Below are 288,358 nucleotides of genomic sequence, written 5' to 3' on the forward strand. Positions count from 1 at the left end.
AATCGTTAAAAATCGAAAAATCGAAAAATCGAAAAACCGGCACATTAAAACCCCCTAAAACCCACCCCCGACCCTTTAAATTAAATCCCCCACCAAATAACTTAAATAACCTGTGGGTCCAGCGGCAGTCCGGAACGGCAGCGGTCCGGAACGGGCTCCTGCTCTGAATCTTGTCGTCTTCAGCCGGCGCCATTTTCCAAAATGGCGCCGAAAATGGCGGCGGCCATAGACGAAAAAGATTGGACGGCAGGAGGTCCTTCCGGACCCCCGCTGGACTTTTGGCAAGTCTCATGGGGGTCAGGAGGCCCCCCACAAGCTGGCCAAAAGTTCCTGGAGGTCCAGCGGGGGTCAGGGAGCGATTTCCCGCCGCGAATCGTTTTCGTACGGAAAATGGCGCCGGCAGGAGATCGACTGCAGGAGGTCGTTCAGCGAGGCGCCGGAACCCTCGCTGAACGACCTCCTGCAGTCGATCTCCTGCCGGCGCCATTTTCCGTACGAAAACGATTTGCGGCGGGAAATCGCTCCCTGACCCCCGCTGGACCTCCAGGAACTTTTGGCCAGCTTGTGGGGGGCCTCCTGACCCCCACGAGACTTGCCAAAAGTCCAGCGGGGGTCCGGAAGGACCTCCTGCCGTCCAATCTTTTTCGTCTATGGCCGCCGCCATTTTCGGCGCCATTTTGGAAAATGGCGCCGGCTGAAGACGACAAGATTCAGAGCAGGAGCCCGTTCCGGACCGCTGCCGTTCTGGACCGCCGCTGGACCCGCAGGTTATTTAAGTTATTTGGGGGGGGGTTCGGGAGGGTGGGGGATTTAATTTAAAGGGTCGGGGGTGGGTTTTAGGGGGTTTTAGTGTGCCGGCTCACGATTCTAACGATTTATAATGATAAATCGTTAGAATCTGTATTGTATTGTGTTCCATAACGGTTTAAGACGATATTAAAATTATCGGACGATAATTTTAATCGTCCTAAAACGATTCACATCCCTAATCCCTAGCATAGATTTCTAGAGAAACTTTTCCCACTATGTAGTACAACAATTTTGTACAGCAAGATATTGATATTTCCTGAGATAAGCTATGTATCTTTTGTACAAAATGCCAAAAAACATTGATTAGCATATATTTTCACCTTTTCACATGCCCATATGGCTTCATAGTTTTAAAGAGTCATCAATTTTGTAAGCCATAGTGAAGTATATTTTTACCTACTAATACTGATACAACTACTTATCATTTTAAATCACTACTAGACATATGCAGTGCTTATTAGGGATGTGCAGAAGGACCGCATACATTACATTCAGTATTCGTATTCGTGGGGGGGAGATACGTTGCATTCGGCAGTGGGGGGCCCCGATCCGTTTATGCGTTCCATTCTTATTCGTTTCCCGGCTAAAATGTAATTAACTACAACCCCCCACCCTCCTCACCCCCCCCCCCCCCCCAAGACATGCCAAAACTCCCTGGTAGTCCAGCGGGGGTCCGGGAGCCATCTCCTGCACTCAAGCCATCGGCTGCCAGTATTCAAAATGGTGCCGATAGCCTTTGACCTTACTATGTCACAGGGGCTACCGGTGCCATTGGTCGGCCCCTGTCACATGGTAGGAACAATGGATGGCTGGTGCCATCTTGTGCTCCTACCATGTGACATGGGCCGACCAATGGCACCAGTAGTCCCTGTGACATAGTAAAAGCAAAGGCTATCAGCGCCATTTTGAATACCGGCAGCCGATGGCCCGAGTGCAGGAGATGGCTCCAGGGCCTCCGCTGCACCACCAGGGACTTTTGGCAAGTCTTGGGGGGACTCTCCTGACCCCCCACAAGACTTGCCATAAGTCCCTAGTGGTCCAGTGGGGGTCTGGGACGGATCTCCTGCACTCGGGCCGTTGGCTGCCAGGATTCAAAATAGAGCTGATAGCCTTTGCCCTTACTATGTCACAGGGGCTGACCAATGGCTCCAGGACCCCCCGCTGCACCACCAGAGACTTTTGGCAAGTCTTGGGGGACTCTCCTGACCCCCCACAAGACTTGCTAAAAGTCCCTGGTAGTCCAGCAGGGGTCCGGAAGCGATCTCCTGCACGTGGGCCATGAGCTGCCAGTAATCAAAATGGTGCCAATAGCCTTTGCGCTTACTATGTCACAGGGGCTATCAGCGCAATTTTGAATACCGGCAGCCAACGGCGTGAGTGCAATAGATGTCTCCCGGACCCCCGCTGGACCACCAGGGAGTTTTGGTAAGTCTTGGGGGGGATCAGGAGGGTGGGGGTTTTGCTTAAATTCGCTCCTTTAGAAGGCCAAATAATTCAGTGAAGATTTCTTGTATTCGTAGGAATCGCGATACATTTTGCTTCCCCACGAATACAACGAATATGGCCCTATATGTTGCGCATTGCCAATACATTGCAAACGAATGCATACCCCTAATATATTGTAGAGAAGTATTAGTATTTAAAGCAACCACAAAAACGTGACTTTTTGACTAGACAAATATAGCCAGAGAGAGGGTATGACACACCAAATCAGGAAGTCTGTTCCAGTCATTACCTCTTTTATTTCTGTGAGAGAGAGACACCAGTCCCATCACCAGTAACAGCTGGGTGAACCAAGTTAATCTGTAGAGAGAAGGTTCGTGCAGTGGTAGGTAACCTTCAAATGCTGCTCCTCCCTTTAAGGAGTCTGGTATGGCCATCCCCCTGAGAGTCTATTTAGGAGCTCTCCATCGTGAGCTTGGGAGGCAGCTTCCTTAAGGTTTTCAAAGAGTGCAGAGGTGTAGAGCAGTTCATTTTTTGTTGTTTTTCCAGGCCAAGTCAGTAAAAGCAGGCTAGTCCAGCCTGTGGGTCGTAACCAGGGTCAGGAGCGGTTTCTTTTCCCAGTCTACAACTTAGCTGGTTAAGATTCTGCCTCAGCGTCTATTTTCAGGGATTTTTTTTAGATTTTTATTGAAGGAGCCTCACTGGACACATGGGCCTGTCTTGCACACAGGGATTAGGGAACACTGTGGGGTACATTTTAAAAAACAGTGCGTGCTCGTACTTTTGTTCGCGCACCAGGCACGAACAAAAATACGCTGGATTTTATAAGATACGCGCATAGCCGCGCATATCTTATAAAACCCGGGGTCGGCGCGCACAAGGGGGTGCACATTTGTGCAACATGCGTGCGCCGAGCCCTGCGCGCGCTGCCCGTTCACTCTGAGGCCGCTCCGAAATCAGAGCGGCCTCGGAGGGAATTTTCCTTCTGCCTCCCCCCACCTTCCCCTCCCTTCCCCTATCTAACCCACGCCCCAGCCTTACCTAAATCCCCCTACTAACCTTTATCCGTGAAGTTATGCCTGACTCCGGGCAGTCGTAACTTACGCGCGCCGGCTGTCTGCCACTGTGTCGGGGCACTCGGACACGCCCCAGGACCACCCCCATGCCCCCGAACACGCCCCCAAGCCGACACCACGCCCCCCTGGCCACGCCCCTGACCACGCCTTTTTGCAAGCCCCGGGACTTACGCATGTCCCGGGGCTTGCGTGCACCGCAGAGCCTATGCAAAATAGGCTCGGCACGCGCAGGGGAGTTTTTTAAGGGTTGCGCACATAACTTATGCGTGTAACCCTTTTAAAATCCGGCCCAGTATTTGGGCCACCCAGGGATGGGGAAGATACACCCCTGAAGTGGTGGTGACCTGCTGTGAGGAGGGGACTCCGCTGTTTAGATTCTGTTCCTTTTGGGGGAAAGAACATTTTGTGTTAGAAGATCCAGGAGGAAGTTTAGCCACCCCTTTCTTGCTGTTTGAAGCAAGAGAACTGCTTGTTTCCAAAAGGATCCTTACCACCAAGGATCCTGTGAGAGAGTAGAGTACTAAAGAGACTGTGAAAAATTTAAGAAGATCCAGAAGATATTCTAAGCAAGAGTAAAGGACACTACAGCACTTGGGAACACCTATCAGGTGCTTTACCATCCTGGGGAGAGAAAGGGAGAATTAACTCTCTGTGCCCTAAACTGTTTTTGCAAGTTATGGATTTTGGAATGGTGTTTGACCTGCTAAAAGACCCTGCCCATCAGGGAGCTCCATTTAATTTAATCCAAGAGAATGGAAGCTTCTCTGCGCCCGACACAAGTGAATCCTGCACAGATAGAGAAAAAAGACTGTAAAGGAATTGAGAAGAGAATTCTGTGGTGTTGCAGTTTGAGTTTTATGACATTTGTCACCAGTTTAATAATAAAGACTTTTTTTTTTTTTTGGACAGGAGCAAAGTGACTCCAGAGTATTTATTTTTGCATTCACTGCACTCATATAAAGGGACAACCATTCTCCGCCTACATCAGGGAATGTGTAAAGAAACCACTTCTGTCACATTGGGACCTGAAAGGACTCCTTTCTTCCCCCAGTCCAATGTGGGAGACAAAAGAGCTAGCCAGGGAAAGATTCCAGGCCCCACCCATGCAGGAGAGGCACACCAGGGTGGGACTACATTTCATTTTGATGAACAAAGAAATATCAGAAAAATGAATAAGGTCCATATTCAGCACATTTGTCTGCAAAGTTTGGCACTTAGTTGGACAAATGCCGGGATTTAAAAACCCTCACAATTTTAGCTAGTTAAAACCTTATCTGGTTATGACAGTGGCAGTGAGGGGCATTGTGTGGGCTAGTTGTGTTATCTGGCAAAGTTAGCCAGATAACAGCAATTTTCAGTTTTATTCAGCTAATGTAGCTGGATAATTTTAGGACGGCCAAAGGGCAGTCCCAGATTTAGGTAAGAAATGCATCCAGCTGACTATCCCACTGAATATCCCAGGTAAGTTTTTCTGGCTAACTTTGCCAGCCAGCCACTTGCTGAATATGGACCTCTATATATTTTAACTCCAGACAGTACAGCTTAGTTAGAGCAAGTAAAAAGGGCAAATCATATAGAAGAGACAGATATAAATCAAAATTTAGTACAAAATTTAGTACAAAGGCAGCCAGCTCCAGAAGTTAATACATCCAGAAGCTACTGAATGTGAATTCTTCCAGCTGACTACTGATTTCATACTGCATAGCCGACACAGGGCTTACTTTTGACAGTAGGCTTAAGAAAAAAAAAGAATCAGAGCTACTTTATCTAAACTAAAGCTATTTACTAAATCTATAATGCTGTATATTCTAAGAGAGCGAATATTAACACTGCATGCTGCAGAACGAATATACTGATAGAAAGGTTTTTCCAAATTTTGTGCTAACGTGCTATTTTACTGGTTAGCATATCAATTTTCATAGCATTTACAATTTTTGACAGCATACCTTCTCAAGAAAACATCTTATGAAGCTCGTCAAATTGAGAAGGTTAATGAACCGAAGAAAGAACAAAGGTTTGGAACTATACTCCAGGCCAGAGCTACCCAAACTTTTCTAAGGGACCCCACAGCCATTGGGGTTTTCAGGATGACCTTCACTAATGTAACGGTTGTGGACCCTTAGTCCGGAGCGAAGGATGATAACCCACCGAGGAGCTGCCCCGATGAACTCGTCTCCGGAAGGTGGTATGGGCAACAGTCCCCCAAGAGCTAACGTCCTGCAGAACAGCCAGGTGGCCCTCCGAGGAGTGAATAGCCTATGAGCGTCAGGAAGCCCCCGAGGAGCGGGTACTACCGACGATCCTACAAGAGACGGGTATCATGAAGGAACAGGCCGATCCGAGGATCTGCGACAGGCAGTGGAAAGCAGAGATGGAACCCAGCCGGAACTCCGATTCTGGCTGCAAGGTATGGAGTCGAGGTTCAGGCAGAAGATCCGGGACCATCAGCAAGGTGCGGAGTTGGAGTCCAGGCAGAAGATCCGGGGCCGGCAGCAAGGTACGGCGTCGGAGTCCAGGCAGAAGATCCGGGGCCGGCAGCAAGGTGCGGAGTCGGAGGCCAGGCAGAAGATCCGGGGCCGGCAGCAAGGTGTGGAGTCAAAGTCCAAGCCAAGGTCAGGGCTGGCAGCAAACAGATGAGAACTGATAGGGGTGTGCATTCGTTTTGAACTTATATGTAAAACGCTACTTATTTTTTTTTTTTAACTTAAAAAAGTGATGAGGCGAAAATGATCGGATTTCCACCCGGTTGGAAATCCGGGTGGATCACGTGACGGCTGCGTCATCGACGTGACGGGCGTCACGACGATGACGCGGCCGTCACGTGGTCCACCCGGTTCCGCTCCCGGACCCCTCGTTGGACACAAACATAACTTTTGGCCAGCTTGGGGAGGTCAGGAGGCCCCCCCAAGCTGGCCAAAAGTTCCGTTTGTGTCCAATGAGGGGTCCGGGAGCGGAACCGCGGTGGACCACGTGACGGCCGTGTCACTCCGATGTGACGCGGACGTCACGTGCTCCTCGCAAAGGAATAGAGGAATGGCTTCCTGACTCCCGCTGGACCACCAGGGAATTTTGGTAAGTCTTGGGGGGGATTAAGGAGGGTGAGGGGTTTAAATTTTTATTTAGGGAACCGGTGCACGTATGGACATAGACTCAACTTATGGAATTCTCCATATGTCCATATTGACCGAAATTGACCCCCCTTTTCGACTTATGGACTTATGAACATAAACTTTTTGTCTGCACATCCCTAAGAACTGATAATCAATCCGAAGTCAAGCCAGGAGAAGAGAACAGTGCAAAGGGACCAAGGCAGGCAAACACCACAGGAACCTGTTGCAAGGCATCTTCCAGGTCCCAGGGAGAGGCTTAAATCTCCCTGGCTGATGACGTCATCTTCCGGGGCTGGCCTGGTTTTCACGCCGCGGCCCCTTTAAGGGGCGGAGTCTGCCGCGCTCTCCCCGATGCAGCCTGCAGGAATGCTGGGGAAGTCGCGCCGCGGAACGTGCGTCATCTGCTGCGTCGAGAGGGGCCCTGTGCTGGCGAATCAACGCAGGTAGGGGGATCTGGCCGGGGGCTGCCGCGGCCAGGTACCACAACAACTAATATGCATGAAACACATTTGCATACATTTATCACCTGTCTGATACAAATTTGTCTCATACATATTCATTGTGGATATCTTAAAAAGCAAACCAGCTGTTTGAGGCCCCTAGGATAAGTTTGGGAAACTCTGTTCCAAGGAGTTCTAAAAACAAAATTAAGAAATTAAAAGTGCTATATTTGTTATTCATTTTTTAAAAAACATAATTCACTTTATAACTCTATAGTAGTTTCTTGTTTCAAAATTCTAGCTTTAAAGCTCTGTAATATGACATAGAGATGAATTTTTTAAACATTGAGTGTACAAATTAGCATATACACATATAACTGGCCACTACTCACATATTCAATATTTTTATAAATATCCAAAATATGAGTATATTTTTTTGTGTGCGCATATACATGAGTAAAAAAAAGGGTGGCCCAGTTACACATGAAAGTTGCTATTTTGAAAGACAATTTGCACATACATTATCCAACTTATTTGGGTATTTTTATACCTGTTAATTATCTGGTGTGATATTAAACATGTACATTGCATAGTACTGACCGGGTGGGAGGTCTGTGTGAATTGGGGGGAGGTGAGGCTGAAGTAGGAGGGTCTTCATGACCTGGGGAAAGAATGGGCAAACTGGTAATTTTACTTATGTGTTAAACACACTGATTAATGCCTGCTCAATGCATTGAAATATGGGGTTTCAATGCATTGTTTATAATCACACATTGGCCTACATACACTCATATGTTATGGGGTAAACATATGCATATTTTATAATATGCATCTATGTGATACACACATGTTCTAAAATATTATGGCAAAGCTAAACATGGTCACATTCATGTATTTCTGCCACCGCACATAATTATTTTATCCTCCCTATTAGGTACTGTGAGACCGATTTTCAAAGGGTTTAGGCTACAGTCTTTGGGAATTAGCCCACTAAATTGACCATTTTTAAAAAGTACTAGGGCTGAATGTCTAAATTTTCACTAAGAAACCTAACTTTAGTGACCTAAAAAGTGGGTGGCTATGGGTGTAGAGTTAATGTGGAGACATTAAATTAGGAACTTAGCACTGATTTTCACCAATAGACATCTAACTGAAAAGCCTAAATCTAGGCAAATGAATAGCAGACCTACTTAGAGGACACTAAGTTTTAGAATCTTAAATTAATGTGACTTTTTTGTTGGGAAACCCGGCCGCAGGCAGCCGCAGCCGGGTCCCCCCTCACCTTCTAGCAATCGCCGATGCTCCCCGCTGGCTTCCCCGCTCTGGCTAGGGATGCATTGGGGCCTTCCCGCGGCATCCTCCCCATGAGGGAGATGCTGCCAACTTCCTCGGGCAGCTCCGCCCCTTAGTGCGGATCAGGTTGAGTGATGAATGGAAAACCGCATTCAACACTCGTGATGGTCGTTACGAGTATCTAGTCATGCCCTTCAGATTGTGTAATGCCCCAGCGGTTTTTCAAAACTTCATGAATGAGGTCCTCCGAGACATGCTCCACTCATCTGTGATCATGTACCTAGATGATGTGCTCATGTATTCGAAGGATCTCGCCACCCATCGACAGGAGGTATGCCAAGTACTACAATGACTTTGAGAAAACCGCCTCTTTACCAAATTGGAGAAGTGTCTATTTGAACAGAAGTCCTTGCCATTCCTAGGATACATAGTGTCCACCTCCGGATTCCACATGGACCCCGAGAAAGTCTCTGCCATTAGACACTGGCCATATCTGGTAGAAATTAAAGCCCTCCAGCGCTTTCTCGGATTCACAAACTTCTACCGGTACTTCATCCCCCACTACTCGCAGAAGGTAGCTCCACTTACTGCCCTAACCAGGAAGGGGGCCAATGCCAGGGATTGGCCACCAGGGGCACTCCAGGCCTTTGAGGAGTTAAAACAAGCCTTCCTCCTTGACTCTTGCTTATGCCACCCTGATCCTATGTGACCTTTCATTGTGGAGGTAGATCCTTTTGACCTGGCCGTGGGAGCAGTCCTTAGCCAATTCTCCAGCAAGGGCATGTTACTCCCTTCTTCCTACTTTTCTTGGAAGTTCTCCCCCGCTGAAAGAAATTATGGCATAGGTGACAAGGAGCTCCTAGCCATAAAGATGGCTTTTGAGGAATGGCGGCAATGGCTGGAGGAGGCCCAGCATCCAATTGTGGTATACACTGACTACAAAAACCTAGAATACCTGTGTCGGGCTCAGCGGCTGAACCCTCGGCAAGCTCGCTGGTCCTTGTTTTTCAGCTGGTTCAATTTCTCTTTACGCTACCAACCAGCATCAAAGAACATCAGAGCTGATGCCCTCTCTCATACCTCAGCAATTGAGGATTTGCCAACAGCGCCTCAATACATCCTAGACCCAGCTAAGGTCCTTCTGGCTGCCACTGTTGTGGTTCCTGCAGGCAAGACAGTTGTGTCCATCTGCTTGCAGAATAAAGACCTCTTCTGGGCACATGACTCTCTGATGGCCAGGCATCTTTGGAACTCCTAACTCGCTACTATTGGTGGCCACACATCAGTCAAGATGTCCGGGCACATGTTAGCTCCTGCCCAACCTGTGCAAAACAGAAGCCATTACTGTGTTACCCATGGGGACTGTTGCAGCCACTGCCCATACCAGCAGAGCCCTGGACCCATATCTCTATGGACTTTGTAGTTGATCTACCATTGTCTGAGGGGACACAAGTCATCTAGATCACTGTAGAGAGATTCTCAAAGAAAGCTCACTTCGTGGCCCACCCAAAGCTCCCTACCGCGCCTGAACTCGCTCAACTCTTCACACAGCATATTTTTGCCTACATGGATTACCACAGCACATCGCCTCTGATCGTGGATCACAGTTCACCGCTAAATTCTGGAGAGCACTTTGCAAGACGTTTGGGATCAAGTTAGATTTTACATCAGCTTTCCATCCACAAGGTAACCGACAAGCAGAATGGACCAACCATTCCTTGAAACATTTCTCCGCTCCTTAGTGGGAGACAAACAGGATGATTGGGTAACTTTGTTACCTTGGGCAGAGTTCTCCTACAATCATCATATCCACTCAGCAACAGGAGCCTCTCCTTTCCAAGTTGTCTTTGGAAAACAGCCTAAACCACCTTTACCACTTCCACTAACAGTGCCCTTGCCTTCAGCCCAGCTCACGGCCCAGCAGCTCCATTCACTCTGGGACTCTACTCAAGCCAATTTACGGCATGCTGCTGACTCCACTAAGAGGGACATGGAAAGACACCATCACAAAGCTCCAATATTCAACCCTGGAGATCGGGTCTGGGTAAGCACCCACCACATTCACCTACGGATTCCCTCCATGTGGCTGGCTCCCAAATACAAAGGGCCCTTTGTGGTCATGGAACGCTTGGGCCCCGTCTCCTACCACTTACGTTTGCCATCTAGCTTACGGATACACAACATATTCTATGTTTCACTGCTGAAACCACTAGTACTCTCTACGTTTCACCACAAACCACCAGAACCTTTGAACGCAGATGTGGGCAAAGATCTCATCTACCAAGTGCAGGATATTTTAGATGTTCAGTTTCATCACCAACGATGGGATACCTGATCTCGTGGGAGGACTTCGGCAAGGAGGAGAACACTTGGGAGCCTGCCTCCAATATCTTAGACAAATCTCTCCTCCACCAATTCCACCAAGATCATCCCAACAAGCCAAGACCCCCATGGAGGGGGCAACGAGGGGGGAGGTACTATTGGAAGTCCCGGCCCAGGTCCCCCCTCACCTTCTAGCACTCGCCAACGCTTCCCACTGGCTTCCCCGCTCCGGCTTGGGCTGCATCGAGGCCTTCCCGTGGCATCCTCCTCATGAGGGAGACGCCGCCGACTTCCTCAGGCAGCTCCGCCCCTTAGGTGTGCGTGCACCAACCCGGGATTTAAAGGAGCCGTGGCAGGAAACCTCGGCCCGGCCACAAATCCCACGTCATCATCATGGGTCTATATAAGGCTTCTACAGACCTCCATGCTTTACCTTGGCAACAGGTCAACTCTCTCGAGTGCTAGTTGCTGTTCCTGCTTGTTCCTGATTCCATTCCAGTGTTCCTGCTTGTTCCTGCCTCCATCCTTGTGTTCCTGCCTGTTCCAGCTCTGCTCCTGTTCCTGTGGTTCCACTCCTGCTTCCACTACTGCCTCTACTTGCTCCTTTGGTTTTGACTTTGGCCTGGTTCCTGGATTCTTCTGTCTGCTGCCCGTCCTGACCCTTGGCATGTTCTCCAGCTTCGCTAGTCTTCTGCCTGCCCTGACCTCTGGCTTGATTCCTCGTCTTGCACCTCTGCTGCCCGCCACGACCTCTGGACCATCTCCGTTTTCTCAAGTCTTCTGCCTGCCTCGACTCTCCAGGAAAACTTTGTGTAAGTCCTGCCGGCCATGGCACCCAAGGACTCAACCTGCGGGGAACGAGGGCTGGTATAGGTGAAGGTCCTGTCAGGTCTCCTGGTCATGTTCCACCTCCTGGCTACGAGTGCCACTGTAAGCCTCCCTTCAGTGGATCCTCCAACTCATGAGCCGGCTCAAGGGTCCACGTTCTCAATATTTTTAGCTGAAAATTTGGGGGATAATATTCAGTAAGCTGGTGAGTGGACAAGTTATCTGACTACATTTAACCAGATAACTTGTCCCAGATATTCAGTGGGATAGATATCTGAATGACTATCTCTGATTAAAGTTACCCGTCTACTTGTAGCCAGATAACTTTAAACCTAACTGGATATCTTTTTAATATCATCAATTAGGTTTAAAGTTATCTGGCTCCATGTGGCCGGATATCTTTAGACTTAACTAGCTATATTCAAAAGAATATAGCCAGTTAACTAGAGCTACTGTTAAAAAAAATAAAATGATTGGGAGCCTGGTGGCCCTACCACTGCCTTCGGCTCCACATAAGCATTAAATCCAGGGCACTGCTGGGCTGAGTCTACACTTCACACCTTACCCCACCACCACCATCACCATCACCATCACCATCATCAACAACAACAGCACACACATACAAACCCCTCAGACATCTAAGAAGTTAATTTTAAAGGAGTGGTGCTGGCCTGTCCCCTCCCCTGTCTCCTCCCTGATTCAGTCAAAATGTGCCTTCTCAGAACCCCCCTCCCTCCTCCCCCCTTGCTTTCCTCTGCCTCTCCATCACAACCCTAACCCTTACAACTTCCCATTACCTTAAATTTGAAAATCTTCAGCCCGGATCACTGTAGTGTCCTACCACAACCTGGGCACAGCAATTTTAGTGTTGCTAAGGTATCTGTGTTTCCAGAAAATTTCTCTAGCTACACTATGTTCTTTTCAATACTGCCAGTTAAGTAGCACTTTATCCAGCCACACAAGGACAGATAACTTTATACCTGCTCTGAGACAGGTCTAAATCACTTAATAAACTAAAATATTATGCTAATCAACTCATTATTGATTATGCTTAAGATTTTTTTAAGTTGAAAAATGTCCACAATTTCATGTAAATCTTTTCAGAAAATTTTGAGCTGAAAAATAATATAAATAAAATCAGCAAAACCAATCAACGCTCAAATATTTTTACACATTACCAGCGTATTTTTGTAAAGCCATGGATGGCTTCGTATATCAATGTCCTGGATTCTAATTGCAAAATAGCTGACTGTTTTACTAGTCTAGTAAATTCCTATCTCTGTGCCGAGTTCAGCTAGCCTGATTTCCTAGGGAGAGACATTTCTGAGCAAATCAACTTTCCTCTTAGGCACTGAAATTAACAAAAGTTTCTCTGAAACTCCTGCTTGCACGTTTCTCCAGTGTATTATTTCTTCTTTCTACCTCAGGAGACCTGTCATCTCTAGTATAGTCTAATGTAACACTTTTCCAGAATAACACAAATAGTAAAGATGCAGCTTACTGTATGTACAATCAAGTACCATTTTTCCTGTCTTTTTCTCCCATGGGCACTTGTCTCTCGAGTTCTTCTCTCCTATGAGGATTTCTGATGCATTTCTCCAAAATCCCTTGACTCCTGTTCTCCCACTCTGCTTCTGGCACAGGTGTTTAACACTGTTGGCCCCAGCCAACAGGCAATCAATTAGGATGCAGCTGTAACACAACAGTCTCGCTTAATCTGATTCCATTGCATGCCTGAGTAACTGATGCAATATACTAAAACAGAATCACAGGTTAACCTCTATATACGCAAATACGCGCATAAGTGCACATACTCAGGAATTTTAAATTGTGCACACAATTGCGAGTGTACAATTTAAAATACATCAAGTGAATGTGTGTTATCCAAATGTTAAGTGGTTAAACAAGTAAATGTAGTTCGCATATCTTCCTTAGGACTTTGTCAGCTTTAATGAGTGCACGTAAGCCGATTTTAAAACATGTGAGTGTGAAGGACAATTCCAGTTTTACCAATTAGTCCACCAGTTTGCCCAATCTATCTCGATGTCGCCCAGACCCCTCTGGTTGTTCAGCTGGTACTCTGTCCACTTTACCCAGACCTCTCACCCAGTCATTTTAAGGCTAAAAAGCGATTTCTGCAGAATTACACCTCATCAAGAGCAGAAGAAAATTTATGCAGGTAACAGCCCACCACTTGCTGCAGCCGCCAGATTTAAAATACGCATTTATGCATATAAATGTTGACCCCCACCCTGGAAGACCCAACATGACCTGAGTCTGCTTCTTTTCCCATATATTTGGTTGCTAATGCTTGCGCATAATCACACATAATTGAGCCTTTTTAAATTACGAGTCGCTCAAGATCGGCCCAGATACTCGTGTATATGGGCTTTTTAATGTGATGAACTCTTTTAAAATCCACCCCTAAATAAATGAAAAAATGATCACAATGGGGCGGATTTTAAAAGGGTTACGCGCGTAAGTTATGCGTGTAACCCTTAAAACTCCCCCCTGCGCGCGTCGAGCCTATTTTCCATAGGCTCAGGGGCACGTGCAAGCCCCAGGATGCGCGTATGTCCCGGGCCTCGCAAAAATGGGCGGGGTGTGGGCATGGCGGAAGTCTAGAGGCGTGTCCGGGAACGTGGCGGCAGTCCGGGGGCGGTCCGGGGGCGTAGCCAAGTGCCCCAACACAGCGGCCTGTGTCGGGGCCTGCCGCACCGGCAGATAGCCTGCACGCGCAAGTTACGCCTGCCAGAGGCAGGCGTAGCAACAAAATAAGATGGGGGAATTTAGGTAGGGCTGGGGGGTGGGTTAGATAGGGGAAGGGAGGGAAAGGTGGGGGGAACAAAAAAAAAGTTCCCTCCAAGGCCGCTCCAATTTTGGAGCTGCCTAGGAGGGAACGGGGAAAGCCATCGGGCCTCCCCTAGGGCTCGGCGTGCACAAGGGGGTGCACTTCTGGAAATAAACATTAATTTATTCATAGAATAAACAGTTCTTCATTTCTTTTTATTGTTAATCACCGAAGCTCACAGTGCTAAAATCACCCTCATAGGGGCTGATGCAATAAATTTGCATAGAAAGGGGGGTGCTATGCAATATTTAAATTAGAGGGTTGCATTAGCAAGGAGGTCTTAGGGTTGCTTGCACGATCCTAGTGCATCCTTGCTAATGAGAACCCAATCGTTTTTTGTGATTCGGCCGTCCGCTGGCCGTCCACAGGCAAGGAAACTGACGCCGAGTTTTCCTTACCGGCGGATGGCCGAGTTACGAAAACTTATGCCAAGTTTATCGGCGTTGTTTTTCCTGACCGGCAGATGACCGTCACGAAAACCGACGCCGATAGACCCGGTGTCAGTTTTCCTTACCGGCGGACGGCAGTCATGAAAATTGATGCCGGGTTTATCGGCATCAGTTTTAGTGACTCGGCTGTCCATCGGTAAGGAAAATCGCTGCCAATAAACTCAGCATTGGTTTTCTTGATGGCTGTCTGCGGTAAGGAAAACCGATGCCATTAACTCGGCTTTGCTTTTCGTGATGGCTGTCCGCCAGTAAGGAAAACTGATGCTGAGGGTTCAGGAAGTGAATGCTTATCAATTGAACATCCATTTCCTGAACCCGACTATTTTTTTTTTTTTTTACTTTTTTTGTTTCTTTTATTTTTCATCCTACAATATCACAATGATATTAAGTAGGAGGCAGAAGAGAAAAGGAGTTTTTTCTGCTTTTCTGTACTTGTTTTTGATGCACACAGCTATTAACGCCTGCTCCAGGCAGGCATTAATAGATGACAATTAAATGTGCATCCAAAATGCACATTTTTTTTTTGCATCAGGAGTGATGAGCATTATTAGATTCACTCCGCGTTGAATGCATTGAATATGCGCTAATCCCCTTACTACATTAGGGGATTAATTAGCGCCTATTCTACCTGCGTCCGACTACAGGTAAACCACCAGGGACTTTTGGCAGGAGTCCCCCCCAAGACTTGCCAAAAGTCCCTGGTGGTCCAGCGGGGGTCCTAGAGCAATCTCCTGCACTCGGGCCGTCGGCTGCCAGTATTCAAAATGGCACCAATAGCCTTTGCCCTTACTATGTCACAGGGGCTACCGGTGCCATTGGTCGGCCCCCTGTCACATGGCAGGAGCAATGGACAGATGGTGCCATTTTGTGCTCCTACCTTGTGACAGGGGCCGACCAATGGCACCGGTAGCCCCTGTGGCATAGTAAGGGCAAAGGCTATCGGTGCCATTTTGAATACCAGCAACCGACAGCCCGCGTGCAGGAGATCGCTCCAGAACCCCCGCTGGACCACCAGGGACTTTTGGCAAGTCTTGGGGAGGGTCAGGAGGGTGGGGTTTATTCGTTAATGTTATGTTGTATTTGTGGGGGTTCGCCATACATTTCGTGACCCCCACGAATACAACGAATATGGCATATATACATTGTGGATTGCCAATACGTTGCAAATGAATGCACACCCCTATAAACCACAGCAGCTAATCTAAGGCTCTTGTGTTAAGATAAAATTATATATTCAAGCAGCAAGAGGCAAACCGTTTGAGCCGTTCTCAGAAGCAGCAACGGTCCTTTCCATCATACAGGAGGATTAACTCTGCAGTACAGTAGGACATTGAGCTATCCTGTTATTGATTAAACTTTCAGGTAACTGTGCATCTTAGTCTGGCTTGCTAATTACCAATTAAACCATGCATCTGCAAATTAAAAAAATGCTTGCTCACTGGTGAACCCAAAAAATGAAGAATTGTCTGCTCCAGTAGTACTTTATGTTTTTTTTTTTTATCAGAGAGCTGAGCTTCTCATTATTGCTGCTGGGTTAGTTATTGAATTGCAGGTCTTTACAATTCACATGCAGTTTCTAATATTGCCACTTTGCCATTTGGATGGATAACTTTTCAGTTTTCCATCTAAATGGCTTCTGAATCAGCCTCATTAAGTTCAGGCTGTGCAAGGGTAGAATTGTTATAATAAGTTATGCGACTAGAATTTAGCCACATAAATTGGGGGCAGTTCTGGGGCAGGTGAGAAGCATTTTGAGGCAGGCTGGAGTTAGCCACTTTACTTATACAGCTAACTCTGGTCACACCATAGGGCTGTCCTAAAGTAAGCTGGCTATACTTATCTGGCAAACTTTAAGATAGCTGGGTATATTCATTATTCAGTGGCACAGCTGCACTGTTGAATATCCCCATTAAGCTAGCCAGATGTAGGCCCTGATAAATTTTGTAATGATATTGTATTATCGGGAATTTACATGTGCATGTCTGAAATGTCCCTGAAACAACCAGAAAAATAGCCTCTCCATGGGGAGTTAAGCTTCCCCTCCCATTCAGTTACTGCTCTTCCACAGCACATCCAAATGCTAGATACAAGGCAGTACTGACTTTGACATTTCCTCTCCCATCAAATATCATAGCACATCTGCTAACTTATCACCTCCAGAGAGCCACTGCCTGTTGCTAAGCAAACCCAGATTCCACTTACTTCCACTCACCTTCCAGGGTGAGGGACAGAAGAAGGGAGGGAGAGGATCAGAGGCAGAAGAGAGTGCAATCTTGCAATCTTTCTTTTAATGGGCTGCCATGTTTCTGAAGATCCAGAAACTACTCTCTGGAGGCTCCACAGACCCCTAAGGATACTGGGATTGCAAGGGTACTGAAATAACCATCATTTTCTGGATGCTCCACACAGTCCTGTAAGATTACTGGGATCTATCCAGGGCTTGATCATTGCAGGGCCTGGGAAAATGCTTCCACTGGGAAATATCATCTGCTAGTAGTTGTTGATCCAGGAACAACAAGGACTCAACCAGAACGGGGCCACATTCTGGCTCTGGGAGCTACTAGTAGTGTACAGGATCACACGCCCTTTATACCCCAGTGAGGTCATTAAAGGGTTGTATTCTCTGTCTTCCTCAGCTGTGAAGGAGGGGAATCCCATACATAATGGCTAGTCTTGGAGAAGGATAAGGGAAAACAATTACAAAGTCCATATTGTCTGCCCATTTTTTTCATTCTTACAGTAATACTGAATACTCTAATTGATTTCTAGCTTTGCCCTTCAAATTTATGAGAACAACATCATGAAGGGAAAAAAATCACTAATAAACTGTGGTAATTTTCTAAATAAATAAATAAAAATACCAGGTCAGGGTCAGCAGCAGACTCTACCATCCACTTTTTCCCAGTGAGGAAAAGAGTATAAGTTCAAAAAGGTTTCAGGTCAATGACTTGCAGAAAGTTACCATTGCTGAAATGTATAGAATACTTTTTGTCAAATTCTTAAAAGATAAACTATCTACCAAGTGCATGTTTCTTAAGCACTACTGTCTAATGCTACCCCATTTTTCGTCAATATTTATGTATTGCTTGGAAATGTGACTTTTCAGTTAAAATGCCATTCTATACATTGTTTAACTTCAAATCTCCTAATTCCAAGCAATCATGTTTATAGCAGTCTCAAATCACCTGATTGCTTCATGCTGTATATATTTTGTCATATCAAAAATATGGACTCCTTTGTGAGACTGTTTTGAAACTTGTTGTGTCCAGGGTTACAGAGATATTGCAGGGAAGTAGTTTAGTTTTCAGTGGAGCAGGGGTCAGCAACAGCCAGGGCTGGTTGTATAGCAAATTATGCCCTGTGCAAAAAAAATCATTGATTGTATCCCCCCCTCCCCCCAACATACACACACACAAACATACTGATCCATGGTCCTCAGGGGCAAAGGGTAAGGAAGTAAGAATGGAAGGAGGGGAGAGAGGGGCTAAACCTCCACCACCACCTCCCCTACTGACATGAAATAGCAGCAGTGGGCAATCTGTATCTTTCCCCCTGACCTCAGCATTCTCCTCATTCTCCAGCACCATTCCACTGAAGGCCTTAGAAATATAGAAATGCACATTCTTTTTATAGAAATGCTGCATCTTCAGAACAAAAAGACATGCTTTTTTTTTCTTTTAATTTTCTATCAATCATGTATTTCTGGATCACCAAGACCTAACGCCGCAGACTGCAGTTACCAACTGAACTCAAATTGAGACGGACTGATAGCGCTTCAACTCCACCTCCAGCTGAATCTTAACTAACTAACCAGAAGTGCAGATGGCCCATGAGGTCGGAGGAGTTGCCGGGTGAGGTAATTTAAATTTTCACTCATCCCAGGTACCCCCCTCTGATTACAGGAAGCTTTTAAAACTTCAGAAGTACCTGCTCTGTTTATCTTGGGAAGTGAAGCCGCATTCCTGCGCACCAGAGGACTGTTGCCTAGCGACTGGATCGTTCTGGACGCCGAGACCTAACGCCGCAGATTGCAATTACCAACTGAACTCAAATTGAGACGGACTGATAGCGCTTCAACTCCACCTCCAGCTGAATCTTAACTAACTAACCGGAAGTGCAGACGGCCCCTGAGATCGGAGGAGGAGCCGGGTGAGGTAATTTAAATTTTCACTCACCCCAGGCACCACGCGCCAAAGGAGCACGTCCAAAGGAGCTAGCCCCTTTGCCCACCCCTTCCCGCTGCCCTTTCAGCACTCCCTGGTACAACCTCGATTTGTCTCAATTCATCTAAGACTAATTCATACTGGAATTCCTCAAAAATGGATGCAACTAATAAACTCCGAAATCAAAATACAATAACTACTCTCCCAATAAAAAAAAACAATGCAAAAGAAGCACACACTTCATATTCCTCGTTATTGTAAAAAACCACAACTTTCAAACATCTCAAACAACACTTACATCCAATTCTCAAATTATATTATACTCTCATTTATACTAGTCAACACACACTCTATAGTTAAAAAAATACCTTTATTCAATGACTTGATTAATGATTATAAACCAGATTTAATTGCAATAACATAAACCTGGCTAAAAAACACTGACATAGTACTCATCAACCAATTAAACAACCAAGATTACAACAGACTTTTAAAGAACTGAGTGTTTGTATTTAATACAAATTGAGTGTTTGTATTGAAAAAAAACAAAACACAAAAAAAACGAAACCCAGAAAGAAGCCAGAAGCTAGAAATAAGCTAGGAGCAGTGTATACCTATGTAAAAAAGTTGAATAATTCAGCTCAGTTACTCACCTTCGAAAGTTGTTGAGGTAGTGTGATTGGGTTTGAATAGGGACCAACATTTGTTAATCAAGAGAGCAGTGAGTCACTCTGGCTGACTAACTGAAGTTAGACTGTTTGTATTTCCCAACCCTAGCTCATCCCTTAATTTATAGGCAGGTTCCACTTTCACAAAAAAAAAAAAACAAAACAACCCATCAACAAAAACTTTATTGAGAATTCGATCAGATCCCGGTAGGCCACTACCAGAAACATAGTAAATTCACTAATACATTTAAAGGACATTAGACACATTCCTATTCCCATAGCAACCTAAAACTTAATTAGGAACTGATCAAAATTGAGATGAAGGCAGCAGTCCAGCAGCAAGAGGGGGGCTTCCCAGTCTTTTGCATAGAGTGTCACATGTATGATTTTTTACCCACCGGTGAGAAGTTGTACATGTGCATGTGATGCAAAGAGCTCCTGGCTCTCAGAGAATGGTTCCGATCTCTGGAGGCTAGAGTGGCAGACCTGGAGAAGCTGAGGCAGACAGAGAGGTACATAGATGAGACCTTCAGGGACATAGTAGTCAAGTTCCAACTGCAGACTGGCAGCCCTGGTGCTGCCTTGGAGGAAGAAGGTCTCATGATGGGAGAGCACCAACCAGGTGTAGCAGGAAAGGATCATGTAGCAAGGACCTGCTCTCCAGGTGATGCATTGTCCTTTCGCACTGAGGATATCTCCCCTAGGCCTACTGACCAGGAGGGAAGAGTTAGGTCGGCCGTCATAGTTGGTGATTCGATTATTAGGAATGTAGATAGCTGGATGGCTGGTGGGCGTGAGGATCGCCTGGTAACATGCCTACCAGGTGCGAAGGTGGCGGACCTCACGCGTCACCTAGATAGGATTTTAGACAGTGCTGGGGAGAATCCAGCTGTCGTGGTACATGTGGGCACCAACGACATAGGAAAATGTGGGAGTGAGGTTCTGGAAGCCAAATTTAGGCTCTTAGGTAGAAAGCTTAAATCAAGAACCATTCTCAGACATGCTCCCTGTTCCACGTGCAGGTCACCAGAGGCAGGCAGAACTCCGGAGTCTCAATGCGTGGATGAGACGATGGTGCAAGGAAGAGGGATTCAGTTTTGTTAGGAACTGGGGAACCTTTTGGGGAAGGGGGAGTCTCTTCCGAAGAGATGGGCTCCACCTTAACCAGGGTGGAACCAGACTGCTGGTGCTAACCTTTAAAAAGGAGATAGAGCAGCTATTAAACTAGAAGAAAGCCGACAGTCACTCAGTAGCGCATGGTTCGGAGAGAGATATCTTCAAAGGATACTAATGATGCATTAGAATTAGGGCATCCCTACAGTGAGGTTCCAATAATTAGAAAAATAGTCCAAGTGCCTGTAACTAAAAACTCACCTGAGCTAAAAAAAAACAGTCTAACTTATCCCTATCAATTAAAAAGCAGAATGAAAATACAAACAAAAAACAAACTTTGAAATGTTTGTATGCTAATGCCAGAAGTCTAAGAAGTAAGATGAGAGAATTAGAATGTACAGCAGTGAATGATGACATAGACTTAATTGGCATCTCAGAGGCATGGTGGAAAGAGGATAACCAATGGGACAATGCTATACCAGGGTACAAATTATATCGCAATGACAGAGAGGAGCACCCGGGAGGAGGTGTGGCACTTTATGTCCGGGATGGCATAGAGTCCAACAGGATACACATCCTGCATGAGACTAAATACAAAATTGAATCTTTATGGGTAGAAATCCCTTGTGTGTCGGGGAAGACTATAGTGATAGGGGTATACTACCATCCACCTGGTCAAGATGGTGAGACGGACAGTGAAATGCTAAGAGAAATTAGGGAAGCTAACCAAATTGGTAATGCAGTAATAATGGGAGACTTCAATTACCCCAATATTGACTGGGTAAATGTATCATCGGGACACGCTAGAGAGATAACGTTCCTGGATGGAATAAATGATAGCTTTATGGAGCCATTGGTTCAGGAACAGATTAGAGAGGGAGCAATTTTAGATCTAATTCTCAGTGGAGCACAGGACTTGGTGAGAGAGGTAATGGTGGTGGGGACGCTTGGCAATAGTGATCATAATATTATCAAATTTGATTTAATGACTGGAAGAGGAACAGTGTGCAAATCCAAGGCTCTCGTGCTAAACTTTCAAAAGGGAAACTTTGATAAAATGAGAACAATTGTTAGAAAAAAACTGAAAGGAGCAGCTACAAAAGTAAAAAATGTCCAAGAGGCGTGGTCATTGTTAAAAAATACCATTCTAGAAGCACAGTCTAGATGTATTCCACACATTAAGAAAGGTGGAAAGAAGGCAAAACGACTACCAGCAATGGTTAAAAGGGGAGGTGAAAGAAGCTATTTTAGCCAAAAGATCTTCATTCAAAAATTGGAAGAAGGAACCAACAGAAGAAAATAGGATAAAGCATAAATGTTGGCAAGTTAAATGTAAGACATTGATAAGACAGGCTAAGAGAGAATTTGAAAAGAAGTTGGCTATAGAGGCAAAAACTCACAGTAAAAACTTTTTTAAATATATCCGAAGTAGAAAGCCTGTGAGGGAGTCAGTTGGACCGTTAGATGATCGAGGGGTTAAAGGGGCACTTAGAGAAGATAAGGCCATCGCAGAAAGATTAAATGATTTCTTTGCTTTGGTGTTTACTGAAGAGGATGTTGGGGAGGTACCCGTAATTGAGAAGGTTTTCATGGGTAATGATTCAGATGGACTGAATCAAATCACGGTGAACCTAGAAGATGTGGTAGGCCTGATTGACAAACTGAAGAGTAGTAAATCACCTGGACCGGATGGTATACACCCAGAGTTCTGAAGGAACTAAAAAATGAAATTTCAGACCTATTAGTAAAAATTTGTAACCTATCATTAAAATCATCCATTGTACCTGAAGACTGGAGGATAGCAAATGTAACCCCAATATTTAAAAAGGGCTCCAGGGGAGATCCGGGAAACGACAGACTGGTTAGCCTGACTTCAGTGCCAGGAAAAATAGTGGAAAGTGTTCTAAACATCAAAATCACAGAACATATAGAAAGACATGGTTTAATGGAACAAAGTCAGCATGGCTTTACCCAGGGCAAGTCTTGCCTCACTTTTTTGAAGGGGTTAATAAACATGTGGATAAAGGTGAACCTGTAGATGTAGTATACTTGGATTTTCAGAAGGTGTTTGACAAAGTTCCTCATGAGAGGCTTCTAGGAAAAGTAAATAGTCATGGGATAGGTGGCAATGTCCTTTCGTGGACTGCAAACTGGCTAAAAGACAGGAGAGAGTAGGATTAAATGGACAATTTTCTCAGTGGAAGGGAGTGGACAGTGGAGTGCCTCAGGGATCTGTATTGGGACCCTTACTTTTCAATATATTTATAAATGATCTGGAAAGAAATACGACAAGTGAAATAATCCCATTTGCAGATGACACAAAATTGTTCAGAGTAGTTAAATCACAAGCAGATTGTGATAAATTGCAGGACGACCTTGTGAGACTGGAAAATTGGGCATCCAAATGGCAGATGAAATTTAATGTGGATAAGTGCAAGGTGATGCATATAGGGAAAATAACCCATGCTATAATTACACAATGTTGGGTTCCATATTAGGTGCTACAACCCAAGAAAGAGATCTAGGCGTCGTAGTGGATAACACACTGAAATTGTCGGTTCAGTGTGCTGCGGCAGTCAAAAAAGCAAACAGAATGTTGGAATAATTAGAAAAGGAATGGTGAATAAAACAGAAAATGTCATAATGCCTCTGTATCGCTCCATGGTGAGACCGCACCTTGAATACTGTGTATAATTCTGATCAGTGAATCTCAAAAAAGATATAATTATGATGGAGAAGGTACAGAGAAGGGCTACCAAAATGTTAAGGGGAATGGAACAGCTCCCCTATAAGGAAAGACTAAAGAGCTTAGGACTTTTCAGCTTGGAGAAGAGACGACTAAGGGGGGATATGATAGAGATGTTTAAAATTATGAGAGGTCTAGAACGGGTAGATGTGAATCAGTTATTTACTCTTTCAGATAGTAGAAAGACTAGGAGGCACTCCATGAAGTTAGCATGGGGCACATTTAAAACTAACTGGAGAAAGTTCTTTTTTACTCAACGCACAATTAAACTCTGGAATTTGTTGCCAGAGGATGTGGTTAGTGCAGGAAGTCGTTCAGCGGGGGTTCCAGACCGCCGCTGAACGACCTCCTGCACTCGATCTCCTGCCGGCGCCATTTTCTGTACGAAAACGATTCGCGGCAAGAAATCGCTCCCGGAACCCCGCTGGACTCCCAGGAAACTTTTGGCCAGCTTGGGGGGGCCTCCTGACCCCCACAAGACTTGCCAAAAGTCCAGCGGGGGTACGGAACGACCTCCTCCGTCGAATTGTTTTTGTCTATGGCCGCCGCCATTTTGCGGCGGCCATTTTGAAAAATGGCGCCGGCTGAAGACAACACGATTCTATTGAGGGGGCCGTTCCGGACCGCCGCCGTTCTGGACCACCGCCGGATCCCCAGGTAATTTAAAGCATTGGGGGGGGGGGGTTCGGGAGGGTGGGGGATTTAATTTAAAGGGTCGGGGGTGGGTTTTAGGGGGTTTTAGTGTGCCAGCTCACGATTTTAATGATTTTTCACGATAGTTTACACACCCAAACGGCAACAATACGATTCCCTCCCCCTCCCAGCCGAAATCGATCGTTAAGACGATCGAGGACACGATTCACATCTCTATTGCCCACCAGGATCTCTAGACAAAAATTGTTCACCACTAATTGAATATATTATGAATAATATTTTGCTTAACAAACCCATCATCATCTTAGGAGATTTCAACATACACTTTTTTTTTTAATTTACAAGTAAATCAAAACATCTGTAAAATATTCAATCTACATTGAAAATTATTTTAAGGGAACACCCAGGTTATTATTCATGCACTTTAACCTTAAAAATCTAACCCATAATTTCATTCCGAGGTTCCCAGTTACTAAACTATGTTGAAGAGCCTTATATAAGCAAGAATTTAAACAATAAAGAAAAGAGTACTTCCCTTATCTATAGTACATAATACAGAAGAAATACAGAGATATTAATAACTGCCAAGATTATTCCTGGTTGGGCTTCCTTCTTCCCCTCTTTGGGCTCTACACTTTTCCAAGAATTTCTCTAAATGTTCGGGATCATAATATATATACTTTACTCCCTCCACTCACATAATACATTTGCATGGAAACCTTATCATAACTTGTATTCTAAAAGTACTAGCTAGGTTTGCTAATGTTATAAACTTCTTCCTTCTTAGTTGAGTTTCTTTGGCTACATCAGGGTAAATCCATATCCTCTGACCCAGATATAGAGAGGTTCTATGTAACATAAAAAGTTTTATTCAACGTACACTTTGATTTAAGCAACCATTCAAAAACTTGCCTAACCATCATTGATGTACTTGCTTCACTACAACTAAAACAAATCATTGATGCTCCAACCCACAAAGCAGGTCATACCATTGACCTCATATTCATCAATACTAATGACTGGTATACTATCCCAACTATCATTACTGAAATACCATGGTCAGATCATCACCTAATTCAAACATCCCTGACTTCTAACTCCATCCTTAATCCTCCTCAAATCCAACAAAATAAAATTACCTTTTGTCCCCAATTCAACACTGAACTCCTACAAGAAACACTTCAAATGGAATTGACTAATATTAATTTATCAAATTCTGATGAAGCCATAAAATCATGGTTAATGATCACTAAAAAAGTAGCTGATAACATCAATCCAATCAAAACCAAATCAAAAAAGCCATCAAAGCACAACAATCCATGGTATAATGTTAGCATCAGAGCATCTAAACGATTACTCAGGAAAAAAGAGAGAGGATGGAGACGAAACAAAACCTCAGTCACTCTAAACAGATACGGGCGGATTTTAAAAGACCTGCTCGCGTAAATCCGCCCGGATTTACGCGAGCAGGGCTTTGCGTGCCGGCGCGCCTATTTTCCATAGGCCGCCTGGTGCGCGCAGAACCCCGGGACGCACGTAGGTCCCGGGGTTTTCGGAAGGGGGCGTGTCGGGGGCAGGAACTGATGATGCGACTGGACTGGAGGAGGGACCAGGGGCGTGGTGCTGGCCTGGGTGCATGGTCCAGGCCTTCGGACCAGCCCCCGGGTCGGAGCACGGCGTGCCAGCACTCCGCTGGCGCGCGTAGATTTACGTCTGCTTCTCGCAGGCGTAAATCTATGTACAAAGGTAAGGGGGGGGGGGGTTTAGATAGGGCCGGGGGGGTGGGTTAGGTAGAGGAAGGGAGGGGAAGGTGAGGGGAGGGCGAAAGAGAGTTCCCTCCGAGGCCGCTCCAATTTCGGAGCGGCCTCGGAGGGAACGGAGACAGGTTGCGCGGCTCGGCGCGCGCCGGCTGCCCAAAATCGGCAGCCTTGCACGCACTGATCCAGTATTTTAGAAGCTACGCGCGTATCTTATAAAATCCAGCATACTTTTTTTAAAAATCTACCCCATACCGAACACATCTAGCACAATATAAATATTCCATCAACAACGCAAAAAAAGAATAATTCTAAAAAAAAATCAACAAATTCCATCATAACCCAAGAATGCTCTTCTCAATTGTACTACCTCACAAAAACTACCCATAAACCTACCTGCACATCATTCAAAAGTGATGATTTTGCTGAATTCTTTAGTAATAAAATATTAAACCTAATTCAATCCAACTTCATCAATAACACCCAATCCATATGTCTGAACACAAAAATAAAATCAAAATGGACCAGCTTTGACACCTCCTCCATTATCCAGATACAATCAATTATCAAGAAAATGAATTCTGCCAACCACCCCCTGGATAGCATCCACATTACAAGCCTCAAGACAATTGAACCTATTATAACAAAATTAATCACCAAGATCGTCAATTTATCACTTTCTGAAGGAAACTATCCCAATTGTCTCAAATCAGCAATAATCAAACCCATACTAAAAAAGAATAACCTTGACCCAAATAACCTATCAAATTACCACCCTATTCCTAATCTACCCTTTATTGCCAAAATCATAGAAAAAGTAGTTAATTCACAACTTGATGAATACCTGGAAACAAACAACATCCTATCCCCAAACCAATATGGTTTCAGAAAAAATCTCAATACTGAGACTCTCCTTCTCTCTTTAAATGACACCATTCTAAGAGGATCTGATAACGGAAAGCAATTTCTTCTAGTACTCCTTGATCTCTCTGCAGCATTTGATACAGTAAATCATCAAATTATTCTAGAACAACTATCTGAAATTGGTTTAGCTGAGACTACACTTCAATGGTTTTCATTTTATCTCTCCAACAGAAGCTACCAAGTTTCATTCAATAATAACATCTCTAAAAAAATTAACCTCAATACTGGAGTTCTACAAGGTTCAGCGTTATCTGCCACCCTATTCAATATATCCCTTTTACCAATGTGCCAGCTACTAAATAATCTTCAAATCACTCACTACCTCTACGCAGATGACATACAGCTTTTAATTACAATAAAAATCTCCATTGATGAAACATATAAAGACACTTCTATACTACTTGAATCAATAAAACAACTCCTTACAAAATTAAAACTCATAATCAACATTGATAAAACAGAAATACTTATCATGAACAAAAAACCCAATATAATACCACCACCTCTATTTACAACAAACAATCAAATTAACCCAATATCCCCTGTCACTCACACCAGAAACCTTGGAGTCATAATTGATAACCTATCTTACAATGACCACATAAATACCAAAATCAAAGAAGGATATCATAAACTCCTAATCCTAAGGCAGATAAAACCCTTTCTAAATTCAGTAGATTTCAGAACAGTTTTACAATTAATAATTTTCTCAACCATTGACTACTGTAATTCCCTCATGATTGGTCTTCTGTATATTTACATCAAGCCTTTACAGATTCTTCAGAATTCAGCAGCCAGAATTTTAACTGGAAAAAAAAAGAATGAACACATCACCCCAATATTAACTTCACTACATTGGCTTCCTATTAAATCACAAATTGAATATAAGATTTTGACCATTATACATAAATTAATACATTCCGATCACCATAAACTGACAAACTTGAAAATCACTCCACAGAATAACAAAAGGAATCTTCGATCAAATAACACTTCTCGTCTAATAATTCCTCCGATCAGAGATGCTCATCTATCAACAACAAGAAATATAACTTTCTCCATTGCCTATCCTAAAAAATGGAACTCCCTACCACCTTATTTGAGAACTCAAACTAATATCAAAACATTCAAGAAGGATCTTAAGACTTTCCTTTTTCACAAAGTCTACATTAATGATTTAATTCAACAATCTAACTTCAATCAACACTACCAACCAGACCCATGCAAGAGAGATACTGAAATAACATCTGGCATCAACCATTGTAACAGCAATATGAACTTATAATTAACAACGCTAAAAGTCCATCCCAAAGATGAATAAATACCAAGACTATTACCTTCCTCCTTTTCCCTTTATTTCCTTGTCCTCCCTTTTTCACCACCAACCTCACCCCCTTCCCTTCATCTCTCCCAGTGTTAATTTATGCAAATATGTTTTAATTGTACATTCTCTGTTTGATTTTTGTAAACCGTTATGATGGCTGCACTGAATGATGGTATATAAAACTGAACAAATAAATAAATAAAATGAATACATCACACATCACCAGCAGAACTGAGCTAAAATATCTCCAACACTAATTTCAAATTGTATCTAAATAACCAAGAAGCCCTGCTTATTCCATACATTCTCAAGTGGTAAAACCAAAGTAGAGCACACCACTAGATTATTCATACCTTGGTCTGCCATTAATTGTATCTAGAAACTTGGCTGTAAGACATTACAAGAAAAGCTCCTAAGGGCTCTATCTGCAGTAAAGACATTTTTGGCCAGTTCTAGCCATCCAGCAAAATTTTCTAAAATCATTTCATAGTATTGCATCAACATTTTTCGAAAATGGATACAAGATCTTATTCAGATGAAATTTCATACTTCATAGATATCATAAAATATACTCACAGGTGCCAGTTAATTATTGGAGACAACTACAGACCATAAAGCATAGACAGAAATATGCAGATAAAAACATGATCTGGAAATCACAAGGCAGACGCTGTGTGAAATGCAAAATTACCATTCCTCTCAGAACATCAAACAATAAAATCAAGAAACATAAATCATGAATCATAATGTTTATGCCTTACTACTAATAATAAATATTTCAAAACATCTGATGAATTAAACATTTGATAATTAAAAAATGTTATACATTTCCCAAAATGCCAATAAAATATTTCAAAACAGCAGAAACATCAAATAACACTCAATAATTAAAACTAAGAAGGATTTAAAAATCTCCTGCTCTCCATATCTGAGATCTTTTGATTTCTAGTCACCCTAAGATAGAGATGAGTAGAACAAAAACATTTCTTTCAGCCTGGTTGGCCCAAGATGGCAGCATGAGTAGCTGCAAGGAGAGAAGCTGTTACTCTGCCATTGAAGTTTCTTAAAAATGCTGCCGAAAAGAAAGGGTAGGGTACAAAACTTTCCCCCAGAATTGTCCCTACCTGTTGGTCAGATAACTATGCCGTCCTTTGTGGCTCCACTGGTGGAAAAAGGAGGAGAAATCCCCACTGTAGGCTTGAGAGAGGGAGCTCTCGAGATACCTGGGGAAACGACTCTGAGTCCTCCTGATTGTTGGCCCCCACAGTTACCAGAAAGACGCACAGGATGATGATATCATCGGTACAGCGAAGGCAGGGGGAAGCTGAACTGCTGAGCAAATCCTGTGACCTCAGTTCTCGTCCAGCCTGCTGGAAACTGCAACACTGAGAGAATTTGAGGGAACCAAGTGACTCCTATCTACAGAGGCTTCTCTGGGGGAAGAACAAAAGATTATGGAGGTGGTGGCGGTGGAGAACCCAAGATTGGCCATGGTAGGAAATGGGGTGGATATTTTTCAACCACCCCCTAAACCAGCAGTGGTCACTTTGGAGGCAATGTGGGACCTTGTCGTAAGCCTGGGTGATTGGGTTAAGGATTCCCAGAATAAATACGAACATTTAACTTTAAAGGTAAAAACATTGGATCAAAAATAGGGTGGCCACATCCAGGAAGTAAAAAAATGCCTTGAAAAAGTGGAACAAAAATCTGGTCAAGCATCAGCTTGCAACTTAAAATTAATAAAGGATTTTGGATATCTCTCCAGGAGAGTGGAGTATTTGGAGAATCAAGCAAGACACTTGAACCTCCAATTATTGAACTTTCCAAGAATACTGGGAAAAGAAATCTATGGAACTTTGAAAATATTCTTTGTTGAAGTTTTGAAGTATGATAATGAAAAAATTCCTATGATAAACAAATTCTTCTTTATTCCTAAAACTAGTAAAAGTGGTAAATCTGACCAAAATGAAGCTATGGTTAATCTAACACAATTTCTTGAAAATTCCCAGGCAGAAATTTTAAAAAGATCTACCCTTCTAGTATCTTTTGTAATTGAAAGTGATGTAAATGATATCATGAAAAAGAAACTTTAAAAATATCAATTTACAGTTTCATGATCAAATTGTAAGGATATCCCGGATTTATCTAGGGAGACCCAATTAAGGAGAAGGGATTTTTTAACGATGAGACCTCAAGTGGTATCCTTAGGATACACATTTGTGTTGAAATATCCCTGCAGATGCTTTATTAGAGGTAGCGAGGAGATTTTTATTTTCATTTATCCGGAACAGCTGAAATCCTTCCTGAATGCCAGGTCAGTAAGGGCTATCCCTGGAGAATGACAATCATTGAGTTATTAACTCACCAATGTCACGTTAAGCCAGTTTCTCTTATGGTTTTTCTTTTCCTCTAGACTCCCATGAATGCTGGGCCCCTTTTTAATTTTGCTTGATTTGAAAAATGATGAAATTTATGGGATTTCTTGTATTATTCATTTAGGGGCAGATTTGCAAATGTGTACACGTGTAAGATATGTGCATACCCCCTGAAAACCTGCCCCAAGCTCCCCCTGTGTGCGCCAAGCCTATGTTGAATAGACTCGGCGTTGCGCGCAAGCCCAGGGACATGCATAAGTCCCGGGGCTTTGCTAGGGGGTTCTGTTGGGGGCGGCGCGACGTTCAAGGGTGTTCCAGGGGCATGTCGGGGGCATGGTGCCAGCCTGGGGGCATCCCGGGAGTGTGGCCGAGGCCTCCAGACCAGCCCCCGGGTCGGGTGATGGTGCATATAGGTAGGGGAACGGAGGGTAAGGTGCGGGGGTGGGGGGGGGGTGGAGGGAACGGAGGCAGGCTGCATGGCTCGGCGCGTGCAGGCTGCCGATTTTGCACAGTCTTGCACGTGCCAACCCCGGATTTTAAAAGAAATGTGCAGCAACGCGCGTATCTATTAAAATCCTGTGTACTCTTGTTTGCGCCAGTCACGCAAACAAAAGTACGCACGGGCGTACTTTTTTAAAATCTGCCCCTTATTGTTTATTTCTGAAATTCACCAATTTTCGTTTTCTGTATGAAGTAAGTTTGTGCTTGTTTCAATTGAAAAATTAATAAAGTGTAAATTATATTAAAAAAAACCGCACATTTGTTTCAGTTCATTTGGGACCCATTTTCGTTTCATTAGTTTCAATACAAAAAAATGTTTTTTTTTCTTTATTCATGTCATTAGTTTCATTTTCTATCAAAACTTACAGGAGAAGTATTACAGTCTATTATGGGCTCCAGAATAGTGATTTTTCTTATCAATTCTAATGAACCTTGTGAGAAGAAATCATCAGAATGGAAAAAGAACTGCAAGATATTTAGAGTGTGGCAAAGTGGCATCAAAGGTAGCATAAATAGAATAAGGCTCCATAAATCGGTACCAGAATTACAGGATTGGCAGGCATTCTCTAATGCAATGTGAGTGAAGCAAAGAAGCAGCAAGAGGAGGAAGAGGAGGTAGAATATTCCAAGGTTTAAAAAGAGGATGCCAGCCTAGAAATAAGGACATGAACAATTGATGACATCATGAGAGGCAAAGTAGCATCAAAAATGTCATCAGCATCCTAAGGCACCATGAAGGGGTTAACAAAGCAGAAAACATAGCAGCAAAAATCCTAAGGTACAGATAAAGGGACCAAGAATCTGAATGTGGTATCAAGATTTCAAAAGCGTAGGAGAGAATGCCAGGAAGGTACAGTGAAAGAAAGAAGTGAAGAATATCAAGGTGGAAAATCTATACATGGCAGCAAGGCCAAATGGAACAAGGATCTGGAGGTATAGGATGAGGGACATAGCATTAAGGCAGAGTGGCGTGGGAGATTCCAGATATTCCATTGGATCATACAAAGAGGGATTGCCTCTTCCTGTTAAAGTATGGCTGTATCTGGCTGATCCACCAGTCCAGTAGGATATGTTTGTATTGTGGAGTAAGCCATGCACATCATAGGTAGATAGCAGGTAGTTACCCAAGATCGCTACACTTATTCTTCACCGCTTACACATACCACTTACACTCTGGTCTCCCCAACACGGGACCATGTTTCAGATGTTCTTGTCCTTTCTCAAGGGTATTATTCTCAGGTTACTCGAGTGAGTGTTACTGACAACACGAGTGTGTAACCTGAGAATAATACCCTTGAGAAAGGACAAGAACGTCCAAAACACGGTCCCATGTCGGGGAGACCAGAGTGTTAGCAGTGTGTGTAAGCGGTGAATCAACACATGAACAACTAGTAAAGAATGGATACAGAAGAATAATTGTAGCGGTAATCGACCATCGACAAACTGTTCAATGGAAGAATTGGTGGTTTTCCAGCAAGTTAAGTAGTTCATGAACGAACATTTTAATTGCAGTAATTTAAAAAAAAAGCTTAAACTTTTTTTTTCTATTTTACTTCAAAGATTCTGATATATGATTAAATATAAGGCAGAGTTCTAAAGCAACAGCCTCCACAATGAAGCCTATTATGATGGTCATGAGCTTCAAATTAAGTAAGAATTGATATCAGTATATGAGCGTCACTGAATGTTTTTGATATGGATGTATGCTGATGTATTTCATTGTGAGCTGTAAGTGACAGGCTACCACAGTGGTAATGGTTGCAACATGGCATGCCATAGCTGTGACAGGCCTCATTTTTAATGGGTGGAATATGGCATGCTGCAGCTGTGTCAGACCACAGTGATTAGGGTTTAAAAATGACATGCCACAGTTGTAGGTGTCAGCCACAGTGGGTGTGGTTTGAAAATGACATGCCGTAGCTGTAAGTGACAGGCCTCAATGGTAATGGTTAGAACATGGCATACTGCAGCTACAAGTGTCAGACCACCATGGTTAGGGTTGGAAAATGGCATGCCATAGCTTTAAGTGTCAGGCCATAGTGTTTATGGTTTGAAAACGGCATGACACAGATGTAGCAGGCCTCAGTGGTAATGGTTAGAAAATGGCATGCTGCAGATGTGTCAGGCCACAGAGATTAAGGTATGAAAATGGCATGCCATAGCTGTAAGTGACAGGCCTCAATGGTAATGTTTGGAACATGGCATGCCACAGCTTTAAGTGTTAGACCACTGTCCTTATGGTTTGAAAATTGCATGCTGCACCTGTAAGTGTCAGGCCTAGGTGATAATGGTTGCAGACGTGTCAGGCAATAGTGTTTATGGTTTGAAAATGGTATGCCATAGCTGTAAGTGACAGACCACACTGATTATGGTTTGAAACTGATATGCCACAGCTGTAAGTGACAGGCCTCAGTGGTAATGGTTGGAGCATTGCATGCCATAGTTGTGTCAGGCCACGGTGCTTATGGCTTTAAAATGGCATGTCATAGCTGTAAGTGAAAGGCATCAGTGAAAATGGTTGAAATATGGCACATAGCTGTAAATGTTGGGCCCCAGTGGTTAGTGTTGGAATATGGCATGCCGTAGCTCTGTCAGTTCATAGTATTTATGGTTTGAAAATGGCATGCTGCAGCTGTAATTGTCAGGCCACGATGGTTAGAGTTGGAGTAAGATAGGCTGATAAAGGATGTGTTTTCTTTAGTGGTGGTTTTTTGAGAAGAGGCAGAGGACCTCATTGGCATGCACCACTCCTGAGGCAAGACTCCACTGTCTTTCCCCATTGGCTTCTCCTCAACAACTGCAATGTAGTTGAAGTGTACCCAATTGGTGCTGTGGGGTCAGAACAGGACTTAACATTGGTATGTGGCTCTCAGATTGGCTTTTCAGGCTGGGGAAGCAGCAAAAGAGTAGTAAATCACCTGGACCGGATGGTATACACCCCAGAGTTCTGAAGGAACTAAAAAATGAAATTTCAGACCTATTAGTAAAAATTTGTAACATCATTAAAATCATCCATTGTACCTGAAGACTGCTATCAAATGTAACCCCAATATTTAAAAAGGGCTCCAGGGGTGATCCGGGAAACTACAGACCGGTTAGCCTGACTTCAGTGCCAGGAAAAATAGTGGAAAGTGTTCTAAACATCAAAATCACAGAACATATAGAAAGACATGGTTTAATGGAACAAAGTCAGCATGGCTTTACCCAGGGCAAGTCTTGCCTCATAAATCTGCTTCACTTTTTTGAAGGAGTTAATAAACATGTGGATAAAGGTGAACCGGTAGATATAGTATACTTGGATTTTCAGAAGGCGTTTGACAAAGTTCTAGGAAAAGTAAAAAGTCATGGGATAGGTGGCAATGTCCTTTCGTGGATTGCAAACTGGCTAAAAGACAGGAAACAGAGAGTAGGATTAAATGGGCAATTTTCTCAGTGGAAGGGAGTGGACAGTGGAGTACCTCAGGGATCTGTATTGGGACCCTTACTGTTCAATATATTTATAAATGATCTGGAAAGAAATACGACGAGTGAGATAATCAAATTTGCAGATGACACAAAATTGTTCAGAGTAGTTAAATCACAAGCAGATTGTGATAAATTGCAGGAAGACCTTGTGAGACTGGAAAATTGGGCATCCAAATGGCAGATGAAATTTAAAATGGATAAGTGCAAGGTGATGCATATAGGGAAAATAACCCATGCTATAATTACACAATGTTGGGTTCCATATTAGGTGCTACAACCCAAGAAAGAGATCTAGGTGTCATAGTGGATAACACATTGAAATCGTCGGTACAGTGTGCTGCGGCAATCAAAAAAGCAAACAGAATGTTGGGAATTATTAGAAAAGGAATGGTGAATAAAACGGAAAATATCATAATGCCTCTGTATTGCTCCATGGTGAGACCGCACCTTGAATACTGTGTACAATTCTGGTCGCCGCATCTCAAAAAAGATATAATTGCGATGGAGAAGGTACAGAGAAGGGCTACTAAAATGATAAGGGGAATGGAACAACTCCCCTATGAGGAAAGACTAAAGAGGTTAGGACTTTTCAGCTTGGAGAAGAGATGACTAAGGGGGATATGATAGAGGTGTTTAAAATCATGAGAGGTCTAGAACGGGTAGATGTAAATCGGTTATTTACTCTTTCGGATAGTAGAAAGACTAGGGGGCACTCCATGAAGTTAGCATTGGGCACATTTAAAACTAATCGGAGAAAGTTCTTTTTTACTCAACGCACAATTAAACTCTGGAATTTGTTGCCAGAGAATGTGGTTCGTGCAGTTAGTACAGCTGTGTTTAAAAAAGGATTGGATAAGTTCTTGGAGGAGAAGTCCATTACCTGCTATTAAGTTCACTTCGAGAATAGCCTCTGCCATTAGCAATGGTTACATGGAATAGACTTCGTTTTTGGGTACTTGCCAGGTTCTTATGGCCTGGATTGGCCACTGTTGGAAACAGGATGCTGGGCTTGATGGACCCTTGGTCTGACCCAGTATGGCATTTTCTTATGTTCTTATGTTGAAGTGTGGCCCAGCTGGAGGTGTTGGAAACACAGCAGGACTCAGTATAGGTGTGAGTGGCCCTCGGACTGGCTTTTTGGGCCAAGGAGGCAGCAGCATCCAGACATCCCCACTGAGGCATGATTCCAATGACTTCCCCTGCCTGCCTAACTCCGCCACTGAATCATGACTTCCGTGTCTTCACTTGCCTGCTTCTCCTCAACAACTGATTGGTGTGAAGCAGGCAGGGGAGGTCAGTGGAATCATGCTGCTGTGGTAGTGTTTGGTAAACACCCCCACAGAGTCATGATTCCACTGAACTCCCCTGCCTACTTCATCTCAACAACTGTTTGGAGCAAAGCAGGCACAGGAAGTCAGTGTGATCATACCTCAGTGGAGGTATTTGGTAAATACCACCACTGTCACTGTTTTTCCTAGCCAGTTTCTCCTCAACAACAGTTTGGGATGAAGCAGGCAGGGGAGGTCAGTGGAATCATGCCTCTGTGGGTGTTTTCCAAACACTACCACAGCAGCATGATTCCACTCACCTCTGCTGCCTGTGTTATTGTTTGAGGAAACACCCCCACTGAGGCATGGCTCCACTGACCTACACCGCTGCTTCACCTCAACAACTGTATGGAGAGAAGCAGGCAGGGGAGGTCAGTGGAATCAGGCCTTGGTGCTCACATTTGTAGAAAAGGAGGCAGAGAGTGGATTCATGCTTTGCAGATTGCATTTGCGGAAAAGGAGTCAGAAGAACTGACTGGAGTCATGCCTCGCAGGTTGCATTTGGAAAAAAGAAGGCAGACAAAGTCAGCGGAGTTATGCCTCAGAGTTGTCACTGGGGGAAAAGTAGGCAGAGGAACTGAGTGCAGTCATGCCTAGGAGGTTGCATTTGTGGAAAATGATACAGAGAATCTGACTGGAGTCATGCCTTGCAGATTGCATTTTTAGGAAAGGAGGCAGGGGAACTCAGTATAGTCATGACTTGCTGGTGGCAGCAAAGCAAGCACAGGAACTCTGTGGAGTCATGACCCTCCAGTGGTGCTTGGAACATGGCAGGCAGACAAAGGATGTTTCAAAGCCTTGAACATGTGTGATGTTTATGGCAGTGTAAGGCTGTTGCTGGATGTGCTGCCACACCCCTGTGCTGTTGGTGTTGGAGTACAGTTGTATAACGCTACTAAAGGATGTACTGCCAGACCCTATGCTTTTGATATTGAAGTATGGTAGCAAAACGCTGTTAGACCCCTATAGTGTCAGGACCCATTGATGTAGTTAGGGGACATGTCAGGAGGAAGCAAGCTCAGTTAGACCCCATTGTTGTTGTAGGGCACTTATCAGGAGGAAGCAGGAGGATTGATGTCTAAGAGTTGTTTTTGGGGACATGTCAGGAGGAAGTAAGTTGAGCCAGACCCCATTGTTTTTGAAGGGGTCATGACAGGAGGAAGCAGGAGGATTGAAGCACCAGTATTGTTATTTGGGACCTGTAAGGTGGAAGTAAGATGAGTCAGACCTCACTGTTGCTGAAAGGGATTTATCAAGACAAAGCAGGAGGACTGAAGCCCTACTGTTGATGTTGGGGGAAATGGCATGAGGAAATAAGCTGAGTCAAACACCAGTTTTCATCACGAGGTTAAGTCAGAAGGCAGCAGGGTATGGCAGGTCCCAGATTTCTGGATGGCAACAAGTCTGAAAGAAGTAAGCCGAGTCAGATCCTTTTTCATAATGAGGTCGTCAGGAGACAGCAAGGTATGATAGGCCCCAGTTTTTTTGAAAAGGGACAAGTCAGGAAGAAGTAGCTAAGTTTTCATCATGAGGTCAAGCCAGGAGACAGCATATTGTGATAGGCCCCAGTTTTTTGGATGGAAACAAGTCAGGAGATTAGGGATGTGAATCGTTTTCCATATCGTCTTAACGATAGAAATCGTGTGGCAGGGCAAGAAAATCGTCTTAGGCACGATTTTTTAGTTGAAAAATCGTTAAAAATCGTTTTTTCCGATTAGTGCGCACTAACTCGAGTTAGTGCGCACTAACGGGAGTTAGTGCGCACTAACTGGGAGTTAGTGCGCACTAACTGAAAATGATACAATTTGACACTTTTCAGGTCAGTTAAGGTCAGTTTAGGAATGAATATGTATTCCTATTGGCTGCCCTCTTATTTATTCATGTAACCAAGTTTCCTACTGACAGTATATGGGGGATGGGAAATGGAAACAGTTGGTAGCTTGACAAAACAAGTAATGTGATCAGTCAATGTGACTAGAACTTGTGCCCTAACCCTGATACCAGGGGTATTGTGATCTTCCTGCACACAGTGCCCTATCCCTATTAATACCAGGAGTGTTGTGATCTTCCTGCACACAGTGCCCTATCCCTAATACCAGGGGTGTTGTGATCTTCCTGCACACAGTGCCCTATTCCTGATACTGGGGGTGTTGTGATCTTCCTGCACACAGTGCCCTATTCCTGATACCGGGGGTGTTGTGATCTTCTTGCACACATCCCGGTATCAGGGATAGGGCACTGCGTGCAGGAAGATCACAACACTCCTGGTATTAATAGGGATAGGGCACTGCATGCAGGAAGATCACAACACTCCTGGTATTAATAGGGATAGGGCACTGCATGCAGGAAGATCACAACACCCCTGGTATCAGGGATAGGGCACTGTGTGCAGGAAGATCACAATACCCCGGAGGAGTGAGGGTCAGGCAGCTCCCCCCTGTCTGTGAAGCCAGCCTCTCACTAGTAATGCAGGGAGGGAGCTGTCTCAGACTTCACCATCCTCCCCCCCCCCCTTACCCACACACCATTCACTAGCTGGGACATGGGGGAAGTCAGGAGTGAGGGTCAGGCAGCTCCCCCCTGTCTGTGAAGCCAGCCTCTCACTAGTAATGCAGGGAGGGAGCTGTCTTAGACTTCACCATCCTCCCCCCCCCCCTCACCCACACACCATTCACTAGCTGGGACATGGGGGAAGTCAGGAGTGAGGGACAGGCAGCTCCCCCCTGTCTGTGAAGCCAGCCTCTCACTAGTAATGCAGGGAGGGAGCTGTCTCAGACTTCACCATCCTCCCCCCCCCCCCTCACCCACACACCATTCACTAGCTGGGACATGGGGGAAGTCAGGAGTGAGGGTCAGGCAGCTCCCCCCTGTCTGTGAAGCCAGCCTCTCACTAGTAATGCAGGGAGGGAGCTGTCTCAGACTTCACCATCCTCCCCCCCCCCTCACCCACACACCATTCACTAGCTGGGACATGGGGGAAGTCAGGAGTGAGGGTCAGGCAGCTCCCCCCTGTCTGTGAAGCCAGCCTCTCACTAGTAATGCAGGGAGGGAGCTGTCTCAGACTTCACCATCCTCCCCCCCCCCCCCCTTACCCACACACCATTCACTAGCTGGGACATGGGGGAAGTCAGGAGTGAGGGTCAGGCAGCTCCCCCCTGTCTGTGAAGCCAGCCTCTCACTAGTAATGCAGGGAGGGAGCTGTCTCAGACTTCACCATCCTCCCCCCCCCCCTCACCCACACACCATTCACTAGCTGGGACATGGGGGAAGTCAGGAGTGAGGGTCAGGCAGCTCCCCCATGTCTGTGAAGCCAGCCTCTTACTAGTAATGCAGGGAGGGAGCTGTCTCAGACTTCACCATCCTCCCCCCCCCCCTCACCCACACACCATTCACTAGCTGGGACATGGGGGAAGTCAGGAGTGAGGGTCAGGCAGCTCCCCCCTGTCTGCGAAGCCAGCCTCTCACTAGTAATGCAGGGAGGGAGCTGTCTCAGACTTCAACATCCTCCCCCCCCCCCCTCACCCACACACCATTCACTAGCTGGGACATGGGGGAAGTCAGGAGTGAGGGTCAGGCAGCTCCCCCCTGTCTGTGAAGCCAGCCTCTCACTAGTAATGCAGGGAGGGAGCTGTCTCAGACTTCACCATCCTCCCCCCCCCCCCTCACCCACACACCATTCACTAGCTGGGACATGGGGGAAGTCAGGAGTGAGGGTCAGGCAGCTCCCCCCTGTCTGTGAAGCCAGCCTCTCACTAGTAATGCAGGGAGGGAGCTGTCTCAGACTTCACCATCCTCCCCCCCCCCCCTCACCCACACACCATTCACTAGCTGGGACATGGGGGAAGTCAGGAGTGAGGGTCAGGCAGCTCCCCCCTGTCTGTGAAGCCAGCCTCTCACTAGTAATGCAGGGAGGGAGCTGTCTCAGACTTCACCATCCTCCCCCCCCCCTCACCCACACACCATTCACTAGCTGGGACATGGGGGAAGTCAGGAGTGAGGGTCAGGCAGCTCCCCCCTGTCTGTGAAGCCAGCCTCTCACTAGTAATGCAGGGAGGGAGCTGTCTCAGACTTCACCATCCTCCCCCCCCCCCCCTCACCCACACACCATTCACTAGCTGGGACATGGGGGAAGTCAGGAGTGAGGGTCAGGCAGCTCCCCCCCTGTCTGTGAAGCCAGCCTCTCACTAGTAATGCAGGGAGGGAGCTGTCTCAGACTTCACCAGCCCCCCCCCCCCCCCCCTCACCCACACACCATTCACTAGCTGGGACATGGGGGAAGTCAGGAGTGAGGGTCAGGCAGCTCCCCCCTGTCTGTGAAGCCAGCCTCTCACTAGTAATGCAGGGAGGGAGCTGTCTCAGACTTCACCATCCTCCCCCCCCCCTCACCCACACACCATTCACTAGCTGGGACATGGGGGAAGTCAGGAGTGAGGGTCAGGCAGCTCCCCCCTGTCTGTGAAGCCAGCCTCTCACTAGTAATGCAGGGAGGGAGCTGTCTCAGACTTCACCATCCTCCCCCCCCCCTCACCCACACACCATTCACTAGCTGGGACATGGGGGAAGTCAGGAGTGAGGGTCAGGCAGCTCCCCCCTGTCTGTGAAGCCAGCCTCTCACTAGTAATGCAGGGAGGGAGCTGTCTCAGACTGGTATCAGGGTTAGGGCACTGTGTGCAGGAAGATCACAACACTCCTGGTATTAATAGGGATAGGGCACTGTAAGAGATGACTGTAGTAGATTGAATAAAGATCTGATGTTTCTGCTCTCCTCACACCAAACAAAAACAACACACAAGCAGAGAAGCCCTTCTTACAAAGCTGAGCTAGTGAGTTAAGTAGGAGGAAAAGTAAACATACTGGTGCCAGTGTGGCTACTTAAAAAATACCCTTACCAACAATCAATTACATATATTTGAACTGTGTACAGTTCCAGCCAGGACCACCTTTCTAAAATGCACAGTGATTGGCAAATTCAACATGCACTAGCATTTCAGGTGCCTGCTAACAAAAATAATAAACAAACAAGTTCTAGTCACGTGAGTGCTGATCATTACATTACTTTTTTTGTCAAGCTTCCAACTGTTTCCATTTCACATCCCCCCAACCATATTGGTAACATCAATAGATAAGAGCACAGCCAGCCAATAGGAATACATACATACATATTCATTCCTAAGTGACCTTTACTGACCTGGGAAGTGTGAACACTTTGTTTCATTTTCTGTTGGTGTTCGTTAGTTTCCAGTTCCATTTCCCATCCCCCCAACCATCACCTCAGTGGTAACATCAATAGATAAGAGGGCAGCCAGCCAATAGGAACACATATTCATTCCTAACTGACCTTCAGTGACCTGGAAAGTGTTTATTTGTATCATTTTCAGTTAGTGCGCACTAAATCGAGTTAGTGCGCACTAACGGGGAGTTAGTGCGCACTAACTCGAGTTAGTGCGCACTAACACGATTTAACGATTTTTAACGATAAATCGTTAGAATTTCTACTGTATCGTGTTCTATAACGATTTAAGACGATATAAACATTATCGGACGATAATTTTAATCGTTGAAAAACGATTCACATCCCTACAGGAGATAGCATGTTTTGACAGGGCTAAGTTTTCTGGATGGGGACCCCAGTGATGGTAGGTATTAATAGGGCATGGCAGGTGGATTGTGTCAGTGCAAGTTGGCCCTTGTGATGTTCTTAAGTGCAAGGCATTCAGATTGCATAAATGCATGTTGGCCCTTTTCATTTTTGTAGGAGAAAGGCAGGCGGATTGTGTCAGTGCATATTGGCCCCAGTGATGTTGGGAAGGGCAAAGCAGGTGGATTGGTCCCTCTGATGTTTTTGGAGATATCGCAGCAGGAAGCAGGAGGTGTGTGGCCAAACTGGCAGTGTTGGGGATACAGCAGGACTCAGCAATAGTGTGTTGTGGCTGTCAGATTGACTTTTCATGTTGGGGAGATACCAGCAATGTAGTTGTTGAAGTGTGGAAAAACTGGTTCTGTGGGAACACAGCAGAACTCTACATTGGTATGGTGTGGCTCTCAGAATGGCTTTTCTGGCTGGGGAGGCATCAAAAGTGTGTTTTTTGAAGTGTGGCTCAGCTGGCGGTATTGGAGACACTCAGCATTAGTATGAGTGGCCCTTGGACAGGCTTTTCAGACCAGGGAGGTAGCAGCAGAAGCAGCATGGTGTTGAAGTGTTGCCCAACTGGCAGTGTTTGGGACACACCAGGACTCAGCATTTGTGTGTTGTGGCCTTGGACTGGCTTTTCAGGCTGGGGAGGCAGTAGCACTGTGCTTTTTGAATTATGGCCCAACTGGTGTATTGCGGACACAGCAGGACTTAGTATGGGTGTGTTCTGGCCCTTGGATTGGCTTTTTGGGTCAAGGAAGCAGCTGCAGGCTGGTTGTTGAAGTGTGACTCAACTAGTAGAGTTGAAGACACAGCAGGACTCAGCATTGGTGTTTTGTGGCCTTCATATTAGCTTTTTGAGCTTGGGAGGCAGCAGAAGTATAGTTGTTGAAGTGTGGCAAAAATGGCAGCATTGGGAACACAGTAGGACTCAGCATTGACGTGTTGTGGACCTTGGATTGGCTTTTCAGACCAGGGAGACAGCAGCAGTATGGTTGCTGAAGTGTGGCCCAAAAGGTGATGTTGGGGACACAGCAGGAATCGGCATTGGTATGTTAAGGCTCTCGGATTCGCTTTTCAGGTCAGGGAGGAAGCAGAAGTGTGGTTTTTGAAGTGTTTCCCAACTGGCGGTGTTAGGGACACAGCAGGACTAAGCATTAGTGTTCTGGCCCTTGAGTTGACTTTTTAGGTCGGGGAGGCAGCAGCAGCAGTGTGGTTGTTGGTCCAAGTGGCAGTCTTCGGGGACACAGCAAGTCTCTGCATTGGTATATTGTGGCTCTCGGATTGGCTTTTTGTCCTGAGGAGGCAGCAGCAGTGTTATTGTTGATATATTGTAATCGAACCTTTGATGGCACCTGTTAGAATGTACTATAAGTACCCTTTTACCTACATTAAATATGTGCCTACATGTAAACTGTTGCGATGGTATATAACTTAGCGACGGTATAGAAAAGATTTTAAATAAATAAATAAATAAATAAACAAACAAATAAATAAAGAGTGGCCCAATTGGCAGTATTGGGAACAGCGCAAGACTCAGCATCGGCACATTGTAGCCTTTGGATTGACTTTTTGGGCAGGGGAAGCAGCAGCAGTGTGGTTGTTTAAGTGTGGTCTAACTGGCAGTGTTTAGGACACAGCAAGGCTCAGCCCTTGGTTAGCTTTTTGAGCTGGGGAGACAGCAGCAGTGTTCGTTGAAATGTAGCCCAACTGGCAGGGTATCTCCATGGATGGATGATATAATTAATGGCTTTGGACACAAACAAGTAGGAATGTGCAGTTTTTCTACCATATCATGCAAGATGAAGTTTACTCTGGCTCCAGAATCTACTAAAGCTAGAGTTGAGAATTGATGATCTCCGAGACACAGAGTGACTTCCAGAGTTAGTGGGGGAGCCGGAGAGGTAATGCCTAGGGTTTCTCCCCCGATGGATCCTAGGCTTGGGAGTTTTCCAGAAGAGTTGGGCAACGAGCAATGAGATGTCCTGATCCTCCGCAATATAGACAGAGGCCTGCCTTTTGGCATATTTGCCGTTCCTCAGGGGAGAGAGGACCACGACCCAATTGCATCGGTTCTTCGATATTCCCCTCTGTTGTAGATGTAGTTCGAGAGACGGCAGAAATGGAACGAGAAAGATTAGTACCCATCATGAATCTTCTTCTGCTCCACCCTTCATGAGCTCTTTCTTGGAGACGGCGGTCAATCCTGGTTACAAAGTCAATAATAGAGTCCAAAGATTGAGGTAACTCCCGGGCTGCCATCTCATCCTTAATTCTGGATGAAAAACCCTCCAAAAATATAGACCGGAGACAACTCTCCTCCCAATGGAGCTCAGATGCAAGTGTTCGAAATTCAATGGTGTAATCAGCCAGGGGCTGACCTCCTTGTCGAAGTTGTAGAAGCCTGCAACCAGCGACAACTTGTTTCCCAGGATCATTGAATACAGTTTGAAATAGTTCCAAAAATTTAGGAAGGTCTTGCAGAACTGGGTCTGTCGCCAGAAGGGAGAAGCCCAGGCAAGAGCCTTACCGTCCAAGAGAGACAGGATATATGTAATTTTTGTAAGATCATCCGGAAATAGAGAAGCTTGAAGATGAAAGTGCATGCTGCATTGGTCGAGGAACCATTGTCATAAGCAAGGTTCACCAGAGTAATGTGGAGGAATAGGTAATGGAATTGAAGGACGGATGCTTCCCTGTATCCCGGGTGGTGGTGGTAATGGTGGCGGAACTGTCTGAGCCGCAACTAAAGAATCCAGACGAGCGTTGAGTCGCTCCAGGGAAGATGCCATGGATTCTAGTATCTGTTGCTGCTCCATGATTTTCTGAGCCAGTCCAGGAATGGCCTGTCGAGCTGAGGCCTCTGCTGGGTCCGTGGCTTTGGTATTCTGTTACTAACCAGGAGGTGGACCCTTAGTCTGAGGTAGGTTTAGCACTACCTATGAGAGAGAACCCACTTAGGTTCCTACCATTGGAAGGCGAGGCTTCACAGACTGGCAGTTGCTCCAGTACTTCGCCACTGGAAGCCTGCGGTTCCCCCAGGAGAAGCCTGTAGGAACCTGGTCGCTTGGAATTAGGTGATTCGGAGAAAACACAGGGTAGTCTGGATGCAAGCGCCTCCTGCAGGTCAAAGAATACAGACAGCTGGCGCCTCCAGCAGGTCGGTAGTCCAATCCAGTAGTCCAAGCTTGAAGAATGGTCGTTAGCCAGTCCAACAGTAAATCCAGGAGAATGGTCGGAAGCCAGTCCAGAGATGAATCCATGAGAATGGCCGGAAGCCAATCAAGAGATGAATCCAGGAGAATGGTCAGAAGCCAGTCCAACAGTAAATCCAGGAGAATGGTCGGAAGCCAGTCCAGAGATGAATCCATGAGAATGGTCGGAAGCCAGTCCAGAGATGAATCCAGGAGAATGGTCAGAAGCCGGTCCAGAGATGAATCCAGGAGAATGGTCAGAAGCCAGTCCAATGTCAAGCCAGGGAAATGTCGGAAGCCAATCCAAGAATCAGTTCCAGAGAATCCGTCCAACGAGAGAGGGAGAGAAGAACACAGAAGAACCGGAACAGGAACCAGAAGTTCACAGTGAGGATCAGGAACACCGGAGCCAAGCAGGCCTGAAGGTAAGATACCAAGACAAGGTCTGAGGAGCAGACCTTGCCTTAAATACTAAAGCTAGGGGAGGAGTCCTCAGGAGGAGCCACAACAACTTCCTGTCATGGCCCCTTTAAATCATAGCTTCAGCCGCGCGCGTGGCTCTAAGCAGAGCCAGAGTGGGAGGAGTCATCCTGGCCGAGAAGGAAGTCATGCGGCCGGGCCCAGGAGCGACAGCAGTCATGAAGCCGGTGCTAAAGAGGCCTGCCTGCCTCTGTGGACTCCTTAGAGACGGCTCGCTGCCTCGGGTGAGTTTTCGGCCCAGGTCATGGACCCCCGCGGCCGGTGGCCATGATACTTGGTCCCAGTCATGGCCTGCCGCGGCCGGTGGCCATAACATATTTATTAACCCCTTCAAAAAAGTGAAGCAGATATGTGAGGCAAGACTTACCTTGGGTAAACCCATGCTGGCTTTGTTCCATTAAACCATGTCTTTCTATATGTTCTGTGATTTTGATCTTTAGAACACTTTCCACTATTTTTCCTGGCACTGAAGTCAGGCTAACCGGTCTGTATTTTCCCAGATTGACCCAGCTATTTGTTGTGAATGTCCTGAAAACCAGACCAAGACTGCTGTTGCCAACTCCTACAATATAATAATTTATGGAAAATATTTAATGTGGCATGGATTAAAATTGTACTTTCCTTATACACTTCTGCAGTAGTGCATCGCCTAGTCCATATGACATTTACTGTACCAGTCTCTCTGTAATCGTTTTCATTCTAGAGAACATTAGAAGAGTTTTCTAACAAATTTCTTTTTCTCTTTTTTTCTTTTCTTCTTCCTTGTCCAGGCTTTCAAGAGCATTAAGGCAGATCTATATAACATTAATAAATTTGCATTGTGAAGATTGACAGTCAAATAGTGGGTCAGGAAACAAGGGGACAAAATCTGTTAAGTGGCAAGAACATCAAGATTGAATAAGAATTCAGCTTTGCACAGAATAATCTAAAAATAGAGTGTTTTGCAAGATCCCACTGGCACCCTTTATGTGTCAGCACTCAACTGTATGACTGCTTTTTAAAAACATTAGAGAACTCCCATTAAAGTCAGTCTCAGTGCCTTGATTTTCAGAATAAATTGAGATTTTCCAATGAGAATAATAATCCATCCAGTCTTTCAACACTCATGGCAGCATTCAAGGTACATGCTTGAAAATGCCACATAGATCAGAAGAATGTAAAACAAATCTGCTGATGTTGCAGCTTTCAATACTAGGCAATATTTTAATTTGAACATCTGCAAACTGAAGCAAACTTTAAACCTGAACTTTTAGCAGAGACTCTGAATGGAAATAAATAAAGAAGAAAACCAAAAAAATGAAGAGTTTTAAGGAGCTGGCAATTCCTCCATAGTTGAATCTCCGCTACTGACTACTAGAGATGTGAATCGTGTCCTCAATCGTCTTAACGATCAATTTCGGCTGGGAGGGGGAGGGAATCGTATCGTCGCCGTTTGGGTATTTAGAGTATCGTTAAAATCGTTAAAATCGTGAACCGGCACACTAAAACCCCCTAAAACCCACCCCCGACCCTTTAAATTAAATCCCCTACCCTCCCCAAATGCCTTAAATGACCTGGGGGTCCAGCGGCACACTAAAACCCCCTAAAACCCACCCCGACCCTTTAAATTAAATCCCCCACCCCAAATGCCTTAAATTACCTGGGGGTCCGTAGCGGCGGTCCGTAGCTTAAATTACCCCCGGGTCCGTAGCTAAATCGAGGGAAGGGCGAGCGCAGGAAATCCGGCACACTGAATCGTGGTGTCTTCAGCCGGCACCATTTTGCAAAATGGCCGCCGCAAAATGGCGGCGGCCATAGACCAATACGATTCGGCGCAGGAGGTCATTCCGGACCCCCACTGGACTTTTGGCAAGTCTTGTGGGGGTCAGGAGGCCCCCCCCAAGCTGGCCAAAAGTTCCTGGGGGTCCAGCGGGGGCCCTGGAACGATCTCCTGCCGTGAATCGTTTCCGTATGGAAAATGGCGCCGGCAGGAGATCGACTGCAGGAGGTCGTTCAGACCCCCGCTGAACGACCTCCTGCAGTCGATCTCCTGCCGGCGCCATTTTCCGTACGGAAACGATTCGCGGCAGGAGATCACTCCAGGGCCCCCGCTGGACCCCCAGGAACTTTTGGCCAGCTTGGGGGGGGGCCTCCTGACCCCCACAAGACTTGCCAAAAGTCCAGCAGGGGTCCGGAATGACCTCCTGCGCCAAATCGTATTGGTCTATGGCCGCCGCCATTTTGCGGCGGCCATTTTGCAAAATGGCGCCGGCTGAAGACACCACGATTCAGTGTGCCGGATTTCCTGCGCTCGCCCTTCCCTCGATTTAGCTACGGACCCGGGGGTAATTTAAGCTACGGACCGCCGCTACGGACCCCCAGGTAATTTAAGGCATTTGGGGTGGGGGATTTAATTTAAAGGGTCGGGGTGGGTTTTAGGGGGTTTTAGTGTGCCACTGGACCCCCAGGTCATTTAAGGCATTTGGGGAGGGTGGGGGATTTAATTTAAAGGGTCGGGGGTGGGTTTTAGGGGGTTTTAGTGTGCCGGTTTTCCTGCCCTCCCCCTTCCCCCGATTTACGATTTTTTGACGATAAATCGGGGGAATTGGTATTGTATCGTGGCCCTAACGATTTTTGACGATTTAAAATATATCGGACGATATTTTAAATCGTCAAAAAACGATTCATATCCCTACTGACTACTGAGACTTCTATGGCTGTTTAAATGAATTTAGGTAAAGATGTTTTGAATATGATGTAGTAAGAATTTTCTCCATAATAATAAAACAGAAAATATTCTTTAGTACATTTGTGCAATTATTTTCCGCATCAAGCAATCATAAGAGTGAGAACACTGTCAAATTTAATCAGTGTTGTGGAGTCAGCAGGAAGATAACAGGCACTTTTTTCTGCTGGAGGGGTTGAGGTGAGGATTTGAGGGACTTGGAAGAATGGAGGAGATTTCTGGCATACCCACAAAGGATAAGTAGGTCACTTGGAAGAGGATTAAAGTGGGAGAGGGAAGAAACTTTTGGATAGGCATCCAGGTAGTAGGGGACTATTGGAAATGGAGGAAAAAGCTAGCAGAGGGGTTTTGAAGGGGATCAGGCATCAGGGTTGAGATCATGGTATAGGGGATTTTTTTTTTTTTTAAATGTTGGGAGGTTGAGGTTGTTAAGGATTGCCTTGCAGATACAGCCCCACTTGCACATAAATCCTGCTTTGGAGGAAGAATTTAAATCTCCATTAATTGTCCTTCAATAAATGTAAGAAATTCCTGTGCGGGATGGATCTCTTACTGGGCACTCAGGGGCACATTGAAAGAAAAGTAGAGTTAGACCCTTTCTGCACAACTCCTCTCAGTCTCTATACAACTCCTTCTCCCTACCAGATAGCTTTCATCTGAGTCCAAGATTTTCAGTATGTGGGGATGAACAATAGCTCTTATACCCTGCTTCTTTGCAACGTAGCATGGGTTCCATCCTTAGGGCCGGATTTTAAAACATACGCGCACGGCCTACACACGTGCGCCCGATTTTATAACATGCCTGCGCAAGGGGGTGCACAATTGTAAACCTTGCACGCGCCGAGCCCCGCTGCCTTCCCCTGTTCCCTCCCAGGCCGCTCTGAAATTGGAGCGGCCTCGGAGGGAACTTCCTTACCCCCTACCCCACCTTCCCTTCCCTTCCCCTACCTCCCCCACCCTTTCTCCCCTACCTTTGTTGCTTTCTTTTTCTTGTTTTAAAACTTACTTCAGCCCTAGGGCTGAAGTAAGTGCACAATTGTAAACCTTGCACGCGCCGAGCCCCGCTGCGTTCCCCTGTTCCCTCCCAGGCCGCTCTGAAATTGGAGCGGCCTCGGAGGGAACTTCCTTACCCCCTACCCCACCTTCCCTTCCCTTCCCCTACCTCCCCCACCCTTTCTCCCCTACCTTTGTTGCTTTCTTTTTCTTGTTTTAAAACTTACTTCAGCCCTAGGGCTGAAGTAAGTTGCATGCGTCAGCCAACTGCCGGCGAGCGATCCCTGGCCCAGCTGCCATGCAGAGACCTCTGGCCATGCCCTCTCCCCGTCCCTGGACTGCCCCTTTTGTAAAGCCCTGGGACTTACACACGTCCCGGGGCTTTACGTGCGTCGCCGGGCCTTTTGAAAATAGGCCCGGTGCGTGTAAGGCTGGTTACGCGCGTAAATCCAGAGCCTTTTGAAAATCCAGCCCTTAGTGTACAGCAGAAATATTTATAGTCTCAGCATCCAATAAACACACATCAGATTAATTGTGGTTTTCAACTTCTTTACTGATAGTTTGGTTAGATGATTGAATAATATTTACACTTCTCTCATTTCTTGATTAGTAGCAATAAATAATAAGAGAGCTGATAGAGTACGTTGATAACTCCACTTCTTCGAGTAAACTCTCTTCTTCTACCGGAAGCTTTATATTTATACAGAATTCCTCTTTGTATCCTGATAAGATTCATGGCCTTCGGGTAGGCCCCATGTGCCGTGGTACTCACCCCGATGTTGACAGAAGAGGCCCAGGACAGGCCTATGGCAGGGACGCCGCTATCTCCTATCCCTGCTGTGCATGGGCCCACACGCTGCCATGCTGTCACTCCTCCAGGACTGCCTAAGGCATGCATGTGCACACAACTCCTTCTCTTAAAGGAGCTGTCATGGGAAAATCCCAGTGTTTCACTCTGAAGAGGTCATCCAGCCTTATCATTTAAGAACCCTTCAGATGCTTCTCCAGCACCTCAGCAACTGGTCTCTTTACACAGCAGTGTGTGTTGCTAGCATTCCTGGGTCATATATTCCTGATTACTGCATTCCTGATTCTTGCTTCTTCCAGTCTTGTCTTTCAGCCGTGCCTTTCTGCCTTACTCAATCCTGAGTTCCTTGTTTTTCTGGATTCCTTCCTCCTCTCTGCCTTGTTCTGCTTTGTCTTGTTCATTTCATCCATTGTCTTCTGTGTGTCTTATAGGGGTGTGCATTCGTCTAGGATGAATTAGGCAATTTCAACACGCTCCCAGGCCTGCTTTAACCACGTCATAGTGGGAACCTCGGGGACGTCCACCTCAGATGACATCATTCATATTGGATACTTAAGCTCGCTGGCACAGACAGCCGACGGCTTGGCAACAAGTTCATCTTGCTGAATCCACCTACTCTTGCTTCAGTACTTGTTCTGGTTCCTGCATCCATGGTGTGAGACTACCGGGTACCCGCTCCTTGGGGGCCCTTCCTCGACTCTCGGCTATCCGCTCTTTGGAGGGCCTTTCACCCGGACTCCTGCCTGCCTCGCTTCCCAAGGCTTTCTACGGAACTACTTCTTTGTCTTCAGTCACTGTGAGTAATGACGCTGTGGACCACTGCTGCAATATCTATGTTGGAATCCTCTCCGGTGTGCCCCGCTCTGTGGACAATTGCCGTGATATTACTAGAGGAGCCCTCTCCGGGTCTACCCTGCTCTGTGGACCATTGCTGTGATATCGCTAGAGGAACCCTCGTCGGTGCACCCCACTCTGCGGTCCACTACCATGACCTCCCACCGAGGAACTCTCTTGTGTACCATCTCTATGGACGCCGTGTAACTTCAGTGACTGTACTTTCGCACCCCCACTCCACATGTAGTGCCGCACCTATTGCCTGTCTCCAGTTATCCGAGCTAAGTCTGATGGTGACCCCACTTCCTGGGGTCACCCTCTCCTTCTCCTTCTCTTTTTCTGCTGTATACCATCCCGCAGCCGAGACCTTGCCTCACGACTGTGAGGCTCAGTGGGGTTCCTCCCCTGGATGGTACCATCTCTAACCTCAGCCAAAGGGCCCACATACCCACAAATCCTAACACTCATGATCCATAGTTATTTGCAATAAAATTTTCAGTCTCTAAAAATACTACTTTTTCTTCCTGTAAAGGTATTTCTCAAAGGCTACATGGACCTAACTGACAAGAACACAATTTTAAGGGTGTTACCGCTACTCTCCTCACTGCGTTGCTCTGTTCCTACTATTCAAAATTTTTAAAATTATTAATTTGCACCAATTCTGTAGCTGCTGCTTCAAGCCATTTTTACCACATTACTGTGCTCACTTGCTCCGCTGCTCTGTGCATGTACAAGAACTGTCAAAAACCCTTCTCACTATGTTGCTCTGCTCTTACCATTCAAGTTCTTAAGATACACCAGCACCACCACTGCTGCTGCTGACATTCCAAGCCAGTCTTGATACCTGAGGCTGCTTCCTTCCTACTATTCAGCTGTGTTCAAGTTTCTTTTCAAATACTCTTCCCCTAAATTACCTGCTTACTTTTCATCATGCCCTAGCCATACATTGAAACGGATTTTCCGGAAATTTCGGGAAAATTTGTTTTTTGGGGTTAGTGTGTGCTAATTCCTGCTAGCGCTCGGTAACCCCGAAATTCAGGGTGGCCGAAAAAATCGGCCCAAACCAAGGGAAAATAAAATTTCTCTATTTAGTACCTTTCTTCAGCTATGGTAGTTTTCCTTCTTGCTGTATCTTTGCTTTTGCCAAGACCATCCATTCTTTTGCACATTTGTAGCACCATTGCATAAACTGTAACTGATTTCATGGTCCACTCACAGTTTTATTGTGGTGCACACTTGGGTACCTATCTATTACCTACCTATGATGTGCATGGATTACTCCATGACACAAACATATTATACTAGAATGCCATCAATCAGTCAGGTGCAGCCATACGGGTAGATTTAAAAAATGCTACATGCGTAAAAAACAGGGGTTATGCGCATGGCCGGGCCTTGCGTGCATTGGGCGCATTTTCAAAGGGGCCCAGCCATGCGCATAACCCCTGTTTTTTACGCACATAACATTTTAAAAATCTACCCGTATGGCTGCACCTGACTGATTGATGGCACTCTAATATAATATGTTTGTGTCATGGAGTAATCCATGCACAACATATGTAGGTAATAGATGGGTACCCGAGTGTGCACCACAGTGAAACTGTGCTGGGCCCATAGAAAGGGGCGGGGAGGAGCGGGGAGGGGGCGAGGAGGGGCAGAGCTGGCGGCGGCCAGTACAGCAGCCATATGCCACTGTGCCGGAGAAGCGCTCGGCGGCAGTCAACCGGCACGTGCAAGTTGTTTCTGCTCCAATGGAGAATGGGTTTAGGGGATGGGGAAGAGAGGGGAAGAGGGAGAGAGTATGGGTAGGGGGTTAGGAACGTGTGTGTGCTTCTTTTAAAATCTACCCCATACTTTGGAAGGAATAGGTAACCCCCCTCTTCGGTTGTCTTTATAATCCAATGGAATGACTGGCATCTCCCATGCCACTCTGCCTTAATGCTATGCCCCTCATCCTACACCTTTGGATCCTTGTGTACTTGGCCTTGCTGCCATGCACAGATTTTCTACCTTGAGGTTCTTCACTTCTTTCTGCCACTGTACCTTCCTGGCACACTCCAGCTCTTACACTTTTTCTTCTTGCCAATCTGGGGTGCTGCTTTGCACCTCTCCTATGTTTTTGAAATCTTGATACCATACTCCTTCATGATCTGTCTCTGGAAAAACATATAGGTGTGCCTAGTCCTGCAGGACAATAAGACTAGGTAGGGATGAGGCAGCTGATAGAAATCATAAAGCCATTCAAGGATGCCACAGAGGATCTAAATTCAAGAAGTACAGCCATGGATGGGATCAACCCTATAGTAAATATTCTGGAGAAAAAAGGTGCAGGGTTTGTGTGAGCAAAAGAGAGTGGAAACAGAAGTTTTGCATTTTGTGGACTTCTTGCAGCAGCAGATATAAGAGAGAATGAAACCTCTGACACAAAAGAATAAATCCATGCTCGCCTCCTTTGTGGTCTATGGCTGAAAGAGAACCTTACCCTCCAGTCCCAGTATCTCACACACATGAAAGAGATACTGTTAGGTAGGGGTGTGCATTCGTTTTGAACTTAAATGTAAAACACAACTTTTTTTTTTTTTTAACTTAAAAAAGTGATGAGGCGAAAACGATCGGATTTCCAACTTATTCAACATAGCTATGTTGAATAAGTTGGAAATCGCGATTGTTGATCCTAAATAAAAATTTAAACCCCTCACCCTCCTTAATCCCCCCCCAAGACTTACCAAAACTCCCTGGTCGTACAGCAGGGAGTCAGGACGCCATTTCTGAACTCCTTTGCGAGGAGCACGTGACGTCGGCGTCACGTCGGAGTGACACGGCGTCACGTGATTCCCCGCGCGATCGCTCCGGGACCCTCGTTGCACCCAAAAGGAACTTTTGGCCAGCTTGGGGGGGTCAGGAGGCCAGCTCCCTGCTGTACCACTCCCTGCTGTACCACCAGGGAGTTTTGGTAAGTCTTGGGGGGGGGATTAAGGAGGGTGAGGGGTTTAAATTTTTATTTGCACGTATGGACATAGACTCAACTTATGGAATTCTCCATATGTCCATATTGACCGCAAATGGGACCCCCTTTCGACTTATGGACTTATGAACATAAACTTTTGCTCTGCACATCCCTACTGTTAGGTAGGCTGTACATAGACAGAGGAATAGTAGGGATATAGCAAAGGAAAATTGGCCACTCCAAAAAGAAATGTAGGAGAAACAGAAACTTGTTAGCTAGCACTTCATTCCCTGACACAATCCATATCTAAAGCAGCTGGCAAGAGAAACCCCTTTCCAGAAATGGAGACCCCCTTCAGTAGATTTGAAATACTATCTCACAACGTCCATCGAGGACATGGGCACAGATGTGCTAGTATATTGGGCACAGAATTTGGCAGTATGGCCAAACTTAGCCAAGGAGGTTCAGCACTATCTTTTGTACCCACCAACCAGCATGCCCTGTGAACATCTTCTGAATGACAGGGGATATTGTTAGCCTTCATAGTTCCATGTTTCTGCCAGGCTTGATGGAAACATGTGTGTTTTATAAAATCAATCTGCCTTTGATTGGCTTTCCAGAATTTCCATGCTAGTAGGAAGATGACTAAAGCACATTGGATGTTTTGCTGCTGCTCTGCTTAGCTACACTGCCCCAGATGTACCACTTTGGGATTTTTCCTGCCACTATGCCTCCTAGCCATGCCCCAGATATACCATCTTAGGTGTATTGTTGCTACTAGGCTGAATCCTAGCTTAGTTCTCCCACTCTACTTCTTTCTTCATTATACTGGGATGTTTTGTCTCCAAAATAAAATGTGAAAATAAAAACAACAACAGTTTCTCCTCCCATCCCACCTCTTTTCTGTTTCTCCATTTTACTGTTTTGTTCTATCCCTCTATAATACCAGACTCACTGGTCTATAGTTTCCAGGATCACCTCTGGAGGCCTTTATAAATATTGGGGTTACATTGACCACCCTCCAGTCACAAAGCTAACTCCATCCCACCCCAACCTTTAGTAATGGGTATAAAGCAGAACTAGAACATTCCCATACAACTCACCATACAAAAAAGATATTCTGGTGTTATCTCAATAGTAGCAACACAAACTCCTACTACCAGGCGCAATAGCCCTACTTATAAAAAGACAGCAGTTTACCACCAATGCATGTCCAATTGAGAAAACACAACAAATATGGTGAGGTATTTTATGTACCTACATGCAGGTTAAATATCTCACCTCGGTCATACACACAAGATTGACCTTCACCAAGTACAGAAAGACCACAAATTACAAATGTGGAGACAAACTGGAATGAAAATCCCAAAAAAGCCACTCTGCATGCAGAGCAAACCTGGAGAAATGGAAACAGAAATATAGCACCTAACAAAGTTCCAGGATCTGCAATAATGCACACAAACTAATCCGTACAAAGTTACACTTGCATTATGGCATGCACTGAAATGGAACAACCCTACCTATAAAAAGACAACACTACAAATATTAAACCTGGCACTAAACATCAATACACCTCCCATTAGTAAAACAGAAAAGCCAAGATGTTATAGATTCCCACACAGAAATAATTGTAAAACTAAATGAAAAAATGTTTCAAAACAGCTGATGAACAGAACATCATCTAACAATTAAAAACTCTTAAAAATTATTTAAAATTCTTCAAACATCAATAAAATATTTCAAAACAGCAGACACATCACATAATACCCAATAATTAAAATGGCAGTCAATCAAGAAAAATGAACTTAAAAAGCCACCTTTACTTATCCTCTCTAGCAGTTCTCCTACTCCATTCCATTGCAGGCCACACCAGAAGCAGCAGTAACTGCTGAAGCTGTTGTCACAGTCTTCTTCCTTATGGACCACAACCAGTCTCTTCTCTCTCTCATACATACACACACACCAGTCACACCCTCAGGACCAGTTTCTGTCTCTCACACACCAATCATCTCCCCAACCAGTCTCTTTCTCTCTCTCTCTCACACACACACACATACACACACACAAGCACACAAACACCAGTCATCTCCCGGATCAGTCTTTCTCACAAATATACATGTCACCTCTCTGACCAGTCTCTCTCAATCACACAATGTTCTCTCTATCTCACTTACAAACAGGCTCAATCACACACATGCTCCCCTTCTCTCTCGCACACACACATTGACACACACAAGCATCCTCCCTGTCTCACATATATGCCACACACATATAGAAGCACCCTCCCTGTCTCACATACACGAAGCATCCTCCCTGCCTCACAATCACATCACATACACACACACAGAAGCACCATTCCTTTCTCACATACTCACCACACCATACACAGAAGCACCCTCCCTCCCTCACATGCACACCACACACACACAGAAGCACCCTCCCTGCCTCACATACACATCACACACACACAGAAGCACCCTCCCTGCCTTACATACTCACCACACACAAACACAGAAGCATCCCCTGCCTCACATACACATCACACACACACACACAGAAGCACCCTTCCGATCTCAAATACACATCACACACACACACACAGAGAAGTACCCTTCCGATCTCAAATACACACACACACACACACACACACACAAAGGCCCCCAGCTGAACAGCTCATCTTCAGCCCCACCGGCTTGGCCTCCGATGGCAGCAGCCAGCGGCTCTGATCTTCGGCCCCACCGGCCTGGTCTACGGTGGCAGCAGCCAGCAGATCCGATGTTCAGTCCTGCCGGCCTGGTCTCCGGGGATCTACTAAAATGATCAGTGATCTTCACTTTAAAGCATATAGGGAGAGACTTGAGGTTGTAAACATGTATACCCTGGAGAAAAGGAGGGAGATGGGGGATATGACAGAACATTTCAAATACCCCCACTGAATAAATATATAGGATTCACATCTTTTCAAAGGAAAGAGCTAAAGAACAAGAGTCACAGAATGAGGGTGCAAGGAGGAAGACTCAGGAGCAATCTGAGGATATGTTCTTCATGGAAAGAGTAATGGATCTGTGTAACAGTCACCCAACGGAGGTGATGGGAGACAGATTCAGATCTGAAGAAAGCTCGGTGCAGACACAGGGGATTTCTGTGTGAGAGAAAAAGGATGAAAATGTCAAAGACCTGCAGTAAGTAATATGGTAACAGGGTAAATATGGCAGAAAGAGACCAAATGGTTGATCCAGTCTGACAGCAAGTTTCTCATTGACAGTAACTTCCACTCTGTGCAGGTTACGTCCTTGCATTTTGTTAAGGGTAGCAATATTTACAATCAAAACCAGACAATTGATAAACTTATAACAAAATTACTGCTAGCATCACTTTTATGGGGTGAGCAGCAATTTTTTCATAATTCACACAATACTGCTTGAATGTGCTTTGCTTTTGGCCTTGGCCATAAAAGCAGTCCTGTGCTTTATCCGTAATGTCCATGTATCAGTACCCCAGATTATAAAAGATGGGGCCCAGCACTGGCTGTCATCTAAAACCAAATCCCCTCCACACACACCCCCCCCCCCCCCCCCCACTGTCAAAGCAGAGAGCAATGTTGCAGTTGCTTGAAAAGCATCAAGGCTAACTGGTTAAGGTAGAAATCTCCATGCCTTCTAATAAGGGTAGTAACTGCCTCCGTGCACCCTTTCTTTCAGTTCCAACCTCTAGTCTTTAGGAATCCACAATGTTTATCCCATGCCCTTTTGAAATCATTTACAGTTTTCGTCCTCACCACCTCTTCTGGAAGGGCATTCCAGGCATCTTCCAATCTCTCTGGGAAGAAATATTTCCTGATGTTTGTTCTGAGTCGTGGGACAGGAGATGAAGATGGGAAGATTGGATAGGCCTTATGGTCTTTAATCTGTTGACATTTTTATTTCCTTGACCTGCCCCTTTTTCCACAGGATTGTCTTCACATCTTTTTCCCCTCCCTGATGATGCTCCTCACCTCTCTCCCTTCTCTTGGTGACCTTCCATCCCCATCCACCTTTCCTAGTGCTTATGCTCCTATCACATTCTCTTCCTCCTTCCTGATGCCTACATTCTTCCTTATTATGGGTGTGATACATCTTAGGATCCTGAAGGTGGAAGTGTAGGAAAGAACTACAAGTCATGGGTAAGGACAGATATCATCAAGGAAAAGATGATTATATGAAAGCATCACAATGAAGGGTATTTGGAAAAGACGAGGAGAGTCACAGATATTTATAAGGACTAAAACAGTGTACTGTAGGATATGTTTTTGTTTTTTTTTAAATTTTCCTATCATGGATCAGGCTTCACAAACTTGTTCTGGGGACCCCGCAGCCAGTTGGCTTTTCAGGATATCCATAATGAATATGCATGAGGTAAATTTGCATACCATGGAGACTTTTTGTGACAGTTTTGAAAAAAATCCAATCATCTTTAGATTTGCTCTCCTATTTATGTGCCTCATGCATATTCATTATGGATATCCTGAAAACCCAATTGGCTGTGGGATCCCCAGGACAGGTTTAGGAAGCCGTGTTATGTATTGTAAAATAGAGAACACAAGGGATATTTTATAAGTGATGTTGTGCTGCTAACACAACATTTTTTCACAAATTTCTGCAGTGTACTTCAGCAAAAAGTCACAGAAGAACAATATTTTAATTTATAGATGAATCAGGTTACAGAGCAGCATATTATATAAAGCACAAGCTATCTTTGTTTGAGATAAATAATATAGCATTACACAGAAAATGTTCCAGAATTCCCTTGTTTTGTTGTTGTTATTGATGGAAGCATTCTTAATTTGCTTGCTCCAATCTGATCTCTGAAGCTTAGTTTCAGTATACATGCAATCCCACCCCCACCCTCACCCCAGTGGATTTCCTGATTTTCCATGTTCATTTTGCAAGTTCTGAATAATCTGATGAATTTAAAGGCTTGTCAAGAGCATGCGAGAATGTGCATTAACTTGGTTAATTAGTTCAACCTTGCAGAATATTTTGCTTTACAATAACAGAATGGTATGCAAATCAATCATGTCTTAATTTGATGAGGCAGGCAAAAGGGTCTTCTCATGCTGTTTATCATTCTGTAGCTTCTAAGCTGCTGAAGCCTGGAACATTTCAAATAGCCACATTATCTGTAAATGTTTCTAATTTTAAAGTGCATAATTTGCATAGAAATACATTACAATGGATAAAATCAATTAAAAAGAAGATTATACAGGTAAGGCAAAATAAAGCCTTTTAGATTTTAGGTGAATTCTACCTAATTAAATGCAATGTTTTAGAGCAAGTCTCCTCCTTTTGTTTAGATAGATACAAAGGTCTGTACGGGTCAGGGACACTACAAAAGTCTATTTGTGATTGGGACTTTAAAACAATAGGATACGATTCAGCTCCTGTTTTTTGGGATACAGGAGAGCAAATCTAAAGATGATTGGATTTTTTTCAAAATTGTAACAAAAAGGAACATTTAAGAGATTTTTAGAATAGTCAAAAATGCATCCATCACAAATCAGAAAAGTATATCTCTGCAAGAGAAGAAGCCAAAACGATGTTCCATTAACACCCCATATTATCCACGGATCTGATCACAAAGGCTTATTCACCTTTGGAAGAAGGAAAAGCATAAGCAGAACTTTAAGCTGTTGCTCAATAGTGTTGTTTATCCTAATAACATGTAAGAGGATTATTGAGAATTATTATGCATAGAAGAGTATTATTGCTACAATATGATGTGGGGGTGCTGATTTTTTAAGTGGGATGCAGTATGATTGGTATGACTGAAGTATGAATGGTTTTTAATAGGGGTGATGGTCTAACAGCATGTACAATATATTTATAAGGAATTTAATAAAAGCATTTTCATTTGAAAAATGTGTTTGAAAGTAGTAAAACAATGTATTGGGGTTGTGCAATATGGGATAGATTTCTAAAAAATATGCGCGCATCCATGTGCGATTTTATAACATGTGTGAGTGTGTGTGTATAAATATATATATACAAACATACACACCCACACACAAACCTAAAAAAGGAGAACAAAGAGATACAGGATTTAACTTTCTCTCTTTTCAGCTATGGGGTAAATTTTTTAAAACTTAATCATGATTTAGGAGATTAAATAGGGCTGAATTATGCATGTAAATCCTTATGTACTCCAGGTGGATTTTCAAAATCCTAAAAATATGTATGGACTTTTGTTGTACACTAATACTGTATATTTACCTGCATAATAAAGGGAAGATTCAATGGGATGTTTTAAGAACTTGGGCCTCATTTTCCACGCCGCTCGCACACGATAAGGGACCTTTCGCACGCGAAATGTCCCTTATCGCGTGCGATACCAGGATGGGGGTGGAGTCGGCCCCAGAAGAGGAGGAGTCAGGGCGTCACCGGGGCCGACTCTGCGCCGACGCCACGGACAGCGAAAAGGTAGGTGCCTTTTTGTGGCAGCTTTCGCTCCCAATAGCTACACCTCCTATGGTGGCACTATTGGGTGCGAAACCGGCAGCGCAGGCCCTCCCCCCGTTACGGCCCCCCGCCCCTCATCTTCTAAAGTATCGCAGGCCTGCGATACTTTAGAAAATGAGGCCCTTGTTGAAAACATGTGCAAATAATCTGATTTTTATGCTCATTACTTAGATTGTAAACCTGCTGGGGATAGGGAAATACCTACAGTACCTGAATGTAAACCTGATGTGATATCTCAGATCGAATGTCGGTATATAAAAAAAAAAAAAAAATATTCTTGTATACCATTTTGTGATGGATAAAATTACATGCATGTTTATGTAAGACTTACATTTATAAAACTGCCTATATAATTACAGGCTCCAGACAAGAAAAATACATGCAAAAACATATACAAGCAGCAAACTAATCTAAGCATTAAAGGACCAGTTTTGGGGGTACAATTTTTCAACTTATATAAGAGTATATGATAATAATAAAACATTTAAAATAAACTTGCCATAAAACAATCAAAATAAAGTTGGTGAAAAAGACATCTGAAAGACTCTAAAGCATTTATAGGTCATACTATATTTAGTAGGAATGTGCATTCATTTGCGACAAAATAGGAAATAGGATATTTCCTATTTTGTCATGTTTTGGGGGTGATAAAACGATAAGGAAACCCATGAAATTTCATGTGGTTTTCTTATCGGTTTTTTTTTTTGGGGGGGGGGGAGAAAGGGCACATTAAAAAAAAATCCCAAACCCACCCAATCCTTCAAAATTAATTGCAACCCCCAAACCCACCCCAACCCCAAAATTAATTGCAACCCCCCCAAGACTTGCCTGACCCCCCCCCCCCCCCACAAGACTTACCAAAAGTCCCGGGGTCCCGGGAGCTATCTCCCCCTCTTGGGCCGTCGGCTGCCACTAATCAAAATGGTGCCAATAGCCCTTTGCCCTTACCATGTGACAGGGGCTATCGGTGCCATTGGTCAGCCCCTGTCACATGGTAGGAGCAATGGATGGTCCGTGCCATTTTTTAAGATGGCACCAGCCGTTAGGGGTGTGCATTCGTTTTGAACTTAAATGTAAAACGCAACTTTTTTTTTTTTTTTTAACTTAAAAAAGTGATGAGACATAAACGATCGGATTTCCAACTTATTCAACATAGCTATGTTGAATACGTTGGAAATCGCGATTGTTGATCCAAAATAAAAATTTAAACCCCCTCACCCTCCTTAATCCCCCCCCAAGACTTACCAAAACTCCCCAAGCTGGCCAAAAGTTCCGTGAGGGTCCGGGAGCGGACCCGTGGGGAATCACGTGACGCCGCGTCACTCCGACGTGGCGCCGACGTCACGTGATTCCCTCGGGTCCGCTCCCGGACCCTCGTTGGGCCCAAAAGGCACTTTTGGCCAGCTTGGGGGGGTCAGGAGGCCCCCCCAAGCTGGCCAAAAGTTCCTTTTGGGCCCAACGAGGGTCCGGGAGCGAACCCGAGGGGAATCACGTGACGCCACATCACTCCGACGTGATGCCGACCTCACGTGCTCCTTGCCAAGGAGTTCAGAAATGGCGTGCTGACCCCGCTGGACCACCAGGGAGTTTTGGTAAGTCTTGGGGGGGGGGATTAAGGCGGGTGAGGGGTTTAAATTTTTATTTCCACATATGGACATAGACTCAACTTATGGAATTCTCCATATGTCCATATTGACCGCAAATGACCCCCCCTTTCGACTTATGAACTTAAACTTTTGGTCTGCACATCCCTACCAGCCGTCCATTGCTCCTACCATGTGACAGAGGCTGGCCAATGGCACCGATAGCCTGTCACATGGTAAGGGCAAAGGGCCATCAGCACCATTTTGATTACTGGCAGCCGATGGTCCGAGAGTGGGAAATTGCTCCTGAGACTCCCGCTGGACCACCAGCAAATTTTGGCAAGGTTTTGGGGGCTCGGGAGGGTGGGGGATTCCAATTAATTAAATTTGAAGGGTTGGGGTGGGTTGGGGGGGGGGGGGGTTTGTTTTGTTTTTTTTACAACCCCTTTCTAATTAATTAAATTGGAAAAGTTGGGGCAGGTTTCGGATATCATTTCAGGGGGCAGCCGAATTAAAATTTCCCACGGTGGGCTGATAACGAAGGCCAAACCAAAAGGTTCAGCCGAATCACATCTCTAGTGTAAAATGCAAAGAATGGTGCATTTTTATTTCATTCATGTTCACTAGAAATGAATGGAGGGAATCCATGAAAATTATGAAAATAGTAGTTTCTATTTGTTTATGTTTCCCATTGAAGTCTATGGCACAAGTAGAACAGTTCTAAATACAAAGAACCTTAAGAGTGAAAAGGTAACAATACATATAATATAAAATTCCACTAGTTAGAATTGTAAACACGCTACTATTAGTTAATACACAGAAAAAATGATGATATGTGACCCTCATAAACTGGCACAAGATTGCATAAAACTAATCTCATGAATCTTGTCCTTAGCTGTGCCCAAAGGTTTATTCTAATCATTGGTGTCAGTGTTCACTTCAGTTATTCTTTTTTTTTTTCTTTGCATTTTAAACTGTACTCAAATGTCCCAGGGGTCACAAGTCTCTTTCTTGCATAATCCTCCTTTACAATAGATGGATACTTCACAAGTACTTATCTCATAAGTCAAAGATTCTCAATGCCAGGGGTTCCACAGACAAAAGGCAGAGTAGAATACATTCAAGCTCATGTGTTGTTCTTCAATGATACATCAGCTCCTCGCTTTCTTATATTTAGGAACAGGGGCAAAAGGCAGCAGAGCCATCAGAGGATGGCGTGGGCATGATTAGGTCAGAGCTGGAGCAGGGATAACAGGAGTCCAGTACTCAAAATGACTAACATGTTCCTCCGTGATTACTGCTTCTCAGTTAATGGAGGTGGTATTTTCAAAAACTGATTCAGAGATTGATCCATGTCTTGGGTTCCCTGAATCATAGAATATTGAAGAGCTATTAGCCAAAGATAAATTGGGGTCTCCATCAAAGAGGTGGAGGAGGGAGATGACAGCACTGAGTACACCCTCCAGGAAAAGTCGGTAGTGCCTCTGGACTCTGGCCTATTCTCTCATGGTCCACCCTCAACCTCAATGCCAGTAGGCAAAGGTTCCAGAGAGGAAGAGGATATCCCATAAGACATCGGATGTGTGGAGGCATTTTAAAATGGAGGAACCACAATTAGCTGAGTGCATTCACTGCAGAAAGGACATCAGGCAAAGGAAGGAATTGAGGCATCTTACAAACTTTGTCCTACATTCATCAAATTGGTATAAATAAAGCAGAAAATGGTGCATTAGCATCTGTGATTTAAAAAAAAAAAGCAGGCATGGCAAGGAAAATTTTTGATCTGTCATACTGTGTAGCTAATTTCACAGTTCGCGATAATTTAACATGCCATACAATGTTTTAGCATGGCATACCCTATTTAATGCATCGCACATCATTTTACTCACGGCATGTTATTTTCTTGGTTTATATATACCGGCTTCCTGAAGCTACCTCTTTGAGGGTGAGATAGGCATGGCAGAGAGAGGAAAGGAGAGGAGGTTACTTTTTGGTAGGAGGTTATAGGAGGTTCATAGCAATTCCTTAGTGTGTTGTCCTATTATTTGTTATCTTTGTCTCTTCTCATTATGTGTGTGTGGAAGTTTTTGTAAGTTTCTCCAGTTTGACTGTTTGTCTTTGGTGGTATGGAGGAGTGGTGGTAGTGAGGAGAAGGAGGGGTGGTGTTGGCGTGGTAGAGTGGTGGTGTGTGAGGAGGAAGAGTGGTGTGGTGGTGAAGAGTGATGATATGGAGAGGATGGAGCACGAGAGGCAAGGGGAGAGAGGAGAGGAGGGGTGAGGGTAGGAGTGGAGGAGAAAGGAGGAGGGCAGGAGTGGTAGGAGGAGGAGTAGGGACAGGGACAGGAATAGAGTTAGGGAGAAGGGAAGAGATAAGTAGAGCCAAAAGAGGAAAGGTGATAAGCAGGAGAATGTGGTGGAAAGAGGATGGCAGTGTAAGGATAGACAGAGAGGGAGGGGAGGAGGGAATTGGCAGGGCAGGCTCAGGGGTGGATGGAAAAGGGAGGGGAGTGAGGGCTGGAAGTGAGAGTAAGGAAAGTGACACCTCTCCAGAAGCGGAAGTGGCACCCCATTCATCTGGCAGCCAGGCAGCAGAGCGGACTCATCTTCGTGCTTTAAATTTTAACATCAAGGACAACAAAATGATCATTGCCGGGGTCCTCAAGAACTACAGCAGGCTATTCAGGAACCATGCAGCCAAGACAACCAGGGCAGCTAAGGGCCAGATCTGGCACACTATCACCCAGGCCATATTCCACCACAGTGGAGTAAAAAGGACTGGAGAGCAGGTGGACCGCCATTACTCCGACATAAAGGTCCATCTTAAGAACAAGATGTAGAGCCAGATTAAATATCTGGACCAGACCAGAGGAGGAGCCTCTTGCCCCATTGTGATGACACCCATGAAGGATCACCTGATCCAATGACTGGGACCGGATGTATTTGAGGGGATGGACGACAGATTGGACACCATGTGAGCCAGAGCCGGTAAATTCACCTCACCTGTAAATGTCAAGGCTGCTATAGATGTCCACTTATTTTGGCACAAGATGTACATATTTGGGCACAAGATGCAGATATTTTGCAACGTGCACATCTTATGCCAAACAGTACATGTGTACTTCTTAGCATTCAAACTTATATCTTCTGCTTTGTTTCCACAGCTCTCACCCAGGAAATTGCCGTTCCCAGTCATGAAGCCCGAGGAACCAGCAGCGCAGCCCCAGGGAGCATAATGAAGCCCACCTTTCTCTGCAACCTTCCAAATGGATGCCAAAACCAAGGGGAAATGATGAAAAGGAGGAGAGCAGCAGCAGCCACCACCACAAGTACACCTCCAGATACTGGCACCCCTAGCATCACTGCTACCACCAAATGTGAGCATTAACCTGACCAGCTTCATAAAGGGCTCAGCCCTGCCATAGAAGGAACCTTACCCATACTCATTTGCTTCCAGCTTGCCATGACACAGCAGGAGCAGGGGTGGTTCCATTACAAGATAGGGTGAGGTGGCCGCTTCAGGCGGCAAGATTTTGAAGCAGCAAAATTGCCCCCTGAAACCTTCCTGCCACAGCTGCCTCATCGTTCATTCAGGCAAACAACTATGTTGGCGGAGGTTAGAGGAGCAGCAGTCGCAGACAGTCCTTCATGACCTAACTCTGGAAATGAAGGTATGGATCACCCCTTATGGCATTGTGATTGGGTAGTAATGAAGCAGGTGAAAGAAGTCCTGAAATCTTTTTGAAGAAAGGGAGGATCTCAGTTTCAGAAGTGCCATCCTGGGGTGGGGCCATGCCCATAGTGAATAATCTGGAGATAAAGTTAGAGGGTTTCCATAAACAAGTGAAAACTAAGGAGTTGCAGTTTGTGGACTTCTTGCAACAGCAGATGCAAGAGAGACAGAAACTTCTGTCACAAAATAAATGTACATGCTTGCTATGGCTTGTGACCAACAGGTGAAAGGGAATCTCATCCTCTAGTCCTAGAATCTCACTTACATAAAGGAGATACTGATGGCTAGGGTGTGAACAGAAGCAACAGATTCAGAGGCACAGTGGGGTTACACAGCAAGAATATGTGGCCACCCCAGAGAGTAGCATCCTGTCAGCTATCATTTTCTTCCGCAGTTTAATAATTTACAGCCATGTGGCCTTTAGAGAACCATCTTTCCTAACACAAGCCATAGCTACAGCAGCTGGCAGAAGGTACCCTTGCCCCACCCCAAAAAAGGATACCCCCAACAGAAGTTTCCACGTCATGCTATCTGACAGAGTGCATTGAGGACATGACTATAGATCCATTGACATATTGGACCCACAAGTCCACAGTCTGATCTGACCTGGCCAAGGAGGCTCAGCAATATTTTTCTATCAACCAACCAGCCTGCCAAATGAACATGTATTCCCCATCAGCAGGCTGGCACCAGAATTATTGGAAAAGTTGGTTTCTTAAAATTAATCTGCCCATTGTTGGGTTTCCCAGAATTTCTATGTAAGTCTCATGATGACTGAAAGCACCCTTAGATTCTTACTGCTTGCCTGAATGACTGTTATATTCCTTATGCTACAACTTGGGAGTCTTGCTGACACTCTTTTTTGCTGTTGACACTTTGCCTTCTTGTTCTACCTCAGACACTATACCTTAGGGGTCTTGCTGCCTCTCTGTCTCATGCTCTGCACTGCAGAGACAAATTGTAGCAAACACCTGTCTGAGTCTTTTCTGTTTCTTCTCTGTCTCTGAGATTTTGCTTGTGGAAAAGGAGTTAGCACACATAACATATACATAGCATATATGAGAATTTTGTCCCATAGTGACACTGGGGCGGATTTTCAGAGCCCTGCTCGCCTAAATCCGCCCAAAACCGGGCGGATTTACGCGAGCAGGACCCTGCGCGCCGGTAAGCCTATTTTACATAGGCCTACCGGCCGGGACTCGCATAAGTCCCGGGGTTTTCGGAGGGGGCGTGTCGGGGGGCATGTCGGGGGGCGGGCCCGAACCGCGCGGCGTTTTCGGGGCGTGTCGGGAGCGTTCCGGGGGCAGGCCCGGGGGCGTGGCTACAGCCCGGGGCGGCCCGGGGGCGTGGCCACGCCCTCCGGACCCGCCCCCAGGTCGCGTCCCGGCGCGCAGGAGGCCCGCTGACACGCGGGGATTTACGCCTCCCTCCGGGAGGCGTAAATCCCCCGACAAAGGTAAGGGGGGGGTTTAGACAGGGCCGGGCGGGTGGGTTAGGTAGGGGAAGGGAGGGGAAGGTGAGGGGAGGGCAAAGGAAAGTTCCCTCCGAGGCCGCTCCGATTTCGGAGCGGCCTTGGAGGGAATGGGGTAGGCTGCGCGGCTTGGCGCGCGCCGGCTATACAAAATCCATAGCCTTGCACGCGCCGATCCAGGTTTTTAGCAGATACGCGCGGCTCCGCGCGTATCTACTAAAATCCAGCGTACTTTTGTTTGCGCCTGGAGCGCAAACAAAAGTAGGCTATTCGCGCTCCTTTTAAAATCCGCCCCACTGATTATAGTATTGTACTGAACAAATGTAGTACACCACATAAGTGTACCTCGCCAACATGCATTCTAACTCTGCTTGCTAACTAGTGCTATTCTTTTTGCAACATGGTCTGCACCTACCATTTGTATTTACTTATTTATTTAAAATGTGTGTTACCCGCATCCTTGAAAGTTGGAGGTGGGGATATGAATTCAGATCCATAAAATAAATACATTTAAACAACAAGAAACATGTAAAATGTAAAAAAATACAAGTAAACAGCCAATGGATTATCTGAATTGTCAGAGATTTTTTTAAACAACTCTGGTACTTATGTACAAAATATTTTTAGTCAGCTGAAACAAATGCTTCCTTTAATTTAAAAAAAAAGGTCTTTATAGATTTTTTTATGCCTTATGCTCTTTTATTTTGTACAGGCATGCAAGAATAGTATTCTATAAGATGGGGCCAGCCAGTTATTTCAGCTAGGTACATGACCCTTAGGGCTGGGATATCGAAAAGTCCCCAGTTGGAGGAGTGAAGGGTATTTGTGACAATATAGATTTTTAAGATTGAGTTTACCCAGCGTGAAGTGACATTATTTAACAATTATGAATGATAGCTGCCATTTTTTATTCAAAATGCCAGTGTATTGGAAGCCAATGGAGTGATTGCAGCACTGAAGAGATGTGACCTCATATACTGACACATGTGAGCACACAGGCATTTGTATTCCAAATAATTTGGAGGAACCTTAAGGTATTAGATGGAAGGCCAGCATAGAATTGCAACAATCTAGCTCATGATTATTAATGATTAAATGATGGTACGAAAGTCATTGGGCTCAAGTAGCAATTTTAAATGTCATACCAGTTGTAACAAGGCAAAAGATGTCTGTAATACAGATTTTATACAGAGTTGCATGGTTGATGTGGGATCTAAAATTACCCCATGTTTCAAACATTATTTATATATTTGTTTATTTATTTATTTATATATTTATTTGTTTGCGTATTTATTTATTTATTTATTTACTTATTTATATGGTTTGTTTGTTATTCGCCTGACAGATAAAAATCTTTCTAGGCGATATATAGCATATTTTAAAATAGTATCTCAATATTTTCCAAAATACATAATTGCTCTATTGCATAATAAAATTCCAACTGAAACACACGTTTCCCATTAATCAAGGGGCAGATTTTCAAAGGGTTACGCGCATAACCCCGAAAACCTGCTCCTGCGCGTGCCGAGCCTATTTTGCATAGGCTCGGCAGCGCGTGCAAGCCCCGGGACGCGTGAATGTCCCGGGACTTTGAAAAAGGGGCGGGAAGGGGGCAGGGTCGTGGGCATGGCGTCGGTCCGGGGGAGGTCCGGGGGTGGGACCAAGGCGTCCAGCACAGCGGCTGTGCCGGGGGATGGCGCACCAGCATCTTGCTGGCACGCACAAGATACGCCTGCCAGAGGCAGGCTTAAATAATTGAAACAACGTAGGGGGGGATTTAGGTAGGGCTGGGGGGTGGGTTAGATAGGGGAAAGGAGGGGAAGATGGGGGGAGCAGAAGAAAAGTTCCCTCCGAGGCCGCTCCGATTTCGGCCTTGGAGGGAACGGTTAAGCCATCGGGGCTTCCCTAGGGCTTGGCACACATAAGGTGCACAAGTGTGCACCCATTTCCATGCGCCGACCCAGATTTTATAATCTGCCCCCATGTGTTTAGCATTTTTTTGAAATTTCAATAGCTCTCTTTCTTTCCTTAAATTGAATGGGAGATCATTCCACAATTTGGGACAGATAAAGAAAAAGATCTATTCCATATGTGTGCACATGTCATAAGGTCTTCACTTCCGGAATTTATAGAGAGATGTTTATTTGTAGAACGGAGATTTCTACCTGATTTGTGCCACTGCAAATGGTTTTCCAACTGTTTTGCCCCAATGCCTCATAAATTCTTAAAGCCCATTGTTAAGATTTTAAATTTATACCTCTCAGTGACTGGAAGCCAATAGAGTTCTAGCAGCAATGGACCTGCTGGGGTCTTGCTCGGGCTTCCAGTCATTAACTTGACCGCCATAATTTAAATTACCTGCAATTTCTTCATAGATTTTAAAGGAAGTCCCCAAAATAATGCATGACAGTAATCAATATGCAAGAGAACCAGTGAGTATGTTACACATTTTAATGCCCCAAGATCTAATAACAGTCTAATAAATATCAACCTCTTGACTCTGCAATAAGCATTTCTCATTACCTGTGTAAGATGTTTTTCCATACTAACTGTTGAATCAAGTGTTACTCCCAATTACCTTAATTCTTTTTTAGGAGTTACCTCTACATCTTTTAATATGAATGGTTTATCTAATTCAGACTGTCCCAAATATAGTTCCTCAGTTTTAGCAGCATTTAGTAGGGATGTGAATCGTTTTAGGACGATTAAAATTATCGTCCGATAATTTTAATATCGTCTTAAACCGTTATGGAACACAATACAATAGAGATTCTAACGATTTATCGTTATAAATCGTTAGAATCGTGAGCCGGCACACTAAAACCCCCTAAAACCCACCCCCGACCCTTTAAATTAAATCCCCCACCCTCCCGAACCTCTCCCCAAATGAGTTAAATAACCTGCGGGTCCAGCGGCGGTCCGGAACGGGCTCCTGCTCCTGAATCTTGTTGTCTTCAGCCGGCGCCATTTTCCAAAATGGCGCCGAAAAATGGCGGCGGCCATAGACGAACATGATTGGACGGCAGGAGGTCCTTCCGGACCCCCGCTGGACTTTTGGCAAGTCTCGTGGGGGTCAGGAGGCCCCCCATAAGCTGGCCAAAAGTTCCTGGAGGTCCAGCGGGGGTCAGGGAGCGATTTCCCGCCGCGAATCGTTTTCGTACGGAAAATGGCGCCGGCAGGAGATCGACTGCAGGAGGTCGTTCAGCGAGGCGCCGGAACCCTCGCTGAACGACCTCCTGCAGTCGATCTCCTGCCGGCGCCATTTTCCGTACGAAAACGATTCGCGGCGGGAAATCGCTCCCTGACCCCCGCTGGACCTCCAGGAACTTTTGGCCAGCTTGTGGGGGGCCTCCTGACCCCCACGAGACTTGCCAAAAGTCCAGCGGGGGTCCGGAAGGACCTCCTGCCGTCCAATCGTGTTCGTCTATGGCCGCCGCCATTTTTCGGCGCCATTTTGGAAAATGGCGCCGGCTGAAGACAACAAGATTCAGGAGCAGGAGCCCGTTCCGGACCGCTGCCGTTCCGGACCGCCGCTGGACCCGCAGGTTATTTAACTCATTTGGGGGGGGGGTTCGGGAGGGTGGGGGATTTAATTTAAAGGGTCGGGGGTGGGTTTTAGGGGGTTTTAATGTGCCGGTTTTGCGATTTTTAGATTTTTAGATTTTTCACGATTTTTCACGATTTTTCACGATATTTTACCCCCCCAAACGGCAACAATACGATTCCCTCCCCCTCCCAGCCGAAATCGATCGTTAAGACGATCGAGGACACGATTCACATCCCTAGCATTTAGTACTAGGCCATTAGATCTCAAACAAGTTTCAACAATAGTAATACATTGTACTAATTTCTTATAACCTAATTCTTGGTCTTGACCCAAAGGAGCAAATATTTGCAAATCATCTGCATAAATGCGTGGTTTGAAGCCAAAGTTTCTAATAATCCTACCCACTGCACTCAAAAAGATATAAAAAGAATGGGTAAGAATGATGAGCCCTGGGATACACCCTATTTAATGTCACATGGTTCTGATACATTTCCTTGAAAAGAAACCAATTGTTTCCTTCCACAAAAAAACAACTCTCTAACCACTTTAAGACACAGCCCTTCAATCCAATTTGAAATCTGGATATTATGTCTATCGAACATTAATGCATATGGAATGTTATGGGGCAGAAAATGAGTCAATACAATTATTTCAGATCTGTCAATGCTGAAGGGAAATTTGTTATGGTGCAACCAATTCCTAATCGCAGCTGGACAAATCAAGGCAAATTAAGGGCCCAAGTCAATCTTAAGGTAAAAAATGAATGAATGTTATCTGCATAAAGTCCATAGCAGACGCTTAGTCCAGCCTGTACAAGGGTGTTAAATATATGTTAAACAAGGCTGATGATAGGGTTGAGCACTGTGGTACCCGTGTTAGAATGGAATGCCAGAAAGAGGTTGAAAAATCAACTCTAACATGTTGAGTGTGAGCGCAGAGATGAGAACTGAACCAGGAAAATACTAAGGCAGCTATTCCTAAAGCACTAAGGCAGGAGCAGAAGATGTAATGATTTATGGTGTCAAATGTGGTGGAAATATCTAACATAAGCATTTAATCTGTTTCTGAGTCAAAACCTTGTCACACAGTGTTAAAGCTGTGATACCTTCGAAAACCAAACTGATATTGATCTAATACAGAAAACTCATCAAGAAACTCTGAAAGTTATCTTAATATAGCTTTCTCAATTACGTTTGACAGGGCAGGGATAAAAGGGTAGTTTGCAAGAACTGTTGAATCAGCAGAAAATATTATTACTATGGGATGTATAGGTGCTCTTTTCAAGGAGTTTGGTAACTCTCCAGTGACAAAAGATAAGTTGACTACTTTAGTAACAAACTCCACAAAATCTGACCAAACAAACTTGAGCAAAGCAGTGGGGACAGGGATTGAGAAGACAATATTATGAGTTTATGTTAATTATCTGTACAATTTCAGACTGGGACAAATGTAAATTGGTCCCATTTTGTTCCACCTGATATGACATTATTAACGGGCAGAATCTTATCATTAGAGAAGATAGAACATAAGTTGACTTTAGGGGCAAAAAAGGTTGCAAATGCCTCACACAGAGTGGTGTCTGGCACAACAGTCATTAAAACATGAGCGTGCAACAGGGGGCTGATGAACTGTTTCACAGTGTGAAATAATTATCAAGCATTATTCCCAGTGGCAAAAATACAACTAAGAACATAAGAAAATGCCATACTGGGTCAGACCAAGGGTCCATCAAGCCCAGCATCCTGTTTCCAACAGTGGCCAATCCAGGCCATAAGAACCTGGCAAGTACCCAAAAACTAAGTCTATTCCATGTAACCATTGCTAATGGCAGTGGCTATTCTCTAAGGGGCGGATTTTCAGAGCCTTGCTCGTGTAAATCCGCCCAAAACCGGGCGGATTTACGCGAGCAGGGCCCTGCGCGCTGGTAAGCCTATTTTACATAGGCCTACCGGCGCGCGCAGAGCCCCGGGACTCGCGTAAGTCCCGGGGTTTTCGGAGGGGGCGTGTCGGGGGGGGGCCCGAACCGCGTGGCGTTTTCGGGGCGTGTCGGGAGCGTTCCGGGGGCGTGGCTACGGCCCGGGGCGGCCCTGGGGCGTGGCCGCGCCCTCCGGACCCGCCCCCAGGTCGCGTCCCGGCACGCAGGAGGCCCGCTGACGCGCGGGGATTTACGCCTCCCTCCGGGAGGCGTAAATCCCCCGACAAAGGTAAGGGGGGGGTTTAGACAGGGCCGGGCGGGTGGGTTAGGTAGGGGAAGGGAGGGGAAGGTGAGGGGAGGGCAAAGGAAAGTTCCCTCCGAGGCCGATCCAATTTCGGAGCGGCCTTGGAGGGAACGGGGGTAGGCTGCGCGGCTCGGCGCGCGCCGGCTATACAAAATCCATAGCCTTGCGCGCGCCGATCCAGGTTTTTAGCAGATACGCGCGGCTCCGCGCGTATCTACTAAAATCCAGCGTACTTTTGTTTGCGCCTGGAGCGCAAACAAAAGTAGGCTATTTGCGCTCCTTTTAAAATCCGCCCCTAAGTGAACTTAATAGCAGGTAATGGACTTCTCCTCCAAGAACTTATCCAATCCTTTTTTAAACACAGCTATACTAACTGCACTAACCACATTCTCTGGCAACAAATTCCAGAGTTTAATTGTGCGTTGAGTAAAGAAGAACTTTCTCCGATTAGTTTTAAATGTGCCCCATGCTGACTTCATGGAGTGCCCCCTAGTCTTTCTACTATCCGAAAGAATAAATAACCGATTCACATCTACCCGTTCTAGACCTCTCATGATTTTAAACACCTCTATCATATCCCCCCTCAGTCGTCTCTTCTCCAAGCTGAAAAGTCCTAACCTCTTTAGTCTTTCCTCATATGGGAGTTGTTCCATTCCCCTTATCATTTTGGTAGCCCTTCTCTGTACCTTCTCCATTGCAATTATATCTTTTTTGAGATGCGGCGACCAGAATTGTACACAGTATTCAAGGTGCAGTCTCACCATGGAGCGATACAGAGGCATTATGACATTTTCCATTTTATTCACCATTCCTTTTCTAATAATTCCCAACATTCTGTTTGCTTTTTTGACTGCCGCAGCACACTGTACCGACGGTTTCAATGTGTTATCCACTATGACACCTAGATCTCTTTCTTGGGTTGTAGCACCTAATATGGAACCCAACATTGTGTAATTATAGCATGGGTTATTTTTCCCTATATGCATCACCTTGCACTTATCCATATTAAATTTCATCTGCCATTTGGATGCCCAATTTTCCAGTCTCACAAGGTCTTCCTGCAATTTATTACAATCTGCTTATGATTTAACTACTCTGAACAATTGAAAATATGATTATTTTGCAGTATTAATAGCTGATCTGTAATGATTTAAGTTGTAACTTATAAGCTTCCAGATTCTTTGAAGTGAAGTACATATGTCACCACTTATGAAGAGATCACTTCAGAGCCTGCAAAGTTTGTGTATATCAAGATGAGTTCAATTTATATTGTGTGCATTTAGATTTCAGGGGAGCCAGCTCATCATCTATCCCCTGAAGTGACTTGTTTAATGTATTAACTAAGGTGGATACAAAGTGAGTTTATGCTCCAGCTTTGTTGCTGCTCCAACAATTCTTTGGGATTGTTTTGCCTTTACTATGGCTGACTTTGAGGTTCTTTCCAAATTCTTCTCATGGCATTTGCTGACTCTTGATTTTGTCATGGCAATCCAATGCTTGATACACTTGCTATGCCACACATGGAACCTAGGACTCTTCATGCCACTCCTGGTGCCATTTTGCCCCTCTTTTAGTATGTTGAACCCTGAATACCATTCTTCATCTTGCATCTATCCTCACTGTATATCTTGGGGTTATGATGCTTCTCTTCCTGCTAAATTGCTCTGCACTATGATTTATAATTTTAAACCCCAGCACTGCTGCTACAGATTCTCTAAGCACCTCTTCTTTTAGCTGTTTCTGCCTCTACTCATGTTTCCTTTGTGGTTCTTTTCAAATTACCTTGGTTTTTTTTTGGGGGGGGGTTTTTACAGTATTGTAAACCATTGGTCTTGTCATGAAAATTCAGTATTTTATACATAACTTACCCAATTTCCTTTAACAGTTTCATGCCCACTTTTACTTTTCTTTTAAACTATCATCCCGTATGGTTATTACTGATTATAGGACTTGTCTGGATTTAGCATTTGATGGATTTTATCCCTACAAAGGTGGATGCAAGAGCAAGGAAAGCAGAAGTTCATATCGAAATTCAGAACTGTGCTCCTCCATGATTACTGCTTCTCAGGTAATGGAAGCAGTATTTTCAAAAACTGATTCAGAGGAAGAATCATGTCATGGATTTCCTGATTTGCAGAATATTGTTGAAGAGGCTTCTTAGCTTCTTAGCAGTGCTGGCATTTAAAATCATAAACAGCAGATGGAGAGCAACACAGGAAGGAGATTGACATCAAGGCTCCATGATATATACTGTAAGGGCAGAGGTAGAAAAGATAAAGCCCTTTTGCTGTGGTATAATCTCAGTCCTATTAGTATCATCTGCTTCCTGCAACTTCTCACTGGAGGCCAAGACAAATGCTTGTCTACTGACAAATATTAATAGAATTGATGGAGAATCCAATTTTAGGAGCCCCAAATAGGCTGCATTGTTTCTCCTTTTGACTTTAATGAAAAACAAATGAACAAATAGAACGAATAAGCAAATATACTGTATATATTTTTCAGCTGAAATGAGCCAAATCAGTGTTTGTGACTAATAAAATAAATACATTAAAACAAACTTTTTGTCTATGTTCATCCCTTAAATTTAGAAAGGATGTGCATTCTATTGAAAAAAAAAGTATAAAACATGACAAATGAGCCCATTTTTCTTTCATTTCAAATAAATTGAAAAAATAAAATAACATATCTCATCAGTTGTTTGTTTTTGGGACATAGTGTGCACTATTAGCAAATAGTATACCCAGTTTGCAAATATGATGCACTATTAGCAAAATAGTGTGTACTATTTATGAATAGTCAATAAACAGAAGCAATCACTCAAAACAAAGTGGTAACTTTAGAGAGGGAAATAGTATTTTTAACTATTTACCATAAACACATAAACTCAGACTAGAGACAATATCATCAACATGTGCTCAAAATAGGATTTAATCCGCTGTCTCTCACCCTCAATGGGCCGCAGGCAGTAGTCAGCCTATGAGCAAAAAACTTTTAATCATTTATTGTCTCCCGTCTAATATAACATAATTTTACCTTTATTATCTTTTTTAAATTTTTTTATCCACTATTCAAGTTTAATTAAATTAGATATAAAGCATCTATCAGAAAAATCTCAACCGGCTTGTTACCCAAAAGATTATTTGAAAAAATACTTAGCCAATAAAAAGGTCAGTCAAATATTCAACCCAACATGGGCCATGTTTCGACTCAAAAAGAGTCTTTTTCAAGGGGAACGGTTACATCGGCTTTCTTTGTAGCCGGTCAAAAAGTTGTTGGAGTATCTAAAAGACATTAAAAAACACACATACTCTCAAAAGCCATATCCTACACAAAAAGTATCAACAAATCACTCAGATTTAAAGTTTCACACGGCTTGCTCCACTATATTAAAAGGATTTTTTAGAAGAAGCTTTTAGAAGAAAAATATACACCTACAATAGAATAGAGGTATTGTAATTTAATACTCACCAAAACGCCAAAGTCATATTTCTCCAAGTCTCAACATGGCGCTAAATGCCTTTGTCATTTAGCCACAGGTTCCTTGTCAGATTTAAATGATCTAAGGGGAACGACGTCACCGGAAGTTGAGTAGTTCAACTCGATCAAACAAGGGCTAAAGACTACCAATCCCAACATGCGCTGAAAAAAACTGATTTACATCTATTCACGCTCAAACTCCACAAGGTACTTAAGGAATTAAATACAGTTATTAAAGATCACCAAAACAGGTTTTTTTTTTGGGTAACAAGCCGGTTGAGATTTTTCTGATAGATGCTAAGGGGCGGATTTTCAGAGCCCTGCTCGCGTAAATCCGCCCAAAACCGGGCGGATTTACGCGAGCAGGGCCCTGCGCGCCGGGAAGCCTATTTTACATAGGCCTCCCGGCGCGCGCAGAGCCCCGGGACTCGCGTACGTCCCGGGGTTCTCGGAGGGGGGCGTGTCGGGGGCGGGGCCGGAGCGCGCGGCGTTGCGGGGGCGTGTCGGCAGCGTTTTGGGGGCGGGTACGGGGCATGGCTACGGCCCGGGGGCGTGGCCGCGCCCTCCGTACCCGCCCCCAGGTCGCGGCCCGGCGCGCAGCAGGCCCGCTGGCGCGCGGGGATTTACGTCTCCCTCCGGGAGGCGTAAATCCCCCGACAAAGGTAAGGGGGGGGTGTAGACAGGGCCGGGTGGGTGGGTTAGGTAGGGGAAGGGAGGGTAAGGTGAGGGGAGGGCAAAGGAAAGTTCCCTCCGAGGCCGCTCCGATTTCGGAGCGGCCTTGGAGGGAACGGGGGGAGGCAGCGCGGCTCGGCGCGCGCAGGCTATACAAAATCGATAGCCTTGCGCGCGCTGATCCAGGATTTTAGTGGATACGCGCGGCTCCGCGCGTATCTACTAAAATCCAGCGTACTTTTGCTTGAGTCTGATGCGCAAGCAAAAGTAGGCTGATCGCGCTTCTTTTAAAATCTACCCCTTTATATCTAATTTAATTAAACTTGAATAGTGGATAAAAAAATTTAAAAAAGATAATAAAGGTAAAATTATGTTATATTAGACGGGAGACAATAAATGATTAAAAGTTTTTTGCTCATAGGCTGACTACTGCCTGCGGCCCATTGAGGGCGAGAGACAGCGGATTAAATCCTATTTTGAGCACATGTTGATGATATTGTCTCTAGTCTGAGTTAATGTGTTTATGGTAAATAGTTAAAAATACTATTTCCCTCTCTAGTTACCACTTTGTTGTGAGTGACTATTTATGAATAGGGCATATAGTTTTTGCAAAAAGGACTCATTATTAGCAATTAATGTGCAATATTTGCTAATATTATGCATCATTTACAAAATATAACAAAAAATGACAAAAATAAAACCACAAATATGAAAAACGAACAAAAAAATCTGCAAAAAAAATCAAAATAAAACAAAAATTATTTCTTTATTTATTAGTGTATTTAGCTCAAGCCTTTTCATTATAGCTCAGGGCGGATTACATTCAGGTTATGTAGGTGTTAGTGTTCACATACCTAATATTTAGCCACATAGCAATCCAATCTTTAAAGTCATTTTCGTTTTATCTACTGTTTAAGTTTCAGGTTGAATTTGTGTGCTATAATTTACTTGAGAAACTTTGCACTTGGACACATGGTTGAAAATTAAAACTCATGGGACTGAATTGTCAGATTAATTTATGCTCCTAAATCCTAGATTTATGTTTGAGAATGACTGTTATAAAATTGCGTGGGACTCAGTGAACACAAAATATATGTGTATGTGTAAGTTTGTACATACCTTTGCATGAACTAGGCATACGCATTCTGGGGTATAGAGTTGAGGCTGAATTAGAACTTATACACATTCTTTTTTAACTGGGGTTTACATGTGTAAGTGCAATTTACATGAATAAATGGCTTTTGAAAATTGCTATAATAGTATGTTACATTTGCATGCATAATGTCTTTTAAAATTCACTTGTAAGCATATAAGTTAACCCACACAAGTTATGCCCTCTGAAGAGTAGGAATACATTTGTGCATGTTACTCTAAGTGCATAGCAGGCCAACTAACCACAAATTTTCAAAGCAAACCTATGAAAGTTTGCTTTGAAAATTTAAAGTAAATGAGAATAAAAGTACCCACAGACTTTACCTGAAGGCACACAGTTACAAAATTACTCTCCCTGTTTGGATGGCATACATTCGTTTCTGAAAGAGGAGAATGTATTGTGGATGTTCAAAGCAATTTATAATCTCTCCTCCTTTATTATGGGTGTTACTTTATTTACTAGAGTCTACAAGTAAATTTTTGATACTCTTTAAAGGATAATAAAAAAAAAATAAATCCCCTATGGTACATATGCTTTTGAGGCTCTTTCTTCCAATGTAACTATAATCATGGTCTCCTATGATTTTATTTATTTATTTACATTCCCCTGTCTATGACACATCAAAATGGATTACATTCAAGAATTGTTGATATTTTCCTATTCCCAGAGTACTTGTAATGTAAGGGCCCTATCTACTAACGGGTAAATTTTAAAAGGAATGTAGGCACCCATGAAATATGCCTCATTTTATAAAATATACGCATAGCATTAAAAACACTGTTTCTGTGTATATTTCAACTAGACAAAATAATCACAAATAAACCTATTTTTGAAAATATCAAGCCAAAGCAAATGAGACAGGTATAACAATAATGTGCAACACAGGCGCACCAATGTTGAACTATTGAAAATTTTTAGTAATGCAAATAAGGGTATCAGCAAGCCAGGAAACAAGAGTAAGACCACCTCAAAGATGGTAGTCCTGACCTCTCAATCATCCACCCAAAAGGGACCTAAAGATAAACAACTAAAATTGTTGTTATATTTTTTGTATGCATGTAAAAATAGACATAGGGTACATTTTCAAAACAGCACGTGCGCGTACTTTTGTTCGCGCACAATGCGCGAACAAAAGTACCCTGAATTTTCTAAGATATGCGAGTAGCTGCGCGTATCTTATAAAATCCGGGGTCGATGTGCGCAAGGGGGTGCACACTGCACATTTGTGCAACCTGTGCGAGCCGAGCCCGGCGCGCGCTGCCTGTTCCCTCTGAGGCCGCTCTGAAATCGGAGCAGCCTCGGAGGGAACTTTCCTTCCGCCTCCCCTCACCTTCCCCTCCCTTCTCCTACCTAACCCACCCCCCCCCCCGGCCCTATCTAAACCCCCCCTACCTTTGTCGGCAGATTTACGCTTACCAGAGGCAGGTGTAAATCTGCGCACGCCAGCGGGCTGCTGGTGCACCATCAACCAACCCGGGGGCTGGTCTGGAGGCTTTGGCCACGCCCCCGGGCTGGCGCCATGCCCCCAGACCCACCCCGAACCGTCCCCTGACCTCAGACACGCTCCCAGACACGCCCCCTCCCACCCCTTTTACGAAGCCCCGGGACTTACGTGTGTCATGGGGCTATGCGCACGCCGGCGGCCTATGCAAAATAGGCACGCCAGCGTGCGAGTGCCCTGCGTGCGTAAATCCGGCCAGATTTATGCTTGCAGGGCTTTTAAAATCCAGTCCATAGTGATCAGAGAAAACCAACTAGACTGCAGAAAAAAAACAAAACAATATTAGCTGATGTTTTGGATTCCCTGCATCAGGGAGACTTATCTGACAGCATAGAGGTCTTCTATAAAAGTCAAGTGCTCCAAACGAGTATAAGCAGCAGCCAGGAACTGACCAGATCTGCTTAATAGGTGGAGAGCGTCAAACATCTGACATCACAACCCTCAAGAAACCAAGCTTTATTGGCCTGAACAACAAAATAAGATAACAGTTTTTGTAAACTACTTTTATAATGAGAATTCAATGTATCAAAGAAATAGTCAAATCTAACTTAGCTCAAACCCTTAGGTGCTAGTGTTCTCAAACGATAGATCTATTTTTGTTCTAACTGTAATAAGTGGTGGGAAAAGTCCCCACTTCACCAATATGGAGTTGATTGAGCCAAAACACAAAACTGTAGTTCTTCAAAGCAATATCCTACCTCTGAACAATGTTTAACCAAGGGTGCAGATAATAGGTAATCTTTTAGGCAAGTTCAATATTCTATCATACGAGAGCTGATTGTGTGAGTAGTCTTTCCCACATAAAACTTGTAACAGGGGCATTTTATGACATAAATAACCCCCTTAGATTGGCAATTAGTCATATGATGTAAATGTATGACCTGACGAAAATGCTCAACCTCAAGATTGGATGTATTCATCGATATTGTGTTTAAAGAAGAGTGGTCACAGGGGATATGTCCAGGTAGGAATCAAAGGTCTCAAAGATTCTTGTTGAAAATCGGAATGAACAAGGTGATCATGTACATTTTTGCCTTGTGTGAAGGCAAAACGTGGAGGATCTTGAAACACCAGATCAAACTGTAATAAATGCCAATATTTCTGAATGACTTGAAGAATTAAAACCCCAAGCTGCTATCCTCACCATAAGCTTTATAGCCCCAGGTTATCCACATTCTTGTATAAGGAAAGCTTATCTGCTTGTATGTTTACTCACAAAATGATCCTTCAGATTCTTTCACATGTGTTCTTCTTTTTTTCTGGGGATTGGCATTGCTTGCATAGCCAATGGTAAATGTAGCAAGAATAGTACCTGCAATAAAAAAGGGCATGGTTAGAGTAATTTTCCTGCTACTGCTTCACATAGCTATTTTACCGCAATGTGCATTAAATGTATTGGACATAGCAAACTGAGGCCTAGATTTATCAAAATATTGCATGTGATAGGAAGAGGGATGTGTTATAAGGTAATAGCCTATTTATTGCAATGTGTGTTATCTTAGCACTTCACATAAGTATTAACTTTTCTAGCAATACCTACATTTTTTGAGAGACAGAGAGAGAGAGAGAGACAGACAGACAGACAGACAGACACTATCTACAAGGCCCTTGTAGTAGTTAGCTATTTATGCTACTCTAGGAGGCCCACCTAGTAACTCAAGGAGAGGTTTAGGTAGTAGTGTTGGGGTTAGAAGCCACTTTTACATGCAGAGTGAGACATACGAACAGAACAGTGCACTCTTGTGAATATTTCATGTCCTTCAGAGTGAGAAAACTCACACAATGATGAGATTTGTACAATGTTTTCTCAACCTAGCTCGATGGACTCTTATCTGGGTAACATCAAGCTAGGTTGAGAGAACATTGTGCAAATCTCATCATTGTGTGAGTTTCCTCACTCTGGAGAACTTCAAATCTTCACAAGAGTGCACTGTTCTGTTCATATTTCTCACTCTGCATTAGTGTGTGCTAACTCTCATTAGTGCGCGCTAACACAAATAACAAAAAATAAAAAGTAACAGAAAATAATGGTTTTTGTTAGTGCGCGCTAACCCCCGTTAGCATACACTAAGCCGAAATACAATTTTTAACGAAAAAAAAATGCAGATCCACGGGAAAATGAGATTTTCCTGCGGCCACATGAACCCAAAAGTGAAAACGATCAGGCACCTGATGTACATGTCTAATAATCTCTATGTAGTATACATGGAATTAACAATTTAGACAGGTAAATTAGTAAACCTGTATCTGTTGCGCTCGGGGGCGGACCCTTGTCCTGAGGCAGTGGAGAACTGCCTCCTGTTGGGCGGAGCACATGAGGAGACAGAGGCTAGGTAGAGCTTCACCACTGGAAGCCCGAGGTCACCCTGGGAGGAACCCGTAGGGACCCTGGCCTCTTGGACTTAGGTGGGCCTCGCAGGGTATCCTAGGAAGGTGAAAGTCCGGCATGACCATGAGCAGAAGGGGAGCACGTTCAGGTTCGAAGCAGGAGGTCTGATATAACAAGGAGGACCAGGAAAGCGTGAGTGAGACAAGGTGAGGAACAGAGCCAGAATCTAGGGACATAGTCAGGCAGGCAGAGGTCAGGTACCAGAGGTCAGATGAGGTCACAGGCAGGCCGAGGTCAGAAGGCAGGCAGCAGACAGGCAGGTTGATGAACAGACTAGAGTCAGAGGCAGCAGCAGGCAGATGAGTCGAAGAATGGACTGGAGTAAGGGGCAGGCAGCAGACAGGCAGGCAGGTTGAGGAACAGACTGGAGTCAGAAGGCAGGCAGCAGGCAAGCAGGCAGGTAAAGGAACAAGCCGAGGTCAGTTTCAGTAAGGCAGTCTGAGGTACTAACTGGGTAGATGAACAGATGAACAAGAACAGGAGGACGCTGGAGTACTAGGAAACAGGAACAAGGCAAGAACAGATCTGGAACAGAAGGATCCTGGAATGAGACTTGGAACAAGACAGGAGCAAGCAACAGCAATGTATGGTTTGGAGAAATGTATCCCTGAAGGATACTAATGAAACAGGAGAGTTAGGGCATCCCAACAGAGAGGTTCAATTAAAAGCAAACATAGTCCATATGCCTACATGTAAAAAATCACCGAAGCTAATGATTTCCGAATTATCCCAAACAACTGAAAAGCAGGTTGTTAATACAAACAAAAAGCACACTTTGAAATGTCTGCATGCCAATACCAGAAGTCTAAGAAGTAAGATGGGAGAGTTAGAGTGTATAATAGCAAATGATGAGATTGACATAATTGGCATCACAGAGACTTGGTGGAAGGAGGATAACCAATGGGACAGTGCTATATCAGGGTACAAATTATATCACAATGATAGGGAGGATCAACTTGGTGGCGGGGTGGCACTTTATGTCCGGGAGGGTATAGAGTCCAACAGGATAAAGATCATACAAGAGAATAAATGCTCAGTGGAATCTATATGGGTAGAAATCCCATGTGTGTTGGGTAAGAGTATAGTGATAGGAGTATACTACCGTCCACCTGGACAAAATGGTCAGACAGATGATGAAATGCTAAGAGAAATCAGGGAAGCAAACCAATTTGGCAGTACAATAATAATGGGAGATTTCAATTACCCCAATATTGACTGGGTAAATGTAACATCAGGACTTGCTGGAGACAAAGTTCCTGGATGTAATAAATGACTGCTTCATGGAGCAATTGGTTCAGGAACCATCAAGAGAGGAGCTATTTTAGATTTAATTCTTAGTGGAACACAGGATTTGATGAGAGAGGTAATGGTGGTGGGGCCACTTGGCAACAGTGATCATAACATGATCAAATTTAAACTAATAACTGGAAGAGGGACAATAAATAAACCTGCAGCTCTAACACTAAACTTTCAAAAGGAAACTTTGATAAAATGAGGAAAATAAAAAAAACCTGAAAGGTGCAGCTGCAAAGGTTAAAAGTGTTCAACAGGTTTGGGCATTGTTTAAAAATACAATCCTAGAGGATCAGTCCATATGTATTCCACACATTAAGAAAGGTGGAAAGAAGGCAAAATGATTACCATCATGGTTAAAAGGTGAGGTGAAAGAGGCTATTTAAGCCAAAAAAAAAAGTCCTTCAAAAATTGAAAGAAGTATCTATCTGAAGAAAATAGGATAAAACATAAGCATTGTCAAGATAAGTGTAAAACATTGATAAGACAGGCAAAGAGAGAATTTGAAATGAAGTTGGCCATAGAGGCAAAAACTCATAATAAAAACTTTTTAAAATATATCTGAAGCAAGAAACCTGCGAGGGAGTCGGTTAAACCATTAGATGACCGAGGGGTTAAAGGAGCTCTTAGGTAAGATAAGGCCATTGCAGAAAGACTAAATGAATTCTTTGCTTCCATGTTTACTAATGAGGATGTTGGGGAGATACCAGTTCTGGAGATGGTTTTCATTGGTGATGAGTCAGACGAACTGAACAAAATCACTGTGAACCTGGAAGATGTAGTAGGCCAGATTGACAAACTAAAGAGTAGCAAATCACCTGGACTGGATGGTATGCATCCTAGGGTACTGAAGGAACTAAAAAATGAAATTTCTGATCTATTAGTTAAAATTTGTAACCTATCATTAAAATCATTCATTGTATCTGAAGACTGGAGGGTGGCCAATGTAACCTCAATATTTAAAAAAGGCTCCAGGGGTGATCCGGGTAATTATAGACCAGTGAGCCTGACTTCAGTGCCGGGAAAAATAGTGGAAACTATTCTCAAGATCAAAATCGTAGAGCATATAGAAAGACATGGTTTAATGGATCACAGTCAACATGGATTTACCCAAGGGAAGTCTTGTCTAACAAATCTGCTTCATTTTTTTGAAGGGGTTAATAAACTTGTGGATAAAGGTGAACCGGTAGATGTAGTATTTATGGATTTTCAGAAAGTGTTTGACAAAGTCCCTCATGAGAGGCTTCTATGAAAACTAAAAAGTCTGGGATAGGAGGCGATGTCCTTTCATGGATTATAAACTGGTTAAAAGACAGGAAAGAGAGTAGGATTAAATGGTCAATTTTTTCAATGGAAAAGGGTAAACAGTGGAGTGCCTCAAGGATCTATACTTGGACCAGTGCTTTTTAATATATATATAAATGATCTGGAAAGGAATACAATGAGTGAGGTTATCAAATTTGCAGATGATACAAAATTATTCAAAGTAGTTAAATCACAAGCGGACTGTGATACTTTACAGGAGACCTTGCAAGACTGGAAGATTGGGCATCCAAACGGCAGATTAAATTTAATGTGGACAAGTGCAAGGTGTTGCATATAGGGAAAAATAACCCTTGCTGTAGTTACATGATATTAGGTTCCATATTAGGAGCTACCAAAATGGCATAATGCCTCTATATCGCTCCATGGTGAGACCGCACTTTGAATACTGTGCACAATTCTGGTCGCCGCATCTAAAAAAAGATATAGTTGCAATGGAGAAGGTACAGAGAAGGGCGACCAAAATGATAAAGGGGATTGAACAGCTCCCCTATGAGGAAACGCTGAAGAAGTTGGGGCTGTTCAGCTTGGAGAAGAGATGGCTGAGGGGGGATATGATAGAGGTCTTTAAGGTCATGAGAGGTCTTGAACGAGTAGATGTGACTCAGTTATTTACACTTTAGAATAATAAAAGGACAAGGGGGTGTTTGTAAGCGGGACTCAGGAAAGCAATCTCAGGCAGCTATGTGATCTAAAAAGCAAGTTTATTTAAGAGAAAGACAGAGACAAAGAAATGCGGAACAAGAAATTGAGGAAGTTGTTGTTCCACAGAGAAGCAAAGAAGTTACAACGGTGTTTTCAGGGCTGCTTCTCAGAGAGGAGCTGTGTGTCCATGACTTTTAAACTTTTTACAATGTCCAATAGGAATGTTCTGACACACATCCTGGGTGTGTTTTCTACTTCCGGTGACCAATGGGGATCGTTGCTTTTAGTCCAATCAGGTACTGTCTCTGGGGAGTCGGCTTCTTCCTGGTGCTGGACTTGCCAAAGCACATGGTAGACGAATAGCTTGCCAAAGCACATGGTAGCGGAATAGGTTGCCAATAAGTTCAGGAAATACAATACACTGTCCATCCATATACAGGGGCATTCCTTGAAGTTAGCGAGTAGCACATTTAAGACTAATTGGAGAAAATTATTTTTCACTCAACGCACAATAAAGCTCTGGAATTTGTTGCCAGAGGATGTGGTTAGTGCAGTTAGTGTAGCTGGGTTCAAAAAAGGTTTGGATAAGTTCTTGGAGGAGAAGTCCATTAATGGATATTAATCAAGTTTACTTAGGGGTATATTTTCTAAATCTACGCACACGTGTACTTTTGTTCGTGTACCATGCGTGAACAAATGTACACTGGATTTTATAAGATACGCGCGTAGCCGCACGTATCTTATAAATCTGGGGTTGGCGCTTAAGGGGGGTGCACATTTGTACAACTTGCACGCGCCGAGCCCTGTGCGCGCTGCCCGTTCTATCCCCCCGTTCTATCCCCCCCTGCACCTTCCCCTCCCTTCCCCTACCTAACCCACCCTCCTGGCCCTATCTAACCCTTCCCCCTACCTTTGTTGCAAAGTTACACCGGCCAGAGGCGGGCGTAACTCTGCGTGCGCCAGCGGGCTGCTGGCGTGCCATCACCTGACCTGGGGGCTGGTCCGGAGGCCTCGACCATGCCCCCGGGCTGGCGCCATGCCCTGCCACGCCCCCCAGAATGCCCAAAAACCATGCCGCCGCCCCCCCCCCCCGGCATGCCCCCGACACGCCCCCCTTGCGAAGCCCCGGGACTTACGCGCATCCTGGGGCTTGCGCTCACCACCGAGCCTATGCAAAATAGGCTTGGCGCGTGCAGGGGGGTTTTAATAGGGTTACGCGCATAAGTTATGCGCGTAACCCTTTTAAAATCCGGCCGTTAGGGAATAGCCACTGCTATTAATTGCATCAGTAGCATGGGATCTTCTTGGTGTTTGGGTAATTGCCAGGTTCTTGTTGCCTGATTTGGCCTCTGTTATAAACAGGATGCTGGGCTTGATGGACCCTTGGTCTGACCCATCATGGCAATTTCTTAGGTTCTTAACAAATGCAGTGTCAATCTAGCACAAACGCCGACCCAATTGCCAAGGCAAGGAAGTTCAAGCAATGTCTTCCTATAACGGGGAATCAATCAGAATGCACTGCGGAGCTAGGACCCGCCTTTGGCCCTACAAGAGGCCGGGCGGTTCGCCCGTGTGTGTGCGTAGGGGTGTGGCCAACACAGCCAAGGATGCCGAGTTACAGTGTGAGGTCTGGTGCGCAGTGGAAGGCCTGACCACCGTCACCGCGGGACGCCGGGGCTTGGAAGCGCTAGCAGCAGCCGCTAGGGAGGCCGACCCAGGGCCTGCCGTGGAACCATGAAGGTGAGCAGGCCCATGCGCGGGCCGGGCGCGGACGAGATGCGTAACAGTATCAAAAGCCTTGAACAGTGAACATAAAATCTTAAATCTCAATGTTTGTTCTAATTGTTGTTCTAGCCATTTGTAGGGCTCATTTTCTGATAATGTTCTTTCTGCTAATCCACATAGCTTCAGACTTTGATGGATTGACTGTTAAACTATGATTATGGATCAATAGTGCAATATCATCCAAATTGTTATTAAATTAGGAAACATTCTTCTGGGACTTTGTCATCAATAAATGCTACCACCTGTGTGTCATCAGCATACATATAGCAATTGTAACCTCTTTCTTATATCATGGCTGCCAGTTGTGCAATATAAGTTAAAAAGAATGGAGTTAAGATAGATCCCACAGTAATGGTGTTTTAATTGAATATTTTCTTTTCTATTTAACTTGAAATAATTGCTCATTAAGACAGATTTAACTTTGTCAAGGGAGTGTCAATTATCCCTAAATCATACCGAGGTCAATATTCAAAACCAATTTAGATGGATATCTCATAAGTGTTAGCATTTTGCCGGCTATACAGCCTCATCCTACCCTGCTGCCTCCTGTAATGATGGCTTCCTACCAGCAGGCTCCTCTAATGAGCCCTGCTCAGAACTATCCAAGTCATCTCCTCACTGGCCTCCTGACTCAGCCCACGATGCAGCTTCCTCTCCACCAGGGGACTCAGCAAGCTTAGCCTCCAGCCTTGCCAGGTTCCTCCTCACTGCTTGCAGCACACTAAACCTCCAGACCTCTGTAACCCAGCCTTGCCACTTCTCACTTGCCTTCTTATTGTAAATGAGGTACCCATAGGTAAAGAGAATTAAAAAAGATACCTGTTCCTAGGTCCCAGTGTCTGTGAGCAGGTGAGAGACCTGATATGAGAAAAGTGGCTGAGAGAGTTCCCTTGCAGTGAAATAACTGATGAGGCAGGTCCATGAATGCGGCAGTAACAGTCATTGATCTGTGGGTCATCACTGATTTTAGGCGAGAAGTCCCAAGGCAGCCAGCACCCCTCAGGAACTGGAGAAAAGCTTCCTGTGACTGAAGGCCACTATTGTGCCAGATTCTGGGGGGTCGGGAGGGTGGGGGTTGCAATTAATTAAATTTGAAGGGCTGGGATGGGTTGGGGGGGGGGGGGTTTGTTTTTTTAAATTTTATAAACCCATTCTAATTAATTAAATTGGAAGGGTTGGGGCGGGTTTTGGATATCATTTCAGGGGGCAGCCGAATTAAAATTGACCCGAACAGCGGGAAAATGAAATTTCCCGCGTTGGGCTGATAATAAAGGCCGAACCAAAAGGTTCGGCCGAATCACATCTCTAGTGTAAAATGCAAAGAATGGTGCATTTTTATTTCATTCATGTTCACTAGAAATGAATGGAGGGAATCCATGAAAATAATGAAAATAGTAGTTTCTATTTGTTTATGTTTCCCATTGACGTTTATGGCACAAGTAGAACAGTTCTAAATACAAAGAACGTTAAGAGTGAAAAGGGAACAATACATATAATATAAAATTCCACTAGTTAGAATGGTAAATGCGCTACTATTAGTACACAGAAAAAATGATGATATGTGACCCTCATAAACTGACTCAGCATTGCTGTGTTTTCTGTAAAAAAAAAAAAGCTGTAATTTATGTCGGGGTCTTGGGGAAGCCCCGAAGTGATGAAGCCAGCTAGGTTTCAGTCCCACTGACGTCACTGATGATGACAATGGGAACCTGTGACTCTGAAGAGGGAGGGTCATGAGTTTTATTAAAAAGAAAAGGAATTGGAGTACATTTCAACAAAATGAAGGTAGTGGCCAGATAAGGCTGATTTATACTGACTCTCAGTCTCTTCTCTCTAAGATGTATTCACAATTGGGATGCCCATGCTATAGGGATACCTTATAGGGATGTGAATCGTTTTCCATATCGTCTTAACGATAGAAATCGTGTGGCAGGGCAAGAAAATCGTCTTAGGCACGATTTTTTAGTTAAAAAATCGTTAAAAATCGTTTTTTCCGATTAGTGCGCACTAACGGGAGTTAGTGCGCACTAACTGGGAGTTAGTGTGCACTAACTGAAAATGATACAATTTGACACTTTTCAGGTCAGTTAAGGTCAGTTTAGGAATGAATATGTATTCCTATTGGCTGCCCTCTTATTTATTCATGTTACCAAGTTTCCTACTGACAGTATATGGGGGATGGGAAATGGAAACAGTTGGTAGCTTGACAAAACAAGTAATGTGATCAGTCAATGTGACTAGAACTTGTGCCGTAACCCTGATACCAGGGGTATTGTGATCTTCCTGCACACAGTGCCCTATCCCTATTAATACCAGGAGTGTTGTGATCTTCCTGCACACAGTGCCCTATCCCTAATACCAGGGGTGTTGTGATCTTCCTGCACACAGTGCCCTATTCCTGATACTGGGGGTGTTGTGATCTTCCTGCACACAGTGCCCTATTCCTGATACCGGGGGTGTTGTGATCTTCTTGCACACATCCCGATATCAGGGATAGGGCACTGCATGCAGGAAGATCACAACACTCCTGGTATTAATAGGGATAGGGCACTGCATGCAGGAAGATCACAACACTCCTGGTATTAATAGGGATAGGGCACTGCATGCAGGAAGATCACAATACCCCGGAGGAGTGAGGGTCAGGCAGCTCCCCCCTGTCTGTGAAGCCAGCCTCTCACTAGTAATGCAGGGAGGGAGCTGTCTCAGACTTCACCATCCTCCCCCCCCCTCACCCACACACCATTCACTAGCTGGGACATGGGGGAAGTCAGGAGTGAGGGACAGGCAGCTCCCCCCTGTCTGTGAAGCCAGCCTCTCACTAGTAATGCAGGGAGGGAGCTGTCTCAGACTTCACCATCCTCCCCCCCCCCTCACCCACACACCATTCACTAGCTGGGACATGGGGGAAGTCAGGAGTGAGGGTCAGGCAGCTCCCCCCTGTCTGTGAAGCCAGCCTCTCACTAGTAATGCAGGGAGGGAGCTGTCTCAGACTTCACCATCCACCCCCCCCCCTCACCCACACACCATTCACTAGCTGGGACATGGGGGAAGTCAGGAGTGAGGGACAGGCAGCTCCCCCCTGTCTGTGAAGCCAGCCTCTCACTAGTAATGCAGGGAGGGAGCTGTCTCAGACTTCACCATACACCCCCCCCCCCCCTCACCCACACACCATTCACTAGCTGGGACATGGGGGAAGTCAGGAGTGAGGGACAGGCAGCTCCCCCCTGTCTGTGAAGCCAGCCTCTCACTAGTAATGCAGGGAGGGAGCTGTCTCAGACTTCACCATCCTCCCCCCCCCCCCTCACCCACACACCATTCACTAGCTGGGACATGGGGGAAGTCAGGAGTGAGGGTCAGGCAGCTCCCCCCTGTCTGTGAAGCCAGCCTCTCACTAGTAATGCAGGGAGGGAGCTGTCTCAGACTGGTATCAGGGTTAGGGCACTGTGTGCAGGAAGATCACAACACTCCTGGTATTAATAGGGATAGGGCACTGTAAGAGATGACTGTAGTAGATTGAATAAAGATCTGATGTTTCTGCTCTCCTCACACCAAACAAAAACAACACACAAGCAGAGAAGCCCTTCTTACAAAGCTGAGCTAGTGAGTTAAGTAGGAGGAAAAGTAAACATACTGGTGCCAGTGTGGCTACTTAAAAAATACAATTACCAACAATCAATTACATATATTTGAACTGTGTACAGTTCCAGCCAGGACCACCTTTCTAAAATGCACAGTGATTGGCAAATTCAACATGCACTAGCATTTCAGGTGCCTGCTAACAAAAATAATAAACAAACAAGTTCTAGTCACGTGAGTGCTGATCATTACATTACTTTTTTTGTCAAGCTTCCAACTGTTTCCATTTCACATCCCCCCAACCATATTGGTAACATCAATAGATAAGAGCACAGCCAGCCAATAGGAATACATACATACATATTCATTCCTAAGTGACCTTTACTGACCTGGGAAGTGTGAACACTTTGTTTCATTTTCTGTTGGTGTTCGTTAGTTTCCAGTTCCATTTCCCATCCCCCCAACCATCACCTCAGTGGTAACCTTGGTAACATCAATAGATAAGAGGGCAGCCAGCCAATAGGAACACATATTCATTCCTAACTGACCTTCAGTGACCTGGAAAGTGTTTATTTGTATCATTTTCAGTTAGTGCGCACTAAATCGAGTTAGTGCGCACTAACACGATTTAACGATTTTTAACGATAAATCGTTAGAATTTCTATTGTATCGTGTTCTATAACGATTTAAGACGATATAAACATTATCGGACGATAATTTTAATCGTTGAAAAACGATTCACATCCCTAATACCTTATATCCTCACAAAAGACACTGGACTCTCTGGTTAGGTGTTTCAACAAAAATATACTGTAACCAAAATTTTCTTCCATCCAATTAGCAATTAAATTTTCCAACTCAACTTCTCAAACAAAATTCCAAAAGTACTGCTTGTCGCAGATCTGCATAGCTGAGTTAATGTCCTTTAGGATGGCCGGCACAAGGAAACAGAAACTCCAAGTGGAGTTTGGGCTCTCCAAGCCTTTCCTCTGGTTTTTCTCATGGATGTCTGGGTTAGACAATCTCCTTTTCATGGGAAGAAGTGGTGGCAAAAATCCCTTCTGACTAAACAGGAACAAAACTCTTCTAAAAAACTGCAACTCACTTCTCTGCTGGCAAGAGACCGCTGCCCCTCCTCTCTGTGGCAGACAAGGAATTACAGTGCTTTATCCTGATCTCCTGCAGCAGGACCAGGTGAGGGGAGCCTAGGCACCTGACTGACCATACCTCCTGGCCTCTGAAGACACTGTTAAAAATGAAATTTGCCCTGTTAAATACCTGTTGATATTTGAGGGTTAAAAACCCTTAAAAATCCTTGAAACATGGGAAATATGAATGGTGAACACCAAAGAAGACCCAGAGAGCCCCTGTTCAGATGTTAATTAAGCTGAGAAAGTGAGACATTTAAAGAAATAAATGTTAGAGTGAATAGAAAGAAAGAAGAGGACATTTAAGGATAAGAGATGACAGCGACAAACTTGAATAAGTCGGACTAAAGTTGCTGATGCCTAGGAAAATATTTCAAGGGCGAGCTTAAAGCAAACCATTTAAAGAATTAGCTGAATGGCAGTGTCCAAACATTCCTAAACATAATAGCTGGCCCTGAAGCTATAAGGTAAAATTAGTAGGGACGTGAATCATTTTTCTAACGAATTGAAATATCGTACAATATTTCTAAATTTGTTAAATATCGGATAAGAAAAGAAACAATCACTTTCCCCCACAAAGTTTCATAAAATCGTTTTTCGGGTTAGTGTGCGCTAAGGGCGCGCACTAACAAAAAACATTTATTTTTGTTATTTTTTGTTACATTTTGCTATTTTTTGTTAGTGAGCGCTAAGATGAGTTAGCGCACACTAACCCGAAAACCGATTTTTCACAAAAAAAAAGGGGATCCGCGGGAAAACAAGATTTTCCCACTGCCAGACGAACCCGAAAGTGGGAACGATTGGGTACTCAATTCACATCCCTAAAAATTAGTACCACCTTGGCAACCAGCTCTGCGACCAAAGCCATAAACCGGGATTCTTAGTAACAGCTTCCTTAACAACAAGTCAAGAGGCAGGCGCAGTGTCACAAAGTCAAGTCAAAGCACAGGAAAATATGTGAAAATTGAAAAAGAGCCAACAAAAAGTAAGATTAGGAAAAATCAATTAACTTTAATTATGTGACAGTTTAGAACTGCTAGTAGTAGCCTGGTGAGATTTGATATGAGCAGAAGGATGTTGCTGAGCTCATTACTAAGGACTATAAAGTGTTTAGAAAAAAAAAAAGAAAAGAATACTGTAAATGAGGCAAGGAGAGTGGGAAAATAGAGTGTGAACGAAATATTGTAATTAAATATACATACTAGTCAAGGTAAGAGAGAAACAACAGCTAAAATATATCTGACTCATCAATATTATTGTCAGCTTAGGCTGTTGACTAAAAAGTATCAATGACCCTTCAAGAGTTGTAATAAATTGTAAATTGTCTACATGTGTGCATTAAAAAAAAAAAATCAAAGAAGATGCAGAGTATCCTTTTAATGTAGTATAGCTAAGGGCGACCGCTACATAAATTGTTTTTTGGAAACAATTCTAAGAGACAAGTGTCAAGTTGCTTCTGGCTAGTTCTAACCTTAGACTACAAGGGAAGGCTCATCAGCATAATGTCATGAGTAGCCCCATAGGTGCAATGAAAAGAGACTCACAGCTTGAAACTATTTATTGAATGCAGCAATTGAAAGGGGCCTGCCCTTGAACTTAGATAGGGGAAATTATAATTATTCTTTGATTTCTTATTTAGTTAGTTTCATTTTCCAATAAGGTGTCGTGGACATACCACCTTAGGGAACACACAGACTTTAGTTTGCAGAAGACAAATTGGTATTAGAGAGGTAGCCTCTCTTTTTCTGTTTGTTTTAGCATAGCGTAGTAGTAAATGAAGAAGGCAATGGATCAACAATAATACAAGAAGGAAAGGAGAAAAGGAAAGAAGTGATGGACAGATAACTGTGTGCACACCCTACTGCACCAGCATTTCACAAAATAGGATAAAGCACAGTAAGATAAAAAAGAAAAGAGAGAAAAACACAGACACACAAACAGCGAGAAAAGATAAGAATCCTATAAAAAGGAAGGAAAAAGAGATAAAGATAGGGAAAAAAATCATATTTACCTGAGGATTCATTCAGTTGAGTGAAAGAAACTCTTGATTACCTGAAAAACATAAAGGGAACACAAAGATTACATTTCTTAAATGAAAAATAGAAATAGTAATACAAATGAAGACATTTAATTGTTAAAGAAAAGAAACAAATTAATGCTTATCTGATAGCGTTTCAGTTATAATTACTCCAGAACTGGTTCTGTAAGTGAAAGAAAAAATTAACGGCCCAATTTTAAATACCCCTGTGCACAAAAAACGGGCATTACGGCATGTAGCCGGGCCTTGTGCGACATTCAAAGGGAACCGGCCATACGCGTAACCCCTGTTACACACCAAAGTGATGGGCTCAGTTAAAGGAGCGGTCCAGAGGATGGGAAGGCGCAGGAAGGGGGGTGGGGAGGGGCAGGGTTGAAGGCAGCTGGTACAGCGGCCATTTGCCACTGTACTGGGAAAGGGACGGAAGGCGCGCACAAGTTGCTATTGCTCAATGAAGCAGTAAGCAACAAAATAAAAAATTCTACAGGTAGGAAAAAGGGTTTAGAGGGTGGGGAGGAGAGGGGAAGGGGAAGGGATGTTAGGGTAGGTGGTTGGGAAGTTCCCTCCCAGTCCTCTCCTTAATTGGAGCGGACTGGGTGGGAACGGGAAGGCCGCGATGCGTCGCCGCACGAAATGTGCAGAAATCTACCCCCCCTTGCACCCGTGCAGATTACAAAATCCAGCGCGCATGTACACAAGATCCAACAATTTTATAACTTGCGCGTGCATATTATAAAATTGGCACATCCATGTGTGCGTGCCAGGAAGTGTGCGCACATGGACGAGCAAACACAGCTTTCAAAATCTGCCCCTAAGTGTTTAAAATTGTTTTAAAAAATTGATTACAGAATTGTTCAGTGTGTTTGGTGTTAGAAATAAAATTGATTTTCGTCATTGACACCCATAGTTATCCTTTCCCTTTATTATCCCTGCTCTCCCTCAATACCACCTGGTCTTTATCAGGTGGAGTTTGGACCCCATTTGATGCAAACATTTACATTTACTATGTTTATGGACCGCTTATCACAGAATGGTTTGGCTGCTAACAGTGAAATACACATAAAATAATTGACATTCTCTACTAAGGACATTATAGCGAGTCCCATCCCAGCAGGGTGGTTTAAATCATGGAGTCACTCTTGGCTCTCTGATCTGATTACTGTTTCCCTGTCTTATGCCTTCATGCTCCTTCCCTTCCCTTGTGGTCTATGATTCTTCTTGCTCCTAGTGTCTTTCCTTGAGGCCTTCAGGCCTACTCTGTCTTATATCCTGCCTTTTGGCCTCCAGGACTCTGTTTCTCCCTAGGTCCCTTCAGGCCTATAGCCTAGTGGCCTGCAGGACTTTAGTCTTGTTGCCTTTGGGCTTTTTTTGTTCTCTGTCCTGCTTGTACCAGTGTCATGTCTTTATCTAGTTCCATATCCTGCCCAGTACCCTGCCTTGTCTGCACTCCATGTCCCAAGCCTTGCCTGCACTGAGTGCTCTCTAACAAATTTTTCAATAATTTTGTCATGTTTTTTCATTTCGTGGTGCTTACGAAAGAAGAAGAAATAGACATCGTGTGCCATTGTCTATTTCATTGAAAAGAAATGCACATCCCTACTGATAATAAGGTTTGGTCAACTTTGATTGTAAAAGCGGTATATAACAGTTTCAAATAAATAAATGTTTTGCTATATACATCCACTTATCTGGCTAAAATCTAGCCAAATAAAATAGAAGTGCTCTGAGGGCTAACTTAGTCAAATTTCAATTATATTTTAGACCTGCTTTAGAGGTGGCTGGATAACTTGTGTAACTAGATAGCATAAGAACATAAGAACATAAGAAATTGTCATGCTGGATCAGACCAAGGGTCCATTAAGCACAGCATCCTGTTCCAATAGAAGCCAAACCAGGCTACAAGAACCTGACAATTACCCAAACACTAAAAAGATCCCAAGCTACTGATGCAATTAATAGCAGTGGCTATTTCCTAACTAAACTTGATTAAAGCCATTAATGGACTTCTCCTCCAAGAACTCCAAGCCTTTTCTGAACCCAGCTACCCTAACTGCACTAACCACATCCTCTGGCAACAAATTCCAGAGCTTTATTTTATACTGAGTGAAAAAGAATTTTCTCCAATTAGTCTTAAATGTGCTAATTGTTAACTTCATGGAATGCCCCCAAGTCCTTCTATTATTCGAAAGTGTAAATAGCCGATTCACATCCACTCGTTCAAGACCTCTCATGATCTTAAAGACTTCTATCATATCCCCCCTCAGCCTTCTCTTCTCCAAGCTGAACAGCCCTAACCTCTTCAGCCTTTCCTCATAGGGGAGCTGTTCCATCCCCTTTATCATTTTGGTTGTCCTTCTCTGTACCTTCTCCAGTGTAACTATATCTTTTTTGAGATGTGGTGACCAGAATTGTACACAGTATTCAAGGTGCGGTCTCACCATGGAGCGATACAGAGGCATTATGACATTTTCCGTTCTATTAACCATTCCCTTCCTAATAATTCCTAACATTCTGTTTGCTTTTTTGACTGCTGTAGCACACTGAGCTATTTTAAAGTATTATCCACTATGATGCCTAGATCTTTTTCCTGGGTGGTAGCTCCTAATATGGAACCTAACATCGTGTAACTACAGCAAGGGTTATTTTTTTCTATATGCAACACCTTGCACTTGTCCACATTAAATTTCATCTGCCATTTGGATGCCAATCTTCCAGTCTTTCTACTTAATCAGACATCTTCCGAATATATCTGGTTAAGTAACTAGTGCCATCTAGACCACCACCAGCAACAAAAAATGTCAATGGGCATGCATCCCAATCTACTCCATTCCTTTTAAAATTTCCTATAAAACCCTGTTGGGCTGTGCATCCTCCATCCCCCAAAGTCCTCCAGTTGGAAATTGTGTCCCATTTACAGATTGCTCCTCCCATCCCTCTGACCCATTCTCTCAATATATTTAAAGTAAGGTTTTATCCCCGCTAGTTTCCCCGAACCCTCAGTGCCAGTATCTGAAAGACCCCCACCCCTTCCAAGACATCTCCCGATCGCTCTGATAATAATGTTTAGCCTCTACTGAGACTTAGCACTCCCTGTGCTCCTGAGCTGCTACTGTCAGAAGTAGCACTGGAAGCATACACTACACACAGATCAGAGCTAGTGATATGCTGAAGCCCCAAAATAATAATATTCTCCTCTATTGTTTATATTACTAGATATTTATATTATGTTTAAACCATTAGCTTGGATTTTGATTGCTGTATACATTAGGGATGTATATTCATTTAAAATAAATTTGTAAAACGGGACAAATTAGACCATTTTCAGTTTGTTCTGAATTGAATTAACTAAAATGGACTTTCACAAAAAATTCTAAAATATGCTTTCATATTTTCTTTTCATATAAATTAAAAAGGGCCACCCCAAATCCCTCCAAGCCCCTCTTGCCACATAAAATCAAGATTAGGGCCCAGTCCCAGTGAGACCTCCCTGGATCCCTCTGACCCACCTTCCGCCTTTTAAAAATCAAGTCTGTGGCCCATGTCAACCAGTCTGGACCTCTCCAGAGCCAGCAGAGACCTCTCTGGAGCCTTTCAACTCCCATTACTGCCCTGTAAATCATATCTGGGGCTTCCAGTTCAGGGACAACGCTTCCATTAGGCAAACTAGGCTGTCACCTAGAACACCCAAGATTTTGGGGTGGCAAATTCCTGCCAGTGTGAGGTACAGCGGGGTGCTGTACCAGAGCATGTACTATGAAAGAAGGGAGTGCTGTGCTGGAGCCATTGCTGCTAGTAGGTTTAATTGGGGGAGGGCGATGAATGACCAAAGGTTGGCCTAGGGCTCTAAATGTACTTGCACCAACCCTCCCCCAATTATCCTGTCCAAAAGGCCACAAATTCAAAACGGCTAAAGCAATGCTCATTCGCTCCTGCCCTGTCTTTTGTAGATTTAAAAATGACATCAGCAGCTTGGGCCTCATGAATATCTTGAGGCCGGCTGAGGGGTTGGAGAGGCTTTTTTGGGGGAAGGGAATTGTTTTTTTTAAAGGTATTGTTCAATTTGAGAAATGAATCGACCCCCTCCAAAAAAAAAAAAATTAACAAACTAAAAAAAAAAAAGAAACTGAACCAGAAAATTTGAGGCTGCTTCTCCCTATTATACATTCCCTATTATACATAAATTACGTATGTTTCAACAACAATAATAAAGAATTAAAGACATACTCTCCCTAAATATGAGGTTTATTCCTATTTTCCCTTGGTTATATTGCTGTTGGATCCCCAATGAAGTCAGGTGGCAAAGCGCTAGGACCCCTGTACGTTCTCAGTCTCCATTAAAAGACCAAGAAGCTCTCATGGCTCAGACCCTGCACTTGATCTTAGCAGAAAGTTCGGTACTTTAGAATACTACCAGAAGAAAATGAAAATAGATGACAAAACAGGACATAGAATTTGCATTCAATATGCCTCTTCCCAGAATCATTACCTATAAGGAGGGACAGTTTATGTTCTCCTTATGGCTGTTATTATTTTTTTTTTAATGAGTCTGGGTCAGATAATATTTGCTGAGCAAGACATTTCATTTACAATGAAAACTTTTAAATAGATTAGGAGAGAAAATCAATGCATGGCAATTAATCATAATCTAATGAGTTTAGGCTAATTTATAGGTTGCTTAAATAACTAGTTTACTAGTATCTAGCGAAAACAAAACAGAAGGAATCCTCAAGACTTGCAGCGAGAGAGTATATTCCAGTGGGAAATTATTATTAAAACTGTGTCCTTGGGTAGATTATTTGATATTTTAAACACAATTAATACTTATTTTTAATCCAGGGAATAAGAAACTACATCTATCCAGTGAATACAATTCCATAATCTTTAATAATATAGTTTATAGATAATTAAGAGGACAATTTTCAAAGCCATTATGCATATAAATAGTGTTACGTTTCATGGCTCGTGGGGTTTACCCGCGAGCTGAGGCACTCACCTAACACCACGGACCAGCCTTGTTGAGGAACACCACCATCTGAATACTTCGAGGCAGGACGCTGCCAGTCCTGCCTCCTTTCAATGCACCCCTAGGTGCAATCATAGTTAATGGGCCTTTGGTGAGAAAATGTCCTTGGCGCTCATTGATGACATCAGCCTCACAGCCCTATAAATGGCCTTCCAGGATACTCACTCTCTGCCTCAGCAACGGGTTGCCTGCATCCTGTGTAGAGTGAGTTGTTGCTTGTCCTGTATTCCTGATCCTGATCCTGATCCTGATCCTGAGTCTGTGTCTGTCCTTCTGATCTCCAAGTCCAGCCTGCCTTGTGTCTCCAAGCCCAGCCTACTTCGTCTCTCCTGCCCTACCAGCCTCCTCCTTCCAGCCCTGCTGCCTCAGTCTCTTACTCACCTGCCCTCAGAATGACTACCACATTTAACCCTAGCTTGAACTCCAACCATTTTTCCTGCTGCCCACCTCTGATCTTCACCTGGACCTTGACCATTCTCGACTGCTGCCTGCCTCTTATCCTAGCCTTGCACTGTAGAGATGCAAGCCTTTTCTCTTTTGGTTGGCAAGCCATGAAGGAGCTGAAGGGCCTGCATCAGCACTTCTCACTGAAAGGCCTACATTAGAACTTCTCGCTGAATCTGTTTATATAAACATTCTCAGTATTTTGTTTATCTCTCTCTGAACAGACACAGAGCCTGCTTGTGTCTGCATTTCTTAAGCTCTTGTTTTTACAGACAGACTTTACTCTTAGTACAAATAACCCTTGCTCTAGATACAGTATACCTGCCTGTTTTTCCCTGAAACCGGCACAGCATGAGAGATTGTGGCTACAGCAATGTAGGCATGCACGCAGACAACATGTACCAGCACATAGGACGTATTAACCAATCATATACTGTATAGTAGATGCTGTGGAATTCTGTAACTCGATATAATAAAAATAACATCCTGAGACGGGGATCAGAGGATGATGGCTCACTAAGAATCCTGTCTGACGTGTCTCCTTTCAATGCGTCTCTTGCATCGCAACATTGCACCCTTACAAACTCTTGAGAGACTCACGCCTAAGACCAGCTGGTCCCCAGAATCCAAGGGTCCAACACAAGAGAAAAGGGGGCTGGTATATTTGATGCTCCTGACCTGCTTAGTCCTGCCAGCTGTCTGTGAGAACCTACAGGGCCTTCCCTTTAGGTTGAGCCAACCTCACCACAGCAACATGGGTCCACAAACCTTACAAATAGTGATTTACTCAAGAAATTGGCTGACTGAAAACTGCCCTTCTTTGATGCAGCTAAAAGGAAGTGCTTTGTTTCATAACATGTGTACTTTTCACCAAATTTAGAAGAGGCGTTGCCTGCATCATATTTAGGTTGGAGGAGGAAAAGGACATGGTAGCTTGAATTTTCGTATCTTTGAATGTTTTATCTGTGTCAATGTACCAGCAAAAAGAGCAAGTGCAAATGTCCATAGGTGTGGTTTGTACCTGCAGCATGTTGCAAAGTCAGAATTTCAAGAATGGGTACAAAGCCCGCTTATGAAAACTCCTCACATACTTTATCCCAGTGAGGACAGCTTGAAAACTGCCTTATAACACCCGGCTTACTCTTTAACCTATTTCATCCATTCTGTGCACTCTCATTTTCATATCCCTTCATCTGCTCCTTTCTTATCTCCTTCTGCATGCAACCTACCTTAATCTTCTTTCTTTCACTATATGATCTATGCACTTTCACTCAACTCATCCTCTATATCTGAATTCTGCCTCAATTTTCATTTCATTCTATTTTTTACCTTGCTCAGATCTACTTTCTGCCTTTTTATCAAAAGCAGCTGCATTAGTCCTTTAACGCATGGTAAACAGCATTCCCTACACGGCTAAAGCCATACGGCCAAATTTTAAATCCCCCACACGCGTTAAAAATGGGGGTTATGGGCATGGCCAGGCCTTATGTGCACTGCACGCATCTTCAAAGAGGACCGGCCACGTACATAATCCCTGTTATGTGCCGAAGTGCTGGGTCCAGATAAAGGGGCGATCCAGGGGGCAGGGAGGGGCGGGGCTGGAGCGACCAGTACAGCGGCCATTTGCCGCTGTGCCAGGGAAGTACATGCCGGCAGCCTGCCAGCACGCTCAAGTTACTACTGCTCTGGAAGAGGAGCAACGGGTAGGATAAGTCTTTGGGGGTTAGATAGGATAGGGATAGGGGGTGGGGAGGAGAGGCGAAGAGGGAGGAAGGTTAGTTAGGTTATTTGAAAATTCCCTCCCAATTTAATTGGAGCAGACTGGGAGGGAACTGGGAAAAGGGACCATTGCCTCCCATGGGTTGAAATTGCCTAATTTGTGATAAATGAACCACATCTCTAAACACTTTACAAATCTCATCTTTGGGTGAGTTTCCTCACTCCGAAGGTCATCAAATCTTCACATGAGAGCACTGTTCTGTTTGTACGTCTCACTTTGAATGTCAAAGTGGCCCCTAACCCCTACACTAATACCTAAACCTCACCTTGAGTTACTAGGTGGGCCTCCTATAGAGATATAAATACCGATCTAGTACAAGGGCATTATGGTTAGTCTCTCTCTCTCTCTCTCTCTCTCTCTCTCTCTCTCTCTCTCTCTCTCTCTCTCTCTCTCTCTCTCTCTCTCTCTCTCTCTCTCTCTCTTATGTAGGAAATACTACAATTCTGGCACTTATTGCAAAAACGTTATCACAATTAGCACTTCACATAGGTATTAGCGCAAATTGCAATATACTGCCTATTAACATGCCACTTTTCTTATCACATGTGATATTTAGTGCATTTTGATAAATCTAGGCCTAACTTAGCAGGATGTTCAGCTGCTGAATATCCCCAACTATCTTAAAGTTAGACAAATAAGTAAATCTGGCCAACTTTAGGAAAGAGCTAAGGTGCAATTAGATGTAGCCACATAACTTATGCGGCTAACTCTTTTCCACCTGGAAATACCTCCAGCCCACCCCTGGAATGCCCTCAACTTATGTGACTAAATTCTAGCCACATAAGTCATTATGTGGCTAGAATTTAGCTGCATACAGCTTTGAATATAGCTAGCTAGCCATTTAGATGGACAACATTTCAGTTATCCATATAAATGGCTTTTGAATACCAACTTCTCTGTTTTTGAGGGATGAAAAACCCGTTTTTAAGTTAAGATGAAGAAAAACATCATTGATGCTTATACAAAATGGCAAAAAACCCAGAAGTGTAAGAATACTATAAGAAATCACATTCAAGATCTCACTTCATAGCAAATATAGATGTGCACGCCGACCCCTGATTTTATAACTTGCGCGCGCCTGTGTACATGTGCGCGCACTCCTTTTAAAATCTACCCCTTAGTCTTTATTTTACAGCTAATTAGGGGTTCTTTGGATGTACTAAAAGTCCATGTTTATCTGTGTTTTTGTGGTACAGGTACTGTTGGAGACCTTTTCCAATTGAATCAAATACATACATTTATGCAGCTGAGGAGTCAGTGTAGAAAAGGCAGAAAACAAAGTAAAGAAAGCAAGACAAGCAAAGGAGGGATGAGAGAATACTTGGGGAAGTAGTGTTTTTCCAGTGTTTATCTAATAAAGACTGAAATTATTTTATCTGTTACATTAGGGGTGCTTTTTCGTAGTTTATAGGTTAAAAACAAAAATCAGAAGCCTTGAGGTAAGTATTCAAAAGCCATTTAGACTGATAACTCATCAGTTATTCATCTGGCAAATGTGGCATATTCAGTCATTTATCCAGCTAAATTAAAGCCGGATAACTACTTATCCGACTTTAATTTACCCATATAAAAAAGAGGTGATTCATGGAAGCTGAGGTATCTGGATAACTTAGCCGAATATCGGGTATATCCAGCTAGGTTGGCCGGACAACCTAGACATGCTTCGGAGAAGGTCTAAAGTTATGTGGCCTTGTGTGGCCGGAGAGCATGCTACTTAACCAGGTATCTTGAAAAATAGCAATGTTATCACCAACTGATCTAAAGAGAAAGACATGCTGCTCAATCCCTTCCATCCCCCCTCCCAAAGCATAATAGAAGTCAGGTGGTGTTTTCAACCCTACCCCTACCAGCACCCCCCCCCCCCCCACCATCACCTAAACCTTTTTAAAGAGTAGCAAATTGCCCTGTATTGTAGGCCAGTCCCCACCCCGATTTTACATTAAAAATAAGATCAGTCTGCCTCTTCCCCTTCAAGAGGAGTTGATTTGTACACTGTAGTGCTAGCTGCACTGTACACATCTGCTCCTTTTCATCGCTTTAAGGGCTATAATTCTTGACTGATGTCAATATAGAAGGTGCAATACCACTGAATGTGTCTATAACAACACTCCCTCAAACCCCAATCCACCTCCAAGAAAATCCGTGCCGATTCAAAGTGCCCCTCTACAGTGGTATCTATATAGAGAGAATCAGACTGGCCCTATACAGAGGATCTCGCTCTCTCTCTCTATCTCAATCCGTCCCCCCATCCCCCCAGAATTTTGCGCCTCATGAGGAGCAGTAGCAAAATTACGCAGGCAACATGCATGTGATACCTTTGCAAAATTTGTGGTTAAGAGCATCAGTCTTGGCCCCGCCCCAGATTGCCCATGACCTGCCCCTTTTCTGCCTCCTTATTATGAATATGCGTACATGCACGTTCGCATGTCTTTCCTAGCTTCATAAAATTTGTGTCCGTTTTTACTCGAGCAACCCTTTTAAAATCTACCTCTATATTTCTATGTTTTTTCTAATGGGGAAGCATAGCAATAAAAGTCACATCTGTGTAAACCCCATTAGCGAAGATATAAAACAGTGTTTGGAAATTTGATGGTTGAAAGTTGGCAATCTATTGGAAAAATAAAAAGGTGAATTTTAAAAGCCCAATTCGTCCAGATACAAGCGTAAATGCTACCGCGAACCCAAACGTAACGTTTTCAAATGGGGCAGGCTTGGTCTGAGTGGTGCATGGGCGTTCTGGGATTTTAACCTAAAATTTATATGTAAATTGTTGTGCCGGGAGGTGGACGCTTGGCCTGGTGCTAGATTGGTAGGCTCCCTGGTCGAACCCAGAGAGCGCCTGCCACCAGGAGGCGGAGCACAGGAGGAGACAGAGGCTAGCTGGAGCTTCACCAATAGCAACCCGGGGTTCCCGCAGGTTGAGCCCTTGGTTACCCGGGCCGCCTGGTTTTAGGTGGGCCTCGCAGGATCTCCGAGAGATGAAGTTCAGGGGTGTGCCCACCACGAATAAGGGTGCGCAGTCGATGTTCAGGCTATGAAGTCCAGGAGCCAGAGAAGGCCAGAACAGAGTCTCTAAATGTAGAGCAAGGATCAAGGCCAGAGTCAAGGATAGCGTAGTCAGCCAAAGCAGGGGTCAATACCAGTGGTCAGTCCGTGGATGGTCAGTCAGGCAAAGGTCAAGTTCCAGGCTGAGGTCAGACGTGGACAGTGGTCAGGCAGAGGTCAGTTCCAGGTAGCATGCAGACATGGTCAGTGGACAGGTAGAGGTCAGTTCCAAGCAGCATACAGATGTGGTCATTGGATAGGCAGTGGTCAGTTCCAGGCAGCATACAGACGTGATCAAAGAAACAGGCAAAAGTCAAATCCAGGCGGTGGTCAAACATGGTCAAGTAACAGACAGAGGTCAGTACTGGGAAGACAGTCCAAATGGTACTACCTGGGGAGATGAAGGAACAGGAGGATGCTGGAACAGGAGGATGCTGGAACAGAAGACTGGAACAAGACACTGGAACGCAGGAAGGCAAACTTGCTATCACAACATGATCGACCCGATTGCCAAGGCAAGGTCCTGGGGACAGGGCCTCGTTATTTATGCTAGGGTTAGGTGATGTCATCACTGAATGACCCAGCCGAGTTTCCCGCGCTTGGCCCTTTAAAATGAAGGAGGTCGGCTGCACGCACACCTAGGGGCGGGGCCGAAGAGACGCTGGATGCGGAGCCCCATCGGGAGTTCCGCTGTGAGGCCTGCGATGTCGCCGGAGTCGGAGCGGGCTGAGGGGAGCAATGGGGACGGCCAGGACCGGCAGAGGAGGGGAGACCTGAGCTCGTGGACAGTCGGGAGAGGTGAGCAGGCCCGGCCGCGGAGCGTACGCAGCCGGGAAGCGCAACATAAATACTTACGCGCACTGGCATATCCTGGTGTCTCCCCCTATGTAACTTTAATTCTGCTATGACTGACATATAAGTGATAAAATAAAAAAATCTAGGCAGACCAGCAAGGTTTTAAAGGTCAGGGCTAACAGGGGAGAAGGGAAGCTATTAAATTAGGGAGGTTTGGACGTCCTATCCCTCAAGTGGGTGAACTAGGAATTATCTGGGAAAACTGGCCATGGCGTCGGCACACGTGCCTTTTAAAATCCCCCCACTTACACAGTAGAATTGGCTTTTGCATGCACAGGTGCACCCAGTTAAAACTGAGCACACGTGCATAAGGTCAGGCTATAACATGCATGCACATATGCGTGTATGTTATAAAATAGCCACGTCTCTGGGTGCTTGCTGATGAGCACGCGCACATGTTCGCCTGTGTGCTGCTTTGAAAGTTACCATCAAAGTTATTTTTAACCCATTATTTTAGTATTTCAATCCAGTTATATGTTTTTTTTAGATTTCACATACTACTTTTCTATTAAGCACCCTATTCAAAAAGGATAACTCACCATGCTCTACAAAGAAGGTCATCAATCAGTATTGTTTTTGAACACTGAACTTGATTGAGAACAAGATGCTGAGAGCTAAAATAACGTGTTCAGTCTGTGTTATACTCAGATTCAGCCCATAAAATGTATCCCAGTGTTCTCAGGGTTTTATAACTCACTAGGATTTCTCCATAAACATCGATCTTGGTATTGGCCTCTATGCACAAGATTAAAATCTTTCTAACAGAGACAAAATAGTCCATGAAAGGACCTAAATATCTCCTTTGCAGAATGGATTCAAATAGTTGCATGCTGAATGTTTCCTGGTTTGTGTGCTTTACATGACATGGCTCTTCAAAATGGACCCTAAAGTTGTCATCGTCATTACATTTTATTTCTTTTGCACCTTCTCATACAAAATGCCCATGGTGAGTTACCCAATATACAGGTGAATTTTCAAAGGATTTATGCATGTAAATGTAACATGCAATTATAGCAATTTTCAAAAGCCATTTTAAGGAGTAAAGTGCACTTGCACATGAATATCCTATGGACAATTCAATGGCATATACTGTAGCAATTTTCAATAGTCCACTTACACAGGTAGAACCCAGTTTTAATTGTGTAAATGTTTTTGAAAATTAGGCCCAAGGAGTCTAGATCATCAATGTTTTGTTGGTGAAAAACCAACTGCTACTTCTTTGGATACAAAAAGCAAAAATAAATATGCCAATAATCTCTAACTGAAAATATGCAACAGTTGGCCAAGATTGTAAAGGATTTACTTTGATCATAACCTGCTGAATTTTTTAGACCAAATTTGAAAGTATTTTAAATGTTCGTGTTCAGAAATTACTTAAGTAGGATTAGCTATGAAGGCCTGGGTTCAAAGAAAGAAAGGGAATGGCAGATTCAATATTAGCCTACAACCATTGTAAAAATCTAAAATAAAACATGTTTTAGTTTGGATTTATTTGCTTGTGTAAGTACACTCATTATAGTATTACTGCTAGCAGGGAATTTATAGATCACAGCTGTGTGCTGCATTGACTGTTGCGGATTCTAGTTAGCCTCCTTGAGAAAAAGAACATTTTTAAATGGCTAATTAAATCAAGCATAGATCCTGACAAGAAAGAATCCATCAAGGTTTAGTTATCCAGAAAAGTGCACTTGCTAGCTATGATATTAAAAAATGCTCTATTCATACTTGCCATATAATTAACTGGCTGGTAAATGGAAGTGCAAAATCTCAAATAGTCAGTCTAACAGGTATCGCTCATAAATCTGCATTACATAAGGCTGGTAAATTCATAGATTTCCGATGGATGCTGGATTAATGGTAGTTTGCTAATATTTTATTTTATGATCTGTCTTAAATAAAGTGGACACTTAAAAGAACAAAACAGATTGGTTACAGAATGTGATATGATCTTCAATCCTGATTATAAAAAAGTAAATACATTTGAATGAAGCAATTTGTTCCAAAGGGAGATTCAAGGGAGAGGTTTTGTGATCAGTTTTATTCATTAATCTTAAATAGAGGAGCATAATCAACCATTTTAATGCAAACTTCTAAGGTCCTGGAGATTTTTCCAATCCTTTCAGGTTCTTAGGTTTAAGCTACATGCCCTCCAGGTATCATCCACATTATGTGTGCTAGACCTAGGGCTCACACTGTGACTTTACTCATAGACACTGTATATAAATATATTTAAACGTAAATAGCTAAGTAATAGGGAGATGCATCAAGCTGTGGCATGAATTTGCATTGCCCATGCATGCGATTTGCATGCATGGACAATGCAAATTCATGCAAAAAAGGTCATTACAAGTCAATTTTATGTAAATATTTTATTGGGGCCAAAAAGAAGGTAGTCAGCCAAGATAAATTAACAACACCTATTTGAAATGCATTAGATGAGCGGTGGAAGGCCTGGGACCCTACCGTGGATTCCGAAGCTCCCGCTGCATACTTAAAGCGGCAGGAAAAAAAAATAACGGCAAATCGGGAGACAGAGTGAGGGTCAGTGATGCCCCCTTCTCTACCCGGGGCTGCCTCAACTGCTAGCTCTGACTTCCCCAAAATGTAAATTAAAAAAAAAAAAAAAAGAAACGCATGGCGACAGCCCCAGCACCCTTTCCCTCTCCCCAAAGCTAAAATATAAAATGTGGCCCTGACCCCCTACTGCCATACCCCCCACCTCCAAGTGACAGAGATCCCCCCTGAAGGTAAAACAAAAAAACAGAAAAATGGTCCTGGGCCCTCCTTACAAGCCTCCCCCCCCCCCCCCCCCGGCATCCTCCTGACCCTGTCAGAGCAGCACTGGAAGTGACGGGAGCGGGGCGGATGGTCACTTGCTCCAGGCACAGATAAATACGGTATTGGGGAGAGGTGGGGGGGACCGTGGGTCAGACACCATGGATCTTTATTGTGGGTGGGTGGGGGAGAAGGCCAGGAGGCAGCTGAATGGGTATTTAACGATTGGGGCCAGGAACCAGGACTGGGAGCACAGCATACAATGCTAGGCACTTTCTCAAGATTTAAAAAGGGTTGGAGAGAGGGGGGATTGGAGAGGGGGGTAGGATACTGCAGCAGCTTTGAGGGGAGGGAATTTGCCACCCTCTAGTCTTAGCCTTTGTTTTATAGGGTAATGACAGCGCTACTTTGCCCGATATCTTTTAAAGATATCCTATTAAGTAGCATGTTATCCGGCCACACAAGGGCAGTTAACGTTAGACCTGCTCAGAAGTAGGTCTAACGTTATCCAGTTAACCTAGCTGGATATATCCAATATTTGGTTAGGTTGTTGGATTTCGTGAACCCTAGGGCCGGCTAGGACTGGTGATGACACACCATGGGTAGGCCTACCATGGAGGTCAAAGCCGGGAGGTGGCACAGAGCAGGAGACCAGTAGAATCTTCACCACTGGAAGCCTGAGGTCCCCCCAGGAGGAGCCCATGAGGACCCGGGCTGCTTGGACTTACGTGCGGTCTTCTGTGGGTGAGTCTTTGAAGAGGAATCCCAGAATCCTGATGAGTACCGAAGCTGGATCCAGGAGACCAACTGGAATTTCACCACTGGAAGCCCAAGGTCCCCCCAGGAGGAGCCCATGAGGACCCGAGCCACTTGGACTTAGGCGGGGTCTCCTGGACAGAGGAGAATGGAACACCGAGAGCAAGTAGAAGTCACGGACCAGGAACAGAAGTCGAAGTCAGAAGCCAGGGACGAAGCTGAAGTCAGAAGCCGAGGATGAAGCTGAAGTCAGAAGCCAGGGATGAAGCTGAAGTCAGAAGCCAGGGACGAAGCCGAACCACAACTTGTAACTCTGAAGCAGAGAGAACCTCGTTGCAAGGCAAGGAATAGGGCAGGCTGCAGGGTTTAAATCCCTGCCGGCATCTGATGTCCTTTGGGGGCGGAGCTGCCGGTTCCCGCACTGGTCCCTTTAAGTTTAGAGCTCCAGCATGCACTCACGCGCCTAAAGGGGCAGGGACACCTGGAGGACTTCGGCGGCGTCTCGCTTGCTGAGGGAGCACCATGCGGAGGGCCAAGAAGGCCAGAGCAGGCCTTCTCGAGGCCACTGCTGCAGCGAGCCGCCCAGAGGTAGGCGTAGGACCGGCCCACGGACCTCCGTGGATCGGGACCACAACAGCCCCCCCCCCCCTTCTATGCCCCCTTCCCGGGGGCTTTGGCTTAGCAGGATGGTGTAAATGAAACTGGTGAAGGGATTTATCCAAAATGTTGGAGGCAGGCTCCCAAGTATTCTCTTCAGGGCCATAGCCCTCCCAGGAGAGAAGGTACTCCCATCATCTATGATGAAATCGTACTTCTAACATCTCTTTCACCTGATAGATGGCGTCTTCTTGAGCCAAGGGGCTGGCGGGTTCAGGGGACTTGTTGTGGGAAACTGATAAGACCAAGGGCTTGAGCAGGGATACATGGAAGACATTATGAATCCTTAGTGTGAACGGAAGGCAGAGACAGTAGGAGACGGCGCTCACCCATACCGTCACCGCAAACGGGCCAATGTATCTCAGAGTTAGGTACATAGAAGGAATTTGCAGATGAAGATGCTTGGTACTCAGCCATACCTTGTCCCCCAGAAAAAACGTGGGAGCTGGGCATCGCCGATGGTCGGTGTACTTCTTTGCAGTACCTGCAGCTCGTTGCAGTCTTTCAAGGCAATAAGGCTACCCAGTCATCTTGTTAGTCTCCCACAAAGGTTCAGAGAAAGGCTTTTAAGGTCCGGTTTGTGCACTCTGCTTGGCCATTGCCTTGGGGGTGAAAAGCCATCGTAAAGTCCAGCTGAAACCCGAATTTCTTGCAGAGTGCTCACCAGTACTTAGCCGTGAACTGTGGGCCATGGTCTGAAGCAATATGCAGGGGATGTCGATGTAAGCAAAAGATGTGCTGAGTAAAAAGACTTGCGAGTTCGGGCGCTGTTGGCAACTAGTGAGCGGTAGGAAGTGGGCCATCTTCGAAAACCTATCGACCGTGACCCATATTGCCATCTTCTCCTCAGAGGGTGGTAAATCCACTATGAAATCGGTAGACAAATGGGTCCAGGGCTCAGTGGGAATGGGCAATGGTTGGAGAAGCCCTCAGGGATGACCAGGCAGAGGTCGAGCACAGGTAGGACAGGACCCGACGTAAAGACGGACATCATTTTTGACCTGAGGCCACCGGTAGTATTCGGTCAACAGGTCCAAGATCTGAGCAACTCCTGAATGACCTGCGGTCAAAGAGTCGAGAGCCCATGACAAGACTTTCTTCCACAGATGAGCAGGTACCACTGTCTTGCCTGTAGGAACCACCTCTGAAGCTGCAAGAAGGACCTTGGCCGGCTCGAGGTCAATTTTAAAAGTGTTACACAAAAACGGCCACATATGCATCTAGGCATGCATATTTTTAAAAGAGCAAAATGTATGTGTATATATACGTGCTCACATAATATAATGTGTGTACAAAAGGGGCATAAAAGGGGTAGGGAAGAGGCATGGTCTGGGCATGACTGAACATTTCATACCTGACTTACATACTGATATGCGTGCAATTACGCACGCAAGCTTTCTTTGGGGGTTTACACTCATGGCACCCGAGAGACTTTTGATTAACCTCTTGTCATTTGTCAGTCTACCTTCTGTCACCAAGTGGAAGTAGGAACTACCAGTGGGGAGAGGGTGATGGACTTCTAGTGCCGACTGTGATCCATTGGGGGCGGTTTAGAGGGGGAGCAGCAGTGACATCTTTAGAGGGGTTAGAGACAGGAAGACACACTTTCCTAGCCAAATGACTCAAAATACTAGAGATGTGAATCAGAACCGGAATCGGTTCGGATTCCGGTTCCGATTCACATGTGGGTTTTTCTCCATCGGGCCCAATCGTGGTTTTGTTTATCGGCTGCACCCCAGCCGATAAACAAAAAACCCATCCGACCCTTTAAAACTAACCCCTTAGCTTCCCCCACCCTCCCGACCCCCCAAAAAACTTTTTACAAGTACCTGGTGGTCCAGTGGGGGTCCCGGGAGCGATCTCCCACTCCGGGCCGTCCTCCCATTCCCGGGCCGTCAGCTGCCACTAATCAAAATGGCGCCGATGGCCCTTTGCCCTTACCATGTGACAGGGTATCGTGCCATTGGCTGGCACCATCTTGTGCTCCTATCATGTGACAGGTTTACCAAGTGAAGCAGAGGCCCTGAAAAACATCCTTCAGCTGGTGAGAGTTCCTGAGTCGCCCGTGTTGATGTCAGAGGGGGCATGGCCACGGAATTTAAAATTGGCTGTGGCGTGGCCTAGACTCTTTTTCAGGATCAAGAATGTATCTTTTTGTGGACACAAAATACAAGTTTTCCCAGATGGCACCCGAGCCACCCAGACAAGGAAGAAAAGCTTCTCGTTATTAAAAAACAGAGTAGTGGCTCTAGGGGCAACTTTCTTTCTTAAATTTCCTTGTGTTTGCCATATAAATTAGGGATGTGAATCGTGCTTCTGACGATTGAAAATATTGTACGATATTTTCAAAATCATCAGAAATCGGGGGCTCCCTGAAACCGATAGGAAAACCCCACAAAATTGTTTGTGGGGTTCTCTTATCGTTTTGGGGGAGGGCGGGGAAAAATGGCACACCAAAACAATCCCTAAACCCACCCCAACCCTTTAAAACTGATCACTTAGCTTTGCCCACCCTCCCAAACCCCCCCAAAACTTTTTACAAGTACCTGGTGGTCCAGTGGGAGTCCCGGGAGCGATCTCCCACTCTCGGGCCGTCGGCTGCCACTAATCAAAATGGCACCAATGGACCTTTGCCCTTACCATGTGACAGGGTATCCATGCCATTGGCCGGCCCCTGTCACATGGTAGGAACACTGGATGGCCCGCGCCATTTTTAAAGATGGCACCAGCCATCCATTACTCCTACCATGTGACAGGGGCCGGCCAATGGCACGGATACCTTGTCACATGGTAAGGGCAAAGGGCCATCGGCACCATTTTTATTAGTGGCAGCCGACGGCCCGAGAGCGGGAGATCGCTCCCGGGACTCCCACTGGACCACCAGGTACTTGTAAAAGGTTTTGGGGGGGTTTGGGATGGTGGGCGAAGCTAAGGGATCAGTTTTAAAGGGTCGGGTGGGTTTTTTTGTTTATCGGCTCGGGCGCAGCCGATAAACAAAACCGCGCTCAGGCCGCACAAAAAAAAATTAACGATGTGAATCGGAACCGGAATCGGAATCTATCCCGGTTCCGATTCACATCTCTAATATAAATTATCAAGGGAAAAATTTGGTTTTGTGGATCCAGTTCATCTAGAAACATTCTTGTTGAATAAGTCTCAAGCTGAGAATTTAGAGATAAAAAGTCATTAAAATGAAATGCTCCTTCCTCTTATTACTTCTATCGAATTATAACCCAAGATGTTTGATTGGGTTTATATGAAATAGTATATTTTGGTATCATATAGTTTTTCTTTGGGTTCTCCCCCAGTTATGTTATGTTTAGAACAATAATAATTATATTGGAGTAAATTGTGAAGATTAGGTTGCTTTAATATTGTGATACATATTTCTCAAAAATTTTCATGATGTAATCATTGTAGAAATGAATAAAGTATAAATTTAAAAAAAAATGTGAGTTTTAGATGCACTTTTTTTTTTTTTTTTGCATTTCGGGTGATTACCTAATAAACTCATCAACATGCATTTGCCTGTGATTAGTGCTATTAGCTTTGCCGTGCGTTGGACACGCGTTGTGGAGGCTCTAATTCACTTATTGCAGAAGGGGATTAGGTAGTGCCTATACAACCCACATCCAACTGCGGGTTAAACAGTGTGCTTGGCTGAGTGCACTGTATTGCATTGGCCCCAATGAGAGGGGGTGTGTGTGTCAAAGCATGAATGCAATTGTGAGCATATGTGTGTGCCAGTGAAAGCATATGTGAGAGCATATGCGTCAATGACAGCAAGTGTGTTTACGTGTGTGTGCTTGTGTCAGTGAGTGCATAAGTGAGTGAAAGTGTGTGTGTACATGTGTCAGTGAGAATGTATGTGAGAGGGAGTGTGTGTGTGAATGAGAGAGCACGTGACAGCATGTGTGAGAGATGGAGCATGTGAGTGTGTCCATTAGTGTGAGAGAGAATGAACCTGTGTGTATAACAGAGGAGAAAGTTTATGCGGTCCCTTCACCTTCCCTACCTCCTGTCCCATAATAATCCACAACAGTTTCAAGTTGACTAGAAATTAAAAATTCTCAGGTATAGGAAAAGAGAGGTTTTTTAATTTTTAATTCTAATTATTGAGTATTATTTGATGACTCTGCTTTTTTAAAATATGTTATTGGTGTTTGTGAAATGAATAAACAGATTTTATATGAATTGTTAATGTTCTATTCATCAGCTGTTTTGAAATGTATTCTTTTTACTATTATGATTGATGTTTTATACTTAATTATTGTATTTGTTTTATGAGGCATTGTGATGTTTTGTTTTTCCATTGTTATACTATCAATAGAGTGAGGCTTGTTGCAGTTTCCAGTTCAATTTTTGTCTGCATGCATCTGTTTATACTTTATGATTTCTTTATTTGGTGTGGGTCTGTCTGCATTTTGCATGTGTGGCCGAAGTGAGATATTCTGCCAGTGTGCAGTTTCTGTGGAGGATTCAAAAGCAGCCTAGCTTGTTCTATTTTCCTAATAAGAGGTGTATTTGTGTTTTAGGGCCTGGTGTGATATTTGCAGTGTTGCCCTTTTTTGATAGGTAGGGTTTTAGTGTTTGAGTGCTAGGTATTAGTGCTGTTTTGATATGAGAGCTTTACTACACTGTAATTATAATTCAGTACACTCATTGCTTTCTGAGGTCCAAGTCCACACCCCACATGAGTTATAGTGTAGGCCTAACAACCAAATGGGTTCCAAGTGGCAGGATCTGAAACATATGCAAATAGATGCAAATGTGGTGGGAATCCCCCCACCCCTGGTCCTCAAGTGTCCAATCCTGGTCTGTGGAAAATTTGGCAACCTTAGGCCGGAGAGCCCAACAATCGAGGCATTTTGTTTGTCGCAAGGTTTGAACTCTGAATTTTTTTCTGTACACAACCCATGGGATGTGGACTGTATGGTTTGAGGTGTTTTTTCTTGAACAGAGCAGAGTGCCTTACGATAAACTAGACCCCTAGGCCAGAGAGACATCTTTTCTTTGGGGCCATAGCTGGTTAGACATACAAAAGCATAGGACCCTGTTGGGGGGGTGGCGGGAGCGGTGAAACAGAAAAAAAAGCTCTCTGGAGATAATGACTTTCTATCCCAGAGATGTTGGGAGGGGGGAAGAAAAAGGGGGTAAGGTAACTAAAGCCCAAAAAAGGGGGAGAAAAAATAAAAGCCTTGAGGAAACACCCCACCCAGGAAGCAGAACCCTTCTGCCCTTTCAAGGGGATGGGGAGGTCACCAGTACTTTAAACCGGCTGTGCTCTGTTTTAGGGAATTAAAAAAAAAAAAAAAACTTTAACTGAAACTGTAAGTAAAAAAGGAAGCCTACAACTAATGCAGGGGGAAGAGCTGCAGGCAGCTGTGGCTCAACCAATTAATTAAATGAGGATACCTGCCTGCAGCAACCAGAAGGGGGAAAAAAAAAAAAAAAGGCAACTGAAGCGTGACAACGAGACGAAATCCTAGAGGAAGGAGAGGAAAAGGGAGCAAAGACAGTCAAAACAAATTTTAAAGGGGGAAAGAAAACATCAGAGAAACAAACTCAATCCACAGCAATAGGTATGTAACAAAAAGCTTTTATATAATTTGAAAGTAAATTAAAGGGGAAAGGGAGGAACTGCCCTAGAGCAACCTTCCCTCTTCTCCCCTTTACCTCTAGTCCTGGCTCTGCTCAGGAGCCCCCCCCCTCCCCGGGCTTTGCAGACTCTGCCTCGAGGGGAGTGGGCAGGTTTCTTAGAGCCAGCACCGGGGGGGGGGGGGTAGAAAGTGAATAAAAAAAAGATAAAGAAATGGAATTAAATGTAAATTAGAGAGACAAGAAGGAAGGGGGTGCTGCCGCACAGTGTGTGCTCTCCCAGGCTGGAGAGGCTCCAGGTGATGGGCCCTGCAGGGCTGGAGGTGCTGGCAGGCAGTTAGAAGAAGCAGAGGTGCAGAAGGCCCAGGCAGGGAGCCCTGGGGAGTGGCCCTCAGATTGCCTCAGCCTAGACTCCTGGACTGGAGCTACCCTTGCCAGGTACTCCCACCTAGCTTTGGCAGGCAGCAGGAAGGGGCATGATTCAGCATTAGGTGGAGTCAACAGCATGTCCATGTGCATAAGAGAGGTTTCTGCAGACGTGTCGAGATAGGCAGAGAGTCTGGGAATCAGCTGGGAAACTCCAGAGAGACACCCAGGGAGAGCCATGGAGTCAGGCATTGAGGAGGAAGACCCTGAAGCAGCCTTTACCAGCCTCCACCATTAAGGTAAGTGAAACCTTCAATGCTTGCTGAAAGAGGGAAATCTGAACTGTTCCTTTTGAGAAAAGGAAAAGTTTTGCCAATGTGTGTGTTTTTTTTTTTTTCTTTTTAAACAAAAAGCAAAAACAAATGAGGAAGATAAGGGCACTAGGAAGGCTAGTGCATGATATTTTTGTACTGCTGAGGACAGAGGTAGTACTGCTGCATCAATGGACTCTAAAGTATTAACCTGAAGGAAACATCTAACTGCAGCCTTGGGAAATTGTTTGTAGTTAGCCAGCTACATCTCTGAACTGAGAGGTCGGGTAGGCTTCATGCCTGCCCGGCCATATGGCGCCAGGCTCACTGAGGCAAGCCTGGCTGGCATTGTGCAGGGGGGGGGGGGGAGGGGAGCCTCGAGGTGGCCAGCGGTCTCCTGGGCTCCTCGTGCTTCCTCCTGCAATAGGATTGGCAATTCTTTTGAACCACTTTGGGGTGGGAGCCGATTAGTTGGGAGGAGCTGTAAGAGAGACTACCTGATCCCTCGAGGTCCATCTCCCTTCCCAGCCACCCGCCCTTGTTGCTATTGTTGTTGTTTGGGGCTTTATCGTTGTTGCAGCTTCAATTTGGGGGGGTTGGCGGGTAGCCCGAGCTGATTGGTGGGGGGTTGTGCTGTGGTAACTGGTGGCTGACCTGGCAGGGGGCAGGTCAGTGGTCCCTAGCCAAACAACTGGGTGCAGTTGTGGCTGGTACGGCTCCTTGCTGGACGGTGGCGGGGTCAATTTATTTGGCTCCTTGCTTGATGGCGGCAGGAGTCATGGGGGACATGAGAGAGGTCTGCGCTTCATACAGGCTGGGATAGCCTGGGTTGCCCATCTTGCTAGCGTGTGGTGGATGGGTGCAAATGGGGGAATTCAAGATTATATATGTATGGCTTGGGCTCCGGGTGTTTAATAAAACTGCGGCCTGTTTTCTCCCAAATCTGTGTTGTGTATTATGTGGTTGTAAAGGGGTGGGCTTGGCTGCCCATATTCACAGAAGGAACATTTCTCTTTAACTGGTTAAGCTATATCTGGGAGCTATGCGGAAGGAAAAACTTCTTCTTTTAATCAGTGAGGAAGAAAGTTTAAGGTTTATAGAGTCAAGAAAGTTTTGAGCAGGTGTCTAGTCTGGTTGTGGACCTGCCTAAGAAAAGGCTGCCTTTGATTTGTAAATCCCTATCGGGTCTATCCTGTACCGAGCGGTAGGAAGAGCTGCGTTAGTGCCTGCGGCACCCGCGGTTGCCGCACACACAGTGCAGCACACCTACCGCTCGATCCTGAACATTAATTTTATGTAAATGTAAACCGCGTCCGTGAAGCCTTAGGCCCGCGCAACCCATTTTACTGGATAGAGCGCCTATACAGTATCCTGGGTGTGCGGGCATAACGCTTCACGCCACACTGGTATCTGTCATTTCAAATGTCATTTGAAATGACAGATACCAGGAAGTCGGGACTGCCAGTCCCCCCTCCCCTCCTCCCGAAGCAGGGCGCGAAAAGCAGCCTTGCTCCGGGAGGAACAAAGAATAGACACTGACAGCGGCGAAGCGAAAAAAAACCAAAAGCAATTTTGGTTTTATTCCAAAAGCGACTTACTTTTGGGATCTGTCAAGATCCCAAAAGTAAGTCGCTTTTGGACGCCTGCACAACTTACTTTTTTTTGCAGCCATCAGCAGGAACACATGGCGATCGTGGCTCCCGTAGCTCCTCCCGACGAAGATGGCCGCCTGCACGGGGGAAAGCGTGCAATTGGCCGCTCAAGACGTGGCGTCACATCCCGTGACGCCAAATGTCGTGACGTCACGTCTTCAGCGGCCAATTGCACGCTTTCCCCCGCGCAGGCGGCCATCTTCGTCGGGAGGAGCTACGGGAGCCACGATCGCCATGTGTTCCTGCTGATGGCTGCAAAAAAAAGTAAGTTGTGCAGGCGTCCAAAAGCGACTTACTTTTGGGATCTTGACAGATCCCAAAAGTAAGTCGCTTTTGGAAAAAAACCAAAATTGTCGCTTTTGGAAAAAAAACAAAATTTCGGGAGGAGGGGAGAGGACTGGGGCTGCCACTGAGACCGGCACCCACGATCGCGGCTGGGGCAGGTGAGCGGGGGCTGGGGGCTGGGGGAAAGCTTGCCACCTACCCTTACCCCTGCCTCTACCGCAGGGTCAGGGTAGGCGGTAAGTTTGCAGGTTAAACGCGCGACAAAACGGCAGGGAAAGATAGCGATAGTCGGGGCGCGGGTTACGGGATGCTAGGGAATAGCTAATTCGCTCGTTTGCATGCAATATACATGCCGCGTGCAGAAGGGGTTGGCCGGGGATTTTAGGACGCGGTAGGAGTAGGTTATAGTGGATTTGGGATCGCAGGAAGGGATAATGCGGCCGGAAAGTGAGTAAAACGCGGCTTAGGAGCGGGGTAAACGCGGCCGCACTTTACAGGATAGACCTGTATGTAAGATGTTTAGTGGGGAAGACCTTTATCTATTAGCAACATGCTTGAAACTACAGGTCCAGTGTAAACTTAGCAGAAGAGGAGCCTGTGAAGTAAATGCTGTTTAAACAGAGGGACGTTATCTAGGAGCACTGCTAAGAAAATCAGTGTTACTGTCTGGCTGTAAGCTAGTTAACCTGAGAAGATGAAATGGAAATTTTCCTTTTGTGTGTTTTGAATTTTGATTGGGCATTATAATTACTGAAGAATGATTATATTCCCTCAGCTTAAAATTGCTATATACACTCAATGGGAAAAATACACATAAAGCTTGAAAATAAAAGCAGCTAAAGGAATATCTGGGGTGTCTGGACTTTTTCCTAGATTCAAGGATGGCAAATTGGTCAGCCAGTTAAATGGCAATAATTTGGGCTTGGAGTAAAAAAGCAGCCAACCCTGGCCACTGAAGCTAGCTAGCACACAGAGCAAGGATTAAGGCACTGTTATCCTGACTAATACCTAGGATGTTGGTGCCATAGGAGCAGATTCATTTAAAGCACTGTTTTAAGAATATTGGAAGTTTTTGTTATTGGATGGATACTCCTGAGGGTGGAAATCTCCTGGTAGAAGAGTGTGAAGGATCAAGTCCCAGACCAAAGGGGGCACAACAGACGTTGACCAAAGCCACAACCGGACATGCCTTATATTTTGAAGAAAGGAGAGATGGCCTAGTAATGTTGAACTGAAGCTCTGAGGCATAGTTAAGGCAAGGTCTATGCCACGCTGATCCTATAATCCATGTGTTTTTGTGTTTGTTTACCTAGTTGCAGGTTAGCCTGTGCCCAAGCCCAGGACAGTCACAAGCCTCATCCACCTCATCACACTTCCTCTTTCTGTGATCTCTTGTAATTCATAAATGCTAACCATTTCTCCCTTACTCTTTAGCTGCTACTTTAGAAAATCAGTGACCTCTTTTTCCTCTTTCTTTTATTTTCTTTCTAAGAAAACAAAAGAACCTGCAACATTTCCTTTGGTGGGACCTTCAGAGAACTCGGCCTGGCCTGGCTTGTCTTGTCTCCTGACTCTCTGTGCAAGCAGGATAGTGTCCACTCACTCTGCTGATTGTTCAGTTGTGTTCTGTTTTTCCCTGGACATACTTTGCTTATTGAACTCTGTCATAAGAAACATAAGAACATAAGAAAATGCCATACTGGGTCAGACCAAGGGTCCATCAAGCCCAGCATCCTGTTTCCAACAGTGGCCAATCCAGGCCATAAGAACCTGGCAAGTACCCAAAAACTAAGTCTATTCCATGCTACTGTTGCTAGTAATAGCAGTGGCTATTTTCTAAGTCAACTCAATTAAAAGCAGGTAATGGACTTCTCCAAGAACGTATCCAATCCTTTTTTAACACAGCTATACTAACTGTGCTAACCACATCTTCTGGCAACAAATTCCAGAGTTTAATTGAGCGTTGAGTGAAAAAGAACATTCTCTGATTAGTTTTAAATGTGCCCCATGCTAACTTCATGGAGTGCCCCCTAGTCTTTCTACTATCCGAAAGAGTAAATAACCGATTCACATCTACCCGTAAACACCTCTATCATATCCCCCCTTAGCCGTCTCTTCTCCAAGCTGAAAAGTCCTAACCTCTTTAGTCTTTCCTCGTAAGGGAGTTGTTCCATTCCCCTTATCATGTTGGTTGCTCTTCTCTGTACCTTCTCCATAGCAATTATATCTTTTTTGAGATGTGGCGACCAGAATTGTACACAGTATTCAAGGTGCGGTCTCACCATGGAGCGATACAGAGGCATTATGACATTATGTCCATTAATAAATGTATTTAATAATCTCTCTCACTTTCACTCACACTTTCTCTCTCTCTATATATGTATCATTGTCTATCATGGAGTCAGGAGTGTCTATTTTTCGTTTTTTCTCTGCAGATCTCTTTTCATGAAGTGCCTATCACTCTGAGATGCTGGTATAGCATTAGCTGAGTCCTATCTTGTTGGTGTGCATTCATTGTACAAGTCTAACAGTGACAGCTCCCTGCTTCAGTCTTTCTGTTGTGCCTATGTGTATGCTGTAACATAATTTCCTTTCTGTGCCTTGGCAGGATTTTCTATTGCTCGCAATGTCAAGGCATGTGATAGTATGGTGTTCTCTGAGTAGCATGTGTCATATTGCTTGCCTTTTTGTTTTTCTCAGTTATATTTTCCTTATCTATTCTATACATCCTGTGTTTACTTTTTTTTTTTTTTTTTTTCCCTGGTGCAACTGTAAAGCCCCTTTGCATCTGAGCTTCTTCCTAGTCTTTTTTTTTTTTTTTTAATTTTTTTCCCATTTCTATCCAAAGACAAACTTTCCAAAGGGTCAATATCCTGCAGATGACACATGCCACCAGTGGATGCACGCATGCAAGTCTGCATGATTTGTGGCTTGCTCTAAACGGATAAAGATGTTCCATATTGGAAATACAGTTGCTGCTGCATTTGCTTCTGATGTTTTATGATTTATTTTGCCAGGAATCCTGAATAACTGTCCAGTTATTTCTCCTTCTGCATTGCCTAAACATGCTTATGTTCCTCTAGTGCATTATGGGGAAAGACTGAGGTCCTTTTGAAGGGAGAGAGAGGCCTTTCAAGCCTGCCTAATCTTCTGAAATCTCATCTCTTGAAATAGCAAAAAAGTATAATAAATTTTTGTTTTTCTAAATATTTGTAAATTGTTGCGGTCCCAGTCGCGGCAGCCGTGACTAGGCCCTTACCTCCTTGGTCCCGGCCCGTCTCCAAAGGTCTGCAGCCTGTTTCGCGGCATCCCCGCGGGGGCGGGGGGACGCCGCCGAGAAGCTCTGCCTGGATGCCTTCTCCCTAGGCGCGCGCACAATCCGTGCTTATGAAGGTCGTTTCCCGCCACTGGAAGCTCCGCCCTATCCACTACGTCAGACGCCGCGGCCTATATAAGGCCGCCACGGAGCCCAGGACTTTGCCTTGCAACAGGGTTCCTTGCGGTTCTCAGTTGCTCCATGCCCCGGAGTGTGCTATTGCGTTAGAAGCTCCGTTCCTGCCTGAGACTTGTTTCACTCCATGCCCAAGCCTTGCTTCTGTCTGGCTTGCTTGCAGTAACCTGTTCTGCTTCAGCTCCTGTCTGGCTCCAGTAGTCAGCCCTGCTTCAGCTCCTGTCTGGCTCCAGTAGTCAGCCCTGCTTCAGCTCCTGTCTGGCTCCAGTAGTCAGCCCTGCTTCAGCTCCTGTCTGGCTCCAGTAGTCAGCCCTGCTTCAGCTCCTGTCTGGCTCCAGTAGTCAGCCCTGCTTCAGCTCCTGTCTGGTTCCAGTAGCCAGTCCTGCTTCAGTTCCTGTCTGGCTCCAGTAGCCAGTCCTGGTTCAGTTCCTGCCTGACTCCTGATCCCGGCCTGCCTGCTCCAGCTCCAGTGTGATCTCTTAAGTCCCAGCGGCCGGGCTCCTACGGGCTCCTCCCAGGGGAGTTCCAGCTTCCAGGGTGAAGCTCACATCCAGCTCCTGCCTGGTATCCGCCTCCTGACCTGTCAATCATCAGAGACTATAGTACACCTCTCCCCAGTCTCTCACAGGTTGGCCAGAGGGTCCACTAAACAGTACACTCACAACAAATATTGACTCTTGTTGTCCTTTGTAAGATTACCAAACTATGGTGTATGACAAAAAGATGATTACAGCACAGAAGTGTGAGTGCAAAAGCTAGGTCCACATAGTTTATACTTGTGAGACTATTATGAGAGAGAAGCTTTTAAATTAGAACTTGTGGGAATGCTGAAATTCACTCAGTAGCAGATAGTTTAGACTGAGGTATCTTCAAAGGATACTGGCAAAAAGTAAGTTAGTGTCCCAAAATAAAGGTGTCTGTAAAAGCTGAAAAAACCCCAGATGTCTTTAAATACAAAGCAAACAGATAAAATTGACTCCATACAGTCATTATCAGCCTGATAAGAAGCAGGATGTTGGTAAATAAAATAGAAATTCTAATAAAACTTTTTATCACAGTGTATCCAAATACCAGAAGCTTGAAAAATATGACTGAAGAGTTATGTCTATATCTACCTTTAGCACCCTAGATTCTAATAGGCATCTCGGAGACGTGGTGGAAGGATAACAAATGGGATAATGTGATACAAGGATACAAATTTATATAGACATGAGATAAAATTGGAGGAGCTGTGGCCCTGTGTGTCAAGGGTGGGATAGCATCAAACATCATGAAAGTTTGGCAGCAAAGAAATTGCACTTTTTAAATCCTTATGGATAAAAATCCCAAGGTTAAAAGGAAAGAGTATAGTAGTAGGGAGATGTTACTGGCCCAGATGAGGAAATAAGACTGCAAAATGCTGACAAGAGAGTAGACTGTCTAGTACAATGAGCAACACAATAATGAGAATCTTCAATTTCCAGAGTATTGATTAGATAAATGTTATATCAGGACATGCAAGGGAGATGACATTCTACATGCCATCAGTTGACTGCAGCAGTTTTTTGTGGAACCGATGAGAGGGGGAACCATTTTAATTCTAGTTCTCAGTGGAACCCAGGATGTGGATCCTAGGCAACGGTGACCATAATTTAATACAATTTGACAAGAGTCCCTGCAGGGCAAATATTATGGAGAATGACTGCAGTAGCATTTAACTATAAAAAGGGATACTATGATAAAATGAGGAAATTTGATAGAAAGAAAGTGAAAAGAACAATCCAGAAGGCTAAAAACATACAGCGGGCATAGAGACTGTTTATTTTGGGAGCCTGAAGGATGATAATTTTAATGTATTCTGTGCATTAACAAAGGTTCAAGGAAAGCCAAAATATTGCCAGCATGGTTTACTAGTGAGGTGAAAGAGAAAATTAAAGCCAAAAGCGCATTACTCAAAAAAAAAAAAAAAAAGGAAAGCAGACCCAAATGAGGAAAGAAAGGAAGAGCAAAAACATTGGCAAGTTAGATGTAAGAAAAAAAAGTAATCAGGCTCCGATATAATTTGAAAAGAAGCATGACATAGTGGTAAAAACAAGTAGTAAAAAAACGTATTCAAGTAAAAAGCAGGTATGGGAGTCAATTGTGTCACTAAAGGGGTAAAAGGAATGGTCAGGGAGGTCAAGGAAATAGTAGAAAAAAGGAAATATAACTTAAAAGCACATGCACCCATATATGCATGTATAGGGACATGAGTGCCCATGTACATATTTTATATCTTGTTGTGAAAATGTATGTGCATGATGTAAGGTAGATTTGCAAATAGGTTTTACAACATTTGTGCATGTGTAAAAGATGTGGGAAAGTATTTTCAGTATAGCTGGATAAGTTCCAATTTACCCAGCTAAGTGGCGGCAGATCCACCAATTAGCCAATAAATCTAAAAAATCACTGCTTAGGTAGCTAAGTAGCATTTCTAAAGACTTATCCGGCTAAACAGGTTATTCATCAAACCGCATTAGGGCTCTTACTTGTTGTATTGCACGGTATTTTGCATCTCCCTGCCCAAATACGCTCCCCTATTACAATGACCTAATTTGCATTATGAATAATACAAATGTACACAAAGAAAGGCTTTACCAGTCAATTTTATGTAAATACTTAATGGCAGTCAACTGAAAAGCTGTGACAAATTATCTACATCTATTTGAATGTGTAGCGGGAGGCACGAGACCCTAACACGGATTCTGAGGCTCCCACCATACATTTTAAAGCAGCAGAAAAAAAACAAAAGTTGCTGCAAATGGGGAGGATGAGTGGGGGCTCAGTGCTGACCCACATCTCAACCTGTGGCTGCAGGTTGAGGCAGCCTCACCTCCCCAAAATAGTGGGAAAAAAAAGTTAATTGTGTATCTAGTGGTGCCCCCCCCTCCAAGAAATGACTTTCTGGTCCCAGCACCCCTTCCCAAGATGAACCCCCTCATACCTTAAACTGGATCTCTCATTTGGGCCGGATTCACATCCTCACCTGGCCCAGTCAGCGCCATTTTCTATAATGGTGCCAACCTAATAGTGCCCCAACTGTGACTGGGATGAGGTCCAGTGATGCCTGAATCTGATCCCTGGTCCTTTCTCCAGTCACCTGGCTGGGCAAGGTCAGGTTGGCACCATTTTAGAAAATGGCAGTGAGCCAGGTGCAAGAGTGCACCCAGCCCTGATGTGGGATCCAATTTAATGTAGGAGTGGGTTCTGGAGGGGGGTTGGTTTGGAGGGAGGATATGGTGGGTGGGGTCCTGAATGTTTTTTGGGGGGTGCAGGGTTTTATGTTGGGGCAGGATGTGGGGGGTTTCATTGTGAGACTTCAGAGGGTTGGGGGAGGGGCAGGGGATTGGGGGTATTGATCTTGGGACTTTGGGAGACTGGGGAGGTTCATTGAAGACTTCAGGGGTTGATTTTTTTAGGGTGGTGGTGGCTGGGTATGGTAAGGAGCACCAGGGCCTGAAAGTAATTACTTGTTGGAGGGAGGTCTGCTGCTGCTGTGAATACTTTTAACCTCTTTTCACATTTTGGGGATGTCAAGACTGCCTCGGGTTGAAATTGGGATCTGTACTGACCTCTGCTTAGCCTCCCTGTTTTTCTGCAAATTATTTTCCATTTAAGGTGAGGGTGGTCCTAAGGAGTTGGGGCCTCTTGCCGCAGTGTTTGGCTTATACAGCCATGATGCTGTTTTCTGTGGCGGTACCACACCATCATGTCAACACCCCTCCTATGATAGTGGGACCCTTCCTCTGAGAAAACATTGCAGATTTAGTGCATCTCAAAAACAATAAAAATAAAAAAGCTACATAGACAGATAACTAAGGCCTGGATTCACCATTCTATTGCAGAATGGTGAATCCAGCGAAAACGGGGAGTGAGGGGGCAGGCCTGCAAAAGCGGACAACCTTCACACTACCACGGTGTTTTCGCTGCCGGCTATTGCACCCAATAGCACCATCAGGAAAGGTGGTGCTATTGGGCACGCTACTGGCGATGATAACGTTATTAACCTTATCGCTGCCAATGAAGACACCGCCGAGTCCGCCTCCTCGCCTCCCCGTCTGCGCCCCCAGCATGCTATCGCATGCGATAAGCCTGTGAAAATGACCCCCTTAAATTAGCTGAATAAGTAGCTTTTTAAGTCTTAGCCGGGTATCTTACTAAAGGGGTTATTTATTAAAGATTTTCTCTCATTTTGTCTCTTTGGGTAAAATGCTTAGGCCTGGATTTATCAAAATGCACTGAATACCGCATGCAATAGGAAAAGGGGTGTGTTTTATGGTAATAGGCAGTTTATCGCAATTTGCGCTAATACCTTTGCAAAGTTCTATCTTAGCGCAAATTGCGATAACTTTTTCGCACTTTGCGATAAGTGCCAGAATTGATGTAGTTCCTACATACAACCACTGGGGGGACCATGTTTAGAAGGTTTAAGCTGAGGGAGAGAGAAAGAAAGAGAGCAAGCCTAGCCATAAGGCCCACACACTAGATTGGCATTTATATCTCTATGGGAGGCCCACCTATTCAATAGAGGTGAGGTTTAGGTATTAGTGTAGGGGTTAGGGGCCATTTTGACATTCAAAGTGAGACGTACGAACAGAACAGTGCTCTCTTGTGAAGATTTGATGACCTTTGGAGTGAGAAAACTCACCCAAAGATGAGATTTGTGCAATGTTCTCTCAACCTAGCTTGATGTTACCCAGGTAGAGCGTCCATCAAGTTAGGTTGAGAGAACATTGCACAAATATCATCTAGTTTCCTCACTCCGAAGGTCATCAAATCTTCAGTATTTAAATGGCATGGCATGCAAATGCAAGCCGCGTCCATGAAGCGCAATCCATTTTACTGTATAGAGCGCTATACAACGCCTATACAGTGTCCTGGGTGTGCTGGTACCTGTCATTTCAAATGACATTTGAAATGACAGATACCAGGAAGTGGATACAAGAGAAGGGCTGGTGCAGTTTGTTTTGTTGTCCTGTGCAAATGATTATTTCACTGCCTGACCCCCTCAGCCCCCGGGACAAGACCTTTAGAGGAGCCAGGATCGGGCAAACTTTCCCCCAGCCTCCGCTCACCTGCCCTGGCCGTGTCCATGGGTGCCGGTCTCCCGGGCGGGCACGCTGGCAGCTCCGGAGCAGCCCCGGTCCTCTCTCCCCTCCTCCCGAGCGGCTTCGGCAGCAGCCCGGGGCGGATCGGGTGCTCCCCATGCAAGGCGCGGCTTCCAGCAGCCCTCACTGGCGAAGGTGCATGAATGCCCGCCTGTACGTGCATGAGTGCACGCCGTGACCTCGGACGTCCAGCCGGGTGCTCAGGTCACGTGCTGAGAAGTAGCTCCAAATGGAGTATTTGGGGTTTTTTGCAGTTTTTCATGAGATTTTTTCCAATTCCATTTTGAATGGAATTTGAATAAAAGGAAATAGTGTTGCTTATGCCAAATCCATGGAGTAAATATTTGAGTGATAGAGGCCTTTATGGAGGCAAATAAATGCTAGGGGGAAGGGGAAAGTCACAACTTGTGGGTAGGAGTTGGGGATGTGCATTTGTTTTCAATGAATGTGCAATCCGCAATGCATAAGTTCCTATTCATTGTATTCATGGGTTTGCAAAATGCATGGTGATTTTCCCCCCCCACCCCCACCCCCCACGAATAAAACATATCATATTAGTTTCATTCTTTTGGCTCGCAGTGATTTATTAGTGGCCATTTGAAATAGGAGAAGGCCATGTGGGAGTATCCATAGCAAAAACCAGCCCTTTCCTTTTTTTTTTTAACTGCAGTGTTTTTTTTATTGAACTCAGACTGTCTCTCTGTACTCTTAAGCCAACAAGGCAGTACACTGGGCATCAGTGGGCAGTTTTGCAGAATCACATATATTGGGACAGTGGTGCTCTTTGAAGCCAAATCCTCAGTAGGCCACTTTTGGAAATAACTCTTTTAATTGAAATCCCTAGTAGGCAGTGACATTAAATCCATGATGTCAGGGAAAGCTAGACATATTCGAGTGACTGGGACTGGCAGAGGAGGCACTTCAAAAGGCAGTGCCAGTCCCCTATTAAAGTTAAAAAGTGACTTGTTCCAATCTAAAATCTCTGGAGGGGCAGGCAGTTCCATCCAGAAAAAACTAAAATTTGAAGATGATGCATTGCCACCACCTGTTTCTGACCCTGTAGTTTTGGAGGGGAGGGAAGGGGAGGCTGAGTCATGCAAGACAAAAGGGCGACACCCAAAAGCAGCAGTGTGACATCAGTCTCGAATTAGCATTGAAAATGTAGCGCAGGCACTGTTTGCTTTTGATTCCAATGAAGAATCAACTTGTGTGGGATTCTCATCAGAAGTGGAAGAAGTAATAGCTGAAGAAGGTATTGGAGGATTAGTTAGTTCTGTCTTAGCCTCCACTTCAGTGCTGCAGGGGAGAGATGAAACATGATGAATAGGAGGAAGAGCAGTCAGCGCAGGCACAGAGTGTAACTGATACCCCCTGCATTGCTTCTCAGGGTGCATCCACCCTGAAGGCTATAGAGAAGGGATCACAAAAGAAATCTGCAATCTGGAGCCACTTTAAATTGATGGAGGACCCGCGTTTTGCTCAGTGTAATTACTGTGCCAGGGCTATTAGCAGAGGCAAGCAAATGGGACATCAAACTAATTTTGGCATGATGCATCATATGCAGAAGCAACACCCAACAGTACTGCCATCTGGGGATAGTGCAGTACCAGTCAGGGGACCTCTCTTTCCAGTCAGTGTAAGGTGGTTGAAAAGGAGCAGAGTCACCCCACACCCTCAATCTCTTCTAGCAGTCAGGTGGTAGGCCAGCAGCCCCCTGCCATGTGGCAGCAGCAACAACCCACCATGGAGGAAATGGGGTGGTGTTCGGTAATGCTATCCAGGGAAAGGAGGCAGGCAGCCTCAAAATTTGTAACCCGGAGCACTGGGGAAATAATTGCCCTTGATGATCAGCCCTTGCAGATAGTGGAGAATGTGGGTTTCAAGCATTTGCTGAAGGTCTTAGTTCCAAATTACAAACTCCTCTCCAGAACTACATTTAGCAGAGAGGTCATCCCCAGCTTGTACAACCATTATCGCAATCACATCCAAGCGCTGCTAGCTAAGGCAGAGGGGTGTGTGCATTTCACCTGCGATATCTGGACCGCCCTGAATGCTGCACACTTACCTCTCCCTGACAGCATACTGGTGGGACCTGGCTGAAGCAGGGGCAGGCAGCAGCTCTATTGGTGAACAAGTATCAGGGTGGAGGTGGGCTTTACTGCACACCCACCCATCTGACGGACGATGCCCATATCTCAGCCAGTATTCTAGCATGCATCAGACAGATGCTGGTGGGCTGGCAGCAAACCAGAGAGACAGGAATCTTCAGGCAGGGTTCTTTGTCACAGACAATGGTGCAAACATGGTTAAGGCAATATCAGATGGGGGCTTTCAGAATATATGATGTTTTGCACACACTCTGCACCTGGTAGTGAAGTCAGACCGTCAGCCTCTATGACATAGTGAGGGCAAAGGTAGCGTCGGCGCCATTTTGAATACTGGCAATATGGCCCGAGTGCAGGAGGTCGCTCCCGGACCCCCGCTGGACTTTTGGCAAGTCTTGTGGGGGTCAGGAGCCCCCCCCCCCCAAGCTGGCCTAAAGTCCCTGAGGGGTCCCGTGGGGGTCCGGGATCGATCTCCTGCACTCCAGCCGTATTGCCAATATTCAAAATGGCGCCAGCGCTACCTTGCCCTGTCACATGGTAAGGGCAAAGGGCCATCGGCGCCATTTTCTTTAGCACAGCTGATGGCCTGGGAACGGGAGATCGCTGCCTGTGGCCCCCCTGGACCACCAGGTATGTGTAAAAAGTTTTTTTTGGGGGGGGTTGGGAGAGTGGAGGAGGCTAAGGGGTTAATTTTAAAGGGTCGGGTGGGGGGTTTTTATCGAGCCATCGGCGCTATTTATATTAGTGGCAGCCAAAATGGCGCCGATGGCCCGAGAGCAGGAGATCGCGCTGGGACCCCCCCCACTGGACCACCAGGTAATTTAGAACATTTTGGGGGGGTTCGGGAGGGTGGGGGATTTGTTTTAAAGGGTCGGGGCAGGTTTAGTGGTTGTTTTGGTGTGCCTGTTTTCCCACCCTCCCCCGATTTACGATTTTTCACGATAAATCGGGGGAATTTCTATTGTATCGTGACTCTAACGATTTTTGACAATTTAAAAATTATCTGACTATTTTTTTAAATCGTCAAAAAATGATTCACATCCCTAATTGAAAGCCTTGGAGCAGCTCCAACTGCCTCCTATGCTCCAGATAATATCAGCACATGTACCTGACCTTTAACACTGTGCCTGTCTGAGTTTAGTTCTAAAATTTCAAATTTCAGTTTCTTGTATTTGTTCATCACTTCTTTCCAGAATATTCTTTTTCCTGTTTTGCAACATTTACAATGTAAGAACATAAAAAGCTGACTTAAGATGTTTGGAGCTTGCATATTTCATATGCTCAATAGTTTTCTTGACCTTCATAATATGGGCCTTTCCCCCTAAATCTTTCTTAGGTGCCAACATTAATGTTTCTAGTACTATAGAAAACTAGTGGTAGTTGTACTCTAGTTCATTCTCTGTGTTCCCATAGTTCACAGAGGCACTGTGTAAACTACAAAGTCAACATAGGTTGATATTGTAGATTTGGACTTAAGTAGCGGTTTTCTTATTTCTGAGAGCTCTTCAAGTTCCTTTGTCATCAGCTGAAGTGCATAAGTACAGTTAATAGCTTCTGGGTATTCAATAGATGCCAACAGAACCACCTCACTCTAGGGGTGAGCCCTTTCCTGCACAAAGGAAAGGGAACTCTCCCCGGGGTGACCTTGTCTTGCCCCTATCTACTTTCTGCCACTCTGCCTTGCTGCCATATATCAGACGACTCACTCTACTCCTTGTGTTCTTGCCACTATCATGGTTCCTCAGTGTGTTGGTGCTAGTCTTTCTGCTGCTTTGTCCCTTTATGGGCGCCTTGTGTTTTTTTCTGACTCTGCTTGCTATGTTCGCCCTTCATTGTGCTGTAGGATGTTGATGCCACTTGTCTTGCCACTTTGCCTGTCGTGCTGCCTTCAAGGGTTCATGCATCAGTTATGGGTACTCTTTTGAAGCTGTGATGTGTTTTTGACACTCTCACTGCTGCTTTGCACCTCTGTTAAAGCACTTTTGCCACTCCTGGTACCCCTTTGCCCCTTTACAGTGCCTTAGGCTATTCATGCCACTTTGCCACAGTCTAAGTACTTTGGAGCTCTTTTCTCATTCTGATGATTGCTCCCCAGAAGTTTCATCAGAATTGATAAGAGAACCCCAATTTTGCTGCCAAAAATAGGCTGCAAATACTTCCCTCATTGACTTTAATGAGAAAACGGAAAATGAATAAAACTAATCAACAAATTGTTTTTTCCGCCTATGAAACTAATGCAATGAACTTGGTTCCCATCAAAATGATTTTTTTCTTTCTACACATCCCTAGTAGGAATAGATCTTGATGATAAAGTATATGTAGGCACTTCTTCCTTCATGCTCCAAATACATTTTTTTTTGCTTCTTCTGTATATCTTTCTGAGAGTCTGAAAACACAAATAGATGAATATCCTTTAAAAATCTGGTATTTGAACCCTGTTTACCAATGGGAAGCTCAAAGTGCCAGAGATCATAAAATCCTAAAACTGTAAGTATTATGAGATATTGGCTACTATGGTATCTATGAAAGTGATACACCTTGCACAGAGAATTGACTGATAACTTTGTTCACATTTATCTTTCGGATTGAGCCTGTTGCAGGAAGCAAATGGCACAGAGCCTACTCATCTCCTTAGAAACTGTGTGGTGTGACTATGACTACAAGAGATATTACTGATTCACGATTACATGCTTGTAGAATGGATAAACTGTAGATGTCTAAGAAACCTTTATGTTCAGCATAAAAGACCAACTCATTATAAATATGGAAAGTCACAGAACAGAAAAAGGTGTTACTGAATCAAAGATTTGGACTTGAGAACAGAATTTTCATCACATGCCAACTGTGAAGCAAGGATATGTATTTCAGGCAGGCTCAGGCACGCATCCATTTCAGTAGCAAAACCACTGCATTGTGGTGCAGTGAGGTTTGGAACATTTGCTCGATCAATTATTTGCTTCAGAGGTCTGCAGAAAATTAATGAACCCCCATGCTCAGGTGAAATTATGATCTGTCCCTATTGCCACAAACTTTTATCATCTACATTTGCCTTTATTCAAAAGAATAAAATACTAAAGATTTAATCTTATTCTTATTGGAAGAGTTATGAGAATTCAGAAATACCTCAAGGTGAATAGGACCCTGCTGCTATCAGATTACAAGTAAAGACTGTGCCCACTGAGTTTAGGAAATTGTCTTTTAATGTGAAAACAGCAGATACTGCCTAAAAACTAGAGGCTTGTGGATTGATAGGAAAAAAAAAAGGTTTCTTCTGCTCTTAAAGGGGCTGATGCAATAAATGCGCTCAGCAGAGCGCACTGTATAACTCGCATTCTGCAGGTTAAATAGGAGCTAATCCACCCCCTAATGCAATAGGGGATTAGCGCGGAGTGAATGAGTTAGCCTCATTCTCATGCATTTGCATGTGATGAGCACTAACTCATTCACTCCGCATGCAAAAAAAAAGTGTGCGTCTCAGACACACATTTATCGTCAGCTATTAACGCCTGCCTGGAGCAGGCGTTAATAGCTGAGCGCAGGTAAAAAGTACAGAAAAGTTAAAAAAAAAACAAACAAAAAAAAAAAAAAACCTCGGCAGACCGCTGAGTTTACTGGAGTCTGTCTTCATAACTGGCGGCGGAGTCACGTTAGCAAGGAGGTGCTAAGGTCACGCAAGCGACCCTAGTACCTCCTTGCTAGCATGGCCTACTAATTTGGTTATAACATGGCACCCCCCTTTTGAATGCCATGTGTGCATTAGGAAAGTAGGTGCTGACTCTACAGCGCCCGCTTTCCTCGATTTTTATTGCATCGGCCCCAAAGAGGGTTAAAAGCAAACACGAACATTCTTAGAAACTGTTGCACAAATAGGTCAATTTTAAAAGTGTTGTTTGCGCAAAATATGTCCACAGATGCATGTATATGGGATGCACGTGAGCAACATGGATTTTGTAAAGCCACAAAATAGGGTGCATGAGGAATAAGGTGGTGGCAAAGGGGTGGGGCATGGGTGTTACAGGGTGGGGCCAAGATAAGCTCGTAACTCTGTTTTTTAAAACCAAAAAATGCAGCCTGTGTACACTAGATATCCATGTAACTTTTATTGCTGCTCCTGTTGAGGAGCAAGTCTGTAGATCTCACTTTTTGAGGCTTACAGACTAGGTGAAGGGTCAGGGTCAACTGTGCGGCATGCAGGATGAAGAACCGGAGACATCTGAAAGACCTCAGTATTAACTGGACAAACTGTTGGACTAATCAGAAAACCGGGAATGTGCCTCACATGGCCATGTTCTAAAATCCAAAAAAATTCTATGGACTAATCTATTACAATTAGGAGCATATCTGTGTGTTTGGTGATTTTTACAGCATACCTGCGTCAGTGTACACTCAAAAACTCCAGTGTATCTTCGCTCGTATGCCAATACGAGCATGTAATGGAGCACATGTGCTCCTTTTAAAATTACCATCACATTTATTTTTATTCTTCAAAAAGGCATGATGAACTATAAACTTTGTTCATTTTTTTAGATGAAGAAATTGTTATATGACATCAGTTTTGTAAGCATTTTCATTCAATCCTAGGTTTTGATACTGTGCAAGCTTTCTCATAATCTTAGGCAGCTCAATTTTATATCAGCCCATGCAGGGCTGAAGTCCACAATACAAAGTGCACATGGACTTCAGCACCTATTTGCAAAGTTGACTTATTCATATAAGCAGTGTCAAAAATTAACGTGGCTATGTGTAATGCAACATAGATTTACAAAACATGGATATTGATATTTACCAGCCAGATGTCCAAATGATTTCCTTTATTGGGTAGTAACACGAATATATGAACAATGCCCAACTCTGGCCGAGTTTCGCCCTCTTACAATGGGGCTACATACAATAACACATACTTGTAAATAATAAAAAATAATAATAAGAACATAACTGAAACACACAATTAAAATGGTAACATGAAAATGTGGTGTAAATATGAATTATGACACAGCATATAAGTGTGAAAATGAGAACAACAATTAAATTTTTGGTCTTTACCTCTACTTGAGTCGTGTTATGATGACAATCCAAGTCTTAAGAAAGACTGTGCAACAAAAGGTCTGTAAATTAAATGTATAAATTCATTGAAAACAAATATTGAATCTTAAAAATTCTAAAAAATATTTATAGACCTTTCAAAAAACATCAAAGCTGGCATGAGTTGGGCATTGTTCATATATTCGTGTTACTACCCAATAAAGGAAATCATTTGGACATCGGACTGCTAATCCTGTTTTGTCGCCCTCACGGCTTTGTTAGACAGCCTTCCTTGCTGTTTCTTCAGTCCTTCACTATTGATATTTACCTACATACCTTCAAAAATTAAAAGTATGCATGTAAATTATTTCACTGCCCCAACTCCACCAAGGGAGGACATTTGCAGTGTGTGGAATTGCTTCCGTTTGTCCTATTACATATACAAACCCCCCCCCCCGGGATAATTTTCTCATATTTTAATGGAAACCTATATATTTGTAGTCACTTCAGGGTTAATTGAATTTCAAATAAATGAACAGTAACACACTCTTTACAATGATGTGCAAGCAAATGTTTACAACATAGACTTCCAAACTATTCAAAGTATCTTTAGTTTCAGTGGATACCACCTCCAAGCCCCTCCCCTTCTCCCCTCACAAACATACATACCTTTTTAATTTTATATTTTTAAAACCCATTGTATCCTATGGAATTGTATCAAATAATATACCAAAATATTCACTGGAAGAACTTAAAATAAAAAAAAAGTGGATTGTTTTCTAATCCGTCTTGTATGGGAATAAAATAGCATAGGTGGAATAAAAATTGTTTTAAATAAAAACTTTTACATCAGAGGAATACTGAGGACCATATTCAAAAGCATATAGCAAACTTACATCTTGGCCAGTTAAATGAATATTTGGGCACATATCTGGCTAAATTCTTGAAGATTAATATGTTAAGTGGCTAGAATTTAGCTGGATAAGCTAGGGGCATTTTGGGGCTTAACTGGGAGGAGATGAGTTAGCCGGCTTGTTAACTGGCTAACTCCAATATTCAGACTTAGCCAGATTGGTTAGATGGCTAACTCTGGTTGAGCCAAAGAGCTGTGCTAAAGTTAGCCAGTTATATTTAATAGTGCAGCTACACTATTGATTATCCTTCCAAAGTTAGCCGGATAAGTTTATCCGGCTAACTTTGCTTTCCGGACAATTACTATGAACTTCACTAATTAAATGTTGTTGTCCTGATAACTCATACCACTTTGCCTATCTGTTTTGGGGTATTTTCCCATAGCCAAAGAATGGGAGAAAAGGGCTAGGGACACTTCATGAAGTTAGCAAGTAGCTCATTTAAAACAAATCAGAGAGAATTATTTTTCACTCAATGCATAATTACACTAACTGCAATGAATTCCAGAGCTTAACTATTTTTTAAAAGGTTTGAATAAGTACCTAGAGGTGAAGTCCATAAACTGCTATTAATAGGTAAGGAATAGTAGCTTGGGAGCTGTTTAATGTTTAGGTTCTTGCCAGGTACTTCTGACTTGGATTGGCCATTGTTAGACACAGGATGATGGGCTTGATGGACCCTTGCTCTGACCCAGTGTGGTATGTCTTATGTGAAACCTTAGTGAATCAGGCAGTTTGCTCCAATATGTAAGGTATAATTACAGCACCGTTTGTTTTTTGTGATCTAGTTTGTCTTGAACAGTGTTCAAAGGATACACCAAAATGTGCGTTTGTTTCAAACAGCTTATTACGCTTAATACTGCACTAACAGCAAGCTGACCAAGGTGGTTTACAACAATATCATACAATACAATCACAACAATATTACATCCAGTCTAGACATTGGGCACTGGCCAGTCCATTTCACAAGTACCCAGCAGATTCCAAAGTAGATTTATTCTTATTCTCTACTAACAAGATATTAATACCTGTCAACACTTGTACTATATCCCAGTGGGGGCAAAAAAAAAAAAAGTAACAGAAGAAGGTACAACACAGTCAATATGGATGGATTATCCCAGGCCAACCTATGAGACAAGTGGATCCCTGGTGACATTTACTATTTATTTATTTAAGAACTTTTAATATACCGATGTTCGTGGGACACATCACACCGGTTTACAAATAACTCGGAAAGGAGGAATTACAATGAATGAGAAGAGGAGAAAGGGGGCAGACGAGAAAAAAGGGGAAAGAGGGGGCGGGCATGAGAAGAGGTAGAACAGAAAGGGCAGAAAGCGAGAAGAGAAGAGCAACCATGGTAACATAGGTAACTTAAAAAAATTATAAACAAAGGTAACTTGTAAACTTATAAACATCATTACTTTACATCACATCAGTTTGAAGACATCTTAGTGCAAGCAGAAAATGAGCAGGGGGGAGGGAGAATACTGGGAGGATGGAGGCAAAGGGTCTAGGTTTGATTGGCATCAGGATAGGCCTGTCTGAAAAGCCATGTCTTGATTCCTTTTTTGAAGGCGTGCAGGGATGGTTCAAGACGTAGGTGGGTGGGGAGTGAATTCCAGAGGTTAGGTCCCACAATAGTGAAGGCTCTTTCTCTGGTCGTAGTAAGGCATGCAGTTTTGAGGGGTGGGGTATGTAGGGTGCCCGCAAGTACTGATATCACAGGGCGCTTGGAGGAATGGAAGTGTGGCATTGTCTTAAGCCAGGCGGACTTGTTTTTGTGAAGCGCATTGTGAAGGATGGTGAGGGTTTTATATTGGCAGTGGAACGGGATGGGTATCCAGTGCAGATCCTTTAGTATGTGGGTGATATGTTCTCTCTTACGAGTGTTGGTGATGATTCGTGCCATAGCATTCTGAAGAGTTTGTAGGGGTTTGATAGTAGAGTATGGGAGGCCTATGAGCAGCGAGTTGCAGTAGTCTAATTTCGAAAGGATGGTTTGTCTGCAAGACTAGGCAGAAGTCTTGGGCATGGAGAAGAGGCTTGAGCTTTTGGAGGATATGAAGTTTGTAGAAACCTCCCTTTAGTAGAGCTTTAATGTGTGGTTTAAAGTTAAGGTGTTGGTCTAGAGTGATTCCCAGGTCTCATACAAAAGGGTAGCGGGGGGAGGGTTGAGGTAGGTGGGGATGAGGAATCTTGTTTGGTGATGGTGAGGATTTCCGTTTTTGCTGCGTTAAGGGCTAGGTGGAGATTAGATAATAATGAGTTAATGGAGACTAGACAAGAATCCCAAAATTGAAGGGATTCTTTGAGGGGTGTTTTGGATGGGGATGAGAATCTGCACGTCATCGGCATATAAGAAGAAGTTAAGGCCTAGGTCAGAGAGGAGGTGGCAAAGAGGCAGGAGATAAATATTGAAGAGGATAGAGGATAGGGAGGACCCTTGGGGGAACGCCTTGTGGGAGGATTCGGCTGTGTCAATTTTACTACGTATTCTCTGTTGGAGAGATAGGAGGAGAACCAAGAGAGAGCTGTGTCAGAGATGCCTATCGCTGCCAGCCGGGAAAGAAGGACTTGGTGGTTGACCATGTCAAATGCTGCCGATATGTCTAGGATGGCTAGAAGAAAGGATTGCCCTTGGTCCATGCCTCTGAGGATAGTGTCTGTGATAGCTAACAAGAGATTCTCGGTGTTGCGACCTTTATGGAAGCCAAATTGAGAAGGGTGTAGGATATCATGGTCCTCGAGGTATCTGTGAGTTGACTATTGACTACCTTCTCGAGGATCTTGGAGAGGAGAGGCAGGTTGGATATGGGTCGGTAATTTGCTGGGTCAGTGGGATCGAGGGTGGGGTTTTTTTGGAGGGGCTTGACAACGGCAAGTTTGAGGAGGTCTGGAACTTTGCCGGAAGTCAGTGAGTAGTAGAGATGTGAATCGTATGATCGATCATCTTAACAATCGATTTTGGCTGGGGGGGGAGGGAATCAGATCGTCGCGGTTTTGTTTTTTTTTAAATCGTGTAAATCGGGGGAGGGCGTGAAAACCGGCACACTAAAACAACCCTAAAACCCACCCCGACCCTTTAAAATAAATCCCCCACCCTCCCGAACCCCCCCAAAATGTCTTAAATTACCTGGGGTCCAGTGGCAGGGTCCCGGTGTGATCTTCCACTCTCGGGCCACGGATGCGTTAATAGAAATGGCGCCAGCGCTACCTTTGCCCTGTCATATGACAGGGCAAAGGTAGCGCCGGCGCCATTTTGGTTCCTGTCTCCTGACGTCACGAGCGTAGGAGATCGCTCCCGGACCCCCGCTGGACCCCCAGGGACTTTTGGCCAGCTTGGGGGGGCCTCCTGACCCCCACAAGACTTGCCAAAAGTCCAGCGGGGGTCCAGAAGCAACCTCCTGCACTCGAATCGTATTTTCCGTATTGCAAAATGGCGCCGGCCATACGGCCAGCGCCATTTTGCAATAAGGCAATATGGCCATACGGCCGGCGCCATATAGGGTCATTCATCAAAATGCGTTAGGGTGTTAATACCTGTGATAATGCATGTTATTTTTTCTGTTGCATAATGTGTGTGCAAATTCCAGCAACTTATTTATTTTATTTATTTAATAGCTTTGTTTATACCGATATTTGTGGGTATATCATATTGGTTTACATATAACTGAAGGAAAATACAAAAAAACAGGGATGGGGAGAATGGAGCAGGAGGAGAAAAACAACTGAGATCTACTATGAACCGGAGAAAAGGCTGAAAAAGAACAGAAAATGAAACGAATATAGGAACAGTACCTTGCAGTGAAACAACGTAAAAATGGTACAGGGATTTGCAAATAAACACCATACAATATATGTAATAAATACAGTATAACAAGGTAAGGAGTCTTGAAGTACAAGGGAGGGTTAGGAGAGGGAGGGCTAGAGTTAAAGGGGAAAAACAGTGGCGATTAAAAAAAAAAAAAAAAACAGAAGGAGAAGGAGAACTAAAAGGAATACAAAAAAGGAAGGGACGGTGAAGGAGGAACAGGAGGGAGAAGACAGCGAGGAATATACTTTGAACATGTGGGAAGGGATGGAGAGGTGGCAGAAGAATAATTGCAGTAGGAACAGTACCTTGCATATAACAATATACAGGGTAAAGGAACTTGCGAATAAACAATATACAAGGTAAAGGAACTTGCGAATAAGCAAAATACAATATACAATCTTGCAATTAGTAAAGGGGAGGGAAAAGGGCTGCAGAGGAACAACAGTGACGTCTAACAAAAAGGGAGGTGAAGAGGGGGGCAGTAGGAGAGAAATAGATGGGGGAGGGGAGGGAGAAGGGTAGGTGTGCGGTTGCAGGGGGAAGTGGGGGACCTAAAAACTGGAAGGAAGCAGGGGTTGCTGAGTACAGGGATGGGGGGGGGGGCTAAGTGGAGTCCAATTCTGGATATGCCTATTTAAAGAGCCAGGTCTTTAGCATTTTTTTGAATTTAAGTGTACAAGACTCTAGTCAGAGTTCAGGTGGCATGTTGTTCCAGAGGGTGGGGCCTGCGACAGATAGGGCTTGCTCCCTGGTGGTGGTAAGGTGTGCGATTTTGAGGGTAGGGGTATAGAGGGTACCTTTTGTGGGCTGTTCTGGTGGGACGGTTGGAAGGGCAGAAGCGGAGGGCATCATCAAGCCAAGGAAGATTGTGGTTGTCTTGTGAATGATGGTGAGGGTTTTGTAAATGATACGGGAGGAGATGGGAAGCCAGTGAAGATCCTTGAGGACAGGGGTGATGTGGTCAGATTTACGGGTATTGGTTAGAATTCTGGCCATTGCATTCTGCAACATTTGGGCAGTTTGATAGTGGAGTACGGGAGGCCTAGGAGTACAGAATTGCAGTAATCCATTTTTGATAATAGCGTCGCTTGTAAGACTGTGCGGAAGTCTTGTACATGGAGCAGGGGTTTGTTTTTTAAGAATATGGAGCTTAAAGAAGCCGCCTTTTAAGGTTGTGTTAATGTGTTTTTTTAAGTTTAGTTGGTGGTCAGTGGAGACCCCTAGGTCTCGTACAGAGTGCGGGAAAGAAGTCATGAGAAGGGTGGAGTCACAGGGGGTGGGTGATATTAGGTTGTGGTGGTTAGATATGATTTCAGTTTTTGAAGTGTTTAAGGCCAGGTGGAGGTTGGTGAGGAGAGTATTTATGGAAGCGAGGCAATTTTCCCAAAACTTTAGGGATTTGGGGAGGGATTCTTGTATAAGGATGAGGATTTGGACATCATCAGTGTATAGGAAAAACTTGAGGCCAAGGTCGGAGAGGAGATGGCAGAGCGGCAACAGGTATATATTGAAGAGGGTGGAAGATAGGGAGGAGCCCTGAGGGACACTTTGGGTTAGGCGGATGTGAGAGGATTCAGAGTTTGCGATTTTTACTGTGTAGTCTCTTTTTTATTCAGGTAGGATATAAACCAAAGGAGGGCAGTCCATGTAATGCCAATTTCAGATAGGCGGGTAAGGAGGATATTGTGGTTAATAGTATCGAAGACTGAGGAGATATCGAGGAGGGCAAGGATAAAGGATTGCCCATGGTCTAAGCCCTTGAGAAGAGTATCAGTGAGCGAGGCTTTCTGTATTGAGAGACTTACGGAAGCCGAATTGGGATGGGTGTAGAATATTATGATCTTCCAGGTATTCTGAGAGCTGGGAGTTGACAACCTTTTCCATAATTTTGGCTAGAAAGGGAAGGTTAGATATGGGATGGTAATTGGATGGGTCGGTATGGTCAAGGGTGGGTTTTTTTGAGGAGGGGCTTGACAACGACAAACGAGGGTCAGGGACTTTGCCAAGGGAGAGGGAGCAGTTAATTATATTGGCGAGGGGTTTGGAGATGATCATGGGGATGGATAGCAGTGTTTTATTGGGGATGGTATCAGAGGTGCGAGTTGCAGGTTTGAGTTTTTTTTTTTTTAGTATAGATTTGATTTCCTTGCCAGAGGTTAAATCGAGTGATACTAGGTTGGAATTAGGATTTTTGGGGAGAGGGTTTGCGGGTGGGGCGGTAGGGGAAACGGAGTAGGATGTTTGCGATACCTTTGGAAAATGACCCCCATAGAGACCAATGCAATACAGCAGAGTTTCCCAAACCTTCCCTAGAGGACCCCAATCCAGTTGAGTTTTCAGGATATTCACAATGAATATGCATGATATTAGATTTGCATGCACTGCTTCCATTGTATGCAAGTTTATTTCATGCATATTCATTGTGGGAACCTGAAAATCTGACTGGCTAGGGAACTCAGGGCAGGTTTGGGAACCACTGCAATAAAGTTCAGAATTTATATGAATGCTGCTTATACATGCACTAAAAACAGTGCTAACATCCAAGCATTCGCATTATGCTTGGATCAGAAGATATTTATATGAAAACACTACAAATAACATATATAAGCATGTAAATGAATGGATGACATATATGCAAATGAGGCTTTGGAATGTGTATGAGAAATAGCATGGTTTGCTCTTCTTCATATGCTGTTTACCATATACTGGCTTCTGCTCAACATTTTTAGGTGAATTTTAAAAGACCGGATTTTATAAGCCATGCATGTACGCGTGTATCTCCCACTGCACGCACAAATAAAAAGTTTTGGGAAAAGGGGTGGGGTATGGGCATGATCTGCATGGACCATGGACGTTCCAGGATTCACACTTGAAATTTGGGTGTGCACTCATATACACGCTGGCGCATCTCAGGGTCCCCTGCCACGTAACCTTATTTCTGCTATGGATGACGTGTAAGTGTTTTAAAACAAAATCTAAGCAAAGTAGCAGTGTTTTAAGGGTCAGGGCTAATTGAGGTGGGGGGGGGGAGGAGAAAGGAGGCTATTAAACTAGGGGGGGTTGGAAGTCCTATCGCTTAACTGTGCCAACTGGGAAAAGTAGCAATGACTTAGAAGGTGACCTGTGTAAAATGTCCCTACATGTGGGATTTGTGCACACGTGCACTCAATTTTAAATGGATGCGCCCATGTATGCACGTCCAGGCTACTTTATAACATGCGTGCATATATGAACGTATTTTATAAAATGACGGTCCCTGGATGCGGACCAATGCACATGTGCATCCACACACCGTTTTTAAAATTCACCTTTTTATACCTGCCTTAGAGCACGTTTTTACTTTTTACCATTCACATTATGGCCTAAAACAATCTGCCCCTGGAAATCTCTCATGCCAGCTGGCCCAAAGTTAAATGCTCATTAAGAAGGGGGGGGGGGGGGATTCCTACTATCCTTGAATGAGCCCCATGAAAATCTAACTTCAACTTCCACCTCTGAGCACCAATTGATCCCCTGTGAGCACCATCTGACATTCACTGTCCCTCCTCAAGCACTATATGGTCTCTCTCCAATAGCTTTTAATTTCTCCTCCATTCAAAAGACTTCAAACATCTCCCCAAGGAAGCTTGGGCAGTGTTGTCATACTACTCCAGGCAAGATGGACAGAAGAACCTCCCTATCCATACCATTCTAGCTTGCTGAATAGGGGCACTGGGTATCCTTTTTCTACATGGTAGGTGAAACTACACTTTGCAGCATCATTCAGTGGGATGTATCAGTATGGGCAGAAGGGGATCTGTGAAGAGGCAGATCCTCTGAAATAGTAGGATAGCATTCTGGAGAGGTGAAAGGGTAGTTGGGGCTATTACTCCACAAGGTTTTTTAAATGACTTGTCACTTTGTCTTCTTCAGTAGTACCCATTCTGTTGCAGATCTTAGTGATATCAGCGAAAAAGGTATTGTTTCCCTTTTAATCCCTCTGCAATATTGATCAGAAAGACTGAACAGAACCAGCCTGACAACCAATCCCTGAAGCACTCTACTAATCACTCCTCCTTTCCTCTAAGTGAAATCCATTTTCCATTACCCTCTCTTCTGTCATTCAATTAGTTTCTAATTCACCATGATGAGGTACACCTCTATGATGCTCAGTAAATTTAGCTGCCTCCTATGTAGGACATTATCAAAAGCTTTGTTGAAATCCAAGGTTATTATCTAAGATTCTTCTATTCCACAATTTCAAAATAAATTGTGCTGGTGGAAAATACAATAATAGCATTAGACTAACAATACCAACAATTACATTCATATTGCATCATCCTCATGCTGCAAAACAAACTATGTTAAAGCAAATATTGCATTTGCCTGCAGGTACTTCAGGACAAAAATAATTTTAAATAATAGAATCAAATGCTGGCACAACTACTTTAACTTTCTTCCAAAATGTTAAGCACTGATTTAATCTAGCACATGTCCTTGATCTAATTCTATAGTTACCCAAAGAAATTGATCAGATTGTTTTGACATGATCTTCTTCTTCTCTTAAAACAATCTTGACTCAGGTCTTTCTACATAATACTCAAACCATTCACTTAGTACAAGATTTGTCTTTGTTTCAGTTAATTTATGAGTCCCAAATAAATTTATTATTCTTTGCTACTGATTTGAGTCAGTCATGGAAAACTAAAGCTCATCTCAGTACTATCTCTTATTTCATTCTACCAAAAATGTCCACAGGTACTCATTTGAGGAATAGATGGGGTTTGTATCCTAAACAATTGAAAATTAGGAAGACATTCTTGATATTACTAATTATATATAACAATTTACATCAGTTTGATAAGCAAATTCAAACACAGACAATTTTTGATTCTGATTCAATTGACTTTTTGAAATTAATTTTTAACAGTTGCAACAGCTTTTGTTTTTATTTTCTTCAAGTTTGTCATCATCCTTCACCTGAGAACACAGATACACTTAGTGTGGGTCCCAGTATTTTTATGTGTCCTATTATGTCTGGCACTTCACTGAATAAATGGCAGTATTTGAAATTTCACACTTGCTGAATACCAACATGTTATCCAGCTATGTGTTGTGGGCTTGGACCCTTGGACTGAGGTGAGGTTGATGCTACCCCCAGGGAGGAGCCCTGCAGATCTTCACTGTTGGCAGGCGGAGCTGGCTGGAGCAGATGCCCAACAGGAACTTCACCTATACCAGCCCTCGTTCCTATCAGGGTGAGCCCTTGGATGCCGGGGCCGGCTGGAGTTAGGCGTGGGCCTCTGAGCAGTGATGGATCCATGACATAAGTAGTCGGCCTGCAAGAAGAAAAGGTCAGTCCAGGCAGAGGACGAGACAGGCAGTAGACAGCAGTCAGGTCAGCTGAGGTCAAGGCAGGCAGTAATCCAACAAAGTCAACAGGTCCAAGTCAAGCCAGGAATCCAAACGAAGACAAAGCCAGGGTCCAAGCCAAGGTAAAGCTGAGGAGTCAATCCAGAAGGAGGAAGGCTAAGCAGAACAGCAAAAGGAATGAAGACAGACAAGGGACCACCAGACAAAGATAGAGGACCACTGAAAACAGGAAATAGAAATGCAAGCAGGATCAGGAACCAGGAACAACGTAGCAAACAGCTACTCCAATGAATGGGATCTATTGCCAAGGCATCTGCAGCGGGGTGAAGCAGGCTTGTGACATCATCCTGAAGTGCCGCATGGTTTTTCCCTCCATGAGCCTATTAAAAAGGGCTGAGCCGTGTGCGCACCTATGGATGCCCGCCCAGCTGAGTGGTATCACTCACGTACTGCGTTGGGCCTGCACGTCTGGCTGCATCTCTGCCAGCAGGTGCGTCAATGCCCCTCCCCCCCCCCCCCCCCCTTGGGCTGAATGCAAGAGTGGCTAATAGTGGGATGGACCTGCGGCCAGCCAAATGCAGCACTAAGTAATTAATCCTGATAAATCTTAGCCAGATAACTCAATTGCTACCCAGGAAATTCTCTTAGTTATCTGGCTAATTTAGTTGCATGATATTAAAACTGCATAAAAGTAGTCCTATATTAGGGATATGCATTAGCTTAAAATGAATGGAGAAAACCAAATTGAGTCAATATATTTTTTGGGGGGGTTTCAAAACAAATTGAGAGGGGCCCCCAAATTTAAATGAATCATATGTTTCATTTGTTTTAAATAGAATGATTTCTATAAGCCATTGAAGTCAATGGTCTCATAGAAATAAAAAGGAGAGGACAGGTGCACAATTAGGAATTGATACAAAGCATACAGCAGCCAGATAGCAGACATGGGTAAGACAGAAATGTCTGAGACAACAGAGATGAGCTATCACAGTGAAGCACTTTTCCAATCCAACCTATCTCGGTACACTGGATAAAGTGATGCTGATATTGAACACGACTGAGATTTGCTCATTCTGTTGGGCATTCCTTCTGTAGGCATTGTCTGTGAAGAACACTTTTCGATCTTTTTCTGAGTTCCCCTAGATCAGTGTTTCCCAACCCTCTCCTGGAGGCACACCTAACCAGTCAGGTTTTCAGAATATCCATAATGAATATGCATGAGAGAGATTTGCATACATTGGAGACCCAGGGTATGCAAATCAATCTCATGCATATTTATTGCGGCAATCCTGAAAACCTGACCTGCTAGGTGTGCCTCCAGGAGAGGGTTGGGAAACACTGCCCTAGATAACTCCCAAACAACTTTTTGACTGCTGCCTATTTTAGATTCTCTGTGCCAGTCACATAATAGAGAAAATCAGTTAGACAATACTGCATCAGAAGCTCTGTGTTGCTGTTCTCTCTCTCTTTTTTTTTTTTTCCTTTATGGAGACTTGAGGCAAAGCTGTTAGTGTTTTTTGCCTCTGACTAGGCAGTGGGCAGTATGGACAGTGAGCACTGAGGGCTGGGCAGAGACTGAAATATACCAGGCTGTGTTATGAAGCCAGTCACTAAGCTCAGCGGTGTCTGAGAACTAGTGCATACTGTATGACACTCACTGCAGCATTGTTTCTCTGTATTTTCCACACATTTATTTATTTATTTATTTTTGGTTTTTATATACCGGAAGTTCCTGTATAATATACATATCACTCATATCACATATCACACATACACATTAGTGTGGCACAGAGTGGGCACTATGATACCACTGAGAAATGTTTAAATCATTTTAATATCCACACCCCCAGTGACAGAATCAGTCATGACAAGGATAGGGAAAGTCAGATTGGGATTTCTTCAGTGCCTGCCTTGGATTTTTTTTTCTGCCCCCTTTAAGAATGTAAAATATAAGAAGTTACCATACTGGGTCAGAGTGAGGGTCCACCAAGAACATCATCCTGTTTCCAACCATGACTAAATCAAGTTCGAAGTACTTGGCAAATAACCGAACATTAGATCCCATGCTACTAATGCCAGTAATAAACAGTGGCTATTCCCTAAGGGGTAGACTTTAAAGCATGGACGTGCTGATTTTATAATAAGAGTGAGCCGGCACGTACATGTTATAAAATCCATTGGCCGCGCATGTGTGGGCGGTGCGCGCTGGGGAGGGCCCGAATTTTGCATTGATATGCGCGGGTGATGCAATTGGGCCTTCCCCAGTTCTCTCCCAGTCCGCTCCAATTAAGGAAAGGACTGGGAGAGAACTTTCCAACCCCCCCTGCCTAACCTTCCTTCCCTTTTCCCTTTCACTGTCACCCCTAAATCTAGCCTAACCTAACCCCTTTTATTTTGTAATTTACCTGCTCTGAGCAAAAGTAATTTACGCTTGCCGGCCGGTTGCCAGTGCACGCTTCCCCGGGACAGTGGCTAATGGCCGCTGTCCCGGCCTGGCATTTTTGCGCCTATCGGCAGTTACACACATAGCTGACCCATTTTGAAAAGCACATGAAGAGCCTGACCACACGTTATTTTTACATGCGTGATCGTTTGAAATTTCAGCCTTGTCAATTTGATTAATAGCACTTAATGGATTCCTACTCTAGAAACTCATCCAAACCTTTTTTTAAACCCTCAACACTAACTGGCCTAACAACATCCTCTGGCAAAACTTTCCACACTAATTGTGTGTTGATTGAAAAAGAGTAATGATGTAATTATATACATAGAGAGAACCTAGTATAGACTTTACCCTCAGTGTGCATTACCTTGCGATTGAAAAAGAGTGACATTAATTGTGTGAGTGAAAAATAATTCTCTGATTTGTTTTAAATGTGTCATTTGCTAACTTCATGGTGTGCCCCCTAGTCTATTATCATGAAGAGTGAATAACCAATTCACATTTACTCATTCTGACCGCTCAAAATTTTAAAGACTTCTATCATATCCCCCCCTCAGCTGTCTGTTCTCCAAGCTCAACAGCCTTAACCTCTCTAGCCTTTCCTCATAGGGGAGCCATTCCATCTCCTTTATCATTTTGGTTGCCCTTCTCTGTACCTTCTCCAGTGCAACTGTTTTCTGAGATGTGGAGACCAAAACTGTACACAGTACTCAAGGCATGGTCTCACCATGGAGCAATACACAGGCATTATGACATTTTCCATTTGATTCACCATGCCCTTCCTAATAATTCTTAACATTGTTTGTTTGCTTTTTTGACTGCCACAGCACACTGAGCCAAAGGTTTCAATATATTATCCACTATGATGCCTAGATCTTTTTCCTAGGTGGTGGCTCCTAATATGGAACCTAACATCATGTAACTACAGTATGGATTATTTTTTCCTATATACAACACCTTGCCCTTGTCCACATTACATTTCATCTGCCGTTTGGATGCCCAATCTTCTAGTCCCGCAAGGTCCTCCTGTAATTTATCACAATCTGCTTGTGATTTAACTACTCTGAATAATTTTGTATCATCTCACTCGTATACCTTTCCAAATCATTTATAAATATATTGAAAAGCATCAGTCCAAATACAGATCCCTGAGGCACTCCACTGTTGACCCTTTTGCACTGAGAAAATTGACCATTTAATCCTATTGTTTCCTGTCTTTTAATCAGTTCGTAATCCACGAAAGTACATTCCCTCCTATCCCATGACATTTTAGTTTTCTTAGAAGCCTCTCATGAGGGACTTTGTCAAACACCTTCTGAAAATCCAAATACACTACATCTACCGGTTCTTCTTTATCCACATGTTTATAACCCCTTCATAAAAATGAAACAGATTTGTGAGGAAAGACTTCCTTTGGGTAAATCCATGCTGACTGTGTTCCATTAAACCATGTCTTTTTATATGCTCTGTGATTTTGATCTTTAGAATGGTTTCCATTTTTCCCTGGCACTGAAATAAGGCTCAATAGTCTATAGTTCCCCAGATCACCCCTGGAGCAGTTTTTAAATATTGGGGTTACATTGGCCACCTTCCAGTCTTCGGGTACAATGGATGATTTTAACGATAGACTACACATTTTAACTAATAGATCTGAATTTTCATTTTTTAGTTCCTTCAGAACCCTGGGGTGCATACTATCCAGTCCAGGTGATTTGCTACTCTTTAGTTTGTCAATTTGGCCTACTATACCTTCCAGGTTCAGTTCATCTGACTCATCACCCTTGAAACCTTCTCTGGATTCCATATCTCCCCAACATTCTCAAGTAGATACAGAATCCTCCTTTCCCACATGACGCCAGTACAGCCGGTGCTGATGCAAGGGCATTAGGTGGACTAAGCAAACCTTAGTCTGCCCCCCCCTCCCCCCAACCACCCCTATCTCTCTGACACACAATAAAAAAATTATGAATGTATAATAAATTTTACATGGTAAAGGACATTCAAATTACAGTATTTTGAGGTAAAAATATCACAACTTTTTATTATATTTACATGTACCTCTGTGGTGCCAAACCAAAAACATTAAAAATACAAAAAAAAAAGATGCTTGGAATCCATACTGCATTAGGCAAATTATACTGTGTGTTGGTGTAGGCTTGACCCTCAGAAAGCCTTGAATAAATTGAATTAAATGACAATACAGTAAATCTCCCATACCAAAAGCACCCTTACTAGCACTTAAACAGTGCCAATCCTACCTATGAAAAGGCAACACTGCAAATATACCAGGCCCTAAAACGCAAGTACACCTATTAAGAAAACAGAACAAGCCAGGCTTTTATAGATCCCTGTACAGAAACTATATGCTAGCTGGATACCTTACTTAAGACACAATACAGAACACTAAAAGACCCTCAGCAAATACAGAATAAAGTGACCATAAAGTATAAATAGAACCATGAACGCAAATACTGAACTGGAAACTGCAACAAGAAAAACAAACTCTCCATTCCTCATGAAAACTAAAAAAATAAATTGAGGAAATAAAAATCAATAGTAAACCTGTACTAATAAAGAGAATACATATTTCCAAACAGGTGATGAATAAAACATCAATTAATTAAAAACTCATATATATGCAGCAAAATCAATACCTAAGATAACGGTTGCTGAGCTTACAATAAGTAATGAATGATTTAAAGCGTATTATGAGTAGAATTAGAACTTGTATTTACTATTATGCCAGATTGAATTAGATCTTTTTTGTTATATTATGTCGACCAAGAAAATGTATAAATATAAACTTGATTATATAGCAGCTATTGTGATATCCAAGATTATATATGATTAATAACCAGAATATTCGCTGATACATAGAACAAGAAAGAAAATGTTGACACACAGAATGTGTTAATTGACCATGAATATACATTTTGTAAACTGTTGTGATCTTTGGAATGATGGTATATTAAACACCAAAATAAAATAAATATGTAAATAGAAATTTCAAAAATTTCCAAATACCAATAAAATATTTTACAACAGCAGACACAAACACCACCCAAAATTAACCAATTAAAAAAAAAAGTCAGTCACCATGAGATTCTTGTGGATTAGTTATGGGCTGAGAGAGAGAGAGGACATGCACAAACGTTCTCCTATCTCTCATATGTCTCATTCTGAAACACACACAAGTGCTCTATTTCATGCTACCATATATAAACATGCTCTCACACAAACACTCACTCACATATTCATGCTTGCTCAAATCTCTCTCCTACACTCACTACAAGTCTCTCTCACTTCTTACCCCCTTGGGCTCTGAATATATATTTTAAACAAGTTCTTTTACTTACATTGGTCTTGGAGGAATGCAGGCAGGGATGCTTGCTGATGATCTTGGAGGTGTTCCATGATGGTGGAAGAGGAGGACTGAAAGGCCCCGATGCTGGGGGGGAGGGGGGATGGTGGCAAATTATAAGGAGGGGCCGGCAGATCTTCAACCAGCGGTGAGGTGTACCTTACTACTTTTGAGTAGTGACTCTCCTGCTAAGGTGGCTTTAGGCTATGGGGTTTCTAGTGTTACTCTGGGAGCCACTAAGTCGACAAGAGGGGCTACAAGAGGAAAATTTTGTTCTCCTTCCAAAACCAGGAAACAAGGGACTGAAAACCACCCAACAAGTCTCCCAGGGGTAGAGAGGGAAGGCAGGGTCTTTGAAAGTATAATACATAGACAAATTGAATGTAAACATAAAGAAACAGTTTAACAGTTTGTTTACCAATAAAATAATGTAAATCAGTAGTTCCAGTTCTTGTAAGTTTACAAAACAAACATTTAAGGCAGAAAGTACTATTTTACAATAGATAATGATATTAAAGAATGCTCTTATTTCTTTTATTTTTTTCTTTTATTTGTTTAATGAGTTTTATATACCATCATTCGGAAACGTCAAAATAACGCCATCATAATGGTTTACAAAATAAGGTTACAGGGAAAAGGGGGGTTAAACAGGGGATGCAAAGTATAAACTGTTATTAAGCATAGGGGATAACATGTGTAAGGATTTAGTTCAGTTTTTTGTTTCATTTCTTATTTATGAAAACCTAGTTGTGATGAATTTCATTTATTTATTCATGAGGTTGGATTGGAGGGCGATGATGTTGTGGTGTTCATTGGGTGAGTTGGTATGCTTTGTTGAAAAACCACGTTTTTAACTCCTTTTTGAAGGTTTTAGGTTTTCTTGAGTTCTGAGCTTAGTCGGTAGGGAGTTCCAAAGTCTTGGGCTACCAAGGGGGATTGCTCTTTTTTGGGTTGTGTTTTAGGAGTCCCTTATTTGCTGATATAAGGTTTCTGCTTGGAGTATGTAGTTGTATGTAGAGGCTTAGCCAATTTTCTTGTTCTTCATATATAATTTTATATAGGATGAATATGACTTTGTATTCAATCCTGTATCTTATTGGTAGCCAATGAAGTGAAATAAGTGTTGGGGTGATGTGGTCATGCTTTTTTGCTCCTGTGAGGATTCTTGCAGCTGTGTTCTTCAGGATCTGGAGTGGGCAAATGGTGTTTAGAGGTAAGTTGAGAAGAAGAGAGTTGCAGTAGTCTATGTTGGAGAAAATTAGTAATTGGAGGACTGATCTGAAGTCATTGTTGGAGAGAAAAGATTTTAGATGACGGAGTGTAAGTAGTTTATAATAACCGTCTTTGACTTTTGTTGAGATATGGTTTTTGAATGAAAGTTCTCTGTTAATTATTACTCTGAGGTTGCGGGCATGATTGATTGGAGATATGATCAAATTTTGGTTCATGAGGTTGACTGGTGGTATTTGAGGATAGTTGTTCTTTCTGTCTAGTAGAGATGTGAATCGTGTGATCGATCGTCTTATCGATCGATTTTGGCTGGGGGGTGGAGGGAATCGGATCGTCGTGGTTTTGTTTTTTTTAAAATCATAAATCGGGGGAGGGAGGGAAAACCGGCACACTAAAACAACCCTAAAACCCACCACAACCCTTTAAAATAAATCCCCCACCCTCCCGAACCCCCCCCAAAATGTCTTAAATTACCTGGGGTCCAGTGGGGGGGGGTCCCGTTGTGATCTTCCATTCTCGGGCCACGGGTGCGTTAATAGAAATGGTGCCGGCGCTACCTTTGCCCTGTCATATGACTGAATTACTATTACTAGACAGTAGGGATGTGAATCGTTTTTTGACGATTTAAAATTTCGTCCGATATATTTTAAATCGTCAAAAATCGTTAGAGGCGATATACAATAGGAATTCCCCCAATTTATAGTCAAAAATCGTAAATCGGGGGAAGGGGGGAAGGGAAGGGGGAGGGCGGGAAAACCGGCACACTAAAACATCCCTAAAACCCACCCCGACCCTTTAAAATAAATCCCCCACTCTCCAGAACCCCTCCCAAAATGTCTTAAATTACCTGGGGTCCAGTGGGGGGGTCTCGGTGTGATCTTCCACTCTCGGGCCACGGGTGCGTTAATAGAAATGGCGCCGGCGCTACCTTTGCCCTGTCATATGACAGGGCAAAGGTAGTGCCGGCGCCATTTTGGTTCCTGTCCCCCGACGTCACGAGCGCAGGAGATCACTCCTGGACCCTCGCTGGACCCCCAGGGACTTTTGGCCAGCTTGGGGGGGGCCTCCTGACCCCCACAAGACTTGCCAAAAGTCCAGCGGGGGTCCGGAAGCGACCTCCTGCACTCGAATCGTATTTGCCGTATTGCAAAATGGCCATACGGCTGCCGTATTGCAAAATGGCCATACGGCCATACAAAATGGCGCCAGCCATATGGCCATTTTGCAATACGGCAAATACGATTCGAGTGCAGGAGGTTGCTTCCGGATCCCTGCTGGACTTTTGGCAAGTCTTGTGGGGGTCAGGAGGCCCCCCCCAAGCTGGCCAAAAGACCCTGGGGGTCCAGCGGGGGTCCGGGAGCGATCTCCTGCGCTCGTGACATCAGGGGACAGGAACCAAAATGGAGCCGGCGCTACCTTTGCCCTGTCATATGACAGGGCAAAGGTAATTGTCTTGTCGAAGTTGAGGATGAGTTTTAGGTTGGCTAGTATTTCCTTTATGCTGTTTAGGTAATTGGCTGTTAATTTGTATGTTTCTTCTAGTGATTTTTTTTATTGGGATTAATATTTGAATATCATCAGCATAGATGAAGTGGGTTAGATTCAGATTTGAAAGAAAGTGGCATAATGGGAGCAGATAGATGTTAAAGGTTAGGATTTCTTATTCCCTGTCTGGTTTCGGTACCTGCTAATAGGGAACTCTTATCAGATAAGTATAATTGAGATACGAGTTAACTCAATACCTTATTCTGTCTCAGATATATACATATTTACCTTTCTTGCTTCATCACACCAGAGAATCAGCTTGAACACCTATATGTGACTCTTTCCAAAGAAAATAATCCTTTCAAAACTTTCTTTTCTCAGGTGTGCAAGCTGGTTCTAGGTTGGGATGAAACAAGGAAGGTAAATATGTATGTTTAAATTTTTCTCTTTAATGTTCTCTTTGCTTCACTAAAAAAAAAAAAAAAAAAAAACTACCAGAAGTAGCACAGTTTCCTTATTTTTACTCCTATGCAGTGTATATATGTAGCTTTCTCATATTATTACTATATATTGTTGGCCTACAGTTTTGTGGTGCAAGATGTTTTCACTTAGCTGTCCTATAATCCTTTCAGACCGGTTCCTATTTTCCTCACTGCAGCTCTCCCTTTGTCTTTTCCTGGTGCTGATGCAGATGGCTGAAGGTGGTCTGTCTCTTCTCCTCTTTTCTCCATCTCCTGGTGGAGATGTTTGAAGTCCTACCTATCTTTAAATAAATTGAAGCATGTGTTCCCTGAATACATTATCCATGACCCCCTCTTGTGAAGATGTGTTAAATGTTTCTAAATGTGGTGTCTTCAATGTATTATTGAACCGGTCTAACTTGGTGTGTAAAACAAAGGATAATCAGTTTTACCCTAAACTCACTAAAAACAGGGAAATTGATTTAGTTCAGATTGGTTTAAAAGTCTTTTCATGCATGCACTGGCACACCCAGAGCTCTTAAGTGAAAATAGCTTAAACTTACTTATAGTACCTCTCCTCCAATATATTACTGTTCTCAGCGGTTTTGAATTTAGTTCCTCTCCTCTGATAGATTACTGTGCTGAATTTTTGAACTAAAACTGACCCAGAAATATCTAGTTCTGTTTCGTATGAAACACTGAAGTCACTTAAATTTCACTCTCAGACCAGAATCTGAAAGTACTTGCACTGTAGAACTTCAACAGCCCATTAACTCTCATGTTCTATCAATTTATGTAGCAAATGTTTGCAGTGAGGTCAGTCTGAAAAGTTTTACACTTTTCAGTTAACAAGTAAAAAGAATATTAACACAACATTTTTTTTGTATTATTGTTATTGAACATTTTGGCATAAAATATACAAACTTATACAGTCCATCATATACATGGTCATCATTCCTGTCCATGGCTCTATCTCTGATTCCCTTAAGCGTTGGGACACATGCCTTGCGTCCATTAACACCCTACTCACAAACCTCCAACTTGCCTTAAACACCACCAAAACTGAACTGCTCTTCATTTCCCAACACCAATCCCCTAAATTTTCCATTGCTAATGATCCGGCATTCAGTGCCATCTCCGCCCAACCATTTGTAAGAGTCCTCGGGGTCCTCATTGACCAGCAACTGAATCTAAAGAAATACGTCAATACTATCCTCAAGGAGGGATTCTTCAAGCTCAATATTCTAAAAAAACTAAAACCGTTACTTCACACCCATGACTTCCATACTGTCATCCAGGCCACCCTCTCTTCCAAAATGGACTATTGCAACTCCCTCCTCCTAGGGCTCCCCTATTCTACCATAAAGCCACTTCAAATGCTCCAGAATGCAGTAGCGAAGACCATCACAAATGCCTGTAAATCAGCCCACATCACTCCCATCCTTAAAGACCTCCATTGGCTCCCTATCCCCTCATGCATCCTTTATAAAACCCTCACCATCATTCATAAATCCTTATACAACCACAACTCCAATTGGCTTGATGGCCCACTCTGCCTCATATGCTCTAACCACTCCACCAGAACAAACAATAAAAGAACCCTCCACGTACCATCACTCAAAAAGGCACAACTCTCCTCCACAAGGGACCGCACCATCTCCATTGCTGGTCCTACACAATGGAACTCACTACCCGCTAATCTCCGACTTGAGCCTTCTACCAATAAATTTAAAAAGAAATTAACAACATGGCTCTTTAAGCAGGCTTACCCAGAGTAGACTCTCCCTCCATTTTAACTTTATGCTGCATCTTTATATTGACCTGTATCTATGTAATTAGTTTGTGATTATTGATGCTTGTTAGCTTTTATTATATTATTGGTTGCTTCTGTTTTTGCTACCTATCGGCCTTTTCTCCGTTGTCTCATCCCTAGTACCTGTTTTATGTATTTTCCACCTTTAGTTCGGATGTAAACCAGTTTGATGTAACCAAGAATGCCGGTATAGAAAAGTATTAAATAAAAGAACAGGGACTCTAACCAAAGAAACGAAAAAAGACAGAACATACTTTGCAAATAAAGACTAACCCATCTTCTGTTTCCTGATTTACAATGTGCATTAGTACAAATTCACATGAGAGTACAAGTCAGAGGTAACATGACTTTTTTCTACACCTCAGTTTCTCATACTCAGTAAATTTTCTCACAGTCTAACTGAACTAAGCCAATAAAAATATCTGCATCTGGACTATAATTTTCACTAACTGACTGTTACTATAATTTTGCTGCCACAATTCTTACTTGGATTCCTCTAATATGAACAATTTTTAAATCACAATCTCATTCCCTCCTTTCAGTCACACACACTCTACTTTTGAGTATATTACCAATTCCCTCTGGATTCTAACCTTTCAGACAAATAAAGGGGCTCTGTAAAAGAAGCCAGAAGCAATCCATCCTTTTTTTTTCTGTCTTTCCTCTCTCCACGTGGAAAACCTCTCCTGCTCCTGGGGGCTGGTCATTGGCACATCTCTCAGCATGGAGTTCCCATTTGGCAGAACTGACATAGCAAACTGACAATCAGAATCTTCAGTCCTGCTGTTCCTGCAGAAGTCATTCTCCTTCAGTCCCGCCCTCCTCTTGTAACTGGACCTAAAGACAGAAAAATAAAACTTCACAACTGTTTCTCCCCACCTCCCCTAGGCTTATAAATCCACCAGAGGGGTTATCTTCCTGCCAGCACTGATAACAAGATAATGTTTGTTTGTTTGTTTTTTTTCATTCCCTGAAGCCTGTCACTTAAACTCTTGTAACACAGCTTCAGGTTCTTTACTTTGATCCTTAGCCCCTCCCCCCAAGCAAACAGAGGGAAAAGAAAGGAAGCCACTTCCCAGCAATGCTTTATACAGCCTCAGGTCAGAAAAAAAAAAAAAACAAATTAATTCACCCTCTTATGGTAATTCTAACCCCTGGTTACAGAGGCAACAGTGTGGGAGATCTGTCGGTTGCATCCCTTTTGGCACAGGAAGCAATAGAGACAGATATCGTAGATGAAGCCACATGAGTGCTTCCTGCTGTCATGGGTGCCAATGCAATATAGTGTGCGCTCACACGAGCGCACTTTTTAACCCGCTGTCGGACGCGGGTTAAATAGACGCTAATCCACCCCCTAATGCAGCAGGGGGATTAGCGCCTATTTAACGTGCATCCGACGCAGAGTGAACGAGTTAGCGCTCATCACATGCAAATGCATGTGAATGAGGCTATTACTCATTCACTCCGCATTAAAAAAAAAAAAAAAAAGGTGCGTCTCAGATGCACATTTATCGCTCAGCTATTAACGCCTGCCTGGAGCAGGCGTTAATAGCTGAGTGCATGTAGAAGTACAGAAAAGCAGAAACTGTTTTTCGGTACTTCAATAAAAAAAATTAAAAAAAACCTCTGCAGACCACAGAGTTATGAAGACAGATGCCGGTAAACTTAGCATCCATTTTTATAACCGGCCGTCTGCCAGTTATGAAAATGGATGCAGAGTTTACCGGCATCGGTCTTCATTACCGGCAGCCACCGTGGGGTCACGTTAGCAAGGAGGCGCTAAGGTCACGCAAGTGACTCTAGTGCCTCCTTGCTAGCCCAATCCCCAAATTTCCATATTGCATGGCACTGCCTTGCAGGCACCATGCATGCGCTAAAAGCGGGCTCTGAAAAGTCAGTGCCCACTTTCCACAAAATTTATTGCATCATCCCCATGGTGCTTTGGGAGTGCCTTAGGAATGTGGGGAGTTGTCCAATGCCACCACAGTGCTTCTTGGGGAGGTGTGCAGGGAGCCAGCCCATGCGGCCATAGTGGTGCTTCAAAAGGAATGTCGGGAGCCGGCCTATTTTGCCATGGTGCTGCTTGTGGAGAGCCGTATACATACCGTCATGTTGCTGATTGGGGAGGAGGACAGGGAGCCGGCCCATACCATCTCAATGTTGCTTGGGAGCTGGCTCACACTGCTGCGACTATCACCTGCATTATAAAAATTAGACAGCAGACCACAGGGAACCCCAGGGAACGCTCCGGCTCTGCAGAGCTGGTGTTGGTCGCAGTGGCTCCGCAAGCTTAGGGTCATTGTGACTAACATACACCAGCCTACATGATTGGCTGGACCAGCGAACCAGGACATGCCTGAAGCCCTGATAGGCACAGAGTGCAGGTAAGAGTGCAACTCTGGAACATAGGCACAGAGTGCAGGTAAGAGTGCAACTCTGGAACATAGGCACAGAGTGCAGGTAAGAGTGCAACTCTGGAACATAGGCACAGAGTGCAGGTAAGAGTGCAACTCTGGAACATAGGCACAGAGTGCAGGTAAGAGTGCAACTCTGGAACATAGGCAAAGAGTGCAGGTAAGAGTGCAACTCTGGAACATAGGCACAGAGTGCAGGTAAGACAGGACAACACAGAATACTGAACACAAAGCTCGAAGGCCTTGAGGGCATGACAGATAGAAGCCTAGGTAGGACATGGTCCTAAGCAAGGCCAAGATAGGCCAGAGGTCAGGAATAGGCCTAGAAGGCCATAGAGCAAGAAAGACCCAGATAAACCAGAGCGCAAGAAGGCCAGATGGCCACAAAGCAAGGCAAGACTGTGGTCAAAAGGTCCGAAAGACAAAAGGTAAGGAAAGAGAGGCTAAGGTCAGAAGGCCCAAAGGCCACAACACATGGCAAGGCTGGGATCAGTAGGCCCAGAGGCCAAGAGGAAAAGCAAGGTTAGGCCTGAGAAGGCCGCAAAGCCAGAGTGGCTAGGGCAAAATGCCAAAGGAGACTATGCAGAAGCATTGAGGCAGGGTTAAGTAAGCTGGAGTCTCTGTGTAGTGCAGACAAGGAGGAGGAGCTTAGCCAGCTTGTAGAGTCTGTTCACTGGGGTGCCCTAGTGGAGAAGAGGCTGCACAGAAGCCGAAAACATAACAAAAATGTGCCCGCTGCACATATACATCCAAACATATTTCTAGTGAAAATATATTTGGATGTGAAAAATATCACATACAATGTGAAAGAGAATTTTATTTGTATTGTGTGTTTTCTTTCAAATATAGGGTTAACGAATGCAAAATCACATATTTTTGTGCCGGTGGCTGTTTAAGGGTATTAGCCACTCCCAGGTGGCTTCCAGAGACTGTGCATCCAAAACTTTGAAACAAATAGACAAAACGCAGAATTATTTTCCATGCTTAATACAGAGCGCATTTGTTTTCTTTCAATTAGGGAGCCTAAAACATAAAGGTGAATTTTAAAAGCCTGGCATGTGTAACAACGGGAGATAAGCACACAAGTTGAGTCGGCACGTGCTAAACGGAATTTATAAGCTGCTTGTGTACGCAAGTATCTCCTGCTGTGTGCACAAATTAAAAGTTAACAAAAAGGGGTGGGGTAAGGGTGTATCAGGGCCTGGCACATGCTGGAGTCCCCTACCATGTAACTTTACTTCTGCTATGGGTGATGTTTAAAAAAAAAAAAAAAAAAAAAAAAAAAAAAAATAGGCAATTTGATGGGGTTTTCAGGGTTGGGGCTAGCAGGGGGGAAGGGAGGCTATTAAACTAGGAGGATTTGGAAATCCTATCCCTGAACTGGGAAAACGGCAAATGGCATCGCCAAATGTTCTTTGTAAAATGTCCCCACTTATGAGGTAGATATGGGATTTGAGCTCACACTGCATGCATCCATTTAAAATTGAGCAAACGTACACACATCCAGGTATTTTATAAGATGCGTGCATATATGTGCACATTTTATAAAATGGACATGTCTTTAGGTGCAGGCCGATGAATGTGTGCCCATGTATGCCCGTGATCCTTTTTAAAAGTTACCGGCATAGTGGCATAAAAACATGCCAGCGGCCATTTTAAGTAATACCAAATTTTGGCGGTTCTAGTGTTAATACAAAATCAAATATAAACCCCACATCACATACCTCAAATGTGAGTAGAGTAATATGTAATGCAAACATTAGAAATTCAAGGTTCTCATCCACTATATATCTCTCTGACAGTGTGAGGAAAATAAATAGAATAGAATAAATTCCTTTCCTTTCCTTTTCTCAGTTCTTGGAACAGAAATAAGAGCTCCTATATTTAAAAAGTCACACATTTTACCTCTTCATTGTTGTTCTTCTTTTATTCTTGTCTTTGAAAAAGAGCTGGAAGGAATCTATTCATTCTGGCCATCTGAGTGATGTCCGCAACATAACCAGAATTGACAATTTCTCAGAGACAGATGTCTGTGGTATAAGGGGTCCCCACCTCTTTGAAACTTGTTAACCTCCCTTCTATAGAGCAATAGAGAGGGTAGATGCAAGATTCTTCCTTTAATTAACTGCTTCAAGATTCCTCTGCATGTTCCTATAATTACTCAAGAAGAATTGGGACATGAAATTCTGAAGACTTTCACTCCTATCTCCACTTTTTTAAAAAAAAGCATTAGTCACATGTTTTTTACATCAGGAATATAGGTACTTTTTTTTTTTACTTCAGAACATTATGTCCTATTCAAACTTCTGTCCTCAGGCAAATCTCCCTTGAATAACTAATTAAATGTACTTCTAAAGAAGACTCTATATAGCAGCGTACCAAAGAGGGGGGGGGGGGAGGTAGGGGGACACTGATGGCTGACATGGAAGACCAGGTGGCAGCTGGTGGGCCTCATCCCATTGGTGGCTGAGCAGGGACCTTCTGCTGTGCTATGTGCCAAAAGAACATAGCAGGAAGATTGGTGGGGCTGTGGTGGAGCTCATTTCTCCACAACCCAAAGACAAAGGTCACATCCAAACCATCAGGTGCTCCTCCTCTTTCCTGCCTGCACGGCCCTTGAAGAAAAACGATGCCGGAGCTGTGTGGGCAGGAAGTAAGAGGAGCATAAGCTGCATACAGAAGAAGAGCAGCTTTTATGGACCGCCATGGATCTCATGTTGTGGCAGCCTGAGAAGAAGATCTCGCAATGTACAAGATCAGCATGGAGGAACTGGAAGCCCACAAATTTTTAATACTGCAGGTCCTGCTCAGAGGAGGCAGCAGAATGGGCTTCAGTGCCAGTAGCAGCGATCAGCGCCTCCCCAATAGCCACACGACAGCAGTGACAGTGGTAGCAGAGGAATTAGAGAGGCTTCAAGGTTGCTGGCAAAAGAAAGAGAAGGAGGTCTGCCTTTAGTGTGTGTATGAATGGGAGTCTGCTTGGGGGTATATGTGTGAATGCATGGGTGCCTGCCTGAGGGTGTATCTGTGTATGAGAATGAATGGGTATCTTCCTGGGGTGAGTCTGTGTGAGAATAGGTGCCTGCCAGGGAGTCTGTGTGTGTGAGAGAATGAATATCTGCATGCCAGGGGATGGGGAGGGAGTGGTGTGAGAATGAATGGGAGCCTGCCTGGAGTCTAGGTGTGTTTGTGTATCTGACAGTGACTGGGAGCTTGCCTGGGTGTGTGTGCTGGTGTGTATGTGAGGGAATCAGTGAGAGCGTGTGAGTGTGTGTATGAGAGAATCCAGGGGAGTAAGACCTTATATGTAGGGGGTGGGGGTTGAGAGGGTCTTAGAGCCTGAGAGTGTGTCAGAGAGAGGATATGCTAGGTACAAGAGTGTGTATGTGTGAGAGAGAATTGACATGTGAGTATGTGTGAAAGTGTTATGCTGGTAGACCCTTGGACTGAGGGGGAATTGGCACTGTCTCTCTGGATAGGAGCTACACAGGCCTCCACCATCGTTAGGTGAGTTGGACAAGGAGCAGAGACCCTGCTGAGCTTCACTACTACCAGCCCTATGTACTCTTAGGTTGAGCCCTTGGTTGCTGGGACCAGCTGGACTTACTTGGAGCCTCTGCAGAGATTGACGTCCAGGAGAGGGATAAGAAGCAGTAGAACAGGCAAGTCTGGAACAGGAGATGAAGCCTTAGAGGTGGTCCAGGCAAGGACCGAGACAGGCAGCAGACTCGCAGCCAATGTTTCAGCAAGAGTCAAGCAGATGGCATAGCTCATGGATGGTATTCAGGCAAAGGTCATGACAGGTGGCGTAGCTCATAGTCTGTGTTCAGGTGAAGGTCTTAGCAGGCGGTGTAACTCGAAGCCAAAGACAATCTGAGGAAGGAACTCAGGACAGGAACACACACAATGCAAGGAGTATAGAGACCTGTTGCAAAGGCAGGAAGCAGGGTTCAGCCTTATATAGTCCTCTAGTGATGATGTCATCCGGGAGGGCCACGGTTAATTTCTAAGGATGTGCATTCATTTTCAACTAATGTGGCATCCGCAATGAATAGGTCCCTATTTGTTTGATTTGTGGGACTGCAAAATGAATTCATGTGATCCCCCACGAATGAAACATATCATATTAGTTCCATTCGTTTGGTTCACAGTGCTTTCTTAACAGCCTTTTGAAATAGGAGAAGATCATGTGGTAGTATCCTTAGCAACCAGCCCTTTCCTGTGAGTCATAAGTGACCTTGCAGCCCTGTCATAGAGTGGATCAGACAGGTTGGCAAGGAGACCAGAATGCCAATGTAACAGAGCAAAGCATTTTTCTAATTCAGCCAATCGCTGCTCTGTGATGCTGTTCCTGCTGTATTTTCTACCTTGAGCAAATATACCACAGTGCACTTTCTTCTTGGGTTCTATCTGAGAAGGTTGTTTGCTGTTTGAGCTCTCTCAAGAGTGTCTCAAATCTTTATTCAATTGCTATTGCTACAATTTTCTATTGCTGAAAATATTTGTTCTTTTTTGCTGCTGTGCTTGCCAGACAGCTAGGCTTTTTTTTTTTTTTTTACTACACTTTTATTTTTATTGAACTCAGTCTCTCTGTCTCACCCACTGAGACAAGCTGCCAGCCGTGGCATTTTGCTGCTGATCATACCTCCCTGGGTTAGGTTGCAGGCAGGGTTTGGGTGGTGTGGGTAATAGATATTTAGAGATTTGCAGTGGCTGTCTGGTAGTGGGCATTCATTGTACAACAGCTTCAAGCAGCATCACAATGAGTTCTGTAGGAATTTGGCTTGCAGACTCACCACAGTAGTAGTCAGGCTGAGGCTTCCAGTGTTTATCTGCAGTTTCAGTTTTTGTGCACATAGAGCAGTCTGTTGTGTACTGTGTGTGTGTAGTTTTCCACACACACACACACACATATTGGTACAGAAGTGATCAGTCACCAATGAAGAAATAATCCTTTTAATTGAAATCCCTAGTAGACAGTGACATTAAATCTATGATGTCAGGGAAACGTGGACGTGGTCAAGTGATTAGCACTGGCAGAGGAGGCCCTTCAAAAGGCAGTCCCCCATTAAAGTTAAAAAGGGATCTGTTCCAATCTAAAACCTCTGGAGGAGCAAGCAGTTCCACCCAGAAAAAAATTAAATTTAAACATGATACACCGCCACCACCTGTTTCTGACCCTGTTGTTTTGGAGGTGAGGGAAGGGGAGGCTGAGCCATCCAAGACAAGAGCAAGACCCAAAAGCAGCAGTATGACAGCAGACTCTAGCGCTGATGATGCAGTGCAGTCAGTGTTTGCTTCTGATTCCAATGAAGAATCATAATGTATGGGATTCTCTTCATTAGAAATGGAATAAATAATAGCCGAAGAAGATTTAGGAGGATTAGTTAGTTCTGTCTTAGCCTCCACTTCAGTGCTGGAGGAGAAAGAGGAAACTAATGAGGAGGAAGAGCAGTCAGTGCAGGCACAGAGTGTGACTGATGACCCTGTCATTGTTTCTCCAATGCCAGCATCCACCCCAAAGGCTATAGAGAAGGGATCACAAAAGAAATCTGTGATCTGGAGCCACTTTAAAGTGAGGGAGAACCTGCATTTTGCTCAGTGTAATTACTGTGCCAGGGACATTAGCAGAGGCTAACAAGTGTGCAATCTAACTAATTCTGGAATGATGCATCATATGCAGAAGCAACATCCAACAATATTGACATTTGGGGATGGTGGCAGTACCAGTCAGGGGACCCCTTTTTCAAGGCAGTGTAAAGTGGTTGAAAAGGAGCAGCATCATTCCATGCCCTCAGCCCCTTCTAGCAGTCAGGTGGCAGGCCAGTAGCCCCTTGCCTTGCGTCAGGCATGACAACGCACCATGGAGGAAATGGGGTGGTGTTCGATAGCACTATCCCAGGGAAGGAGGCAGGCAGCCTCAAAAGTTGTAACCAGGAGCATCGGTGAAATGATTGCCCTTGATGACCAGCCCCTGCAGGTAGTGGAGAATGTGGTTTTCAATCGTTTGCTGCACGTCTTAGCTCCAAATTACAAAGTCTGCTCCAGACATTGAAGTCTGCTCCAGACATTGAAATCGTCGGTGCAGTGTGCTGCGGCAGTCAAAAAAGCAAACAGAATGTTGGGAATTATTAGAAAAGGAATGATGAATAAAACGGAAAATGTCACAATGCCTCTGTATCGCTCCATGGTGAGACCGCACCTTGAATACTGTGTACAATTCTGTTCGCCGCATCTCAAAAAAGATATAATTGCGATGGAGAAGGTACAGAGAAGGGCTACCAAAATGATAAGGGGAATGGAACAACTCCCCTATGAGGAAAGATAAAGAGGTTAGGACTTTTCAGCTTGGAGAAGAGACGACTGAGGGGGGATATGATAGAGGTGTTTAAAATCATGAGAGGTCTAGAACGGGTAGATGTGAATCGGTTATTTACTCTTTCGGATAGTAGAAAGACTAGGGGGCACTCCATGAAGTTAGCATGGGGCACATTTAAAACTAATCAGAGAAAGTTCTTTTTTACTCAACGCACAATTAAACTCTGGAATTTGTTGCCAGAGAATGTGGTTCGTGCAGTTAGTATAGCTGTGTTTAAAAAAGGATTGGATAAGTTCTTGGAGGAGAAGTCCATTACCTGCTATTAAGTTCACTTAGGGGTAGATTTTCAGACGAGCGCGAATAGCCTACTTTTGTTTGCGCTCCAGGCGCAAACAAAAGTACGCTGGATTTTAGTAGATACGCGCGTAGTCGCGCGTATCGGCTAAAATCCTGGATCTGCGCGCGCAAGGCTATCGATTTCGTATAGCCTGCGCGCGCCGAGCCGCGCAGCCTACCCCCGTTCCCTCCTAGGCCGCTCCGAAATCGGAGCGGCCTAGAAGGGAACTTTCCTTTGCCCTCCCCTCACCTTCCCCTCCCTTCCCCTACCTAACCCACCCGCCCGGCCCTGTCTAAACCCCCCATCCTACCTTTGTCGGGGGATTTACGCCTCCCGGAGGGAGGCGTAAATCCCCCGCGCGCGAGCGGGACTCCTGCGCGCCGGGCCGCGACCTGGGGGCGGGTACGGAGGGCGCGGCCACGCCCCCGGGCCGTAGCCACGCCCCCGTACCCGCCCCCAAAACGCTGCCGACACGCCCCCGAAACGCCGCGACGACCGGGCCCGCCCCCCGACACGCCCCCCTCCGAGAACCCCGGGACTTACGCGAGTCCCGGGGCTCTGCGCGCGCCGGGAGGCCTATGTAAAATAGGCTTCCCGGCGCGCAGGGCCCTGCTCGCGTAAATCCGCCCGGTTTTGGGCGGATTTACGCGAGCAGGGCTCTGAAAATCCGCCCCTTAGAGAATAGCCACTGCCATTAGCAATGGTTACATGGAATAGACTTAGTTTTTGGGTACTTGCCAGGTTCTCATGGCCTGAATTGGCCACTGTTGGAAACAGGATGCTGGGCTTGATGGACCCTTGGTCTGACCAAGTATGGCATTTTCTTATGTTCTTATGTCATCCCCAGCCTGTACAACCAGTGTTGCAGTCGCATCCAAGCCCTGCTAACCAAGGCAGAGGGTAGTGTGCATTTCACCTGCGATATCTGGACTACCATGAATGCTTCACACTCTTACCTCTCCCTGACAGCACACTGGTGGGACCTGGCTGAGGCAGGGGCAGGCAGCAGCTCTATTAAGTATCAGGGTGCAGGTGGGCTTTACTGCACACCCACCTGATGGACGAGGCTCATACTTCAGCCAATATTCTAGCTTGCATTAGACAGATGCTAGCAGGCTGACAGCTACAGCAGAGAGACAGGACTCTTCAGACAGGATTCTTTGTCACAGACAATGGTGCAATCATGGTAAAGGCAATATCGGAAGGGAGCTTTCAGAACATCCGATGTTTGCACATACTCTGCACCTGGTGGTGAAGTCAGCTCTGGGGTTGGAGTCCAAGCACCAAGAGAATGAATACCTGCATACGTTAGCACAAAAGTGCAGGAACATAGCAAGGTTCTTCCACAGAATTATGAAGGTGGGAAGGTTCTCCGACAAAAGCAGACTGATTTGGGGATGCCTCACAAGCGTTTCATTCAAGACATTGGCACCTGGTGGAATTCCACCTATCTGATGCTGCAGAGGTTAGTGGAGCAGCAGACACCCCTTCATGAACTTTCTGTGGAAATGGACATAGGTGTGCAGAGTCCCCTAGGGTATCATGATTGGTTAGTCATGAGTCAGCTGGTAAAAATCCTGCAGCCCTTCAAGGATGCCACGGAGGAACTGAGTTCCAGAAGTGCTACCTTGGCTGATGTCATCCCTATAGTTAATATTCTGGAGGAAAATTTGGAGGGCTTTAAACAGGAAGAGGGAATGAGGGCAGAGGTGCTGCGTTGTTTGGAATTTTTGCAGAAACATGTGCAAGAGAGATTAGTACCTTTAACAATACACCACACATACATGCTCTCCACAGCCTGTGATCCCTGTGTGAAAGGGAAACTCGCCCTACAGTCCAATTGTCTCACATTTGTGAAGAACATGCTGTTAGAAAAGGTCTGTGAAGAGGAGCGCCATAGGCAGAGACAGATTAAGCATGAAGCAGAGGAGGAAAAGCAGGCACTTCTGAGAGTAGTGCAAGTCTAAGCAGGAGCATCACTCTGTCAGCGACAGCTCATACTTCCTCCTCCACTTCAGTATGCCAAAGCCATGTTGCCTCTAAAAAAAAAAATCTCTTCTGGCATGGGCTAGAGTGAAATCAGCTGGCAAGAAGGACTCTCAGCCCACCCAAGCAAAGGAGACACCAGCACAAATGTCAGTGACACGGTATCTCACAGAGCCCACTGAGGACATGGAGACAAATCTGCTGGCATATTGGGCACACACGTCCACTGACTGGCCACACCTAGCCAAAGTGGCTCAGTGATATCTGTCCTGTCCACAACCAGTGTGTCCAGTGAGCATGTATTTTCAATGACAGAGGATATCATGAGCCCTCATCGCTCAAGGCTGGTGTAAACATCCTCTCTCATGGGATAAAAAGACCGTCATGGCCGGTATTGATGTGAATGGTATTAAAAATGTAGTCATCAAATTAGGCAGCAAATTCTCTGATGTTGCCCACAAGAATACAGTACAAGGCCTTCCTCCCTACTAGGTCTGCCTTAGGAATGGGGTGCATAGGGATTCGAATTCCTACCACCCACCCAGTGTAGTCTCTTGCCGGTAAAGAGGGGAGGCAAGGATAATAGTTTATAAATTTTTTATAGGCCTCAAAGTCAGAGTAAATCATCAGCACCTCTGCTCATTTTAACTTCAGGCTCTCAACTGTTTAATTCTTTCTTTTCCTTAGATTCTTAGATCATTTCTCCTGTTGATGTCACTCCTGCTCATTAGATATATTATCTTTTTCTATTTATATTCATTTTTATTTGTTTATTAATTTTAATATACAAATTTTTCATAGGTTTATTGATATAATTCCTTCTTATTCCTTATTTAAATTCAGCGCTGAGGCTCAAACTAGTGTACCTGTGCTTGCCTTGTGACCTGTAACTAGGGAAGCTATTGACATCATTCCTTAGTTACTCTCTAAGTTTTCAAAGTTGTTTTAGCTTATACTATCCTTTATAGAGATGTTCGGAATATACCAATTGGATTATCTTTTATTCATGTTACCTTTATCAGACATTTTCATCTTTTCTAATTATAATAAAAATATTTTACATGTTTTCTTTTTACCTTCCTAGTATTTTAATTCATTCTTTTACTTTCACCCTTCACACTAACGTTATAGATATACATATTTCATTCAAACTACAACTCCCAATCATTTCTAATAATTAACTAACACACCTCACATTTATTTAAACTATTACAATTCCTTACTAAATTTTCCTTTAAGTTTTAAAGGCTACTTTAGTTTCTAACACATCAGGATGTTCATTGAAGAAATTTAGACATTTAAAAACATTTGTTATCCTGGGCTTATCTCTCTCAAATGGCTTAAACCTCTATTTCAGGCTATCACTATCATTTATTTTCATAAATTATTAATTGTTTTTATATTTCTTAAAATTAATATGCCCCCCCCCACTTAAGATTGGGTCTCTGACATCATTAATGACATCACATAAACGGCCAATAACCAGTCCTGCACTAATCAGATTTTAATCAGAATTCTCTATAACTGCTCCCTTCACATTAAAAACTCACCCAGAAGTTCTTTTGATCCCAACATCATGAGCTGTTCTTTTCTGCCTGCTCTGATGCTTCTCACACTGAAGGGAAATGCAATTGGCAGAGACAGCAATTTTGCTCAGCTGATCCCTGCCGATCAGCTGATCCTTCCTGTGCCAGTTTCTTCACTCTCTCTTCAACTCCAGAGCTGTCCTGCACTCCAGCAAGGCCTGCTCCTAATTGGGCTTTCTTTCTCTCAGCCACAGCAGCACTGTCTGACACAGTACAGCTCTCTTGCACTGCTTACAGAACTTTTCTCTCTCATCTCAATCACAGCTCCTTCCCCCAAATTGCTGTTCTGTTTACTTCCTGATTGTGTTATGACCGCCGGCCGTGGCAGTCCACGACCGGGGCCGACTGTCATGGCTGCCGGCCGCGGCAGATTTTCAAAGACCATCGAGAGCTCACTAGATGCCAATGGAACTGCCACACTTTCCAAGGCTCGGGCCCCACTCTCGGGGTGAACCCATTCCAGGGAGCCCTGTTCTTCACAAAGGAAAGGGAACTCACTCCGGGACTCGCCTATCTCTTAGTACCTGCTGACCCATGTTGAACTGCTGTTCACACAGAACCCTTCTCCACTTCAGCCTTCAAAGTTCTCATTTGTATATTTGCTATTTTCCCCAGATTTTCAAAGACCAGTGAGAGCTCACTAGACACCAATGGAACTGCCACACTTTCCAAAGCCTTGTCTTCCTTCCGCCACCCTTGCTAGGGGGAGGGAGGTTCCAGAGGAGGGTGCAGCAGCGGTCATCTCTCTGTGCCTACCTGTCTTGCACCTATCAACACCACAGCGACCTGACTACCTCCTCTCTGCCAGCCTGTCTTGCCTCTATCAATACCAGAAGGACCTCATTCTACCTCCATTGTGCCTGCCTGTCTTGCCCCTATTAACTTTCTGCCACTCTGCCTTGTTACCATACACCAGACATCATACAACTCTACTCCTTGTGATGTTCTTGCCACTATCATGGTTCCTCTGTGTGTTGGTGCTAGTCTTTCTGCTGCTTTGTCCCTTTATCAGCACCTTGGAGTTTTTCCTGACACATTTTCTACTTGCTATGTTCCCCCTTCATTGTGCTGTAGGATGTTGATGCCACTTGTCGTGCCACTTTGCCTCTTGTGCTGCCCTCGAGGGTTCATGCAACTGTTATCAGTGCCCTCTTTTGAAGCTGTGGGGTGGTTTTGACACTCTTGCTGCTGCTTTGCACCTCTGTTAAAACACTTGCCATTCCTAGTACCCCTTTGCCCCTTATGGTGCCTTAGGCTATTCATGCCACTTTGGTGCCACTTTGCTACAGTCTAAGTACCTTGGAGCTCTTTTGCCCTTCTGATTGCTACTCAGAAGTTTCGTCCAAATTGATAAGAAAATGCCAATTCTGTAGCCAAAAATAGGCTGCTATCAAACTAATAAACTTTTTTTTTTTTTTTGCTTTTAAACTAATAAAATGGGGTCCCAATGAAATGAATAAACGAACCATGAGCCCTTTAAATGAAGGATAGAGGTACGCACACATGCCTAGGAGGATACCGGATGCAGGAGGGGGTTGGCGGTGACAATGGCATTCCAGTCACAAGGGAGAGAGATCAGCGACATTGGGCTGGCAGCTCTGAGACAGAAGAAGAGTAGCAGTGGCGGCAGCCATTCCCTGCTGCTATCTGGGAGGCTCAAGGCTTGTCCAACCACCCAGGTGCGCCATCGGGTGAGTGAGGTCAGTCATGGTTTCCCACAGCCACCAAGCGAAGGAGAGAGAGAGGATAAAATGTGTGTGCTCCTCTAACCTCCTAATCCTCGACAATCTCAGGGTGACTGGAAGACTAGAGATCCCAGGTATGGACAGCAGGGGCTTTTTTTAAATCCTTATTAATTTGTAATTATTGGGTGTTTGACATATGTGCTGTTATGAAATATTTTATTGGTGCTTGGGAAAGTTTTTTAAAATGTATATGATTTTAATTAGAAATTATTCTATTTATCTGTAGTTTTAAAATATTATTTTATTAGTATGGTTTTACTATTATAACTGATGTTTTGTTCCTTGATTGTATTTGTTTTAAGAGGAATGGTGGTTCTGTTTTTCCATTGTTACACACAGAATCTGGCTTCTTGTGGTTTTCATTTCAGTTTTGTCTAATTTGTGATCTGTTAATCTGAATTCGGTGAGGGTCTGTCTCTGCTCTGTGCAATGTATACCATGATGAGAGATTCTGCTAACATGTAGTGTCTGTGTAGGGATCTATAGCAATTGGGTTATTTTTTTTCTTCAGTAGGTATTGTATTGGTATTCTGGAACCCAGTGTAATATTTGCCTTTGCTTTTTCACAGGTAGGGTTATTTTTTTGAGTCCTTGGTGTTAGTACTGTTACGTTATGATAGGTTTGCTGTATAGATCAAGTGTCTCTCTTCTGTGGGGTTTTGTGTTAGTTCACAATATGTCTGGCAGTAGAAGATGTTTGTGCTGTTATTACTGTGAGGAGACACCAGAATTTGAAAATAGCTTTTTATATGATGAGCTGTAAGGGAAACATCCAAGCTCCATTGAGTGAATTTCCGTGGATGCACAGTGTATTACAGAACTGGAAGTGCAGATTTATATTGACATTGTTTTCCTTCCTGTATACATTACAGACCACGCTCATAGCCACATAGAAATAGTTGAATGAAGCTATCAAATAATTTTAATAATAGTTCTACCTAAATGTGAAACTAGCCAGCTTTTTAAAATTATGCAGAAGACCATTTGCACTTTAAGACACTTTTTTTTTTTATAGCCAATTTTAAAGGAGGGCGGGCCAAGATATGGAGGTGGGTGTGATGAGGAAATTTCATTTTGGCTCCCCCCCCCCCACCCCACCAAATTAGAGACATCACTAATTTTCTGTGGCCTTAAGCATTAGTACAAGAAGATTTGGGGGGGCACTGGAGAGGAACACAAATGCATTGACCCCCGGGTTCCAGAGCCCCTTGGTACGCCACTGCTCAACAAGCTGTTTTCTTAACTATAATGTTCTTCTAGATACTAACAGAAGCAGAGCTAATCTTGTTAATAAGGCTTTCAGATCATAATGCAAAAGCTACAACAATCACTGGGAACTTTTAGATATTAAAATATCAACTGCAATTCATGATTGCAACACATTAATTGAGAGAAATTTCAAAGCCATTTATCTAGGTAGGTATTAGAGACGTGCATTCATTTTTCATGAATTAGAAAATGTCAATGACATTGTCTAATTCGTCATTGTTCAGCAACCCCAAAAAAAGAATCAAATTTCAACGAATTTTCGGGTTAAAGTTGTTTTTTAATTACTGCGCAGTAACGGGATGTAGTGCGCAGTAAATGCTGAGAGACTATACTATGCAGTAACTCTGTGTGTCAGTGCGCACTATGGGGTAGACTTTCAAAGGGTTACATGCGTAGGTTATGCACGTAACCCCCGAAAACCTACCCCAAACCCCCCCTGTCCACGCCAAACCTATTTTTCATAGGCTCGGCGGCGCATGCAAGTCCCGGGATGCACGTAAGTCCTGGGGCTTTCCTGGGGGAGCATGTCAGGGGACGTGTCATGGCGTCGCGTCATCTGGGGGCATTCCGGGGGCATGGTCGTGGGCGTGGTTCCGGCCCGGGGGCGTTCCTGGGGGCATGGCTGCAGCCTCCGGACCAGGCCCCCGGACCAGAAACCAGCGCGCCATCAGCCAGCCTGCATGCATGAGTTACGCCTGCCTTGAGCAGGCGTAACTTTGGGAATAAAGGTTGGGGGTGTGTAGATAGGGCTGGGGGGGTGGGTTAGGTAGGGGAAGGGATTGGAAGGTGGGGAGAGGCAGAAGAAAAGTTCCCTCTGAGGCCGCTCCGCAGGGCTTGGTGCATGCCGACCCCGGATTTTATAAGATACGTGCGGCTATGCGCGTATCTTATAAAATTCAGCGTACTTTTTTTTGCGCCTGGTGCACGAACAAAAGTACGTACTCGCGCTTTTTTATAAAATGTACCCCGATGTGTATGTCAGTGCGCATTGATATCTGTTAGTGCGCAATAAGAAAAAATGATACTAAATTGACACTTTTTTTTGTCAATTTAAGGATGAATATGTATTCCTATTGGTTGTCTTCTTGTTATTTATTCATTTAACCAAGATTACCAACAGCTGAGGTGCTGTTTTTTACAGATTGTCTTATATGGGGGGGATGAGAAATAGGAATGGGGGATAGCTTGCGAAAAGTTCTAATCCTACTGTATTGTGTCTGTGATTATTGTGATTGTCATCAGTCATGTGACTAGAATTTGTTCGTTTATTCTTCTGTTACCAAGCACTGGCAGATGAAATGTTTTGAATTTGCCAATCCTTGTGCTGCATTTTAGAAAGGGGGTCGTTGTTGCATTATGCATATGCATCATTTTTGAATTGGCCAATTATAGGTTTATTTTCCCTCCTACTTTTAGTCACTAGCTATAATAGCTATATAATAAGGGGTGCTCTGCTTGTGTGTTGCTTTTGTTTTGTGGGTTTCAGGAGAAAACATCAGCTCTTTATTCAATCAGTCATTAGCTGCAGCTGTTGATTGATAGTTAATACAGTCTTTATTGTTAAGGGGTAGCTGGCTTATCGAGCTGCTACTAGCCAGCCAGTAGCCACAGTAGTCTGTATAGCTAGCCAGTACTAGCCACTACCAGTGAGCTTGCTAGCTAGTACTGCTACTTTTTGTTTCTAACTGAGTGAGCACTTTGCAGCATTATCCTAGCCTAGGCACCAACAGCAGTGCTTGTAAAGGTAGGTGCTTTCTGTGCATTGCAGCAGTAGAGTTTTAGTAGATTTATATTATATTTATTAATATTATATAGATGTATTAAGTTGTTTAATCTACTAGATTTATTATAGCTAGCTAGGCTATTAGCCTAGTGTTACTGGCTAGTGGTTAGCTATTAAAGCCAGTGAGCCACTACTAGTATAGTATATCAATCAGATTCTAGTACTAAACCTATAATCGGTGTAGTCACAACTATATTCTATACATCCAGTATCCTATACTATGTATCTGCTCTGTGGTCTGGGGCTATATATCTAAAAATACTTTCATCTTAACATGTTCTTGGAGCTGGCTCTTTTTTTTATATATGTTAGTATCCTTCCTGTCCTGTGAGTCTGATTCCAGGTCATGTCTCTGCTCTGCTCTCAGGTGTATCATCTGGTTTCCATTTCTGGGGGTGGCATGTCCCAGTTCAGTATTTTTTCCCACTATTGTAGAAGTCTGCATGGACTCTTGCTTTTTTCAGGGATTCATGTAATGTAAGTTCTTCCAGAAATATGAGGCTGGAAGTTGCAGACTTTCCCTGGACACCATGGCCTGTCATCCCTTTGATGCTTGGCTTCTGCCCCTGTGTGTGAGATTTGGGGGATGGTAGGTAAGGAGAAGTGATAGATCGGGAAACCCTTACGGGTAAGACTTGAAGTGAGTGGGAGAAGTTATTTTATTCCAAAGAACAGAATAGATCTGAAAAGGATAGGAATAGGATTGCAGTGCCACAACTTAGATTATATCTCAATGCTTGCATGTAGCACTAGCCAATAGCCATAGCAGCAGCCAGTAGCCACTGCCAGGAGGCTAATGAGTGAGTTAATGGCTGCAGCCTAGTTTCAGTCTGCTGCAGTTTGATGATCTGGCCAGTAGCCAATGCATGGTAAATATATAATACTGCAATTGATATATATATAGATATATATATATATATATATATATATATATATATATATATATATATATATATATATATATATACACACTAAATACTATATCAAATTATCAATTGTCAGTGACACTCACTGACTATTAATAATCACTATATCCTTCTTTGTCCTGTGGTCTGGGGCTAGCCTATAGCTATTAGCTCAATAAAGTTTAAAAAATAAATACCAAACTAAGGGGATCATTTATCAAAATGTGCTAAAGCTTTTTTGGAGAGAGAGAGAGAGGCTGTAATGTCATCTCCCTAGATAGGTATTTGTATACCTATGGTAGGCCTACCTAGTAACTCGAGGTGAGGTTTAGGTATTAGTGTAGGGGTCTAGGGGCCACTTTGACATTCAAAGTGAGACGTACGAACAGAACAGTGATCTCTTGTGAAGATTTGATGACCTTCGGAGTGAGGAAACTCACTCCAAGATGAGATTTGGTCAATGTTCTCTCCATCTAGCTTGATGTTACCCAGGTAGAGAGTCCATCAAGCTAGGTGGAGAGAACATTGCCCAAATCTCATCTTGGAGTGAGTTTCCTCTCTCCAAAGGTCATCAAATCTTCACAAAAGACCACTGTTCTGTTTGTACATCTCACTTTGAATGTCAAAGTGGCCCCTAATCCCCTACACTAATACCTAAACCTCACCTCGAGTTACTAGGTAGGCCTACCATAGGGATACAAATACCTATCTAGGGAGATGACATTACAGCTAGGTTGTCTCTCCCTCTCCCTCTCCCCCCCTCTCTCTCTCTCTCTCTCCCTCTCCCCCTCCCTCTCCCCCAGTGGTGTATGCAGGTCTGGCACCTGTCCCTAGGAAAAAACTGCAATTTTTTGAGAATAAAGACAATGTAGAAGTGCAAGGTTACTTGTTGAAGGGGAAGGAAGGAGCTAAATGTGAGGAAAAGGTCAAATTCTTAGATAAAAAAATGGTGCTACAGAAAGTCTTGGATGATGAATCAGATATTGAGGAGGAGGATGTTGATGATCAGAGGTTCTTGGCTAGTAAATATTCTGAGGAGGAGGAGGAGAACACCAGCAATGACAAAGTTAGTCAGATTGCAAAACCATCAATGACCATGATTAGTACTACTAGTCAGATTGCAAAACAAACAACTACTGCCAATACCAGCAGTATTGATACCCTATCCCCTACACCATTTGAACATCCGCATGTGACTAAACTACTACTACTACTACTACTACTACTACTATTTCTACTACTAGTATGAAAATGACAAGTATCCAGCCTAGAGTAAAGAACAGTACAAGGACATCTAAGATTTGGAATCATCATGTTGTGGCTGACCAGAGATTTGGACAATGTATCCATTGTAAAAAGATGGTGAGCCATGGAAGAATTATTGGACATGTTACTAACAGCAACATGAAATATCACCTTGAAAGAGAACATAGAGCACTGTTACTTGCAGAAGAAGCTGATCCCACCGTTCTTACCCAGGCTTCAAGTAAAGCAACAGGGAAGCAGCCACAGAAGGAAAGTAGTAGTACTAAAGAAGATACAGATTGTGTGCATCTGCAGAAGCAGCAGACTCCTCTTCCTCATCCCCAGCAGCAGCGGCAAGCTACCATTGAGCAGATGGGGTGGTGTTCTTCTGCAATATCACAGAGTAGGAAGCAGGCAATGTCCAAAGTGGGTACATGACATATTGCTCTAATGATTGCTTTGGATAATCAGCCACTGCAGCTTGTAGAAAATGAGGGATTTAAGTGGATGCTCCATTATTTTGCCCCTTACTACAAACTTCCTTCAAGAAGTACATTTAGCCGTCAGGTGCTTCCTTCCCTATACAGAAAATGTCATGCTGAAATGCAGATTGTGATGGCAAGGGCAAAGGGGAAGAGCAACCATCTCACCACTGATATTTGGACTAGTATGAATGCAATGCATGCATATTTGTCTCTAACAGCACATTGGTGGCAGCTGGATGAGGCATTAATACCTGTAAGCACTAGCAGTGGCAGCAGTAGCACCAGCAGCTCCAAAAAGGTTTCGCCAGGATACCAGTGGGCTTTACTGCATGCTCAAATGCTAGACAAGAGCAACACTTCAGAAAATATCTTACATGCAATTCAGGGGATGATGGAATGGGCTCCTTAGAAGCAGTGATATGGAATGCTTAAATGGATATTTCATTACTGACAATGATTTCAATATTATTAAGGGTCTGGCTGATGGTGGATTCAAGGGCATCCGATGCTTTGCACATACCCTGCATCTGATAGTGAGGGATGCTTTGGGGCTTAGTGGCAAGGAAGGTGGTACTAGTTGTAGTAGTCAACTCCTGAAGTGGTTGATTGAAAAGTGTGGCAAAATAGCTGGACATTTCAACCGCAGAGTGAAAAGTTGGAAGTAACTCATAAAGAGGCAAATAGCAGTTGGTGTACCTTTGCACAACCTTCTTCAGGATGTGCCTACCAGATGGAATTCCACCTATCTTATGTTGGAGAGGTTGTCTGAACAGCAGACACCTCTTCATGATTTGGCAATGGTAACTGAAATTGGACTGGAAAATCCTCTTGGAATTCAGGACTGGACAAGCATTGCACAGATGGTGCATGTCCTCAAGCCTTTCAAAATATATACTGATACATTCAGTTCAGCTATGGCCACGTTGGGTGGTGTCATCCCTGTAATAAACTATCTGGAGGAGGTATTAGAGGAATTTCTGCATCAGCCAGATTTCTCTAAGGAAGTGCTACTGCTTGTTAAATGCTTAAAAGAACAAGTTAAAAAAAGATTGAAACATCTCATGTAAAGTGATTGCTATATGTTAGCCATGATGTGTGACCCATGTGTGAAACGCAATATTGCTCTCAAGTGCAATGCTCTTATAGCGATGTCAGAGGGACGCCATACGTTGCATTCGGGATACGTATTCGTCATGGGGCAGATACATTGCATATGTCCGTATGGCGCCCCGATGCGGTTATATGTCTTAATCTATTCGTTACCCGGCTAAAATTAAATTTACTCAAACCCCCCACCCCCCTGACCCCCCAAGACTTAGCAAAACTCCCTGGTGGTCCAGCGGGGGGGTCCGGGAACCATACCTTGCACTCACACACCCTCGCTACCAGTATCAAAATGGTGCCGATAGCCTTTGACCTACTATGCCACAGGGGCTACCGGTGCCATTGGTCAGCCCCTGTCACATGGCCATCGGTGCCATCTTGTGCTCCTACCATGTGACAGGGGCTGACCAATGGCACCCGTAGCCCCTGTGCCATAGTAAGGGCAAGGCTATCGGCGCCATTTTGATTCCTGGCATCCGACGTTACGAGTGCAGGAAATCACTCCTGGACCCCCGCTGGACCCCCAGGGACTTTTAGCCAGCTTGGGGGGGCCTCATGACCCCCACAAGACTTGCCAAAAGTCCAGCGGGGGTCCGGGAGTGACCTCCTGCACTTGGGCCGTATTGCCAGTATTCAAAATGGCGCCGGTGCTACCTTTGCCCTTACTATGTCACAGGGCCGATGGTGCCATTAAATTGACGGGGGGGGGGGGGGGGGGTTGTTTAAATTGGCGGCCGAGCAATTCGGCGAAAATTCATTGTATTCGTGGGGAATCGCGATATGTTTCGCTTTCCCCTTGAATACAACAAACAGTGCAACATAAGTTGCGGATCGCCAATACGGTGAAAACGAAAGCACACCCTATGCTCTTATACACCGGAAAACAAAGTTGATTACAATGATTGAAAACATAATGTCAAACAGGGTCTGTGCCACTGGTAATGATGAAAAATAATTAGGATCATCCTCTCAGTCTCCAACTCCATCCTGCTCAAGTACTGGTTACAGCTGCTCCCCTACACTTCAATGACACATCAAATTATTAGTCATTCCAAGTTTAATGAAGTGGCTGCCATGTCACAAGCAAGAGTGACTGCTGAGCCCTACCTACAAGAGAATGTTTCAGAAATGCATGTTAAGGGTTTTCTGTCTGAGCCAATTCAGAGCATGGACTCAGATCCCTTGAGATATTGGGCACAGAAAGCTTCAATGTGGCCTGATCTTGCAATAATAGCACAGCACTTTCTTTTCTGCCTGCCAACCAGTGTGCAAAGTGAAAGAGTATTTTCAATGACAGGGAACACATTTGTCTCCAGACTTAGTAGAGCAATTGGTTTTCATCAAAATTAACTTTCCACTGCTTGGGTATCCGGACTTTCCCTGTGACTAGGAGTAGTGAGCCTCTTGTCAAGGCCCGAGATCCAAGGTCAAGGGCTGAAAGAGAGGCTTGGCTCTAAGGAGCTGTGCTCCCCGCATCGCTCGCTAGGGCATCCGGCAGTGCTGCTACCACTACACTGCTGCTGCCTCTTTTGGCCCCCAGGATAAGCCAGTCTGGGAGTCATAAGACATGAATGCTCTGTCCTGCTGCATCTCCGACACAGGCTTCTCACTCCCGGGCTCTCTCTCCAACAGACATGGTACACACACACACACAGGCTTCTTTTCCCCATTGTCCACCTCCAAGGCAGGCCTCGCTGGGTTCCTCTGCTTCAGTGTCCATCTCCGAGGCATGAGTCTCACTCATTTAGAAAACAAAATTGTGTGAATGAAGTATGAAAGAATTTCAGGCCAATGCAATATTAAATTGCACTTACAGAGCGCAGAGAGGTTGCTAGCTAGTGGCTACTGATATTAGCTACTACTAGTAGCTATGCCTGTTATATCCCACCACTGTAACAATACATTGATTAAAATAAAAATATACACACCCTGGAGTGTGTACTGGTAATGTGTATGCAGATTGCAGAATAGATACACTTTGATACCAAAATTTTCCATGTGTCATAGGAGCCCATTTAAAGCAGAGAATGTATTAATGCCTGTAATTCTGCCAGTCCCAGTATTGTTGTTCATTGCAATACAACTAATAGTAAAGTACTAACAGACTACAGTAACTAACTACTAGGACTAAGAAAGCAGAATAATGTGAAACAAAAGACCTTAAATCATCATAAAAAAAATAAAACTGAGCACCCAGCAGTTGTACATTTCTGAAGGATTTTTTTTTCATGATTCTGCTTTCTTACTCCTACTTTAGTATCACAAGCATTACATTTTCTGCTTCATGCATCAAAGTGTGAGTCGTTGCAGTAGCCTGAGTGCTGCACATTGCACACTGCACAATATTGCATTGGCCAGGTTGAAAGATGTGTGAATGGTCAGTAGCCATGGTTGAAGCCTTGACGTTGGCGCTACTGCTCACAAGTATACAACTTGTGCTAATTCAACCAGACTGAATGTTTTATGAAAGTGTATTACTGACTGAGTGCCATACTAGATTACTAGTACAAAAATACTGAAATTAGTTGGATTATAACACGATGTACATCCGTACATGTCTGCTCTCTGTAATTTAGTAGTACCATACTATTTAATTTTGGAATAATTATTATTAGTTAAATAACTCAGAAATAATATATAAAAAAGACCAAAAACATTTTCAACAAAAAATTATTTTATTTTTAACAATTTAACTAAAATAAAATATATATATCTTTGTATTTGCTATAAATAAAAATGAGTGGAGGAGCCCTGGCCAAGGCAAAATATGATGTTGCAGCAGAGTCAGACTCATGTGGAGAGGAGGGTGATGACTCAGGAGGAGCCTGCTCTGGAGCAGAAGGAACTGGCATCTCTTCCTCACAAGGCATCTCGTGAGGAGGAGGCATTTCCCTCTGCTCCTGAGGGGCCTCCTCCAGGGCTGACTACCTCCTCTCCACATTGCTGACACTGTCCTTCACATGTCTGACCTCCGGCTGCAACATCATGAAGTCTGCATCATATTTCGTCTTGAACTTCCGTACTTCCTGCAGGATCTCCTTAAGCTTGGTAAACTGTGCACAGCATTTACAGCTAGGAGGAGATCCTGGAGGAAGTACGGCAGTACTGGTGCTGGTGCTGGGCTGGGGTGCTGCCACCACTTCTTCCTCTTCTCCTGTAAAGAAATGAAGAAAAAATTCAACATGAGACATAGAACAATACATACATACATAGTCATATATGGCAAATAAATAAGCAAATACTGGCCGTGTGCGAGCAAGATTATAAAATATATCCCTTAGTTTATTAACCTTGAGGGTTATAGGAAAATGAGGAGTCCATCACAGGGGAGAAGGAGGGAGGGGGAGAACGGAGGGATATCAAATCAATCAACATAGATTAGAGATAGTACATAATTGGAAGGAGAAATAACAGAGTCTCTCTCAGGTTAGACAGAATATGATGGTAGGAGGTACACTACAAATAAATCTCTTCTTCTCGTTCTCTTTTCATTGCTTAGTTTATTCTCATAGTCATTCAGTGTCATTTATAATATATATATATATATATATATATATATATATATATATATATATATATATATAAACCAACAAATTTCCCAACAAATTCTTGTTAGGATATAAAGCACTGTTGTAACATGTAAAAAAATATTTCAAAGGATATGGCTATTTTTAATCCTATAAAAATTTATTTATGATTACAAACAAATGTATGTTTTACAAATTATGAGATACAATTTACTAAAAACCTCACCACAAACCTTAATATTTATAAACCCTCCATCCTATTCTAGTATAACCCTCAAGCTGACCCTGATTAGTTAAATAATCCCCCCTCTGTCATTGACGTTAAAGCAGATCAATGGAAAAGATACACCACTTAGTACTTCAACTATCTTCAATGTTGTATCTTCAATCTAAAGGACATACACCACTAGTAGTCGATTAAACTGTTTATTAAGGAATGTGATTGAAGATACAACATTGAAGATAGTTGAAGTACTAAGTGGTGTATCTTTTCCATTGATCTGCTTTAACGTCAATGACAGAGGGGGGATTATTTAACTAATCAGGGTCAGCTTGAGGGTTATACTAGAATAGGATGGAGGGTTTATAAATATTAAGGTTTGTGGTGAGGTTTTTAGTAAATTGTATCTCATAATTTGTAAAACATACATTTGTTTGTAATCATAAATAAATTTTTATAGGATTAAAAATAGCCATATCCTTTGAAATATTTTTTTACATGTTACAACAGTGCTTTATATCCTAACAAGAATTTGTTGGGAAATTTGTTGGTACATAAGCCTTAGCACTAGGGGAGACATTATTGCCAAATAATTTTTTGGTTTGCTATATATATATATATATATAAATACACACGTCCCAGCCACTATGACTGATATAAAAAAATAATTTTGTTTTTCAGCCTCAGATATACTACTGGCCCAGATATATTACCTCGATGACTAGCCGATGCTGGTGCCTCCATCCTCCTCTGGTGGCAGCTCTGCCTCCTGCTAGACCCAGGAAGCCCTGCCTTGTCCCTGCCGGGGTGTGGTTCTGTATAAGACAGATCAAAATTCAGAGAACAGTTAAAATTTTAAAAACAAGAATGAGATCAGACACAAGGATTCATTCACTTTTATAATAAACAAACATAATTAAACACAAATTCCATTACAATAATATTTGTGTATTTGTGTAGTTTTCTGAAAACAACCTACCAGGCAAGGGATGGGATAATGTTCTGCGGACCTTCTCGAGCCACCTACCCTTGTGCAGTCGCAAATGGCGACCTGAGAATTAGAGGAATATACAGGAAAAAGAATAACATTGATTAATTATTACAACATGCCCAAGTTTTGCCTTGACCTACTAGATTATTTTTTATGCAACATAGAAAAGTTAGTAATAACAAAATACTATTTAATTTATATTTCAATGTGGCATTCAAAATCCCAAATACTACCATTTCAAAATGATAAATTATAAATATCAATAATATACCACAGATAATTTTCTTTCTTTTGTAGTCTAGTTATTAGTAGTAGGTATAGTAGAGCTTAGCTACTACTATTTCTGTTCTTCAAAATATATTTATTTAAAATTATAACTGTTAGTAGTTATAGTAGTTATTACTTTATAATTGTATAACTCACTCTATGCTACTAGCTACTATAGCTAGTACTACTATCATACTCTATTCAATTTTCAATTTAAAAATATACACAATAATTAAATAAAAGACCAACATTATTATCTCTCACCTTTCTTCTTGAGGTCTTCAACCTCATGAGGGTAGGAGGCCTGTCGGCAAAATTCCTCCTGGAGAGAGGCCTAGGCAGCAGTCTCCCTTTCCAGGTTAGCCCTGCTGCCTGTGGGTGTAAATGTTCCTCTCATCCAGGAGGATTAGCCAAGCAAGGAGGTCCACATCAGCCTGCGTAAAGCGGGGCTTCCTGGACTGTCTTGCTTCTTGGCAGCTGCCACTTTGGAGGAGGACAGTGGGGGGGAGTCAGTGTCCCTCTCCCACCCCCCACCCCCATCAGACTCCCTCTCCTCCTCCCTGTCATGTTCCATCCTACCATGAGAAAATAAAAAAGAAGATGAAAAAAATGTATGTGCTTTCGGACAGCTAATTGTTCAAAAGCTCACACACTAATGCATTCACTGGCTGGGACATGGGGGAGGGGAGGAGTGAGGGGCCAGGCAGCTCCTCCCCCCCCCCCCCCCCCCATCTGTGAAGGAAAGCTGTCTGCTCAGAAGCCAGCCTCACACTAGTAATGCAGGGAGGGAGCCGTCTGACCCTTCACCATCCTCCACCCCCCCCCCCCCATCACCCACACACCATTCGCTGGCTGGGACATGGGGGAGGGAAGGAGTAAGGGGCCAGGCAGCTCCCCCCATCTATGAAGGAAAGCTGTCTATTCAGAAGCCAGCCTCACACTAGTAATGCAGGGAGGGAGCTGTCTGACCCTTCACCATCCTCCCCCCCCCCCCCCCCCCCCCACTGGTGACACTGACAATCTCTGTGTTAATCTTTTTTTTTTTTTTTTTCCACTAAACTAGCATAAAATAAAATGAAGTACTTTGTGGGTTAAACTTTTAATTTCCCCTAATGTAACTTCATTTAATATTATTTTATGCTACTTTACAGAAAAAAAGTGCATTAACTAACTATATAACTAAACTAACTAAGGGCCTCATTTTCTAATTAGATCGCACGCGATAAGGGACGTTTTGCACGCAAAATGTCTCTTATCGCATGCAATGCCAAAATGGGGGCGGAGTCTGCCCCGGAAGAGGAGTCGTCGGGGCATCACTGGGGCTGACTCCGCGAAGACGCAGCGCACAATGAAAAGGTGTAAGGCCCTTTTTGCGTCCGAGTTCGCGCCCAGTAGCTACACCTTCTATGGTGGTGCTATTTGGTGCGAAACCGACAGCGATTGCACCGCGACGGTGCGATTGCTGCCGGCTAGCGCAGGCCCACCCCCCCATTTCGGCCCCCCGCACCTCATTCCCTAAAGTATCGCAGGCCTGCGATACTTTAGAAAATGAGGCCCTAAGTAACTAGTAAAGTAACTATATAATACTGTAGAAAAACTAAAACAAAACCTTATATACTATACTTACAGTGGTAGAATTTGTACGTATATATTGACTGAGATGTGCTGCTTGTGCTTAGTTTACACGTCATGTCACTGCTGTATCACATTCACAATATCACTTGTGTCTGGAGCGTCTGTGGCTTTGTTAGTGTGCATGAAGAAGCAAAATGGCCCCTGGGCACACCACAGAGCATGCTCAAATTAGTGCGCACTAACATTTAGTAAGTGCGCACACTTTATGCCTTTGTGCGCACTAAGGTTAGTGCACACTAACTCCAGATGAGTTAAAGTAATGGTTCTACATGCCCATTGGCTGTCTTCAAGGTGGAGAGAACCAGTGGGAACCCAGAACCATACCTCTAGCTAACAAACTCCTCATAAATTGATATGTTTTAATTTTTAAGTTGCACTTTTTGTTAGCACGCACTAACACCGAGACAGAGCGCATTAGGTCCTGTTAGTGTGCACTAGCGCAGTTCGTTGAAAAAAAAAAAAAGACATGTAGAAAAACTAAATCTTTGAATGAAGCAGCTGACCGAAGCCCGACCTGAACCCTAAAAACGAAGCACATCTCTAGTAGATATATGCTTTTACCTAGGTAAACTGGCCTGTCTGTATGTTGCCCTTCTCTGTTAGATTTAAAACTATGCACAAGTGTTCACACTGTGTGAAGTTTTAGTCAGTAAAAGAGGTGTTCCCTGGGGAGGGGTTACTGGGATGCGGAGTTGGTGTTCAGCCTTTTAATCTCTGGATAACCCTGTTAAGAACAGGGCTAGTGCGTCCATTAGGTGAACTATTTTATTTATTTAGATTTTTATATTCCACTTTTCACGCTTTTTTCAGCACTTCAAAGTGGATTACATTCAGGTACTGTAGGTATTTCCCTATCCCTAGAGAGCGCTCTTTCTCGCGCGCTCTCGTTAATTGTAAGGGTTGCAAAATTCCAGTGGGTCTAAAGGCACATTCTACAAGGACGCAAACGGCCTCATGGTTGGCGTGTCAGTTGGTCTCTCCTCAGGAGATATGTAGGGCTGCAGCATGGTCCTTGCTTCATATTTTCACCAAGCATTATCATTTGGAAGTGCGGGTGCAGGAAGATGCGTCTTTTGGGGAGAGTATTCTATGCGCGTGTCTTTCGGGTCCTGCCCAGTTTATGGTGCTTGGGTACATCCCACTTGTCTGTACTGATCTGGGCATGAAAGGAAAGGAAAGTTTGGTTCTTACCTGCTAATTTTCATTTCTGTAATACCACAGATAGGTCCAGAGACCCACCCCATCTCTGCTGAAAGACTGAATTTCCTGATAGTTGGTGAACTCTATTTAAAAAATGTTTGCAGATTGTGAATATGTTGAGTTAAGCAATTAGCAGACTGTTTTGTTCTCTGGAAATATGAGGGGCTACAGTTCAGGGGGTTCCAACCCTCAGTTGCCTGTTTGCCCTGGTAAGGGTTTTAGGGACTAATCTTTTGTCTTTGGTACAGGTTAATACTGAGGGGACTGCAGGTGGTACTCTCAGATATGTAACAGTGCTTCAAATTGTTTGTTCTCTGCCTCCATCTGCTGGTAGGGATGCAAAACCCACTTGTCTGGACTGTTCTGTGATACAACTAATATCAAGAAATTTTTACAAACTGATTGTCCACTTGATCTCCTTATTTAGTCTAAAAGGATGCACAGTTTTGAGATGGTAAATCCATCTCTGGTCCCATTGTAATAGAATAAGATCACGCTTTACCACCTCTAATTCTCAAGGTTTTTGGTGTTAGAAAAAAAACTTAAGGCAAAAAACATCACAGAAAGCATTACCATAGGCAGTCATTTAGGGGACTCCTTTGTTGGGAAACACCAATTGGGTGAACAACCTCTAGGTTGCCAGATAGATACATTTGTTATTATCCAATTAGGCCTTAATTAGAATGCCATTAACATCTATTCTCCTGGCATGCATCATCAGGACTAGGAAACAATGGACATTAGTCAGATCTGTAAGAACATAAACATCTTTCTTGAATAGCAGGAGGAAACAACAATGAATAAAAAGCTTTTCTCTTCATTTTGCTTATGTATTGCATTAACTACAAACTCAAAAATGGAAAGCAAGCAAGGCGACATAGATTTTAAAATGACATGCTCTGTGTTCCTTCTCGCGAGGCAAGAGTCACTTCACAGGAGAGTTAAAAGACTATTTTAAGAAATAAATCAAATAATAAAAACAAAAATACAAAATACAAAAAAAAACCCCATTTTGATTAAAGAATGAAAACCGAGGGAATATGTTTCAGGGAGTAAGGATTAAAGTTACTTTCACTGTGTATCTACCACCGAACAAACCTCAGCCAATGAGGTACTCAGGATTCTCACAGTTATACCTCCAAAATCTGAAAAGGAAACCAAAGTTAATTACACATAAAAGAAAAAAACAAAAGCAAAGAGTTTGAAACGGAAATGTTTTTATGTTTAAATTATAAAAAAAACTTGCCTTCCAGCAGGAAGGAAAGAATTGGAAAAGTGTTCCTTCATTAGTTTATCAAAGACACACTGAAGGTAACCAATTGTGCAGGGAGTGACCAAAACTAGTCAGTAGTAGGGTTGCCAACTAGCTCTAGATTTTCAGGACAGGTTGATCCAATTCTGGTTTTACCCCATTACATGCAGGGACTTGTAGTTCTGACTTTACTATAATATTTAGGGATGTGCATTCGTTTTGAACGAATGCGCAATCCGCAACATATAGGTCCCTATTTGTTGCATTTGTGGGGTTCCAAAGCGTATGCCGAACTCCCACGAATGGAACATATCATAACGAATAAACCCCACCATCCTGACCCCCCCCCCCCAAGACTTGCCAAAAGTCCCTGGTGGTCCAGCGGGGGTCCTGGAGCAATCTCCTGCCCTCAGGCCGTCTGCTGCCGGTATTCAAAATGGCGCCGATAGCCTTTGCCTCACTATGTCACAGGGGCTACCGGTGCCATTGGTCAACCCCTGTCACATGATAGGAGCACAAGATGGTGCTGGCCGTCCATTGCTCCTACCATGTGACAGGGGCTGACAGTTGGCACCGGTAGCCCCTATGACATAGTAAGGGCAAAGGCAATCGGCGCCATTTTGAATACCGGCAGCCGACGGCCTGAGGGCAGGAGAATGCTCAAGGACCCCCCGCTGGACAACCAGGGACTTTTGGCAAGTCTTGGGGGGGTGGGGGGTCAAGAGGGTGGGAGGTTGTAGTTAATTAAATTTAAAGGGTTGGGATGGGATTTGTTTTTTTTAATTGTAATGGAAAATGAATAGCATATGTAACTAATGAACGAATCGGGGTCCCCCGAAAAAGGATGCAATGGATTTGGGTCCCGACGAATACGAATAACGAATCGAACATATCCGTCCCTGCTGCACATCCCTAATAATAGTTCCTTAGAAAAGCAAGACAAGTCCCTGCATGCAATGGGGTCAAACCAGGACTGGATCAATCTGTCCTGAAAATGTGAAGCCAGTTGACAACCCTAGTCAGTAGTGTTGCCAACACTGCAAAGCAACATTTATTGCACACTCCATCCTTAGGCAGCTGAAACTGTGAGAAATCTCTGGCATGTTCCTATCTTTAGACATATTATGACTGTACATGAAAAGCAAAAACAGGCTCTGTTTGATTTTACAGATTTATCCCCAGCTAGGGAGCTTGACTTCATTCAGATTCTCCTTCAAGTGAAGTTACTAACCACAATATGCCAAGTGCTCAATAGTCACTGCCTCTTCAGGTTTTCAGCAAGCACCTCAAGGCTACTCCACTAAAGATAGTGTGCCAGCTCGCGTGCTGATTTTAAGCTGCTGGCTCCAGGCAGTATCAAGAAGGAAAAAGAACTGGGGCAAAAGAACTAGAAATGGCTGTTTAAGACAGAAAAGACTCTGTCTAATTAGTGGGTTTTTTTTCCCATTTTACATCTGCTGCTGGGAGAACAAATCCCAGAGGTCTGGGCTATTGCAGATAGAACATCCAAGATAGTAATGTTTATATTACTCTTTACTGTTCAAAGCAAAATGTATAGTATATCTTGGCTAGTACTTGCACAAACCTATCACAATTCAGTTGTTTCAATTTACAATCATTTTTGCAAAGATTTAAGTTGAGAAAGTTTAAATTTGTTTGCAACAATTCTATTATAGGGTAAGCTAAATGTTAAAAATGAACCATGGCATTCAATTTCCTCAATACAGACTGAAAGGAAGACATTTGTGTCTTTCAAAATATAGGTTTTGCCTAAGTTTGACTTCTCTGCAACCTATAAACCATCAAGGAAACCTCTTGATGTGTGGTCTTTTTTTGTGCGGTTGCTAGCTAAGAATCAGTCTCTTATTTTGGCTGACCTGTTCAGATAGCTCCCGTGTTTTATTCTTTAATTTTCTTTAACAACCAAACTTCTTTATCTTTTTTTTTATTTTTACTATACCAATCCTCTTTAGAACTATATTCTTCCATTCTCCCATTGTGCGGTCCGACCCTTCTTTTATGTTAACTTTTTAATGAGGTTAACTTATCTTTTTGACTGCTCAATTGTTGCTGCTATTTATGGGTCCGCCTCTGCTTGCCCGACGGGCCATGTTTTGGCAGTGATCTGCCTGCTTCAGGGGCCACGGGAAAAGTTTTTTGATATCCAAATCACGGATCTTCCATCAAAATGCACTTAGATCCTGCTAAAACATATGAATAACCACTAAGTTTCATACTTGTTACATCTCACAAATCCTATCCCACAGTCCAAGTCTAAAGTACTTACTATTGCTGCGTGTTAATTCGTTACCGTGAGCGGCGCCTTCACGTTGAAATCCGGCGTCTCTCTCTATTCCTACCTTAATATAGCTTCTCTGATCCATTCACTGGACCAATCACTTCGTCTCCCTTGGATCCTGGGTGCTAGCACCCTAGGGTGCTCTGTTAATTATGTTAATTAATGACGTACCTATTGTTTCTTATTTCTTTTGTCTCTTTTGTTAACTAATTTAACCTGCCTAATTATGTCTCTTAATGTGTATTTTGTATTGTTTACAGGCTCAGATTCTTGTTTTTGGAGCATTTAAATGCTCGGAATGATCGAGCGTGAATTTTCTTTAGGCGGACCTGATGGAGGCCTACTGTATATTCGCTTTCTGAGGACCAGGCCTCTTCCCTATGGACTGCAGACGTGATAGGGGGCTACCTTATTTGCCTTTTCTTTTCCGCATTGTTCTAATTCTTTGATCTATTACGATGTGCATTTTGATCCAATTGTTGTCTTTCTGTGCTACTATCACTGATCAAAACCAAATTAAAAATATTAAATTTATAATTACTAAGTTTCTTCCAGATCTCCGTGTCCATCTTTTGGCCCCGTGTTGCGCGATGTTATCCTATTTGTTAATTCTCTTTTTGTTTTTATGACTACTCCTACGATCTCACCATTTTGCTTTTATATATGCCCTCTATACTGCCTGCATTGTATGATGTTACCCATATGTAAATTATTTTTCCTTATTTATAGCCCTGTGTTTCTTTACCTCTGACTTCTTTATATGTATCTCTCCATGGCACGTTCGTAGAAAGATTTTGTTGAAATCTTTCCATGTCGAGGACTGGGGGACAGAATCCTTCAGACAGTTGCATGAAGCGTCTATTCTTCACATCTCAGTGCGGCCGCTATTGTCTACTGTAGCTGGTTTCCTCCTCTCTTTGTTAATGCAGCCCCCAGTCTTTTATAGGTGCGTCAATAAATATCTTCTGAGGTTTCTGTGTAAACTGATGATCATGTATTGTATAGCCAATTTTCCTCATAATGTTGTTCTTACGTATCCGCACAATGGGAGAACGGAAGAATATAGTTCTAAAGAGGATTGGTATAGTAAAAATAAAAAAAGATAAAGAAGTTTGGTTGTTAAAGAAAATTAAAGAATAAAACACGGGAGCTATCTGAACAGGTCAGCCAAAATAAGAGACTGATTCTTAGCTAGCAACCACACAAAAAAGACCACACATCAAGAGGTTTCCTTGATGGTTTATAGGTTGCAGAGTTGTTGTACAAGGAAACGAGGTTGGTTATTGATAAGTTTGACTTCTGCCTGTCTGCTCCAACAATTGTATTAGGTTTTTTTGTATGTTTACAAATATATCAAACAACTAAATTGCTTATCTACATGCTGTTCTAAGTGCTTTTGTTATCATTAAAACAAGTGATTTTTACTAAGCTGTCAGTGGGGCTTTTCTTTAAAATTAAACAGCGTGCTAATGGAAAATTGCTCAGCAAACAACTTATCATTATTAAAATCATGCAGCTTTATATTTTTTCAGTAAGAACATGCCATACTGGGTCAGACCAAGGGTCCATCAAGCCCAGCATCCTGTTTCCAACAGTGGCCAATCCAGGCCATAAGAACCTGGCAAGTACCCAAAAATTAAGTCTATTCCATGTTACCGTTACTAGTAATAGCGGTGGTTATTATCTAAGTCAACTTAATTAATAGCAGATAATGGACTTCTCCTCCAAGAACTTATCCAATCCTTTTTTTAAACACAGCTTTACTAACTGCACTAACCATATCTTCTGGCAACAAATTCCAGAGTTTAATTGTGCGTTGAGTGAAAAAGAACTTTCTCCGATTAGTTTTAAATGTGTCACATGCTAACTTCATGGAGTGCCCCCTACTCGTTCTATTATCCAAAAGAGTAAAAAACAGATTCACATTTACCCATTCTAGACCTCTCATGATTTTAAACACCTCTATCATATCCCCCTCAGCCATCTCTTTTCCAAGCTGAAAAGTCCTAACCTCTTTAGTCTTTCCTCATAGTGGAGCTGTTCCCTTTCCTTTATCATTTTGGTCACCCTTCTCTGTATCTTCTCCAACGCAATTATATCTTTTTTGAGATGTGGCATCCAGAATTGTACACAGTATTCAAGGTGCGGTCTCACCATGGAGTGATACAGAGGCATTATGACATTTTCCGTTTTATTCACCATTCCCTTTCTAATAATTCCCAACATTCTGTTTCTTTTTTGACTGCCACAGCACACTGAACTGACGATTTGAATGTGTTATCCACTATGACGCCTAGATCTCTTTCTTGAGTTGTAGCACCTAATATAGAACCTAACATTGTGTAACTATAGCAAGGGTTATTTTTCCCTATATGCATCACCTTACACTTACCCACATTAAATTTCATCTGCCATTTTGATGCCCAATTTTCCAGCCTTACAAGGTCTTCCTGCAATTTATCACAATCTGCTTGTGATTTAACTACTCTGAACAATTTTGTATCATCTGCAAATTTGATTAACTCACTTGTCATATTTCTTTACAGATCATTTATAAATATATTGAAAAGTAAGGGTCCCAATACAGATCCCTGAGGCACTCCACTGCCCACACCCTTCCACTGAGAAAATTGTCCATTTAATCCTTCGCTCTGTTTCCTGTCTTTTAGCCAGTTTGTACTCCACGAAAGGACATCGCCACCTATCCCATGACTTTTTATTTTTCCTAGAAGCCTCTCATGAGGAACTTTGTCAAATGCCTTCTGAAAATCCAAGTACACTACATCTACAGGTTCACCTTTATCCACATGTTTGTTTAACTCCTTCAAAAAAGTGATTTGTGAGGCAAGACTTGACTTGGGTAAAGCCATGCTGACTTTGTTCCATTAAACCATGTCTTTCTATATGTTCTGTGATTTTGATGTTTAGAATACGTTCCACTATTTTTCCTGGCACTGAAGTCAGGCTAACTGGTCTGTAGTTTCCCGGATTGCCCCTGGAGCCCTTTTTTAAATATGGGGGTTACATTAGCTAATTATCAAGTCATTAAAGTAATCTTCTGTGTTTTATCTGTATAGGGATCTAACCAGCTGACCAAAGGATAAGCCAGCTAGATCGTGAGGGGAAAGATTACCCTGATGCACTGAATCTACCTGCCTAATTTTACTAGACTAGATTTAGTCAAAAAGTGAGCAATTCCTTTCATAAGGTCAGGGTGGGGAGAGGAAGTTAGTCTGCTTGATTTTTCTAGTCAACAACAACCTAGCTGTCTAGGTTGAAACTGAAAATCATTGTAATTTCATGCTGAAAGTCTACTCCGTGATATCTAATTCAGAGCCTGATTTACTAAAGCTTTTTCCCCATTCCATGTCTCTGGTGGAAAAAAAGGTTAATAAATAAGGTTCTCAGGCCTTTTACATGTTTCAAAATAAATTGCTTACTTCAGTCTATACTATTGCTGAAAACATGTATTTTGTCAACTAAAGCAGTTAAAGAAAGAAGATAGTTAGTATGGAGCGCTTGTTTGGATGTTACCAGTCAGCTTTCATTTGAAGCTCTGTCACCCTTTTACTGCAATGTTGGAAATACCTCTTTTAGCATTGCAAGTAAATATGAGATATGGTGCATCCATCTAATCAAAATGGATGAATTATGAAACTTTCCTATGTGCTAAGATAACCACACATCAGTTTTATGTTCTCCCTTCAAAGTACATTTTACATTCTTTAGTTCTGCTGCCAATGACTTGATTGCTTTCAAGGGGAATCCCACTTTCTCTTGAACAAAAATTAATAAACAGCATGGAGTGCAATATCTGGAAATCAATAACAATGATCATGCTTTTTGAAAAGGTTAATAATATTGACTGGACATTGACCTTGTTTTATAATCAATAGTTTTGGGTCACACCAATGTGCCAACTTTCTGTCAATGAAAAATGGCTTATCCTGAAAATGAGTAAATGCTGTGCAGAGAAAATGCCTTTGAACATCTGCTGAAGGTTGTAATGCAGGGTATACTCACAGTTCAAGGCATATCCAAAGATCATTTTAAGTTTACAATACATTAACCATCTGTTCTTGTTCATTTCCATTTGAAATAAAATTAAAGTCTTACAGAAGCCTTTGAATTTTATCTATCACTATATCTATAGCTTTCTATATCTTTCTAGCTCCCTAGCTATATCATAGATAGACACGATTTCAAGTTTTCTCCTGTAAAAAAGCAATACTTTGCAAGCAAGATGTAGGTCAGTGCAAAATCAGCTAAGGATTATGATGTCGAGTAGTGGAATTGAAGGGTTGAAATTCTGTGGGTGTAGACCAAATATATTTGTGACTATTGAGGCTGATATATTTGAAGTTTAATTTTGGTAAATTGAAGCTGTAAGGAAAAAACAACAACCCTATAATACAATAGTACTGTAACATTAAGCACATATGGCAGTAGCTTAAAGTTGCTATATTTTTCATTTACTTTTGAATGTAGCTTTCAGTCACACTTGAAGTGAAGTTGTTTCTGTAGGAAAAAAAGCAATGTAATGCTTTGTTCAGTATCGTTTTAGGATGACCTTATTGACATTGTCACTAAAACCTTCTGTCTAAGAGAAACCTTCCTTTCTAAATTGAAAATGTTTATACTTTCCACTCTCCCTGACTGCCATTTCTCTAACCAGTCTTTTTATTTCATGGCTTGCTAATAATATCATTGTAATAGCTGGAGCTGATAGCAGGTTGACTTTTCTTTTATATTAGATATGATCTATATGTATTTGCATACTTGAGAGCATTTCTAATCTGCTAATCTATACTTAAGCTCTCAGTGAAATACTGCATAAAAAATAAATAATAATGTGACAGGTTGCCCAGTTCTTTTTTTTTTTTTTTTTTATTGTATTATAATTTTATTTTAATTCAATACATCATCACAATGTTAACTTTTCCAAATATAATCTCTTTACACAATTATTAATATAGAAATTATTCTTCCCATATTTATCATTTACATAATGAATATAAATTTATAAGAAGTTAAGAATTGGGGGCTTGTAAAAAGTGGTCTAAGAAAAGGAAATAATTCCAATATTATCACATTTAGCTCGCAGGTGATATCTGTGAACTTTACCTACATGCATCAAACCTTAATCAGCTTCCACATTAGGGTTACCATCCAAAAACGTGTGTAAATCTAACGATTCTAGAAATACATATTTATTTTCTTTATAATTCAAAATACATTTACAAGGGTATTTGACTATAAATCTCCCTCCTTTCCTCTCAGCCTCAGGTTTCATTGAAATAAATTTTCTCCTTCTCTCCTGTGTGGACCTAGATAGATCCAGATAAATCCAGACCTTTGCACCATAAAACAATTTCAGCCTATTTCTCATGAAAAATCTGAATACCATGTCTCTATCTGATATTAAAGTAAACAATGCAAATAAAGTTCTGTGCATTACCATGGATTCTGAAGATTTCTCTAAAAACTGAGTTAAATCCAAATCTTCTTTTAATTGAATATTTTGTTGATTTTCATTTTTCCTCTCTTCTCTTTCAAATAATAGATTTTATTAAATACAGGCAATATATCTCTAGGAAGTTCCACAATTTGAGTAAGATATTTCTTGAACATCTCTAATGGGGAAATATCTTCCAAGTAAGAAAAGTTCAATATAAGTAAATTGGAATACTTCCCCATGTTTTCCAGGCTCTCAATTTTCTTTAAATTTATATTCTCAATATTTCAAGCTGATTCTCTTCAAGTTTCCCAACTCTGGCCTGGATTTATCAAAATGCACTAAATATTGAATGCAATAAAAAAAGGGTGTATTTTATAGTAATAGGCAGTTTATTGCAATAATACCTATATGAAGAGCTAAGTTATTGCATATTGCAATACCTTTTTCACATTTTGAGATAAGTGCCAGAATGTGGCATTTCCTACATGCAACCACTGGGGGGACTATGCTTACTACCAGGGCCACTGAGGGGAGAGAGACTGGCCATAGTGAGGGCAAAGGCGATCGGCGCCATTTTGAAACCAGTCCAGCACCGGCACCGAGGGTATGATTGAAGGGATGGCTCCCGGACCCCCCGCTAGACCACCAGGTACTGTAAAAGGTTTTTGGGGGGGTCGGGAGGGTGGGAGAAGCAAAGGGGTAATTTGTAAAGGGTCGGGGTGGATTTTTTTTTATCGTGCCATCGGCGCCATTTTTATCAGTGGTAGCCAAAATGGCGCCGATGGCACGAGAGCGGGAGATCGTGCTGGGACCCCCCCCCCCCCAACTGGACCACCAGGTAACTTAACATTTTGGGGGGGTGGGGGAGGGTAAAGGATTGGTTTTAAAGGGTCGGGGTGGGTTTAGTGTGTTTTGGTGTGCCGGTTTTCCCGCCCTCCCCCCAAATAATTCCCATACTCGATTTAACGATTTTTCACGATAAATTGAGGGAATTCCTATTGTATTGAGTCCCTTACTGATTAATGACAATTTTAAAATTATCAGACGATAATTTAAATCGTTAAAAAAACGATTCACATCCCTAGTATTTATATCTCTATGGGAGGTCCACCTAGTAACTCGAGGTGAGGTTTAGGTATTAGTGTAGGGGGTTAGGGGCCACTTTGACATTCAATGTGAGATGTACAAACAGAACAGTGCTTTCTTGTGAAGATTTGATGACCCTTGGAGTGAGGAAACCCACCCAAAGATGAGATTTGTGCAATGTTCTCTCAACCTAGCATGATGGACTCTCTACCTGGGTAACATCATGTTTAAACCAGCTTTTGATACAAATTAATACACTGATTTTAATGTGAGCTTTAGCAGTGAAATAATGCCTAGTGTATTAAAGGGAATAGTGCTTTTAGTACACTAGACATAAACGGTGAGTTTTACTGTTGGGGTAACCTACGTGCATTATTGCTGCTAGTACCATTAGCCCCAATGTGGGCCCTGATTACCAGACCTCAAAGTACAGAACAGTGCTTTCTTGTGAAGATTTGATGACCCTTGGAGTGAGCAAACCCACCCAAAGATGAGTATTCCAGTGCCTTGATCTTTCCCTAACCCCACCCCTACCTCCTAAAATCAAGGGACACTGGTGCCCCAGTCTCTCCTGGCTTCCTTCCTTATCCCTTGCCACCTAACCTTTCTCAGGAATTTAATGAGAAAGTTGGGGCAGGAGGAAGCAATATGGTGCCAGATGATCTTGCTAACAAGTTATTGCAAATTGCATAACTTAATTTTAATTATGTTTAGCATGCATGTATTTACATACTAAGTAACTCATTTACATGTTTAGGGTTAGTCTGCATTATTTCCACACCACAATAAAGCTATTAAGCCTACATCAAATTTAATACAGCTCTATATGTAGACTCATTTGTGCTAACATTATACTGTGAGCATGTTTTATGTGCATCATTCTATTTCAGATGGCGGTATGGTTTGAAGTCTCTCTATTTGTTTCTTTATCTTTATATTTATATACTACTTCTCCTAGAAAGGCTGCAATGACCAATCGAAACAAAATCACAGACAATAGTATAAAATACAACAAATCTATAGAAAATAAACCAATATAAATACATCAAGTCATAAAAATGTTCCATAGGATGCTTGAAATAGCTGGGTCTTATAGAGTTTTCTGAAGGTGGCTGTGGAGAGCTATAGGCTGCCATGTTCAGGAGCAGCTGGTGTGGGCTATTCATCATCAGCAGATGATGGGGTGGGGTTAGGGAAAGATCAAGGCACTGGAATACTCATCTTTGGGTGGGTTTGCTCACTCCAAGGGTCATCACTGAATAGAGCATATGAATATGAGATCCTCCTCCGCCCCTTCTGCTGACATCAGTGTGGAGCCACCCACTGATATCCCTACTATCCAGACATAAGGCTTTGAAATCTGCCCTTGCAGCGGCAGCAGCTCAAACCTTTTAGCTGGCATCTTGCATGGCCATGGAGGACCTGAGTAGGGAGTTGGCAAGTTGCTTTTGAAAGAAGATGGAGAAGAAGGAAATGTGATGATATTGCCTCTGTTATGGGTAAAGGGGTTTATGCTCAAGAATTTTCAGTCTTGAAGTGGAAATGGAGAGAAATCAAGGTAGGCAGGGATGGGTTTTTTTCTTGTCTGTTGAATGCTTCGTCAGTTCAAAATAAGGCCTTGAGAATTTATGATTTAATTTCAGATGTTCAACCTGAAGTTTCTTTTATTACTGAAACATGATTGCTGGTAGAAGAGGGAGTAGCATTATATTGAATTTGTCCTGAGGGTTATAATGTTTTTTATTTTTCTCGGGTTGGGAAGACAGGGAGGTGTGGCGGCTGTGGAGAATTTTACATCTTAAAGACGAGCCTCTAGAGGGTTGTGAATGTTTTGTTTTTACAGCTCATTGTAGGGTTTTTGGATTGAGTTGTTAATTATTTATCAACCCCTAGGTATTAATCTAAAATGTCAATATTATTAGACTATATTTCCCAAATTGCACTGAAATTTTCTTTTCTTATAATACTGGGTGATTTTAATCTCAACTGTGATAATATTGCCTGCACATTTGTGCAAGGTTTTATTTCATTTTGAAGGATATTGATTTAGAATTGTTGGAGGATTGCCCCACTCATAAGGCAGGTCGTACTCTGGATATGATATTGCTTCTACTAATCTAATAAACATAAATATAGAATGAAGCTGTGAGTAAGGAGGGTCCCATGGCCTAATCATTTTATTTTGTCTTGCTCACTTGAGTTTGCTGGTAATGATATTGTTAATAGGAAGTACTGGAGTTTCATTTTTATGTAAGAGTAAAATTGATTCAGAAATGGTTAGTGATAAGTTGATGGAACATCTGGAATTAATAAGAGGGTAGTTATGATGCTCTGGTTAATAAATGGAATCAGTTAGTTGAGCAGATGTTGGATGAGCTTGTTTCTAGTAAACCAAGAAAGTCAATTAGATCTAAATTTACCTCTTGGTTTTCTAATGATTTAAGTAATTTGAAAAAGGTAGGTGAGTCATTTGGAGAGGAGATGGTTGAATAAGAGAACAGTGGAGGATAATGGCTAATCACTATTCTAAAGAAATGATTAAAACAAACGTTTTCTCTAAAATGATTAAAAATGCAGAGAATGGTCCTAAAGAAATGTATTTAATAGTTGGAAAATTGTTGGAAGCTGATGTTAATTGGTGGTAGTATACCATTAATTACCCCTAATAGTAAAGAATTTACTACTTATTTCCTGACCAAGAAGGGCAGTGTAGTAAATTATTATGCACTGGATTTAGCTTTAGGTAGTCAAATGAGGAACATTGATTTGGAAATTCTGTCTTGTAAATCCCTCTCTCTGTTTGTTTGAATTAAAAACAAAAAAAAAGTTGTCAAAGATGAAACCTACTTTTTACTGGTCTGATCCTTGCTGTTTTTACTGAGGATAATTAATGGCTCCTTAGAGAAAGGGTCAGTGTTGGCTGTTTTTCAAATCTATATAATTTAATCCTATCTTGAAAAAGACTGGATACACTGGATTGTGCTAATTATAGACCAGAGTCAAATAACTTTTTCCAAGATCATAACTAGAAAAGATATCTGTTGGTTTTTAGAAGATTCATGGGGATTAGATCCATATCAAGAAGGCTTTCAAATGGGTTACAGTACAGTGATTGTTATTGTCTCTATGATATATGGCAGTGGTTGGATGGGAGCCAGCAGGTCCTTCTGAGCTTGTGGAATTTGTTCTCAGCTTTTAAATTCATTGACCATACTATCTTATAAGATAGATATAAAAGGATGGGAGGTATAGTTTTAAGGTGGACTTTATATTTTTTCTCTCTAAGAGAAAGGCAAGGGTTTTGGTTAGAGGGGAATTAAGTAAATTAGAATTACATTGTGAGGTCTCTCAAGCATCACCACTTTCACCATTGCCAGTAGTATGTATATCATTTATTTATTTATTTATTTATTTATTTATTTATTGCAATCATTTGGATGCTTTCTCTCTCAGCTTGGCCTGCAGACAATATACAAATCGTAACACCATTAGGGGCGGATTTTCAAACACTACACGCGTGGGTACTTTTGTTCGCGCCACCGGCGAGAACAAAAGTACACCAGATTTTATAAGATACGCTCGTAGCCACGCGTATCTTATAAAATCCGGGGTCGGCGCACGCAAGGGGGTGCACATTTGTGCAACCTGCGCGCGCCGAGCCCAGCGCCGCCTGCTTGTTCCCTCCGAGGCCGCTCCGATTTCGGAGCGGCCTCGGAGGGAACTTTTCTTCGCCCTCCCCCTACCTAACCCACCCCCCGGCCCTATCTAAACCCCCCCCTTACCTTTGTCGGCAAAGTTATGCCTGTCGCCGGCAGCCCCACTCCATCCTTCGGTCCCGGGGGCGTGGTCCGGAGGCCTCGACCACACCCCCGGGCCGGCACAATGCCCCAGGCCCGCCCCCGAAGCGCCGCGGCACGCCCCCGACACGCCGTGTCATTTCGGGAACGCCCCGGACATGCCCCGTCCCTCCCCGTTTCGAAAGCCCCCGGACTTACGCGCGTCCCGGAGCTTTACGCGCGCCGGCGGCCTATGCAAAATAGGCGCGCCGGCGCGCAGGGGTTTTAAAATCCACCCCTTAGGGAATAATGAAAATATCTATTGCATTAAATGATTCTCATTTTTGAGTGGTTTTATGAGGAGTAAATTTAATTTTAAATACTATACTGAGGTATTGAGGATTATTGGTCCTATGACTGGTAGCTGCCCTATTATCAATAAGGGTCAATGCAGAAATTGTTAGCTCATCTGATGTGAATGATTTAGGGATTTTCTATGATTCTGGCCTTTCTTTGGACTTCTAGGTTTCACATACAATGAAAATTGGAAGCTATGTCCATTTCTAAATTCTCAGGCATTTAGAACAATGATGCTTTAGTGACTTTTCATGTGGACTACTCTGTAATGGCCTGTGTATCTCCCAGAGAGATTGATGAAGCAAGAGGGTAGGTGATCTAAGAAAGCCATTTGGGCAATAGTGAACGTCCTTGCTGTATTGGAACGGAGACTATATGTCACTATAACAACATTTATATTACCAGACTATTAAGATATTTGGTGCATTAACGCTAAGTTTTCTGATATATATATAAAGAGATCAACTTCACACAGCCCCTGAGGCAGCCCCAAATGGGGCGAAACTCGGCCTGAGTTGGGCATTTGTATGAATTCATGTCTCCATTCAAATAAAGTTTACACTTGGACTATTTTGGCATCTAATCTCCCAGAGAGATTTACACACACAAACCACAAGTGTCCACCAGTATGGATGGTGGACAGAGCAGCAATTTCACCAGTATTAACAGAATTACATTGGCCCCCAATAAGATCTAGAGCTCAATTTAAAATCTTAATGATTTCTTTTCACATAGTGGGCCTTCTCCCATCTGCTGCTTGGACCTCTTTATGAGTGTCAACTTGGGCTTGACAGCTACCCTGGAGTCCCACCATCAATTCTTCAGTTGGTCCATTGTCCTGGTCATCAGTGACAGGCAGTGTAACTTGGCCCATCAATATTTTGGGATGGGTCCAAAATATCGATGGGCCAAGTTACACTGCTACAGACCAAGGTAGTAGTTGTCAATTACTGATTGTACCTCCCTTTAGAGAGATAAAATGATTCAGGCTGAGAGCCAGAGCATTTTCTATGGCGGCCAATGTAATAAAACATGGAAACCAGAGCTGGAGGAGAAATGGTATCAATACAAAGTGCACTTCATGGAGGAAGAGAAGGATCTTCTGGTGCAGCACGTCTGTGACATGCACAGTACACTCTTTGGGCAGAAGACATGCCCGAAGATCAAGGGGAAGATCTGGGAGAGCATTGCCAAGGATGGCAACAGCCTGTCACTGATGACCAGGACAATGGACCAACTGAAGAATTGATGGCGGGACTCCAGTGCAGCTGTCAAGGCCAAGTTGAAACTCATCAAGAGGTCCAAGCAGCAGATAGGAGGCCTACTATGTGAAAAGCAATTCACACCGGTGGAGGAGCTGGCCTGGAGACTGCTCAGAAGAACTACTTTACTGCTGTCCATACTGATGACACTGATATGGGTGTTGAAGAAGGAGCACGTGAATATGGTGGAATGTATCTCTGTGGTAAAGAGGGCTGGCTGAGGGAGGTTCAGAAGGATGTAGTAATAATTGGTTCTGATATGTCTTTTGTTTCCCAGATCATCATCAGTCATTTGGACACAGAGGAGCCTATCACAGAGGGTGACACTGAAGAGAACCAATCAGCACTTCTGGATCCACCTCCAGTAAAACAGCAGAGCAATCCACTGCAGCTGCAAGCGAGACACCAGCACTCAGTACACCAAAGACAGTCAGCACTTGAACATGTGACCAGATGCATCCATGAACAGACACCCTAGATGTACCAGCAACACTTGGCCTTAGTATGGGCATTGTTTCTACAGACACCACTGTGGCCAGCGGTGGGGCTCCAGATCATGGCAATCTCCCACCAGGAGAGGAGCACCATTTTCTGGTGTTGACACAATAGCAGAACAGATAGCTGCAAAATGGCTTGCAGAATAGGAACTTGTCGAGACCAGTGTATCAATGAGATGGTCTGTTATAAATCAGGAAATGGAATGCATGAGAGAGGAAATGCATCAGTTGCAGAGAGAGTCCAGACTCTCTGCAAAATAAAGCACCACTGCAGTCAATGTTTTGACTGATTGAGTTGCAGCTTCAACCGATGACATTGTGCGTGCTCTACAAGGACTTGACTTGTCCATATGGAAAATGAACAGGACCTTTACCCATGTGATCAGGATCATGTTCCCCCAGGTGGCAAGCTCAACGTTCAGCTCTGAAATATGTGATATTTAAAATGTACTTTTCAAATGCAACAAAAAGGTGGAGAGAAAGTGTCAAAAAAAAGCAGAAGGAGAGGAGCATCTGGAGGTGACTTTTGGTGGGGCCGTGGTGGAGTTCATCCCACCATGGCCCGAAGAAATCTTGCTGTGCGTTGCTGGCACACAGCATAGAAACAACGCATTTCCCTGCTCAGCCACTGGTGGGCTTTCCTATCGGCCATCAATGCTACCCTATAGCCCTGTGCCCGGGGGCACTGCCCCCCCCCCCTTGTTCGCCACGGCTGGGTCCAAATAGCCAAACTTTAAAAGGAACCATTACTCAACCCAAAGCTACAACTCTAATAATGCTAGGACCCTCCCCCAAAAGGAGACCTCACCCTGGCATCCATTCTGCTCACTGCCCAGGTAATATAAATTAACAATGAGCAGCCAAGTTCAATTTTTAATTTTCTGAATCTAGATAAAATGGCATGAACGTGAAAGCATAATCACAACTTTATTTTACGTTTCTGGGCCCTTCCCATACTGCTTTCTATCCCTTTCACCGTGCCCTTTTTCCTTTGCCTACTCATTTTTTTCTTTTCTTCTTGCCCTGCCTTGGCAGTATTCCCATTGTTCCTTTTATGATGTATTCAAGGATCAGTGAAGACAACTGTGCCAACCTTCCTCCTTCCTTCCCCTTTTTACATATTATTGATCAATTGCAAACTGGGCAAAGACACTGTGCCTGTATTACTTAGTGGCGGGCGGGGGGGGGGGGGGGTGGGTACCAGCCTTACAATGTGCTCCCTTCTGCCTGATTTTCTTCTCCCAGCCCTTGCAGCTGTAAATCTTCCTACTATATCCCTTTCCTAAAAAAAAACAAAACCTTGCAGTTTTCATTTTCTCCTTCCTATCTTAAAGCAGCATGAGTCGTGGTAGGGGAGGGCATGGGCACACTGTGCTCCTTCCCCACCTCTCCTTTACCCGAGGTTCCTGTTTCTATCCTAAACAAGAAACATAAAGGGCAGAGGAGAAGAAGAAATAGCCACTAGAATAATCTGCATCACATTATTTCAGGGTCTGTCCAGCTTTGGAATTGGGGCAAAATTCTGCATAGCCCTCAAGATGAGTTACAAATTCTGAAACTTTTATAAACTTCCCCTCATTCTCTATCCTCCTGGGTTTTTTTCACCTTTCTACTGTCCCCTTTCTCAATTTTCATCTCTCATCCTTTGACCTTCTTTAGTCTCTCTTCACCCCCTCCTCCCCCCCCCCCCCACACACACACTCCATTGCCTCTCCTGCCTTCTCATATTCAACCTCATTATGGGGTAGATTTTATAAATGTACGCACGGGCGTACTTTTGTTCGTGCACCAGGCGCGAACAAAAGAACGCTGGATTTTATAAGATACGCGCGTATCTTATAAAATCCGGGGTTGGCGCACGCAAGGGGGTGCACATTTGTGCAACCTGCGCGCGCTGCCTTTTCCCTCCGCCTCCCCTCCCTTCCCCTACCTAACCCCCCACCCCCCTGACCCTATCTAAACCCCCCTCCTACCTTTGTTGGCAGATTTAAGCCTGCGGAAAGCCTGCGGAAAGCAGGCGTAAATCTGCGTGCGCCAGCGGGCTGCTGGCGCGCCATCACCCGACCCGGGGGCTGGTCCGGAGGCCTTGAACACGCCCCCAGGCCGGCACCACGCCCCCGGGCCCGCCCCCGAAATGCCACGTCACTCGCGGCACGCCCCCCTGACACGCCCCTCCATGCAAGCCCCGGGACTTACGTGCATCCCGGGGCTTGCGCACACCGCCGAGCCTATGCAAAATAGGTTCTGCGCGCGCAGAGGTAGGTTTTTGGGGGGTACGCGCGTATCCCTTTGAAAATCTACCCCTATATGAGTTGGGTTGGGGCCCTGGTACTTCCAATCCTTCTTCAGTAGACCAGGACATAAATGTAAATGTTGGAAGGGGTTCAAGTGAAAAGAATGTTTACTGGATGGGAATACTTGCTCTTAAGACATAAAATATATATTCTAATGGTGATCTAGGGATTAATTTCCTTAGCCTGCTATTGATTCAAGTTAGAGAGTTGCTCAGAAAAAAAGTGTGATTACACAGTTGCTGTCAGTTTCTACCATTTTTTTTGCACAGATCAGACTAACGAGTGGATACAGAAACTGTACTGGAGTGGATGGCTGATACTGCATCAGATAAAGTTATCTGCTTCAATAAACTGAAGGCTATTTGAATATATCTCTGTCACTAGGGCAAGAGATTTTGCATTAAGAGTATGGTTCCCAAGCTCTCTGCTTTGTGGCACAACCTCTAAGCTTAAAGACTAATCTCAGAAACCAGCTGAATGTCTGCAAGTACAAAATGTGAGAAATCAAGGTGCTCTGGTTATTCTTTTGTTAATAGGCAATAAATTATCAACAAGTCAATGAGTAAAACTTCATTTCCATTCCCATCGCATGATGAGTAAGACCCAGTTGTTTCTATTACCTGTTTCAAAGGTCTGCAAGCATTTTGCAAATTTCTGACAGTGTTCCCTTATATAAATGTACTATAGGTGTGCATTAAGTGTATGTGATATAATATACTGTCAGAATAATAGTCCTGTACTGTGTTAGAGGAAACAATAAAATGACCAATATTCAAAAGGTTTTATAGGCTAACTTTAGGTAGTTAAAACTCCTCCTTCAAAAATGTTCCCTTGGTGACCAGCTAAATTATAAAAATGGTTATCTGCTGATGTGCAGACTTAAATATTTAGAGAGAATGTTTTTTTAACTTTCTCTTCATTAGGTTTCCAAATGTGAATAGTTTCAGAGAACTTGAATAACCAAACTATACAGAAGCTTATATAAGCAAATTACATATCAAGAAATATAGAAAAAGAAGAAATAACACGCTAATATAATCTTACAGTGTATATAGACTGGGTCATTTATCATTTCGCGTGAGGGCCTTATCACGTAATAACACTGTAATGCGCGTGATAAATAACGCAACGCAAAACACGTATGCAAACTAAACCTTGAGTATTTGAGTGGGAGGCGTTTTATTGCACGCACGGGCCTGCTCACCTCTCCAACTCCTCTGCAGGTCCCGGGTCGGCCTCTCCAGCAGCAGCGCAAGCTCCTCCAAGCCTCGGCGTCCTGCAGCAATGCTCGCTGGGCCTTCCTCAGCGCACCAGGCCTCATGGCGGGGCTCAGTGTCCTCTGTGGTGTCTGCCCCGCCCAGTCCCTTATAGGGCTAGGGGCGGGTGCAAGTTCCGCGGCACACCCTGATTGAATGAGGTACAAGAAGTGCCTGCCTGCACTTCCTCGCCTTAGCAATTGGGTCGACACAGTGTGTTTACTAGTTTGCCTCCGTGTCTCATCGCCTGTTCCAGTCCTGTTCCAGCGTCCTTCTGTTCCAGCGTCTGTCTGTTCCTGCATCCCCCCAGGTAGTACCTCTTGGACTGAGTCTCTGGTACTGACCTTTGCCTGCTCTTGACCATGCTGATCACTGCCCGGATACTGACCTCTGCCTGCCTCCTTGACCACGTCTGATCTCTGGAACCTGACCCCTGCTTTGGCTGTCTACTCTCGGACTAATCCTTGGAACTTGACCCTGCTTTGGCTGACTACTCTCGGACTGATCTTTGGAACTTGACCTCTGCGACTACTGACAATGCCTCCTGGATTCTGGCCCTGCTCCTAGCCTTGTCATCGCAGACACTGTACTGGCCTTCCTTGATCCCTCAGGCCTCCAGTCTAGACATTGACCATGCACCCTTGATCCTGGTGGGAACACTTTTGAACTTCCTTTCTTTGAGACCCTGCGATGCCCACCTAAGTCCAAGCGGCCTGGGTCCCCAAGAGCTCCACCTGGGAGGACCATGGGCTTCCAGTGGTGAAGCTCCAGCTAGCCTCTGTCTCCTCCTGTGCTCCGCCTCTGGAGGACCCTTGTTCTGGAGCAGCCACCCTACACTGCTCCAGAACAAGGGTCCACCTCCAACAAGTTTAAGCAGAGTAAATGGAAATGAAGGTCTGCAAGTGCAGAGTGTGCTAGTGTGCATTACACTAATTGTGGGATTTAACATGGGAAATAGCTACAGTTTTTGTTTTTTTTGCCGTACTGTAATAACACGTGCGATAAAAAGGAATTATAATGGACACACCTACAAAGCCTTCTTGCCCTAATAAAAATACCTGTTCTTTCCTGGTCTAGCTTCCTAAAGCCATAATGTTTTGTGGCAAGTTTAATTGTTGGGGGATACTGAATGTGTCAGGAGGGTCATCATAGGCATCAACAAGTGTAACAACAACAACCTCAAGAACAGGCAAGGGCAGTTCCAAGCCCTCCTAGGAAAGTCCCTGCACTTGAGGCAGAGTTATGGGCCCCATGGGGTCGGAGTCCAGGGCAATGCATGACATGCAGGTGACCATGGCAGAGGAGATACAGGGAGCACATCTTTCCTCCATGAACATCTTTGTTGGGCAGGCCAGAGGACTATGAGGTTTGCAGGTATCACTTCAGCTCTCGGGCTATCCTGAAATTATATGAAGAAAGCAGAGGGGATTTGGATCTGGCCCCTGAAAGGTCCCATGCTGTGCCTGGCCTCACCAAACTGTAAGCCACCCTGCATTTCATGGCAACTGGCTCCTTCCAAATGACAAAAGGGGTCATGGAGGGAATGTCCCAAACCACTTTTTCACACTGCCTGGACCAGGTAATCACAGCAGTCTCTGACCACATTAATCGCTACATAGCATTTCCTTGTGCAGGCAGGACTTGATGGACTTGAAGAGAGGCTTTTATGCCTTTGCAAACTTTCCCCAATGTTCTGGGAGCTATCGATTGCACTGATGTGGCCATCATTCCATCCGTGACAAGGGAGGAGATCTACCGTAACAGGAAGCTCTTCCACTCCATCAACGTGCAAGTGGTCTGTGACGCTCAAATGTGCATCCTTGATGTGGTGGCCAGGTACCCGGGAGCTGCACATGATTCCTTTATACTTAGGCAATCAGGCCTGTGTGAAAATTTTGAGGACTGTCTGTATGGTGATGTTTGGCTCATAGGTAAGAGACTTTTCTATATTCCATCTCTGGCTATTTGTTTGTGGCAAATGGCATGGACGGGGAGGGGGGGGGGGGGTGACTGGGAGGGAAGAAAAGCATCGTTGCTATAATTTATTTATTTATTTATTTTCAGCTTTTATATACCGACATTTGTTTATTAACATCACATCAGTTTACAATTAACATAATGTCTAGCAACAGTGTTTTACAATTGAACAATTGAACTAGTTAGTATAATAACAAAACAAAACTAGTTACAACTAAGGAGCAGCTGAAGGATTTAGAAAGTACACGCTAGTTAAGTCAGTGATTAAGTAGAAGAACAAAAACACATTTAAATAAAATGATGTAATAATAAGTGGCTTGTACAGTTATGACTACAGCCCATTGCCCCAAGGCCTGGCTTATTCTCTCTATATTGCAGAGGCCTGCTAATCTTGTGAAGGCAAACAGTACACTGGCCCTAAAGCTTGGTGTGTGAGCAGGCACTATACACTTTCTACATGTTAAATTTCAAAATGACCCTGTTCTATCATCCCATTGAGAGCTATTTCAATCACATTGGTTAATGAGAAGTTTGAAGTGTCCACACTGCTGGTACTGCATGATCGTGTGTGGCCAGTTTGCGAAGCATCATCCACATTGTACAACACAGTTTGTCTTCAGCCTCGCACACCTCAACCAGAAGCAGTGTCCTGTGCATGTTGGTGGCCTGGCATATTTCCTGTGTCGGGCCTCACAAATTGGTTAATATGGAGGACATACAGAGGAGCCAGTGGGGGTATTCACAATCACATCAAGAGTTACCATTTTATCAGCTAACACATCTCACACCTTATACTCTAAAATTTCCTCTAGTCTGCTCACTGTTTATACCTAAATAAATCAAAGACCTGTTATATGGCTGTCAATTTTAAGTCTGAGTGTACCTTCATACGATGCTGTAAAATGATACAACTATTGTGTCTGTGAGCCTAAAACAAGGCTTCAAAATCATTACGTATCTCAGTAGCTCTTAATGTTGTTGAGTCCACTTACAGATTACTGCATTGATGATATCTGTAATAAAGCCATTAGTGTCACTTATCTTCTTGTGGTCGGTCTTGTGCAGCCGACATCCAGATGTTTCGGAGACTGGCTCCTTCTTCAAGGGCTGAAATTACTCGAGAGACTTGTGGAAGTGCTATAATGGCAGAGTAGTGATGACAATGTTCATTCATTTAATGTGGACTGTCCCGCTGTGTTTAGCGGTCTGTGGAGCTCCGTGCTTTACAAGCGGCTGCTCCTGCGGCTCCTTTGCTGGCGCCATTATAGCACTTCCACAAGTCTCTCTTGAGTAATTTCAGCCCTTGAAGAAGGAGCCAGTCTCCGAAACATCTGGATGTCGGCTGCACAAGACCGACCACAAGAAGATAAGTGACACTAATGGCTTTATTACAGATATCATCAATGCAGTAATCTGTAAGTGGACTCAACAACATTAAGAGCTACTGAGGTACGTAATGATTTTGAAGCCTTGTTTTAGGCTCACAGACACAATAGTTGTATCATTTTACAGCATCGTATGAAGGTACACTCAGACTTCAAATTGACATCCATATAACAGGTCTTTGATTTATTTAGATTTAGTTACATGTTATATTGTTCAGGGTCTCATTATCACTGTTTATACCTAGCATTAAGAGAGGAGAAGAGGTGTTAAACTTGCCAGTGTCACACATCAAATATGCAGTCTTACAAGTATGCATAGTAGTAGACATTTGCCTTAATCCACACCGTGCTACCTCCGCCACGGAGGCTTTTCCACCTAGTACTTGGAGTGGGCCAAATAGTCTAGTTGTTTGGGGGTGTGCAGGCTACCATGAGCTTAAGCTGTCACTGAGGCTTGCCACTTGAGGGAGGGAGGAAGTGGATGTTAAGAAACTGTCCACTGAATGTGGGTATGCTGGAATGCAGGAATGTGGAGTGGCAAGGATAACCTAATGGCATTATTTTTGGCCTGATTCAGATGAATAAGAACATAAGACATTGCCATGCTGGGACAGACCAAGGGTCCAGCAAGCCCAGAATCCTGTTTCCAACAGAGGCCAAACCAGGTCACAAGAACCTGGAAATTACCCAAACACCAAGAAGATCCCATATTACTGATACAATTAATAGCAGTGGCTATTCCCTAAGTAAACTTGATTAATAGCAGTTAATGGACTTCTCCTCCAAGAACTTATCCTAACCTGTTTTGAACCCAGCTACACTAACTGCACGAACCACATCCTCTGGCAACAAATTAATTGTGGTTGAGTGAAAAAAAAAATTCACAGATTAGTCTTAAATGTGCTAATTGTTAACTTCATGGAATGCCCCCCTAGTCCTTCTATTATCCAAAAGTGTAAATGACCAATTCACATCTACTCGTTCAAGACCTCTCATGATCTTAAAGACCTCTATCATATCCCCCCTCCAAGCTCAACAGCCCTAACCTCTTCAGCCTTTCCTCATAAGGGAGCTGTTCCATCCCCTTTATCATTTTGGTTGCTCTTTTCTGTACCTTCTCCATCGCAACTATATCTTTTTTCAGATGCGGCGACCAGAATTGTACACAGTATTCAAGGTGTGGTCTCACCATGGAGTGATATAGAGGCATTATGACATTTTCCGTTTTATTAACCATTCCCTTCCTAATAATTCCTAACATTCTATTTGATTTTTGACTGCTGCAGCACACTGAGCTGACAATTTTAAAGTATTAGCCACTATGATGCCTAGATCTTTTTCCTGGGTGGTAGTTCCTAATATGGAACCTAAAATCGTGTAACTACAGCAAGGGTTATGTTTCCCTATGTGCAACACCTTGCACTTGTCCACATTAAATTTCATCTACCATTTGGATGCCCAATCTTCCAGTCTTGCAAGGTCCTCCTGTAATGTATCACAATCCACTTGTGATTTAACTACTCTGAATAATTTTGTATCATCCGCAAATTGGATAACCTCACTCGTTGTATTCCTTTCCAGATCATTTATATATATATATATATATATATATATATATATATATATATATATATATATTTTGTAAAGCACCGGTCCAAGTATAGATCCCTGAGGCACTCCACTGTTTACCCTTTTCCACTGAGAAAATTGACCATTTAATCCTACTTTCTGTTTCCTGTCTTTTAACCAGTTTGTAATGCACAAAAGGACATCGCCTCCTATCCCATGGCTTTTTAGTTTTCTTAGAAGCCTCTCATGAGGGACTTTGTCAAACACCTTCTGAAAATCCAAATACACTACATCTACCGGTTCACCTTTATCCACATGTTTAACTCCTTCAAAAAATGAAGAAGATTTGTTAGGCAAGACTTCCCTTGGGTAAATCCATGTTGACTGTGTTCCATTAAACCATGTCTTTTTTTTTATGCTCTACGATTTTGATCTTTAGAATAGTTTCCACTATTTTTCCTGGCACTGAAGTGAGGCTCACTGGTTTATAGTTACCCAGATCACCCCTGGAGCCCTTTTTAAATATTGGGGTTACATTGGCCACCCTCCAGTCTTCAGGTACAATGGATGATTTTAATGATAGGTTACAATTTTAACTAATAGATCAGAAATTTCATTTTTTAGTTCCTTCAGTACCCTAGGATGCATACCATCCGGTCCATGTGATTTGCTACTCTTTAGTTTGTCAATCTGGCCTACGACATCTTCCCAGTTCACAGTGATTTGGTTTAGTTCATCTGACTCATCACCCTTGAAAACCATCTCCGGAACTGGTATCTCCCCAACATCCTCATTAGTAAACACACAAGCAAAGAACTAATTTAGTGTTTCTGCAATGGCCTTATCTTCCCTAAGAACCCCTTTAAGCCCTCTGTCATCTAATGGTCCAACCAACTCCCTCACAGGTTTCTTGCTTCGGATATATTTAAAAACATTTTTATTATGGGTTTTTGCCTCTATGGCCAACTTCATTTCAAATTCTCTCTTTGCCTGTCTTATCAATGTTTTACACTTAACTTGATAGTGCTTATATTTTATCCTATTATCTTCAGATGGATCCTTCTTGTAATTTTTGAAGTTTTTTGTTTTTTTTTTTGGCTAAAATAACCTCTTTCACCTCACCTTTTAACCATGATGGTAATCGTTTTGATTTCCTTCCACCTTTCTTAATGCTTGGAATACATCTGGACTGTGCCTCTAGGATTGTATTTTTAAACAATGTGGGATCTGTGTTAGAAGGAGCCTGTTGTCCGAGCGCATCACTAGAGTGCTGGTAATGAAGGAAATTTAACAGTAGTGTTCTGATTCTCTGACGTTGATGCTATAATTTTGCATATTTAGTGTTATTTTATTTGTTCATGATTGTTTTATTTGGTTCTGTTTCTTTTCTTTTTATATGATTTTATCTGTTTTGGGGTATTCTTAATGAATATTTATTTTATTGTACACCTAGAGCTTAGGCAGTAAGGATGTGAATCAGGTGCCCGATCGTTCCTGCTTTTGGGATCGACTGGCCGCGAGAAAATCTCATTTTTCCATGGATCCCCGGTTTTTTTTAGAGAAAAATCATTTTTCAGGTTAGTGCGCGCTAACTCATGTTAGCGCGCACTAACAAAAATAGCAAAAAGTAACAAAACATAACAAAAATAAATGTTTTTTTGTTAGTGCGCACTAACACAAAAAATGATTTTTACGAAAATTCGGGAGGGAAAGTGATTTTTTTTTTTACCAAATATATTAATGAATTTAGAAATATCATACGATATTTCAATTCATTAGAAAAATGATTCACATCCCTAGTAGGCAGCATATAAATCATAGTAAATAAATAAATACAGATGGGAAATTGAGATGGAAAATGAGTTAATATAATTTCAGATTTGACTTTTGGGGACAATTTATTATGGTGTAACCAACTCTGAAGTTCAGATAGACAAATTGAGGCAAAATGAACACTTAACCTATTATGTCCCAAACGTTTTAAGAAGTTGTCCTCTAAATAGGACACTGGGAAATAATAGGTTAAAGGAAAAAAGAACTCAATGTCATCTGCTTAGAGTTTGTAGCTGATTCTCAGTCCAGCAGCCAACTTGTAAAAGGGTATTAAGTATATGTTAAACAAAGCTGCTGATAGGGACATGCCCTATGATGCCCCTTTTGGAATAGAATGCAAGGAGGTAGTTGCTGAGCCAACTCTTATCTGTTGAGTGTGGTCACAGAGGACTTAAACCAGGCAAGTACATAAACAGCTATTCCTAAAGCAGTGAGGGTGGGAGAGCACGATTTCATGATTTGTGGCGTCAAATGTGGTGAAGCTGTTTAATAATCTAAGCTATAATCTATTCCTGAGTCAAAATTGTTCTACAAAGTATCACAGCTGGGCAATAAGATGCTTTCAGTGCTGTGATACTTTCAAAAAACAAACTGGTATCATTAAAATCCAGAATTTTGTCCTTAGGGGCAACATATTTTCTTAAATTCCCCTGTAAATGCCTGGTAGTTTTTCAGAAAAATAAATTTATTTTTCAGGATCCCTCACATCTGGAAGCATTTTTGGTTGATAAAGAAAGAGGTTGAGTTATAAGTACTGCAAAAAAAAAAAAAATTAAAAAAAAAAGCTAAATATAAATATTAAAATACATTTTTTCCTGAAATAGTTATGTATAAGGTTTCCTCCCATGTTGAGGACTAGAAATTTGAGGTATGAATAATTATGTGGGAAATGATTGATGATTTGATTTCATGTTACACAAATTTGTTCTTTTATTTTTGCATTTTGAAAAATTTGTAAAAATTCTAATAAACTATAAATTAAAAAAAAAAATCTGGTATTGGTCTAGTACAGAATGTGCAGCAAAATCTTCAAAAGTTGCCATAGCATAGCATTCTAATTATTTTTGATAGAAAAAGCAGGGACAAGATGGGATGGCAATTTACAAAAACTGTTGAATAAGCAGAAGATTTTTCATTATGGGATGGACAGACTCCCTTTTCAGGGAGATTGGTAACTCTCCAGTGGAGATTGACAAGTTGACTAGTTTAGTAACAAGCTTTACAATATCTGCACAATCAAACTTGAATAAGCAGTGGGACAGGACTTGAGAAGACATGATGATAAATTCATGTTGTTAATTATCTTCAAAATTTCAGACTAAGGGACAAATGCAAATTGGTCCAAACTCGTCCTATCTGATATGACATTTGTCAATAGACAAGATTTTATAATCGGGGAAGGCAACATAAATTGGCAGCTTTAGAGGCAAAATAGGTTTAAAAAAAAAAAGTCTCACATAAAGTAGTACAAACCCATCTGTATGAGATGCACATGAATACGTTTATCCAGCTAACTTTAGGACTGCTCTTTCAGGCAGTCCTAAAGTATCTGGTTAAAAGGGTTATTTTCCAACTCACGTTATGGCCTTTTCGGATGCAAAAAATGCCTGAACGTATGCGAAAAGCACCATAACACATGGTGTGATGAAAATTTGGAAAAGGGGGAGGAGTTTGGGTGGGATTTTTGTCAAAGTGGGCTGGCTTCACAGCTTGCAAAGCCATATCACAGAGAGAGAGAGAGAGAGAGAGACTGACTAGCTATAAGGCCCTTCTAGTAGGTAGGTATTTATACCTCTCTAGGAGGCCCACCTAGTAACTCGAGATGTGGTTTACATAGTAGTGTAGGGGTTGAGAGTCCATCAAGCTAGGTTGCGAGAACATTGTACAAATCTCATCTTTGTGTGTTTCCTCACTCCAAAGGTCATCAAATCTCACAAGAGTGTACTGTTCTGTTTTTACATCTCACTCTGCCTGTCAAAGTGGCCCCTAACCCCTACACTACTACCTAAACTGCACCTCGAGTTACTAGGTGGGCCTTCTATAGAGGTATAAATATCTAACTACTAGAAGGACCTTATAGCTAGTCTCAGGCTCTCTCGCACTCTCTCTCTCTCTTGCTCTTCCACCCCACATGGTGTAGGTAGGAATTGCGATAATTGTGGTATTACCGTAAAGTGTGAAAAAGTTATTGCACTCTGCAGTAATACCTATGTGAAGCACTAAGATAGCACACATTGTGTTAAATAGGAAGAGAGGTGTGTTTTATGGTAATAGCCTATCAAATGTGATAGGGCTAGATTCATCAAACTTGGAGTGAGGAAACTCACCCAAAGATGAGATTTGGGCAAGGTTCTCTCAACCTAGCTTGATGTTACCCAGGTAGAGAATCCATCAAGCTAGGTTGAGAGAACCTTGCCCAAATCTCATCTTGGAGTGAGTTTCCTCACTCCGAAGGTCAGCAAATCTTCACAAGAGACCACTGTTCTGTTCGTAGGTGTCACGTAGAATGTCAACGTGGCCCCTAACCCCCTACACTCTTACCTAAACCCCACCTCGAGTTACTAGGTGGGCCTACAATAGGGATACAAATACCTACCTATGGGCCATGACATTATGGCCAGTCTCAGTCTCTCTCTCTCTCTCTCTCTCTCTCAGGCTCTGAACCTGTCAATTCAGCTGAAATCAGACTTACAGGAGACATCGCAAATGACAATGAAACCTAGTCACAGCAGCTATCACACAGCCTAACACAATCCAAAGAGGTGTTGTTAAAATCAGCATTATGGCTGTGCGATAGCTCTTCACAGACAGGCTAACCCAGCCCACTCTCTGCCCCAAACTCCTCCTATTTTTTGGAATTTGCATCGCACCATATGAAACGGTGCAATCGCATGCGGTAAACACGTTATCGCATGCAATAAGCCCTTAACGCATGCAAAAACGCCTTATCGCATTTTGATAAATGACCCCCTAAGTTAGTACAGCATGGAACTGACTGCTCCTGAGACAAGCGACAAAGTGTCACCACTTTGGCACTGCTCAGAATGCTGGCACCACCATTGTTAAAGAACACAGGACAAGCATGAGTAACTGGGCATTGCCCCCCCCTTTCAAACCACTGGACCACCCAGGAACTCGAAAGTGGGGTCATGGAGGTCCCTGGCCTCAGTTTTTGTTTTTTTTTTTTTAAACAGAGAGTGGAATTGGAGGGGCCCTGCCAGGTGGTGACTAGGTCTGGGTAGGTCCAAGCCTGTAAAAATTATGTGAGAGGAAGGTAAGGGGTAGTGGCGGGAGGGGGCTTGGCTGGCCCTGGACCAGACCCAAGATGTCCCTTGGAGTAGGATGGTGGACCACCAGCAGGCCTGTTTCAATTTTTTATGGTTTCAGGGTTTTTTTGGCCATTGAATAGAGGTTTTTCAGTTTGGAACATAAAGTAAACTAATAAAAACATTAGCCAAACTGAAAAACAAAGCATCCCCTTCCCCCCCAAAAAATGAAAAAGAAACCAAAGCAATATTTTTTGGCCTGCACATCCCTAGAGTCTAGCTTTACTTTCAGGAATGTTATAGTCCTAGTTGTTCTATACTCAGGAAAGTTATAGTTCCACTTTGCCAACTGCTAATGTCATGTCAATGTGGTATGCCAGGGGTTGGAATCCCTGAAAGAATTCTTGAAAGACTGAGAAATCTTCCAGACCAACAAATAAAAAGTCATCCTAATTGAGAATCATATTTGGGATTCCCATACAGTTCCCAGTGCAGGAAGGTACAAAACATTTCAAAATAAACACATGAGATGGAACAACCTATCAGCATGCACCTGTCAAAATAGTGTGAACTTACAAACTAAAGCCAGCAATGGGAAGCTAACAGGGTGGACCAGAAACAGCCAAAATTCAGGCTTTCTTTCTACCTTGGCCACTAACTCCCACATACCATAATCCCCAAGCATGTCCACTATGATGTCAAAGGAAGCATATTGAACAGAGCATGCCTATAGGAGAATTAAGTAATTCACAAACCCTCAACCAAGTAAGAGAGGTTGTGTAATAACCTTACTTAAACCAGCTTTTTCTTTAGTAAAAGTCCCAGAGGTGCAGGCTCATCCAGGGAATGGTCCTGCTATATTCCCCGGTGACAGCTTGATGGATAGCTTGTCACAGATGACCCTGGGAAATTGAAAGGCTGAGTACGTATTTGTGGTCTGGGCAGATAAGTGTACCAGAATATGGTGTTTTAAAACTGTCCATAAGGTTTGTCTCCATCTAGTTCCAAAACACTGGGATGGGGGTTCAGACGGATATGAATTTGTCATTTGTTATCCCCATAAAGCCATTTCTTTAGATGATTGGCTGTGTTTATATCTGAAATCATGAGATGAGCGCCCACTTTTATTATGGTGGCTGGCTTGGGGTGCTGGCATTATCCTGAAAGGGATGATTGTGCTCCATGACAACCCTGAGGTGTCTGCCATCCATTCCCTAAATTACTCATTGTAGTTGAGTCAGATGAACCCTTTCTAAATTGTCTGAGCACCTACAACAGTGTCTAAAATGGACCAAATGGCTAAATGCTGTGAGAGGTCTGTTCTGTCGAGGATGGAGCTCAGCCTCACAAAGGTCCTCACCAATAAAATAAAGTACCTGGGTACCCTCTTGCCATCACTAGGTGATGCATGGCATTTATCACTTTTCCTAGTGTCATCCTTTCTGCTATATAACTCAAGGAGACTAAAGATGTCTATGATATTGTCTATGCCAAATTTAGCACTTAAGCATTCAGGGAACTCTTGCAACAACTGTTTTGCACTAGTCTGGATGGCTAAGCATGCTCTTCTGTAACTGGGTTTCCTGATGTTCCAGCACTGAAAACCCCTTTGATCCAGGGGATAAGCTTCGCCAGCTAGAAGACACAAAGCTGTATGGGCATTTTTTGCTTCTTTGATTGTGCTTCTCTTTGTTGCCTCACACCTCTCGCTCAGCACATTGTGTTGGGTTTTATAGTGCCATTTGCAGATCCAGGAAATAAATCTTCTTGTGCTTCCCTTGTGGTGACGCTGTGGAGTTCCTTCCTCTACATGCTTTCACTGAACTGCATCCCTGAATGTTACTGTTTTATAGTATGCCTGCAACCACGGGTTTTGACTCCTGGTTCCCAACACACTGAAGCCTGTATATTCCCATATAGCTACCTTGGGGGAGGAGGGATGTTTGCCCTGAAGGTCAATGTGGCCTGGTAGAAGTAGAGGGACTGACTGTGAATTCCCAAGGGAGCCAGAAGGGGCTACTGGCCTTAGGCCATTTCTTTGCAGGTGCTTGGGAGGGACAGGTTGGGAACTGCAGAGATCAGAAAAGCAAACCAGCTGAACTTCCTCCATAGGATGCTGCCTGTCTCAGAGGGACTGTGTCTGTATTCTGCTAGAAGGTGACCCAGGACTGCCAGTTCTGGGCTTAGAGCTATAAGGATAATGCCTTCTGCAGCTTGTTGTTCGGCCAGTACCAGGTGTCCTCAGGACCCAACCTTCTTTCCTCCCTTGCTGGAATATGTGCCCCATTGCAAGTCTATTCTGGCATCCCCTGCAGCTTCATGGCTCTCTCTCCTTTACTAGTCCCATTCCTGATCCAGCGAGGTGCTGCAACAGCATGGGACCCAGCCCCCACCATCTTCCTAGTTATCCCTAGGCCCTCCCCTGCCTACCATCTTAACAGAGGGTGCTAGGACTGCTGTGTCTTCCAGTTTCTGAGAAGGTCTGGTTGATCTCTGATCTGCAAAGGCCATGCCCTCCCTATAATGGGATGATCAGTGAACTGGGATGGCCGGGTTGAACTCAAGGAGCATGGTTGCCTTGTGCCCCGTGTCTCTGCTGTGGACAAAGCAGGTCATGCAAAACAGAGCAACAGCTAAGGGTTGGCTGGCTTTGTCTCTTTAGTAAGCTCTTCACATTTTTTTTTAATTGTTACAGTCGAGGCTAATTGGCTTTTTTTTTTTTTATATATATACAGATTTTTTTTTAAGGCGCAGCAAAATGGAAGCCAGATGGGAGGGAGCGGGGATTACAGCACCACCTGTTTTGGCTACCGATGGGCTAGATAAGGCTACCTGCTTATAAACGCCCATGCTGCTCTACTTGCCCCTTCACCCCCTAGTTTGTAAAGTCAAATAGGGATGATTCCCCATCCCTTTCCTCTCAGTATGCATATCCAGGGGAGAGGTAAGAGGGTGCAGAGCAAAACACAATACGTAACATCCGGGCCTAGAAGGTCAATTGGCAGTGCATGTTACAGGCCTGGATGTCTTGAGCAGCTGCGCGGTCTGAATGCTACTCATTGGCAGTGTATGCTGCTAAAAACAGTGGTGAGAGCCTGGTCCCTGCCTCTCCCTCCTCCTGGTGTGCAGATGCCAGGTCACTAGCATGACGTCACATCATTTATCAATAACACATAGCCACGTTTCCTCTTATCATCCAATTTGTACTCCCAACAGCATTTTTAACCCATTATGTCCCAATTGTTTAAAGAACCTTCCCCTAAAAGGACACTGGGACATAATGGGTTAAAATATGATTCTGATTTTTGATTTGGCACATTTTAATTTTAGAAACTGGTATTCTGTATGCTTTTCCCACTTGGAAAAGCGTATCTAATCTTATCCTACTGTACCTGATTGTAATCTACATTGAAGTGTCATAAAAAAGCAGAATATAAAGTAAAATATAAATCCCTAAAATGTGTGTTAAAAAAAAAAAAAATTGCTCTTCAGCTGTTCAAGGAAGTGCTTTTGCAGTCTTTTCATGCAGGCCAATCACTTGGAGAGTTTTTGCTCAAAGTTTGCCTCCGAGTATCTGAGTTTGCCTTTTTATGCGCCCTTAATCCTGTTCTTAATGCGTACGCAGCAGAACAGAATAATTACAGATTGGTTTGGTCTTCCCGGTGTCTGTAGAGTTTCAGTTTCATCTCATTAATTATTTTGCCCCTGCAAGAGTATTGGACTTATGGTTTTGACTGTCAGACAACATACGAGAGAGGTTGGAAAGGTTGAGTTGCTAATAACCTTCTGCTGGTAGCGGCACACATCGCCTGCTGTTCCTCATTTAATTACCAGCGTTCAACTATCTTTCTGCTGGTGCTGCAAAGATGTGTCAGGCAGGCTTAGCCGTTGCATTGCTTTGCATAAATCAGTATTTTCATTAATATTATTTAAAGAGAGAGCGGGAGAAAAGCTGCCATGCAAGAAAACTCAGGAGTCAATTCATCCTTTTTAAGACCAGTACGGAAGCTATGATGAACAGTGATTCAGAAGAATTTAACCTTTTTTTTTAAATGTTGTGTGTTAAGAGACTTCTCAGGAGCCTGACAAGAAGCATGAAGATCTTGATTTTCAAAGTGACCTACATGCATAAAACTGTTTTCAGCATGTCAGTGGAGCTTTGAAAATCATTTGGAGGTTGTGAGTGTGTAAGAGTAAGCACAAAACCCCCATTTTGCACATTAGGAACTGTAAGAAGAGGTTTTCTTCAGGGGAGACAGAGTCAGGGCAGGGAATGCATTTACATGCATACTTTTGATTTTTGACTGTATGCATGTACATGTGCACTTAGGAGCAGGTGTACATTTCTGTGTGTAGGTTTGTTTACGCATGTTCCAGGACACCCCACAAATTTTCAAAGTGGACTTACCTACCTAATTCAGCTTTGAAAATCAGGCTAATGTCTGCGGGTCTTTATCCCTGCACAATTTGTTCTACAATTATTCTCCTCCCCCACCCCCAGGCCCTCTTCAAACTTTTCACATTCGGAGAAAGACGCATGAATACTTTTTACTCATGGGCTTTGCATCAGTTTTCGATGTGAACATTTTCTTGTGATGGAATTAGTTAAATTGATCCTTGATGAAATATGTTTTCTTAGCACTTTCTATTGCTGTTACAAATATAAGAACATAAGAAATCCCATCGTGGGTCAGACCAAGGGCCATCGAGCTCATCTTTGACAGTGGCCAGGCAGATCCCATAAAGTAGATCTATTTCTGTTACTCACTCCTAGTGATAACAATACCTTTCTTTAGTCTAACTGGCTAATAATGTTTTATGGACCTCTTTAAAACTCTGCTATGCTAGTCACTTTGACTACATCCTCTGGCAATAAATTGCATAGTTTGATGGTGTGCTGAATAAAAAAAGTACTTTCTACAATTTGTTTTAAATCTACTGGTTGTAAGTTTCATTGAGTGCCCCCTTGTTTTAGTATTGCTTGAAATGGTAAATAACCATCCTTAACATGAAGATTAAAGATATTGCACTCAGGAACTGCCCACTGCCCTCCAATAAAAACTCAACAACATGTTGGCATTTAAATTAGGCCGCAGTTTAATATCAACTAACCCGAGCCCGCACAATAACTTAACAATAAACAACCCTCCCCCGAAATTTCTCCTTCCCCCACCCTTTCCTTGCCTCCCCAATGGTGGAGTTGCCTCCCCAATGGTGGAGTTACCCTCCCTCTCTTCCGCCTGCTCCGCCTCGTGCCAGGAAGAGCAAGCTCTACCATGAAACTTAGCCCCACAGTTCTCCGGTCTTCCCCTGTAGCAGCCCCCTAACTACACAGGGCACTCCCCCTCCTCCACCAACCAACTCCCCCACCCAACATTACAACATAACAATGGGCTCGGGTTTACTGCCACTGCGACAATACAAATTATTCCATTTCAGTAACATGTAAGGGTGGGTGTGTGGGACAAAATTCAAGAGCTCCTTTCTCCTCTCGATTTCTCAGCAACTGCTGCCTGTCGCCCTGATGTCATAAGACTGCACCAATCATGACCTCAGATATGAAATCCCTTCATGACTTCCTGCTCCTCGTCCCCCCTCCCCTATCCTTTCTTCTGTGCTTTTTCCCGCCTTACTTATCTAATCTCCCCTCCCCCTCTTCCTGGGCAGGCAAACCTTTGCACGCTTTTCCCATGTTATTGCCACCGCACTGTAATCCCAGCACGGCTTGCTTTTATTTACCCATTTTACCAAATGCATAATTTTATAAACTTCAATCATGTCCCTTCTCAGCTGTCTTTTTTTCCAAGCTGAAGAGCCCTAACTTGCATAGCCTCTCATCATAGGAGAGCTGTTGCATCCCCTTTTTGTCATCCTCTTCTGCACCTTTTCCAGTTCTGCTATGTCTTTTATTTATTTATTTATTTATTTATTTATTTATTTAGCAAGCATGGGGCGACCAGAACTATACATAATATTCAGATACAGAGGTAATATATTTTCTGTTTTATTCTCCATTCCTTTTCAGATCGTCCTAATATTCAATTTGTATTTTTTTGATGCCACTGCAGTAAGCTGAGGATTTCATTGTATTGCTCACAAGACCTCCAAGGTCCTTTTCCTATATGGTGACTCCCAATACAGAATCCAGAATCATGTACTTGTAGTTGGGATTATTTTTCCTTATGTGCACCACTTTGCACTATTCCACATTTAAATCTCATCTGCCATCAAGAAGCCCAGACGTCTGGTTTCTCAAGGTCCCTCTGCAGTTCTTCACAATCCACTGGAGTTTTGACAACTTTGAATAATTTTGTAAATTTGATCATCTCGCCCATTCCCTTTTCCAGATTTAGGAATACCTTAAAAAGCACAGGTCCCAGTGCAGTCCCTATGGTACTTCAACAAATGACCTTTCTCCAGTTGGAAAATATATCATTTAGTCTTATCCTCTTTTTTCCTTCTTTTATATAGTTCCCAATCCATAGTAGAACATTTCCTCCTGTCCCATAATTTTGCTAATTCCTGAGGAGTCTCTCATGGGGGACTTTAAGAAATGCCTTGACAAGACTTTACCTTTCCTAAAACCCCATGTTGACTCTTCCTATTAATACCAACAGCAGGGGAAATGCAGTTAATTCAATAAGTCCCCACAGCTTCAGAATTGTTTCATCAGGTACAAAAACTTAGATTGTAAGCCCGCTGGGGATAGAGAAATACCTACAGTACCTGAATGTAAACCGGTGTGATATCTCAATTGAGATCAAATAAGATGAATGTCGGTATATAAAAACAATAAATAAATAAATAAATGAAATATGCACTTTTTATTTTATTAGCAGCAACTCCATTGCTTAGAGAGGCACAGTTTTAAGCAGGGTCCCCCGACACGGACCTGTGTTTCGCCAAACGCGGCTGCATCAGGAGGGACTTTGAAATGGGGTTCATCAGCTATAACATGAAGAAAAATTAACAAAATAGTAAAGGGGACTCTTCATAAAAGGATCCAATATTAAACGACATATTTTAAGATTTACAGCGCACATACCTTTTCAACGCTGTGCATTCATTTGATTCATAAGGAAGCAGTAGAGATGTGCATTTGTTTATCACGAATTAGGCAATTTCAACAAAATTGCCTAATTCATCGTGGGTCGGGGGCCCCAAACCCCGAGACTGATTTTCCCTGAACTACGAGGAAAATTAGTTTTTCGGGTTTGTACAAAAAAATCACCCCTTATTTATTTATTTTATTTAAAAGTATTTATATACCGCTTTTCAAAACAGGGTATTTTGTCAAAACGGTTTACAATAAAATAAAACAAATAAAACGGGTTTAAAATAATAATAAAAATACAAAAACTGGTATATACCTTAAAGGTAAAAATAAAATATGAATAAAAGAAATAACTGAATAATGGAGCTGGAAATGGAGGTTGGGAAAGATACGGAGTTGTGGAATAATGTTGAATTGATTGTGAAGGAGAATTGAATGCTATTTGGAAAAAATATGCTTTTAATGATTTTTTGAATTGTTGAAGATTAGGTAGTAAACTAAGTGAGTTGGGTAATGAATTCCAGAGGGAAGGGCCCGCTACTGAGAGAGCCCTTTTTCTGGTGATGTCTAATCTAGCCTGTCGTGGGGAGGGAGTGTCAAGTAAGTTTTGGGTTAGTGATCTTAGATGTCTTGTTGGTTTATAGATATGGAGTAATGAACAGAGCCATGTGGAGGATGGGTTATTTATTAGACCGTGAATGATAGTAATAATTTTATATTGTATTCTGTATTTTACGGGTAACCAATGAAGAGATTGGAGGATAGGTGTGATATGATTTCGAATAGGAGTACCTGATAAAATACGAGCTGCACTGTTTTGAACAATTTGTAAGGGATGAATTATAGAGTCGGGAAGTCCTAAGTAGAGAGCATTACAGTAGTCTAAGCCAGAAAAAATTAGAGATTGGAGAATAGTTTGAAAATCTTGGTGAAAAAGGAGGGGGCGAAGACGTTTAAGGAGCTGTAGCTTGTAAAAGGATTTTTTTGTTATAGAGGAAATGTGTTGTTTCAATGATAAATCTGAGTTTATGATAACACCCAGATTTGTGGTGTATTGTGTAATGGGAATTGATGATCCGTTTATAGACCAATGTGAAGGTGGACCTATGGAAGTGTCTGAAATAGATGATAAATGTACAATTTCAGTCTTGGATGGATTCAGTTTCAGACGGTTGTGAGAAAGCCATGAGTTGATGGTAGATAAGTAGAGAGAGACCATAGATAAAGTATTAGACCAAGATGTTTTGTAGGGTACTAGGAATTGTATGTTGTCTGCATAAATTTTAAATTGTAAGTTAAGAGAGGAGAGAATGTGACAGAGAGGTAGAAGATATATATTAAATAGTATAGGAGATAATGAGGAACCTTGTGGAATACTGGATGGAATTGTGTAGGATTCGGAGGAGTGATGGTTGAAGTTATCTTGTTGAGGGCGGTCTGTAAGAAAAGAAGTGAACCAGTTTAAGACTGTACCTGTAATGCCAATAGATTTGAGGCTTCAGATGAGTATGTGATGGTCTACCGTATCAAAAGCTGCGGAAATATCTAAGAAAACAATAATATAGTCAGTGTAAGAGTCAAAAGCACGGAATAGTGTGTCAAAAGATGCTAAGAGAAGAGTTTCTGTAGAATGACCTTTTCTAAAGCCGTGTTGATTGATATGAAGAATGTTATTATCTGATAGAAATTTGGTTAGCTGGTGAAGAACTGCAGATTCAATTATTTTGGCTAGAGAGGTGAGTGTGGCAATGGGTCTGTAGTTGTTAAGATCTGTTAGGTCTTTTGTTTTGGATTTCATGATAGGTAAGATAGAGGTCTTTTTTAACATATTTGGAAAGTGTCCTGATTCTAGGGATTGGTTATCTAGAGAACAGAGAAAAGTACTGGCATGTGGACCAAGGGCTTTGAAGAAGGCACCTGAACATGGATTTTCAGGAGAATTAGATGGTTTTTGCTTGTTAATTATAGTGAGTATGGTGTCCTCGGATATTGGAAAGAATTCAGACCACTGTTCATTGATGTCTTTATTAACGATCAAGGGGTAAGGTAACTGAGAAAATTCTTTAGAAATATTTGTTACTTTTGTTTTAAAATGGGTAGCAATTTTATTACAGAAGATGTCATTATATTCAGTAAAGTTGTTACTTTGGGGGGTGGTCAACTGTTTTACGATGTTAAATAGCATATTAGGATTTCCGTTAGCTTTGGAGATTTTGTTTGCGTAGTAACGTTTCTTAGCTTTGTCTATTTCTCTGTAGTAGCGGCGGAGTGTGCAATGATAGGCATTTTTTGTTTCGGTTGTTCGGTTGTTCGGTTGTGTCGCCATTTGCGTTCAAGTTTTCTCAGAAGTGTTTTGAATGTTTGTAAGGATTTTGTATACCAGGGGGAGGATGCTTTCTTTTTATTGTTGTTAGGAAAGATTTGTTTAAGGGGGGCAATAGTGTCCAATGAAGTTGAGATGACATGATTCCATTTTTCTACTGAATCTTCTATGGTATCTGAAATAGTATGTGGTAAGTAAGGAGTTTGATAGAAAGTAAAAATGACAGCATCAGCCGGACCTGGTGGTGATAGTGTGCCAGAAGTGGCCCTTGGCTGCCCTTGATGTCTTGTCTGAAAGGTTGCCAAAGTGCATGTCATAGTTCTCAAGGACCCCCAGCAATGACAATGTTGTTGTCCTCGATATTGAACTTTAACGCCTGACCAAGCCCTGCTGCCTGGCTGCATGATGAACGAGATGCCACTTCTACTTCTGGATATGTGTCACTGTCCTTTGTTCTCACTTCCACTCCCCTCCTTTCCTCCCCCCGCCCCCCCACATACATGTCCAACCAAATCACCTCCCGTCTGCCCTCTTTCTATCCCTACCCTGCTGTTCTCCTCCCACGATACTCGCCTGTCTATCACCTTCCCCCTCACACCTCCTCTTATCCCTTCCCTCCTGTCTATCTCTACTTCTGTCCCTGCCCTTGTCCCGACTCCTACTTCTCTTCCTACACTCCTGCCCTTGTTCTCCCTCCTCCTCTCCTCCACCCTCCCCTTTCTTTCTTCACATCTATTTTCTCCACTCTCCCTACACCTCTTAAGTTCCATCCTCTCCAGATCTCCTCACTCCTCCACTCTTCCTCACAACCACCACCACCACCACCACTGCTCATTCCTCCACACAAAAAGACATACAGACAAACTGGACAAACTAACAAAAACTTTCACTCAAGCAAAGACAAAAGGCCAAGGTAAAGAGAAACAGATGACAAGACACTGCATTCAGATATCGCTAGCTAAATTCCTACTTCAACCACTATCCAATAATTCATCTCCTCTCCTCTCTCTCCAATGTCTGACACACCCTCAGCGAGGCAGCTGCAGTAAGCCAGAATATATAAACAGAAAAAATAACATGCCACGCATAAATCAATGCACGCCATGTAAAATGATACATGATGTGCTGAAGTATCACGCAATGCTATAACATTTCGTGAATGACACTAAATACCTTCACATTGCAAAAAATCTGGGATTTTCTAAACAAGCCCCTTATTTTATCAAAGACACTATTTCTGCTAGATTTATAGTATTTTTATGATTCTAGGCATAAATTAGTGAGTGATCAGATCAAGAGAGCAATGGTATCTTGTTGCCATCTGCTGATGTTTTTGGTTTTCCATTATCATGTGGAAGACCAGTTCTAGTATGTGTCCCTTCAAGGTATGTGCATTCGTTTGCAACGAAATAGGAAATACAGATGATATTTCCTATTTCGTTGAATTTTGGGGGGCCAATGAAATGATAGGAAAACCCACAAAATTTTGTTTGGTTTTCTTATCATTTTTTGGGGGGTGAGAAAGGGCACATAAAAAAAACCCAAAAATACCTCAAACCCACCCCAACCCTTCAAATGTAATTAATTGCAAACCACCACCCTCCCAGCCCCCCCATGACTTGCCCAACCCCCCCCCCCCCCCCCCCCAAGACTTACCAAAAGTCCCTGGCGGTCCAGCGGGGTCCCAGGAGCGATCTCCCCCTCGGGCTGTCGGCTGTCACTAATCAAAATGGTGCTGATGGCCCTTTGCCCTTACCATGTGATAGGGGCTATCGGTGCCATTGGCTGGCCTTTTTCACAAGGTAGGAGCAATGGACGGCTGGAGCCATTTTGATTACTGGCAGCCGACGGCCCGAGAGCAGATCGCTCCCGGGACTCCCGCTAGACCACCATGGACTTTTGGCAAGTTTTGGGGGGTCAGGTAAGTGGGGTGGTTGTAACTAATTACATTTGAAGGGTTGGGGTGGGTTTCGGTTTTCGTTAGTGTATAACATAAAAACACTCTTAAAATTGCACGTACAAACATAGAAAATCATGATCACAATTTTTTTGAATTTTAGTGTCAAATCTGTGATTAGTTCTAGCAGTTTTTGTGTGGATGAGATGTTGTTTCAGGATGGTTGATAGACCACTAGAAGCTCTAATGGATTTCCATCTCCCATTTGGACAAGTAGGCAGTCATATTCCAATATTTATAGAAAAGGGATTTTGTGCATCTTGTTAGTGTTTCTGGACAAAATTGCCAGACCTCGTGCACATTTTCTTGATCTGGGTTTGTGTACAATGGAAAAAGCCCTCTGGACATAGTTTATCTAGTCGTGCTCCATCTGCCTCATCTCCCTCATGTCAAGATTCATTTCCTTTTAAATGCCCTGGATCTTTGGGTATTTTCTATTGTCTGATCTGGGATTCATTAGCCTATATGTGCATAAACCATGTGTGAAGAGTTGTTTTGTAATTGGGCTGCTGGTGGTCATTTCAATGTTGATTTGTTGTTACTGCATCTTTTTCCCCCTTGTTCATTGTCATTTGTGTGAGTAGCCATGATTTCTTTTCTCTCCCATATTACTGAGTGGTATCTGGTATCTGTAGTTTCTGAGTTTTCAATAAGACACATTTTGAGTACACAGTTTATGATTTCTAAAAACATCTAATAAAATACAAACAGTGCTTCTTAGTTGGAGAGTTTTTTTTGTTTGATTTTTTGCTTGCATAGATTTAGTCTAAGCATACTTTGTTTCTCAATTTCAGATCCAACTACAGGAGTTCTCAGTGAGAACTGGTGATAGAACAAATCTGAACACTGGAGTGGTTTCTCAGTTGAAATGAGTCCTAAACCAGTCTGAGAATAGGAGGGGACTTTCCTTGAAGGAGAGAGAGGTAACACAGTCTGAGCATAAGGAGTAGTTTCTGACTTTAAGGAAAGTAATATTCTGGTCTGAGTAAAAAGAGTGGGGACATAGTATAATTTGAAACCTAAAAGTGATCTCTCATTAATAGTACAGTTAGAAAGAAGAGTGTCTCTTTTTTTTTTTAAGGAGAACTGTAGCTTGGTTTGAATACTAATGCAGTCTCTCAAGGGTACATAGAAGCAGTCTGAACACAGGATTGATTTAAGTGGAAATGCATGGAAACAGAAAATTGTTTGTTTTACCTTGTGAGAAGCTGTGGTCAGTGACACATTAAGCACAACATGCATGAAGGACTGTAAAAGGGTCACACACCTTTTGGAGCAGCCCTTTGGTGCCAAGCCTGCCTTCAGCAGGACCTAAAGGGCAATCTAGCTGGATGACATGGGGTTGGTAAAGATGGAGAGCAGAGCCTTTGTCCTTGCAGTTCTAGTCTCTGAGTAATGGCAAGCAAGGGGAGAGGGAAGGGTCACCATGTAGAGCGAGGATTCAGCTCTCCTTTCTCCTTTTTCCTTTCTGCTGGTGCTGCTCCTTACACTTGGCCTGTACTCAATGGGCCATCGAGTTGGCTAATATGTGTGGGGGAGTTGGGGGAAGAACCCCCATTCCCATTGGCCCTAGACTTCTGGGTCATGGCAATTAAGGGAAGGCCATGGGGAGTGAGGGTCAGGGTCTCACTTAAGAACATAAGACATGCTATGCTGGGTCAGATCAAGGTCCATTGAAACCATCATTTGGTCTCTGACAGTCACAAGTACCCATCAGAGCCTCAATAATTGATCTGTTTCTAATATCACACTCCCATTGATAAGCACTGTCTTTCCCAGGTCTACCTGGCTAGTAGCTGCTGACTGGTAAAATAATGCACATTATCCCTGTATTAGACCATTTTACACATGGTAAACAGCATTTGCCATGTATTAAAAGGTATATTGTCTGCTTACCATGGCTTTGTAAATGACCCTCTTTATTTGGTGTCATGTTGCATATATTGAAAGGCAAATAATATAACAAAAACTAATTCAAAATCATTAACATTTTCCTTTAAGGATGCCTTGAAACCCTTCTCCCTTGTGCCCTATCATCCTTTATGTGTATTGCATAGGAAGGAGCAATTGCTGGACTATTAGATCATTCGGAGCAGAAAAGAGTGTGAGGATGCAGAGGCAAGTGGCTGTAGACACCAAACCTCTAACACCAGGCAATAGAGATGTGCAAAGCCTGAACCTTTTGGTTCGGGCTTCGTTTTTGGCCCACTGTGGTAAATTTCATATTTCCTGCGGCTCAGCCCTTTGTAATTCGGGGGACCCGAATTTCGAGTTATTGCACACTAATAGGAGTTAGTGCACGCTAACTCCCCTTTAGTGTGCACTAACCCGAAAACTGAATTTTCCCAAAAATTTGGTTCAGTTTTTGTGTTCCCCAAACCAGGAAGAATTAGGCAATTTCATTGAAATTGCCTTATTTTCATTGAAATTTTCATTGAAATTGCCTAATTCGTCCTAAACGATTGCACATCCCTATCAGGCAATGTATCCTCATGATTTACCTGGTCTATGCTTCTAGATCCTAACGTGGCTGAAATGTCCTGCAAAGAGGAGATGAGTTTCTTTTGGATGTCAAATAACTCTCCATAGTTCTTAGAGATTAGAGAGAGCACTCATGTGTCATCTCATGTGAAAATGATGACATTCCATGATCCTCATACTGGCAATTAGTGTTGCTTTTCCTGAATTACCATCAGTTCTGAGTCCAAATTGTCAATCTGCTGAGGCTACATTCCAGGATGATGTAACTCTAGTTCTTGCATAGTGATGTTGGTGGTATGTAGAGATGTGCATCTTTTTTTTACAAAATAAAATATCGTATGATATTTCCTAATTCGTCATGTATCTGGGGGTCCCCGAAAATGATAGGAAAACCCTACAAAATTTTGTGTGGTTTTCTTATCATTTTTATGGGGGGGGGGGGGGGGGGGAGAGGGCAACACAGAAAAAAAAAAACCCTCAAACCCACCCCAACCCTTCAGATCTAATTTACAATCCCCCACCCTCCCGACCCCCCCAAAAACTTGCCTAAAGTCCCTGGTGATCCAGTGGGGGTCCTGGGAGTGATGTCCCCCCTCTTAGGCCATCAGCTGCCACTAATCAAAATGGCGCCAATGGCCCTTTTCCCTTACCATGTGACAGGGGCTATCAGGGCCATTGGCTGGCCCCTGACACATGGTAGGAGCAATGGATGGCCCGTGCCATTTTTTAAGATGGCGTCAGCCGTCCATTGCTCCGACCATGTGACAGAGGCCAGCAAATGATACTGATAGCCCCTGTCACATGGTAAGGGCGACCGGCGCCATTTTGTTTACTGGTAGCCGTTGGACGGAGAGCGGAAGATTGCTCCCGGGACCCCCGCTGGACCGCCAGGGACTTTAGGCAAGTTTCTGAAGGGTTGGGAGGGTGGGGGATTGTAAATAATTAAATCTTAAGAATCTGGGTGGGGGGTTTTTTTTCGGATCTGGACAGCCGAAAAAAAAAAATGGTCAGAACTGTGGGAAACGAAATTTCCCACGATTCTACGAAAACGAAACCAGAAACTATTGCCAGTACGATACACATCTCTAGTGGTATGTCAGGCATGGGTGAAGTCTCATGATTTTCCATTTTCAGGTTGACTGTGATTTCCTTCTTGCTGTCAGAATGGGCAAGCTCAGTTGTCTCTGCAACCACTTCCTTTTGCTCCTGGTAAAGAATTTTTCTTCCTTTTCAAATGTTTTCTCTGGTACAATAAGGTTTTCCTTCTGTAGGAATGATGAACTTGTCAGATTAGGATGTACACAAGGTACAATATTACATAGCAACACCGATTTCTCCTTATTCCTGAAAGAAGACTGCAGATGGGGAATTGTAGTGTTAAATTTGTATTTTTTTTTTTTTTTGCTTTTGCTATACTCTACCTTTATGAATGGAGATCTTATATACCCTACATTATGTAAACCTATGGGGAGACTTCCCCCCCTCCCCCCTACATTCTGTAAACAATTAGAATTGCAGCAGGTAAAAAGGCATGTTTTTCTTCTGTGAATTTATTTATAAGGAAAAGTCAGAAAGCTTAACATGGAAAGCAATGTTCAGCAGCAGCAGTCAGAATCTTATTTATGACAATAGAAATGCAACATGTTTACTTAAACTTCAATTTCAAGCCATTTCAACCTATCCTCATGATTAACTATCACAACCTGCTGCTGCTAGAAATCAAAATAGGATCTACAAGAACTTGGCAATGTCAGAAAAATATTATTAAACTTTCATTTTTACCCCTTCAAATTTTGATCTGTATCAGATTACATTCTCGGTGTATTTAGTTACAGGTTTTGGTTTTTATACTTATTGAATGAGTTGCCCAGTCATCTATAATCTTCTTCTTTCACCTAGCTCTATCTTATATTTGGGGTTGGTAATTCTCAAAGCTATTTACCCAGGAAGATTTGCTGTCTGAAAACTGCCAACCTTTTACATGGGTAAAGGTACGTGTGGTTATCAACGACGCATGTCCTTCCAGGCGCTGAAGAGAGGTTAGGTTGAGGAGATAATAGCACATGTTTTGCATTTTCATAACTATGCATGTTATTTTGAAGGGAAAACCATCTCACTGATAAAACAGGTACAAAACTGTGCAGGTACTTTTTCTCTAGGCACTTTTCAGTGGTAAAGGCTGCTCCTTCTACCCTTTGTGAACTGGTGGAAAGTCTGTGGGTAAAAGTAGCCATACACTTTGCAGCTTTTGTGAGCTGTTGTGAAAGTTGGCCCTTAAGAGGGCAGTCAGCCTGCATAGTCCATAGGTGTTTTGTACCCAAAGAATTTGAAAGATAGAAATGAAAGTAAACTAAGCGGGCAGTTTCTCTTTAAAATGTAAAAGGTAAATTTTAAAACCCCAGCGCATGCATTCTTTAGGGATGTGTGAATATGTTGGACTTGTGTGCACTGAGTGGATTTTAAAAGCCTCTTGGATACGCACGTCAATGTCGCTGCAGGGCCATCTTGGACTTCTCCAAAAGGGGCGGGGCGTTGTCGGGGCAGGGCACGGGCGCTATATGAGCATTCCGGGACTCTAACCAGAAATTTGCACATAATTACTTAACATTATCTGGCCGTGCCAAGGCCCCCAGTCAAGTAATCTTACTTGATGGTGTGTAAGTAAAAAATAAAAAATGAGCCATTTTGGTGGTGTTTAAAGGGTCTGGGGTAATTAAGAGGTGTACAGGCTATCTAACCAGGGGGATTGGAAAAACTGGAGAAACTGGGAATTAATTGGCAAAACTGGAAAATGTGTCGACGCATGTCCCTTTTAAAATCTCCCCACTTACGCAGTAGAAGCGGCTTTTGCAAACACAGGTGCGCGTCCACTTAAAATTAGGCACACTTGTACACAGGGCCAGGCTATTTTATAACATGTGTGCATATGTTATAAAATAGCTGTGTCCCTGGGCATAGGCTGTCAATCGTGTGCACATGGCTGCCTGCACGCTGCTTTAAAAGTTACCATCCCTATGAGGGTACATAATGAATGTGTGGACATGGCACACATTTTTCCTCTAAGGGAAATAATTTCTGGAAAACACCACATGTATATTTGAAAATCAAGTCCACATTCATTGTTTCCCTACCTGGCAGCCTCTCTACCCCCATGAATACCTTCACTCAATCCAGCTAAAAGTGCATATGCTGTGAAAGCCCCTGGCATACTTCTAGTTCAATGGTGTTGGTGGGTTGGGAAGCAATTTACTATCAGCCAGTTAAGCTGGGTAAATAATTATTATTTACCAAAGTAAATTAATTTAAAAAGCACCTTCATAGTTCTGCATTTCACCTCATCAGTGTAGTACAGTTTTTTTAATTTGACTGGGTAATTCCAAAACTGTTGTTTATTTTCTATACAGGCCTAAATAATGCTAAGAAGCAATTGAAGATTCATATCACCTGGATTTATTTGGGATGATGAAGGATTATACTCTGCGGGGTAGTACTGGGAGTAAATACGACATCCACATTTTTGTATGATACTATCGCTTCCATTCAATTTTATTTAGTTTATTTTTGAAGATATTTACTACAGCTGTTATACATGTCCATATAGGATCCGTGTAAACTTGCTTTTCGATTAAATTTATACTCACTATTATGTGCCTAGTTTATTTTTATATCTGCCATTGTAAGAGCTGGGCTATGATATTTTTTTTGATTAAAATATTTTTTATTAAAGATATTATAAGAATGGAAGTCTGCCCAGCTACCAACTTTGGCCGAAGTACAAGTTAAACTGGGACACATGCATACCATGGGCTATGAAATTTTAAGACAAGTAGAAATGTGTTAAGACAGATCCTGCAGGTAAACTGTGACATCCAAAAAACTTTTTCTGAAAATCTAATTTTTCATGGTTATTCTTCACCTTTTTCATGTTTAGAATATTTTATATTAAAGAATAATTATAAAGTAAACTAGTGTTTTTAGTCCACATATTACTGATATTATTTTATTTGGGTCCAAACACATGATCATACTAGACATACAGGACAATCCCTGATTTAAGTATTTCAGAAATGAGTTTGCTCTACACAGCATTTGAGACCATACAGGTCCCCCTCTTCAGTTTATATCTGAAGTAATCTTAAAAGTCCATCCACAAAAACATTTTCCTGTTGATCCAATAAAAAGTATCACAATTTGGAAAGTTCCCAATTTAATTCAGGATTGATATGGTTACTAAAGCATGGCACTGCAAATGAAGTTGAAACAAATATGATTATTAGGGATGTGAATCGTTTTTGGACGATTAAAATTATCGTCCGATAATTTTAATATCGTCTTAAACCGTTATGGAACACAATACAATAGAGATTCTAACGATTTATCGTTATAAATCGTTAGAATCGTGAGCCGGCACACTAAAACCCCCTAAAACCCACCCCCGACCCTTTAAATTAAATCCCCCACCCTCCAGAACCCCCCCCAAATGACTTAAATAACCTGGGTGTCCAGCGGCGGTCCAGAACGGCAGCGGTCCGGAACGGGCTCCTGCTATTGAATCTTGTTGTCTTCAGCCGGCGCCATTTTCCAAAATGGCGCCGAAAAATGGCGGCGGCCATAGACCAACACGATTCCACGGCAGGAGGTCCTTCCGGACCCCCGCTGGACTTTTGGCAAGTCTTGTGGGGGTCAGGAGGCCCCCCCCAAGCTGGCCAAAAGTTCCTGGAGGTCCAGCGGGGGTCAGGGAGCGATTTCACGCCGCGAATCGTTTTCCGTACGGAAAATGGCGCCGGCAGGAGATCGACTGCAGGAGGTCGTTCAGCGAGGGTTCTGGCGCCTCGCTGAACGACCTCCTGCAGTCGATCTCCTGCCGGCGCCATTTTCCGTACGGAAAACGATTCGCGGCGGGAAATCGCTCCCTGACCCCCGCTGGACCTCCAGGAACTTTTGGCCAGCTTGGGGGGGGCCTCCTGACCCCCACAAGACTTGCCAAAAGTCCAGCGGGGGTCCGGAAGGACCTCCTGCCGTGGAATCGTGTTGGTCTATGGCCGCCACCATTTTTCGGCGCCATTTTGGAAAATGGCGCCGGCTGAAGACAACAAGATTCAATAGCAGGAGCCCGTTCCGGACCGCTGCCGTTCCGGACCGCCGCTGGACACCCAGGTTATTTAAGTCATTTGGGGGGGGGGGGTTCGGGAGGGTGGGAGATTTAATTTAAAGGGTCAGGGTGGGTTTTAGGGGGTTTTAATGTGCCGGCTCACAATTTTACGATTTTTCACGATATTTTACCCCCCCAAACGGCAACAATACGATTCCCTCCCCCTCCCAGCCGAAATCGATCGTTAAGACGATCAAGGACACGATTCACATCTCTATTGATTATGTGAAATGTAATGAGCAGTGCATTTCATATATTAAAATATTGCACAGAACAGCTGTTCAAGTGCCCCCTTCCTCCCACTCCCCATTGTCTGATTGACCAATTTGATCTTTTCTAGCATAAAAATTCACAATGGTTATCCTGCCAAGACATTTTTGAATTACATCCATTCTGCTACTTTCAAATATTCTATAGTTCTAAAAGTTGGATCTTATTTAACAGAAAGCCACATTTAAGATATTATGCACTAATACTCATCCTAAACCTTTTTTTATTGCATACACCTTAAATTATCATTAGGGCTACTGATTTTAGGTGTTGAGAAAATGTGAATTTTGGTGGCTAGTTTTAACAAATTAGGGGTTTATTGAAGATACTCAAAATCAGTGTTTATCAATGATTTCATATTGATTGGGTTTCTTTTTTGTTACTCCAAATTACTAATACATTTTAAATACTTATTTTCAAAAGTCCTACTTAGATTGATTTTCCCCTAAGCCCTAACACTTCCCCCTTTCTGCACAACCCCAGATCGTGCCCCCATGCCCAGCACTGCAGCTCAAAACCATTGCAATCCAGTATATCTGCCGCAATCTCCCTTACCAAGCACGGGCTCCTTCCCATCAATCTAATTATGTTATGCCACAGCCACACCATATCTCCTTCCAATAGATCTAGTACTCTATTGATCTCAGAGTCTAGATTTGGTGAAAATAAGCTTGAATAGTGCCACAGAAAATAGCTGTGTACAGTCTGTAGAGGAGAATACAGCTGTGGTGCTGGATAAGATTGCACCTCTAAAGGAGTTAACCCTACCCCTCGCAAGAAAATGAGTCTCATGATATTCATCTTCTTTAGAAGACAAGAAACATGCCATGCGGCAGGAAGTGAGGAGTATGCCTGAACTGCAAACCAATATGGAGAAGAAAAATACCCAGACGCCTCTGCTATTCCTTTGGCCTGTCAGAGCTGAATGAACTCTGAGTGACTTTCTGAGCATGACTTGCAGAAATGTCCCTGAGCAGATAGACAAGCTGGCACCAAAGAGGTGAGCCTATTCAATGGGTCACAAAGAAGGAACCAACGCGGGAGCTTCAGGCACTATTCTGTTGATCTCACTGGACAAGATCATTAACAGAACAAAAGGATTATCTGGAGAGTGAAGGCAACTGGGCTACATCTGGGAAAACTGGTCAGGGCAGTTCAGGGATAGGTTGTCATGTCAACAGCATGATGTGACTCTGTAAATGAGTCTTTGGGCAGTCACGTAAGTCTAGAAGTTTCGACAATACTGTATGTTTAACTATAAAAGAAGGGTCACTTCCTGTATCCAATGAGATGCTGGTCATTTAGTAAGACAAAGGGCACCCAGTATGCAGCATCTCCCAAGAACACTTATAATGCCTAATAAAAATACTTTATACCTTTTACTGAGTCTAAGTGTTCTTGTGTCCCTGGCCCTAAGTACAGAATATTATGTACAGTAGAAAGAAGATGGAGGAAGGAGAATTCTGATCTTTTGAAGCGAGAGTTTGAATACTAGAAAGATGTATAGACAGGAATTAGAAAATAATTGGTGATGTTATTTTACAAGGCAACTCAGCGCATCCTTAAATCATTCTCAGACATTGTTTCGGGTTGTTTCTCAATTAACTGGGTTGGCAGAGGATACATATGAGGTAGTAGTGGTTTGTAATGCTTTTGCTAAGCATTGCTAGGATAAGCTGGCAAGAATTCAAGGGGAGTTTAACCTTGGTCAGGAATTGGGGATGGGAGTAGTAGAGATACTAGGGGTGGTGAATGGGTAACCTTTGAGGGGGTGGCCTTTACGGAGGTGGCAGATATGATTTCAGCTTTGGATGTGTGCCCTCTTTGGATATTAAAGAACTTGGGTGATGAAATGCTATCTTAACTATGTTGATAAATCAGTTATTAGAGGAAGAATTGCTGCCTTCCCAGTTTAAAAGAGGGATAGTGTGTCCCATTTTGAAGGGACCTCAGTTACTGCCCAATGATCCAGCAAGCTACTGGCCTATTACTATTCTTCCCTCACTGGATAAGGTAATTGAGAGGATGGTGCTGACCTAGTTAGTGGATCATATTGAAAATAATTGAATTCTCCATGAATGTCTATGTGGGTTCAGGAAAGGCTGGGGAACTGAGACTTTATTACCTGACTCTTATTTTATGTTGAGTGTTCTAGATTGGAGGCAGAATGTGATAATTGACCTGTTAGATATCTCTGCTGCTTTTGATTCCTTGTCACATGAAATAATGAATAGAAGTTTAGTAAAGGAAGGAGTTGGGGTATACTTCTCCAGTGGTTCTGGCCTTTTTTAGAAGATTGTTATCAATAGGTTCAGGTTGGTGACGCTAGCTCCAAATGGACCCTGGTAGGATTGGCATTCCCCATGGATCTTCCTTGTCTCTTGCTCTTTTAAATCTATATTTACTCCCTCTTTGTGGTATGCTACAGGATGTGGGTATGTTTTATATGGCATACGCGGATGACCTTCAATTGGTTTTCAAGGTGGATCAGGAGATAGGGGAGGTTTTTCATGAAATACAGTGTCCTGAAAAAGGTGAAAGACTGGATGCAACAAAAATGTTTACTTTTAAACATTTCAAAAACCAAAGTTCTTCATATCTCTGAACTGTTAATAAGCTCCCCTCATCTGGTTTTAGACAATTTGATTTTTACCTATTCAAATCAGAGTGAAAAATTTGGGAGATGTATATGATAGTGGGTTTTCTTTTCATGGACAACCCCAAACAGTGTTATGGGTTGGTTTTTATAAATTGCAGACATTGCAACGGCTAAATAATAATTCTGGAGAAGAGGGATTTGAGGGTGGTAATACAAGCATTTATTTTTTCCAACATTGGATTACTGCAATTCCCTTTCAGGCATATCTCCTTCAGTGTGCACATCTCCGTTTTCAGAAAGGGGCGGGGCATAGGCAGGATCTGGGCAGGCCATGGGCATTTCAGGGCATGAACCAGAGATGTGCATGTAAATAATTACACGCCCTGGAGTGTACTAGGATCCCTACCATGTAGCTTCATTTCTGCTATGGATGACATATAAGTTAGAAAAATAAAAGGATCAAACCATTTCAGGGTCTGTAGTAATTAGGTGGGGGGTTTAAGGACCTGTTAACTGGCCGAACTGGTGGATAAACTGGGAATGACGTGGGCACATACCCTTTTTAAAATCCCTTGATTGATGTGGTAGAAGTGGGATTTATGTGCATATGCACACACCCACTTAAAATCTGGCACACGTGTGTGTGCAGCCAGACTATTTTATAAAATGTACGCATATGTACAGTCTATTATAAAATGGCCACGGCCCTGTGCGGGGGCCAACATGCGTGTGCAAAAGTGCACCCGCGCGCCGTTTGAAAGTTATTGTGCCTGAGTCGGATAATTTGATGGTGGTGAAGCAATGTGATAAGGTAGTGGCTAAGGCCAAAAGGATGTTGGGTGGTATAGAAGGGAAAAGGAGGTGATAATGCTGCTGTAAGCATCATTGGTGAGACCTCACCTACAGGCCGATTCAGTAAAGTCCGCGGGAGAGCGGACAAACGCCCGCTCTCCCGGCGCGTGCACCGGCCACGCGCCAGTGCGCGCAATTCAGTATTTAAATTAGGTGGTGCAGTAGAAACAGGCAAAAGGAGGCACTAGGGACACTAGCGCGTCCCTAGCGCCTCCTTTTAGCCCGGGTTTGACAGCCGATGTTCAATTTTGCCGACATTGATTCTTGAGCCCGCTGACAGCCACGAGCTCGGAAACCAGACACCGGCAAAATTGAGTGTCCAGTTTTCGACCCGACAGCCGCCAGCCCAATTTAAATTTTTTTTCTTTTTTTTTTTTTTTTCTTTTTTTATCCTTTGGGACCTCCGACTTAATATTGCCATGATATTAAGTCGGAGGGAGCACAGAAAAGGTGCTAATTTCTTAAAGTAAAATGTGCGGCTTGGCTGCACATTTTACTTTCTGTATCGCGAGGGAATACCTAATAGGGCCATCAACATGCATTTGCCTATTAGGTGCTGCGGGTGGACGTGCATTTTCCGCCCCTTACTGAATAAGGGGTAAGGGAAAACGCGCGTCCAAGAGCAGGTTAACAGTGCGCTTTGTACTGTATCGGGCTGCTAGGGAACTGTTTATAGTTCTAAAGACCTCATCTCAAAAAGGATAAAGACAGAGAAAAGCAACCAAGATGGTGTGGGGTCTACACAGAAAGTCTTTTAAGATGAGACTGAAGGATCTTTATAGGTATACCCTAAAAGAAAGGAGAGACAGTAGATATATGATACAGGCTTTCAAATACCTGAAAGGAATTAATGATGCACAAAATCAAATCTTGTCCGATGGAAAGGAATTTGCAAACTAGAGGTCACAATATGAAACTCCAAGGGGGAAGGCTCAGGAACAATGTTAGGAAATATTTCTTCATGGAAAAGGTGGTGGATGCATGGAATGCCCTCCTGGAATAGGTGTTGAAGATGAGAATGGTAATGGAATTCAAAATGGTGTGGGACAAACACTGAGGATACCGGCTGGCTTGAGAATAGAAATGAAGAAATAGGATAACTTTTCTGCTACACCTATAGTTTACATTTAGGATTGGGAGTGGCATATATGGAGCGGCAGTTGCTACTGCCCTGAACAGAATGCTTGGAGAGAGCCTGCATGAAATTGTAGTTGCTATTATCCTAAAACTACACTAATGAAAAAAAATAGATAAATTTAAAAAAAATTGCTAGGCAGACTAGATGGACCATTTTGGCCTTTATATGCAGTCATTCACTATCGGGCCGATACAGTACAGTCCGGTGGAGCGCACTGTTACCCCGTGTTTGGATGTGTGTTTTCGACGACCTAGCTCTACCCCTTATTCAGTAAGGGGTAATAGCACGTCGAAAACGTGCGTCCAACCCCCCCCCCCCCCTCTGAAACTAATAGCGCCCGCAACATACAAATGCATGTTGATGGCCCTATTAGTTATTCCCGCGCGATACAGAAAGTAAAATGTGCAGCCAAGCCGCACATTTTACTTTCAGAAATTAGCGCCTACCCAAAGGTAGGAGTTAATTTCTGCTGGCGCCGGGGAAGTGTCCAGAAAAGCAGTAAAAATTGATTTTCTGTGCACCCTCTGACTTAATATCATGGCGATATTAAGTCTGAGGTCCTAAAAGTTTAAAATAATTAAAAAAAAAAAATTTAAAATTGACCCGCAGCTCACGGGTTGAAAACCGGACACTCAATTTTGCCAGCGTCCGGTTTCTGAACCCGTGGCTGTCAGCGGGTTTGAGAACTGACACCAGCAAAATTGAGCGTCAGCTGTCAAACTCGCTGACAGCCGCCGCTTCCGTCAAAAAAGAGGTGCTAGGTTCACGCTAGTGTCCCTAGCGCCTCTTTTTACCATGGGCCCTAATTTGCATAGGCCACCCTCCTGAATCACACACCCAGGAGAGTGGCCTGTGTGCGTGCCAGGAGAGCGGGTGTTCGCCTGCTCTCCTGCGCATTTTTCTGAATCGGCCTGTGTGTTACTATCTTACTGATCCATTTCAGAGAAACTTCCAACAATGCCATTCTTAATGTTGGTGGTGAACTGGACACAGGGCTCAGTGAGAGAGAAGTCTCATCATGGGCAGCAAAAGAAGTACTTAGCTCAGTACTTCCTGTGTGAAAAAGTGGATTAGGAGGCATAAAGCCCTCTAAAGTTGGGCAACCCACTGGCAAAATAGTTTTGACTGTTCCCTTCCTCTTCTTGACCAAAAAGTATTCAATATATATAGAGAAATAATGCAGAAGTAATAAATAAAAGCACAAATTTAGAGTGCACCAATCTTTTATTAGGGGGATGCACCTTTGATGCATGGCTTCAGCAGCAAAATGGCAGCTGCACACCACAGGCACCTGCTTTCAAGCAGGTTGTTCTGTTGCATCAATGATGACATCTCTCTGAGTGCTCCCCACAAGTTGTCGCAGGGAGTTTTCTTTTAAGCAGGTCACTCTGATGCATTAATGATGATGTCAGATACTGGTGCAGAGGATCCAAGAGCTCCAAAAACAGATGAAGTTCAGGGACTCCTGTTAAGTGAACCCAAGTGCACTCATTGCCTCTTTCAATAATCACAAGTAATCTATCATTTAAAAAACCCATGACGCCTAAAAACTGGAAGGTGGCCAATGTGATGCTGATTTTTCAAAAAGGATCCAGGCATGATCTTGGAAATTATAGAACAGAGAGCCTGATGTCAATACTGGGCAATGAAGAAGAATGAGCATGGTTTTAGAAAAGGAAAGTCTTGCCTTACCAACCAAATCTTTTAGATTTTTTGAAGGTAAATACAAATGTAGATAAAGGTAAATTGTTTGGCATAGCACATTTGGATTTTCAGAAATTCCCCCGTAAGAGATTTCTTCAGGAAATTATAAAGACAGAATAGGAGGCAGTGACCTACTGTGGATTAGTAAGTGGTTAAAAGACAGGAAACATAGGTCAAGTTTCCAAATGGAGAAAGGTCATTAGTGGAGTACCACAGGGATCAATACTGGGACTTATGCTGTTTAGCGTATTCATCAATGATCTGGAATAGGAAAGGATGAGTAAAATGAAGAAATCTGCAGATGATACTAAACTATTGCAAGTTGTTAAAACAGAATCAGATTGTGAGGAACTGCTAAAGGACCTTGTGATACTAGGAGACTGGGCATCTGAATGGCATATGAAATGTAATGTGGAACAGTGTAAAGTGATGTAGCTAGGGAAAAACAATCCCAACTACAATGCTGGATTTTGTATCTGGAGTCATCTCTCAGAAAAAAGACCTTGTAGTCCTTGTGGACAATATGTTGAAATCTTCGCCTCAGTGTGCAATGGTGGTTAGAAAAGAAAATAATAGAATGTTACAAATGATCTGAAAAGAAATGGAGAATGAAATGGAAAATATCATATTGCCACAGTGTCAGACCATGGTACAACCCTCCTTGAATAATGTTTGCAACCATACCGTAAGCATTTGTCATCCCATCTCAAAAAATACATAGTGGAACTAGAACAGGTGCAGAGGCGGGTGAGAAAAATGATAAGGGAGATGGAATGTCTCTCCTATTTTGAGAGGCTGTGCAGGCTAGGGCTCTTCAGCTTGGAAAAGAGATGACTGAAAGAGAGATCATGATAGACGTTTATAAAATCTCGAGTGGGGTGGAACAAGTAAATAAAGGACGATTATTTACCCTAAAACAAAGGGACACAATGAAACTAACAACCAGCAGATTTAAAACAAATTGTAGAAAGTACTTTTTCACCCAGCGTACAATGAAACTGTGGAATCTGTTGCCAGAGGTGAGGTCAAGGCACCTAGCATCATGGGGTTTAAAAGAGGATTGCACGCTTCCCTGGAGGAAATGTCCATAACACATTATTAACCAGGTAGAGTAAAAAAAAAAACAAAAAAAAAAACTATTGTTATCCCTGGGAATGAATAATAGGAAATAGCTCTACTTTATGGGATCTGCCAGGCACTTGGAATCTGGATTGGCCACTGTCAAGAGACAAGTTGCTGGGCTTGGTTGAACCTTGGTCTGACACAGAATAGCATTTCTTATTTTCTTAATCCCATCCAAATGCTTGGAAATTGTCCCTTCCTGGATAGACAAGGCCTTATGAAGCACATCAAGAGTTATAGTGGTGAGTTTAAGTGCAAATCCCCTTGGTACCTCATCGAAAAGTTGTTCCATCCTGAACTTCTGCTCCTAGAGGGAATGCTTATGGCCTGTTCTCTAGGCAACTACTCGGCCCTGTTACAGATAAAACAACACCTAGCTTGTTCTTCTTTCTTTTCTAAACCCATATCAATGTCCTTCTATTAATACCTCTCCCTCAGGCAGATAATCAAAGGTGAATCTCACCAATGTCTCTGCAGTTTCTCATGAGCCGAGGGGGAGGGAGACCTCAATGTTTCTTCTTTCAGTGGGGGGGGGGCGGCTACAACATAAGAACCAGTGCCAGAGCTGTGCCTAATTAAGTTGCCCAGAAAGATCTTCAAATAAAAGTGAATAGCCGGGGAATGCAAGGGTAAAACATGCAACCAACCCTTACATTTCATCATGTTGACCTGCAGGTAAGGGACACACATGGAGCTTGGTTTTCAGATTATAGCTAGTTAGCTGCCATCTTGGGTCCCCCAGATTGATTTATCTAATTTATATAGAATCAAAACAAACTAAAGGCTGTCTGGTTTGTTTCCATATCAAATTTATTCACACAACTTTACCAATTATTGCTATATATAAACCTGATGCTGTCATAAAAATGTATCACATCTGTAGTTACAATGTTACAGACAAAACATACTAGGTAAATAATCATAAGGTGAAGCATTTCAGAATATAACATATTATTGTGTTTCAACTAGAGGTTGTATGAAGAGAAAGTTATCTTGAGTTTACCCTAACTTTCAATTTACTACCCAAAAACACATTTAATGAATAAAGAGAAGACAGAATTACCAGCAAGGCTTACAGCACCATTTCATGGTTTCCCAAGTGAATATTATGAACATAAAGATGAAGAAGCAGCACTCTTTATCTATCCCAGCAGAGACTGTATTATGTATAACCTGAATTTAATTATACAGGGTTTAGTTTATGCCTAAAAGAATCAGAGTCTCTATTGTATTGAGTTTACTGGGCTGCTTCCTTGGTGTAATAGCTAGTATACTGATTGGAAAGCTGGGGACCTGACTTCACAACTAAGCAGTGATTTTTCTTGTGATAAAATGCATGTATCCAGAATGAAGATTTGACAAAGCCCCCTTGGTAACAAAAACTTGCCAAAAAGACTTCTATTGTTCTTTATTTAGTCTCTTTAGAGGAACTCTGAGGAATAAATGAACAAGAGATAAGGAAGAAATATAAGACCTACATAACAAAAAACTTGCACTTACCAAAAAATCCCCACAGAGTGATTTTACCAGTGCTCAATATTTAGTGAGAACAACTTCAATTGAAATTGGTACTGGAGGAAAAGACCTCAGACATTTAAGTATGCTATTTACTGTAAAGTAGCTAAAGCCTCAGAATTTTTCTAATCATTAGCCTAAAAATCCTCCAAATATCCTTTAATCAAAAAGCCATCTTGTTGTATTTTTATCCTTTTTTAAAATATACTGTATATGTATATTTAAAATTGTGATCCTAATAATGCTGAAAACTAAATATTGTATACATTGTTAATGTAATGACCTGCTGATGTTAGCCAGTATTTTGCAAAAATAGCTGCTTCACAGCTGACCTAAAAAACAGCAAAAAGTTTAGATTTTTAAATATGAAAAACTATAAAATCACTCACTACACTGTACAATCTCAACATCAAATATTAACATTGAAGCAAATGCTCTCATTCCAGTCATTAAATCAAATGTTGCTCAAATGTTATGTTTGCAAGTTGTGGGAGCCACCTGTGACCAGCAGCACTCACCCCTTCACCAGTGGGGAGGTACCCAGTGAGGTCATCATTGCAAGATGCTACCACTGCCTCATCTTCTTCACTTCTCTGTGGGCTACCTCTAGGCACATGCGTGTGTGCAGCATCACCTGTTAAGGGGCTTGCAGCAGAAACCATGGCTGCTGGCACTTCTCAATGGCCTGGATTCACTATTCTCGAAGGGAATAGTGAATCCTTTTCGCTATTGGCAGCGAAAAGGGTTCTTACCTTTTCGCCGCCAGCGATGTTTCTGCCGTGTCCGCCCTGATGATGCCCCGACTCCTCCTCTTCCGGGACCGACTGCACCCCGATCTAGCTATCGCATGCAAAAAGAGACTTTTCGCGTGCAATATGCTATGAAAATGACTCCCAATGACATTGGATGGCTGGCTTCTTATCCAACACGGTATTACAATACAGAGGGTACAATTTCAAATAGTTCTCTATTTATCTATATCAGCAACACCCACAGAGAAACTGTATACTAGCAATATTCTTTTATATTTATTCAACACAATTTATTTCATCATCTACCTAGACAATTAAAAACTTACTGGCACACACACACACACACACATTCCATACATACCATTTAAAACACGGAAAATATTGCACAATATTTTTGACATACAAAATCTCTATTACAAAATTTATTTTCAATCTATTACATTTAATTATTCTTCATTGCGAACTTTTGTTTATAATTATTCTTCACGGATATCAATGGATGCTCATTTCCATCATCACTGTAATTGTTATTTCAACTTAAGATATCAGTCCGTTCTTCACAGATATCAATGGACGCTCATTTCCATCATCATCATTGACTTAAGATATCAAGTCCAACAAAGATATCTTCATTTCACCCCCATTCATGAGGGCTTCTTTCTAAAGAACAATGGGAAGCAATGATTCAGTTGCTTGATGATGTATCTATAAAGACAGTGTCTGCTGATAAGGGTGGTGGGATCGTAATAATGAATGAGTCTGATTATGAAAAGGAAGTCTTAAGGCAGTTGATTGATGATCCAACTTTTATTTAAACAATTTAAATAAAAGTTGGATCATAATTTTACTCCTATTCTCCATCAGAAAGTTAATGAAATTTTAGAGAAAGCAATGCATGAAAAAGTTATTAAAAGTAAGAAATTTCAGTTTCTGCAGGTAGTATTCCAACTATGGCATATTTTTACATACTGCTGAAAGTACATAAATCCCTGTTAAATCCCCCTGGAGAGCTAATAGCAGCCGGTATCGGCATGGTATTGGAACCAATAGCTAAAATGATTGATTATTATTTACAATCCCATGTGGTATCACTATCTATTCCATCATACATGAAAGATTATACTGATTTTATAAACCAGTTGTCAAATTTGCCAGAAGTAGGGAAAAATTGGACGTTGATAACAGCGGATATTACGTCCTTGTATACAAGTATTCCCCAAGTGGAAGCTTTAAATATCATTAGAATGGAGTTAACAAAAATGGATATTTCTGAGCGTAGATTACATTTTTTAATCACAATTGTTGAAATAGCTTTGACATGTAATTGTTTTAGTTATAAAACTCAATTCTTTTTACAAACTAAAGGCATTCCAATGGGGTCACCTATGGCGCTTAGTGTGGCATGTTTGCATTTCTCATATTTTGAAGAAAAATTTGTCTATAGTTCTGCATTGTTTCAACAGGTTGTATACTGGAAACAATATATTGATGATTTATTTTTCATTTGGTGAGGGAATGATGAGGAATTGGATTTGTTTATGTTGCTATTAAACTCTAGTGATCAGAATTTAAAATTTACATTCACCAAGGACAAACAAACAGTGACATTTTTGGATATGAGAGTATATATCCATAATAAACGATTGGTTACAAGTGTTTATAGGAAATCCACCCTGCTACATTATCAAAGTTTTCACCCTAAACAATTAAAGGATAATATACCCATTGGTCAATTCTTACGGTATAGACTGTTATGTACATCTACTCTTGAGTTTAAATTACAAGCACAGTGGTTATGATACAGATTTATCTCTAGGGGATACACTCAATCTACCATTAAGGCATACAAATGAGTGTTATATTCTAATAGAGATAATTTATTACTAAAAAAAATCAGATAGAGACGCCTACTAGGATGATTTGTAGCATTCCTTTTCCTTCCAAATTAGCTGAAGTGAAAAATGTGGTTTTGAAGCATTGGCACATTTTGTCTCCGTTACATTGTTTTACAGAGAATCCTATCTTTGCTGTAAAAAAAGTCAATCTTTGTGGGACAAGATAAAATATCGGAGGGAGAGTGTTGATGTGAATCAGGACCATGGAGAGACCCCCTTGTGGTTCTTGTTCAGTGTGTCCCCTTGCATTGGAATGTAAGACTTTACAACATCCCAATTTAGATCACCCTTATAAGATACCTAAGGTGTTCACTTGAAATACTAGCGGAGTAGTATATGCTATTATAAGCCCATGTAATTTGATTTACGTGGGCCAAGCTGTGAGGCCTATTCGATCAATATCATTGAATATAGAAGTTGGATTAAATCTCTTAGAGAACATGCCCCTTTGGTGAACCATTGGGTGAAAAAGAAACACTCTGGGTGATATCTGTTTTTTTGTTATTAAACAGAACTTAAAAATGGAGGTGATTTATCCTCAGTATTAAGAAAAATCGAACAGCGCTTCATTTTTAATTGGTGTAAGGTGGTCTCACTTGACCTTAATGGGCCAATTGAATGGAATGCCTTTCTTTGAATTTGTGAACTGCAATGTTGGAGGATTGAGGGGTTGGGAGCCCCTTTTGAGTATTATTATGGAGATATATTGATGGGTATTGTGAGGTTTGAATTGTGCCTACATTGTTGCAATAATGGGATTTCATTGAGATGTTTGTAGCAGCCTTGTTGAGTCATGGGCAGGTAATTTAGATAGGTGGATCATGATTTGTTTCACTTTATAACGACCTAGGGAATCAGTATAGAATGGCATCCAGTGAATGACGGAATAGCACGTCAGTTCTGGTTACATGTGAATACGGAAGTATCTGGCAGCAGGAATCGGATATGGTACTTTGGTAAAGGTTGGTGGTTTTAGTTTAGGTTTAATGTGATATTCATTTTATTTATAGAGAAATTCAATTGAATTAAAGAATAAGAGCTAGTGTGACATTTGAAGTGTGGCACTGCAAGCAAGTGGTTACGTTTGAAGATATGGAGTAGCGGATTGGAGTTGAACAGGTTATATTGTTACACTATGAGGTGAGACATGAGCTATTGATTATAAGTTTTTGAAAGAGTGTTATGGTAATTTTTGAGAGAGAGAAATAATTTTATTGATTTTGATTATAGGATATAATTGGAAGACAGAATATAGCGATAGAATTTATAGTCCCTGAGGAAGCCCTCACGAACAGGAGTGAAATGAAGATATCTTGTTGGACTTGATATCTTAAGTCTAAAATATTTGTTACTTTTTATATACTTATGATAGTTTGTTTATTCATGATTATGTACATACTGCTGTTATCCACCAAGCTTTGTTGATAGGTGGAATATAAGCCATCCCAAAATAAATAAATAAATAAATAACTATGATACCTGTGCTAATCAACCAAATTTATGAAATCCTTTGTTTGATGGTATAAACACAGGAACAGTAAATTTAAAACAAGCGCCGGGCGCTCTTATATGTATGAATGCACGCGTGAGTAGACATATGCTGGAATTTTAAATCATTCATGCAGTTGCACGAATATGATTTAAAATACGCCTGCCGCATGTAACTGTGCTCCTAATTTTAAGCCATTACTCAAGCAAATATATCTTCCTTATAACTTTGCTGGCTTTAGCAGGTAAGTAAATTTTAAAACATGCTCAAGCGAAGGACATTTCCAGTTTAACAAGTAGTCCACCAGTTTGTCCAGTCTATTACAAGGTTATCCCAACACATCTGGTTGTTCGGCTTGCATTCCCCCCACTTGACCCAGACCCTTTACCCTGTCATGTTAAGCATAAAATGTGATTTCTGTAGACTTACACTTCAACAGGAGCAGCAGTAAATATATGCAGCTAACAAGCCATCATGCACTGCAGCCTCTGATTTTAAAATACAGCTTTGCGAGTGTTACTGGTTCCACCCCAGAATATCCATGCCCCACCATACCCTGCCCATTTACCACCTCCTTTTTTTAGCTCGTGCACATGCATAAATGCAGATAATCAGCAGCTTTTAAATCTGCATCACTCATGTACTGCCCACGTGTGTATGGGCCCTTAGGTATGAGCAATGCTTTTAAAATTAGATCCAAACAGAGCAATTCCTGCATTTTAAATGACCATAAAATTGCTCTTTGTTTAAAGTCCAAATCCAAGAACTACCAATTGGAGACAATAATGTGTGATCTATGTAGTCTTTCAAAATTTTGATCTAGTATAAGCAAACAAAATGCTTTGATTTTTAAAACAAGGATTACAAAACCGGCAGAAGTTTCTTAATGGTCTTTGTAATCTGAGGCATCAAAATGTGAGTAGTGAGCACCAAAGGTGAGAGCATTCTCTCTGGAGTATTTTTGCTGACTTGACCAAAATATTTATTTGAAAATAAAGCAGGCTTATTGTTGCTGGAGTGGACCTTTAGACCAAGGCAGGTTTGATGTAACCTGTAGGAAGGTGTCCTGCAGGTACCCACCATTAGCAGGTGGACCCAGATGAAACAGAGGCCCAACTGGAACTTTGCCTCTGCTAGTCCACGATACCCTCAGGTTGAACTTTTGGTTGGCAGGTGTTAGGGTGGGGTCTCTTCTGGTGGAGAGATCCGTTGAGGTAGTTAGGTCGGAGGAGCAGTAATAGAAGAGGTGTAACTGAAGGCAGCTATAGTCAGAGGCAGGCAGCGATGAGGAGTGTCCTGGAAGGCAGTGGTTGGTGGCAGGAGTCAGGCTGAGGTCAATACTGGGTATCTGTCCATAGAGAAGGAGATAAGGATAGGCAGGGCAGAAAGGCAAGGAGCAAAACAGGCGGGCAAGGAACCATGGACAAACTGATGACTGAAGAACCGAAGATGAAGACAAGGACTACTGGGACTGAAAACAAAGACTAGGACAAGGACCATTGGAACTGAACATGGAATGTAGGAGCTAGAGAATGATGATAAGGTACGCAGATGCAAATCACAGAACAGGAAAGTAGAGAGGGGCCTTTTATAGACCAGAAGAGTAATGTCTCTGGAGGCACCTTCAGCCCCTTTCCTGTCATGGGTCCTATATAGTTGAAGATGTTGGACGCATGCACGCATTACAAGGGTGACACATGATGCCAGCAGCCTCCTGTTGCAAGAATTGTCACTGGCATCCTGCAGCACTGGTGAGTGGCGGTATTCTTTGAAGACTCCAGGAAGCTGACCATGTTGAGAGTGGAGAAGAGGCCCAGCACAACACTTATATGCTTTTTTTTTACACTAGAAAAGGGATAACTTCTTTAACAGCTTTGCAGACAGAATCTGTGACAGGAACTTAAATTCTTTCACATCCAAACAGTTCCTTCTTATCCTCAGACTGTGAAAATGGTAAACCGCTTTTCAAATGTGGAGGGTAAAAGCTAGAAAAATGCAAAAAGGTGTTCCAATCTATTGGTTTTGAAAACAATGTAGTTTTTATCTGTTCTTCTGCAGTTTTCAGAGCCCTAAGATCTAAAACATAATGGAAGAAAAATCAAAATTCATGGTAAATTGGATATGTTGGTCACCTGTGTTCAGCCATTGATGAAATGTAAATCATGTTCAGAACAACCCAGATGATGAACACATCATTGATGAATCTCTTCCACATTCTAATCTGTTCAATTAATGGTGACTGGAAAACCCAATTGTACTCAAATTCTGACATAAAGAGATTTGCTAAGGAGGGGGCCATAGTGGCCCCTAAAACTGTACCCGAGATCTGTTGATAGAAGTATGAAAACCATTTTGATCAAAGCTATTGATGCTAACCACATAATAAAACCATTAGGTACAGAATGAGGCCTTACACGTCTGGCCAAAAACGTCTTCAGGACCAAAAAAGCTTCATCCTGAGGAATAGTCGTATAGAGTGATTTAACATTGTAATACGATGGGATAAAAAAAGCTCTCAGGACAAACACTGTGCTGAACATGGGAAACTTGCTTATCAAGTGAAGAACAGTATCAGCAGGGCTTGAGCAGATGGTTGTGGGGGAGAGTAGCTTGTCTGTGCCTGGGACCTGACTCAACAGGAGGGGGATGTCTGGCCAGCAGCCCTACCCTAGACAGAAAGGTTCCCAGACCCAGGTGTTGGCTCATCTTCTCACGCACACTTGTTTACTTAGCCCTGTAAAAGGTTGGGGTTCTCCGGTGGGAGGCCGGAGCCTCACCTGTGCACTGATGAGTGGCGCAGGATCTTTCCCGCTGAAGCTGCGTGCTCCTGTTTTTCGGTCGCACCGGGGTTCCCTGACCTGATGCTGTTTTTCGGTCGCACTGGGGTTTCCTGACCTGATGAGTGGCAGGATGCTGATTTGGTATGTATTATAGTCACAGGAAATGAAGTATGTGTGCTGTATCATAGTGTGTGTGTGGTTAGTATTGTGCAGGTCTACCTACCTCCCATTCGGGCATCTTGTTTCAAACATCCATAGTGACAGAAAGCTCTGAGCAGTGATAAACTCTCATCAAAACCACTCAAGATATTTAAAAAATGGGTAAAGTTCTTAAATAAGATTTAATTTAACTGACAAAGGGGTAGATTTTAAAAAGTTGCGCGCATAGGCGTGCGCATGTTATAAAATCCGGGGTCTGCACGCGTAAGGGAGTGCACAATTGTGCACCTTGCGCACGCCGAGCCGCACTGCCTTCCTCCGTTCCTTCCCAGGCTGCTCTAAAATCGGAGCTGCCTGAAAGAGAACTTCCCTGCCCCCTAATCTACCCCCCCCCCCGACTCTTGTCTTACCTTTTGCACCTGCCTCTGGGCAGGCGCAAGTTGCGCGCATTGGCAGCCTGCTAGCATGCAATCCTCCAGCATAGCGGCAATAGCCCCACCCCTGTTCCACCCCTTTTGTAATGTCCTGGGACTTACGTGTGTCCCGGGGCTTTATGCATGTCACTGGGCCTTTTTAAAATAGACCCAGCGTGCGTTAGGCCAGTTTCATTTGTAACCCTTTTAAAATCCGGCCCAAAGGATTTAAGAGAAATATCAAAATACATAAATAATTGTTCAAGAACCGAATCATTAGTGGAAATGATAGGTCTGCCAGGAGGTCTATATAAATCCTTATGAACGTTATAGAGAGCGTATATAGTTGGTACTCTTGGAAATTTTGGTTTCAAAAATTAAAATTCCTGCATGGTTAAATATCCATTCTGTAAAGCCATATTGGTGACAGATCTGATGACACTATAAGGATATTGAAGGAGCAGATCATAAAATTCTGCAACACAGACACCATCTGAATCAAACGTTTACATTTGAGGAGTCGAGAAAAATACTATTTAAGGGAAACTGTTCTTAATCTCTCCAAATCAATGTGTAATTGGAAAGACTCATGTGGAATAATTGGTACAAATGTGAAACCCTTTGATAATACAGTTTCTTCAGACTCAGTATGTGTGCAATGAAATTAACTACTAATGAATCCCCCTGCTGTTTTGTGTGACTGAACCAATCCAGATCCTATGTAGAGAGTTTGATCTGTGACCCCCCTCCAGTTGTTGTGGCTTTTCTTGGGAGGAGGCTGGATTCTAAAAAAAGATTGAGGCTTTGAGATGTCATAGTTTTAGCAAGCAATCTTCAGACCAGATGAGTCTTCCAATGAGGAAGCAAATGAAACATGCTTGTTAGACCTCTTAGTACTGACAAAACACCATGGATATACGGTTCCCTTTCTGTAATCTTGTTCATCTTTAGAAATGTTAGCAAGTTTATGTATATGAAACTTACTTCTAAAGCAATCAGTCGACTTCTGGAATTCATTCAAATTGGAATCAAATAAATCAGTTTGATTTCAATGAAAATAACTTCTCATCTAGCTGTTGTTTTAACTGATTACTCAGTTTTTTCATAGACTCGATGTTTAAAACCATTAACTCTAAGGAGTATTTATTTATAATGCAGTTCTATTGTTCCACAAAACATTGATCATCAGACAATAACTTTGGATCCTTTAATATCCTAAGACCTAAAGGGATCCATTTTGTTTTACATTATTCAATTAGCGTTACACTGTGACAGCACAAGTAGATCTCTGATAAAGTGCAAACAAATCTGACCACCGTGCTGGCGAAGAAATGGACAATTCAGTATTTAATAATTATGGCTCTTCAAGGAAATTAGTAACATGCTCAGTTGTGCAACTAAAACCACTATGCCGGATTTACGCGCGCAGGGCACTCACGCGCAGGCGTGCCTATTTTACATAGGCTGCCGGCGCACGCAAAGCCCCGGGACGCGCGTAAGTCCCGGGGCTTCGTAAAAGGGGCGGGAGGGGGCATGTCCGGGGTCAGGGGGTGGTCCGGGGCGGGTCCAGAGGCATGGTGACGGTTCGGGGGCAGGCTGGGAGGGCGGTCTGTGCTGGGGGATGCTGAGGTGGTGTGCGCAAGTTACGCCTGCTTCAAGCAGGCGTAACTTGCACAATAAAGGTAGGCGGGGATTTAGGTAGGGCTGGGGGGTGGGGTAGATAGGGGAAGGGAGGGGAAGATGGGGGGGCATGGAGGGAACGGAGGCAGGCTGCGCGGCTCGGCGCGCGCAGGCTGCCGATTTTGCGCAGCCTTGCGTGTGCCGACCCTGGATTTTATAAGATGCGCACGACTACGTGCGTATCTTATAAAATCCGGCGTACTTATTTAAGATCTACCTCTAAATGAACAAGAGATATATAAGAAATATAAATCCTACATAACAAAGAACTTAATAGCACTAGACTAATATGTTGGCTTAGTTAGAAATGAATCGTTTCCAGTTTTGATTGGTTATCCCTGCGCCCAGTTACTCTCCCTGTTGAAATGTACTTTCCAACCTTGCAGTTATTATGTGAACCGGTATGATGTCCCCACAAATACCGGTATATAAAAGTTTTTAAATAATAATACATAATAATAAATAATTGATTATGATATATTTCTGTCAGGTTGAGACAGGGTTGGAAGGTGCAAACAATGGTCCGCATATAAGATTCAACAGCAGGGGCAGTTCTATAATGAGGCAGGATGAGGCAGCCACTTCAGGCGGCAAGATTTTGAGGCAGCAAAATTGTCCCCTGAAACTTTCTTGCCATAGCTGCCTCACCCTGACTTTATTATGCCTGCTCTTGGAATTTGAAAAGGGGCAAATCCCATTAGAGTTAATGGTAGAAGAAATAATTTTGCTCATGCTGTAGTCCCACAGTGTCTTAAGCACCTTTGGCCAGGGGTCAGGCTTCCCCTGCTGGGCCGGTCACTCCCATCACGTTTGTTTTTGGGTTTTTTTTTTACTTGCCGGCCAAAGAGAAGAGGGGCTGCTGGCGCTACAGCCTGAGGAGAAGCCTGCAGGGCCGTGGCAGAGCCCATCCTCACCTGTGGCAGCTGAAAAATTAAAGAAGGGCTGTGAACCCCTGCCGGAGCCCAAGTTGGTGGTGACTGAAGAAATGAAAGAGGTGCAGCTGCAGAAGCCCATACCAGCGGATGCTGAAGAAAGGAAGAGGGCATGAGCCGCAGCCGGAGCTCAGGTTGGCGGTGCCTGCAGAAAGTGAAGAGAAGCCCTAGTGTTGCCGCTGGAACCTGGGAGAGTGATGGCCAAAAGGAAAAAAGGGGCTGCGAGTCGCCACCAAAACCCAAGCCTGTGGCAGTCAAAGAAAAGCAAAGGAGGCCACGGGCCACCACCAGAGCCCAAGTCGGTGGTGGTGGAAGAATGGGAAGAGGCACAATGTGTGTGTGTGGGTGTTGTGTGTCTGAGGGAGAGTACCTGTATATGTGTATGTGTATATATTTATATATATATATATATATATATATATATATATATATATATATATATACAAAAACCCCAACGTGAAAACGTGGGAGACCATAAGCACTATTATTGTATTTAATAAATCAATTCAAATATATGACGTTGCTTAAAGGTATTAATCTTTTATTGAAAACTTGACAATAAACTAATAATTTAAGTAAAAAGATTTTTTTACAAAACATTAAATATTTCATATGTACTAAAATCAACTTTTAGTCCAATTAGTTATGACCCTCAGTCCTCTCCTGTTTCTATCCTCAATCTTACCCTAATCGAACTATGTATACCCTAACCACATTGATGTTATGATAGGTCTATTTTGAGGAATACACCACTTATTTCTTTAACAATCTTATCTATGTTACTTAAATTACATTCCTTTATCCATTCAGTTAACATGTATTAGTGGTATATATCATTTAGCTGGTTCTTTCTTCCATCCAGACAAGGTCCTCGTTTCGCCAATGTTGGCTTCTTCAGGGGAATACTCTTATTAAGACCAAACATCAACAGAAACCAATGACTTCCATCACTTGTATCTGTACTTTTAAAGGAGTGGATTCAGAAAAGACACATTCAATTCACTCCGGCTCAAGGGCTCCTAATATTTAATGTATGAAGTCTCCCGAATGTGAATGTGAACCTCTCTACCTCATCAAACATCCGTCTCCACAAACTTTTAACCATAGATGCTCCTCTCAGGATTTCAATTAGTTCCGCCACACCTTGTTTTTGAAAGAGAACTGCTGTTCTCAAAATGGAGTCACAAATCAAACACTCCTAACAAACTTCCAACCGACTCGTTGTTCAACCGCACAGATAGATTTATGTATCCTTTCGCATTAATTCAGAAACAGTCCCGAAGTTCCTCTACCACTTGCATTCCTAGTTCCTCTACCACTTGCATTCCTAGTTCCTCTACCACTTGCATTTCCTAGTTTATTGTCAAGTTTTCAATAAAAGATTAATACCTTTAAGCAACGTCATATTTGAATTGATTTATTAAATACAATAATAGTGCTTATGGTCTCCCACGTTTTCATGTTGGGGGTTTTTGTATATTAGCTCTAGCACTGGTAGAGGCAATATTGCCAAAGTTTTTTTGCTTGCTATATATATTAGAGATGTGAATCGTGTCCTCGATCGTCTTAACGATCAATTTCGGCTGGGAGGGGGAGGGAATCGTATTGTTGCCGTTTGGGTGTGTAAACTATCGTGAAAATCGTTAAAATTGTGAGCCGACACACTAAAACCACCCCTGACCCTTTAAATTAAATCCCCCACCCTCCCGAACCCCCCCCCAAATGCTTTAAATTACCTGGGGATCCAGTGGTGGTCCAGAACGGCGGCGGTCTGGAACGGCCCCCTCAATTGAATCCTGTTGTCTTCAGCCGGCGCCATTTTGCAAAATGGCCGCCGCAAAATGGCGGCGGCCATAGACAAAAATGATTCGACGCAGGAGGTCGTTCCGGACCCCCGCTGGACTTTTGGCAAGTCTTGTGGGGGTCAGGAGGCCCCCCAAGCTGGCCAAAAGTTCCTGGGAGTCCAGCGGGGTTCAGGAAGCGATTTCTTGCCGCAAATCGTTTTCCGTACGTAAAATGGCGCCGGCCATACGCGTTTTCCATTTAAGTTTCCATTTAAGTTCAAAACGAATGCACACCCCTAGTATTTATTTTATTTATTTAAAACAATTTGTATTCTACATATATTGGACACCCATGCTAAATGGATCACAACATAATTTAAAACAATAATACAATATACATTATAAAATAAAACAAAACAAAAATACAATTATTTAAATTAAATTAATTCTAAAAATTTTAAATTAAAATGTGTATTTCCCTAAATAAATGCCATTATTTTTTAACAAACAGGCTTTAATTGTAATAGTGGAAACATGGTGGTTTTTGCCTTGTAGTCTGGATCACACAAACACACTAAGCAAATAATGACACCTGATTACAGCTTATATAAGAGTATGAAAAGTCCTCTAAAAATGGTGGACGACTTATCTTTGTTCACTGCTTCTAATCCCTATATTGTCTAGACATTTTTTTTCTCACATGTGGGATCACTAGCTCTTCACTTTACCCCAAATTTAATAATCAAAAAATCATCATATGTATCACTAATGTCATGTCTCAGGTAACAAGTAATCACTACTGTCAAAATAATGTGTCTGCACCAAAAACTAAAAGTGTGCTGGTATCCATAAAGTCTATAAAACTGAATGTTGGCAGTGCCAGGTGTTTCAGCTCTTAGCACTAGTAGAGCTGCTTGGTGCTATTCTCCATTAAACACAAAACCTTTAACTTTCTATCTGCTTGCTTACTCTAATTAAGTGGTCCTCTTATACTTTTAATTAAATCCTGTCTCCATTTTGTACTCAGTATCTTTCTGCTTGTTACCTTGAAGTTTACAGTCTTCAAGTTAGGTGAAGGAAGGGCTGTGGGCTGCAAAGTATTCCAGGCTACTTCTAGTAAAGGAAGGAAGAAGGGAATCTGGGCTGTAAAGCAAGAACTGTTACACAATGAGGCCAGTATTCAGAAGCCATTTAGATGGATAACTGAAGTGTTATCCATCAAAATGACTACCTGGCATTATTCATCGCCATATGTGCCGCTGAATATACCTGCTAGTTTTTCAGATATATTTATCTGGCTAACTAGCTGAGCTACACAGTGGCTGACCATGGACCCCAGTATGTTTCTCAGTAAACTTAAGTATAAAGCTACATGCAAGAACTAAATCAGTATAAAGAAATCATAACTGTATGACAGTATTTCTCTTTCAGAATGGATAAAATTAACCCTTTATGTGATCCATCAATATAACTTCTTCAAGACTGTTTCTACCAAATTCAGAGGGTTGCCAACAATAAACTAGAGACCAGTAAGCCTGCTGGCAGTGCAGGGCAAAAATGGTAGAAACTAGGGATGTACATTAGTTCAGGATGAATTATGCAATTTCAATGAATACAAATTGTTTTAAATAAATAAAATAAATACTACACACTCAAATCTTCAACAAAATTGCCTAATTCGTCCTGGATCAGGACCTCAAAACCGAACAAATTTTTCCCGAAATTTCAGTAAAATTTTGTTTGGGGATTAGTGCGTGCTAACGGGAGTTAGTGCTCACTAGCCTGAAATTTGGGTCCCCCCAGAATTTCAAAGGCCCAAACCATGGGAAATATTATATTTGCCATGGTGAGCTGAAAATGAAGCACAAACCGAAAGGTTCGCGCTTTGCACATCCCTAGTAGAAACTATCATTAATAACAAAATTATTGAACATAAACATAGAAATGACAACAGAAAAGGTCCATCGAGTCTGCCCAGCAAGCTTATGGTAGTATCTGCTGCCCCATGCAGGATGCCCCTGTGCTTATAAGTTTTCCAAACCGTAAAAGTCAGGGCCATCATTGGTTATTGTCTGAATCCAATTCTCTCTAAGCCCTTGTCATTGAAGTAGAGAGCAATGATGGAGTTGCATTAATAGTATGTAGGCTTATTGGCTAAGGGTAGAAACCACCACAACAGCAAGTTACCCCCATGCACTCTTTTTTTTTCATTTCCACACTGGATCCGAAAACTAGAGGATGGGGCAAATCCAACATAAGATAAATCCAACATAGATTTAGTCAAGGAAAGTCTTGTCTCTCCATTCTGTGACATTATCAATAAGCTTATTTACACCTTCAAAATAAAGGTGAGTGAGTTGATATAAGGCTGGATTTTAAAAATGTTACGCGTATAAATCCAGTCTTATGCGTGACGGGCCTATTTTAAAAAGGCCCGGCAACGTGCATAAAGCTCCGGGATGCGTGTAAGTCTCGGGGATTTACTAAAGGGGCGGTCTGGGAGCAGGGTGGGGAAGGGCGGAGCCAGAGGCCTCTGACACAGTGGCCATTGCCGCTGTGTCGAAGGATCGCGTGCCAGCAGGCTGCCAGCACGCACAACTTGCACCTGCCCAGAGGCAGGCACAAAAGGTAAGATAAAAATTTTGGGGGGGTTAGAATAGGGCTGGGGGGGAAGGTTAGGGGAAGGTGTGGGAAGGTCAGGTTAGGGGGAAGGCAGCATGGCTTGGTGCGTGCAAGGTGCACAATTGTGCACCTGCTTGCACGCGCCGACCCCTGATTTTATAAGTTGCGCATGCCTGCACGTGCAAATTATAAAATCGGACATTCATGTGCGTGTGCCGGGTACCGCCACGAGTGCTCTTTTTAAAATCTACCCCATATTGTATCTGGATTTCTATATAGCTTTTGATAAAGTCCCTCTTGAGAGACTTCTGGGGAAATTAAAAAGTATGGAATTGGAGGAAATGTACTATTGTGGATTTGGAATGGCATTGGAAACTAGCTAAAAGATAGAAAACAGAGAGTAGGATTATATGTTTAATTTTCTCAATGGAGAAATGTGAATAGTGGAGTACCCCCATGTTCTGTTCTGGGACCACTGCTTTAACATGAGATCAAAGAATGAGGTGATCAAATTTGTAGATGACACAAAATTATTCAAACATTAAATCACAAGAGGCTTGTGAGAAATTGCAAGGGGACCTTGCAAGACAGGGCAGATGACATTTAATGTGTACATGTGCAAAGAGATGCACTGAGGGAAAATCAGTCTAAATTATAGCTACACAATGCAAGGTTCCACATTAGGGAAAGGAACTAGTCGACATTGTGGATAATGTGTAGAAATCCTCTTCTTACAGTGCTGTGGCAGCCAAGTGTCATGGAGTATGAGTCCCTGGGCTACGGGGTAGTTGGTACTACCCAACACATGGACATGGGCTTGGTCTACACAGCAGGCAGATACACTACTGGAAGGGAGAAAGAGGAGGTTTTACCTATACCAGCCTCTTCACCTGCAGGTTGAGCCCTTGGGTTCTGAGGCTGGCAGATGAAACGTCCATAGCAGAAAGAGTGGTCCAGGAGTCAGGGCAAGTAGCTATCGGACAGCTTGGTATCCTGGCGAGGTAAAGGCAGTTGGCAGTCAGGCAGGAGCAGGGTCCATGCAGAAGTCAAAGCATGAAAGATTAGTCAAAAGGGAACAAGAAGAACAAAAGAGACAGAATGGCAAGTCAGGGATAGAAAGGAGGCAAGACAAGGAGCATAGTAAGGTGAGACAAGGATAGGAGCAGGAGTGAGGCAAAGTGAGAACTGAGCAAGGAAAACGCGAGGATCCAAGGCAACAGACACTGCAAGGCAGGAGAACCTGTTGCTGAGGTGCTGACTTGTTGCAAAGGACTTCCTTATATATCCTTATGTATCTGGCCAGGATGTAATGTCAAATAATACACGGGCAATACACGGGCAATATAATAGTCCTTAACTTAATATAGTCATATATCATCAAAAGGACTTTAATTGGGAAATGTTTATTAAATTCTCATATATTTAATTTGCACAGTAAATAATCCCCAACAAGGACCTTGTTTCGCACACTAGCTTCTTCAGGGGTTATCCTCCACGTTGTTATTAATATATCTTGCAAAGATTTGCAAGATATATTAATAACAACGTGAAGGATAACCCCTGAAGAAGCTAGTGTGCGAAACAAGGTCCTTGTCGGGGATTATTTATTGTGCAAATTAAATATGAGAATTTAATAAACATTTCCCATTTAAAGTGTTGGAGGATACTTTTAAGTTTAAATTAACATTAGGGTATTTATATAAAAAAATATCTCAATATTCCTGTATTCTAAATTTATATTTGTAACATTAGGTTGTAAATCACGTTTTTTGGGATAAGTGCAATATCATGGAGAATTTTTGGTAAATGTGTGTATGAGTGAGTGAATGATAGTATATTTTAAGGTTGGGAAAATTGCTGTTGTAGGACATGGGAAATTGGGGAGTTGAGGTATCCACATACATTAAGAGATACTGTATTTGTAATTTTTAAATTAATTATCATGTTTTGATGTTATATTTATACTTGGTTAGTGAAAGTAATACATGTTAAATAATAATAAATAATATTTATGTATTAATAAGATATCTGTTTTTCATGTTTGTAAATGAATGATACATACGTTTTTTTATAAACTATACTGATTACGAATATACACAGGATGTAATGTCATCAGCCAGTGCCCCAAGAATTTGTGGCCATCAGGCCTGTAAAAGTAGCTCAAGGGAAACAGGGAAATGCTATATGCAGCCCTTGGATGAAGCAGGTGTGGGACGATATGAAGTAAGGGACATAACACCAAAAAAGCAAATTGAATAATAATTCATTCTGCTCGCTGTACAGCAGCAGCCTAGAAAGCAAATTGAATGCTAGGGATTATTAGGAAAGGAATGTAGAATAAAACATTGAATATCATAATGCCTTTGTTCTGTGGTGCAACCACATCTGGAGTATTTTGTGCAATTCTGGTCACCATGTCTGAAAAAAAAGATATAGCAGAATTAGTAAAGGTACAGAGAAGGGTGACCAAAATGATAAAAGGGAAGGAGTGATTCCCCTATGAGGAAAGACTAAAGAGTTTAGGGCTCTTATGTTTGGAGAAAAATTGGCTATGATAGATGTCTATAAAATAATGTATGGATAGGGTAAATCAAAGTCAGTTGTTTACTCTTTCAAAAAGTACAAAGACTAGGGGACATATAATGAAGTTACTTAAGTAATTCATTTAGTACATAAGTACATAAGATTTGCCATATTGGGTCAGACCAAAGGTCCATCAAGCCCAGTATCCTGTTTCCAACAGTAGCCAATCCAGGTCACAAGTACCTGATAGGATCCCAAAGGGTAGATAGATTCCATTCTGCTTATCACAGGAATAAGAAGTAGATTTTTGCAACTCCACCTTAATAATGGTTTATGGACTTTTCCTTCAAGAACTTGTGCAAACCTTTTTTCTGCAGCCTCACTAATAACTTTCACCACAATATCTGACAACAAATTCCAGAGCTTAATTATGCATTGAGTATAAAACATTTTTTCCTATTAGTTTTAAATGTATCATCTAGTAACCTCATTATGTGACCCCTAGTTTTTATACCAACATTAACATTTACTTGTTCCATTTTATAGACCTCTATCATATCTCCCCTCACCAGTGTCTTCTCCAAGCTGAAGAGTCCTAACCACTTTAGTCTTTCCTCACAGGGGCATCATTTTTGTCACCCTTCTCTGTACCTTTCTAATTCAGCTATATCTTTTTTTGAGATGATGTGACTACAACTGCTCATAATACTCAAGATGAGGTCGCACCAAGGAGCGAGCCTGAGGCATTATGATATTCTCTGTTTTATGCTCCGTTCTTTTTCTAATAATTCTTAGCTTTCAATTTGTTTTCTTGGCAGCTGTTGCACAATGAGAAGAATAAGTATTATCAATCATGAAAGCTAGACCCTTTTCCTGAATGGTGGCTCCTGGAGAAAATATTGTTTTACTCAACTCATAAACAAACTCTAGAATTCTTTGGCAGAGGAAGAGGTGAAAGCTGTTAGTGTAGATGATATTTTGAAAAGGTTTGAACAAGTTCTTGGAAGAAAAGTCCATAAACTGGTATTAAAGTAGATTTAGGGAAATCCACTGGTTAGCTCTAGGATAAGCAGCATGGAATCTATCTACTCTTTGAGATCTTGCCAGATAATTGTGAATTGGGTTGGCCACTGTTGGAAACAGAATACTGGGCTTGATGGACCTTTGGTCTGACCTAGGGGCCAATGCAATATAGTGCGCTCAGCCGAGTGCACTGTATAACCCGCACTCCGACACGGGTTAAATAGGTGCTAATCAACCCCCTAATGCAATAGAGGGATTAGTGCCTATTTAACCCACATCAGGCATGGATTGAATACAATAGCGCTCATCACATGCAAATGCAAGTGAATGAGGCTATTGCTCATTTACTCCGCATGCAAAAAAAGAAGTGTACGTCTCTCACATTTTGCTCTCAGTTATTAACGCCTGCCTGGAGCAGGCGTTAATAGCTGAGCGCAGGTAAAAGAAGTACAGAAAAGCAGAAAAAAACTGCTTTTCTGCTTTTCTTTTCTTAAGTAAAAAAAAAAACCCTCAGCAGACCGCCGAGTTATGAAGACTGATGCCGGTAAACTTGGCATCGGTTTTCATAATGGGCCATCTGCCAGTAATGAAAATGGATGCAGAGTTTATCGGCGGCCATTTTCATTACTGGCAGACGGCTGGTTATGAAAATTGTCTCCGAATTTACCGGCGTTGGTCTTCATAACCGGCAGCTGCAGCAGAGTCGCGTTAGCAAGGAGGCACTAAGGTCGCGCAAGCGACCCTAGCACCTCCTTGCTAGCACGACCCCCTAATTTGGGTATTGCATGGCGCCCCCCTTGAGGGCACCATACGCATGTTAGGAAAGTGGGCGCTGACTTTTCAGTGCCAGCTTTCCGCAATTTTTATTGCATCAGCCCCCTAGTATGGCAAAACATATGTTTTTATGTTCTTTATTTTGAGAATAGTTATGGCAGGGAAGATGCTCTTGCTTATCTATAATGACCACAAGGAAGCAAAGCTTCCAAGTCCACCATGTTTATGTGGACTTCTTCTTGAAGGGTGTTTCTATTAAAACTGATGACAAAATTCAATCATTTCTACCTTTAGAATCTTCTGTCAAAAAAGGGAAAATGCAATTCAAACTCCAAATGCATCTTTTCTGACTGAATTGTGGCAACATTCCGCGATTCCTGCTTATGATTGTGTCTATTATTTTCCACAAACTTTGTCAGCACAAAGAATAGCAGATGTCCTGAAAAATTGATGCATTGCCAAAGAACTTTTTTTTTAATGAAAAGCACAGAAATTTTTCTTCTGTTGAGAATATATTGTTCCCAGTGCCTTGAAAGGATAAATGAAGTTCATTTAGGTTTTGCAATTTGGCAAGCAGACAACTCAGCAAAGCAATGTTTCATTTTGAACTTTTGTTCAAGAATTGGCAGGTGTTTCTAAAAACAGATGTTTCATGCATATCAAACAATTTTCATACTACATTTCTAATGGGCAGCCAATAGAATTTGGTTTGTAGGAGGAGAGTTGTGTACTCTGAACTGAGTTCATTAGCGTTAATGAAACTACTGTTTTAGGCCTGGCATGTGATACAAATAAATATCTTCACAGCAGTGTCTAGAACATGGTGGCAATGGCCTCAGAGCAAATGGAAACATAACCACTGCCAGAGAATTAGCTTTTTTTCCACTGAAGAAGTCATCAACAACTTTAAAATATGTCTTTTCCACTAGATTTTTTTAAATCTGTGTGTGCAAACAAAATATACTTTAATCTATTTTGGGAGAAACAAACAAACTCACATACCAACTGCACTTGACTAGAAATAGCATTCTCATCTAGTTTCAAAGTAAACTGTTTTGCTTTAAAATTTTGTTATACAATGTGGTCAACACATTAGCAGTCATCTGCATAGTACTTCTTCATACAGTGTTGCACAAGCTGATCGACGAAGCTACTTTTTCATCACCTATAGCAGAAGAAACCAAGGATGGAATTATTTCTATATCAACTATAACTCTCCTCATCATGCTTCATGTTCTCAAGAACAGAACCTTTTAGAGTTTCCTCCACTGATGAGAGTAAAATCAGCTAGACTTGATAGGCACATTTTTTTCTGCCCATTCCGAAGTTATAGAATTCTTTACCATGGGATATCAGGTTAGCTTCAGGCACATCCTAAAACCTTGAAGGTCTATATTCAGAAGTGTGGTGAGTGGACAAGTTATCCAGCTAAAGGTAGCCAGATATTTTGTTACAGATATTCAGCAGAACAAGTCTTCTGCTGAATATACTCACCTACAGATACCTGGTAATTGCTAACCAGATAACTTTAAATCTATCTGGCTATATTTTGAATAGCAGAGGATATCTTCTAGAACCGCTCCCTAAATTAATCGATCATTTTCTATAACCATACGTCAGTTTACAGAAATCATATATCAGAGATTCCCAAGAAATGATCCAATTTTTAGACAACATTCATCAAGACACTTAAAAAATGTTTTTGGTAACCTTGGATGTGGAAGCACTCTATACCAATATCCCCCAAGATGAAATGTTACGGATTGCATTTGAATTCTTCGAAGAGAGACCTCATCCACAAAGGATTCCATCCACTTTTTTACAATCTTTTATAGAAATAGCTTTGACAAAAATGTTCTTTGCCTTTGAAGGCTCTTTTTTCAACAAGTTTGTGGGACTGCAATGGGGGGTTACCATGGCCCCTGATGTAGCCAATTTGTATATGGCATGGTTTGAAGACCATTGGATCTACAACAATAATCCCTTCATACAATACATCAGTGTATAGAAACAATACATTGATGACATTTTGATGTTCTGGACTGATACCATTGAAACTCTTCAACAATTCCTGTTTTGGCTCAATGGATGCAATTCACACCTGCATTTTACAACAGATATACAAACCTCGGAGATTCATTTTTTAGATATTAAAATTATAAAGACCTCTGAAGGTTTTGAGACCACATTATATCACAAACCAGTCTCTAGTAATACACTTACATTTCACCAGTGCACATCCTAGGTCGCTAAAGAAAATCTTCCAGTTAGCCAATTTTTTCGCATTAGAAGACTTTGCACTACAATTTCGGAATACCAGCACCAAGCAGTTGCATTAAGTGAATGTTTCAGAGACAGTGGTTATCCTCCATGCTGTGTCAAACATGCCTATACCCAGGCTAAATTCACCAATCGAGAATGGCTGTTTCTATCATGTCCTTTGGAGTCGACTGACACATTGACCTGTGTTCTCTCTTTTTCATCCATGACATACAAAATGAAATAGATTATCTTTCAGAAATGGCATATTCTTCAAATCCACAAAGAATTCCATGAAACACCCAGATTTGCATTTTTTCGAGGACCCAATTTAAAGGACAAACTGGTTCATTCAGAATCGTCGAAAATTTCTTATTCTACCTCCACAGGATCACACAACACCCTGTGGCACTTGTACTATGTGCCACATAATGATAAGTTCTTCTGCTCTTCATTTTGACAGGCTTAATTTTACCTTTATTTTGAAACATGTTACTGATTGCCATTCTATAGGAGTGATTTATCTAATTCAATGCTCGTGCAACCTCTGGTATGTGGGAAAAACCAAGCAGGCTCTTAAGACCCTCCTTATTGAACACTGCTCATGTATTACCATGGGCCACTTAACTGCTCCCCCTTACATCTCATTGTAGGCAATGTACTTGAACAACTCTTTCCAAGTTGGCGCGGAGGGGACTTTAACAATCGCTTACTTCAGGCTGAGCAATGATGGATCCATCGTCTGGGTACTGTCGACCCAGATGGTTTGAACTCAGCAATAGTTTCAACTTTTTCTATGACAGATCTCCTATCAGAAGTTACTATAGCAACTTGATGCTTCTGACGTCATTACGGCACTACGTTTTTCCAAGCGTGGGTTATTTAAAGGTCTAACCAGTTCAGGGCGGTCTCTGTCCCGTTTATATTATATTTTACTGAGACCGGGTGTCCTTAAGAAAAAGGTTGCCTACGCTGCTATCATTAAAGCTAAGTATTACGTTCATTATAGGACAAGCTATTAAGTCTGTTTTCTCCCTTGGTTTTTAGTACACAGAATTTACATTGAGACTCCTGAAGAAGCAACTGCCTGGTTGCGAAACACCGGCCGCTGTCGGGTCTCATATAATAATATCTGAGATGGGTACAGATGGATTAAATTTCAAAATATGTCATTTTCAATTCCTCTCAAAGCATTGTTTGTGCTTCTATAAACATCACCGCATATGAGGATTAGACCGGACGGCTCTGCTGCATGCATTGCCGTTGTCAGGCTTGCTGATGCGGTTTTCTTCTTAAGATATTTTTAAGAAGAAATTATTTTTATCTACTACGGCGTTGGCAATCTGCTACTTATGCTTTATTACACAGAGTCCTTTTGTTGCTTTTTGTGTTTTTTAGGGGTGTGCATTCGTTTTGAACTTAAATGTAAAACGCAACTTATTTTTTTTTTTAACTTAAAAAAGTGATGAGGCGAAAACGATCGGATTTCCAACTTATTCAACATAGCTATGTTGAATACGTTGGAAATCGCGATTGTTGATCCTAAATAAAAATTTAAACCCCTCACCCTCCTTAATCCCCCCACAAGACTTACCACAACTCCCTGGTGATCCAGCGGGGAGTCAGGACGCCATTTCTGAACTCCTTTGCGAGGAGCACGTGACGTCGGCGCCACGTCGGAGTGACGCGGCGTCACGTGATTCCCCGCGGGTTCGCTCTGGGACCCTCGTTGGGCCCAAAAGGAACTTTTGGCCAGCTTGGGGGGGTCAGGAGGCCCCCCCCAAGCTGGAACACGTGCTCCTCGCAAAGGAGTTCAGAAATGGCGTCCTGACTCCCCGCTGGATCACCAGGGAGTTGTGTTAAGTCTTGGGGGGAGGATTAAGGAGGGTGAGGGGTTTAAATTGTTATTTGCACGTATGGACATAGACTCAACTTATGGAATTCTCCATATGTCCATATTGACCGCAAATGGGACCCCCTTTCGACTTATGGACTTATGAACATAAACTTTTGCTCTGCACATCCCTAGTGTTTTTAGGCTTAAAGGTATCCAGGTAAGTTTACCAGGCCAACGTTTAACCATATCCAGCTTGTTATATTCATAATGTAGCTACATAACAAAAAATAAATATAAAATCAAAATCCTGTGGGCCTGAAGACTCAATCTCCCACCCCCCTCCACTCAAAATATTTTAAAGTATTTAAGGTTAGTCACAGATTCTCCCCAATATCTCCTAACCTGCAATTTAAAAAATATAACCCCAAAGCACAGTAGCCCTATACGTGCCAAAGCTGGGAGATCTGCACAGAAGTCAGCCTGGGTTTTGCCAAAAAGGGGGCAGGGCATGGTCTGGCCGAGGCATGGGCATTCCTGGATTTATGAATGAAATCATCACGTAAGTATTTACTAGGGGTGTGCATTCGTTTTGAACTTAAATGGAAAACGCAACTTTTTTTTTTTATCTTAAAAAAAAGATGAGGCTTAAACGATCGGATTTCCAACTTATTCAACATAGCTATGTTGAATACGTTGGAAATCGCGATTGTTGATCTAAATAAAAATTTAAACCCCTCACCCTCCTTAATCCCCCCCCCCAAGACTTACCAAAGCTGGCAAAAAGTTCCGTGAGGGTCCGGGAGCGGACGCGTGGGGAATCACGTGACGTCCGCGTCACGTCGGAGTGACACGGCGTCACGTGATTACCCTCGGGTCCGGGAGCGAACCCGAGGGGAATCACGTGACGCCGCGTCACTCCGACGTGACGCCGACGTCACGTGCTCCTTGCAAAGGAGCACGTGACGTAGGCGCCAAAAGGCCCAACGACGCCGACGTTGGGCCTTTTGGGCCCAACGTCGGCGTCGTTGGGCCCAAAAGGCACTTTTGGCCCTCGTTGGGCCAAAAGTGCCTTTTGGGCCCAACGAGGGGTCCGGGAGCGAACCCGAGGGGAATCACGTGACGCCGCGTCACTCCGACGTGACGCCGACGTCACGTGCTCCTTGCAAAGGAGTACAGGAATGGCGTCCTGACCCCGCTGGACCACCAGGGAGTTTTGGTAAGTCTTGGGGGGGGGGGATTAAGGCGGGTGAGGGGTTTAAATTTTTATTTGCACATATGGACATAGACTCAACTTATGGAATTCTCCATATGTCCATATTGACCGCAAATGGGACCCCCTTTCGACTTATGGACTTATGAACTTATACTTTTGGTCTGCACATCCCTAGTATTTACATGCATAAACATGCATTGGGGACCCCTTCCATGTAACTTTACTTCTGCTATGGATGGTGTACAAGTCATAAAATAAAACAATCTAGGCTAGTTAGCTGGGTTTTAAGGTTTGGGGATAACATGCTAAAAGGGAGGGTATTTACCTGGGAAGTTAGGGAGTCCTATCCTTTACCTGGGTGAACTGGGAACAAATTGGGGAAACTGGAAGTTGCTTTGTCGTGTGTGTCTTAAAATCTCCCCACTTATGCGGTAGAGGTGACATTTGCGTGCACATGCACACGCTCATATAAAATTGTGCGCACATGTATGCCATGTACAGCCTATTTTATACCATGAATGCATATACACATGTATGCTATAAAATGGCTGTGTCCTTTGGTGCGAGCTGGCATATGCGCATATATGTGCACCTGTGAGGCTGTTTAAAATTTATCCTCTTAGCTAACAAATGCTATTATTTAGCAAAGTCTGAAGACCTGATAGTTTATCCAAGATAAGTAATAGGGGATGCTATTAGAGGTTGTGAATAAGAGGCAGTGATTTGAGGAGGGGTTTTTTTTATTTACAGTATGTACCCAATAAAAATATTCTCCTTGATGAGGATTTACGAGCATCTGTTTTCCAAACCCACTGACAGCCATATGTTAGGAAAACAGACACCGGTTAAAATTGAGCGACCATTTTCCCTAACCTGACCAGCCGGCACATTTTATTTTTATTATTTTAATTTTTTTTTTTACATATTTGGTTTCTCCGACTTAATGTTTCTAGGATATTAAGTCAGAGGGTATAAAGGAAAGCAGTATTTTCTGCTTTTCTGTACACTTTTTTGGGCTGGCGTTAATTTCTGAGTGTAAAATGTGTGGCTTGTTAGAAAATAGCCTGGCTGTGCGCACATGTGCGTCAAATTTTAAGTGTGTGCAAATGACACTTCTGCTACGTAAACTCGGGATTATAAAAGGGGCACTCACCATGGCCATATCCAGTTTACCAGTTCATCCAGTTGAGATACTTCTTTCAATCCCTTCCGGTTTCATAGCTTTCAATCTTCCCAGTTATCTCCGACCCTTAAAATCCCACTGATCTGCCTATTTATCTTTATTTTATAGCTTACACCTACTCCATAGCAGAAGTAAAGTTATGCAGCAGGGGGCATCGGCATGCGCCGGAGAGCGTAATTATTTACGTGCATATCTCAGCTTCATACTCTGAAATGCCCATGCCCAGACCATGCCCATGCCACACCCCTTTCTGAAAACTTCCGAGATGTGCATGCTATGGCATTTACACGAGTTTCTGTGAGGCTTTTAAAATCCGCTTGGCGCACGTTCCAGATATACTCGAGCATCCCCTAATTAATTTGTTTGTCGGGTTTTTAAATTTCACCTTTTAGTGTTATAATACAGTCAGTTACCCAGTATTGTGGATACACACACGTGATAGTGCAGACTCAGTCATACACACACATACACAGTGCTGCATGCTTCTTCACTAAATGGCACATAGTACATAAAGGCTGAGAGTAAATAGGTTGCTCTTATGATCCTATTTGAGAGAGAATTTCATTGTTTGCGCTGCAGGGCAGACAGACCACCGAGGCCACTATCCAAGCAAGCCTCCAAAGGATGACTTAATTGGATAAATGGGCCGATACAGTAAGGAGTGGTAGGAAGATCTGCGTTAGTGCTGGGCGCACCCGCGTTTGCCGCATGCACAGTCCTGCTCACCTACCGCTCGATCCTGTATTTAAATAGCTTGCAAATGCAAGCCGCGTCCAAGAAGCGTCTGTGAAGCGTTAGGCCCGCGCAACCCATTTTACTGTATAGGCGCTTAATACAGCGCCTATACAGTATCCTGGGTGCGCTGGTACCTGTCACGCGGAAGGGGTTACGCGTTGATTTAAAGAGGCGGTAAGAATGGGTTAAAGGGGATAGTGAATCGTGGGTTGGACTAACGCGGCCAAATTGTGAGTAAAAGGCGGGTTAGAAACAGGGTAACCGCGGCCGCACTTTACTGTATTGACCTGAAAGTTAGCCACAGAAGTTATCCCACATATTTAGTGGGATAAAGGTCCGGCTGAATATTTCCGTGTAAAGTTTTTAGACTAAATTAAGCTGGGTAACTTTAAACCTAACTGGATATCTTTTGAATATTGCCAGATAGGTTTAAAGTTTTCTGGCATCATGTAACAGGATAACTTTTGAATTAAACAGTCTTATTCAAAGAATATACTGTAGGTGGTTAAGTGGTGATGAACTGAAAACAAGATTAGTCAAGCATGGGTCTGTGGCCCCTTTTCCCAACCTTCCCCAGTCACTGAAAAAAAAAGCACTTCGCTGGGCTGAGTCTGCACCCCTCCCACTCTCCCTCCCCCCCCCCAAGCCCCTTGAAGAATTATTTAGAAAGCAAACTTTTAAGGGGTGCACTGGCCTGATTCAGCATAATGTTTCCTCCTTCTCTCTCTCTCCCCCCCCCCCCCCCTTTATTAATAGCTGTCTTCAGCTGGGATCACAGGACACTGCTACCACAATCCCAGCCCAGCATCTTCTGTGTTCCTATTTGATCTTTGAATATAGCTGGCTCACTCTAAATTTATCAGCCACATGAGGTCTGATAACTTTAGACATGCTTCTGGGCATGTTTAGAGCAAGCCAGATAATTTATTTGGCTAACTCCTAATATCAGAGTTACCTGGATGTTATTTGGCTAACTCAACCCTGCCTGGAATGCCCCTCATGTCTCTTCCTTATTTGATTTTTAGCTGGATAAGTACCGTGGATATTCAAAACTCTGCATTTAGCCAGATGTCTTGCACATGAGCCAGCTAAATGCCTTTAAATATCGGCCTAGTCTTTCTGCAGGACTCTAATCCCCATTACTGAAACCCTGTGACATAGTGACAAGAGGCAACTGTCAACCTACCTTTTTTCTCCTAGGTAAATGCTTCTGTAATTTTTTTTTTTTTAACTCTCACTAAGGCCTGGATTTTCTAAAATCACAGGCCTTACTGAATCGCGTGGTACCGGGGGATGGGGGTGGGGGCGAAGCGTGGGGCGGGCCTGCGAAAGCCATCAGCAATTGCACCACCACATTGGTGCGATCGCTGCTGGCTTTCGCAAACTAATAGCTATTGGGCGCATTACTGGTGGCGATAAGGGGTCTTACGTTTTCACTGTCAGCGATGTCTTCGCCGCGTCCACCCCAGTGCCGACTGCGCCCCAATCTAGCTATCGTACGCAAAAAGGCTCTATTCTCGTGCAAAAGCTATAGAAAATGACCCCCTTAAAGCTTAATAAAGTCTCTCCTATCTTTCTGAAATCCAAGAGAGAAAAGTCTCAATGACTCTGAAAATATTTACTCTTTCTCTAACACCAGCTTTCCTTGAAGTATCAGATTAAAATAAACTGAGCAAGTTACCCTGGGATAGGCTGGTTCAAAAAGTGCTTCACCTTGATTTGTCATGCTCCTTCCTTGTCCCTTCCTTGTCTAGCTTCAAGAAAAACAGAATCTTGCTTGCCCCATAGACCACAAAGAAATGCAAATAAAAATGTATCACTTTATTTGATATGAAACAAACCAAAAATGGACTGATTTGTCACGTTTTGCCAATTTGTTTCAAGCAAATGCACATCCCTAAGAGAAAGTAATTGAATACTTTCACTTTGAAAATTACACTAGTAAAATGTCCTAAGGGACATTTGCACCTGCTTTTAATGCAGGTAGATTTTCTTTAGAAAATAATGTGCACAGAAAATGCAGAATGTAGCTGCATGAGTTACAACTTAGGGTCTCAGATTGCAAGGGATTTATAAACAATTGCTACATTTTAAAATTGTACATTTTATGGGGCCTTGTAAACTTGACATAGTTTAGGACCTTAATCTGTCAGATTATGTTATTTCCCAATATGGCCCAAAACATCCCCCCTACACAAACAAGAATACCTCCTAAGTGCAGTTAAAAGTATGCATGTTGTGAAAAGTGTGTAATTTTAGCAATACTGAAAGAAGGCAATTTTCATATAGCTAATTTATATGCACAAATTGATATTTTATAAATAATCAAACACTAACGAAGCAACTACCTCTCCAAATTAATCACAAAACAAAGGAGAGAGGAGACTAAACCCACTCAATATTTCCAACATACAATTTTCAAAAAAATTTGTGTGCAACAATTAATTACCCAACAAATGACAATATCATAAAGATTTTTGCTCAAATAGTATAATCTGCAGCCTCTCACCACGCAATGGGCCGCAGGCTGTTATCAGCTTAAAGAGCTTCTTTTTTTTATAATCATTTATTGTCATTTGTCCACCCACCGGTTACCTTTATTCAAACTAATTCCATAAACATATAAGTTTTCAACCTTTCTTAAAACTAACGTTCTTTAAATGTCAAATTCAGAAAATAGAATACTTAGCCGTAAATATTTCCATTCAAGCAGCTACAGTGCATTGCTGTTAAATTTTAAACATCCCAACATGAATCATGTTTCAACTGAGGTGTCAATCTTCTTCAGGGGAATTGTAACTCTCAAATCAGGCCAATATATTCCGTGTTACCCCGGACCGAAATTTAAAGTCTCTCTAGGGATTCAAAAATGGCGCTACAGCTGTTAACAGCCTGCGGCCCATTGCGTGGTGAGAGGCTGCAGATTATACTATTTGAGCAAAAATCTTTATGGTATTGTCATTTGTTGGGTAATTAATTGTTGCACAAAAATTTTTTTGAAAATTGTATGTTGGAAATATTGAGTGGGTTTAGTCTCCTCTCTCCTTTGTTTTGTGGCAAATTGATATTTTACCATCTTAAAAGGCTTTGAAAATTACTCTCAAAAAGGTTTCATACCACTGCTTGTCAATATTGGTTCCCTTTAAAACAAAATGAAGGCCTTATGCATTATTTATTTATTTGTTTGTTATTTTTCTGAATTCCAAATCACATCAAATCTTCACTGATGTGTACTGTGCTGTTCATACATCTGCCTGTGCATGTAAAACTGCCCCCCCCCAAACCCTAGATCACCACCAAAACCTCACCTCCAGTTACTAGATGACTCTCCTATAGTTGTTTAAATAGATGTCTAATATGTGTGTCACCTCAGAGGTTCTCTCTCTCTCTCTCTCCCCCAGTTCTGCCAAAGTGTCTCTTTTTCTATAGGTATAAGTTCAAACTATGTGCCTCTGTCCCAGGAAACAGGCTTTTTAATTTTAATTTAATTTTATTCTTCCTGGAAATTTCACTGCTATATCAAAAATAGAAAGTCAGTGGAAAATTTATTATTTTAACTAGCAGGAGAAAAATCAGTGGGAAAGTCATTTTTCCATGTTGTTTTTTTTTTTTTTTTTGTTATAAACATTGACATTTCTAGGAAAAATAAAAAATGAAAATGAAGATCTCTACAGCTATTCTAAAAAAAATATGTTTGTTATTCAGACTTCAATTTAAATTAATTGGCACCAAGTACATTTGCATTTTGTCACTGCCATAATCACAACAATAAACCAAAAAATACCTATAGATCTGTCAGTCTTCCCTAGAAATAAAATGTTGGCTACCTTAAAAAAATCTGAGGTCCAGTGTTTGATACTCTGGGGGGTTGTAATTCTCTGCTTTACTGTTCTCCTGGTTAACACTTTGGCATCAGATCCAAGTTTCTTTCTCCCAGCCCTGGATTCCAGATGGTATCCAATCCTTTCTTTCACAGTTCTCTTAGCTGCCATATGGATCTCTTAATCTGAAGGATCCAAAATTATTGCAAAGCAGGTGGCAGAGGATCCTTCTTTATCAATCCTCTCTATTGGAGAGGAAAGAGGAACAAAACCTTCCTCCCAACAAAAATCACATAAGCTACACTGCGCCTACCATCCTGCTCTTCTCAGCATTGAGCCAACAATACAGACAGAGCAGACAAGCTAGAAAAATAGGACCTTCTCCTTCAGACTCCAACCCAAAAGTCCACACTGAAACCAGGTGGCACCTGCCAATATGCAAGGAGGAATCATCATCTACTGCAGTAACCTGCAGTGTGTGAGCTGTGGCAAAATGGTTAATTTCTCTAACCTATACGGTTTACTCCTAACCACTAGACTAAATTTCCTTGCAGATATCCCAATTGGGTTCTACACAGGAACCAAATAACAGGGGAAACAGTCAAAAGACAAGACACAGCACTCCAAAATCCCTCTAACACAAGATTACCCTCCTGTCTCCTCTTCCAACCACTACTCCCCTTGGTACAGACAGAGCTCATCACCCACCCTGCGGAACTAGCAGTGGTGCACATGTAGTGTAGAGGGTGGAGAGGAAGAGGTGTGGGCTGCCTTACTGTGTATGTGTGATTTAATACATCCTGCATTATTCACTGTGGATGCTTTATGCACAGCGCATAAATGCGATGCATGTCTTGCACATTTTATTTAATGCCTGCCCATTTATGAATGCACATTATTATTCCACATTAAAATATCCATTTTATACTCATGCAGAATGGCGATTTTAATGCCTTTCCATGAATAGGTCTACAAGTAAAATATTTTCCATACATAAATGCTATGGAAAGATAGACCTTTCTGGTATGAGTAGAAATGACTACCACATAACTTATTCAATATCACAGTGCTATGTCAAATCAATAATGTGGAAAAAGTGTAGAAAGGGCTTGAAATGCAGGTGAGGCAGGCTTTTGGTATTTTACATTTGGTTATGAGAAAGAAGAAACACTCGATGGCTGTATTCCTATAGCTCAGTAGTTTGGAAAAAGGATATTAGAAAAGGGCTAATGACGGTAGGCTTCCAACATGCACACCACGTCACACAGCTGATTGGTTGTCATTAGCTCATATTCCCCTAGATAAAAAGGGGTATTGGTTAAGCTAATTTCTCTGCTCCTGCATCACATAGGTATTTCTGCTGAGTGAGAGTGAGAGAACCTTTACATAGAAATTGATATGTCACTCTCCATTTATACCACTGTAAGAGGGGGGGCACTTTTAACTTGGAATAGGTTTAGGGGGTAGTTTTAGGGGGGTTACATATACAGTGGGAGGTCAAACAGGAAAGTACCCCTCACTGAAGATTTTCTGTCATTTCATTTGATGAAAGGTACAAGAGGAATTGATTTGTACAATGCACTCTCTGCTTTGCTTCAGGCTAGGAAGAGAGTGTAACCTCCCCCCATCCCCCAAACCCCACTGGCAATTAAAACCCGCATTACTGTGTATTACTCTATTGCATTTGACTTTAAGAACTGCTCATTACCATTAACTCCACCCTAACTCCTCCCACTTGCATAGCATATGTGCTATTTGCATACGAACGCACATTGCGCTATTTAACATGCGTGTTACAGCATTATCGTTAGCGTTAAGGCCCTAACGCGAAATGATAAATGACCTAGATTGATTGTAAGATAGGACTATCATTAAAAACAATGCATCTGTGGTTAGGTATCATTTTTCTTCTTAACTGATTTGCATGGGCATAATTTGCTTTTTCATGTACGGTGCTGGAGGGACCTGTATTTAACCTGCCATCCTGCCTTTCCTGTGGCAGACGGCTCAGATATATGCTGGCATGCTATTCTCTAGGAGAGGCGTAGCAGAGAGCGATGCTGCGTTGCTGTGGAATGTGGAAGTATGTTCCTGCTGAAGTGAATGCTCCTTCTGAATATGCAGAAAATAGCAAGGAGCAATCCAAGTACACAGAAGGATTTAAGGCACAATTTTGTTTTCCTCATTTTATTTTTACACACATGTGAGCATCCTTCATTCCTGTAGAATATTCTCTGACTTTTTCCACTAGTAATGAAAGATGTGTAACGTAAGTATTTTTGACAAAATTTAAATGATTTGGATTTTTGCCTTTAGTTTGAACAGATATCAAAACAAGCCAGCTTAAGTTTGCTTATTTCCAGACACTGGTGACATCAAGAGAGTGATTCTGCATATTTGGAAGAATGTAATCAGAATTCTGTATAATGTAATATACATAACACAAAATAAGAGAAAAGTGTGCAATTTTATTATAACATTTTCAATATTGTTTCAGGAATGTGTTCAGAAATATAAAACCATATTCACACTCACACTCATTCACACCTTAAAATTATCAGAATACACAATAAAGCCAGCTAGTGTATTTACCATGAATCATACAGTATTATAATTTGCATCTAAAGCAACACTAACCTTATTCCCTGTGGACATGTCCACTCACAGTCTATTCTATACTTAAATGCATAATGTGTCTGTATTCATCTTCAACATCTTGAAAACTGGCTCTTCTCATGTAATTCTTTATCTTGGAAACCTCCGTATTAGACTTGCTTGTATTGGCGTGGTCTAACCCCGACAAGTGGCCCTTGTTTCACATGCATTTGCTTCCTCAGGGGGACTGCAACCACTGAGAAAGCCAAACATACATATTACTCTTAAAACCCCAAATCGCCAAACACATTCACCATAAACATCCATTAACCTAATATTTACCTCAACGATGTTTATACTCAATTTATAGATAAATGTAATATACACACACAAAAAAAATGGTTTGAATTAGCACAAGTCTGTTGCTTGTGAGCAGTAGCACCAGTTGTCAAGACATCAACCCTGGTAACTGTTCATTCGCACATCTTTCATACACATTCAGTATTTAATCATCTTAACATTTAAAACAGAAAATAAAAAAATCTTTCTAAAGTAGGAAGAAGATCTTACATTTTACTTACCTCATTTTTGGATCGAAAATGACTGAGGCTACAAACTCACAAGTAAATTCCTTGGGAAGTGTGAATATCAATAGAGGAACAGGATTGTGGTAGATGTGATTGTCCAGGGAGGGGGATGGGAAAAAAACACATTTATTTTTTAAATGGCTGAGATGCTTTCCTGAGGGTTGAGACTAAAATCACAAAAAAACAAGAATCAGGCATTGCCACTGATCCTGCCATGAGGCTTTTACTGTGCAATTTAGTTAAAAGTACTACTGACACATTTAAAGCTGTGCACTGGAAAAAAATGGTTTGCTTTTGGTTGATTCATTTTCTTTTGTTTCATTTAAACAAGAACAAAACAAAACAAAAAAAAAACCTAGAAAACAACTTCTGCCCCAGGACCTTGCTCAGCTAGAGAAAATTAAGTCTCCCAGCCCCTTACCCCAAGGCAGGTTTAAAGGGGACAGAAGGGATTGCCAGTCTCTCTTGCCCCACAGCTGCTCTTTTTTCAAGATGTCGCCAACCAACCTGATGCTGACACATTTTGAAAAAGAGCAGTCGCGGGGCTTGAATGACTGCGGATCACTTCTGTCCACTTTAACTCACCCAAAATGTAAAAGGGCATCTGGGGGACTCTGAAAGGATTCCTGGAGGCTTATGTCTGGGGTGGAAGCAGGGGAAGGAGGAGCTGTTTTGACCAGGATTTTTGAAAATGGCAGCATAAAATGAACACAAAAAAAGTAATTGACATTTTGTTTGTTTTTGCTTGTGTTTCCTTTCAAAAGACAGCACATCCATTCCACACAGGAGGATCATTTTTTGTTTGTTTGTTTGTTTTTCTGGGATTTTCTAAATGTTAAGATGATTTAATTATGAGTATGTCTGAAAAATGCATGAGTGGACAATTGTCAAGGTTGAAATCTTAATGATTTATGGGACTGCTCACTAGTTTCAAACTTGTGCTAACTCAATTTCTCCTTGTCGGTTACCATAAGTCCCAAACTATGGGTATATATTTTTCAGTAATAATGAAATGAGGCTGAAAATATATTACTGTGAAGTCCTCAAAGCACTTCATCAATCTCAGAATAAAACATTCCCTCAATTATTCTGCCCTGCTTGAGCAGCACTGCCTTGCCTCCCATGTGGCAGTGTTAATCTGTTCCAATAAAACAAATTGCTTTAATTGCAGGGTCTTTTTCTCATGACTTTGGAGTGTGTCTCTCCACCACACTGCAAAACTATTTGACAATCTTGTCTGGTTGGAAATTCAGTTATTTTCTCCCAGCATTACTCCTTCATAAGTTGACTTCTTTGCAGTCCTGCTTCTGGAATACTCCCCTGTCTGGTTTCCTTGTGTTATCATCTCCTGGTTTGTCTCTACTGTCATTCTAAGGAAGGAATCCACATTTCCTTCCTGTCTTTCATTACCTCACCTGAGCTTGGGACGGTGGGTCCTAGGCCCTTCCATCTCCCTGATGTCTAACTCCAGGAGCTCCAGTCATTCTTCTAGTCACTAGGCTTGTTGGGGATTGTAATTTCACCATCACTGAGACCCAGGACTGTTGTTGGAGGGCCAGGTTCCATCATCGAGCCCCTAGCCTAGGCCTAACCTTACTTCAGGGCCTGTCACTGAAGTACAGCCTAGACCCAGGCCTCGGAGATGGAACCTGGCTTTGGGATAGATCCCTTCTGTTATGGTTTCGAGGTGTTTGAGTGGATTCTTGGGTACTGTGGGAGATGACCACGCCCACGGGGAGGACCCACAGTACTGGGCTAGACTCAGGACGCACAAACACAGAGTTTTGTCTTTTATTGTACAGCTGATGTGTACCACCAGAGGTGGCGGCAGTGAGTTGATCCATAGGTAGCAGTCCAAGGACCCTCGGCAGAGGGAGCCCGTCTCACCAAGATGGGATAGGGATATCCAGGTGTAGGTTTCCCAGCACGGCAGAGCTGTAGATGAGACAGACTGAGAATTAGATTACTCACTAGATGGTAGCTGTAAGGTTGATGATTCCACCAGGCAGAAGTAGATGGTTGCAGGCCCTTGAGGAGCGAGTACCTGATCCCAGTAAGGCACCTAAAAGAAAGCAGAGGGCCCCCGAGGAGCGGGTACCCAGGTTAGAGAATACCCAGAAGGGCAGAGAAGGCTTCCAGCGGCAGCAAGGAAGCAGCAGAGTAGCTTAGATCGGACGAGTCCAATTCTTGCTAACTCACAAGCTAGCAAACAAGTGTAGGCTAAATACCAGGATGGCGTGACGTCACTCGAGGGGACGCCCCCGAGATTCCCGCCATGACGTGGATAAAGACATGGGTGACATGCGCGCGGGCACCCTAGGAGAGGCCCTTAGGAGAAACATGGCGTGATGCTTTGCCATAGCTGTTCCGTGGATGCTGGAGGACGCAGCTTGCAGACGCAGCAGCAGTCATCTTCCCAAGGCTAGCGGGGAGAGCAGAGAAAAAGGTGAGACACATGGGTCGAAGCCGTCTGAGACCGACAGATGCAACACCTTCATAATATAAATTTTGTGGCCAAAGTGAATAAATAAACACATAACAATTACCTAGTGCAAACGGAGTTCAGGGATGACCTGGAGAGTTCACATAAGGAGGCCTGGAGTAGCCAGTGATGTTTCCCTCAGGGAGAGAAGACTGGTTAGAGTACCGGGAACAGCTGGGTGGTAGGCCCCAAAAGTTAGCTTGAAACTCCTTGGTGGATGAAGAGACTGCACTGCAGCGGGTATGGCTTGGGTTGTTGGGATACAATATGCCTGCCCAGGGCCAGGAAAGAAGAAGGAAGGGGATTGGTGAGGGAAAACACAGTGTCAGGCTGCTATGAAGGTCCACAGGTGCCAGGTCAGGGAATGAGAAGGCCCAGATGCAGTGCAGAAAGAGAGACATGCAATGGTGGCCATATGAGAAATGAATTGTTCTTTCTCAGGGAACATCAATAGTAATGTATTTATATTAAATAAAATATACACACTACACAGTCTCACTAAGCCACTGGAGCAAACACTGAGGGAACCTACCCACACTTAGTCTAACCTAAAAACATAAGGAATGCCATACTGGGTCAGGCCAAGGGTCCATCAAGCCCAGTATCCTGTTTCCAACATAGGCCAATCCAAGTCACATGTACCTGGCAAGTACCCAAACATTAAATAGATCCCAAGCTGCTATTCCTTATTAATTAATAGTAGTTTATGGACTTCTCCTCTAGGAACTAATCCAAACCTTTTTTAAACTCAGTTATACTATCATAATGACATTCTCTGTCAATGAATTCCAGAGCTTAACTATGTGTGAATGAAAAATAATTTTCCCTAATTTGTTTTAAATGAGCAACTTACTAACTTCATGGATTTCCCCCTAGTCTTTCTATTATCTGAGAGAGTAAATAACCAATTTACATTAACCTGTTCAAGTTCTTTCTTGATTTTGTGGACCAATATCATATCCCCTGTCAGCGTCTCCTCTCCAAGCTGAACAGCCCTAACTTCTTCAGCCTTTCCTCATAGGGGAGCCTTCCATGACCCCCCTTATTCTGGTTGTCCTTCTCTGCAGTTTCTTTACTGCAATTATATCTTTTTTTGAGATGCAGCAACCAGAATTGCACACAGTATTCAAGGTGCGGTCTCACCATGGAGCAAGACAGAGGCATTATGAAATCTACCATTTTATTTGCCATTTCCTTCCTAAAAATTCCTTTTGACCACCATGGCACACACTGAGCCACAGTGTCAATGTATTATCCACTATGATGCATAGATCTCTTTCCTCGGTTGTAAATCCTAAGATGGAACCTAATATTGTGTAACTATAGCATGGGTTATTTTTCCCTATATGCATCACCTTGCACTTGATGTCCACATTAAATTTCATCTGCCATTTGAAGCCCAATTTTCCAGTCTCACAAAGTTCTCCTGCAATTTATCACAATGAGCTTGAGATATAACTGTTCTGCATAATTTTGTGTCATTCACAAATTTTATCACCTCACTTGTCATACCCCATTCCAGATCACTTATAAATCAACCTAATAAACGAAGGTTGACCGATGTGCCGCAAATGCGCAGTAGAGAGCAGCTCTACCGCGCATGCGAGCACATCGGTCACAGTGTGCCTCTTAAAAATAAAAATGGCGCTGTAGGAGCGGCGGCCTGAAGACCCGGAGCGGCGGCGGCACCGGCCCGAAGACCCGGAACGGCGGCCCGAAGACCCGGAGCGACAGGAGCGGCGGCCCAAAGACCCGGAGCGGCGAGAGCGGCAGCGGCGGCCCGAAGACCCGTGCAGGAGCGGCGGCGGCACCGGCCCGAAGACCCGGAGCGGCGGCCCGAAGACCCGGAGCGGTGGCGGCATGCGCGCGAGGGAGGGACAGACGGAGACCCGGAGCGGCAGCGGCATGCGCGCGAGGGAGGGACAGACGGACGGAAGGAAATCTGTCCCTCCCTCGCGTGCATGCCGCCGCCGCTCCGGGTCTTCGGGCCGGGGCCGCCGCTCCCGCCGCTCCGGGTCTTCGGGCCGCCGCTCCCGCCGCTCCGGGTCTTCAGGCCGCCGCTCCGGGTCTTCGGGGGAGATCGACTGAGGGGGGAGGGAGGAGTGACTGAGGGGAGGAGGGGAGGGGGGAGGGAGGAGTGACTGAGGGGAGGAGGGAGGGAGTGACTGACTGAGGGGAGGGGGAGGGAGGAGTGACTGACTGAGGGGAGGGAGGAGTGACTGGGGGAGGGGGGAGGGAGGAGTGACTGAGGGGAGTGACTGAGGGAGGGAGGAGGGGGGAGTGACTGAGGGGAGGAGGGAGGGGGGGAGAGAGAGGAGTGACTGAGGGGAGAGGGGAGAGAGTGAGGGAGGTGGGAGGGAGAATGAGGGGGAAGGAAATGATCCAAAAAAAAATGTTAATGTAGCCCGTTTTAACGGGCTTAACGGCTTGTATATTACAAAGCAAGTACAGATCCCTAAGGCACTCCACTGTTTACCTTTCTCTACTGTAAAAACATACAATTAATCCTATCTCTGTTTCCTGTCTTTTAAACAGTTTGCAATCCACTAAAGGATATTGCCTCCTATCCCATGACTCCATAGTTATCTTGGATGCCTCTCATGAGGGACTTTGTTGAATGCCTTCTGAAAATTGAAATACACCACATCAGCTGGTTCACCTTTGTCCACATGTTTATTAACCCCTTCACAAAATTGTAGGAGATTTATGAGGCAAGACTTCCCGTGGGTAAATCCATGCTGGTTGTGCTCCATTAAGCCATGTTTATCTAAATGTTTTGTGATTTTATTTTTTATAACAGTTTCCACAATTTTTCCCAGCACTGAGTTCAAGTTCACTGGTCTATAGTTTCCTGGATCAACCCTGGAGCCCTTTTTAAATATAGGGTTTACATTGGCCACCTTCCAGTTCTCATGTACAACAGATGATTTTAATGTTACCTTTCACATTAAATTGTATTAGGTCTGGAATTTCATTTTTGAGTTCTTTCAGAACCCTCAGTGAATACCATCTGGTTCAGGTTATTTAGTACTCTTCAGTTTGTCAGTCTGGCCTACTACATCTTCCAGGTTCACCGTGATTTGGTTCAGCTCATTCAATCATCAGCCTTGAAAACTGTCTCCAGAATAGGATCTCTCCAACATCCTATTCAGTAAATACTGAAGCAAGAATTTGTTTAGACTTTCCACAATGGCCTTATCTTCCCTAACTGCCCCTTTAACACGTTGCTCATCTAACAGTCCAACTGACTCCCTCACAGGCATTCTGCTTCTGATATATTTTTAAAAGTTTTTATGTGTTTTTGCCTCTATTGCCAACTTCTTTTCAAATTTTTTGTAGCTTGTCTTATCAATACCTTACATTTAACTTGCCAAAGCTTATGCTTTATCCTATTTTCTTCTGCTGGATTCTTCTTCCAATTTTTGAATGAAGATGTTTGGGCTAAAATAGCCTCTTTCACCTCACTTTTAACCATGCTGGCAATCATTTTGCTTTCTTTTCATCTTTCTTAAAGTGTGGAACACATTTATTTATTTATTTAAATCTTTTCTATGCCGTCGTTAAGAAGGGTCCGTCACAACTGTTTACAATAGGGCACATAAAATAAGGATGCTGAGATATATTAATTTACACAAGTACCATAATGATTTGGTACATAGTTTCTGGACTGTGCTTCTAAGATTTTTTGTTTTTTAACAATGTCCACGTCTGTTGCACACTCTTAACCTTTGTAACTGCACAGTTCATTTTTTTAAAATTCTTTTTCTCATTTTATTAGAGATGTGCATCATTTTTTGTGTTCGTGTCATTCTTCGTTTTTTCGGGCCGCCATGGAAAATGTTGTTTTTTTTTCGGTTCGGGTCTTTTTTTTTTCGCGAAAAATCAATTTTAGTTAGTGCGCACTAACTCCCCATTAGTGCGCGCTAACTGTCCGTTAGTGCGCACTAACAAAAACCGTTAGATTTTGTTACTTTTTGTTACTTTTTGTTAGTGCGCACTAATTGGAAAAACGAATTTTTGCGAAAAAATGGGAAAATCCTGATTTTTTTCGGGCTCCCTGAAACATGCCGAATTGGACAATTTTGTTGCAATTTTCCAATTCGGCAAAAACGAATGCACATCTCTACATTTTATACAATTTTCCCTTTTCAAAGTTTAGTGCTAGAGCAGTGGATTTACATACTGTAAACCTTCCAATCATTAATTCAAATTTGTTCATATTATGATCACTATTGCCAAGCGGCCCCACCACTGTTACCTATCCTACCAAATCCTGCGCTTCACTGAGAATTAGATCTAAAATTGCTCCCTCTCTCATCAATTCCTGAACCAATTGCTCCATAAAACTGTCATTTATCGCATCCAGGAACTTTATCTCTCAAGCATTTCCTGATGTTACACTTACCCAGTTAATACTGGGGTACCTGAATTTTTCCATTATTATTGCACCTCCAATTTGATTACCTTCCCTATTTTCTCTTAGCATTTCACTGTCCAGCTCATTATTTTGGCCAGGTGGATGGTAGTATACACCTATCGCTGTACTGTTCCCCAACACACAAGAGATTTCTACCAATAGAGACTTGATTGTGCATTTAGGGGTCAGTTTTAAGACCCGCATATGCATATTATAAAATGCAATATCTATGCCAACATGCACGCCATATTTTAACATCCGTGTGCAGATGACCCACGACTCGCGCATGCAGGGGGGAGACCTCTAAAGCATGTGTGTGACACAATTGGACTTTTGCCAATTCCCTCCCAGTCTGCTCCAATTAAGGAGTGGACTGAGAGGGAACTTTCCTACCCCTAACCTTATCCTTCCTTCCTCTTCCCCTCTCCTTCCCAACTAAACTAACCCTAACCTTCCCCATTTTTTTAATTTTTACAGTTATTGCTCCTTGGGAGCAGAAGTAAACTCTGCGTGCCTGCTGGCTGCCAGCATGCATTTTCCTGGGATAGCAGCTAATAGTGCTGTCCTGGCCTGCCTTCCCACCCCGCCTCTCCCCACCCAGACCACGCCCTCTGGCCCACTCCTTTTGCAGAGCCTGGCACTTATGCACATAACAGTGGTTACGTGCGTGGTCAGACCCTTTAGAAAATGCGCACAGGAGCCCAGCCATGCGCATAACCCCTGGTTATTTGCACGTACATCCCTTTTAAAATCGAGCCATTAATCTCTGTCAGGATCTTTATCCTGTTGGACTCTATGCTATCCTGGACATAAAGCACCACCCTGCTACCAAGTTGCTCCTATCTGTCATTGCGATATAATGTGTATCTTGTTAGAGCACTATCCCATTGGTTATCCTCTTTCCACCATGTCTCTGAAATGTCAGTTAAGTCTATGACATTCACTGCTATACACTCTTAACTCTTCCATCGTACTTCTAAGACTTCTGCCATTAGCATACAAACATTTCAAAGTATGTTTTTTGTTTGTATTAACATTCTGCTTGTCAGTTGACAGGGATACATTTCAAGCTTTTAGCTCAGGTGAATCTTTACTTATAGGCACATGGACTACTTTTCATATTAATGGAACCTCTCTGTTAAGATGCCCTAACTCTAATGCTCCATTAGTATCCTTTGAAGATACCTCCCTCTGAACCATGTGCTGCTGAGCTACTATCACCTTCCCCATTTGATTTAGTTTAAACGCTGCTCTTTCTCCTTTTAAAGGTTAGCTCCAGCAGCCTGGTTCAACCCTGGTTAAGGTGGAGCCCATCCCTAGTTCCATCATCAAGCCCTTGTCCTAGGCCCAGGCCTCAGCGACAGGACCCATTCTTGGGACGGGCCCTGTCTTCATGCCGGGGTTACAGAAAGCATCTATGGCCAAAACAAATTCAGACTTGAATGCAAGTTTCTAGATTTCTGGTCCATTTTGCAACAACTAGGCTATCCTGTCCTCCTTTTCTTAAAACAATCCAAAAAAAAAAAAAAAAAAAAGAAACCTTGGCATCAGACTGCAAAGGTTTTCCAAATAGAGAAAGTGTAAAAAGTAAGAATGTTTCTTATCATATGCCATTTACAAGATTTGTTAATATCATATGACATCTAATATTCATCATTTGTAATTTGAATTGATACTTTTAGTATGAGAATCATTTACCCATTTTAACAACACATACATCAGGAGGATGCTGATTAAATCTTTTTCAATGAATGACTTTTACCAGCAGGTTAGATAGGTACTGCTGTGGGAATCAATCAAAGTTTCAATTATTGTGCTACACAGCTGAGAATCTATCTAAATCTCTTTGTACTTTCATGGATATCAATTCATCAAGTTTCTGTCACCTATTGAAAGACTTCTCATTTGTACATCATTGTCATTCTTGAATTTAATCAGATTTCTAAAAAGCATCACCTCATTTTTTTTTTATTTACATTTTACAAATTTCAAATTTATAAACAAGAATAATCTTGTAAAGAAATAATACATCTACAATATCTCACGTGTAAAAATATATAAAAGAAAAAACAACAAAAAATTATATATGAAAGAAAAATTATGTAATTGCCATTATCCCATAAACTGGAGGGAGGAGAAAAAGAAACATAGGGAGATCACAAAATAATTAAAAAAAAACAAAAACCTAAGGTGTGTGGTCTGAATACCAGTTATGACCCAGAAGGTGCACTGGTAATTTCATTTGTTCTAAGAAAAGATGTACTGATCAGGGGAAAATAATTGATCTCTGAATCCATCATACTTCACAATACATTTACAAGGATATCTAAGCGAAAAAGTTCAGAAGACTTCTTGATGCATTACAAAGAATAATTTTCTCCCATCTTGTATAGATTTAGTAACATCTGGATAGATTCAAATTCTGTAAAGCCTAGGCCTGTGCTTTACGGAAATCAGTTTCTAGGATCATATTAAAATCCTGTTCAAATACAAAAGTAGCCAACAAAGTCCTCCATTCCTCTTTCTCTTTTACAGGTCTTTCTAATAACACTGAAATATCCAAACCACTTGATTGAATAGGGGATCTCAAAAGCAGTGTGGCAGGAGGTGGGGGTGGGGGGGGGGGAGATCCAGCTAGCTTCAAAATTTCCTTACCCAGGAGGGAAAAAAACTTTATTCAAAGGAGGACAATTCCCGTCTGAAAGACACAAAACCATTTCTTCAATAAGTCTCTAAAGGACACCTAAAGAAACTTTTGGGAAGTTAAGAAACAGGAGATTAAGATGTCTGGAATAGTTACCTAATTGTTCAAGTTTCTTATGACTTACTGAATCCTTTGGATTTCCTTCCCCTGGCATCCATCTTCCCTTCCAATTCTTGGAATACCTCAAAGTGGCTTTTATAAAGCTCCGAAACACTCTTAATTAAAAGTCCAGCATCAGATGCACAGTTAGAAATTTCCACAAGCACCCAAACAACGCTAACCAAATATTGTCTAAAAGTACCTCTGGGGGTTTGACCAAAGGGGTAAAAGGCTTTCTCAAAAGCTGACAGGTCATCTGATCAATATTCAAAACAGCCCTCACTGATAATTGGTTGTTCCCAGCTGGCAGGTCACCTTCTTCCCTAGCCACATTTTACTTCTCGCAGTGTTTCGTCCTGATTCTGGGCATTCTTGAGGCAGCAATCAACACATAATCCTCCAGTGCAAAAGATTTGGCTTCCACGGGCTGCTTTGGAAGTGGCATTTGAGGGGCTGAGAGACATCCAATCCTTGAAGATTGGATTCTCCCCTTGTCAGACCGGCAACAGACATGCACATCCCCTATCATTTTAATTAAATGCTCCAACAGATGAAACAATTACAGAATTAAAAACAGATAGAAATGCAATCTAATTTATAAGGGTATACATCCAAAAAATGTTGGTTTGTTTTGTCTGGAGAAATTCTTATCCAAATTCCATTATGTTGTGTGCTTTTGTTTTATTTATTTTTTTTTGTTTGTTTTGGCAAATAGTGCACGCTATTCAGAAATAATGCTCAATAAAAATGAAAGAAAAAAAACAGAATTTTGTGGTAGTTTTTGTAACTTTTTTTTTCATTTAATAAACAACATGACATGACATAGACTATTTCTTTGACATTGGTCTATGTCATTTCAAACAAAATAACATCCCTACTAATTTTGAGTAATAGTGACTAGGGATGTGCAACTCTCTTAAACATTATTTGAAATGGAGTTTATCTGGTTTTTTTTTCAGTTCTGAAACTATCAGCAAATTTCAACAACCTTGAATCAGATCTGACAATTTTGTCTGATTTCTAGGTTGGGTGAATATGTAGATTAGATCCATGTAAAAAAATTGACAAAAGTAATTACAAACAATATAAAAGGGAATGTCTCCACGAAGTATTTGTGAGTTTTATGAATTTTGTGGCGAGAACCAGAAAAAGAAAAAGAATGGTTCCATGGTCTAAGGAAGAACGTTTTGTGGAGAGAACCAGAAAAAGAAAAAGAATGGTTCAATGGTATAAGGAAGAACATTTTGAATATATTGAAGGCTAGAGATGTATGGAACAGTAAAAGGCTCTATGTCAAAGATGGCTTACATCTGTTATGGCAGGAAAAAGGATCCTAAGTGGAAAAATTCAAATCATATAACATAGGCATTTAAACTAGAGGACAGGGGAGGCAAAAAGAAAATGAAATGTCACCCCCAACATCTCCAAGAAGCGTGTGAAGAAATTAACAAAAATCAGCAGAAAAGATGTCCAAGGAGAGAAGCTGGAAAGCTATGAGCACAAATGCCTGTAGTCTGGGCAATACAATTCCAGATCTGCAAGTTCTAATGGTGGAAGCGGATTTCCACATCGTTACAGTTACAGAGACATGATTCACTGAGTCTCATGTTTGGGATATTGTCATCCCTGGCTATAACTTGTTTAAGAAGGTCAGAGAGTACACAAAGGGGTAGATTTTAAAACCCTTGCATGTGTAAATCCTCCCGGATTTACGCGCGCAGGGCACTCGCGCGCCGGCACGCCTATTTTGCATAGGTCGCCGGCGCGCGCAAGTCCCGGGGCTTCCTAAAAGGGGCGGGAGGGGGCGGGCCGGGAGGGTGGTCCCGAGTCCCCCGGCACTGCGGCCTGTGATGGGGGATGCCGGGGCGGCACGCGCAAGTTACGCCTGCTTCAAGCAGGCGTAACTTGCCCAACAAAGGTGGGGGGGGGATTTAGGTAGGGCTGGGGGGTGGGGTAGATAGGGGAAGGGAACGGAGGCAGGCTGCGTGGCTTGGCGCGCGCAGGCTGCAAATTTTGTGCAGCCTTGCGCGCGCCGACCCCGGAATTTATAAGATACACGCGAACAAAAGTACGTGCGCACGTATTTTTTGAAGATCTACCTCAAAAAGTGGAGAAGTAGCTCTTTATGTCATAAACAATATCCAAGCAACTGAAATGCAAGGGACATGGGGTAGGGAAAGAAGCATTACATCGGTATGGTTTACAGGCTACCAATCAAACAGAAGAACTGGACAGAGATCTGATAGAAAACTTCCAAAAGTAGCATACATAGTAACATAATAATAATTGCAGAAAAAGACCAAAATGGTCCATCTAGTCCACCCAGCAAGCTTCCCAAGGAAGTAACTGCCACTCCATTCCAGTTTAGCTTTTTTATTTATTCCCATCCTCTAGCCTTTTAGGGATCCACATTCCACAGTGTTTATCCAATGCCCATTTATTTATTTATTTATTTAAGTAATTGATTTACATTTTTATATACTGAATATTTTTGTTTATCACTTTGAAATCCTTCACAATTTTAGTCTTCAACACTTCCTCCAGAAGGGCATTCCAGGCATCCATCACCCTCTCAGAGAAGAAATATTTCCTGACATCAGTTCTAAGTCTTCCTCCCTGGAGTTTCAAATTGTGACCCCTAGTTCAACTAAATTGTTTCCAATGGAAAAGGTTTGTTGATGACCATGGATCATTAAAACCTTTCAAGTATCTGAAGGTCTATATCATATCACCCCTGCTCCTCCTCTCCTCCAGGGTATACATATTCATGTTCTTCAACCTTTCCTTATAAGTCATTCGATGGAGACCACCCACCATTTTGGTTACCCTTCTCTAAACCGCCTCCATCCTGTCTCTGTCTCCTTTGAGATACGGTCTCCAGAACTGAACACAGTACTCCAGGTGAGGCCTCACCAAGGACCTGTACAAGGGGATTATCACTTCCCTTTTCTTACTAAATATTCCTCTCTCTATGCAGCCCAGCATTCTTCTGAATTTGGCTATCGCTGTTTCACACTACTTCATCGACTTCAGGTTATTAGACACTATCACCCCAAGGTCTCTCTCCTGCTCCATGCACATCAGCCCTTCACCCCCCAACACATATAGTTCTTTTGGATTACCACACCCCAGATGCATGACTCTACATTTATTGGCATTGAATCCCAGCTGCCATATGTTTGACCAGTCTTCCAGCTTTCTTAAATCCTATCTCATTCTCTGTACTCCTTCCAGCATGTCCACTCTGTTGTAGATCTTAGTATCATTCGCAAATAGACAAACTTTACCTTCTAACCCTTCTGCAATGTCCTCACGAAGATGTTGAACAGAACCGGTCCCATCACCTATCCTTGTGGCACTCCACTTAACAACATTCTCTCTCTTCAGAGTAGGTTCCATTTACCATCACCTATTGGCTTCTATCCGTCAACCAGTTTGTAATCCATGCCAACACTTTGGAACTGACTCACAGGCTTCTCATTTTGTTGATGAGTCTTCTGTGTGGGACCGTATCAAAAGCTTTACTAAAATCGAAGTAAATTACATCAAGCGCTCTTCCCTGATCCAGTTCTCTAGTCACCCCAAAGAAATGAATTAGATTTGTCTGACAGGACCTTCCCCTGGTGAATCCATGCTGCTTATGATCGAGCAACCTACTGGATTGTAGATAGTTCACTATCCTTTCTTTCAGCAGAGTCTCCATTAATTTTCCCACCACCAGGGTGATGCTAACTGGCCTGTAGTTTCCAGCCTCTTCTCTGCTCCCACTCTTGTGAAGCGGGACCACCACCGCTCTTCTCCAGTCACTAGGCACTACACCCTTTTCCAAAGATCTATTGAACAGGTCACACAGTGGACCCGCCAGCACATCTCTGAGTTCCCTCTGTATTCTGGGGTAAACCTCATCAGGCCCCATGGCTTTGTCTACTTTCAGTTTTCTTAGCTCTTCCCATACATTATCTTCCATAAATGGAGTTTCAACTACTAGACCCCCTTCTACAGTCTTGAAAACAAGTGACTGTCCTTGTCCAGGGTCTTCTTTTGTGAACACTGAACAGAAGTATTTGTTTAATATTTCTGCTAATTCATCATCTCTCTCCACCCATTGATCCTTATCCCTTTCAGTTTCACTATACCACTATGTACCTTTCTCCTTTCTCTGATATATCTTAAAAATGTTTTGTCGCCTCACTTTTATCTCCTTGGCAATCCTTTCCTCTGCCTGATTTTTTGTTTTCTTGATTACTTTTTTCATCTCCCTCAGTTTCACCAGATAATTCTCCCTGTGTTCTACTTTTTGGGAATCTTTATATTTTGTAAAAGCTGCTATTTTTGCTTTTATTACATCTGTCACCTCCTTTGTGAACCAGATTGGATTCTTATTTCTCTTACTTTTATTTTCTTTTCTAACATATAGATTTGTTGCTTTTGTAATTGCTCCTTTTAGTTTGGACCACTGTTGTTCGACCTCTCCCATTTTCTGTTGCGCGTCCCATTGTGTACCTATGTCCTTTGTGCTAAGAAGTATATACATTATAAGTCAATTATCACCAGTATTCCATAGTATATCTATGTCCTTCATGCCATGAAAAAGACATATATACATTGTTCTAAACATAGGTTTGACTTTTATTGTTCACAAGAACAACTCTGATACTATTTTACGTTACTATTCAAAGAAACAACTTGTTTCCCACTCTTCTATAAAGTAACAATATTCAGACAAAAGCAACCCAGATGCTTAGACATCCTTTCATTCAAACTGTCACACATCTATCCATTGCACAAAAGACAAAACAACAATTAACACATATTGTGAGCTCAAAAATCAAATCAAAAAGTAAAGTGAATCCAGAAAAAGTTAATCCAGAAAAAGAAAACTGGAAAATGTTTGAATTGGCCAGGGTAAAACAAAAATCAGAATTCTGTTCAACAATGGAAAGGAAAATAACCTGGAAAAATCTGGACAAAAATAAAAATATCAATCTCACTTTTTTCATGGCAGGAAGGCTGTCGTCCTGGAAAATAAAATCTGGCATACAACAAACTTATTGATTACACTCAAATTATTTCATATTTCTGTTAAGCCTCAAGGAGGCACTACTACAAGGCCCTCTAACCGGGCCTCGGTCTTAGCAGGGACAGCTTCCTTCTTTGCCTTCAGAGCCACTGTGGAATAATAACAATTTTAGTTTTTAACCTTGGAGCATAAAGTCAGTTAGCAGAAATTCTGAGCTACAATGATATCTCTGCCCTCATTGCTGAGGAAAAAAAACAAAACCTGTAGTTCCGTGAAACATAATGAATTTGCAAGGAAAAGCTTGTGGGGATTGCTTGACTGGCTAGAACCCCCCCCCCCCCCCAAGCCTGCTCAGCTTTTTAAAGATTTTGCTGACAGTGTCTACGGGATGGCCCCCCTTCTTG

General features: G+C 43.0%; 1 long non-coding RNA gene across 2 annotated transcripts; it reads left to right on the plus strand.

The window, feature by feature from the left end:
* Nucleotides 1–113,966: 113,966 nt before the first annotated feature.
* On the plus strand, nt 113,967–229,683 carry LOC115081038. Of its 2 annotated transcripts, none has more exons than XR_003853723.1 (5): nt 113,967–114,898; nt 151,532–151,570; nt 224,138–224,266; nt 226,959–227,033; nt 229,229–229,683. It is a non-coding gene; the product is annotated as an uncharacterized LOC115081038 (long non-coding RNA). The 2 variants fall into 2 exon arrangements; XR_003853722.1 differs by having other exon boundaries at nt 113,967–114,217.
* The last annotated feature ends 58,675 nt before the right edge of the window (nt 229,684–288,358 follow it).

This window comes from Rhinatrema bivittatum, chromosome 1 (assembly GCF_901001135.1).
Source record: "Rhinatrema bivittatum chromosome 1, aRhiBiv1.1, whole genome shotgun sequence".
In the NCBI taxonomy this organism is placed as follows: domain Eukaryota; kingdom Metazoa; phylum Chordata; class Amphibia; order Gymnophiona; family Rhinatrematidae; genus Rhinatrema; species Rhinatrema bivittatum.